This window comes from Agelaius tricolor, unplaced genomic scaffold (genome assembly GCF_023055355.1).
Source record: "Agelaius tricolor isolate 1412-34295 unplaced genomic scaffold, bAgeTri1.0.p SCAF_7, whole genome shotgun sequence".
In the NCBI taxonomy this organism is placed as follows: Eukaryota; Metazoa; Chordata; class Aves; order Passeriformes; family Icteridae; genus Agelaius; species Agelaius tricolor.
In genome coordinates this window covers 20,550,477-20,838,834 of record NW_027269267.1, presented here as the reverse complement: position 1 = coordinate 20,838,834, position 288,358 = coordinate 20,550,477, and the positions used below count along the sequence as shown (strand labels likewise).

The window sequence follows — 288,358 nt, the reverse complement described above, 5'->3', positions numbered from 1 at the left end:
CTATCTGAAAATGGGTAACAAAGATGGAGATGATGTCCAGGTGGCAGAAATTGATGTGTTAATCTTTCACAGAGATAATTTTAGTTTTGTTTTGTGGGGTTTTCTTTTTTTTTTTCCCTGTTTTTTTCTATCCAAGTGTTTTTATTCTTCAACTCTTAGTTGTAGTCAATCCATGTCCTTTCTACCCCAGCCCCCAACTCGACACTGAAACGGCTCAAGGTCAAGAATTTGGCTGTTAAAGGAAACTGTTTTGTTTTGCATTAAGATTAATGGAGCTTTAAACTAACTAGGAGAGAGGAATTGTTCTGCTGAAATTATTAAACACATCCACTCTTTTCAGCAGACAAGTTTTTGTCCTCAGCAGTGCTGGAAATAAGTTTTTAACAGATTGCACGAGCAGTAAGATACTCAGTGCAAGTGTGTAATTCCATTTTTAAATGAAAGCTGAGACTGGATATGTGTAAATGTGGCAATCACAATTAAAACTTAAGTAAACCCTTGTCCCTAGTAGTGCTCAGTAGGAGATCATTCAGTTAGAAAATAACCTAAAATTATAGTCCTATGCCTTTGTCCATGTCTATGCTTTGTCTGATTGCTCTAACAATGATATACTTGAAAAAGTGTACCACAGTCAGTATGATTTGATGGAAGCATGGAGAGAGAATGCAAGGAAGGGCCTCTGAACCTTCCTTGTCTATTAAAAAGACGTAATGGTTCCCACCTTTTGCTCTAAACATCTTCAGGAATCCTTTTGGGAGCAATATGGCAGCTGCTTAAGTAATTCTGGAACAGAAAAATCTCAAAGTAAAAATCAAGCAGAGGTGTTTTGTCAGCAGCATATTTTTCATTTATATTAACTTCTGATGCTTTTCATTCCCCATCATCTTGGAGACACACCTTGGTAGGCATTCTGACTGGCTTCTAGAAGCCTTGAGAGGCATGACCAGCAGCATTGCTCATGCCCTCTCTGTTAAATTCCATGTACAGTGTACAGTACTGGAAGTAAAATATGGTATTGCCAGTCTGTTCTGGCTCAACCCTGTAAAACTCTGGCTGACTACAGCAGGCAATAACTTGCTAGCCTTCCTGGTGAGTAGGAGTTCACTGCATGTGTGCTGACCACAGAAGCATCCACTGTCATTTTTCACTGAGAGATTATGCAGTCCAGAGATGAAATGTTAATGTTTCAGCCATATACTTCCAAATTCTTGAGGATTTCTGTAGCCAGCTCACTTTCATTTATTACTGGCTAAAGTGTTAACATCATCCTCTGCTGTGCAGTACTTTGGAACTATAGTTACCTATTTTCATTTTCTCCCTTTAAGACAGGTGATAACCCTGGTGAGTATAAGGCAAAGACCGACAATTGGGGTTTTTTCCTGCACTGAAGTTTCCTAAAGAAAATAAATCAAATCTGAATTTGTACAGGAATGTTTGCCTTGCATTCCACACACTGAGTCAATTTATCTCAGGGGCTCTCTTTTTCCTCCTTCCCACCCTCTTTAAAGGCTTGGTGACTGGAAAAAAAGGGAGGGGTGTATGGTAGATTGTAAAAAGAGATTTTTGTAGCCACTGGTGCCAGGAATCATCAAGGAATGTTTAAGTAGTGCCTCCTGTGACAGCATCCAGTCTATTGGAAAAGCATCATGTGCCATCTGGCTTCGATTTTGACTTAATTAAATGCATGCAGCCGTCTTTAAGAACTCGGCTAAGATTCAGCTGTCTTGACATTTTGTAAAGAGCTAAGATTTTGTTGGAGAAGCTGCAATAGTCACCTGATTTATATTGTTTAGTTCCCTTTCAGTGTGGTCCATGCAGTTTGCTGATATTTGAGTGACAATTCTGTTTAAATAAACTCTTAAGACTTGCTGACTCTTGGAAGCCTTATTCAGTAGGGGTTTTCCACTCTAGATTCTGGGATTTTTCTTAGAACTGCAGTTATTGTGGAATTTTTTAATAGCGAAAGGAGTTTCTTAAGTTCAGCCAAGTCATTTGTCTGGGAAAAAGTCAAGCTGCTTTGTAAAAGTTTGGTTACTCCACCCAAAAACTCTATTTCAATGGGATTTTACTTTTGTGTGGGGAAGGGGATAGGAGCAGAATGCATTCTTTGCTCTTAGCCAGTTATTCTTAATGCAGAGAATAGTGAGGAGCTACTTCTCACAGGCAGGCAAACCATCCTGCCTTCATGAGAACCTGTCATTTTAATTACCTGTTGTTTCATCTTGCATCTTCAACAGCAGCTTACCTATGTGGATGAAGAATGTGGAAAAAAAGTGATGTAAACTTCTACCCATTGCAGTTGTAAATAAAAAACACACTTTTGTTGTTCTGAGTGCTAGGTATCTTCATTTTTGAGGTTTTATCACTTTGATCTTTAAAATATAGGGGAAAAATCAAGGGAAAACAAATGCACATAAAGAGTATCTTTCTTTAGCATCTAGCTGATGTGGACAAAGACTCATTCAAATTGGCCTTTTCATTCTTACATTGAGTTTTATCAAGTTGACTAGTGATAATGGTCAAGTGTTAATTTAAAACAAGTCTTCCACCATACTCTTAATATTCCCAAATGGTCAAGTTTTATCTTTTTCATCCAGCTATGGAGGATTACCCCATTTTTCCCCCTTTTTTAATCACTGGAAATGTTATATTCTTGGAAGGCCCTTCAGGAAGTGGGAGTATTTTAATAGTTATATGTGTAGTATTATCTGGACTTTTTCTAGTTCTATATTGCAAGAAATGTTTTCACTTTTTTATCTTTCTAGGTCTCTTATTTTTAGCAAGTTATCCTTGGCCCACTGCCACCCATTGTATGACTGGAATTCTACAGTTCTCATTAGGAACATCAGTTTGCTCAGACCTCTTTAGCTGATTCACTAAGTACAATATCCAGATCCCTCCTGCTGTGTCTTAACAGCTGTGCTGCAGGCTTGAGTTGAACACACCCCCTGCCCCCCAGGCCTCCTAACCTGCAATAGGCACTCTGGCCTCCTTGTGGAAGAAAGAAGCTTTAGGAGCTGCTTAGCTTACCTTCACATCTCCATTTCCCTGTACTCATTCATCTTTGAAATCAGGATTAATGAAAAATTTGCTGTTTTGACATCTTTGCTGATCGGTTCACTATCTGTAGAATAAAAATACCATGATAAAATATCTGTCAAATTTCCTCATGCAATGCTGCTAAACATGTCTTAAACCTTCCCTTGGGAGCCCTGTTCCCAAGGGTGAGCAGCTGCTGGACTTCTGTTTCAGACATGTTGAGTTCTTGGCCTCTGTTTCCAGGTGCCTGAACGAGGTTGCAAAGAACATTTTTTGCAAAGGAAGCACTTACTAGTGATAAGGAAGAACTCTTCCTTCTAATGTTAATCTGATTACTGAGGACTAATTGACTCAAAGCAGTTGAGAACCAAGGAGCTTTAATTTCTTATTGTCCACCTGTACATGTAAGCATCAAGATAAGAAGAGACTATGCATTTTTAAAAGCTTGGATTGCTTGGATTTATTTCTTAAAAGCTAATATGCATTGCTTGTGCATTGTTATTTATATTTACTGCTAAGTACTTGACTTGAGAAGCCCTTCTGAACTTTCTTGTGGTTGGAATGAATTGATTATCAGAGCATGGGTCTTTCCCTGCTATTGGATTGTTTTGCTTGGGTTGTTTAGTGGGAATGGTGCAGCCTCTCTCTGGGCTTGAGGGTAGCACTATTTTAGTGGCAGACATGCTCTTTTATAAGTTTATGAAAGCTTTTGTTAACATTGCTCTAGTTTTGGAGACATTTTAGAGGTGATGTAATAAATGCAAACAATGTTGATAGATTTACTTCCCATGAAACAGGCAAGCAAGGCAGTGGAAGCTAGGGTGTTGGAAAAAAATCCCCTTCAGGAAAGCTGTCTGATTATTCTGCCTGTTTCCTATATGTCCACATTTGTTTGAGGGAGACTGTAAGATGGAAACTCAAGCCAGAATTAGGTTGGGATAAGACTACAGGAAATGATTCAGGCTAACAACTATTACTCAGTTGGCCACAAGTTCCTTGGGCACCTCCTGTGAAGTGGGATTGTGGGGCATCTCTTGAAGACCCCAAAAAACTACAGAGATGCCTCAAAATGTTGCCAGGTCGTGAGTCTCTGATCTGTATGTGCATCCATGCTTGGGAGTTCTTTTACAGCTGACAGGGGTAGCAGGGGAAGCTTTGCAGTTGACTGTACAGAAGATCTAAGCAGAGTTGAATCTCTTGATTGATTTGTGTCAAGTAAGTCAAGATGGGTGTAAAGCAACTGAAAGCACCATTACTGGGGCAAGAATCCCTCTCTACATTTCTATTTTTACATTGCTCTTGTATGAAAGGTAGGGAGCATGCCTTCTCTAACCTGCTACTGAGTTATTTGTACTTAACCTACAGTTTTAATTTCAGTTTCATGCTTATTCTAAGGTTTAGCAAAAATGTTTGCTTCTATTGTACTTAGCTTGTAGTATATGCTTCCTATAAAGGCCTGGTCCAGTGCTTAGAGTTTGGATGAATCAGTGCATTTTTTTGTGCCCTTCAATTCTAATTTCTCTGTGTGGAGAAAGTCAGATTCAGCTATGTTGTGCATAGCAGGTTTGGGTGTTTGAGTATCTGAAAGACCCTGGTGCAAGCTTTTCATTGTTTGTATAGTTGAGTGTCGGTCTGTGTTTCTTATCTTTGGTGGAGCTGCCTTTTGAACCTGAAGATATTTCTGCTGTTTCAGTTTGCTACACTTGAGGTCTCTACAAGCACATGCATGTAGTTTGAAATGGGGGAGAAGGGTCCCCCAGGTGAAGATATTCGCATAAAGGTGATCTCCATTACCCCTTTGCATTTCAAATTGTGAAACAATTACTCAGAGGAGCAAATTCTGGCCAAGTAAACAAAGAATAGAAAAACATGAGGTCTCAAAGTCCAGGAGCATGACTACTATGAAAACTATAGAAAAGAGCTATGTAGTCGACTTTTTTAGGACTGTTGATCTACTTTCATCCAATGTAGTTTGTCACATGAGAATTTGAAAGACTTTACATTGACTACAGTTTACATTTTATTTGGAGCATCAACACTGCATCTTGTATTACAACTGTACCTTGCACTAAGAAAAAATGTAATGTCTTCTGTGTGGCACATTTTAGTTGGGTGTGATTTTTAAAAATGCTGGTTGGAAGATACAAGATGCTGAAAACTGAAGGTTAAACTTAGGCAGAGATTGAGAACAGGAAAGAAAAAAACCTTTTCCTCTCTCTTCACTTTTTCATTTAACTGATGGAAAAGAAAGAGAGGGTCAATGCTTTAATGAACAGCAAGGAAAGGTTTTTGAATTAGTTCTCAAATACTTCTTATTTTCAAAGAATATTTGCTTTTTGGTATGTTTTTCTAGTAGACTATTTTGAACAGTTTCAGTTTTATGCTTTCACAGTTGCTGAGAATTTTAAGGATAGTAAAAACAGATTTCAAATCATTAGGGTTTTAATAAGCTTTTAATAAGGAGAATATCTCTGTGAGAAAACCGAGATTAAAGCAAGGAAGTCTTATTTCTTGTTAAAAGTATGGAGATTTACACTTAAGAGAAGAATGAAGCTTCTGTCCAGTGTGGCTCGGCCTTGAATTTTCTGGGTTTTGTGGTTGAAACCTGCCCTGTGACACAGAGGATGCTTGAAGATAGATTTTGGTCTATGGGCAAAACAGAAAGTGGAGTGAACCATGTAACCTGCAGGATGTAGGTGCATTTGTTCTGGGCAGACAAGTCCTGAGGGGTTTAAGGTGTTCTTTTCAGCACTGAGTACCTCTCCAGCCCTTGCATCTTTTCCAGGCTGTAATACAGGTAACTGCAGCATAGAAAATATTTTTGTATTTACGAGGCAGTGAGCACTGTGGAAAGTGCAATCTCCTCTGAAACCACACAGCCCACGTGTATGTTTTGTGGGTAGGAATCTGGGCTGCAATAAACTCCTTAAGTCATGTTGCTCAGATGAGAAAGCAAAATACAGTACAGTGACAATTGTTGAGTGTGCAAATAGTATATAGATCCCTTTTAAAATATGGGAGGGCTATGACCTCACATTCCAGAGGAGATTAAGTAGAAAGCATCAGTAAAAGCCATCTGTAATCAGATTCTCTGCACAGTTTTTCCTTTAGTGCTTTTGATCTGACATGAAGCCAGTGAGTGATGTGAAAGTTGCCTTAGCAGAGCATGAAACTTCTGAGCTTCATGCATTTGGCACATGTTCAAATGGCTCTGTGTGGGGTCAGTTGTACTTCATCCTTGAGCTTTAGGCATGCTGCTAGAGAGTTCAAGCTCTTTTATATGTCCTCTACTTTCCTCAGTTAATATATTCTGTCTTAAAAGTGAAAATATTTAGCAGAATGACTTTTTTCAGTTTTTACACAAGTCAGATGTTAAATGTCATGATCCAGATAGCTTTTCTTCTTTTTTTACCACTTCCAAATCCAATTCCAATATTTCAGTTTGGGAGCTGGCCAAAATTAGCTGAGGAGTTTCTTATCTAGCCTCGTCATTCTGCAGGCATTCCCTTAAAACTCTACTTGAGTCCAGAGAAATGAACTGGTAAAGTCTTGCTGTGTCTCAACTCTGCCTGCTCTGCATCTTGGCAAACGATGAATTTAATAGATATGTGCTTTAGCATTAAGTATTTTGGCAATGATCCTACTTTGGTGTTGCTCAATGCAACAAAGAAATAGTAAATATATCCCAATATTGCTTTCATGCCAATAGAAGCAATAACTATTTAATATTTGTGGTTTTATCATACTATGGGACATAGCTGGATATGATAATCTGCAGCAGCGTTGTTTGCTTATCCATACTTTACAATCTGAACAACTTCTAAAAATAATTTTAAAAAACACATTGATTTGTGTTGTGTAGCAGATGCCCTGAGTCTGAAAGAAAACCTGTTAAATGTCAGCATGTTTAGGCATTGCCCTAAAATAATTCCTTAGTGCTCTCAAATGTTGCCAGTGTGTTCATTTAACAGAGAAGTGTTTTGTCTCTTCAGCCACAGGACAGCTGCTGATGAGTGGTTACTCGCCTGACTTGGTTATTTTGCTTTCTTTCATTTCCCCCAGTTGATTCATCCATTTTTTTTTTTTTATTTTGCCACAGAAAACCTGGCTTTTTTTTCCTGCAAAGCCCTTTAAAATGCTCTTTTGCACTTTCCTGCTATTGACCAAGCAGACAGGCAGATTTTGAAGGCTGGATTCTGTATTTTGTCCCTTCCATCTATCAGTTTGTTTAGCCTCAGGGACGTGATTGTTGGCAAACAATGCACAGCCAGTACAAACTAAGATAAACTTGTCAACTGCAAACCAACAGAGAGATACCTAATTCCAATTTTATACACTGTAACTTCCCCCCCTTACCCCCAGACAAGCTACATGTTTGATAAGCTTAGGCAAAAAACCATTTCAACACTACTAGCATTGCAATGCTGTAAATATTTCAGTGCACTTTATACTTGAGATACTTTAGATAAAGGTAATATTCAGTACTGTGCAGAGTAACAGTCCAGTGTAAAAACTCTATGCTTGAAAGCAAAGGGAAGGGTCTTTATTTTAAGGTGAAAGAGAAAAACTGTGACCTTAAAGGTTCTTTAGTTTTTCTCCATTGTAATTTCCTGACATTGGAGCCGAGTGTTCCACCAGGGGATGGCTGGGGTGGGCTGGTTGTGAGAGCCAAGGCCAGGTTTGCCCCCTGCTCAGTGCCCAGCTGCCCAGGCAGGAGCACAGCTCAGGGAATGAACCCGTGTTCATTCCCCAGGGACCTCAGAGCAGCCTCCCACGGTGTGGACAGCAGCTCTGCCAGGGAGGGCACCATGGCCTCTCACTAGGGCCAGCTCAGCTCTGCCTTCTGGTCCAGTGCCTGGAGACTGCTTTGAGCTGTGCATTGACTGATGGAATTGTTTTTCTGCCTTTGGTAACAGGGCAACATAAAAGCAAAAGAAAACTGTCAGGTAAGGAAATATTTTTATTTAGCATTCTATTTCCCTTTATTTTGTTGTTGTTTTTTTTTTTCTTTATTATTAAATTGAAAAACTACCTGCTGTAACAGCTCATAGTGTTGTAGGTTATGGGTGATGCCACTATGTGAAAGGAAGTTGACTGTTAGGGTTTTGGAGTTAAAGTAACTTCTTCACTGTGTTCTTTAGAAAATTGACATGTTGCAAAATGATGTTGCCTTAAAGGTGCTTTTTAAATGTATCATTTACTGTATTGAAAATATCTGTAATGTTGAAATTAACTAAAAAGTGACTTTTCCTATTAGTTTCATTTTGCACAGAGTTTGTGCTGATAAATCTTAAGTATGATTTTTATATCAGCAAATGAGAAACCTTTTTTTACTTCTCTATTCTGGTAGAAGACTAATTTTCTAAGTGAATGGGGTTTTTTTCTGGCCCTATGCTGCTTACATCTTTAAATCCTCTTGACAAGCAGAGCAACTGTTGTGCTCCTTCTGCATATGTATAATTAAGAGGCTGATTATATTGCCTCCTAATCTAGATTGTCATCCTGAAGAAAAAAATGTGTTCCTTTTGCAAAAGGAATGGTGAAAGGCAGAGGTGCAACATAATACCAACATGGGGGAAAGCATTACCAATTAATAACTCCATCAGGAGAAGTAGTATTGTGTTCCTTATCACAAGTTGCACAATTTGTTAAAGTCAGCCAGTTTTTCTTTGCTTGCACTTGACAGACATTTTAAGATTCCTGAAAATGCACATTTCGTTTAGAGTGTAATAGGTAATGTTTTTATCCAGGTTTGAGTCTTCATTTCCTGTTTGTGGAAAACTTTTAAAATTACACTTTTACAGCTTTAAGCCATTTTAGTGAGTACCTTGTAGCATTATTAAGTACACTCACTTACTAATTTGTCCACTGTTTTGCTACCAAGCAAGCTGTAGCTGTGAGCCCAGATGATGCAGCTGGCTCTGTGTCAGCACACTGTCTGGTCCTGTGTCTTTAGAAGGTCACTGTAGAGATCATGTCCAATAGAGTTCATGCTCTGTGTATTCCTCTGGAGATTTGCTTACAGGAAGTAATGAATTGGGAAAATTAGTAGCATTTAATGCCACTCTGGTGGCTCTGCCAGGGAGCACTGAGAGGGTGAACTTCCAAAGCAGAGTGAATACTCTTTGTACAGAGTTCCTGTTTTAGTCCCACAAAGCTGCTAAACTACATAGCTGTGTATTGGACCCCAAAAGTGCTTCATTCACTTTTGTCAATAACAAAACTCTTCCATCTAAAAGATCTTTTATTACACTTTGGGGCTTGCTGATAAATTGGAAGTATCACAGTTCCAACATGAAATGCACTACAACAGTATTCTAGAATTAGTGTGTGGGTGTTTCTTTGTATCACAGCCTTTACACTTCATGGAAACATCACCATACCATACCAAAAAAGTTCTAAAATAGGAATGGTAAAACTGAAGGATTCAAAGATTATGTACTAAAAACATAGTATTTTCAGAAAATTAATTCAAATTTTGAAATAATCTTGAAATAAAAATAATTATAGTAGATAACAGATAAAGGAGGGAAGAGAAAGGGATTTGCATTTGAAATGAGAACTATGAATGCAAGACACAAAGTTGTGGTTTGGATAACCATATGGAAAATAAAGTGAAATTTTATCTGTACTTAAATTGGATTACACCCAAACAAGGAAAAAAACTATGACTGATAACAGTTATGGATGTGTTGTAGCTCTAAAATCCTGTATGTAGCCAACCTGTCTGTCCAAGTAACTTGCTAATATTTCAAAATAAGAAAATTCCTGCATATTCTGTACAGGAGCATAAACCAGTGGTTTAGAGAAGGAAGGAAGGAAGAGGTACTGTCTAGCAGCTACCCCCTGCTTGCTTTAACTGGTAGTGTCCATGTACTTGAGAGATCCTCATGAAATGTTTTTACTTGGAGTTACTTCACGCAGCTCAGAAAATATGTGAACGCAGCAGGAGTCTCCACAGCTTTCCTCAAATAATGAAATGGGAATTTTAGGTCTTTTACCTCAGAGTTATCTAACTTCCTGCACTTCAGTGTTACTCATGCTCCGGAAACTCCCTAATGTAAAAAGCTGCGGTTCTTCCCTCTCTTGAGTGGCTCAAGAGGTATCAGCCTCAGCCCACATCAGCACAATATCACAGCTGCTAATATCTTGCTGTGTGGAGTGGTCCCAGACCAAGTTAAATAGGCTATTGCTAGCCCATCTCTGCCTTCCTGTACCTTGGCATGAGCTAATGTGTTGTTCTCCACAGTTCACTAGAAATTAAGTGTTGTTCAGCTTAGAGGAAGGAAGCTGAGAGTTTTGGGATGGGCTTTTAAAAGGTACATCTGCACCTCTGCCAGACAAGAAAAATCCAAGAACACCAGTGCAATTTTCCTCCCAAGTCCTATCAGCTTCATGTCTTTCTGGTGTATCTGTGTAGTGCTTTTCAAATGCTTGTGAAGGTGCAGACCCTTGTTTCTGAAACACGAGATGAACATAAACAAGAGGAACTGAGACATGGGAATTCAGGCTTCTCATAGTGCTAACTGTTGTTGAGGTAAAGAAACAAACAGCAGCACAGGAAGTATAGGAGTAGCTGTCTAATAAAAACACTGTGGATTTGTACTGACTGACCTGCTTAGTAAAAGCCTTGCAATACTTTCATAATCTCAACAGTCCTTAATGATGATATTTAGTGATAATACACTCGTCTAATATTAAAAACAAGGAAATAAAAGCTCCAAATCTAATTTTAGGAATACCAATTTTTTATATCTTAAAAGGAGAGTTACAGTTATTGGTAAAGATAGCAAAGTTCATCTTCAGGAGCTGAGATTGGGTATGTACTTCAAAATAATTCCTTAACTGGTCTTCAGGTCCATAGCTAGTTAAACAAAAAACTCCAGAGGTTTACAGATTGGTCATTACAGTGTCTGATGTTTAGTTCCTAGAGTGGATATGCAGTTTTATAGTAATTAAGTGCTTGAAGTAGGTAATCCAGAAACCTCCCTGTTAAGCAAGGAGCTATTTAAAGAAGTATCCCAATATGAACAGCTGTACAGAGAAACAGTCCAAATTCTTCCAGGTTAATTCAGACAGGAGAGTCAGCAGAAGGCTCTCCAGTTGCTGCTTTAGTCAGACCTTCAACTTTCTTTTCCTATGATAAATAAAATTTTATTAAGGTTTTCCTATAATTTACAGTGTAAAAATTACTGAATTTAGAGATAATTTAAATGCAGTGCAAACAAAATTTTTCAGTATGCCACTGTTGTTGCATACTATGTAATATAGTATGTGATCTAAATTTTTATCATTCAGAAGAATAGATTGTTTCTCTGGTGCTTTTAGTGGCTTAAAGCCTGTCTTTAAGCCACTAAAAGCACAGTTATCAAGATGAGCAAGTACAAAAACTCCTGTGCAATGTGGTATTTGAACATTCAACCCCCTGCCAACACTGACATCCTAAACTGGTGTGCTCAGACATGAATTTTTCATGAGTGTGGTTGCATGCTGCTGGAATAGAGGCTCCCAAGAAGCGGTCACATTCGTGGCATGGGCAGCAGTGGGGGACAAGAAGCTCTGTGTGTAATGCTTGTGTGCACATACAGTGCTCCCACCACCAATCTCAGAAAATAAATTGTAATTATAAATTTTCTCCTGTGTCGCAAGAATTATCGTGCAGACGTTTTTCCCAAAATTCCACTCATACTTGAGTGAGTACTGCACACTGAAGTTGTGAATTGTGCTGCCTGAGCAGAATGTCTTTTAATAAGTGCATCTGCACAGATTACAGATACATTTGCCAAACAGAAATACAGATGTATGTCAAACTGAGTAGTTTTGTCATCATTAAATGCACATTTTTTAATTGGGAAAAGCAGCTAATTGTGTGAGTAATGTTTGGATATGTCTTCATTTTTTAAAATCTTTGAAGTAATGTGCCTGCTCCTAGAACTAAATTAGGCCAGTAACATGTGTAATACAATAAATCTTTTGAAAAAAGGCCTGCAAAGTAAAGCCAATTTGGAAAATGTCCATTTAGAGTAGTAAGCATCCTCTAACTTGTGAATATAAGAATTCCTGAGCATTATGTTATAATTTACTGTTAAATCCATGCAGCTTTTTGTAGCTTCTATTTGCATAAATTTACAATCCATGGTGATTTTAGTTCATTAATTGATAATTCACAGCACAATCCCATAATTTCTTAAGAAAAAATAACCTTTGTCATTGACCCAATATAATTATTTTAATTGGTTAATTCCTAATTCTAGGAAGAATTAAGTCTCTGACATAGAGAAAAGGTGGCAGGATTCTCACAGAGATGCCAAAAATGGTTGCATATCTAATTCCTATGGTAAATTTTTTATGAGGAAGGAATTTCTTCTAATGTTCTGTGATGATATAAAGTAATGAGGTTTTAAGGAATGGTCTATAGAATAAACTACACAAAATGAATGCTTTGAAATTATGAACATCGAGGCTTGTTTAGGAAAAAGGAAAATTTCTTTTAAAGAAAATTTTGGGATTGCTGGGGGAGGGGGTTTTGTTAGCCATTTTTTTATCGTTGTTGGCTTTGCTTGGTTGGTTTTGGTTTTGTGTTGGATCTCAGCTATATGGTAACAGAGTACTGATGGCTAGGGGAAAAAGGGCAGGGATGCCATAATGAGACTGATGCCTGGGGTGTAAATTGCTACGGATTAGTTCCTCTCCACAGAACTGAATTTTGCTTTTTTCAAGTTCCCAACTCAGAACAGACTTAAGATATTGGTGCTTAACTCTTAACTGCATGAATGTTTCACGCCCTACTCAGTCAAGTGTGTGCCTTAGGAAGGTAGATGAGTACTATTCCATCTTGTCAATAAACTGCATAAAACACTGGTGGTTTTTTATTGATGTGCTCTTTTTACTACTGGAGCATCATGAGAGATTTACGTTGATTGTATTAGCAGTCTGTCTCCAGAGAAGCAGCCCCTGTCTGACTGTACCAGGCAGCTCAGATACTGCAAGCTGGCAGAAGTGGACCTCAGCAAGTAGAAACTGCCATGCAGTCCTTTGCAACTTGTTTTGTGAACTGTGTTTGGTAATGTTAGGACGAATTGCACTGCAGTTCCTGCCCTAAAAAAGTATATTCAATGTTGTATTTAGTGTTTGTTTCTTCATATTTTCAAATTTGACTTCTGGGTCAAAGTGGAGTGAGAGAAGCTCTCTTCCTTTACTGAGACAGTAATAAACAAGAACAGAAGACAAAGGGCAAGATTACCCAGACCTTTTTTGTTTCTATAATAGGCCTTTTTTTTTTTTTTCTTAAGGGTCATCCCACTTGCTTCCGATTTTTTATTGCTCTAAGAATGGAGAATTGAAATGGTGTGCAGAGTGCACAGCAGAAGCATGGCTTTCATACAGTGGGAGCAGATATCTGCATCTATTCAGTTTGATGTACCACATACTTATAGTAAAAGGAGTTGTATAAATTATATAAAGGTGAATCAAGATAACTTTAGGTTTTGTTGACTATTTTAGCCCTGGGGTGGGAGAGGAATGGATAAATGTGTCATCTTCTTTGAACTTGACTTTAAATATTTGACTTGAGGAAGATGGTAGAAAAGGATGGCTTCAGGTTGTAATTTGGATACTCTGTGAATGTGCATATCAATTCTGAACAGAGATCAAAAGTTAACGTAAAGAACAAAATCTGTTGTTCAAGTTTAAAGCACTCAAATTTTAGGAGGAGCCTGACCCTTCTTTTGAAGTCTCTTGTTTGTTTTCTTTGCAGGGGAGTGGTTGAGGGAATCAACAAAGACGTGCTTCAAAATTCAGTGCCTTACTGAGCCTCTTTTTTCTTTAAAGTTGAATAATTTTGCAGAGCAGAGCAATCTTACTGAAGAAATTGTTATCAGTTATTATGAGAGCAGGTCATTCTCATTGTTTGCTAGATTTTTGTTTAGATGTGTAATGTTATGTTCTGTTCACTACATAATGGGTTCTTAAATACTTCTGCAGTAACTATTACAAATAACTTTTACTTTTGGGATAAAATCACATTTTCTGGAATGTTATTACAAGAATTATTGGGAAATGTTATACTTTCTGTCTCAGAAGTGAGCATTTGTGCTATGACAAGAATGGAGGATCCCAAACAGCAGCTGTGATTAAAACCAAATAATGCTATGAGTTAGTCAAGATAAGCATTCTGTTAAAAATGGGCTGTTCAAGAGAAAATATTTAAAATGGAAACCTAACGCTCTGTAAAATTCCTGTGGGTTTTGGCAGACCCATTATAGTGCTTTTTGAAACTAACACACAGTGAAGGTTTTTTTCTGTTGCTGGGCCTTAATCAGTGCTACCTGTGTCTAAAAGTGTAGCTTTTTTTTTTTTTTTTTAACCACAGCAATCTGTAGACATAGATGCAACTTAAATTTTTGTAAAAGGTCACATTTAGACTGGTAGACTGAATAAACTAATTTAAATTTATTTTTGGTGAGTACACTGTTGCCATCCACTAGGTCTTTCGATGTCTGTCTCTCAGACCTGTTGAAGTCCTTCACAAACCAACTGCAAGTTGATGAAACTGGTCTTTTCCTTTTTGAATTAATGCACAGTCCTATCTACATGATCATACAGACACATTCAGGGATTTTTAAAATTCGATTTGTCTGTAACTCCTACCCTTTCCCTAATCATGCAGTGGTTTTGTAGGCTCTTGGATTGCATTCAGTCTGTTTTTGTCAAGGGTGCATTGGCAAACCATGACATTATTTTCCTGGGATGAACAGGAAGGCAGAAAGATAAACCAGTGTTGTGTGATAGTTGCAAGGTAAAAAACTTTGAACCTTATGATCAGAAAGATTACTTTGTCAGGTCATATTTTTCCTCTTGGAAGTCTGTTCCTGTTATCAGTTTGGACAGATAAAATACAAGTTGTTTCTAGGCATAACCTCTTTATAAACCATTCTTATTGTGTTCATAATAGCTGAAAGTACAAAAATGCAGACCTATAAAAATGCTTAATGTTAACTGCACAGATTGCATACATAAACAGTCTATATATATATAGTCATCCATAAGTAAACTTGGGCAAATAAATATGGATAATCCAACCCTATCAAACTTCCCTGCTTGGAGGTTGTTAGAATAAATAAACTGCATATAAAGAAAGCAGTTCTCTCTAGGCCAGCTGGCTATTTCTTTTCATAGCAGAATTATTCACTCCATTCTTATAAAGATTATTTTGTCATTTGGAAGGGAAAAAATATAGCAAAATATGTTTAAAAACAGTATAAGGCATATGTGACTACAGATGGGTCCTTCTGGGCTGGATGTGCCATTAGTTTCTGTAAAATGCAAAACTAAACTCATGGCTGAAAGTAAATGGGAGTTATTTCTCAGTAATTTTTGAGTAAGCTTTGTACAGATTGTCTAAATGAATGCTGTATCAAACAGCAGTAGGAAGGTGTTTAGATGTTGTTGATGTGGTACAAAAACCCCCCAGAATTTAAGCTATGCTTTGTAACTGTTCCTTTGGTGTGAGGGAGGGACAGCCCTGGAGTTGTTTAGTTTCAGGATCAACACTACAAACAGGCTTCTGCCATCACCCCTGCTTCCAGAATCTTCACTCCAGTCTTTTCCACTCTTGTCTTGGCCTTATTCTTACTCCAGGTAAGCTGGGTCTGCTTTGGCTTTGCTCTGGCCTGGGTGCCAGTTTAGGGTTGTAGGGACTATGAGAGCTGGGAAGCTTCTCTGAGGGTCTTGCATAGAAAGATTTCCAAAGACTACAGTTTGTATTTAGATGCTTTGTAGATGTGGAATTTATGCAGGCATGCTGCTCTGGCATATGTGCAAATATTATTCAGAAGCTGTAAAATGTAACTAGTAAAGCTTAGGTACTAATGGCAAAAGACCAGCTATGTACTTGACACTAAGCAGCCCCTTTTTGTTTTCATACATCAGCTCTATGCTTTTCAAACATCAAGGGTTTCTGGGGATTTGTGGGTTCTGGGTTTTTGTTGGGTTTTTAAAAATTATTATTAATTTATTTCTAGTAGAATTATTCAGCAGTGATGAAAAGTTTCCAACTTCTGTTGCTGAAACAATGGAATCACTTTGAAAAAAAACCTTTAAAATAAACAGCTGTTGTTCAGTGTTTTAAAACCTATAAATCTATGTGAAGTTTCTCTTCCTGATACTTTTCATCTGGAAATTATCATTAGTTTCTTGGGGGAAAGTTTCATTAAATTCTTAACTTCAAGTACTTTAATTGGTCTTTAGTCCATAACAGCCCTGTGATTTAAAGAAACAGTAATAATAATAACAGTAATAATAATAACAGTAACCTCTTTAGAAATAGTAACTGACGATTTGCAATTGGAAATATTTTTTCACAGGCTTATGGTAGGTATTGTTTTGAATGTAGGTTGAACCAAAATGTTAATCAGTGTATGTATGAATTGTTAAAAAGGGAAGTGGTGGATGTATTACCATACTTCTTAAACATTTCTGGCATGAGGAACTCTGAAGTTATGTTTCAGCCTGGAGTCAGTTTTTACAGCTGTAATAAATCCCCCACAAAAATGGTCTGTTCTAGTGAAAGTGACAGCAGCCCTTTGTCAAAACAGTGGCATGGACACTGTTGTGAAAACTGAATAAATACTTAAAGAACTGTACCAACTTTCAGAATATGCGCTTTTTTCAAACAAAAAACAGAGGAAGGAAACGATTACTGGGTAAATATGCAAATATTTCAATACGCTAAATAACAAGCAATTAGAAAAGGCTGTGATAGACCGTGTCCTGTTACTCAACACTACCCTTTAAAAAAATGTTTCCATTTTGATTTTTAAGAATCACTTGTTGACAGAAGGGAGGGCTTCTGCCAGCTCAGGATCTGTGCAGCACAATGGGGGACACTTTGAAAGAGCAGCTGGGCCAGGGGGATTTCTCTGCCTGTTCAGTGGTTTTGTGACAGTGACCGTGAACCCTTTCCCTTGGGTCTAGGGAAGAAAGAAATTGTTGTTAGGGAAATACATTGCCCTGGACTAAGCATTCCTGAACTTTAATGTTGTTTGCTGTAATGTTTAAAGATAATCTCAGGAGGAGCACATATGGACAATGGCTGTGGGGTGTGAATTTATGATACCAGGCAAAGGGGAAGTTCTGGCTTCTGTGCTAAGTTAGAGTATCACCAAATGCAGCAGACACCCACCTCTCTGATTGAAGTGCAGCAATTGCCAAGTTAATAATATTGGATAGTATTGCATAGGCACAGAGTTTGCAAGTTGGTAGCTCATCACTAAGTTGGCTTTTTTTTTTTTACATGGTGGTGTTTAAAGTTCACATTGAGTAGTTAATGCTGATTATTTACCCTGCAGTCTGTGGGGAGAGGTGGTTCAGGGTTAGAGGGACCCTCCATTAATGTGAAGGTTTGCTTTGTTGCAGCCATGCTGCATTGTTTTGGGCCTTGTTTCCATATAAGCTTCTGAGCCCATCTGTAAAATGGGGCTGGAGTTTCTTCCCTTCCAGGTGTCCTTCCAGCAGTCTCTTTCAACATCCATATAGAGTGGGAAGGATGTACAGGAATGAAAAGTCAAATGCATTAGCCTTGCTCAGCTTCTAGTGTATGCATGCCTGTGTGTGATGCCTTACACACACACACACATTGTCTTTGGACCAGTTAGGTCCTGCTGGGGTTTGCACCCCTCTTTTATCCTGCCTCAGTCTGAGCCACCAGTGTTGCTGGTGAATGCAGCCTTTGGCACTCAAGAATGCTTTTGCAGAATGTATAGCTGGAGTTAGGTCAGATCTGTTATTTTTCTCTTCATTCCTTAAAGTTACACAAATGCCAGGCTTGAACTGTAGAGGTTTTTCTCCTTTGTTTAACTCTTTGCAAATCAAAATAGTTGACACTTTCCACATTTTATTTGTTCTGAAGATCTTCTACAAAGATGTTAGGTTTGTGGAAAATCTGTATTAGATACTCATAATACAAACAACCAGGGAAACATTTCTTGGCTGTACAAGAAATGAATTATGATAAAATAGTTTATCACAGTTGATAGCAGAATGCTGATAAGTGGTGCTGTTTTTTCCTGTGTTTGTCTGTGGGTTTGGGTTTCCATCCCGTCTCCCACCCTGTCCAAAGAGAGTGTGGACAAGAAACTGTTGGCTTTGTAAACAAAACTAGATCTCTCATATGACACAGCATTTCCTCAACCTGTCTCCTGCTTGTTTATACAGGTGCCTATAGAGGAATGTGGGTATTTTAAGGAAAGCATTGGACCTGATAAACACAGAAGTGAAGGGGTCACATGCTAGAATTCATGCTCCCCATCAACACTGCAGCAATTTAAAGCTAGAAAGATAAGCCATTATTTTTCCCTTTCTTTTTATTACCAACAGGGGGAATACAGACTTGAAAGTATCCTTTGAATATGTTTGTGCTTCTAGCTAGCTGTTAGATATTTTCTGCATGTTTCAAGGCTGTCTTCTTTTTACAAGAAGAATTTCACATACCAGATTTACATGTACATTGCTTTTTCAACAATTTTTTAAATCCTCATATATACATTTTGAATCAGTGTTTCTTCCTGTTTTGTGGATGTGATATAAGCAAAAATAAATTTGGGGAGATGTGACAATTAATACAGATACTGTTATGATGGCAAAGTCTGCACTCACAATCCTTCCTGGTGCACAGATCCCAAAGTTTGCTTTTGCTCTTGGCTGTAGGGAGGTCATCAGAGACCGTAGGGTGAGAGATGGAGATTGTCTAAGCAGATGCTTTTGGTCAACAAACATCCTTTTCATCTCCTTTTGGAAGCACTTTCTTTGGTAGCATACCAACATCACTGCTAAGGATAGGAAGTCAACATGTTTACACTTGTTAATTTAGCACAGTATGAGGGTATGACTTTTTAGTACATAACAAAAGCATGGTTTGAGGGCATTTCTGGAACCCTTGCTCATTCAAGATAAGCTGTGTAACTATATATGTTTGTTGAACACTTATGCTTGTTCTTTATAAGAAAATAAGGTGTTGATTGTTTTTCTTCTATGTCTTTTGTTTCCTGCTATTACTAGAAAAATGCAAAGATGTGTGTGCTTATGGGAGTTCAGTTCGTGTTAGGTTGCATCCAGTTGTATTTGCCAGCTGATAGTAACTGAGGCAGATCTCTTCTTCCTGGCTGTTCTTGAAAGACATCTTAAAACCTCCCTCTGCATTTTCAGGGCTTTATTTCCAGCTATTGACCTAGCTTTTCTGGATACCTGAAATCCTAAAAGAAATTGATGCTAGGTAGATAAGTAATACAGGCTTCAGTCTTAAAAGATGGGCTTAAATCCCAAACACAGCATAGCACAGCTGACTCTGAAGATGGTGAATGAAATACATTTGTGGTTGAGGTATGACAAGCAATGACATTTTTGAGTGAATTTGCTAGTTCTAAAATGTTTATGTAGTTTGGTTGGTATTTACGCTTCTAGTTAAGGCCTGATGAGATGAAAAGTTACTCAATGGGTGAATAAATAAAGACAATAAGTGGTTAAAACTAATAAAACAGAAGAAAACCTGGAGTAGAAACTGGAATGGTATTGTCCCGTTTTGCACAAAGAAGGCAGGTTAATAAAGCAGTGTATTTGAAGAGGCCTTTTCCTTGTGAATGTTTTTGGCTGTGTTTCTTTATATGTGTGCAAAGCCTAATGTTTTTAGTTGTTATGACTTAAAGGAAGGACTTCTAGTGTAACAGAAGAAACTGTATTTTTCCTGTCTAACTTTCCCATTTCCACTTTAAAGTGTATTGTCAAGTAGAATCATATCTGTACAGCCATTTATAGATCTGAGTATGAAAGGTTTATGTTCAAATTTATTCAGCTTGAAAAGACTTCTGCTGTGAATAGATGTGTAGTTTTTATTCCCACTACCTGTAGGTGATCTGAAGACAAGATCTTAAAGCCACTTGAAGTTTTCATGAGTATGGCTTCAGCTTTGTGTTTAGGTTTCGATTTTTTAAATACTTTTTGAGGTTTTTTTTTTAATTAATGCTGTTTTGGACAGCCAGAGTCTCTTTGGAAAGCTTGCTTTGTGTGGAATGTGTAGTTCCCCTGATGAAATTAAAACTCAGAGGGGGTAACTGAATACTCCCTGCTGTCAGTGCATTGCCAGCCTGAAGAAAAAACAAACATGCTTACTGAGAACAATGAACATTCCTTCAAATCCTAGGAGACTGATTTTTGCCCCCTCCCCCCCCTTTTTTTTTTTACAGACAGAAAGTGTTTTGGGGCCCAGGAGTGTCTCAGCCTTGTCGTTATGTTTGGGTGCCTTGCTTGGGGCGTAAGGTCTGAAATGGTTTCAATGGTTTGTCATCTACACTTGGAATTTAAAGTGCCCTCCAAGATACTTTCCCTCTCTGCCCCTGCCATGTGTGTCCCATCCCAACACCCACCCCCTGCCCTGACCTTCCTCCAGCAATTCTAGTGATTTAGCTCTGACTTTCCTTAATGTTTTTTGTTCCACTTTTCTAACCTACTTGGGCTTCAGATATGTGTCCCAGGCTGCCTGTTCTCTTGTTCTGCTCAGCCTGATTTCAGTGTCCCTTATATGGCAAATGCTCTACACTTGACATCTCTGAACTGAAATCTTTACTTACATCTAGGCAATTTCCACTGCTACTCCCTTGGTTCCAACCTAAATGAATATTTGCAGTGATAATTTGGTATTCTGGTAAGTTCTTGATGCTCAGAGGATATGTGAGCAGGACAGAGGACAGGTCATAACTTGAAAACTAGATGTATGGGGATGGGAAACTTGCTCTGTCTTTAATTATCTGGGGTTTTTTTAAGATAAGTTCTGTAAATAAAGTTTCTTGATTTAGAATGGGATGTAAGACTAAGCATTTTTCATAGTATTCTTTTTGGCTTAGGTTTACAGGCCTGAAGATTTTTAAGAACATCTATAATGAACTTACATGAAAAGAGCTTTTATGTGCCTGCAATGAGATTGAGCGCTCTATGAGATCATCCCAAAGTACTTTCATCAAGAGATATTGCTTTTTTTATTAGTTCATTTAATTTATATTTTTGTGGCTGGACTCTTTCTAAAACCTGTACTGTGAGCTTCAGAATTCATGAAGTTACTTTCCTCTGGATTTATCTCATTGCTGATTGACTTGGGTGCCTCAGAAGATGGCAGTTCTTTGTGAAGCTGTCTGCAGTTGGGGTGATTACATGAAGTTGCTCTTTGTAAATTTGTTGGCATTTAATAATGTGGGACTCAGAGATACTGTAGTCAATGTAAAATATAATGAAGACATAAATGAAAGTCTTTGAAGATCAAGTGTCAAATGTATAGGAAGATGTGGGATATGGATTATGAGCAAATGAGGGAGCAATAAAATTAAATACATAGATCATGAAGCCAAGCAACTCAGAAGCCAGAGGCTGTGTTGACAGCAAAGGAGATAGGAAGAAACTAGAAAGCCAAGGGATTGAATTGCAAAGTGTTCAATACCTACAGCTATACTTAGAATCATAGACCTGTTTTGTTTGGAAAATAGCTTTGGGATCATAGAATCCAGCTGTTAACCTAGTTCTGCCCAGTCCACCACTAAACCATGTACTGAAGTGCCCCCATCTTTTACAGGGATGGTCCCCACACATCCAGTGAAGGATAAAGATTTTCCTTAGCCCTCCATTGCTTTCTTATGTATTTATGAAAATATTTTATTGTCTTTTACAGCAGTATCCAGATTAAGTTCTAGCTGGATTTTGGGCCTTCTAATTTTCTCTCTGCATAACCTCATAACGTCCTTGTAATCATTGTTTGAAATCAGTTCAAACTCTTGGTACTTGTTAATCTGTCTGATTAAGCTTGTGAGATTTGTTTTAAATTTTGAAAATGGGTAACTTTTAATGTGGGATTTTTTAGCTTTGTAGGGGTGGGAATTACAAAAGCCTTTAATTTAGCTGTTCTTTTAAAGAACAGTTGTATAATAATTTAATGCATTCAAGAATTGCCTGTGGCAGCAAAATAATCTTTCAGTGAAATTCCCTTAGTATCACTGTGTGTTTAAGCCAGAGCTGTTAATTAGCTGTATGGATGGTAAATTTTCAGGTATTTTCCTAAATGTTATGTTCCTGATGAAAAAAACCTTCATTTTCTAGACCAGCCTGTTAAGCAATATTTTGGGATTTTATTGCATGCCAGATCTTTGGAGTTGGCTGTATGTTAATGCTATTGACAAAATGGTTTATATTATTGGCTGCCTTCTCTAGAGAAGCAGATTTTTAGATGCCTGCCCAAAGCTCTATTTGCAAGTATGATTACACATTCTGTATTGAACAGAGGTCAAGATGACAGATGCTTTTCACAGAATCATGGAATGGAACAAGTTGGAAGGGACCACAGAGGATCATCTGGTCCATCCTCCCTGCTCCAGCAGGGTCATCCCAGAGCACAGATTTGCATCCAGACAGTTCTTGACATCTCCAGTGAAGGGAGACTCCACAACCTCTCTGGGCAACCTGTTCCAGTGCATGCACAGCAAAGAAGTTCTTCCTCATATTCCCAAATTTCCCTCAAGCTTTCTAGCTTTCTCAGGAGATTTCCTCTCTTTTATTTATTTCATATTCTAATTGTCTCTGTATAATTACTCTGTATAATTTCTTTATAGTGATTTTTAATGTGCCTTCCTAATTATGTTAAGCACTTAATTATTGTATTAATTTTTGTTGAAGCCAGTATTGAAAGCTCATTAGTTTATTTTAAAGGTGGCATTATGCAACCTGTATAATTCTACTATTTCTTATGTACTTTTTTTCCCCCCCCTCAGATAGAAGATGGAAGCAAAGCTGCAGCTGTGGACAAGTTACTGGCTGGGGATGAAATTGTTGGCATCAATGATGTTGGCCTGTCTGGCTTCCGACAAGAAGCAATCTGTCTGGTGAAAGGCTCACATAAGACACTGAAGCTTGTAGTGAAAAGGTAAGCTTGTGTCCTTAGCTGGAACACCAAATGTCTTTCAACCTATAAGCTACTGAGCAACTAAATTTGCCAAGATTTGGCAAGTTAATGACTTTCATTCAGTGTTATTAATGTGTATATTATGTGGTGTTCCACTCATCCTTAAACACAGACTCTTTATGGATCCAGTGTGGAGAGAGGCAGCCTGTTGATCAGGGCAAAACCTGAGGCAGTATATTCTGTGAGTGCTGTGATGTAATGAGTCAGGACAGTGCCTCTGTCCTCCTGAGGTGCAGTGCCCAAAGCACAGCAGGGCTCTCAGCCCTGCTCCCCTGCCTTTGCTGTGCAAGTCACACCCTCATACTGTGCAATACTCCCTAGTGCATCTGCCATGCGGGCCAGTTGTGCTGTGAGGAGTGGGTTACATGGGAAACTTTTGGAAAAGCATTTACCTACTCTGAAAGTATTTGAGGTCTCAAACATTTCATAAGTGGTTTGCATAAAGAGTACTTTCAGTTGGTTATTAGTGAAGGGGAAAAGTGAAGTGGTTTATCAAAACAGAACACATTTTTGGTATGAAAACTTTTTGACATTTTGACTTGTGACTGTTAAGTTCACACAACTTTTAATAACTTGAATTAAAAATAATTTTCATAAACTATTTTTGACAGAAGTGATCCAATGTCAAAGTAGCTAAATCTTGTAATTGCTGAATAAAATTCCAACCAGGAAATCTGAACAACATGATATTTGTTAGTAATTTCCTACTCTGGTGTATCAGAACTTTCTAGTTAATTACTTTTATCAAATTATACCAGCCAGTCTTTCATGTGAGAATTTGTTGGAATCCAAAAGGAATTTTGATGCAACACAGAAAATGCCAAGACCTTGAACATGAGCTTGACAGGTATGATGGTCCAGTCCATAAATGACTGAGGCTGTCTCAAACAAGAACAGTCTTTTGTGAAATAGCACTGATAGGTAAGAGAGGTACAGAAGTGTGCTTTTCACTTTTGGTTTTAGAAGGTATTTTGATAGAATCAATTATGGGAACCAGGAGCTCTTTCACAGCTGATAGTTTATATCCTCAACAATAGCTACTTCCAGAAGCTCTCACCAATTTTTTGTAGCATTGAAGCTAATAAAAGCAAAACAAAATACATTCATAACTACCATAAGTCATGTTGATGTTCAGCAGTTCCAACTTGCGCTGGCTATTCCAGTAAAAGCACTTGTTGGCAGAGGTTACATCAGTTGTTCCTGTCAGAGAAAGGGAGAACTTCAGGGTTGAGAAGTTTTATAGACACTGAAGAATCTGCCAAGACAGCAAATCTTAATTACCAAGAAAAGCTTTAGACAGAGTAGAAAGATTCCCTCTCTTGGTGCTTTTCAATTTTATGACAGTAATTTGCTTAGCATCTGTGAATTCTGGTCTATCTTAGGAAATGGCAGCAGGTTTGGTGCAGAAATACCCTCATGAGAGGCACAGCTGTGTCATTCTTGTTATTCATACCACATGGCTCTCTACTACCATCAGAAAGGAGGTTGCAGTGACGTGGGGGCCATTTTCTTCTACTGTGACTGCAATAAGAGGACAAGAGGAAGTGGCCTTAAGATGGGAAAATCAGATTAGATAGTAAAAAAAAAAAATTTCGCCAATAGGGTGGTTAGGCATTGGAATAAGTTGCCCAGGGAGGTGGTGGAATCACTCCCTGGTGTTGGAGACACCTGGATCTGGTGCTGGGTGTTATGTTCTAGTGGTTTAGGGGTTACCATGGTAGTGCTGCGTGGACAGTTGGACTGGATCTTTTAAAGGTCTCTTTCAGCACTGATGATCTTATAATTCATTTCATGCATGTGATTTTGGAGAACTTTGCTACAGCTAATCAAGTGCTGATTTGCTGCTGGGGCTTATGGCCATTCTCTGCAGGCAGCAGAACCCATTGGTGCACATGCCCTTGAGCACTTCGGTGCAAAACTGATGGATCTTCATCAGTCCTTTATCATCTCTCCCCTTTTTCCTTCCTTAGCATGTGTGCAGTGGTCAAAAACAAGCTAGCTGGTCTAGCCAAGAGGCTGAAACAGTGGCTTTGTTAGAGAAAACATTATTGTCTGAAATTCATTAAGAACTTCCATAGCTTCCAAACGAGGCAATAGCCCTTTGGGTCATTGACAAGCCTGCACAATATTAGATAAAATTTCATAAAACTTACTGAATGAAACTAGCTGGGGCTTTTGTCTTGGTTTTTCAACTTTGCTCTTTCTCTTGGAAAGTTGCCCTAGGACATCAGTCCTTTTGATGGTCAGAAACCTTTCAACTTCCAGTCTCATTTTATTCTTGGCCAGCTTGTTCTCATGCACTACTGTCACTGCGCTGAAGTAACTTTTCCTGTTGGCAGTTGAAATGATGCAGGTTTTTGTAAAAGTCTTGTTGCATGCTTTCTTTCAGAAGTTATGGTTTGAGCAACAGTATTAGTTTGGTTTTGTTTGCCCTAAATCTTAGGCTGAATTTTTATGAGTACTTTAAACAGTCATGTGTTTAAGCAAACCAGTTGTTTAGTCTTTGTGTGAGCACTCCTGCAGGTCTGGATTGAATTGGATCAGGGAACTGATCTGACTACAAAATTACTTGAGTAAGTAGGTTTTCAGCTGGGTACCACTTTTCAGAGGTAGTCTGCATTTTAATCAATTGCAGCAATCTTCAAAAGGCTGTTGTAGCATTTTTAGATCACACTTACTGTTACATTTTTAGATCCACACTTACTGTTCCCTGGAGAGACTGGGAACAGTCCTACAATTTCCTTTCATTGTAGAAATAGAAGATGAGGTATTGATCTGCAAGTCATTTTAGCATCTTTTGTCTGCTTGCCCAGTGTCCTTTGTCTAGCACTGTGGTGGCTCTCTGTAGCATTGGTTTAACATTTTATTCTCTGTGGTGTCAGTGTGATAATCTGAAGCACAGAATAGACAGAAGGTTTGAAGTTCAACTCAATCCTGAAGCTTAAGAGAATCTTTGTTTTTATCATGTTGTTTTTGCTATCTCTGAGCATTAATGTGCATAACCAAGATCTAGATTTTATGTGGAAAACATTTTTCCTTGGGGTTGTTTGTCTTACCTATTGTATAATGATCTAGAAGTGAAGAGCAGACTTCTAAAAATCTATTATGTTATGAAAAAATTACTTAACAAAATTCTTCTGGAAAGTAGAGAACTTTCCTTGCTATAATGTCAGTATGATTATGATATATGTCAGTATAATCGATATATACTATAATTATACTGACATTATTTGCCACTGCTGGCAGTGTGTCCCTGGGAAATTTCTTCTCAAAGCAGTAGAGCCACAGCCTGATCCTATGTTGAGCTAACTGTATGTAGGAAACAGTAGGACATGCTATTGTCTGTTTAGAAGTCTAATGTACCTACAGCAAAGACCAAGGGAAAATGTTTTAGCGAGAGTAATGTGTTTCATTCACAACAATTACTTTGTGACAAGGATTTCTTAAGGGTCTTAGATCTTCTGCAGTGGTAGCTGGCTTCCAAAAAATTATATTTGCTTGCTCTTTTTAAAGAATATGATTATTGACTCACACAGGGAACATAACACTGGTTTCTAATAAAACTGTCTGCAGTGCCAAATACTCACCATAAATGTGTTGGCTATCAGCATATATGCTTTGCTGTATTTTCTGGAAGCATTGCATAGTTGTGGTCTAAACCAAATCAGGACTGTGCAACTGGCTCAACAACAAACATGACAATTATGTGGCTTACATATATTGATGGTAGAACAAGTGCAGTGTACTTTCAGTCCTGATTAAAATAGGACTCAGGAGGCTTCATGTTATTTTCTCAAGTGGATTTGTAGAAACAATACATCTTAATTGCGTGCTAGTTCTTCAACGTAGTACTGAGTAATTTCCTTTCCTAGGAAAATGGCAAGCAGACTGTTTAGGATATTTCTTACAGGAATTACATGAGAATTTTTGTCTGGATGTGGTGTGCATCTCTGCATACAAATGAAATAGCTCTGAGTGTCGATACTGACTGTTGATGTTGAGGTGATTGCCATATTCTGTGTACTTTAATTCTTTTGCATATATTTCTACCTTAAATTCCTTTTATTACGTACCATCTTCACTCTTTTGCACATGCTAGACATAAGCATAAATTACAAATCCGTAATAAGAGTGATTTTTCACTATGCATTCATGAGACACATTAAACTGTTAAAAATTGGCACATAGGTGAGGCTTTCATGTGTTTTTATTAAAGGCAGGGTGAGATTTCCACTTCTGGGTGTCACCCTAAGAAGTTACCTGGGTTGTCCTCTTGGCTGCTTGAGTCCTCTGTTAGCAGCAGTCAAAGTGGGTGAGCAAGAGCAGGAGCAGCCTCTTTTCCACAGGGTCTGCTAGTGATGAGAAGCTGGAATTCATTTAACTTGGCCAGCTCTGTAGTTCTAAAGTTCTGTACTTTGGCCATATCGTGTACATATGAGAACTCGTGGGGTTTTTTTCCTTTTCTGTAGCATTTTGGTGTTGTGACTTCATGTTGTTGAAGTGCAAGCTCTTTTTGCAATGCAGAGGAAGTCCCTTGTTAAAGGAGAGGGAGAGAGTGGGAGCAAACACACTTGTCATTGGAAGTGTAGCATGGATGCTGACATTACTGTGCAAGATCCTAACAAGGGAAGTGACTTTCAAGATGCTTGTGGTATCAACACCTAGACATGGAAAGTTAGAGTTGTCTGTGTTTGCATGGCACTTCATGAAGACAGTCAACTCTTAATTAAAGCACAGAAGAAGGAGTTTTTAATGAATGTCTTGAGGGCTCCAAGATTGTACAGTACTGTTTCAAACACCTGAGACCTGAGCAGAAATCTGTGAATAAAAATCTTGACAGTCATTTACAACATTCAGTTGGGAGATCACTGAAATTTGTCACAGTCTGAGCAGAAACCTGCTGAACACCACTAGTGACCTTTCTGTAATGGGTTTTGTGTAACTTAGCAAGGAGATCTAGTCTTACCTATTTATGACCTGTGGAGTAGCTAACTCTGTACTTCATGGCTCCTGGCCACAGAAGTACTCTGTGAAACTTGAGAATATCAACTTGTGAGATTACTTGGGAAATTGAGGGATTTTTTTTCTGTACAATCATGAGATAGAGATGGAGAACTGAATTCTGTCTCTTACCTGTGTTTGGCCTTGATACTTCTATTTTCATAGATACTAAAATGGTATAGAAAACAATCTGCAAAATTAGATGTATACTAAATTACTTTTAAACATTTAGTATACTGTTTTGTCTATGGTTATGGTTAAGCATTGCTCAATAAACCAAATGCACTTGTAGAGAGCCACTGTTGATTACAAGTGAAATCTAATTTGTCTTTCAATTAGATTTAATTTCTTCTGGAATTGGGTTTGTTATGGCAAAACAAATAGCAGTGGTTTCTCTCTTGCTGCCCAGTAGCCATAATTCCTCCTTTTTAAGATTGACCTTGGCCTTCACTGACCAAGAATGGTTTGGGGTTTTTTTTAATTTTTTTTTTTTTTTTAAATTCCTGTATTTTCAACCAAACTTTGGAAATGTAAAATTTGGGAACTGTAATAGGGATTTCCAGGGCTCTATCTGCATACATGTACCACTGCTGTAAGAAGTGGGCAGGTGTGATAGCCCCTTGCCACCCATGTTTATTGAACTGACAGCTGTGTAGCAGGATGTGCCACCGCAGATCTTTGGGAGTGGGTATTTGTAACAGACACACACAGCTTTCAAGTGCAAGGCATGAACATTTCTGTGGGACTACAGTTGGTAGAAGGGCTGGGCACTTTTTAACTCCCACTTTGCCAATTCACTTGAGAGGTGAGTTAGTACATTGCTGTGGGTCCCCTCTTTTGCTCTCAGCAGGATGGGCAGGTGTAAATGTGTGTCAGGTATGGACACTGCTCCCAGCCAGGCCTGGAGACGGAGAGGGGAGTAAGCCACGTGTTTCAGGAATTGTGACACGGCATGACCAGGCTAGGGCACCTCTTTGTCTCCTTTGCTGCTGCCAGTGAGGTACCATGGCTCACAGTGGGGTGGCAGGAACCAGACAGAGACAAACATGGGGCATCATGCAAACTGCACAGCACCTCCAGACCCAGCTGAGGAGGACCTTGGGGTGGATGTCCTGTGCTTTAAGGAGTGCCAGTAATCCCAGCAGGATCTTTCTATGAAGGAATGTTTAATGGAGCATCTGCCAAATAAACCACCCTGTACACACACTGTGCTCAGTTGAGGCACACAGAGTGGACCAGCCCATATGGAGGTCCCCTCCTGCTCAGATCTGCCTTCCAACTTCTCCATGGGCAAACACAAGGCTGACTGTGTGGAGCTCCACTGTGCTCCTCATCCTTCAACTGTGTGATCCTGCACTACTGATGGAAGGGGAATGGACATGACAAAAGGAGGAACACACACTTCCATCTTATATTTTCAGCAAATTATCTCTTAGAAACGCCCTGATGAGGACCTTTTTTCCTGGTTGCATCACAGTCACTTAACCCAACACATTAACAGTGTGAATCCACATTCCCTTTGCTGTAACCCTAGCAATACTACCCAGGATGTTTCCCATGCCACCTGCCTTTTTGGTGGGGTTGTACATCTAAAAAGCACTTTTATTTCCTAATTTTCTGCCCACCTCACTTGCTTCTTGGTTGCATTAACATGATTTGGTTCATGCTGTTAATGCCACACTGATGGATGCTTGAGATGATTGTAAGCTTTAATTCTCCAGTTGGTGGTGGTGTATTGTCCCTGGTTTCAAAGAGCAAGTTGTTGTCTTGTGATTTCAGATGTTTGTCTTATACAGCTGTCAGGCTTCTCTCAAATACTTATGTCATGACTGACATGTTTTTGTTTTGTGGCAACTTCCATAATTTATTTCTTGGCAAATCTAAAAAATCTGCCCTGTAAAGCTTAAATAACAGAAAGCCAAAATGACAACAGATGTGACAATATTTTACCAAGGCAACTCTGTTAGGACAATGTTTGGGCTAGTAGGAAGGGCACAGACATTTCCTTGTAGGTAAAAGGAATATTCTGTAATTTGAATATACTTATTCAAAAGGTTACTTGTGGCAGCACTATTCAGTTTTTAAGTAATTACCAAAATTGGGCAACATAGCTTTTTTGTGGAATGGGATATCCATCAAACAGTAACAACTGGTGAGTCATGACTGCATTTTAGTAGTGGGTTTTTTCCCTTCAATCATGCATGCACTTGTCAGAATGGTTAATTTTGAGCATGAGTAGTCTCATCCAACTTTGTAAGAGCACTCACATGACTGAAAATAAAAAAAGTAAAGAAGTGCTTACAGGATCTAACTATAGCTTTTTACAAGGTGGTACATTGGAGTTACTCTGAAAACTGCCTTCCACTTGTGAATTTCATTGTAGGTGCTGGAAACTCTAATATGTAGCCTCTTGGGTGAGAGAGAGGAGAACAAGTGAGCCTTCTAAACTTTAGGGATCTGAAGACTTACTCATTTCACATAATACTTTTGCATGCCCACACAGATAATTTTGTGTTCAATAATACTGTAGATATCTTCAGACTCCTGACTGAAACAGAATTATAAACCCATCTATTAAAGACCAAATGAATAATTTTTTATGTCAGAGATGATCTTTGCATGTTGAAGGCATGCTTCTGTGTATGTTCTATAGGTTTTGAAATAATTAATTGTTTGGGCCTGCTTTTAAGCACCTTAGAGTGTTGGGTTGTTTAACACTAGTTAAGGATGTGGAGATATACATGTCCAATTTCAAGAGAGAAGGAATAATACTCCTATTTCAGGGTGTTGCAGTTTTCTCCTTGTGGAAATTTTATTTTAGGTTACATATTTCCCATCCTGAGGATTAAATGATTGACAAGTTGGCACTTGGCACTTCTTATATTTCAGCATCAAGTATCTCCCATATTGAGTGTAGAGATTTTATGCTCTACTTGCTCAAGTAACTACATGTAACACCTTTCAATTTGAGAAGATTATAAAGAAGTTTTAAAATAATTTCTGAATCCAACCCTTAACTTCAGAAATGTGACCACTTCAAAGAAGGGCAGGAATGTAAGTGTGTTGCAGATTTAGTTACTGAATAACTGAAGAAATTTACATCTTATCTCTTGCACAAGAAACTCAGGATATTTTATGGTTGATTTTACTGAATCTGCATAATACTGGGTTGCCTGGCAAAACAAGGTCTGGCACAGAGTCACAGCTATCACACTGCTGAGTTATACAGCCCTTGTGCTTTTAGGCCAGCTTCATACCGAGTGCAGAGAAGAACAGAATGACAAAAGCTGAAGTTTGGGGAAATTTCTGATGAGTTGTAATCAAAACCAGAGTCAGTTCTTTGATCTGGCTCATGGAGCAGCCTTGGCAGCAGGTGGGCAGCTGAACGAGGGCTGGCATGTGACTGGGAGAAGAAAGCCCTCTGGGAGATGGTAACTGGTCTGGCATAGGTCATGTCAGAGCAAAATAGCTTTCTCAGGTAAAACCTGAACCCTGCCAGCTTGTGGCACAGTTCTTTGTGGAGGCTCTGTAATTTGCATCATGTGGCTATAGTGTTTGAACCAAGATGAAGATGAAGTAGGGCTGGGCTGTCTCCTGAAATGCCCTGGGAAGAGGAATTCCCTTTCCCCATTCCTGTTTTTGGGTCACCTTGGACGTGGTGAGGTAAATTACAGCTGAAATCGGTGTGGGAAAACACCACACCTGTGTAGAAAGCCCAGTATTTGGCATGTGGTTTCTGAGGAACCTCAAGTCATTTGGGATGGCTATTGAAGGGTAAGCTTATTGTGCTGAGTGGCTGGGAGGCAAAACACACCTGTTGTTTCTGGCCACAAGCAGCAGCAGGGTTTCTGTGGCTGTGTGCCCCAAGGATGTGGGAAGTTCCTTCTTGCTGAAGGCAGCGTTTCAGGCTGCTGCAGGCAGCCCTGTGCTGCTCTGGCATTCACTCTGCCCATCCTGGGCAAAGATGGCAGGAAGGAATGTGTCTGAAGGCTGCTCTGCTTCCTGCTCCTTCACCTCAGCCATGATAAGACAGCCCCAAACCCCTTGTTTGGACTCCTGCTGCTGCTGTTAGCATTGGCCCTGTCAGAGGCTGCGTTTTTCTTCAGTGTTACTGGTGAATAATGCTTCTTTTATATTTACCTTAAAGGTTAATTTCTTTAGCACTTTACATGGCATGATAATTTCTAAGATACTTGAAAATAAATCCTGCCAGAACCAATTTATTCAATGTGTGAAGCTCTTTAGATGTTTCCCAATGATAAATACTCATTAAAAATGTTCTATTATCCTTCTGAGGAATTCTGATAAATTATGGTAAAAACTGAGGTAAGAAGGTGACATCAGGAGTTTAATGCTGTCTAGCCATCAAAAGGTAGTAGAATGTGCAAAAAATAAGGATGAGGGAAACATATTTATGTAGCTTATATAATATACCATAAATCCCAAGAGCAATTCTTTTATCTCAGACATCCACATGTGTCTCTCTAGTTCCCCTAGGCAGAGCAAGGAAAAACAGTTCCAGAATATGAGAGCTTTATCATGGTAGTCTATTGTGAATTCAGAAGGCAGGAAGATTTATGATGTTATACCTCATACAAATTAATACCTCTTTGTTGACAGTGCATATCTTATTTATAAATGAAATTGTTGTTCCATCCTGCTCAAGCCTGTACAGTTGGGCTGAGGAACAAGGAAAACCTGAGCAAACTGTGATGATGAAATCCTGATTTCTTCAAGTTAATGACTGAAGTCTTTAAGGGCACTAGGGTTGATAATTTATTTGCATTTATTTATTTTCACATACAGAAGCAGAGCATTTTGCAGGTCTCTTTAGTTTCTTTGTATGTAAAATGCAATTAGAGCATGGGATAGGAAAGGAGCTGCTGTGCTGTGACTAAGTCATACTCCTTCCAGCATTAAAAGAGGCTCTGTTGGCTGTAGTGTGGTGTTGCTGTTTGCTCCATTTTTCAAGTGCAGGGAGGTCAGACCAACTGGTTACCTGATACATGGGAGGAGAAAACAAAGAGCAGTGCCACAGGCCCTATAGGTCACCATGGTTGACAGCAAGGCATAAGGTGATTGTGTAGATGTTTGTGTGAGTTTTGGCATGTGAGAATGGGCATTTAAGGTAGAATATGCTGCTTGGCTGAAATTATAGGGATTTCTACAGATACCCATACAATAGAATTCTGTCAATAACTTTTCTGTCAAAATACTGGTTCAATTTGCCATTGTAAGAATACCTGAATATTAATAGGTTGTTTTCATTACTGCTTTCTCTTTTAGAGCCTCTCCTTCCCCCTAGAAGTTAAGAAGTAAGGTTAGCATGTGTTTATATTTTTATTTTATTGTTTTTAAGTTCTAGGTCACTTCTTTTTTGGGGATACTTTTTTGAAGTCATTTCCTTTTATGATAAGATACTAGAAGCTGAAATTGCAAAAACAGGAACTCCTTCTGTTTTGCATGGACAAAAGTGCTGCAGTTCCATTTGCTTCTTCCAGGAAAATAGGTTGACTTTGTTGTTATAATTTGTTGGCACTTTTCTTGAAAAGATAAGTAAGAAGGGAGTACAGGGTATTCAGATACTCAGTACACAGAGATCATAAACAACATCAAGGCCTCAGTTTTGTTGTTTTAACTCATTGCATTGAGTTTTAGTCAGCTACAAACATTCAGGAAAAAAACTGGTAATACTAGAAAAGCTGTTTAATTTCAGGTGTTGGAGTGAATCATTTTAAAGGTGTGAAAAATCCAGAAACTGCTGACTAATCTCCCTTTGAAACAAAGAGAGTCAATGCTCTACCTCAAATTCCACCTTCAAAAATAGAGACATCCAGAATATTTTCTGACTTCTGAAGATCACAGCTATAGCAATTAAATGTCTGAGGTCACTTTTTAGATGTGCAAATAGGACTGCCTAACCACAATCTTTATTTTTTTATTACACTGAATAGCTTTAAGTCTATTTCTTCCTGTGACTGAATCCTTTGCTGGTAGCGCTCTCTTGTGGCTGTTACTTTCATTTAAACGACTTAAGGGATTTCAAAAATATGTATATTATTTAGAAATTTTTGCCTTAGGACACAACAGTCTGTGTTGGATAAGCATACTGTGGTGGTTTTGCAAGTTCCTAAATTAAATGTGGTAATATATATCTTATTAATACAGGAAGGTCAGTCTAGGCAAAAGTGTCCCAAGCGAGTTTCCCAGAAGATCTCAAAGGGACAGTCATATTGAGCATTCATGTTTTTAACCTCTTTTTTTGGTATATTTTTGGTGAAAAGCCATATGCCTTTGCATGGTGGACAAATGGGGGAGGCTTGGAGGGAAATGAAATCTGCCTTGGCAGCCAGTCAGGTGGAGGAGAGACAGGGATGGGCACCTTCATTAACTGGCTTGATCGCAGATGCTGCTCTTCCTGTGGTGCTGCTCTTGCTGATGAGCAAGTTAGTTCCTACAACTTTGGCTATTAAAAGGAATGAAAATTGATTTGGGAGACTTTTCAAGTGAAACTGATATGTGTGTTCGTGGTGAAAACTTAAAAACTTTTCACCCTGAATCTGTGCTTTCTCATTCTGGGGATGGGAAAGGAGAAGATGGGGGGTTAACCCTTGACCTATTCTGTTTTTTAATACAAATTTTTTAGCTGCTGTTTTAATTTTCAGCAAAGAGGCAAAGCCTAGGAGCTCAGATTGTGGTGGGCAGGGGTTTCCTTTGAACTAGGGACATACAGTTTGCTCTTTCAACAACAGTTACTAATGAGCAGTTGTTTGCTACTGCATAGACTTGATACTAATGACACTGGACGCACAATCCCAAAACTTTATAAGCATGTCTGTATTATTAATACCCAAGGTGTGATGTTGGGTGTAGGTTCCTTTTCCTTGTATGCTGTAACCCAACAGCAACTGGAGTAATGATTCTAGGTTGTTTACTTAGTTGTACTCTCTTAGAGAGGCAGGTTTACACTTGAGATAAGACTTTGAATGAGAGGGATCTTGGCCCCTGACTAAAAAGTTTCTCTTCTGTAGGCTGAACTCTTGTGTGTGGCATTTGTCTGATCACCCACCTTCACTCATCTTTGGATCCTGTATGTCACATAAGCACTGTGATAATCCTAGTTCTTTCAGGGATATTTTTAAAATTTTAACTCGTCTTCTGGGAAAGCTTTCATAGCAATTATGTGACTGTTTATAGCTGTTTTCCAGCAAATGTACTGCTGTGCCCAGCAGTTTTTCAAATGAAGGTAAGATGAGCTTGTTTGCTGTTTTGGCTGCAGTCTAGCAGGACAGCTCAGCAGTATCTGATTGCAGATTAAGACTGAAAAGAGGCTTTTTAAAGCAAATTAAAAATCCTATTAGTCAACTGTATTTTGAGGCTCAGGTTTTCTTTTTCTTTAAAATTAAGTAAATAATAGGTTTTCCTTGTCTCTTACCACTCAATGTAATTCTCATTGTTTTTTTAGACAGCAGATTCAATAGTATCTCCCCTATGCAATTTATTCTTCTGTTACGTAGAGAGAGGATGACTTCCTTCTGGAAATCCAGGAAGAAAAGTTCTTTTTTCCCCACTTGAATTTTACTTCTCTGTCTTTTCAAATAAGTCACCAAGAATAATATTTATCAGGTCTGCATCCTCATTAACACAGCAATAACTCCATGGTTGTTAGACTTTTTCTGAAACGTTGTTAGAAAAGCCAGCCATTAAGTCACAGTCTGCCTTTCTCTGGACTGAGTATGCACATGCACACACAGGCATGTGTGTTAATGTTAATAAACGAGGCATCGTGCTAGGTTTAGCTTACCTTTATTAAAGGCTATTTCAAAAAAAACCTCATTACCCTAGGTTTAACATCTGTGAGTAATCTATACTCTCACCTTTATATAAAGTACAGTTGTTTTTAGTAGAATATATCAATTTGGCTGAGAAAGTTTTAGCCAGATGCCATCTAACTTTCCAGCAGGTTCACACAGTTGAGCTGTTGGACTTCTTTGTAATTTGTAATTGTCATATGCTGTCTTAACTGTATTTCTTATTAAAATCCAAATATGTATGCTTGCATAACATGAGACCACTTTTTGCCCTTTAGCCAACCTCCTTCCTGAAGTTTGAGTATTTCTGTAAATCCCCAGAACTTCCAGCTTTTCATTTACAACTATAAATCCATCCTGCTTTGACCTGTGAGAAGCTGTTCATTTTACACATGCAGGATGGGGGTCAATCAGTTGGTAAGGATGCTGTGGTGCAATCAGTCCACTCTATTATAGAAAAGAACAAAAAAAAAGTATGGCTGGTGTTTAGTGTGATGGGTCAGTGAACCTAAGGAAAACATGATTGTGGCACATAGGCCAGTGTGTAAGAAGAAAGTTTATCTTTTTTTCTGCTGTGCCAATCCTTAATGGTACAGTATAATTAATCTTCTTCATTTTCCCCCAAAGAAACTCTGTGCAGCCTGTTACTGTATCCTTTATATCCTCAGGTATAATGATGGTCAACAACCATCAAGCAAGCTTACATGTGCAAATCTGGCTAGCAGAAGGGGATTGTGTGACTATGGGGTAAAGCTTATTTTTTCAGAAGACTTTTAAAATAAATTGCTCTTTGAAAGAAATCCCCAGGATTTGAAACATTATTCTCCCTGGGGGATGGATGTACCTCCACTTTTTTCTGTAGGTGATGATTTCCAGTGCCTGCATACTGAGGAGCAGTATTTCTAGGGATGTAACAGGATGCCTCTTTTAGGGAAAGTGCTGCTCCCTGAGAAGACTGTCTGGTTGTTTTCCATGCATAGGAAAAACATCTGTAACTCTCCACTACCACTGATGATCCATCAGCTCTTAAGAGATTTTCTTTTAGCTTTGTCGTCTCATAGATGACATTAACTTCTTTACAATGCAGTGCCCCAGACCCATCTATTTACCTGCCCATCTATTTGCTTAGAATATTGGAAAAGGATAGAACAGATCAAACGAACAGTCTCAGCAGCATAATGCCAGTGCATTTTACATGCGCCATGTCAAACGCCACTTGAAACGAAAACTAAAAATCCCCCTCCTTCCTCCTCCGTCAGGAACAGTCCACTGGTTTCAGTTTTTGGGCTTTGCTCAGCTTTTCCCCGCCGAGCTCCGCAGCAGCGTTCGGCGGCAGAGTCGGGGGTCTGGCTAATCTGAAGTGCTCCGGCCTCTTAGCGGGGAGCGCTAACAAGGCTCCTTTGTCAGTCTAATTATATCCCTAAGCTGGCGGCCGCAGATTAGCACAGGACAGCCGGTGGCAAGAGCTGAGGAGTCCCATGCTCTGCTCGGCCGGCATCGCCCCCGTCTGCCGGGCACAGAGCCCAGGAGGGTGCCAGGAACGGCCCCGGTGCCGGCTCGGGCCCGTGGCTCGGCTCTCGGGCCGGTCCCGCTCCGCCAGCCGGGAGCTGTGCCTGCAGCCGGAGGGAGGAGGCGCCGCCCAGCACGGAGCCCGGGTAGGTACCGGCGGCTCTGCCAGCCTGCACAGGACGAGGGACACTCCGGCAGCTCCTCACCCCTTCTTTCCGATGTTGGGATAAGCCAGTGCTCAGGGTGCCTTTCTCTTGGATTTTTTCTGTCTTTTGTAACTTGTTGGATGAGGGGGATAAAAAAAGCTATGCATTGTTGTCTTAAATGCATCCGATTAAATTTTCATTATAGGATTGTTGAAGTGGAGTCACAGGTGTGGAAGAAGGGAGGTGACTTTGAAAAGAGTATTTTGTTGTTGCTTTCAAATTTGCCTCCCATTTCTCAGGCAGACATGGCCTCAGTGTGCTTTGTCTTGCTGAGCAAAACCACTCCTCTCCCAGCTGAGCCAGGCACTGGCGTGGTTTGCATTGCTACTTTCTGAGAGGTCTGCAACCAGTTTCGTTGGGTGCTCTCTTCATCCCAGTATGGGATGGAGACAAATGGAGCAGCAGAGTCACTCTTAGTGGAACTCAAAGTGTCAAGGCCTGAGAGTTTTTAGGCCTCAAAGTTTTAGTGGTGTGGAAAGAAAATTTGGTGGAAAAAGTTTCCCAGTGAAACTGTGAGCTGTTTGCCAACATGTACAGAGCTTATGTGAGGGTGGAAGGGGATTTTTACGGAACAGTGCAAGAGGAAATGAGTATTTTGATAAATGTGAGACCCAAATGGTTTGTTCTTCCTAATAAATCTAAAGAAAGGGTTGTGGGATTTCTGCTTGTGAAGGAGAGGATTATGAAGTACTGAGCAAAAGTGGGGGGAAAACAGCCTAATCATTTAAATACACTTGTCTTACACAGTTTGGGGAAGGGGGAGGGAGTTAAATGATTAATTTAGGATTTTTTTTTTTGTCACTGCCAGGCAGTCACTGCTTCCAGCTTCTCAAGCACATATATACTGTGAAGGTGGGGTGCTGGAGCAGCGTGGGCTCAGGATGTGTTTCTGTCTCTATCTTCTTAGTGGGGACCAGACGGGCCAGTCATCTTCATTAGAGAAATCCTTAATCTGGTGAGGCTAATGGACCCTCTGACACAAGAGGGCTGCTCAGGTAGGACCTCCCCACTGTATTTGTGGGGAAGGATCCCAGAAGAGTCAGGATCAATGTCTGCAGGTTACTGTTGATTTATAATAACATAGTAATACATATTGCCAGCAGAGTACTGGCACATAAAACCCATCACACATTTCTGTGGCTTCACTGAACTTTGAGTAAAGCTGTAAAATATTAGACATGCATTAGTCACTTGGAGCTCATATGTGGTAGTCAGTATGTCCCAGTGATTTTTTTTCTGCATGAAGATACCTTTTCTATTCTTTGAGGTTGTTTAGACATCCTTGTGCACAGCTCTGCACCACCCTAGGAGTGTTAAAAGCCAGCTTTGTTTCCCATCTGAAGGTGACTAAATGCAGCACATATAATGCAAACAGCTGAGTACCCAGAGGTGTATTCACTGCTCCAAGTTTAGTAATAGTGATGTAGGTACAATTTGCATGAATGTAGTCATAGTATCTGTGTGGTCTGTTGTGAGATTGTCTATAGATACCTTGGTTTATGCAGGAAGAATGCATGGATGAGCTCAGTTATTAAACTACTTGATCATTTTGGAGGGATGCTGATAATTCCTGCAGTTTTTTAACAAACAAGCTTTGGCAGCAGAAGTAATTATTTTTGAATATTAACTAGAGAATTTTTTCCTGGTTTTTGTTATCAATTATAACTGATCTGGGCTTGGAAAATTAAGATCATTTCTGATTTGATTTCTGTGTATCAAAGCACGTTTCAACCTGTGGGCATTTATTATTCTACTTTTGCCAGATTTACTCTCTTGTAAAACTTACACTTGGTGATAATTAGGGGGCTAAAGATTGAGATCTGAAGGGGTGGTGTGAGCTGGGCTGGAAGAAAAATGATCTATTGAAGATTTGTGTTGTTATTGCTGTGAAGTGATTCTGTTTTCAATTTTGCTTGGAAAATAGCTTTTATTTTGCTGTGAAGTGACTGAACCCAGCGTTCAAGTCTAATGATGTTAAATTGGATGCATATCTTGGCATATTCAGTTTCTGTAAAATAAGCCTAAAAACCTAGTTCTCCAAGCAAAATCAGTACTGTTCCAAGAATCCCAGAAATGAGAGTTGTCTGGTCATTATTAATGTTCTAGCTCCAGGTGATTGCATTTTAGGGCTGCCATATATCTGCTCAAAATGAGGGTTTGTACTTTTTTCCAGTGTATCCAAATCAAGGGGAACACTGTGTTTCTCACAGAATGAAATGTAAGAAGATGAAGCAGGACATAGAACCAGCCTCAGCAGAGGATCCAGTTTTTTGTACTTGCCTTTACTGCAGTCCCCATCTCCCCCTAGGGATGGAGGGCATGGACTGCATTTGTTAGGGCCAGGCTCCTACCCACAGGGTGGTAGGAGCTCTCAGAGACAGCATTGTACCTGCCCATGCAGATTCCTTCTACTTCCATTAAGAGTCTACAGAAAATGTTGGAATTTTTTTGGCCTGAGTTAGTACAGGCATAGGAAGAGAGTAGCTCATGCTCCAAGAAGTTGCAGGAAAATATCTGCCCTTTGCCAGGGGAGAAATGGTAGATGGATGTGTAAGTGTTTCAAATTGTGCTGCTGTTTGTTATAATGCTGTTATGGCTGCAGTCATCAGTTGGAGATTAAGAACGGGATTTAATTTGGAACTAACAATTAATTCACCTGAAACTTGAGCTGCCCTGGGAGGTAAGGAGGGGGAGGTTACTTGGATGATTGTGCAACTGTAACCACCTTATGCCTTGGGCTTCCAACATGTTAAGGCAGCTGAGATTTCCTGCCCAGATTACAAGCTCTGTAATGTGCCAAAACTCTAATGTCTGTTTTAATCTGAAAATAGTTTTTTATGACAATAAAAAAATCCTTTTTATAAACCATGCTGTGTATCAAAGAGTGATTTACAGCTGCATAGCTACCTCAATTCGGTGGAAGAAGTAGAAATTTTTACGGGCACTTGTATATGTAATCCAGAAGGGGCTTCTCAGAAGAGAAGTTTTTGGGAGAGTTTGGATTTGGTTTGGTGGGATTTTTTTCATTTGTGTTTTTGTTGGTTGATTGGTTTGGTTTTGTTTTGTTTTGGGATTTTTGTTGGTTTGGTTTGGGATTTTTTTTTTTTTTTTTTTTTTTTGTTTTGTTTTGTTTTTTTGGTGAAGCAGATTTTTCTTTCAAATCTCTATTGTCCTTCTGAGACCAAGATGCCCCAAGGGAAAATTTCTACATGAAAAGCTTATTCAGTTCTTTAATAATGTGGAAAGTAATGTAATTTTTTACAGTATTACACTCATTTTTTGTCTTAGTTATGGCTAAGCCGGAGTAAATGGGTCCTGGATGCTGTGTGATGTGATCAGTATTTATTTGGAAGCTTACTTGAGAATTCCAAGCGCTGTGAGAATAGGCTAAGAAGCAGTATTAGAGTATTTAACAAGTGAAAGCTTGTAAAAAGATGAGCAATAAGACTTTATGTGGGCCTGTTGAGTTGGTTCTACTTCTTACTCCAATGGGGTTTTTTGGATGAAAATAACAATATTGTTTCTAATGGGGATCAGCACTATTGTTCTAAAGATTTACTTAATTAAATATTTCACTAAATGTTCCTGCAGTGCATCTGATTTAACCATTCTTTTGTGAACAAGCCAGATGGAAATCCAGACAGGTTTTGGCTTCATTTGAAACAGAGTTCCATTCAGGTGCTTTTTGTATTCAGGGAGTGACCCTGAAAGAAAGGAGGGGATGGTATGTGTTGTTTTTATAAAGCTCACTACAGATCTGCAGATGTAAAAGACATGACCCTAAAGTATTTGCCATGATGATACTTACTAAGAGTTTTTTGGGTTTTTTGCTCACCATGAAAAGACATTTTACACATCTTAAGTTTAATCTCTATAATATAAAGTAAGGGTGTGATACCTCTACAGTTAAAATTTCAAGTCCTGATGTTTTTGCCTCTCCTGGAAAAGCCAGAGGCTAATGTATCTTCTGTCCTTCCTTGAAAGGATGTTTTAGGCTCTCCTGGATGGGCAGTCTGTATGCTGGCAAAGAGTGTACTTTAGAAAAAGCATTTAAGTTGCTGCTGTCTAGCCCCAGGACAGTAGGAACTTGGGGCATCTAAGAATCAGAGGGAAAGGCAGTAGGACAGGCTTAAGAGAAAGGGAAGGAAGTGGCTGAGGCTGTGAGGCTCTAGAAAGCAGCATAGAGGTGAGTTCATAAGTGGGTAGTGGGACAGGTTTTAGCAGTGCTTCAGTATATTGGGAAGACCAAAAAAGCAGTGACTGGAGTACAAAACCATCAGCCTGGTCAGAGAAATTGTGAGTATTTTAGAACTAGAAAAGCCTAAAAAGTCACTTTGCATATATGTATAAATCTATGCATGAATCTATATAGAGAGATAGATATGTGTGTGTGTGTATATGTATATAATCACTATTGGATATGATTGACAGTGAAGGTTTACTTCAAAATATATTCTGGAAGGTTTTTTTTTATTTGGGAAATCCTGTAATACACAATTTCTGCATGGAAATTTTCAGGAGGACTCTCTGTATTTTTCTTCCTTCTCATATTCTTTGACATACATACCACCCTCCGTCCTTTATTTTTAAATAAATGAAGAAAAAATAAAGCAGGAAACTGTTCAGAAAAAAGTATTCCACCTCAAGTTTTGGATGCTCTGTCCTCACTTGGTTTGCTGTTACATCCAAAGATACATCTATATCTTTATGTCAGGAGACAGGACAACACTGAAAATGGCAAGGGGAATTGTACTGGACTTAATCAAGGGCTTTTTTATGGAATTGATAACAACTGGTTTAGCCTAAATTAGGATAACTCTTGCATGTATTTATTTACTGAGACTGGCACAAGAAACCATTCACATTCCTTACAGGGTTTTGCTGCTGGGTGATAGCTTTTTGCCAGATTTTAGGTACTTCATTTCCATATTTCCCTGGCAGATAGATCTGCCAGTGGTGACTACTGTAACATGAAGTAATTTGATTTCTATGAATATAGCTGTCTGAGATAGATAATACCAAATATCTTTGTATAGGATGATGACTCCTTTGGTATTCTATAGAAAGGAATGTTTGTCTGTTTTCAAGAGAGGGTAAGAAGAAAGATCAAATTAAGTGCTCATTTAAAAAAATATTTCTTCATTTTAGAAAAATCATCTAGCTCTAATCATGAGCTCCCATGTTAGGCAGTTGAATTAATTCTTCAAATCTGCAGTGACCAATACATATAACAGCTTCTGGAATGAAAAACAGTTATATTGTCAATTTCTTTTTATTTGAGGCCTCTGTGGGTAACTGCAGACTCATGGTAGTATTCAGCCTCCTGTTTTTTTTCCTGCCAAGGATTCAGAAGACTAAAAAAATCCAAACATGTTTTTAATACATTAAATAAATTATTTTGCAATTCCTTTGCAGTGGCTTTTTGCATACCCAGTTAATTACATTATGTGTTGGTCTTCTGGTTTGTTTTAATTTACTGAACAAAAGACTGGTGAACTGCAAAAAACCCTCATGGATTGGGAAGACTTTTGTTCCCCCAGCATATACAGATTTACTAAAAAACATTTGTTAATGAGGTATTGGTATGTCTAGCCTACTGTTATTGAAAGGGAGGGGAGGTGAGAAAACTGAGAACTTTGAAGCTGTTTGGGATTTATAAGTGGACAAACAAGAGCCCCTGTGCTGTCACTACAAATTCTTGACATGGAGTAAAAAAAAAAAAAAAAGAAAAAATAATGTGCGAGCAGCTTGCTGAGGACACTGCAAAACCTGAACCTTTCCTAGGTAATTTGTGTAGCTGGCATGGGGCAGCATGTTAGTAACTGGTTCTGTTTCTGCAGGACAAACAAGAGCAGTGTGGTTTGGTTTATTGCCTTTGACACAATCTAAGGGCACCTTGTGAGCTCTACCTCACAGTGCAGTGCTCGGTGTGCTGCTTGTTTGAGAGTGCCAGTGATTGCACTTGACCTTTAAGCCTGTGCGGGTTTCCATTTTATCTCAGGGCTGCAGCCTTTCTGCATTTCCTTAGCCTTGCATCTTTGGCATGTCTTGTAGCCAATTACACTGGGATTAGGCAACATTTCTGGTTCTAGACAAGGTTTGAAATGACTGCCAGTAGTTTGGACCTCCTGCTGCAACTTTGGAAAAGTGAACTTGGGCTATTTTAAAAGCAAAGTTCTTAACAACACAGGCTTTGCTGCACTGCTGAAAAGCTTTGAGTAGCACTGTGGTGAATGGAGGGAGAAGAGTTTTGTTTTGATAGCTGCTGTTCAGCATCACTACGCTGACTGGTTCCCAAATTCTTGTGTTTGTACCTTGAAACATGGTCTACAGCTTTCTGTAGAAACATAAGTGACTGAAAAGGGAATATATCTATTTTTAAAGAATCTTTAATATAAATGATTGCTACAACAGTTTTCACTCAAAGACTTAGGGCTGACAGTGTGTAACAGTAAGAGTTAAAAAGAACAGATGCTTCTGCTTTGGGATTTTTTTCCTGTCTTTGTAGATTCAGCTCAGTTCTGACTGAAGCCACTGACTTGTCCATCCTTTTACTTTTGAAAAATCGGGATTTCTTGTCTAAACCCAGGTTTTATTAGGGTGAAGACCCTACCTTGAGTACTGCATCCAGTTCTGGCATCTCCAGCACAGGAAGGACAATCAGCCTGTTGGAGTGAGTCCAAATGAAGCCATCAAGTTGATTAGAGGATTGGAGCACCTCTTCTATGGGAAAATGCTAAGAGAACTGGGGATGTTCAGCCTGGAGAAGAGAAAGCTTTGGGGTGACCTAATAGCAGTCTTCCAGAACCCAAAGGGAGCCTACAAGAAATTGGAGAGAGACTATTTTCAGGGGCATATAGTGACAAGACAAGGGGGAATGGCTTCAAATTGAAAGAGAGGAGGTCTAGATTAGATTCTTTGCTCTGAGGGTGGTGAGGCACTGGAATGGGTTGTCTGGAGAAGCTGTGGATGGCCCATACCTTTAAAACATTCAATCATGGTTGGAAGGGACTCTGGGCAAATGGTCTGCTCTAGTGGAAGGTGTCCCTGCCTTCATCAGAAGGGTTGGAATGAGATGATCTTTAAGGGTCTCTTCCAACCCAAACCATTCTTTGATCGATTCCATGATTAATTTATTGTCACAGCAGATACAGATGAACAGTGAGTGACACCACATTTGCAAGGACTGGCCTCTAATGCTCACTTGTGGTTAGATGTGCTGTGGGGAGCCCTGGCTGTCAGTGATGACTGCGGGTGTGGAGCGCAATTCTGCAGTCCTAGGGCTGCAGCCGCTAGGAGAAAAGCCACCACCGTGCGGTCACGGCAGCGTGTGCGGCTGTACCGGCCTGAGGAGGGCTCCGTAGGGATGAGCAACAATCCCGGCAGGAGGCGGAGGATCGCCAGTGACGGCGGCGCCGGAGCCGCGGCCTCCCGGGGCACGGCAGCCGGCAGGGGGCGCGCGGGGGCCGGGCGGGGCAGCGAGAGGAGGCCGAGAGGGAAGGGAGGGGATCTCGGGAAAGGGCAGGGATCCGGGAAAGGGAGACGCGGCCCGTGGGCTTCGGGGTAGCGGCACCGGCTGCCTCTGTCCCGTGCGGTGCCGCTGCTTGCGGGGAGAGCTGGGCTGCCTCAGGCCTGAGGTGTGTGCCAGCAGCTGGGCCTTGGCTCGTTCAGCAGGGGGCTGCAATGAAACATTACCAGACTAATCAGATATTAGGAAGAAATTCTTTAGGGTGAGGGTGGGGAGGCACTGGAACAGGTTGGCAGAGAAGTTGTGGATACCCCATCCTTGGGAGTGTTCAAAGCCAGCCTGCATGAGGCTGTGAGCAGCCAGCTCTAGTGGAAGGTGCCCCTGTCCATGGCAGGGGTGTTTTAAGTGAGTGATCTTAACTGACTTTAACTGATCTTCCAACCCAAACTATTTTATGGTTCTATGAAATAAATTCTAGCAATTGGTCTTCATTTGGATGCAGGCCCCTGGAACTGCCTGTCACATTTTTGCTTTGGTTACTCCAGATGCACAAGCCTGTATGGCAGGGTTACAACAGAGGTGCTATTCGGTAGATAAGAATGGTACAATTTCTGTTGGAGAAGGTGGTGCTGGGGAAATACACGCTTCTGTTTTGTATCTGCTGGCTTTCTTATCTTTTTTCCTTTGTAACCTATCTTCTGTGCCTATCAACATTTTCCTTCCAGTAGCTTCTGTAAAAGCACTGGTAGAAAGACACTTTCAGTGAAATGCTTTTAATAATGCTTCCATTAATGCTGGAGGTTTTCTGAGTTGTAGGTTCAGATGATCTCATTCTGTCACTCAGAAGTAACAGAGGGGTATTACATTAGAATGTAAATGCTCAGCTTCCAGCTTCTTCAGTTGTCTGCAAAATATTCCTGTTTTGAATCTCTGAATCTTTTCTTTCTAGTCCTTCTATCCATTTGCTGAATTTTGGAATCAATTTTTATGTTGCAGTCCACATTTTAGAAAAAAATCGTTCCTTGAAGTGCAGGATAGATTCTTACCATTTAATTAGAATTACTATCAGAAAGTACTGTTGACTGTGCACAGTGAATTAATTTTTAGTCATGTGTGTGAACTTCCCAACAAAAGCAGGTGTTTGTCTATGAGATTCCCCCTTCTGGGTATCCCACCAGTATTTTTAGGCTGTTCAGACCATTACGTCCAAAAAGAAAAAAAAAAGGACCCTCTCAAAAATCTGTGTGGCCACAAAAACAGAAAATTCAACAGAACTTGTAAATTCTTGTCCACTTGACTTGCCTTATGACACAACTCAGTCCAGTCTGTTCCTCCCCTTGCTTGGCTGCTCAGGAAGATGAAAGTGGTGGTGGATATTGTAGCACAGAAAATGCCTTCTGAAAATGACATTCATGTAGCGAGGAACTATCTTATCAAGATCTTGACAAGTTCCATGAGGTACAGTACTGACTTACATGTGCATCCCTTCTGTTTCTTCCCAGTGCTTGGATCCCTCCTGCCATTTGTCAAGCCCAAACTGTCACAGAAGCCCTCTTCCCAACCTTCCTTTCCTTATGCTCCAAATGCTGCTTGTATTGTGCTAGTTTCCTAGTCTTGTGTTTCCTTAGCAGTACATCATACAAAAGTAATTGTCTCATAAAAGATAAACCTTTTCAGCTGAATTGATGCCTAGGAGATCTGCTGAATTTGCCTTACCAGGTATTTGTGGTATGCTGAGTTGTTGTCAGTACTGTTAAAGATGAGCAGTGGGGGGAAAAGTTCATGTGATGTTCTGTGTAGCTGAACAGTGGAATCATAACTTTTTCCAAACCTGCACATAAGCTTGGAGCAAGCAAGGATTGTCTGGAGCCTGTCATCGTATGGCTGAGCAGAATCTTCTGCACTTGTTTGCACTGAGAGTACTGGGGCTCCTCCACTATCCCTACCAAGAAGGAGCAGCTAGAGATGCTCTGCTTAATCGTTTTCTCTTTTGTCACACCGAGAAGAGTAGGCTTTTGTTTATGGAAACAATTACTTCTTTTTTTAGTCACAATAATGATGCTACACTTTGTAGTGAAATTACAGTTTCCCTGTAGAATTGTTATTCTCCTTTTGTAATCCTGCATGCAGAGTTTGGAAAGGCAATTGATCACTGATTTCTCCAGACCTTGCTGAATGTACTGTGAAAAGCCATGTATTCAGAGCTGACCTGTTTTGAAGATATTTGCTTTAGTTTTGGTCTCTAAATGCAGTGGTGGTCTGATAACAGACAAATTCATAAAAAGGGGGAATGAGTAAAAAATGCAGAAGTGCCTTTTTACAGTTCAAATTGAAAATATGGAACACTTCTTCAGTGTAGCAAATACTTAACCTTGGAGTAATAGATTTCTTAAGTACAGAAGTACATTAAAATAAAGCCTTCTAGGACCCGTAGTTGTTAAGATTATTTCATACTCGGACTTCAAAAGATGGGATTTGTCAAACCTCATATTGCATCTAAATTTTAAATTACACTTTCTCCAGGATGAGCCAAGAAGAAGGGCAGGATGAATTACTTTTGAAGAAGGTCCTGCTTCATTCCCAAGTGAGAGGGTCTAGACAAATGGCCTGTAATTGGCATCTGCTCACTGAAACAGAAGTAGCTGGATTCCACCCAGAAGGCTTATTTAACCTTAGGGAAAAAAGAATGCACTTACTCCATGAGTGCTGAGAGCTGTAACAAAACAGCAAGTCCTTGGAAGGCAATGCAAGCTGTAGTTAGTAATTCCTGAGCAGAAGGAAGGAGGTAGAGGAGTATGAAGCAGTTTTTCAAAATAGTTTTTAAGGTGCATAACTCTAACAACAACCTATTGTTCGTACTTCTTAGAAGGGATCTCTTCTGTTAGGTGAGCAGGAACATTTGGAGGTGATATCCAAGTAGATATTTGGGGACTTACATGATTCACTGAACTGATACTGAGATGTATTCTTTAAAAAACAATCCCAGAAAACACCAAAACAAACAAAACCTCCCTGCATATCTGGGATGCCAAACATTTCAAGAGCTGAAGCAGAACTTGCCTGGAGTTAATATGATTGCTTGTATCACTAACTTGTATGAAACAATATATATGGCTTTAATCTTTCCTGTCATTAACTCATTTCTTCCCATAAGTTCCTCCTATATGCACGTACCTACAGTAAAATCTTACCAAAGCCTTACTGTTGGCAAGTTGTAAAAGAGTTCAAAGTCTAATATTAGCTTTAACTATTAAAGCTCTGGATACATGTCAGGCACTTTAAAATTTATCAATCTCTGTTCCTTGTAAAAAACACCCACCTCGCCACCCATTAAAAAAAATAAATTGGTATTTCACTGCATCTCAAGCAATTTAAAGAAATGGTGATGTCTTTTCAAAAGTGGCATGCATGCACATAGAAAGTTTTGCTGTCATTGAAAGTCATTATACCTCAGTCCTATCTGTGAAATGCTTTACTGCTGCCCTGGTAGTTTTTTTGCTGCATATCACCTTATTGAAGTGTTGCATTAAAGCAGCACCTGTGCCTCTGTTGTTTTCAGAAGGAATGACCTAGCCTGCAGGCCGCACTCCTGGCACGCAACCAAATTTACCGAAAGTCAGCCTGAGGCAGCCACGTCACACCTCGCCTCGTCTCATGCCTGCGCCTCCTGGCACTCCAGCTACCATGCAAGGTGAGTCTCTGCTTGGGTTACACACATCCAGCTCCTAGCAGTGAGCCTACAATAACTCAGCTCATGTTGCTGAGGGGTTTTTATAAAAAACAACCAACGCCGAATCGTGGTGTTGTACTTCTTTAGAGTTGCCTGTCCTTGCAGTGCATGAAGGGGGAGTTGGGGAAGTTTGACGTGTGGATGAGTGGATTTCTGAACTGGTTTGTGATATGTGCGTGTGATTGAAAGGTAAGAAACTGGCTTTAAAGGCAGTCACAAGGTTCTGCTTCTTGCTCTGCATTTCCTTTCAATGTCCACTGGGAAAATCCTAAGGCAAAGTAACCATCAAAATTAACATTCATAAAGAGAAATAGGAAAGGGAGAAGAAAATAAAAATGCTGTTTCGAACAATTAAAAGGGCTTTTTCTAAAGAGAGGGTGCAGAATGCTTTACTGTTGCCTTTTATGGTATTACTGGTTTAATTAGTTAAACTGTCTTTCTGTAATCCTTCCCTGCATCTGTGATCCTCCTTGTGTAGAGAGGTAATAAGACCAATGATTTTCAGTCCCTGTTTAAAGCACTTTAATATTTGTTAGGTCACATTCAACACTAATGGAGAAAGGCTGACACCCAGGCAGTTTTAGCTGTGAAACTCTAAAGTTAGTTAACGCCTCTTTGTGTCTGGTTGCAGGTTCTTGTTTGTTTCCTGCTCCTAGGTGACATTCTTTATCATTCTCATGAAAGATTTTCTTGTTTTTTGGGAGGGAGGGGGTGTTATTTTTTTTTTTTGTCTTTTGTTACTTTTTCCTTCTCAGTTCCCATTGGCCCATAGTTACACTGAGCATTATGGAAAATTAGTCTGGTTTGGGAAATAGACTTTGGTTTCTATACTTAGTGCCGTGCATTCTCTGCTGAATCGTTACTTCTTGAGGTTAATGTTTTGTGCCAGTCAAAACAAAAGAACATTAATACTTCAGTATTTTATTTTATTTTTTCATCTCATTTTTACATTTAGATGAACATTTATGATGTTTTTACATTGTTTTCTTAGGAAACTCCCTACTGTTTTCAAGCTAAGTTTTTAATCTGCCCTTGAATAAAGTCGACAGAAAGGGGTTTTTTAAAATGTTTTTTGTAATACTTTATTAGTAGAAATTTTAGAAACTTTGATTACAATTTCTGCTGGTTTACACTGATTTAAAGTTTGTGTTTAAATATCATATAATAGATTTAGATTTAGGTTTTTAGGTTGATTTAGATTTGTAGATTCATTGATTTAGATTTATAGATTTTAAGACAGTAAAAGTCCTTGTACATAGAAACAAAATGCAGAAATTTCTAAAATCTTCTATAGGTTTCCTCATTGCAATGCTATAGCTAAAGAGTATTTCTGTCATTAATGAGTCTTCTGTACTAAGCTGTAAATCATTATATGCTTCCTGCTCTTCCTGGTGGTTGTCCTTGTACCTTGTGAAAGTAAAATATCACAAGATGTGTCTCAAGGTGTGTTTGATAGGAGCTGGATGTGTCCCAATACGTAAAATAGAGAAAAAAATTGTTCCATGCCAGTTTGAAATGAGGTTTAGTCAGGAAATTGTGGGTGTAAAGAAAGAGGGGATGGGAATAGAGCAGTCCTCTCCCCTCACAAAGCAGAAAGAGCCACAACTGCTGGCAGACACTAATACTAATAAAAACAAGAGATTCTTTCTCACATGCTGCTGAAAGATTTAGTGGCCTTAGCAGAGTCTCATATCACAGTTCCCAGGTCACTGCCATCCTGAACCCCTTGGCTACCTGTGCTGCCCACTTAAAAGACAATATATTTGGGAGATTTGTTAGCCCTGGTGTCTCTTGTCCAAGACTGTTTCAGAGGCAGAGCTGCTTTTACCATGCTGCTGCTGGAGGATACCCAGCATTCCCATAGTGGCAGCCCAAGGATTTTGGTACTTTGGGGATCTCAGTTGCAGAGTGGGGTTCTTTGGGCTTGCTGATCTGCAAAAAGAAGTGAGCAGCCTAAACAGAGCTTTTGGGGCAGTTAGGGTCAGGTGCATCTGATTTGTAATCCCATGCAGTTGCTGAGAGGAGATAATTTCTGTAAGGGTCCAGGAGCAGAAGCTCATGCCCCAGGGTTGGGATGGGTGTTTACTGGCCAGTGTGGCCAAGGGATGGTGTTTGTAGATTATTCCTGGACTTCACCTGCCCAACTTTGACCAGCGGTGTACGTGCTTCTATGAATCTGCTCTAAAACAACCACTGAGAGATTATCCTGGGATGCCAGCCAGGCTCAGGCAGAACTGGCCTCTGTACTCTCTTCCATGTCAGGGTTCACAGGAGGATTGCCCTGCAGTTTAGGACCACAGGAGGCCATGCTTTGCAGTGACATGCCATTAGAAACCCTCCTGTCCTTTGAAGTGCTTGCTGCTTCTGCTGGGTTCCCATTAGGCATTCTCTAGCAGGGCTTTGACCTCCTGTGATGGTATCTCTGCTTCACAGTTGATACCCGCAGATTTACATGAGACCTGTAAACGGAGGCTTTCCTGCACAAGTGGCATCTTTCTTTTAATTGATGCCAGGGATCTGTTTGGATTTCATCAACTTAAAGGTCCTTTCCAGCCTTAATGGTTCTATGATCTCCTTAGTGCTCAAGGGAGTGGGAATATCAGCAATTCTTAGTAATAGCTGACTTACATTATTCTTTTACAAAAAATCCTAGTAATGACCACAATACTTTTTACATGCAACACAGTATCAGCTTAATATGACAATTAAGACCTTTTAAAGGATTCAGCAAGATGTTTTAAATGCTGAAAATAAACAAATGAAAGAACATAAAATCCCACAAGATGAGGCCATTGTTAGTGTATCTTGTTAATAAAATGCTTTTAGAAAATAAGCATAAAGCATATCTTCTCTTATTTCATATAAGTTGCTTTTGACCATGTTGTATAAGAAAAGAAGTTTAAAAGGCTATAGTAGTAGAGGGGAGAAAAACCAATTCTGTTAATAGTGAGTTCCAAAGAACTGTTGAGTTGACCTTTGCAATATTTTTTACAGAAGACCTGTATCACTCTTGGTATTTTTTATGTGGATTAATCTAATTTCGTTGCTAGCTTTCACAGGTCTTACACAAGATTTGATAGATGCTTCATATAATTATAGCTACAGGGAAGTAGAATAAGTCTGGGATTTCTACCAAGGGGCTTTGCATGCAAAGGCAAGAATTTGAATTTGGTATATAAAAGCAGGAGGAGCTGCCAGTGAAGTTCAAAGAGGGAGATGTGATGAGAATAATTGTCAAGACTGTCATCTCAGCATCAGTGTGTTGGATTGACAGGAGGTGGGTACTGTGAGAGAGAAAATAAATGAAACTAATTGAAACAAAACTTATGGGATAGGAAGGTAACAGAAGCAGCAGGATTTTGGAATAGTGTCCTTAGCAAAAGACCTGAAGAAAGTACAGTGTCAAAGATGTTGTTTTTATAGAGGAAAGAGTGGTAGGGAAAAACTGGTGGCAAGTAAGGATTCTTGAAGGTAAGTCAGAAGTTTGTTTGGCCATGCAGAGCTTTGGCATCTCCTCCTGAAGTTTTCCTGCCAGTGTTGTGGAACTGGGTGGAATAGAATGTTGTTTTAAGAGTGTCAGCTTGAGAGTGGTTTGAAACAACACTGCTAAGGTGCATGTGCAGGTGGTATTTGAGACAAATGCATTTTGTGTGTCTCTGCTAAAAACATCAAACCAATAGGCAGGTGTGGATGTATCTTTATTGGAGTAACTTATTGACAAGGGAATAACATCACGGGCTGAAGAAGTTTGGAGTCATATTTCAAAGATGAAGAGAGGAAGTACGTGAGTTTAACAGCTGGAAGAATTGGGGTGCCTGGAAAATAAGCTGAAAAATAAGTTGGTGTTTTTTCTGGGAAAGAGGGAGCTAATGGATCTCAAACTAAATTTTTCTAAAAGCAAAGTCAGCAAAATCAACAATTTGCACAGGAAAAGGGACCATTCAAGGAGATAAATGCATATTACTTACTAGCAAACTTACATAGGGAAGCTGAGGTAGTTACTAAGGTTTCAAGCTTTCAATCAGTGGTAAGAGTATCAAGTTGGAGCCCTGACTTAGTGTTCAAACTTTGTTTTGTTAGATTGTTTGTCTTTAACTGCTGTGCAGATGGATTTAACCAATGTTATTAAAATGGGTGGTTATAATTATGTTGTGGCATTTTTGGACATTTTTAAAATTTATTCTGACACTTCTTTTGTTTGTTTGTTTCCTTCAGTAGCTGTTCTTCTCATGACTTGTCAAACTCATGGGATCAGTCAAGTCTATACCGCACTTCTGACCAATTCAGCTCTTTGGGAAGTATGGACAGCTGGGACCACACTCCCCAAGTAGCCCAGTATGGAAGACTTTCTTCTGCAAGGTCTAATAGTAGCATTGATCATCTAGGGAGCCAAAGTAAGCGGGATTCAGCCTATGGATCTTTCTCCACAAGTTCTAGCACCCCTGACCACACTCTGTCCAATGCAGACACCTCTTCAACAGAGAACATGCTTTACAAAGTGGGGCCCTGGGAGACTGCTAAGCACGGAAGCAAGTCTGGACAGTTTTTGAATGACAGCAGTGGAACAGAGGACAAACCTGGATATTTGCCAGCTCCCATCCAATATGAGAACAACAGGAGTCCTAGAACAGAGGAACACCCAGATGGCAAGCTCACTAGCTCAGGAAGATCCAGTTTTGGACCTGTCTGGTACGTTCCTGATAAAAAGAGGTCTTCATCTCCTCCCCCGCCACCTCCACCTCTTCGTAGTGACAGCTTTGCTGCCACCAAGGGCCACGAGAAAGCCCAGGGCCCTGTGTACTCAGAGGGTGCCAGCACACAGCACTTTACAGCCCTGAACCGATCGCAGCCCAGGAGTGACTGGAGTTTGGAAACTGCAGAGCAGCAGCGACGGCCCTCCAGAGCATGTGACAAGAGGATCAGCAGCTCAAATTACAAATCCGATCTCAGTTCAGAACACACTTTTTCTTCAGCTGGTGACAAGTACAGCAGTAATGCAGGAACTGTGAACAAACTGCAGCCATCCTTGTCCAGCACCGACATAAGGTTTGCACAGTCGGCTTACTCGTACCACCACCAGCACCAGTACAGCGATGAAAGCACCTTTTATCACAGTGCAAGAACCTTAGCTGCACCTAAAGATCAGCAACATTACCTGTCCTACAGTGGCATTCAGGAGTTAACTACAGATCATTTTCATGGCTACAGTCCAAACCAAGCCAGTCTGCTCAACACTTCCTCTTTGAACAGTGCTGCTGAACAGAAGGTGGACAACACTGGACAAAGTCGATATTATTGTGTGACAGCAAAACAGCCTGCTCAGGGAAGCTCAAAGCCACTACAACTCAAGGATGACAGCTGGAAACCTGCAGTGGGAACTGATTTGCCACTTGGACCTCATGAAAATTCTGCAGTTATTACAATGGCCCCAAACCCAAAATACTATCTACCTCAACAGTCTATTGAACCTCCACTGACAAGGTGTGAGAACAGTAGTCATTACCCAGTGGACAGAGAGGGAGATGCTAGGTGTGCTGTAGTAGAAGAATCTAAAAAACCTAATCATACTGAAAAATCTGGACAAAAGAAAAGCTGTGAGAACAGCTCTGAGGAAAGTGAAACTAGGCATGGTCAGCAGGAGTATGTAAAGGGCTGTGTCCTTACCACTGAAAACAGATCTGCTCAGAAAGATTTTAGGTGGGGGAAAGATGAGAATAGCAAGATTTCTCCTCAGAGGACGCCAATGTTGCACTCTTTAGCTCAGGAAGGGAAAAAACAGTCTGACAACAACCCAGAAGTGGTATCAGAACGACAGACCTCATTTGACACTCACCTGTCTAAACAGGCACGAAGGAGTGATCGTTTTGCAACAACCCTCAGAAATGAGATCCAAATGAGAAGAGCAAAGCTGCAGAAAAGTAGAAGTACTGCTACACTAGTAGGGTCATCTGAAACAGAGGAGTGCAGTGAGACCTGGAAACCAGATTCAACAGGGAATGTCATCACATCCCCCGACACAAACTTTACCAGCACCTACAAAGATCACCTGAAGGAAGCCCAGGCCAGGGTTCTGAGCGCGACGTCCTTCAAACGCCGGGACTTGGAGCCCAGCCCCGCTGAGTATCTCCCCAGGTCACCTGAGCGGAAAACTGGTAGTTACAACTCTTCAGTATTGGCTTTGGTTTCTGAAGATACCTCTGGATTCCTTGAGGCTACACAAGCCAAACCAAATCCTACAGGGAGTGGCACTCATCACGTTTCTCGGATTGGAGCCAGGAAGAGGTTCACAACGGAGCAAAAACTGAAGTCATACTCAGAACCAGAGAAGATGAACGAGGTGGGCATGTCAGAGGATGAGCGCCGTGCTCATTGCCGTCCAAACGTATCAGAAGAAGCCCTGGGTTCATTTGCAGACAGGTGGAAATTTTTTGAAGAAACAAGTAAGCCTGCGTTTAGAAAATCATCACAGAAACCAGGTCCCCATGGTCTAGCAGAGGGACAGCCTGAGAGGCCAGATAGGAAAGCACAAGAGGGAGAGGAGCTCTGGTATGAAAGAAGAGATCAGGTGGCCTCTGTTGGACCTGAAACAGCTCATGCTTCAAAAGATAGTGTCCACCATAGCAGCAGCAATAGGGCTGCTGAGAGGATTGGGAAATCTGCACAGCCACGGCGCCTGGAAACCTTTGCAGAGTATGAGGCATCGTGGAAGGAGCAGTGGAAGCCAGTAGAGCCAAGGGGCTCAGGAAGGTACCACTCAGCTGATAATATCCTCGATACAGGCCATGAACAGCATGGGAAATCCCAATACTCCCATGAGAGGTCTAGATCATCCCCTTCCACTGATTTCTACAAACAGGTACACGTATCTTTTGCATTATCCTTTAAGTTGCCTAGTGTGGTAGAGGAAAGGAGGGGAAAAGAGAATTTTTATGTCAATTTCCAATTTAGGAACACTATGTAATAGTGGTATTTGACTTTTGTCAGTAAAGGAGTAAATGTTATAGGTAGCTATCTTAAGTAAAACAAGGAAGATCAAAGTTTGTGCTGCACAAGAGCAATTGGATAAAAATAATTTCTCGTGTGTTGTAGTTGGATAGAAAAAAAATATGATTCAATTGCTAATACCCTCTTTTTTGCAATACAGATTTTGAAGGTTCAAAGCAATTTTCACCCAGACTTATTTTTTCATTGGTGTGGCTGTATTCCCTGTTTGAATTCTCTGAAACTATGAAGAAAAGTGTTCCACATGTAAATAATACATACTTTGTCTAATTTTTGATGGTCTAATAATTTCCATGGATTTCCTCTTTTTCTAAACTTGCTTCATGCAAAATTACATAGGACTTCTGCCTGAAAAAGTTTAGAGATTACAAATATGCCTATTAATGCTAAAGCCACAGCAACAATGAAACTGCTTAATGTTTTATGTCAGTTTGCTTGATTTAAGATGTATACATTTATTCCTTAGAGAGATGCCAAAAGTCTGTTCAACTTGCAAGTAAATATTACGTTAATTTTTAACCAATAGGGCCAGGCAATGGTTGGCAGGTGACACTGGAAGTAAACAGAGAAACCAAGTCTCTTCAGTTCTCCGTTAAAAGATGTTGTTCAAGCTACTATGAGATTGCCTGATATGTATAAGGAATCATAGTGTGTTCAACCTGTGTTGAACTTTGCCTTCTGCAGGAATAGAATTGAAGCAAAGCAGTTGTATACTACTTCTTTTGTATTTTTCCCCTTTTAATAAAAACATTGTATACATACATACACAGTTCACCTCTGTGTGTGTGTGTGTAGACATGGAGTAGAATGAGAATAGCTCAAAGAGAAACAAAAATGTTGATCTCTGAAAGTTGTTGAGTGTCTTTCCATAAGTTTTTTGTGTCTTTAAGTTTGGCAAAAATTCTTTTTGAACTCTATGTGCAGACTTAACTATGTGGATAATTTACTAGGGTAGGGATTGGAAGCACTGACAACATTCACCTAGAAGTTACTTTGAAAATTAAATTCACTGAATTATTAAATAATTGCCTACCCAGGCAATAATCTATTCCCTGTATGCATTTCTGGTTTATTAGTCAGTGCTCTTAAGTTCAGTATAGACCTCCTGGGGCAAAAAGCAGACACCTGTTTAGGCACCTGGAAAATATGGTGATAAGTGCATTGAAGATGCCTACAAGAGACTGAAGTAAATAAAGACGTTGTGATTCAGATTATTCCAGTGCTAATGTGCAATTAAATTTCCTGTAGGTTCAGTGTTTGTAATGCAAAGCTATGCTTTGGGTGGGGTTGTTTGAAGATAGGGAGATAATAACGTTCTGGAACAGCACTGTTGGTGTTGTACTGAGAAACTGAAGTACTTGCATGGGGATTCACAATCTGGTGCATACTTGCATCTCCTAAAATGTGAGCAACTCTTCTGCAACTTCTGTGCCTCTTTTTTTTGTTTTGTTTTTGTTTTTGCCAAATGGAAGTTGCAAACGTTTATAAAAATGTTAAGCTCTTCTATAGATCAGCAAAGCAGAGCAGCAAGGCGAGCACAGCCAGGTCGGGAGTGCAGCGCAGGAGGTCACAGAGCACGCTGTACTGCTTAAAACCAAACAAGCTTAAAACATGCTATGCTGTTGACTTCATGTCTATTTGAACAGAGCAAACCCACAAATAAGAGGTTCCATAATCACAGATTTTTTGGGAGTCTGAAACACGATGACTTGGTTTCTTACTTGTACTACAAACCTCTTTTAGGAAGTATCAGTTGAAGTAAGAAGGCAAGCAGAGGATTTAAAGGAAGATGGGGAGTGTATTTTCTCTAACATTAACAAACTGGATGAGAGGAACTGCACTGTAAGGTAAGTACAGTGTTTCTTAATTTTTCTCTCTAAAAGATTTGGTTTTGACCAATCTTTTTGACAAATTTCTGTGATCTGATCTTTTCCTGACTCAAACTGCAAGTTCTGCTGTGATGATTTCAGAGTTTCTGCAGTGCCTTCTTCCCTTATTTCCCTTCTTCTGCCCAAATAGTTCAATGTGCATGATAGAATTAACGTTGGGACTGAAATTTTTGGGGACTCTAGTGTGAGCTTAAAGCAGTTGTTTAGTGTTGAGCATATTATAGTTTGTTCAAAGGCAGTTGATTCTTACTTGTGTGCATGAATTATTTGTGTGATAGTTATGGATGTTTGGGGGGTAGATGGGGGCCCTGGGGTTCCCCAAAAGAGATTTCCAGTATTATCCTTGGCAAAGACAGCATGCTGCTGAAACACAGCAGTACTGTAAATTGGTCTTTGCTTTCTTGTGGCTTTACAGAATACAGCACATGAATAGAAGACAGTAAAATTTGTTTCACTGTTTGAAGAGCTCAGATTTTCTCTGTTAATCCATGTATTAATATATATATACGATGTTGTCAAAGGTGTGACTGTATGCACAGTGTGGTTTAAATCCATTAAAGGTCTAGCATGCTGAGGGTTGTCCTCGTCCTGGCCCTGATGTGGTGTAAGCAGTGATTTCAGATGTGGTGTAAGCAGTGATTTCAGCAATCGCTGATTCTGCGGCTTCTGAAGCCCAGCTGAGGTTGTGCACATGCTGCTGCTGCCAGGTCTGACAGCTCTGGGTTTCATAACAGAGGGAACCCATGCATAGGACAAAAGAACCTCTGTAGGCTTTCCTCAGTTCTGTAAGTGGTATTAATCCCTCCAGGGAGAGGAAATTATGAACTATAGCGAACACACACTCTAGCTGTGACCCTAAAACCTTGTAAAAAGTTAGTATTTATTTGTGGGTTCATATGATTGTATTTTGCATTGCTTATGGCTTAGCTGAAGAGACCACCCCCTGTTTCTGTAGTGTTTGGTAGCCCTTTGTACTTAGGGCAGCGATTCCCAGATGAGCAGCCCCCGAGGGTGGAGTGTGCGCGCCCCGTGGGGAGGGCAGAGGGAGGTGGGAGGGCAGGAGGGGCGGGCACGATGCGGGAGCGGCCGCGCTGCTGTGGGCGGGCGGCAGCTCCGGACGAGAGAAATGCTTCCCATCTACCATTATTCACAAAAGCATGTGAATAATACTCCTACGCCAGCATTTTAGCAGTGTTTGTGCAGCACAATTCTTGCTTTATAATCATGGAATCCATAACAATCACATGACTGGGCACCAGCTGCAGTAACTTTTTTTTCAGCTGGAGCCCATTTTGACATACTATTTCAGATGTGGTATTTGGCTATTTTCGTGCATTACAGAAGGTTTTGTGAAATGGTCTCTTTGTCTCAACATTGATATGCAGAGGCTTGATATGCCTTCTGTATTCAAAAAACTGATTAAAATCCCTCATTTAGGCATTTAAATCCTGTGTTGTGAACTACCGCTGCATGATAATGAATAGCTGCCTTATGGGAAAGAATATATATTTCCGTGTGCTCCTGTTTTACAAGGCATTCTTGTGCTCAAAAGGAACTGGCCTCATGGCATGGATTTTATGATCATTTTATGATATGAGCTGCCCTAAAGGCATTTAGCTTTCTATTTTTAAAATCTAGCAATCTGCAAATGGCTAGCAAATCTACCTAATTCAGGGTATATTCTAGAACATGAATAGTAACCAAATCTGAGGTCTTCCTTATGGTCATATTTAATACTCTATTTTTAAATTTATGTTTGGATTAAATAGCTGGCAGCTGTTAATCTGTGCTACTGAGACCTGTGTGCTGTGGTGGCCTTTGTGCTACCAAAGTCAGTGTGATGGGGCTGAATACAGGAGTGGCCCTTCTGCACTTCTGGGCATGAGATTTGCGGGAACCCAAGCTGAGAGACACCTGTGGAGTCCATGGGTGCTTTCTCCAGGTTAGAGACTGTCCTACACTACAGGGTGCCTCTGTTCAGTTGTTTTGAGAAATGAAAACAATATTAACTTGAAATAAACTTTGAATAGCTACCATTTACCAATCAGCTTCCCTGATTATTTTCCTCAGAAATATGAAATATGAGTTTTTTAAAATGCACTGACTCTAGAATGAAAAAGGGTTAGAATACTGTAACAGCAAATGGCTTTTTAAAAACAAACAAACAAAAATAAAGATGTTTGATTTTTTTTTTCTCCTGAGCATTTTGCTACAGTATTTCCTTGGTTGTTCTTTTTTAGCACACAATTGTAAAATGTAAATTAACAGTACTATGAAAAATTGGGGGCAGGAGGGAGGGGGTGGTGTGTGAGTGTTGAGTTGATGAAGATAGTTTGTGAACCTCTTTCATCTTTGAGCTCTGTTTTTCCCCTCTGAGGTTACTGAGTGCTTCCAGTGAATTCAGGTTGTTTCATCTCCCTTTTTAGAACAGCTGCACCATGTTCTTCTGAACTGCAGTATTTAATAGTTTAGGGTATTACTTTTGTAGGAAGAGAAAATTGTTGGTCCATAGCAGCCATTGTCATCTCTTATGGAAGAACCAAACCACTCTTGTTAGGAACTTAAAGGGATGCAGTCATCTAACATGAGATGAGTGTTTTATACCGAGGGGTTGCTGTGATTCTATGGATGTTCTTAACTTTAGGACAGCTTAAAAGTATTATACAGTTTGGCTGATCTGTAAAACAAAAAAAATGCTGCTTTTTATTTTTGTTATGCCTCTTTCTATTTCAAATTAGTTACAAAAGCTTACCTTTTTACAGATGTGAAGTCTGTGTTTCTTTAAACATGTCTCTCTTTCTGCATTTGTAAAATTACTTAAACTGATTATATAATTACCTTCCTTATAGAAGTCTTCACAATTTCTAAGCTGAAATAGACTTTCAAAAAGTTAAAGGAGGAAATGAATGCTCTGACCAGTAGTCTCTGGCTTCCTGCAGTATGACATGCACACATAAGTCATTCTGCATCAGAAGACTCATGCTTTATGATCTAATACTTAAGATTGCCATCTACTAGAGATGTTTACAGCCATTGCCATTATTTACTTTCTAAGAACATTTGACTACTAGCTCTATTAATTTGTTCCTGTGATGTCTATTAAAGTTACATAACTTCAAAAAGTGAAAAAGGATATCTGAGATCACAGGCTGCAGAATATATTTCAACATTTAATAGATGTCAAGTCCAAGAGCATATGCATGTTAAGTGTAGGACCACAGTGTGACTCAACTCTAATTAAACACTGTAAAACATTTTCAGTGTTTTCATACCTTAGTAGTTACTCCTATTTGAGTTGAGCTCTTGAAGACAGAGGAACAACCTTTACAATACAAAACCAAAATAAAAATAATTTCTTAATGCTTAAGTTGTCCTAAATGCCCAAGTATAATGTTCTAGAAAAATCTTTGATAATCCAGAAACAGGAGCCTATAGACATGTTCCTAAGTTTTTTATTAGACTCTTTACAAAGAAGATTTTTCAACACCTGGTGAATATCTAGGCTCCATACTCACCAAGAGGAGCAGCAAATTATTGTGCAAGGAAGGAGGAGGACTTTCAGCAGCACAGGAATATGACTGATCTTATGTCTTCTGAACTGAGTGAGATGGAAAAGAATTTAAAAATTACCAGTCATCCATTTGTGTCTGTGTTTATCTGTATCATGCATATGTGGATATTTGTGTGTATATATATACAGACATATATAATATACATGTATATTGATAGTTATTTCTCTTAGCTTTTTCTGATTTGTGACAATTATAGGGGTTGGGGTTTACATATCTATGAGGACTGATTAACAGTGGGGAAAAAAACCCCAACAATCCACAATACACATTTGGACAAATTAGTTTCCTCATTTCCTTAGACAATGGTAGATGGTGTAAATTATTCATTGGAAAGATTCTTAGAAACTACAGTTTTTCCTAACTCCAGAAATTTTAAATTCTACATTTTATTTGGGTTTCTTTTACTGTGATGTCAAAGAAATTAACAAAGTACCAATATACAGTGTTAGGATCAGCTTAACTAGGAACTGAGCTACTGAAATACAATAGTTGAAGCATTGAAAGTGTTTTACAGTGTTTAATTAGAGTTGAGTCACACTGTGGTCCTACACTTGACATGCATATGCTCTTGGACTTGACATCTATTAAATGTTGAAATATTTTCTGCAGCCTGTGATCTCAGATATCCTTTTTCACTTTTCGTTTTTATATGTAGCAAAAGGGCCATTTCCTTAAATAGTTAACAAGAACTTTTGCCAGCATTATGTTGCATATCTATTTTAAACTTCTTTATTAAGAATCATAAAGCCCTAGAATAGTTCAGTTTGGAAGGGACCTTAAAAATCATCAGGTTCCAACCCTCCTGCCATGGCCAGGGAGCTTTCCACTAGACCAGGTTATTCAGAGCCTCATCCAGCCTGGTCATTGACACCTCCAGGGAGTCCACAGCTTCTCTGGATAACCTGTTCCAGTGCCTCACCACCCTCACAGTAAAGAGTTTCCTTCTAATACCTAATCTAAACCTGCCTCCCTCCATGTTAAGGCCATTCCCCCTTGTCCTATCATTCATGCCTTTGTGAAAAGTCTCTCTCCAGTTTTCTGGTAGCCCCCTTAAGGTACTGGAAGGTGCTGTAAGGTCTCCCTGGAGCCTTTTCTTCTCCAGCTGAATGGCCCCAACTCTCTCAGCTTGTCCTCAATGAGATGTTCCTGTCCTGTGGTCATAGTAGTGGCCCTCCTCTGGACACATTCCAGCAGGGCCACATTTTTCTTCTTTTGGGAGCCCTAGAGCTGAATACAGTAATCAAGGTGGGGTTTTGCAAAAGCAGAGGAGAGGGGGAGAATTCCCCTCCCTTGACCTGCTGGCCAGACTGCTTTTGATGTAGCCATCTGGCTTTCTGAGCTGGTAGTGCCCACTGCCAATTCATTATTGAGCTTTTTGTCCACAAACACCCCTAAGTCTTTCTTCCCAAGGCTGGTCTTGGTCCATTCTCAGCCTGAACTTCTGTTTGGGATTGCCCTGACCCATGGGCAGAACCTGGCACTTGGCCTTGTTGACCTTCATGAGGTCAACAATAAATTACTCATTTATTGTTGCAATTAACAGGCAATCTGTGAGTTGCTTTTCCTGATTGAACATTGCAGGACAAGTAAGTCTCAGGCATTGAAGGACTTACCAAGACATTACCAGAGCTATGTAAACAAAATGTTTTCTCCCTTTTCTGTGTGAGGAAGAAATAGTATGATCTTGTGCAACTGCTTCCTTAGAAATCAGTGGAAAAATTACTTTGGCAAACATTTCATGCATGTATTAACAAGGTCCACAGAGCTTTCTCTTCTCCAGGCTGAACAATTCCAACTCTCTCATCATGTCTTCACAGGAGAGGTGTTCCATCCCTCTGTCACCTCCCTGGCACTCCTCTGGACTTGCTCCAGCAGGTCCATGTCCTTAGCATTTCTTTATCATGAGATACAGATTATTAAGGCATTTCTCAGACCTTTTTTTTTGTTGTCATTGTGTGTGACATAGAGCAATGACACAGTACAGTCTGGGCTGCTAAAAGTTTGTTGGAGCGGTGGCCAGTGGAAAGTGAAACGCCCAGGCTAGATAAGTGTCCAGCCAACCTCCAGCCAGTCAGGCACTTCCCCAACCCGGAGTCAGGGGCTTGTGCCTAAGGCGATGTCAGGCCTTGCGGACGTGTGGCCGCAGTAGAGAGCTCCGAAGTCGCAGGATGAAATGAAGAGGCGACCCTCAGTTTCTTCGGGGGGGTGGTTTTATTGGTAGGGAAACGTGGAGTTTTTCGGTGGAAGAAGCTGAGAGCCCCAAGGCAGGGAAAGCCTCGGTTTTACAGAGGGTGGGAGGAGTGAAAGATAGCAAATCAGAGAGGGATACATTAAGGATTGGCATGATCGGAGAACCCATCAAACACAGTTGTGGGAGGGACCCTGGCCCCTAACCCAATCACTCGACACCCTGGCCCGAACTCTCTAGAAAAAGAGGCAGGGGTGTCGAGTGACAGGCAGGCTGCCAGGGGTGGGGAACAAGAAAGAGAACCAAGACAACTGGGGAGGGGTTTGGGGATTGACACAAACTGGTAACAGGGCAGGACCTTCTGAGAGAACAATGGGGGGAAAACTGAACAAGCATTAAACACACCACAACAGTTTGTATTTTGTTTGAAAATGGGAAAAACCTACTATAGCTCTTCCTGTGCATATAGAGGAGAGTGAGCATCTATTCATATATGAGAAACCCCTGTAACCTTTCATCTTCCTTAGGTTTCTGTGAATGCTTGTAATTAGTACAAGTTTCACTGCCATGAAGTTTCAGTGTACTGGTTTATGTGACTGACTAATAACAGATACGTAAATATCTCACTCTGAGACAGTGGAACCTTGAATCACTGGTGCACAATGGCAGCTGATGGGTGTCAATGCTTAAAGGCAGGCCAAAGGTCTACCTAGACAGGTTTTTTTTCTCCATGTGAGCCAGCAGCAGATGCTTGGAGGGGCAAACAGAAAACCAGGGCAAACCAGGAGCCATGCAGCTGGGTATCTTGTCAAGCCTCTGCTGGTTTGCCTATCTTTGAGCTTTGTTTTATTTTAGGGTTGGTTTAATTTTTTACTGCTGTGAAGTACAACGATTGTATGTTTCTAGAACAGTCTGTGAAATTCAGCTTTTCCTTCTTGTGTAGCAGTAATTTTTGTTGTACATCATTGTAAAGGTTGGTGAAGTACAGGGAAATCTCTCCTGTGGGTTACTTTGCATTTATTAAATCTGAATAATTTCCTCATAGCAGCAACTGCTGCCACCTAGTTTTTCACCCCTTTTGTGAATCATCTATATCTAATGAGTTCTGATGTGAATGATGTGATGAGACAAGTGAGGACTCTGTCTCATGGGAGTCAAATTTTTAAGAGCCTCAGGTGAGATTAAATTTAATTTTCTAACTCATCTGAAAATCCAGTCTCTGTTATCCAGATCACTCTTGTCCCTATGTGTAGTTACTCTAAGATTGGTAGTGCATCCAAGACATATCTTTTCTACACATGCCCAAATTATTCTTTGTCGATTTTACTCATTAGTGCAGCTGCTAAATCTCTTAATAAAATTTCTACTTTTTTGCTTATTTCAGATGTTAAGTTCATGATTCTGAAGTTCTCCAGATTCATAGTGAGATTTTTTTTATTCTTGCTCTCTTTCCCTCATTCTTTCTCTTCAGCACCCTCACACCTTCCCTCCCCCAACAGTGAGTGTGTCACTGTGCTCGAGCAGCTGTCCAAGTATTACAGGAGTGGGTGGCTGTGCATCACAGATCCCAGTTCAGCAATTTCCTGTGGAAGATTCAGGTGATTGTCATATGGCCCAGGTAGCTTATGACAACCCACTCCTAATGGTGTGCAGCATCTGAAAATAGTTCCTGCAAAGGCTCTTGCTTGTGGAGTTGTGAAGGGGAGACCGTGTCCATTTTTTGCTGCAGCCTTATTTTCTTTGTATTCTTACTCTTGTACTTTCATCCCTACAATCTGTTTGGCAGATATCTGTGTTTGAAGAAGTGCTTTTTTTCCCCTATTTTTTTTAAATCCTAACACTTTTAGGGATTTGTACCTCAGCTTTTGTTTTAAAATTTCTTTATTTACCATATTTTGCTTATGCATCTGCTTTGCTAGGTTAGTTCTGGATTTTCCTCATTTGAGTAGGACCTAAGTTCTCTGGGGGATGTTCCTTTTAATTCCTATTTAATCCAACCTTTGGAGGAGGGCAGAAGAGAGGGAAGGAAGAACGGTGGTTGGATGTTTCAGTAGGTGTTACACATTTCCTCTGAGTTTCATATATTGTATCTTCAGTTGCATGTTATCTCTTAGCATTATACCATCTGGCTTGTTCTCTTAAAAAATATTCATCTCATGCATGGAAATGTCCTTTTCAAAATTAAATACCACTGTGTGGATTCTTAATCTTTCAAAAAAGATTTCTCTAAATGCATATGGCCACTGGCACAAGGTAGCTCTTCAAATAGGAAAGTTTTGAACCAGATTCTTCCCATGCCTCAGGATCAAGGCAGAAGTTGCATGATAAATTGTCCCACTTGTAGTCTTTTTCTTCCTCTTGTTGTCCATTTTAAAACTTCCAGGCTAGATGAGCTGAGAGATGTGTGGGCATCTTCATAAGCATCACAAATGCATTATTTTGGGATTTGGAGGCTGGTTGTGGCTAAAAAATTTGTTGGAACTTGCAGGCTCCTGCCACTGCCTCCCCATTCCTCACTCTGCTGGCAGCCGGCGGCTGTCAGGTGTGCGTCCTGCAGATCACTGGGATGCTCCACTCGGGCTCACCAGCAGCTCAGTAAATGGGTGCTGGACTGCCTCCAAAACCTGGGCTTGGTTTACACTACTACAGTAATACAGCCCTGTTTCTCCCCCATCCAATTGGTGCATTCTCCACACCCTTGAAAATGTGGACTCTCCCTCTACCTTTATTAGGTGAACTTTGAATCCCTGTTTCTAAACTTGAGGGTGGCTACCCTTATCTCACATATCCCTTTTTTCTACTTGCAGCCTTTTGCTACCAAGTAAAGTTATTTTTGCTTTAATTGCTCCTGGCACATCTGTTCTCCCTGTGCATGCAGTGTCAGCCAGGGGTATGTGAGGCCATCATGGGCTGATAAAAGGAAGTGTTGGAGGGTGGTTTCTTCTTAAGGAAAGTTTCCTCCCCTGCCCCTAAAGGTGTTACCAAGCATGAGTAGCTGGAAGAAGTCCTAAACATTATTCTGAACTTCTTGAGTGTGAGTGAAAGAACACACAGAAGTGTTTGTGGAGAGAGAAGCAGATAAATTTGTACACATTAGTTCATTTTTGTATTCTGGTTTGATCTTACTGCTTTTCCTGGAAAAAGGATTAGAATGAAAACCATCTAAAGATATTTTTTGTTGCATTGCTTGAAATTCAGCTATCTTCATGTAACCCTGTTGAGTATGGAGATTTAGAGATAATGTAAGATATAGTCTCCAGTGGTTAAAGTCATAAAAGCATCATGTGCTGATTCATTGTAGATTTTATTTTCCCTCAAGTTACTTGATGAAAAGCATAATTGGAAATAGGTGATTGATTTGTCTCCTCAGTGTAGCAATTCATGCATTTCTGACATATGGAGTGGCTTTATGGTGTTCTGGTACTAAAAGCTAGCCTGTGAAATGTTCACTTTCTGCTATAAGCCCTTAGGCAACATGGTTATGGTTTGCTGTCACGCAGGAGACTGTTTATATCAGTAAATGTGAGTGAAGTTTTGTGCTAAAAAGTAATGTGGCAGCTATAGCTTCCATTTCTCTGCATGGACCAGCCAGACTTGCTGCAGTCTGTTAACCAGTTGTATTGTATTATGTAAACTGGAATTTTTTCTTGAAGTCATTTTCTCTCTCTGTTGAAATCAAATAGGCAGAAAAATTTTAGGGGAAGTTATTTACTGGATATCTAGCTGCTCTATGTGGTTTTGTGTACATTTTAAATAACATTTTCCTCTTAAAGTAGGTCATCTTTAAAATTATCTTTTCATACATATTAAAGCCTTATCCACAACTTTTCTATTAAGTCTTTAATGTAGATAAATTGAAAGGAGCTTGAGCTTTGCTCTGATGAAAGCCATGATGCCTTCTAAAGATGGAGCGTGGGGGTGGCAATGTGTTCATGCAGCATGAAAGCATTCAGTTCTTTCCCTGCAGAATCTCCTGCAAGAGAGGGCGCCTGTGCACACAACACATGCAAAAAAATTCAGGCTGGAGGGCTGTTGATGAACTCTCTCCTCTAGAATTAGACTTGGTTATTTGAGTGTTGTTCAGAAAGGAACCTAGTGACACACTGATCTTTTAAAATCATTGTAAATAGTTAAAACTTGCAGAGCTGTAGTTGTGGAAACACAGATCATGATTTTCACAAATGAAAACCCTTAAAAAATTAAAGGACTTTTAAGTTTTGGGGGGTTTTTTTTTGTTGTTTTTTTTTTTTTTTTTTTTTTTTAATAAGCAAATCCAGGAGGTGAGGGTGGGGGAAAGGAAAAGCTTTGAAGTCTCTGAGATCTTTTCCCTGAGGTCAGAAGTTTCTGGTGATGTAACATACAATACAGACTAAGCCTTCACTTATCAAGGTTAAAGTTGACAGAGCTTGTATGAACTTGTCAATCATAGGAAGCAGGCAAAAACAAGCCAGCTGTTGTAAGGCATGGCTTTGAAAATCCTCTGTGTTACAGTAAATGAGACACAGAGGTTGAGACAGATTCAGTTCTGCAAGGCTTTCAAACTGGCTGGCACATTTGCAGGGATGCAAAGCTCACATATCCAGTGAATATGGGTAAAAAGCTGTAAATTCTGGTAAGATTGTCTTGTCTTTAGTGTTAAAGCATGAAAGAAATGGCTAGAAGTGTGTGCCTTATTTACCATTTTTTGTCAGTTGTGAACAGAAATTTGCAGTGTTAATTCATACAGTATTTCTTTTGTTCTTCAGGTCTTTGAGAATAGGCTGCATCTTCTGCCTCTATCAGCAAAAGCTACAGTAGCAAATTAGCAATGCTGCAATGCTTGGTACAGAATTTTATGTTGCTTAGTGCAATCGACTGCTGTGTTTGCTGATGGGTTGGGAGAACAGGGGGAAAACGTGAGTTAATTCCAGCTAAGATGCTCTGTGTGCATATGCTCGCACACACGCGCTGTTTTTAGCAGCTTTTGTTTTCACAGTTGGCATCATGCACACTGGAATTAGAAGGCAGTGCCTTTGGAAAATACTTGTTTTCTGGACTGAGGGCTGCAGTGCCGTTGTTGTGGCTCAGGGTGCCAGGCTCAGGGTTCCTCTCGGCTAGGGGTGGTGCGAGAGCTTTTCATCTTGTTATTTGCCTGGCAAGCCTGTTACTGTGAGTACAGGCTTGCACAGAGACCTTTCCACAGCAGCAGGAGCTGTTAGCTGGGAGTCTAAGAGAATTGGATGTGACTATCAGAAGCAAGCGGGTGAGTGTGGCTCAGTGAAGAGATGGCTATTGAAATGTGTGCATGCTAATTAATTTAAATAACTGATTTAGGATTTTTTTTTTTCCTTTAGAGATGAGCTAGCTATGTGTTCTTTTTTGGTGAGAGAATGCCTGTGAATCCCAGGTGACCTAGTTGTTATTCATAAAGTGTTTCATTTTATAGCTTGTCTTCTGTTACCTAATTCTTGTTCAGCTGCAAGCAGCTGTTTTCAGTAGTAATAGCAACAAGAAAATAGCAACAGCATTATCAGGACAAAAAAGTCTAAATGAAAAAAAAAATCAAAGGAGTGGCAACTGGAATGTGGGGGGTTTTTTAGTAAATTGACAAAACAATTATTCTTCTTTGAGCTTTTTTTTAATGTGACTGTGATTTCCTTGTTAGCAGTGTTGGAAAATATTGTCTTTTGTCTCTGCAATGGTTGCCATTTGTGTAATATGATGGTTCTCGTTATACTGTTGGGATATTCTGATGATTGAATTCAATGTGTAAGTACTGAACACGTTAACTGGCTGACTTGAGTAGAGGTAATTTTAATTCCATGCAGGTAATCCCCTGCGTGCTAGGAGAGTCATGCAATAGATAATAAGAATGCAGCCATAAAAATTACCTTTTATTGTTTATTTTTGATGTGCAGCAGAATGGAGGAGGGGCTTTTGTTTTCTGAACTAAGGAAAGGAAAGCATCGCTCCCCCTGCCCTTTCCCACAAGATTCTTCCCCTGTGCTGCTGTAAGAAATATAATTTTAATCAGGTTTTATTTTTGTTATGGGCCTGTGTCTTTTGCTATTACTCATGACTGGCCTACATTCATCCATCAACATAACTTTGTCTATTTACTGCAGAATTTGAGTGGATATGTTCTTTGTTATTTATTTATTTATGATTTTCATGGGGAAAGAGGTAACATTTTTAGAGAGGCAGAATGAGATAGGAAAACTCATTGCAGTGTGTATGTTGCCATGCAGGCAGGACAGGAGAGAAATTCTGGTGGGATCGATGGACTGGCAAGCAGTGTCTGTTATTGTATTTCATTCTGTGATAAAGCCAGGTGATAATGCAAGGGTGGTTAAGGTAGAGTGACATTTTGCTTTATCACATTGGGTGCAACAACTAAGCTGTATTTAGTGTGACTGACTAAACAGATAGCTGCCACTGAGGCACAGATAATGTTAACAGGCTTTCAGAGACAGAATCGAAGAACCAACACTCGCACCATGATAAACAGGTTGTAGCGTACCAGTGATGTGCTGTGGGATATACTTTGTGAAATATCTTACTAGTTTTGTACCTTCAGTTGTGTTCTGACAGGCCATTTTTCTCCCTTGAGAGAGAGAAAGCATTCCCTCATCATTCAGTATTCATTATTCTTTTCATCTTAACACGTGCTTTGGTTTAGGACCGTTTGCTTCAGTAGTGTTTCTTGGATGCTGGTTGCCATCATCTGCCTCTTCAGACCAAGGCAGTGGACAGCTCTGCTTCTTTGTAGTGGCTTGTATGCTCTGCCTCTTCATGGCATGACTCTTAGGGTACAGCCATCATGGTTCTTTAGAGGGTTCTTTATTCTCTGCATTTATCTTTTAAGATTTCTAAGTACTTTCATAAAGCTCTCATATAACATCTTTGGAATACGTTACATTGTTGCTAGCTGATGGATAGATAGTGTGTGCTGTACTGACTCAGTAGTGAAAGCAGATAGAGAGTTCATCAGAAAATTAGCCAGGGGTGAAACAATTGCCCTGGTATTGCATGTCCAAACTGTGGTGCTGTGTTGTCAGTGTCTCCTGAGTATTCCAATAGTAAAACCATTTTAAGGGCTTAAGTTGTCCTGGACCCTCTGAAAAAAAAAGGATATAGGACTCTGATGAGGATTGAGATAAGTAACAGAAGGGAGACATCTCTGTGCAAATGAAGTCCTGAGTCAAGATGTAGTCCACAGAGAACTCAGGTTTCATTCTAAGTTGGCTAAACTTGGTTGGCTTAATGGTTGTCTAAACACAGGTATCTCGTGAGACCTGAGATAGCCTAGCATATCCCACTTGCCTTCCACCTGCCTTCTCTTAGGGGAACTGATGCTTTTGAACCTTTAAAGTTTCTGAAATAAAAGAAGACACCCATCATGCATTAGTTAGTGCTTATCAATATGGGTCAAAATGTGGCATTAGACGGCAATTTTTTTCCTGAATTTCCAACAGTCTTGGAAACCCCATTCTAACTTCATAGCATTGTGTTGTCTCAAGCAGAACTATACTGGATAGAAGAAACTACCCTTTATTTATGGATTATTGCAGAAGTGCTTTTGGATCCCAGTGTGCCACGTGCCAGAAAAATACACAATGAAAACATAGTTTCAGCGCATGAAGTTCATAGCTTAAAAAGTATTGGCAAGAGCTGTGCCTATAAACAGGATTTTGTCATATGCAAAGACAGTATTTCCTAATTGCTTTAAGCCACATAGTTATCTGTTTCAAGCCAGGTCAGGTCTTGATCCAGTTTTCTGTGGGGCTGTACAATTCCTACTGCTAGTATGCTGGAAAGAGCAGGAAGACTAAGCTCAAAGTGTCTAAGAAGGAGACTGCCTCTTCTGGCAGAGTATCTGCATATGGTCTCTTTGAAGGGACTGCAAAACTGTGGCCTTTATTTTGAGAGTGTTTGTTTTTGTAGGGGGAGGACTTTATGGTAGAGTCATACTCAGGTATGAAGGCCTTTTTCCAGTGTAGCTTGTATTTCTTGAGAAGGAATTTAAATTAAATCAGAAACAGCCACTCCATTTGCTCTCCTTTGCCAGTGAGTTAGTGCAGGACATATCATTGGTTACATAACGGTGCTTATGTTTTATGGTGAAACTTTTGCACAGAGGTCAGGTCTTTAACGAATGATACATTTTTCAAATGTTGGCTAATGCATTTTTGCAAAGCTTATCTAGTCTGGGATTTTGAAGTTGAAGCATCTCGTGGCACTGTTTGGGTTGGCCTGAAGTGTTCTCAAGAAACTGTAAATCAGACAGATAAAAATCAAACACACTGAGTTTATTGAAATCACTTTCATTTATTGAGATACAACATTGGCTATCTCTCTATCCAGATTTAGTCAAGTCTTGAGTATGGGGCAAATGAAGAAAATTATTTGGAGTTGTTTTTTATGGCAACCAAAAATGTTATTCTTCTGATAGGCATCTATGCATAATGATTCATTTTTGTAAATGCTCACTGACTCCACTGGCAGGCCCCAGGTTAATATGTGTGTATGTGTATATGGTTTAACCTTCATGCAAGAGCTCACATTACTGTTACCTCTCTCTGGTTTGTTGGAATAGCCTGTTGTAGTCTTGCTCGGGGGACTGGGGGTGTCCAGGCTGGGGATGAGACCTGGGAGGTTTTTGCCCAGCTTATTCTTTACATGGCCTTTAGTATTTCAGTCTTGAGTGTGTATGCCCCAAGCTAATGGGGCCAGAAGGAAATTGAGAGAGGTACTTGTCCATTTAGGTAGAAAGTACTTTGTGCCAGTATGGAGATCCACATTGCCACCCCCACTGCAGTAGGTGATGCTGGTGTGGCTGTGGCCACTGGGAAAGTGCAAGACACAGAGCAGAGCTCCTCCTGCATTCACTGATGAGTGCTCAGCCTCTTGTCTCTCTACACAGATCCCCTCTGGGAATGCTGAGCCCTCTGCTAAATGAGAGCTTCTCAAAAATGTGAAGGACTGGTTTGCGTAATGAAGCAATTCCTTCTTTTCAGTCAGAAGCCTGCATTGGTTTTCTGCCTCCTGCCATTTAGATATGAAAGCTCCTACAGCAAAATGCTAAAAACAAACGTGGTAGAAAAGAGTCATGTTAGACTCCTGAACTAGACTCACCCTTGCTGAATACTACTTTGTAGCAATAACATAAGACTCTTAATTACACTTCCTTTGCAGCTGGGGTTAAGTGACTGGTGTAAGTTGCCTGGCAGTGAAAGCTGTAATGTGCCGTGCTGGGGTGGGGAATGTGCTGTGAGCTTTCCCCGTTCTGTTGTCTCAGAAAGGCTCCTGCAACTGGGGTAATTGTGGCATTGTATTATGGGAGTGGGGGAGCTTTGGGTTTGAAGATAACTAAGAGTTTAATGTTTTTGATGTTGGCTGGTTTGTTATCTAGAATGAAAATAGTAATTAAGTCAATTGTCATGTTTTCAGATGATTTAAAACTGTTCTGTCTCTCACTTTGTGATGTTTGGTTATAAATGATGAGTTCCTTTCAGTGGTATGTTATCTTTGCATAATCCTATGGGCCTCATTTCCAAACCAGCTGTATTCTGGGCAGATTATACATAATGCACTGACAAATAACAAGCAGTTTAGTGGACTTCTCAGTATTGATATTAATGTAACACCTTTGCAGGTTCTTGCCACTGTGTTCTCCTGGGGCTTGAAGCTTGTTTTCTTTTCCTCCTTTCTGAACAGTAAGCTTACATCTCTCCAAGATAATGTGATGAGCATGTTTTGCATGAAGATGCACTCACACTGAATGCAGTTTAGCTTCAGTGTTGAATGTAGCCACCACCTCTCCTCAGACCCATTTTGTGTGGCGCTGCAAAATTTTTTATTAATTTTGTGGAAGCTGTATGAAGTCATGTGTGTAATCTCTGAATTTTATCTCCATGTTTGCAAATATGGCATCTCTAAATTTCTCTCTGCTGTAATTCTTTATGTCCTTTTGCTCAGTTTTGGAAAGTGACAGGACTGGTAGAGCATTCATTATTTTTGAGCCAGAGAAATATATATATATATATAGATATATATATATACATATATACATATATATATATACACACACCAATATATTGGTTACACGTTTTGTATATGCAGATGTGTCAGATTGGTGATGTTCTCTGTCCTGTTTGCTTCCACCAGCATTCCCAATCCCAATGTGCATGCCAAGTTCGTGGTATACTTTGCAAACTGGCTGAGGTAATGCATGTAATTGATGTCTTTGCAACATTTTGTGTCATACCCTTGATTCTTCTGTGCATCTGAGAGCATCTGTTGCACTGTTCTTTGTTGTGGCTTATGGAAGTGAAGATGAATTGGGAGGACTGAAGAGCTTTTGCACGGGTTAACAAGGAGAAAATTGTGCTGTTCATAGGTTATCTAGACAATGAAAAATGCTGGTTTAAGCACAGTATTTCATATGTAAGGCCTGCAGTCTTCATTTGGTAAATATTTCCATTAAAATTAGTGGATCTGTTTACAGGCCTGGTTCTGCTTACATTGAACTCACTAGGGAAAATGAGCTGACTCTTGAGATGCCAAGATGCCATGTAACCAAACCTGAATAGTATTGGTCTTTTGGGCCTTTTGTATAATTTTCTACTTCACAAGACTGTCCTTCATCTACTGTCAAAGGAGGAGTCAATAAATACTGTTCTGTAAATCAGAATTGACTCTGAATTTGTCAGGCAACCTGAAGTTGTCTTAACCAACTACTCTTAGGTGAGAGCAATATGAAGAGGCTTGAATGTCAACAACTAATCTCCTCATTCATGTTAAATTTACAATTTACCGGTTAAAGTCGAATTTAGGGTTTAACACTTCACATGAGAGAGAAAGAGAAAGAGAAAGATTGTGTATGTGACTTCTCAGGAATCCACATCTAATCAGTCATCTTTCTGTAATACTTCATTTTAAATATTTGTTTTAATTTAATTAAAATACAAATGCAGTGTGTAATTTTTTTTTTCTTCTAGAACTTACAACAGACTTTAATAGTTATTTCATGTATGTGCTTTTATCTCAAATTTTATTTTCCTACACACTGGTGTTAACTGCCTATAGACAATCTCAAAACTGGTACAGTGATGTTAATAACATGTTTACATTGAAAAATTCAACTAAACTTTATTTTACAAATAGGCTGGGAAAGATGCCTCTTTCAGAGTCACCTCAAAAGAAGGCTTGGGCAGTGCATCACTACAGGATTACTATTTAAAAATACAGAGACCAGCACTGTCAGTAGCATAATTTACATTAGTAACTCTCTGAAGCCTTTGACTTCTTTGTTGCAGCTTGTTTTCTAAGCTCATAATGTCTCTTCAGCCTCCTTTAAAGCAGAGGGCAAACCAGTCTCCTCTCGGGGCTCCAGAGGTACTTTCTCCTGCCTTCTGCTCCTTCCCCACTTTGTCTTTATCTGGTGAGCACAAATGTTCTACGTGTTGTGTGGCAAAGGACAAGCATGGAACTGCGAAAGGCTGTTTCCTGACTAGAGGGAGAGTGTGAAACTGGAATAAACCCAAAACCATTTAGGATAAGATAAGGCCTTTTTGGCCATTGTTTGTCATTTGTGCTGACAGGGCAAAAGAAGTTCAACCTTAAAATAAATCTGACCAGAAAATAAATTTCTAAATTTTCTTTTCTGCCTTAATTCAGGAGATAGTGACTTTCCCCAATTTTTTAGCTTCAGCAAACATTTTGTTTGCTCTCATTTAATTTTTCAGCAGACACACAAAAATTCAACCTCCAGATTGATAATTAAAGTTCCTGGTATTCAGTTCACATTTTAAAATGTTACTGAAGTATTACTGCACCTAGATAAGCAAGCGTGTTTCACATGCTTTGTTACTGACTTTGGAGCAAGAAGAGAATTAAATTGGATTTTTTTTTAGAATTAAATAAACTGGAGATGGTTTTGTTTTCTACCAACATTTGCTGTTTGGCTGTGCATTAACTAAGCTGTGCACAGTGCAGTGCCTCGGGTTACCCCGAGGTTGTGTCGCGTCCTGTGGCGCTCCATACCCTAATTTAGCCTGACATTATGTTTTGACTCATCACGTTAGATTAAGTACACCATGTGTGCCCATACATGAGAGGATGTTTTTGTGCTGTACGCTTACCAAAGATTGGAGGAGTTGGTGTTCAGTGTTGGATGTGTTCTCGGTGTTCAAGCTTCCTGGGTTGGTGCATTGGCCTTGCACCGAAGGAAATAAATCAGCAGCATACTAAAAGCATGTTCTTTTCTTTAGGCAAGCTGACACAGGGGCCCTGAGGGAAAGCCCACAAGAGAAGAGTGATCAACTGGACCAGAATTTAGGCCACAAGTGGAAGTCTTCTGTCAGACCTTTGCACGTGCAAGAACCTACAGTTCTGCCTCACGAGAGTCGGGGCAGGTCTGGGACATTGCCTAGTGACTACCGGTACTCTCAGGAAAATGTGAATGAGAAGAGCAAGGATTGTAGCCTGCCTCACCTGCCCTGCTCTGAGCCACAGACCTCTAAAGAGAACCACTCCTGTCAGTCCTGGGGCAAAGGAGAGGAAAACCATAGAACAGAGCCAGTGCCGCTGAACAAGAAGCGTGGACCTGCTCCTCAGAGGCCACCACCGCCTAAAAGAGACAAATACAGGCGACCAGATATTTCTGCACCGTCGCTCGGCACCTCTTCTGAATCCCTGCTGGTGGCACCTGGCCGGCCCTTCCTGTCCTCATCCCCCAGCTCCACCCAGGTCTTTGCCAGTCAATCCTCTCTCTGTCAGAGCCCTGCAGCTTTCAATGGAAAACTGAAGAGTGCTAATCCACAGCAGCTCCAGCAAGTGTCATCCACAGAGAATGTTTGTCAGCACTTAGAAGAAAAAACACACCTTAAGTCTGAGTCTTCCAAGTACCGGTATCTTCAAAAACCTGGCATGGAGTCATCAAGGTCCCCTTCTCCCCAGTTTGCACCACAGAAGCTCACTGATAAACCTCCTGTGTCCCTACAGGATGAGAACCCAGCCAGGTACTAGATGTAACTCCTTTACTATTTTATTAACACTTCTTGCCCACTTAGACCTTATTATTGATTGTCTTTTCATTTTCTTTACACATTCTTCAAGTTCATTAAGCATTGAGCCATTGCAGCATATTTTAGAGACCACAGACTTGTGTGAAATTCCTTTTGGTACCATTAATGTCCTTCAGCTGGTCTGTGGTTTCTTTTAGTTGACTTGTGCTGCCCAGGTGTTACACCTGGTAGTTAGTAGAAAATGAAAGGGGACGGTCTAAGGGATTTTCCTCTGAATGTACAGGCAAAGTCAGAAAAGTCCCTGTCATCATTTCCCCTACCTGAGTCTGTATATAAACATGAATCAGTGTAGGGAGGGACAAAGCAGATGTGGGAAGCTGGATCCTTTGTGAGAACATCTGTTTTAAAAACACACAGAGTAATATACACTTGCCAAATCATGACTGGTTTTATGTTGCTTTTACCGTGAAATGTGGCACTTCAGGTTGTCTGTGGAGGGGTCCTCAACACTTTATGTTGACAAGGACTGAACACTCAGTGGGAGATTGTCAGTCGTTTCCCAGGGTAGATAAACTCAGAATTAGACAACTGACTGGAATTAATGGATTTGCTGCATCTGTCATATGCTGCTAACATCATAAAAGGTTATTCTCCCACAAGATAACAAACTCTTCCAGGAAGCTCAGGAATCTTGGTTTTCATAAATCCTTCAGCACTATAATTCATGGTTAAAGAATGAAAACAAAACCTCTAAATTCTTGCAGAGGTTGCTTCTCTGAGCAAAAGCAGTTGGCATGGCTTTTCTCTACTCTAATGTAAATGGTTGAACAAACTCAGGCTGTTTTCCATTTTGCCTCATGACATGAAAACATGAATCACTTTCTTTCCTAAATAAGCCTTAATGTTTTTCCCCTTACAACTGGAGGAAAAAATGAGGTTTCATTCTGCTGTGTTTGTAACATGAAGTAATTAATATAATTTACAATGAGAAGTGCAATATGTCATATGAACCCTAGAATCCATGTGCTAAGGTAGATGGCAATAATGACTTCCTTAATATTTTGCTTTGACTTCCTTAATGTATTACTTTATGAACAGATACGAAGGATGTGTAGAAAGGCAATTGTATTTGTCCTTCCTTTTTGCTAAGCTTTAATATTGAAATGAGCACTGAGGTGTGCCTAATTATATGCCCATAGCTGAAAGATTAAATACTTACCCTGAGAATCTTTTGCTAACATTTAAAATTCTTAGGCCCAGACAGCTCTTGTTTGCACACAATGTATTGTCCCCAGTTAATAATTAAATTACTCACTAAAACAGGTTTGGCCAAAAAGGACAAGTGTGGCGACCATACCTCAGAACTTTTGATATGGTGTTTATTTCATATGAATAAAATATGTTAAGTAGGTTTATCTTAATATGTAGTTAATCAGGTTTGGCTTATTATTTCTGTTGGCTCCTTGTGTAGGAGTGTTTGGACATGCCTCTTTGCATGCTGGGGCAGCTAATGTTCGATGGTGTTAGCTTATAGCTTTTGTACTCTCTTAAGAGAAGTGTCTTGTTCATCAGCAGGCCAGAGTGAGTGTGTGTGCAGGGTTTCCCACAGTGATAGAACAATGTGTGTGGGGCAAGCACACACACATTACTGTGTGCTGTACTGATGGTGTACTGTCCACCTATGGTGTACACTACTCAGCTATTGCCAAAAACAGCTGTTTAGCAGCAGCAAAGCTGAAAAGAGTGCATCAATAGATTTCCACTAAACCTAAACTAACATCGAGGAGGGACTGTGGTTGGGTTAAGCTTTGGAATGTCCACAAGCAGAGTTGCTGCAAGTCAAAATTTCATGCTGCTTTTCCACAAATGGCAAAGCTTCAGAAATCAGCAGGGTAGTGATTGCAGAAACAGAATTTTTGAAGCACCTGGTGTTGAACTGTCTTTGCTTTTACTGACAGTGATCGATTTAATGATGCCTTAAGTTTTTGGAAAGTTATTGACTAGGCTGAGAGGAATGTACTCAAAGTCTCAAAACAGATGCTGTGCATTTTAGATGAAGAATTGCACTCAGCTCACTTCTTTCCCATACATGCATTCATCTTCTATTTCCCCCAAATTCCAAAATTACATTCCTCTTCACATTCTAATGGAGCTTCAAATGTGTGGGCTTTAATTAAAATAAGCAAAAGAAAGGATTGGGGGTGGTGGCTGGGCACTGCCCAGCTCTGCTGCAGTCAGGAGGAGAGTCCCAGTCTGCAGCTGGGGAGCTGGGTCGAAGCAGTGGGCACAGAAGTGAGCTCTTCAAAGTGACAGTCCCCTTGAATGAAAACAGCCTGATGAAATGGAGTGGGGAGGTTCAGCCTGGGCTGGAAACCTGCCCCAGGAGTTGGATCAGTATGTCACAGCATATCCACAAAGCACTTGTGGAAAGTAAATACCTACTGGGGGGGGCTGCACGTTCATTCCGAGGCAAATGTACCTTTAAAGTACAAGATACAAAATTGTCAAGTCAAACAGATTCTGCTGTTACCAACAGTGGAAAAGGGACACACCCACACTTAGAGGAAAAGAGCTGTAGTATGTCTTGGTCACTTATCTGAAAGGCAGCAAGCTACCCAGCCAGATGAAACCAGATATTTTAGCTAGTAGGCAATGTTCCTTTCCTTGCTGTAGAGGTTCCAAACCCACATTATGACAATAATTTTAAACTTTCTGCAAACTCAGAACCACTAAACTAGACTTTAGTTTCTTATATGGTTTACATATGCTACAGATGTTTCTGTAATGTTATTTAACATGTTATTGTCCAGTTTAAAAATCTAAGTTAGCATCTGCTTTAAATACCTTTCCTTACTGAATGGCTAAGGTGGCCCTTTGTGCTGTGCAGTACAGAACTTCTGCTACAGGCTTCTCTTAAAAAGAATATCCAGAGTTGTGTGTTATCCTCTTCAATGACTGGTTTCTCCTCTTTAAGTGGAAATCTAGAACATTATGGTAGGATCTATTTATTAAACTTCTATGTCATATGTGAAATTTTATAAGTGAAGATTTTTTTAAACCATGTAATTAAGTTTTGAATGATTTCCAGATTTCCCATGTGCGATTCTTTTTATTCTTGTAGCTCAGCAAAAACCTAGCCTGTGGGATGCTCCCATCTGGTCTGTTGTCTCTTGCCTTGGAAGAGCTGAGAATTGATGTGAGGGCATCAGAGACTCCCCAGGCAGCTCAGCTGCCTGTCAGGCCAAGGGGGGAGGCCACTGTTGGATCTGTGTGAGGCAGTGAGGGTGGGCTGAGGGCGTGTGTTCCGCTGTGCCTGTGGCAGCAAAGGGGTAAAGGGTGATTCAGTAGTGCTGCCTGAAATCTGGGGCCTGGCTGCTGAGATTGGACCCTCGTGTTCATGGAAACAAACAGAAGTTCTGTGTCATGCATATTGTACAAGGCTGATGTTGGGATCCCTTACAGATGAACTAATAATACCATTTAAAATTTGTGGGCAGAAAAGAACGTGTAGATTTAGGGTTTGAGATACAGTGCTAGGAGTAGTCCATTTTCTCACTGTCTTACCTGTCTTTTTGGGTTTCCCCTCGGATTTGCAGATAGGAATTGAGATTTATGGTTCTTCCATTTCTAAGGATGAATTTTATTTATTTTCCAGAATTGAAAGGGTTATAGACAACAATACTACAGTGAAAATGGTTCCCATCAAGATAGTTCATTCTGAGAGCAGTGCAGAGAAGGAGAGTCGGCAGAGCCTTGTCAGTACCATGGAGCCTCCTGCTTTACCCAGTGGTTTGGAAAAGGACCAAATTAAAACACTCAGCACTTCTGAGCAATCCTATTCACGATTCTGTGCTTACACCAGGCAAGGTGTAGAGCCAGAGCCAGAAGCCAGAACCAAACCAGTTGACCCTCAACCAGCTGAAGAACCTGGGAGCAACTTGAAGGACAGCAGTGCTGCCACACAAGCATCCAGCTATGTAAAGGCCAAAGAAAAGACCTTAGAAGACTGGAAATCAGAGGAACTCGCCAGAGAAATTGTGGGAAGAGATAAATCTCTAGCAGACATACTAGATCCTAATGTGAAAATAAAAACAACAATGGATCTGATGGTTGGAATATTCCCTAAAGATGAACATCTCCTAGAAGAAGCTCAGCAGCGCAGGAAGCTTCTGCCAAAAGTTCCCTCTCCAAAACTTTCAGAAGAGAAGTGAGTATTACCTTCTGTAAGCTGGTATGTCTTTGTAAGCTGCTATCCAGAGTGTGTCAGTATTCCATGGGGGCTGGAGGTGAGTCTTCCTTCTGTGGAGGTCTTTTCTGAGACTTTTATGATAAAATAGTAGTAAAGCATATACTACTAATGATGCTAATGACAGAAATAACCGTGTTGTACAATATGAAAGATTTCCAAGACATGGTCATAAGCCAGTTTTTGACAACTTAAGAATTAATTAACTTTTGCCATTTCATTGTGATTACATATTTTACCAAGATCATCCAGTCTAGTAACTGGATAGAAAAGGAACAATATTCTTGCCCTTTTTATGTGATGAAAATTCGTGATGACACCTTGAAGTGGGCATGAGGCATTTCCTAGAAGTGAATGAGATCAAAGAAAGAAAATAATTGAATTCCATCCACATTGATGTTTTATTTTTTTTGTTTTCTCAATCCAAATTATTGGATAAGTTGTATCCTTCTCAAGATGTTTATGATTCCCTAATCGAAAATTGTACTGTCCCAATCCAAAAGGATACTGTCTATGACACTGAGATTTTTTTGCACTACTTTGTAAAATGTAACTTACCATTTTGTTTCCAGCTGCAGTATCTTTGATGCATTTCAGTTTTTGTAATGATGTATGGTCTTCTGCATGGTTTCAGTTGTAACTTTTGCTGAGCATGTACTGAATTCATACAGATTTTATTCTCAGACTGTTTATTTATCTTATTTATATAGGTAATGGTTTTCTCTTGAACCCCCTGCTTGCGTGGGGAAATGATGGCTCTAAAACATTCTCCTTTTTTTTCATTGATGAGGGTGTCAAGGCAGTTAATGAAAGTTTTGACTTTTTCCCAGGAAAGAGGAGCAGAGTGCACCATCTGCCATCTCCCTGACAACCAATTCTACCTACTACAGCACATCTGCACCAAAGGCAGAGCTGCTGATTAAAATGAAGGACATGCAGGAGCAGCAGCAACAGCAGCAGAGTGAGGAGGATTCTGAAGATGAGCTGGATCATGACTTGTCAGAGAAAAAGGTAAAAGACATTTCTAAAAGTGTAATGGGAGTCTCTGAGTTCTGTTCATTACATTAACTGTGAATTTGTTTGACTAAACAGCCTCCAATAAAAGGCCTTCTAGATGTGCAGGATCACTTGGGAAAAATCAGCCTCTTTTGGTTCTGGGGGGTTTTTGCTTGTTTGTGGGGATGAGTTAAGTGCACACCTGTGAATTTAGGTACTTCATATTAGGTGCTTCTTGCAACTTGTTGTGTGTTTTGGAAAGTCTCAAAGGGAGAAGTTTTGAGGAGGTTTTTCAAAATACCATTTTCCATTTGAGGTCCTTCTCTATTTCTCACTATGTAAAAAGAAACAGGAGTGCTTGTGTATCCCGCTGAAGCTGGTGGTGGTTTTAGTTGTTCCAAATTTTTGAAATTTAGGTCCAGAATTTGGGTTTGTCTTGAGAGAGAAGGAACATACACACACCTTCTTTTTTCTTTTTTCTTTTCCTCCCCCTTTGTTTTCATTAACAGCAAAATATTCTTCCTGCCTCCCAAATTAATAATGATTCTGGGAGATAATTAATTAGGCTGGTGGATTCACTGGAAGTTGCTTGTCACAAGGGAGGGAGGCAGCCTTCTTATTCATCCCCATCCTTTGGTGTTTTATTTCTGAACAAAGGTTGCCATAATTCCCTAGATACTACAGTGATGATCTGACATTTGTGTGGTAGGATGTGTGGTAGGATGAAGTGTTGTCCTGCAGTAATATCATTGCATTCATCTCATTAGTAACTTGGCACAAAATATTTTAATAATTGTTCCCAGTATGGATAAGCTGGAGGAAATGTTCTGTTTGATCAAGTAAAGTGATGTAGTTTAACTCTGTTTACCTAAGCCAGTAATGCAGTGGTGTGCAAACCTTTCCTGTCCAAGTCAGCTCTCTGCTTAAAAATCAGCTCCCAGGGTGAACTTGATAATCCAGTCCCAAAGAAATTATTTGTAATTATTAGGACTGTATTTAGTTGCTAAGAATGAGAGATTTCCACCTGTGGTTCAGAGCAGGCATGGCTGGCACTGCTTTTGAGGGGGCTGTTGTGTTTCCTGTTACCTCTGTGTTGTTTCAGCCTCCCTCTGCACCATTCAATGTGCTGTGCACTGCCAGGGGCTTGGTGTGCCTGCAGAGAGCCCTTCCTCACCCTCTAGACAGCTGCTGAATCCAGCAGCTGTGCTACTTAGACAAATTAGAGATTTCATTTCATTTTAAATAATTTGGTTTTATCTGGTGCCACATGTGATTGTCACATTCATGATTTTGCTAGAATTAGTTTCATTCTCATTAATTACAGAATAGGAGGGAGGTAAAATTAAGCCTTTCTTGTTTGCTCAACAAACTAAATACTAAAACTTTTATAAGCAAGAGTGCCATTTACTTTTGTTGGTTTCTTAACAGGAGAATCATGTTTATCCCTTCCATACTTTCCATCCATCCCCCAGCTTCAGTGTATGCCACTAATCACATGACACAGGAAGGTTTTCATGAAGGGCTTTTAGCAGAGCCCCCCATGTTCTCCTCCATGTGTACATGTTGTAGCACACATGCCTTGCTGGCTGCTTCTCTTCCCTGCTCTTCCACATGGAGATGGAGCACTCAGTTCAGTGGGCTTTCATCATGGATCTTGTCAGAAAACATATAAAACTCTTTGTAAGTGGGTCAAAGCATCCTTATTAAATGGACAGAAGATGCAGCTTGGTCCAGCTTCTCATATTTGTCAGCAGTTTAACAAGGGATTGTTAGGGACCTGAATATTTCAGTGGCACACTTTGACTTCACTAGTTTTACATGGGCCATATGCCCAGAACCTATTTCTTGATTCCTGGAAAATGGTAATTCTGTTATGAGATATCTTAATTGCAGTCCAGTGTGAAATTATTCCTGTATTTGTCATTCTCTGCTCTGCAAACCAGAAATGTGTGGTGATATTTTTTACTTTTGAAATAAGTATTGGATTTTCATATAGGGTTGTTAATTTTTTTATTTTGATTTTTTTGAGCCAATCCCTGTATTCCCAGCTAGCAGGAGTGGAATGTATGTGTCTTGTGTACTGAGTTTATTGTAGGTTTACCACAATTATAAAATATTATTCAGATTTTGAAGATGCTATAAGAGTGTTTTTTGTAGTAAGGAAAATCCATGTATAGCTGTGTAGAAGTTTCCCCTTTGCCCTTAGGAAAATTTCAGCAACTGCTGAAGAGTGTAAAAATAATTAATGGATACCAATTTTTATCTGGTTTGAGGCTTGAATTCCTTAGGAATGGGGTGGTGGTTGAAAGCAGAGTGTAATTTACATAAAAGCATGCCAAGCAGTGAGCCACCTGAGCAGTGCTGTGCTGAGCCACCTTCTGTGTTACTAGTCAGATCAGCAAGAATGACTTTATTGTTTTCTTGTGTACTGGTACAGAATTCACAGCTATAAATTATTCATCTGCCAGCCTGAAGATGTAGACTGCAGCTCTTCTGGCTCAGTAGATATTGAACATAATACAGGTTTTCTGCTGTTCAGCAAAAGGATGTAGTGAGTTCACAGTTGCTGCATGCAGAGGCTGCTGCATCTGGGTATGAAGCAATCAGTAATCATAATCCAATTCTTAATAGACATGACAGTCTTAGTATTTATGGCCTTCTCACCTGAAAAATTGTTGCTTTAGAGGTTAGCTTTAGCTGCTTGGGATGTTACTAAACAGGATGTCGCTGGGAAAATGGCTTCTTTCTTCTTTAAAGAAAGAAACTGAGAGAGCTGATCTAGACTGGCAGACCAGATCATTAAATGCTGAGCAGCCATGGTTTTGTTGTTTTGGTTTTTGTTGTTTTTTTTTTTAATTAAAGAAAGTTGCAGCATAGCTGTAGAAGTGAAAAATAAAACAACTTGAGATAATACCATAGAGCACCACAGTATCTTGCTGTGTTTAAATGGTGAAACAGCAACATAGTGCATGTCATCTGAGGGAAGTGAGAGTGTAGCACTGTGACCTACATAATCCAAATCAAACTGCATTTGCATTGAGAGAAAAGGGGAAAAAAATAAAATCCTGCAGATTAATCAGTCAGTAAAGCAGGCATCTGTAGAACTGCTTACTACCTTAATCTTTTGGGCACCAAGGCTAACAGATAACCCAGATCCAGATTAACCTGGACTGAGTACATTAAATCAAAAAGGAAAAAGCCAGTATGGATAATCCATGGGTTGAATTTCTACTTTCAGAAAGGCTGCTGCTTTTTCACGGTGTAGTTGCTTTCTGTTAAGATGACAGACTTTGTTTTGTGCTGGTTTTTGTTCCCAAAATAAATTGGCAATGACTGTTCAGTGGCCTCTGTGAGCAGCAGCTGCTATCAGTATGTTTCTCAGTAATCATGAAGGCTTGTAATCAGATTTGCATTTAGAAAGCAGAGTTCCTAAAGAATGTCATGAGCAATTTAAAAAAAAGAGCTAGGGGTACTGTGAAATAATGACTATTTTAAAGGATGTAATTTTCATTCAGAATTTGCACTGAGGTGTATGTTTAGAGAATGCTTTGGAAATTTTTCTTACCTGAAATTAGCTGAATACCAAATAGGCACCTACATTTAAATAACAAGGCATTTTTTAGGGTGTGAATTATCTCAGGGTCGACAGCTGGCTGAGCTAACTCACACCACTTGTGCACCAAAAGCTAATGGGCATGTGAGAAACAAGAACTCTTGCCCAAATGCAGGGAGGTAGCACAGAGGGACCACAGGTGATCAAAGGAGATCTGGATTCTTGGTCTGGTTTCTACTGGTTCTGCACCTGATGTGCTTTTCTAAGGCAGTGCAAGTGTACCTCAGGCAGTGGGGACTATAGTACAGAACCCCCCCAAAGTTCAGGTGAGGCTGTGTATTCGTCTGGGCCAGGACAGTGACGCTTCTCTGGTCCTTTGGCAGAGCCACTTTGCACAGCTTTGTGCAGAGCTGCTTTGTACACTACAGCAGATTTTACTCCCTGTGCCCTAGGGATTATGACTACCCTGCAGAAATGTTGTAAGGCACTGTTAATGCTAAGATTTTCTGAGAGTGGAAGGACTGCTATTGGAGGAATGCTAATGTTATGCAGAAAGGAAAAGAAAGCTTGACAGTGCCCTAGTTTTAACTGCATCATGTGGAAAATGCAGGATTGTTTTTCTAGTGCTGTGTATCTTCCTAAATGTAGCTCTTCAGCAAGGCGTTATGGACCTGACCTGGTATTTAGAGACACAGACATGTGCTGTACTTTCTGCTGTTCACAGCAGCTTTAAAGCTGCTCAAAGAAAAAGCAGGAAGGCTTCTTGGTAGGGTGAAAAGCCTTCATCTTTTTCCACAAAGGTAATTTGCTTTAGCACAGGTCTTAAGCTGAGCATTGTGCAGCTATGTCCTGAACCTTTGAACGCAGAGATACAGACCTTTGACACAGGCAGGTATTTATTTGTAATGCACTCATTGTCAAAGCTTCATGGAAGTCTGAAATGTATTAAAGTGCAGCTGACATGACTTTCAGAAGTAGGGAAAAAGGCAGAAGTGCTAATAAATTCTTATCTCCTTTATTTTCCACAGCAAGAACTTATTGACAGCATTAGTAGGAAGCTGCAGGTGCTGAGAGAGGCACGGGAGACACTTCTGGAAGACATCCAAGCAAACAATATCCTGGGAGAGGAGGTAGAGGCCATTGTGAAAGAAGTCTGCAAACCAAATGAGTTTGACAAATTCAAGATGTTTATTGGTGACCTTGACAAAGTGGTCAACCTCCTGCTGTCCCTGTCTGGTCGTCTGGCCCGGGTGGAAAACGCCCTCAATAACCTGGATGACAACACCTCTCCAGAAGAACGGGTGAGAAGGGCCAACAATAATATTCCTACATTTAGGGAAGCTCATGGGACAGGGGAGTTTGCCTGGTTTTGTTTATCTAAGTTGCACACTCAGCATGAGGGATAATGTGTAGATAAATCTTATAAGACTTTTTTTTTTTTTTAATTTCTTAAAACTTTCCTCTTTGCCTTCTTTTCTTGGAATACTGAAACTATGAGTGGCTTGCTGAGAAAAAGTGGGTTTGGGGTGCAACATACTAGAAAACAGACTTCTTGGCAGAAGTTTAAAGAAAATGAGAATCTACTGATAAGAGCATAAAAAGGAGGCGAACAAAAATATGGTAACAATTCAAGATTTGAAAAGGAGTGTTTGTGCTGTAATGCAGAAAGCTTGCAGACTTCTTTATACTCAGTGAGGATCTTGATACAAATCTGTAGGCTTGTTAAAAAGAAAATGCTTCTCATCTACTAAAAGCTTCCTTCCATAATGCCTAGTGAAGAGCAAGAAACAACAGAAGGACAAGCCTTTAAAAAAAAGTAGGGGAGAGGGGGGGAACAGGGAGAGGAATGGCTTGCAGCAATTTTTTAAACTTCAAATCCCATCAGAACTTACCTAGGAAGGAGAGAGATAGCAACACAGATATGCACCAAAGGAGAGATGTAGATCGTGTGAAACTTGGGCTAAAATAAATAGAGAGTGTGGAGGGGGTGTGTGTTTTGAGTGAGTTTAGCTTCTACAGTTAAGTGAATGTGAAGCAGGATTTTTGGCTTGTAGCTGTGGACTGAAATGCCAACAGTCCACGTAAATATTGTAACAGAATATTTTCCACAGGCTGTGGCTTCATGTTGCTTCTTCAGCCTGTTGCATTATTTCACACATAAGAACCAATAAGTGCTGGGACTGATCTGAAGCTGTGCTTTTGCTGTTTGGCCCCAACATACTTGATTAATGGCTCTTCAGACTTCTCTCTGAATGAGGTGGAAAGGAAAGTACTTGACAGCTTATTAAAGGGCAGATCAAAGCTTCTGACACTTGGAGAAATTTAATCCCTCATTAGACTATTTTCTAAGTGTTGCAGTTTTGTGACGGGGAAGGAGCTACCACGATTTGGGTACATAGGAAACAGTCTGAGTTTACTGGCTGGATGTGGAAAAGGAAGATGGTGAGGAGGTGGTGTAGTAAGGACAGTCAGAAATTATCTGTGTGTTCTGATGTGAAATTTATACTGACAGAACTCCAAATCCCTAACATATTTCAATCCCCATTCATCTTCACGTGCGTGACACCAATCTTGCCATAGTAACATCAGGAGAGATCCATCAGGACTGAGATGAGCCCTGGGGAGGAAGACTTGGGGGTATTGGTGGATGAAAAGCTCAACAAGACCCAGCAATGTGCACTTGCAGCCCAGAGAGCCAAACGTGTCCTGGGCTCTATCAAAAGCAGCATGGCCAGCAGGTCAGGGGAGGGGATTCTGCTCCTGTGAGACCCCAGCTGCAGTGCTGCATCCAGCTCTAGGGCACAAAACACAACAAGGATATGGACCTGTTGGAACACGTCCACATTGATCACAGGCCTGAGCACTGCACAAGCAGAGAGTTGGGGCTGCTCAGCCTGGAGATGAGAATACCAAAGAGCTCTTAGAGCAGCCTGCCAGTACCTAAAGGGGGCTTACAAGAGGGAGTTTTTACAAGGGCATGTAGTGATAGGACAAGAGAGAATGGCCTTCAGGTGAAGGAGGACAGGTTTAGCTAAGATGTTAGAAAGAAGTTCTTTCCTGAGGGTGGTGAGGCACTGATACAGGCTGCCAGAGAGGTACCCACCCTCCTACCTGGAAATATTCAAGACCAGGTTGGATGGGGCTTTGAGCAACCTGGTCTGGTGAGAGCAGGGATTGGAACTGTATGATCTTTAAGGTGCCTTGCAACCCAAACCATTCCATGATTCTATCTTCTATCTTGAAGTCTTGAATTTAGACTGGTGCTTGTGGCTTTTTTGGTTGTCCTTTAGTATTTTAGTAGGTCAAATGATAATATGTGGTGAACCACTAATGTACCATACAAACAAAATAGAGGATTTTGCTTTCATTGTTGGGGAGCATGTTCCCAGTGACCATGGATTTTTCTTTCCAAGATGATGATGTCTAATAAACATTGGTCTGATAGCTTTCCACTTTCTAGGGGCCAGCAACAGCTTACCAGACTTTCTCAATAAAAGCAGTCAAATAATAACTGCTGAGTTAATGCTTTGACTGTCAGATGCTTTGCCAGAGGTCTTGTTTTTGCCACAGGGAACAGTATCAGGTATTTCAAGTTCAGCTTCTAAAAGGGGCTTCATCTGAAGAGCTACCAGCCCCCTTCCTCTTACAAACAAGGCCAGTGTCTTCTCATTGTCCACATCCTCTTGCATTCATCAGATTCTGGCTAGTTACTGCTGCTCAGTGTGCACACACCTGCAAGGCTGCCCTGGGAGCAGTTTAGCCACACTTCTGGGTTTGAGGCTGTCTGCTACTTGCCCCTAGTGAGTTCAGGAGAACTTTTAGTTCCATCTCTTTGCAGCAGATAATTCTGCTTGCAACTTTCTGTGGGATTTTTTCCCCTGGCATAAGCTCAAGGGAAGATTAAACTGTTTTTTCTAATAGTGTGGGATTTTTCTGACTTGTCTTCCATAGCTGTCTTGAATCCTGAGTTAATCTAAGCTGTGTATTTTAAGTACATTGAGAGCACAAATCTGAAAACATTTCACTCTTGAGCTTTGGTCTGTCTGTAGAAAGAGCACAGGATGCATGTGCAACTCTGACAGGTAGGTTTATTTAAGCTCACTAGTCTGTAGCCCCTTTGTCTCATACTTCCACATTGAAAAGATAGTTTTATATTCTACAAAAACACTTCTCTATAAATCCTTCAGGCTTATTAAACAGCATGTGTGATTTAACAGTAGGTGCAAATTAAAAAGAAGGACACGTTTATTAGAACAGACTGAGATTTATTTGAAGAAAGCTTCTCAAAGAAAATTCATCTCTGAAGCAAAGCTAGAAGTTATGGATGGTACCTCTCAGGGACACTTTTTAATTAAGTTCAGACACCTGTACAGAATTCTTGATGTCAGAGTAAGCCATCCATACTCTGTCACTGGAAAAAAGCAATCACTTGTAGGCAGACATGTGAAATAGGTTGGATTGATGGTGCTCCTGTGTCTGTCCATGTGCTGCCAAAGGAGGGTAGCCAGGTGATTCAGGTGGGACTGCTGGCTGTGCAGACATGTGATGCTGGGGGAGAGAGAGGCTGCTGTCTTCTGCTGTCCTCTTTCTTTTGCTTCCCTTTTGTCCTTCTGTGGTCTTGCCTCAGCTTTCACTCTTGCTCGTGTCTGAAGACCACAGGACTTCACATGTCATTGGGAAGGCTTGTGGATGCAGCAGAATTGCTAAATACACAGTGTCAGGTGCTGTATAAGGACACATGGCTCCATTAGCTGGTCTGTTTCTGGGCTCTGTAACCACAGCTGTGCTAGTGCTGTATGAAAGATGTAAGACAGCTGAGTCTTAATTTGAATAACTATTCTACAAAGACAACTATATTGTATACAGTATTATATATATATAGTATATATATATTTATAACTATTAAATAGTAAAGGAGTCTTTGAAGTAATGCTTTTGAGGCCAACAGAAAGTAATGGTGTGTTTTTCATTGTTTTACTAAGTTTTTTATCAGTTTGTTAATGCATTTTATTAGTCTCAATTTTAAGGCGTGTTCTTTTTCCACCTTTCTAAATATTCAGGAAGGTCTCTGTAGCTAAAACAAACTTGAGAGAGAATTGAACAGTGAAGCTGTTGGCCCAGCCTAGTGAACCCAGTGAATTTTTGACTGTTTTTCTTTTCTCCTAAGCGGACACTGGTAGATAAGCAAAAGCTGCTGACCCAGCAACACGAGGATGCCAAGGAGCTGAAGGAAAACCTGGATCGTCGGGAGCGCATTGTCTTCGACATCTTGGCGAACTACTTGAGCGAGGAGAACTTAGCAGACTATGAGCACTTTGTGAAAATGAAGTCAGCCCTCATCATCGAGCAGCGAGAGCTTGAGGACAAGATCAAGCTGGGGGAGGAGCAGCTGAAGTGTCTGACTGACAGCCTGCAACCCGAGCGGCTCAAATAAGGGCAGAGTCCAACCAGCAATGGGAAAATGGGAAAGAAGGAAGGGATAGGGCAGTTTCCAAGTGTACAAATGAGTCTCTTGGCTTGCTTGAGTGTCTGGTAGAGAAACAAGTGCACAAGAGAAAACTAGCTCTCACAACAGCAATAATGCTCTCTTTCATTTTTTTTTAATGATGTATTTAATTTTTTTAGAACACATTTTTATTGCTGGACTCTACAGCTGTTCCTCATTGCTTAACTTCCAGAAAGCTCCACAAAAGGGGAGAGACTCTTAACCTTTCTGCTCAGTATGTTCAAAGTCTGTGGCAGTTGTGCATGCAAACAATGGTTTTTAGAATAGGTTGTATAGTTCCTTTATGTTCAGATGCTGCACAGTCTGCTGGAAAACTCTACAGCAATTCAAAAATGCACACACATTTAGAAGCTCTAAATTTAGTGGGTTTTTATGTTTTTTAAAGACACATTAAATAGGGAAAGCATGCATCTTATAGCTAATATATTCAGATTGCTGAAATACAGTGTCACTCTGATCCTGTGGCATCAGACACTTTTTTGTAATATTGTATATAGGATGGCACTTTCCCCATGCAGAAAACAACTTCAAAATCAGTCTAGTTAAATGCTTCTTAAGCAGCTTGCAAATCACCTAATGCCTATCTTGATGAAGATTTTTTTAAATTATTTTGCAAGACATATTTGTACACTCTTAATGCAATGCAAGTGATTTTCTTTACCAAGTTGTACTTGATTTAAGAAACAGGCTGGAAGTACTGTGCTGATTTTATTCAAAACATTTTTCATCTAAATTATTTACAAGGCTCATTTGCTTTTTTGTGCTTTTTTATGCATGTTTTTATTCTTTTTGTCCCAAACCCACTACACTTCATGGAAATAAATGTAGGTTAAGGACACTGCTTGTATTTTTCTTCTGGTTGCTCAACATTGTGATGGTTTTATATAGACAATTAAGTTATACTGAAGTTGACCTACATAATGTTGTTTGTTCCTCTTTCTCAGACTACCAAATGCAATAGAAATAATTCTGCTGTGTAAATACTGTGCATTACTTGGAGCAACTCTGTGTTGTAACTGTGAACATAAGTGGGGCTGTTTGCTTGTTTTCTCCATTGAGCAGTGATAAAGGAGAGGATGTTAGTTCACAGTATCAGATCACTAATCTGATCTCATCATACTGCCATTGACTTAGATAATTTCCAGTAGCTCTAAAAAGAGGTGCTAACTCATGTTTGCAGCACAGTAATGGGTTATGCTGACTTGCATAGATACCTGCAGTAAAATTCCATAGTGTCTTAAGTGTCAAGTTCTATGTTAAGATAAAGTTTTGCAGGCAAAGAAAGTCTGGGAAGACTTTGTGCATATGCCATTTCCATTGTCCTAAGGGAAAGATTTATCTCTCCTCAGACAAATAGGTTTCCCAACCAAAAGCCATTTTCAAGGCTGATGTGAATGCCAGTCTGTAGCTAAGCAGGTTGAAAATACAGTCAGTTGTTGAAAAGAGAGCAAAGAATTCTTCCCACTACTCCTGCAGTATGGCATCATTCCTAAGAGTTTTTCTGTCCTTCTTACCTGAATCCTTTCTTTTGTGGGGAGAGAACTGGAAAGGCACTGATCAGTGAATTCCTTGTGAGTTGGGGACCTGGGAAACAAAACTCCTCTGGAACCAGTTCCTTTACAGACAGGTGCAAACATTAAAAGGACTCTTGCCCCCACACACACCCTTATCGTGCACTATTTTGTATACCTGGACCAAATTTTAATAGAAATGATGTTGATGTGCATCAGTTGAGGTCAAATGGAGGTACCATTTTACAAGACCTACAGCTGACCTTAGTTTCTCCCTCCTAGTTCAGAAATGTAGTCTTCTGGCATCTCACAGTTATTTGCTGCTATGTTCCCAGGACAACTGGTCCCTTTGTCCTTAAACCTATCCCTTAACCATAACAAACACAAAACTAAACATAAATTATGCTTGTCTTAGCTTGGAGAAAAGTGTGCATTGTTTTATCTGTGGCATTTTAAAAATTTTACATATTGTGGTTACTCTGAAATGTGTATGTGAAATGTGAAGAATAATATAATTACAATGTGTTTGTATACAGTACTTTGATTTAGATCTCTGATAAAAGGTAGCAATATTGTGAAAGCTGTATCTATTATCCTTTTCACAGAACAGTTGCGTAGACACTAATATCTCCTTTCCTTTTTCAAAACTTTTGAAAATCACTCACCCTGGAAACATGAAGATGGTGGCCTCCCAATGTTATATGTAAATCTGTAAATAGCTGTACTGTTGCTTTTTGAAAAAAATCTGGTGCTAATGTTTTGCCTTTGGCGTCCTGGGGATGGCTGTTTCTTCATCCTTTGTTGTTCTCAATTCTAGATCTCTTTGTATAGTGAAAGATTTCCACAGTGCTTCTCCAACTGTTTGGATCCTGCAGCCCTGAGTGAAAATGTACAGTTTTCCTGCCTGACACTTAACATGTACCTACTGACAAATGGTATTGCTTGACTTCGAGAAAATAAACTGTATATTTCAATGTAGACTTAGTTTTTGTGTGCAGTGTTAATGTCAAAAGCTTCTGCTTTGCTTTGCAGTGTTGGCCATCTCATGGTGCCCATCAATAATGCTTTTCAAGGCCAGGCCAGTTATCTTGTGGTCTGAAGTAGTTTGTTGTCTTTGTATAGCTTATATAATATGTTCAGTAATTAGTCATTCTCAATTTCCCAGTGTAAGTACCAGAAATGTGTTTGTGTCTATTTAATATTTTAAGAGTGTGAATATGAGATGGCAGACAGATAAAATGTGTTATGGGGTCAATAAAACAAATGGGTCTCTCACCACTTAGAGAGCACATCCTAGGGGAGCAGTTTAGATTTTCCTGCTTGGGCTATTCCACTGTTTCAGCTTCATCCATGTTTAGAATGGATACTTCATACAGAAATATCCAAAGTCAGTGGTGTGTGAGATTTTCTGCAAGAACAGATCACTTGTGAACTCTCCAACTCTAACAGACTTTCACAGAAATTTCAGTTTAATGGGAGTTCTCAGATGAACTGCAGAATCTTCTGCCTTACTGGGAAACACTGGCAAGTATGCACAAATTTATAGTAGAGGTGACCACAGATCACAGAACCATAGCTTGGTCCTGGAAATCATCTGTGATTGTCTGTGAAGGTCTTTATAAAATCTGGGAAAAGGAAGTTAGGGAAAGAAAAATACCTGGGTATTTGTAGGATTTTTCTAAACTTCTTTTCACCCTTCTTCTCCCTCCTCTCTTTGTACATGGACCCACCTGTTTGTGCCTGTTTTTGTGAGCATTAGGTATAATCCAGGATGGCAGCTCCAGAGGAGTAACAGTCCAGTTTTTGTGCACTATTTGCATTTTTTTTTAATTGCCTTCCTTTAAACTGAAATTCAGCTCTATTTTTTCTCATGGGGTACCTGAGACCTTCAGATTTCAAAGGAGTCACCATTTCACAATGTTCTTTCCTAATCAAGTTCTAGTGACTAATTTTAGTGTTCTTAATTGTCACGGTTTTTACAGCTGAAGTAACCTCTTGGCAACCCAGTAGCTCTAGCAAGCCCTTATGATATGCAGTAGAAAGCAGCTCCTGCTTTAATGGTGTCTGCTCATTCACTGCTGAAGTTTAAAGGCCTGTTCTAATTAAGGGCTTTTCAGTTGTGCAAGTTTTTAAGAAGATAAATTGGTTTTTATCTATATAGTTGAGCAGATCATGCCCACAGAATGTTATGAAAATTAACAATTACATCTTTAAACTGGATTATATGTTGTCACTTGTCAGCAGTGGTAAATCAGTCATAACATGTACTTACCACAGTTCCAGTCTGCAACTGGACTAATTATAATGATCCATGATACTAATTATAATGGCCCATAAACTGTAAGATGGGTAACCCATGTGAACTAGCAACTCACCTGTGAAATCTTGGGTTTCATTCTTTCTACCTGCTGTTTTTATAATGTTTTTAAGGATAAAGTTGTTCCATTTGAAGTAGGTTAACTACATTCCAGAGGAAAATTTGAATTGAAATAAATTGGGTGCAGTTCAGTAACAGGAGGTAATTTTCACTCAGGCTACAGTAGCACACCTACAAGCAGAGCAAGTATCCCTTTAGTTCAGGCTACAATAAACACCTTTTTCTTGGTTGCAACCACGTGGGCCAGTATCTTAAACTGAGTTTTATTTTAGTCACAGCAGTTGAGCCTTTCCTGAGCACAAGGCTAGTGGAAATGCAGGTTTTTTTCTCATATGTTAAAAATCCTCACAATGGCTTCATTTTTAGATGCTTTGATACCTGTCTTGGAGGCAGTCTGGGTTCTGCAGGAAGAGATGGCCCTGTGGCTTTGGAAGTGCCTTCCACCACTGCCAAACACATCAGTATTAGTGAGCCTGTGACATCCCTTCCTCTCAAGTCCCCTCCATGCAACAAACTGGTAAAGTTAACAAGAAATGTATCCTCTAGCTGCCATGACCTGTTGCCTGCTGCTGCTGACTGATTTGTGCTGGCTGCTGCCAGGGCTGGGATACCAAGAATATCTGTGGTGATTTCTGGCATCCCTTCTGGGGTGAAGCACAGGGAGGAATTCTGTAACTCCTCCTCTCCAGGGTTCATTTGTTAACCTGCAACAGTTCCACTAGAGAACAACCAGATTCCCAATCCATCTCATCTTTTATTGGAATACTTACATTTGCTGCTCGTGATTGTCTTAGATTTTAATTAAAGCAAATGAATTTGTGACTGTGAAGCTGAAGATGTAGTGGAAGATACAGAAATATAAACAAATTTACTTTGAGTAACATAAAATCTCCAGCAAAATGGCATCTAAAAAAGCATACATGCTACGTGTCCCAGGTGAGAACTGTCAAGAATTTTAGGTTCCTATATTTTAATGGAATTAGTGAAAGAAAGCCTTTTCTTAAGTGCATACCAAGCTGCAACTGTGTTAACTAGACTGTTCATTCCCAGCAACTCTGTGAGAGGAGGCAGTACTGGCTATGAGGAAGCTGTGGTCAAACCTTACCAAGAGTTGTTGATTTGCTCCTGGTCCTTGTGACAGCAGCATCTGCTGTGCTCCTCATGGAGAACATGTTCTGGAAATGGGGTAATGGATGTCTGCTTGTTAGTGTTGTACCAAAACATTGTTTTGGTGGAGCTGTGAAGTCCAAAAGCCTGAGAGGAATTAACAAAATCTTCATGATGAGAATCATTTCATTTCAACATCTGTTTCACTTCCCAGCTGTCTGCTCTTCATAGTGTTTGTTACTGATAAATTACACTTGTGTCTTTGCTAAATGCCTCAGGGAAATATAAATACAATGAGCAGTCGCAGGCTAAATAATAAGCAATAGAAGGAAGATAAGATTGTTTATCTCAGTATCTAGATATGAAAGGCATGAGTCCTGTGAATACTATTGATTGCCACTCCCAGGAGTTGCAGCTTCAGCAGATTTCTCACACAGGTATGGTTCCTCCAGAGATAAAATGGGAAAACAAGCTGTGATGATTGATTGAAAGTGGCCAACACTGACTAGAAAGGGGTGGAACAGTCATTCTCTTATTAATGGGGTGATAGAGATCACAAGGAAGTGAAAACCATGAAAGCCTGGAAGGATCAGTGCCCTGAAGGAACTAAAACTAAACCAGTGGTAGAGTGCTTTGGGACTCTGAATTTCCTGGTTTTCTTTCTCTGTACATGACATGGCAGAAGTGTTCTGTCTCCATGTGCTAGGGCAGGCCTTTTAGTCACTATAATGTAAAAATACCTTAAAGCATTTTTGAAAATTAAAGTTACAGGGAATAACTCGGAGTTTCAAAATCTCAGATCTCGCTGTGTAAGACCATGGTGTTCTGCGCATTCAGTAACAACCCTTTATAGGCTCAGGAGACACTGGAACAGCTCTCTGGCACTAAGGAGCCTCCAAGAACTTACCCTTTGAGGAGGAAGTCATCCTTTCTCTGAGGTCATCCTAATTCACTAACAGCCCAGCTCGCTGGACATGCTGAGCTGCTGAAGTCACACAAGCTGGGAGATGAGGGTGTTTACAGCACAACACACATTTGCAGGATGAGTGCCCTGGCTTGTTCTCTGGGGTTTTGCTGACCTAATTGCCACCTCTTTGGAGCTCAGTTTAATACCAGGCTTCTGGTTGAGGGCAGAATACCAATTCTATACCCAATTGAATATTATGTACCAATTACCAATACCCAGTTCCTGTTGAAGTTGGATCATTGTTTTCTGCCAGGAAAGCATAATTTAGAGAGCAAGAAGCTGAAGATCTAAATATTCAGCCTTTCTGTCAATAGGGAGTAGAGGATCTTGGGTTTCTGTTCCCAGGATGTTCTTACATAGTTCATGGGAGGCCATCAGTGAATTTGAAAGCAGAAATACTCCATGGAGAAGTATGACCAGAATGTGCCCCATTAAAGAATTCTTTAAAACCCACCACTTCCTATTTTTACACAACAGGGAAGAAAAAAATCTAGGTGAGTAAACTTCATTGTCACACTGGTTTTGCAAAGGCAGAGTTACTTAGACCAGCATTTTTTGCAATGGGCAGTTCCACAAAACCAATAAGTGATAATTACAACAGAAGCCCAGTGATAATGGTCACTGCTTGCAACATGTATGGCAAACAGAGAAGAGGAAAGTTGCACAGAGAAAAATTGGTACTCTGGGTGTGTTCAAACAAATTATTATTTCATATGGTGACATGCAAAGCAATTAATCAAGGAGAAAATTATGGCAATCACATGGACAGGGCAATGACATAGACCACACTCTAAATGTGTGTGGGATCACAGTGAATGATCAGTTCACATGAGCTCTATGCTCTAGGAAAAAGACTGAAACACAGGAAAACCAGTAACTTGTGATGCAATATTGCTGAAAACTTCATAAACTTTCTAAAATATTGTGTCTAATCCCACAGTCTGTATCCAATGCAAAGGACAGGAATAAGAGAGAAGAGATTCATGTAAATTATTAGAGAGTAGAAAGTATGTCATGACAACAAAGAGCACTCACTGGTCAAAAGTGGGATTTACAAGTTGTGTGTGTGTGCTATTGAGCATCACATACAGCATGAGACTTGTTTGAGCAGAGAAAGCCCTGTCAGGACCCAGCAAGTACCAGACAGATTCATGAAAATAAAAATGAGTTGCAAATGTTCAAGGGTGTCAGGAGTGCAGTACTGCTGTCATAAATGACAGGGAAGTGCAATGTGAAGGCTGGCCATAAAGTCTCTGTAAGTCAGGAAGCTGGGAATGAAAATTTTATGGTCACTATAGATCCACCTTTTGTGTTTGCTGTTCTTACAGTACACAATCACGTACCGAGGTGTGACTACTCTGGTAAATATTTAGATTGCCTACAGATTTATGGCAGGGGTCTCTGAAGGGCAGCAGTCATTATAACATGGCTTTTGGAGCTGACAGGCCAGGAAAGCAGGTAGGAGTTTGCAAGCCCTGGCTTGAACACTCCAGGCAGCATGGCTCAGACAATTTTATTTCTTCCATTACAGACCCCCTCCACACACGCACCTATAGGAACTGCCACAAACCCTTCTCCTTTTCCTGGCTCCATGAGTTACTAAGTTTGCTTTTGTTTTCTCTCCTGCTTTTGGGGCTCCCTACGGTGCTCCTGTGCTGACCAATTTAGCTATCCATAAAAGCATTACCCTCCTATCAGAGCCTTCCAGGTGGTTGTCCCCACATTTGAACCTGTCCCAAGCTCCAGTGCTGGAGCATTGATGACCTTTCATCTCTGCCTTGTGACTTGTGATCTGCTGAGGGAGGGCTTTGAGGGAAAGCAGGGGCAGTGTGACACTTCTTCCCCCCACTGCTCAAGTAAATGACAGACCAGCAAAAGGATAAATAGTAGAGCTGTCCTGCCTCTGCACTGGAGATGCTGGAATAAAATGCTTTTGAAAAGCAGCTTCTCTTTACATATTTAAGGAATTTGTCCTGTCTGGAGCTCTTTGCAGAGCTGCATCCTGCTCTCCACTGGCATCCAGGTTGTGGCTGTTCAGGTTTTCCTAAGAAATCTGTTTTTCTTTCTGCAGTATCCCATCTTACTTATGTTCTGGGTCACCAGAATATTTCTATCTACTTCCTACTGCATTAATCTAAATAGGGTACTGGTCAGATAAAAGATCACAGTCATTGTTTAGCTATTACAGTAGCCAGGAATTGGGGCAAAGGTACACCTTTTAGGGGGTCAGTAAAGAACCTAAAGATCTCCTACCTCACATCATGGCCATGATCAGCTAATGAGCAACCAGTTATTCATATGGTTCTCCTAAACTACTGCTTTAATACTTCCCCATCATTTATGCAGGGAGTTGCTTTGTAAAGCTGTTAAACCCCCATGCTCTGTTAGCAGCTAAAGGTTTCTATTGATCTCTTGCTTTCATTCCCTTTAATGAAAATTCATTGGTGTTTGATTTCCTTGTCACTTCTAACAGCTGATAAGAGCAAGCTGCTAAAGCAGCTGCAGTGAAGTGCCAAAAGCCTGGGGGTGCAGCACTGCAGCTCTCTCAGAACGCTGCCAAGGCAGAGTGAAACCCCAGTGTGACGTGTTGATAACATTCTCCCGTCAGGTGGTCCTTTCAACTGGCTCTAAAATGTCAAGTCTGAGGGAAATGTCTTTGTTAAGCTTTGAATGACCTACTTTTGGGTATCTGGGAATAACCAGGAGCCTACCCAAACCACAAGAGTGCATCTAATTTTAGCAGCCCATCATTTCATGCATGCCAGCTTTTGTGTTCTGCATCTCTGTGAAAAAACTTCAATTTCTTGCTGAGCCAAAGACAAATTTTATTGGTTTTAAATCAGCCCCTTGTGAGACACAATCACAGTGAAATGATTCCTCTTAAACTTTTTGAGCCTGTAATAGTAATCTCAATTTTGCTTCAAAAACTGATAGTGAGCCCATTCCTGTGGATCTACAGTTGCTGGTCTCTGAAGAAAAGGTCTGAACAACCCATGCTGGAGGTAGCCTGGGCAGCTGGGTTTGGTGTGTTCCCACTTCCCCCTGGGTTTTAATGGACCAATAGTAACAGAGTTAGATTCTTTGTAGGAAGTTTCTGTGAGTCTTCTAGCTCAGTTATGGAATCTAGGGAAAGTTAAGGACAAAAATAAAGGGATGTTAGTGTGTCAGCAGGGGCTCTGAGGACACTACCAGTGCTGTAGATGCTGGACAAAAGGTCTCTGACATATTCTGGATAGAAGAAGCACTAAAAAGTATGTGACCATTGTTAGGGATATTAGTGCTGTGCAAGATTGAAAGGAAGCAAGTTCAGACATGAGTGAGGTACAGTCTCCCTAGCTTGTAACACCTAAATTGGATATTGAACAGTGTTTCTCTTGCTGGGAGGGATAACATATAATCCCTTGCATACAGTGTCAGAGTGCACTGTAATTTTAGACTGAAACGTGTTTAAATCCCATCCTCAATGGACAAGTGGAACTAACACAGTGGATGGTAGGGACTGAGCATAGTGGATGTTTATTTGGAACTTCACAAAAGAGAAGAGAAATCAAGGCCACACAAAATATAATGTCATAATCACAACAAACCTATTAGCAAGTTCTCTGGAGCCAGAAAACTTCCCAGCCAATGGGATTAACTATAAAAACAAACAGCACCTGCTGGGAGCTATAAACAGGGTGGGTGTCATTTGGGATTGAGCTGAGTGTCTGATAATGTGTAGTGCTTCCCTGTGGAGTCCCTTGAGGCTGGCAGTGGGTTGCCTCTTCAGGGGCAGCTGTTGACAAGGTATTTGTGATCTGTGTCTGAAGAGGCCTGGGCAGAACAGGCAGAAGGTCAGCTGCTGCTGGGCTGGGAAGCACTCAGTGATGAGAGATGTGTTGAGTATGGTAGAGGTGTTTGTGTCATCTCTGAATTTCCCAGGTTTTAAAGGACAACTTGGTTTGGCCATAAAGGTAAACAGTTAGGAAAGGTGTTTATGAAATACTTAGACTCAAACAGTGGTTTTAGAGGCACACGTTTAGATTTGGATTTGATGATCTGTTGAGGACAGGCAGGGAGCAACCAAGAGTGAGGATGCAGCAACTCTAATGCCCAGTTCACTGATCACAGAGTGGCAAGCTGCTGCAGGGGGCTGCTGTGCTTCCTGGAAGAAGCAGCTTTCGTCACAGAAACAAAAAATGAGAAAGTACTTGTCCCTGAGCCTCTGAGCTGTGCAGGGGCTCTCTCAGCTGTCTATGAGGTACCACTCGCTGGGCAGTGGACCTTGCATGGCATCTTGCTTTCAGGCTGCTTTGAAAATGTGTAGCAAATCAAAGGAAAAATAACTTGAAACAAATATTTCCTGTTCTGTGGTATTTAACAATGAAATTGTAAACCACAGAAGGGACCGGGCTTGATCTAAAGGTCTTTGAAGTCAGCAGAACTATTTCCACTGATTTCAGTGTGCTTTGGGTGGAGGCCATGGAGGAAGAAAGCAAATGTTTTCTGCCTCCAAAGTATTAACCATTGCATTCAAGGAACAATAAAGTCTTAGGTTTAAAATGTGTTCCTTTGAATAAGGTAGTTAGAAACTTAGTTAATTTCTATCTGCCTCCTAATAATTTGTCACTCTTACACTAAGAAGGAATATGTTTATAGAACTCATAATCATACACTGAGAAGAAAAAACACTTAATACTGCAATTTCCTTCCTATCTTCTCTCATTCCATTTTGTGTGTATTGTATTTCTCACCAATGTAATGATCCTTATGCTGCTGGTTGTTATCACAGATTGAGAACTGTAGATTTCCAGTTGAATTAAACTTCACTGTGATGATGGTGGCTGACAAATACATTGACCTCATTATTTTTCAGTACAAAATTTGATCTCTTAAGCATCACAGTGGGTTTGGCTTTGTTGTCGTGTTGGTTTTTGTTTGCCTTGTTTTTTGGGGACAGAAAAAATAGGTCAGATACAGAATTTGGTGAGAATTGTTCTTCTAGGAATAGTGTAGGGGATGCCCCTCCCATTGCAGGGTGAGACAAACAGGGGTGTGCAGAGCTTCATGTGTAAAATCAGCAATGGTTTTGCCTGCAAATTTTCTCCCACACAGTTATTAAATGCAAAAACAAGGAATCTATCTGCCAGCTGCCTGCTGCCCAAGGATGCTGTCCTTGTGAATCAGCAGCCCTGTCAGGATGTCAGAAGGCCATCCTGGAGTCTGGCAGATGACAGCAGCCCATCGGGGGGTATGTGTGTGAGTGGATGTGTGTGTGTCTGTCTGTCTGTGTGTGTGTCTGTGTGTCTGTCTGTGTCTGTGTGTGTGTGTGTGTTGGGTTTCTTGTCACACAGCAGCAGAGCCTGAGCAGCTGAGTTTGCCTGAGCACCAAACCAACCCCATCCAGCTGTGAGCAGCCAGAGAGGAGATCCCAGGCTGGTGAGCTGTAGGAGAGGACAAGACTCTGTTGTCATGGCCAGGCTGCATTACCTGCACAAAGAACCAGTGAACTGGCATCAGCTGGAAAATACAGCAGGAGAGGATTAAAGGGGATGCAGAAAACAGGAGGATATGAATTAAGGACATTTTCCAGCCTTCTTCAGTGAGGGCAATGACCAGCATTTGTGCATGTTACAATGAGAAGAACTTTTCAATGAGAAGAATTTTTCAATGAGGCCTCCCCATTTCAGGGCATTTCTATGAAATAAACTTACTTGTCTTTTGAGACCAAGCTTTGAAATGTCACAGAATCACAGAATATTGTGAGTTAGAAGGGACCCACAGGGATCATTGAGTCCAGCTCTTATGGGAATGGCCCAGACAGAGGTTGAACACACAGTGTTGGTGTTGTTAGCACTGCTCTGTAACCAGCTGAGCCAGTGCCTCGTTTGGAATTTATCAGGGTTTAGAATAGGGTTCAAAGAGAAGAAACCAGAACAGAGTAAAGAACATTCTTCCAATTTGCAAGAGCCATTGTTTACATTCATGGGAAAACCATGAAACAAGGCAAACATAACATAATTTTTAAAAATGTGTGTGGTTTTTAAAGCATCTGGGATAGCAAGCATAGTACTATTTGTATTAAAGTGTGGGTGCTGCCAACCAGAGTCCATCAAGAGAGCAGTTCAGCTTGAATTTGCTCCTTAGAAAAACTCCTCTTTCTCTCCTATATTTCTTCCCACTGCAGAGGTGCACTAATTTAAATTAGTGCATAAATACAGGAAGAAAAATCTAAAAAAATAAGGATTATGAAATCACTTTGTTCTCTTTCAGATGAGAATTCTGTGTCTTTTGGGCTGTCAGACTGGAGCATCATGGTGGTCTCAAGCTGAAAAATCATGTAATCAAAAAGGTAGATTTTCTGAAAGGGTATCTTACAGAAAACTGTCATTTCCATGGGAGTTATCTATATACTTTGGTAAGTGTTTTAAAGGAATTAGAATAAATGGCTTATGGCAAAGCTTTCATATTTTATATGTTAATGATTAACTGACTTCCTACATCTTTCTTTGTTGACTTAGTGGGAGAGTGACAAGGAACTGTGAGGTACCTATTTGGTAGCATAACAAGTTGAACAATTCGCATGGGCATTTTTTTCCACCTCCCTTTTGGAACTTGCTTCATCCAGCTGACACTGCTTCAAAGCCTTAGGCAACTCTCAGACTCAGAGAAGTAAGTCCCCCCCTTTTTTTTAATATTACTTGTTTTATGAAGTGCTGATAGAGAACAGATGGGGAGAGATGTATTTATTTGTTTTCTATAACAAATGCTTTCCCAACTGGGAATTGAAGAATTAAGTTTTCAAGTATTAAATCATAGAGAAATTGATAAGAAGAGACCTTTGTAATTACTATACTGTTGGTTTTCTTTAAATTCCCTTTCTGCTGCAAAACTTACATTAAACAAAAGATTTAGTCAGTAAACCATGTTCAGTATAGCCCAATAAAGCTGCATCTAGGCTATAATACTTTTCAAAAGCAGGATTTGAATGTTAATTTAGAAATGCATGTGATGCCTGGCATCAGCTAAAGCAAAGATATTTGCTTAAAGCATGAAATAAGTGGAAATAAGTGAATTTCTGCTTACGTGGGCTGCAAAAAAGAATTATATGCTTATTTTATATAAGAAGAGTTTGCCATGAACTTTCTCTTTAAGCTGGTTACAAGCTGCAGTAGAATTCCCAGTTTTTTGGCAGGCAAGTGGGTTCAGACAGGGAGACTCAGACATCGCTCTTCTGTCGGAACATTTTTTAGCGCATTTTATTTTAGCTGTGCTATCATTTACTAGGGAGCAAGTACAGTCTCCTATCCTTTTGGAAGGCTCCCCTTGCACCCACTTCCCCATCTAGGAAGGAAGCCTGGCCAGCAGGTTGCTGTGTGCAGGTTGCTGTGTGCAGGTTGCTGTGTGCAGGTTGCTGTGTGCAGCCTTTGTGGTCTCCCACTGCCCCTTTACGTGCCCTTGGCTCAGGGAATGCTCCTGCCTCCCAACCAGGTGCCTGTGCAGCACTTCCAGGCTGACATTCAAGTTGCTTCAGGAGATCTCAATTTCCCCTGCAGCTCCAGGAAGCATTTGTTCCTGTTCTTTTGGCTGGGAGGTGTCTGCTCTTGGGTGACATCTTCCCATGGCCCAAGTATGTGCTCAGTGCCTCATCTTCCCAGTGCTGTGGGAGTTCTCTGGGACCTAGATGTGCTTGCCTTATTTACACCACTGAACCCTTAGTGCTCTTTTCTCTGTGCCAGATACCCAGAGTAGACAAGCTTTTGTGCTCCCTCTGCTTTCTGAAGCTTCCTGAAAGGATCCCATCTCAACACAGCCAGGTTATCTGCCTTAGTTTTTCAGGGGCTGTCCTTCCTTGAATGTCTCTAAACTGTTCCACTTTGGCTCTAAATGGAGCTCCCTTCAGGACAGAGGCAAAGCAATCTGTAGCAACTCTGATAATATTGGGTCATCTGGGTCCTGGGTCAATCCCACTGCCTACCAGCCTGCAATGTTTCCTTATGTAACAAGAGCGTAAGATGGGCTCAGACAGAGAAAAGTAAATTAGGGGGTGAGAAAACAGTGAGAATTTATAGAATTGGTTTCATTTCATCTTATTATCAAAGCAAATCAAAACATTTTCCTGAAATAAGCAAAGACTTTTACACAGCTAAGTTTCAATGTATTCTTACTTGACGGAAGAGAAATGAAGATCACTTTGGTTTGCTTCTTTTGAAACAGTGAATAAATGGAAGCAGCAGAGTTTATAACATTGGACATTGACATTTGGAGGGACAGGGTACATAAGGCATGTTAAATCTGAACATACCCTACAAATCTGGACATACCCTACAATGACTTCTAAGACTTTAGGCCCCACTTTCTTTTTTATCTGAAAATAAGTATGTTAGCTAAAATCTAAATATGAGACATCATGTTCACTCCCTTCATGAGTGTCAGGGAGATGTATTCAAGGAATGGGTTATAAATGCAGGTACTTTTATTTCTAGGAAAATAGGAACAAAAGAGCTGCCACACTGACTGTTTGGAATGTCTATTGAAGAAGGTAGGAATGGACTGATTTATCAGCCAGTGGTGGCAACTCTTGTGGACTGGACCACAGCAAGTAGATGGCCTTAGACAAAGCTGTCCTTCAGCCAGAGCTGTGCTGAAACAGTGATGGCAGAAAGATAAAAAACATTCCTGAAGCTCTCTTCTTGACACATCCAAACTCAAGGATCCTAAGGCATTAATCAGTCTTTGAATATCATGTCAAGGATCATGCAATTTGTGTAAGACTTGCACAGATTTCCATGACAAGACCCAGCTCCATCTCATATTTCCCTGCAGTTTCAGTGTTTGAGACCTTATGTGCCAGGTGTTGATGACTGGCCTGTCCAGCTCTGCCTGGAGCCTCAGGTCCCAGAGGGGTAAGAGATACTGCAGAGGGGGTGCTGCTGCTGGGGAATTATTACCCAGCACACACCAACCAAAGAACCTCTCCTAAAGAGCAAACTCCCTTCAGTGCCTCTGAAAGCTGCAGCCCTCTTGCTCTCAACACATCATATGAAATGATGAATTTAAAGACAAGTCTCGCAGGTGATTGTGTGGTTGGGGACACTTCCTTATGCCACCCCTACAATCTGGACATCTGTCCCTGGCACAGGCCTTCATCCCCCTAGGAGGGAGCCTGAGACCCAGTAACCTCAAAGGTCCAATTAATATTTAAATGCATGAATTAAGAAAGTTGGATAGAGTTTTCTCTCTTGCATTTACCTGCAGGGCTTTTTAAGTCTCTGTTTCAGGAACTTAAGGCAGGGTGAGTTTTAGAAAGCAGGTCTGAAACCCAGTCAATGCATATAGACTACTGAATGTAATTAAAACAGCTTGGAAGACACAGTAGAAGTGAAATGTATTTGGTGTAAATGAGGTTTCTCCACCCTCAGAATCAATATCATAGCCCCAGCCTTTTGTTACTAACAATTACTGGAAGAAAAAGAAGTGTTGACAAAATTACAAGATAGCTCAATTTCTGTTTTTTCCTGCTGCTAAGAATATCAGGAGGTGGGGCTGTGGCCACAAAGAACTGAGTTATTCAACTGCACCATTTCATTTTAGTAATTTTAAAGGTAAGCCTGATGCACCAAACCCCCCTCTATGAAACCACTTGGCAGAGAGCAGCTTGCTTTCATTTTTTTCTCCTAGAAGCAAGCTTGCAGCTGCAGGAAAGTCAACATGGCTCCCAGGCATCCTCTCTGTTTCTTGAAGTTAAGAGTGGGAAACTCATGCCTCATTCTGTCCCTCAAGTCCATGTGCAATGGCTCAACATACTTTTCATAAAGAAAAAGAGCTACTCACTGTGCAATGCTTAATTTAAGTAAAATCAGCAATAAATACAAAAGGATCCATCAAGTTTCTATTTTTGGATGAATACACTGACAAGTATCATCTTTTACTAGTACCTTCTGTCTTCTCCAGCATTGAATGCTAGCAAATTTACATTTAAATGAATCCCCCTATGAAGACAGGCTGAGAAAGTTGGGGCTGTTCAGCATGGAGAAGAGAAAGTTGTGTGAGGACCTCATAGCAGCCTCCCAGAATCTGAAGGGGACCCCACAGGAAAGCTGGAGAGGACTCTTCATCAGGAGCTGTAATAGGAGTAGGAGGAATGTCTGCCACTGAAAGACAGTAGGCTTATATCAGATATTGGGAATAAATTCTTTACTGTGAGGGGGGTGGGCGCTGGAACAGGTTGCCCAGAGAAGCTGCAGACTCCCCAGACCTTGAAGCATTCAGGGCCAGGTTGGATGGAGCTCTGAGCAACCTGGTCTGGTGAGAGGTGCCACTGCCCATGGCCAGGGGATTGGAACAAGATATCTTTAAGATTCCTTCCAGCCCAAACCATCGTGTGATTCTATGAGTCTTGCTTTTACTTCATTAGGGTATTTAATTAAAAACATATCTGTGAAGGAAAGCCCTTCCAAGTGAAGGAAATGAAAGATATATTTAGAGAGAAAATGGCTGCCAGGTGAGAAGCCTATAGAAGCAGGTCTCTGTTTTTTAGCTACTGTTTCTAGACTTTCCAAAGACTATCCCCAAAAGCTGCTGGGGTGCTTGTTGGATTGAACTGAGTATACTTTAAATGAAAAGGTGGATGAAATAATGGGATACTGAAAGATGGTACTGTGGCCACCTCTCAAAACCACTTCTCACTTCTTTCAGTGAAAAGGGTTTTCAGTCATGCTTTTCATCCACAGACACCACACAGACCCAGCTTGTTCCTGCTGGCCAGATTGCCTTTGTAGGCTGACCCCATCCCATGAAGTAGCTGGTCTGCAAAGCTGGAATGCTGAAATCTGCAGCTCTGAGTGAGCTCCTGAATCAAGAACCACATGGCAGTGACACCACCTAATTACTCAGAAGATCTCCTGTAGCTGACTGAATATGAGTTCATTAGCCTTAGGACATTTCATCTAGTGACTGTGTTACATCATGGTATTATTCAGACCATATAAGTAACCTTACTACACTAATTAAATTAATTCAAAACATTTATGTAATTACTAAAGCATGAAACTGGCCAGTGCTGTCTGTGTTAGCACAGCCTGCTATATGATCTGAGCTTTGAACTGTATTTTATCCAATACAGCTCAAACACGCACAGGACTGAGCTTTCCCATTTTTCTCCCAGAAGGCTGAAAAGGGCATTTGCACAGGGACCAGAAGTTTTAATTTAATTTTAAAAATAAAAATTTGCTGGTTTTTTTTTTTTTTTTTTTTTTTTTGGTTGTTGTTGTTGGTTTGGGGATTTTTTTGTTTGTTTGTTTGGGGTTTTGTTGTTGTTTTGGGGGCGTTGTTGTTTTTTTGTTTGGGTTTGCTGGGGTTTTTATCTGTGGATGACAAGTTGGTGACGGATCAAATTCTTCCTTTCCAAAAGGGATGCCTCTGTTCTTGAAATCCACAGGAATGGCACTGCTGGTGTTTGAGCCAAGTTCAGCACCTGCATCACCCACCTCCTGTGGATAGAGACTTGTGCAGGGTAAGCCCCAAGGTCCAGCAGAGGGAAAAGCTGACAAAGCCCTGACCCAAGCGCTGCTGTAAACCTCAGCCTGATATGACCTTCCTCCCTTCCTTTCCTCCCTCCCTTCTTCCCTCTTCAGGCCTCACAGCAAGGGAGTCGCTGGAATGGCTGAAATCCTGGAGGACGACGCCCTCTGCAGCTCGCTCCCTGTTTTATTTGGCATCTGCAAGAGAAATGTCTTATTTGGTTTTGGTTTTTTTTTTAAATACTTGCCACTGTAGTTCTGAAAAATCAATGTATCTTTCTACACTTGGGAGAAAAGGAGTTTCCCTGATCCTCTTTGCCCAAAGGCTTCCTTTAAAATCAATGCTTCTGGCAAGTGATACATAAGTGATACATACCTGTTGCTTTTCATTATATCAGCAAAACCTGTAGTGTGTTTATTAATATTCATAGTGATAGAGATTGGAATCGGGAACTAGAACTTTTTTTAAAATTTTACATGGTTTCTTATGTCAAGAAAAATCCTGTAACTATTTTATCTTGATATTTTGTTCCTTATTTTTATGCTGAATCTCAGTACCAGGAGGTCATTAAGTATAGGCTTCTGTTTGATTTTCCAAAATAGAAAAGTATGAGAACTGTAATTTCATCATCGATTTCAAAAGTACTTCTTTTGAACCTTGTTTTTTCTCTAAGCCAGTCATACCAGGCTAGATCAAATATGCTCCAGTGGGCAGGGTGTGGAGAAATGAGCCAAAATGAATCATTTCCTACATAAGCAATTTTTTGTGTGTCTAGACACCTGATAACTCATCCAAAGCCCATCTTTGTTAGCTGGTTATTCTCCAGTGTTCTCAGAACTTTTGTATAAGCCTTTAAATATTTCACCCTGTGTGTTTTCTTGTTCCATGTTTTTTTTGAGAATCTTAAAGGGAAAAAGATCTTTCCCTAATTTTTAATTTTGTAATTAAAATGGGCACGATTCTAACTATCTCAGCACATGCAGGTTTGATAGTGGGCTCAGAATCACATTTATTGTCATTTAATTCTGCGAGCAGACAGTTGGGTACATTCAGGCAATGAAGTATATGTTTATAATATACTGATATGCTGATAATATACTCTGAAAAGCTGTTGATGATAAGGATTCACCTGCTGACATATCTTTTATGACCTTGATAGCAGCAAGTTGTTTAAATGAATGTTTATGATGTACACAAGAAGTGTTACAGACATATGGGCTCGATACAAAACGTGGTTCTTCACGTGGTTCAGGCTTGGCTTCTCTGTGCTCCCCTGATTCCAAGAGAAACCGAATGGAGTCAGCATGGGACTCCTCTGCTCACCCTCTTTCCTGTCCAGCACCTTCTCACCACTGGGCAGGAACAGAAATGATGCTGTTTTGAGGAGCTGGGACAGAAAGAGGGGCTACTGTGCTCCATGCCTGATAAAATAGTTAGAAAGGGGGATTTATAATCACTTTGTAAATTAATTGCATTATTTGTAAATAATGCAGCAAACTGAAAAAGTGTTTATAAATTGGAATTTATTTATATTAATTTACTCATATATATATATATATATATATATATATATATATATATTTATATATAAAGTAGATAAACATACAAGAGACTCTTCTGGAGCAATTTTCTCCATGCTGGTGAGGATTAAATGTACACTTGCAATAATGGAGATTATTATATCCCACAGGAAATCTATTGGAGACACATAGATGAACCGGGAGGCCAAAATGATAAAATTGGAGATCTTGCTGTGTTTGTCTGGCATCAAAAATCATTCTGTCCCATCCTCTCATGGCTTGCATCACCTTCAGGACTGAAGTAAGTATGTAGGGGGCACTGGTATGAGAAGAGGGACACTGTCTGCTTAATGACATATTGTTATGAAGATATTTCTTTTTTAAAATTTCCATAGGTGGATTTTTCAACTAGATTGTATTGCCAACTGAATCTGGTTACCTTAAGATCAGTAAATAGAAAAATTGTTGCTTTAGTTTTTATGTTCATTGTTTAGTACCCAAAATATGGTGGCAGATATATTTTATTAGAGTCAACTTGGTACTGTATTTCTCCAGTGTTGAATGAAATAGGAGCAGTAGAAAAAGTATTTTAGGAAACTTATGAAATAAACAGATTCCTAGAATCCTATAGACTTCTGTAAATTTGAAGCCACATCTTCACCAATCACAGATCATTCCTATAAGTATTCAAAAGATGGTACAAAAGACATGGGAAATTAAGTGTTGATTTGTTTATATTTTTTTCTTTTATTTCCTAATACAATAAAACCCTAATTTGCACTCAGAATGTACAGTTGGCAAACAAATCTTAAATCTAAATGACTAAAATATTTTCCAGCATGGTTTTAGGATTATTCCAACTGGGGAAATTGGGCAATTTATAAACAAGTGGGATTTGCAAAGGTAAAGCAGCAAAAAAACCTTGGGTAAAGTTTGAAGGTGGGAAAGCAATGACAGCATATCCAGGTTCCAGCCTCTGCACAGTGTTACATTTCTGATTAATGCAAATGTTTCTGCTAATGCATTCATGGCTAATTAATCTGAAAATGGTCAAAGTTCAGTGGTTGTTGTTAGACTTTGTGGTGTGGATTTGCTCATGCCTCTGAACTGTGGTGCTTTCTGTCTGACACTGGTCCCAGCAGCTCTCAGTAAACACAGCACAAAAGCTGAAGTCTGTACAGATTGGGCTCCAGCATCAAAGCCACAGCTGCTGGGAGAAAGGAGCACAGAATCTGCTCTGTAGGATCTCTTGCAACAGTCAGGAACCTGAGGATTTTCTCAGATTTTGTTCCTGCTAACCAGTAACTCTAGGGCTCCTGATTTTATGTAATGTGTTAAAGGATCTTTGAACATAATGGTTAATTAACAAAGAAGACAATAACTTGGAAAAAACCCATCAATTTTCCTTTTGTGAATGTAAAAAGGAGATCTTTAGGGGAGCTAATCAGAGACTCTTTCTCCTCTGTGTGATACCATGGCATATACAGAATTAAAACCTCAATATTACTTGTTCATGGTTATTAAATTTCAACAGTTCACTAAAGCTGGGGAAAGATGACTGCTGTCTTCCCTCTACACACACATTCTCTTTTTCACTGGCAGGTTCATCTATTCACCCAAATAATAATTGTCTTTTTATTTTTTGTTTCTTTATAGTGGCTCTCTCTCTTTGCATGGCAACTGTGTCTGTGACAGAGCAGGAGAGCTCCAAAGGATGAATTCCCTGGTCAGCACCTCACACCTCCAGCTTGCTGCCTTTGCTCTGGGCACCATAGGCTGGATCCTGTGCACAGTTTCAATGGGAATTGTGGAATGGAGAGTGTGGCATGTGGACAACACCACTGTCATTTCCTCTGGCATTGCCTGGGTGGGGATTTGGAAAGTCTGCTTCATCAGTTACCTTTACGTCTCACCTGGCTACAGAGAACAGTTTTGCCATAAATTCAGTGGCTATGACTCCTTCATCCCCCATGAAATCTACGCTGCTCAGGGTCTCCTGTTGACTGCCATGTTCATGGGCTTGCTGGGACTGGCTGCTACAATATTTGCTCTGAGAAATGTCTATATGGGAGTCACTCACAAAACTCTCATTGCCCCGTTCTTCCTCGTGGGTGGCTTCTTCTACATATTTGCTGGTCTGTGTGTCCTGATTCCTGTGAGCTGGAATTTCTATTCTGTAACTCACAACCAGAGCATAGCTTTTCCTCCTTCTTACTACATGCCCTCCAGTCCAGTGGCACAGGAAGCTGGTGCTGCCATTCCTGTTGGGATTGTGGCTGTCATCCTCCTGCTGCTAAGTGGGACATTTTCTCTCTCATACAGATTTCCTATGACTGCAAACACTATCACAAAATCCTGACAGCACAAATCCCCCCATGCTATTTCAGAACAAGAGCATAGTTAAGAGATAAGGACAGCAGCATGAGTGGTTGTAAAGTTAAGGAACTGCAGAATTTAATTTTATTTTATAGTAGCCACGCTATTTTCTTATGTGAACCAGTTGAGTCACCATCTTAGCACTCACCTATTAACAGAGGTTTGTCTTTGGAATAACTGCTGTTGAGCAGCAAATGTGATTAAATTTTGCCAGTTGTCCTCTTTTGTATATACAAACATTATTGATTAATTTTTTTTTTTGGTGTAAAACGTTTACCATGCTCAAAGAGCTGACTTTGAATGTCCTGTAAGAAAAATGTGAAGTAACATGTATTAAATGTGAATTTCTTTCCTTGTCAGTACTAAGCTCTTTTGTTGTTTATTTAGTTACATCTGTAGCAAAGTATGTTTCGTGACAAGTCAAGACTTTTAAAACCAATAATATGATTGTCATCATGGTTGTGTCAAATAACTCTTCCCTGAATTGTCTTATAAATGTCTTGCCAGTTTCTCCTCTTCCTCTAGGGCACATAAAAAGCCCTAAAATCTTTATTGCTTCTGTTTTTCTTTCAAGCTATTTGCATTTTATGTTGCAACATGTTTGCCTGTGGGGAAGGTGAGCTCTTTAGTTCTTAATGGAGGCAGAGCCAAAAAGTCTGCAAGTGTTTGCTTCTTCATCTGACACGTCACTGAATCCAAATGTATTGCATAAGACGGAAATAACTTATACAAGTTATTACAAAATTAATGTCAAAATCAGTGCTCTCAGTAACCAGGAGTACTCAGGGCAACTTTCAGGGTATGATTCATCTGATGTAGAAATCTATATCCAAACCAGCCACTTCAGGTTCTGTTTATAATCAATGTAGAGACAAAGGCTGCCTTTTTCCAAGATGCCTAGAATGGCTGGGAGATTACATGCTCCCTAAAAACCTTTTTCTCTTAACCCAGCTCCTAACTGTGGCACATATAATCAAACTTCACCTAAGAAAAAAAGAAAATGTCTCAAATACTACAATAAGAACAATTAAAAAAAAAAAAAGTTTAGAGATTGGCAGGAATGGACCAACAATGTTGACAAATGATATCTTAAAAGAGGTCCTCAAAATCTTACATTGTTAAGGAAATGCTACAGAAATCTAAGTCATTTAGTTTTACTCTTTTAATTGTCCTCCATTTTTTAAAATACTCATGGATTCATAGAAAGAGCAAAACAATTTTTTTTTTAAATCTAATAGTTTTTGGACATTGCAAGACAAGGCAAAATCCCAGGACATCCTGCTGGTGGCTGTTACTTGTTCTAGCAGTCCAATTTTTCCTATGTATCTTCCCCTGGGCTTGACTTTGCTATACTGTCTGACAAGATAGAAACTCCACAGCACCTTCATTTCCTCTCCAGTCACTTTTGAAACAGCAGTTTATCTCATCATTGGTAATTTTTTCATTGATGCAAGAATCTTAACTTTTGACTGTTGATGATGCTTTAAAGCACTTTCAAGTGGTGTTTCAATGAAGGCAGTTTAATAGCTTGTTTCTTATACTTGTTTCCAGTTTGGTTTCTGAAGTACATTCTTTACAATACTGGTAGGTTTTGGTTTTAAAGGTACAAATCGATAGTACTGGCAGTAGTACTGTCATCTCTTCCCTCACGGCCTACAATAATATTAGATTATATCATATTATAGTTGTAAGTGAAAAAAAAAGAGATTTATCCATGTGTTTATGCTACTAGTAAACTTATTACAGTAGTCAACTATCAATATTCCCCTAGCAGGAAATGACAACTTTAGGGAAAAAATACTGATTCTTCAATTCTTTTTGAGTTAATGTATGCACAGAAATGTCAGCAACCCCAACTGTATTTGTTAACTATATTCACTAAATCATTGGGTCCATTTGGCTAAAGAAAAAGGAACAAACATCATCAGGAACATGCCAAGTTTCTGTGTTGCTGCCACTGCTGTTTCCACTGGGAATTACCTTCATGTGTACTGATGTGTGGCTACGAAACATTGGTTGTGTGTCAAACATGACTAGATGGTGAGGAAATTCCTCAGCTAAACACTGGAATAGATTACCTGAGGAGATGGATGGATTCTAAAATAAAGTTTTGTCAAAAAAATTTTAGGCAAATAGTGCCAGGAAGGCTGTAGGCATGAGTGAGCCCACCTCAGGACAGAGGGCTTATCTAGATGGAACTCTTGGCATCCTTTCCCAGGATGGAACTTTCCCCATCCTTTCCTATCTCTCAATAGTCACATGATCCAGATGCTATGTGGATATATGGCAAAATATAATCTATGTTCAAATACTAGTCTATATTAACATTCCAAGTCCTTCTCTGAAGAAAAGATAGGAAAAAAATCTTACAGGATTATGGAATAATTTAGGTTGGAAAAGGCCTCTGAGATAATCAAGTCCAACCTTTGGTCATCACTTTGTCAGCCAGACCATGGCACTGAGTGCTATGTGCAGCTGTTCCCTGAACACCTCCAAGGATGGTGACTGCACCATCTCCCTGAGCAGCCCATTCCACTGCCTGACAAACCTTTCAGTGAAGAATTTCCTCCTGATGACCAGCCTGAACCTCCCCTGGCACTGCTGGAGGCTGTTTCCTCTCGCCCTGTCACTGGTTGCCTGTGAGAAGAGACTGACCCATCTGGCTACACTGTGTTTTAAGGGAGTCACAGAGGGTGATCAGGTCACCCATGAGCCTCATTTCTCTAGGCTACTCTTAGCTCACAACAAAGGAGAGGCAAAACTTCTGTTGATTTCAATGCATTGAGCCTGTCTCACCTTGATCCACCAGGGCAGTGTGATTCATTAAAATTTAATGAATGTTTTTGTTCAACACAATTTTGATACTGGAGGAAAGCAGAGGCCCCGTGCTTTTCCTTCACCAGCAAGGTGGCATAGTTTCTTTGTGTATATTTACATGACACATTTGTTTTAAATTTGAGAAGCTAAGTTACCTTTCAGTAGGTCTGTTTGTTACCATGCCAATTGTGCTTATATAGGTACTTTTAGAGGTTGTCTTTAAAATCAGGCAACTGAAATGGTTTTGGTTTAAAACTTAAAAATACAAAATTATTTTGGAAGACTATTTTTAACCTAGACTGCTTTAGAGACCTACTCAATAGCCTGGCCCCACACTCATTTGTAGCAGCACAATTGAGGACAGGCAGGAAGCTGTAATGCAGGCAAGAGTGAGAGGCCAGGGCTGTGAGGTAGGGAGATAAGGGGCAAAAACCTCCTAAGCAAATTTCACCACAGAATAGATCATATCATGAAGCTCTGTCTCCAGCTTCAGTGCAAACTGGGACCTGCTCCCTCCCCAGTGACAGCACTGCTCGCCTTGTGGGCTCCACCCTGTCTAGGAATGTCTCCACACTGGCCTCAGTCTACACATAAACCAGTCTCGCTTTATTTTTTCTGAGTTTACAATAAACAAGTACCTTGTGATTCACTCACATGTCTGAATTCACTGCTGGGGGAATAATCTGAATACCAAGATCCCCTTTGAGTTCTGCTGGGGGATAATGATGATGAGGCCCCCATCTTTGACCTCCATAACATACTCCTTGGCATTAATCCACCACAGGATGCATTTTCTTCATCTTACATGTAACATCTACCTCACTTGTCCATTCATGGCCACAGACCAAAAAATATATGAATATACTTTCAATATTCCTCTAGGATGGATGATCAAATAGAGAATGGAGCTGAACAGAGCCTGACAGAAACAGCCCCACAGCACAAAGCCTGCTGAGTTTTCCCCCCCAGATGAATACACAATTCAGGACAACTGTCATTTGTGCTCAGGCAAAGGAAGCAGGATGAACTGGAGACATTGTAGTGCAGAGTAGGTCATCAAATTAGTCAGGTAAACAAAATTTTTATTTGAGTCAGCAGTTCTACATGAAGACAGTCTCAGCTGCAGATTTAGCTGATTAAAAACAATGTTAAGCTCAGAAAGAAATGTCTCTGTTGTCACATGGCTTATGGTATATTACAATGATGAGAAAGGAGGTTGTTTTCATGGATATTTTTAGATCTGCAACCATTTTCCCCTTAGAATGGAAAAACTGAAATGTCACAGCCAATTTCCTCCTCTTTGGGCCATGAAATACTTTAGGACAAAGAGGTTTTGCTTAAAAATGTAAATCTGGCTGGCATAGTGTTAATGGCAAATTGTTTTCTTAAAATAGGAAACCAATGTACATTAAATTAAGGGTTCCCAGAAGAGACATGTTCTTGTGAAAAATATACCTTTTTCAAAACTGAATTGGAATTCCTTTCATTTTTGCCAGCATCTGTATTGTCAAATCCAGGATCAGCTCATAAAAACATATTTTTCAACTGACCTATTTCCCTTTCCACTGCTCAGATAATGTACTGTTTCCCTTGCTTGAGAGGGTTCAATAATTAGCTGGGTGCTATGGAGTGTGCTGACTCTTAATTACTGTGTCAAAACCAACTGCATGCCAAACAAGAAAATATAAGTGAATCTCATCTCAGAATTATAAACCAAATAAATACTGGCTTAAAACTGGGAATGGAGTACAGCATGCAGTGTTAATATCCAGTTCACAGAATGTCACATCACTGCCTTCCTCTTGGGTTATAGGTGGGAAAAACCAAGTATGAAGTTAATTCCCAGGATGCTATTTGAAGAAGTGCATACATTCTGACTGTCCAAGGTTACTTCATGTGCAGGCTGATTTTCAGCAGCTGAATACGTGGCCCCATTATAATATAAATAGGGAAAGGTGAAAAATTAGAGTGGGTGAGATAGCATGTGAGAAACAGAACAGGAGGCATTCATGGTATCCACAACTATGCAGGTGCATTGCAGCTGCCAGCTGACTGGAATTGAGGGGGAGGGGGGGAATCCCTTGAACACCAGAAGTGCTTAAAAAACCCTGAAGAATACAGAACTGGAAATGAAGCATTCACTGTTTGGGAACAGATTTCAAATATTGGTGTTATTGCTGAACCTGGAGATGTTTCATCCATCTCTGTAAGAACTACATAATACCCATAAAAAAAAAGATCTTGGGGGAATTTGAAACCACTTCATTTGAATCGCTTCAAGTGATCATTTCATCATTTGAATCACTTCAAGTCAGATCCCCAGTGATTTATCCATATAATGCTGTGGCCATCCATTTACTTGACTTTCAAAAGTCCGACTGAAAAGCTTTATTGGTCTGCATGCAACTTTCAGAATAATTGATTTCAGTGGACCTCACATCTGAGTTTTAGTATTCCAAATATGTGTAAGATCTGACACACAAGTTTCCCTTACAACAGTTATCCTTTTGTAAAATAAAGACAGTAGCAACTCACAGAAAGGTATGATAATATATTTAAGTATAATGATTGGTATAATGGAAGCCACAGAAAGTACTACAAGAGATCTGCTGAACCACTGGTTTGTGTTCATACTCTGAAGCCAGACTGAGGGATGCAGGGGTCCCCTGGGTTTGTGATGCTGCCTTGCTGTTACCAGCTGAGCAGAGACAGAAGAGGAATGGTGTCATGCAAGGCAAAGGGGGACAGCAAGAGAAAAGGAAGAAGAAAGAGAGGGAATGAAAGGGAAAAAGAGGCAGATTGTAGGATGCTATAAAAATAAACAAAATTAGTGCTGATTGACATAATGATAATAAATATTTGACTAACAAGTGATTTTGTCAAATCTGGAAAAGAAGGATAAACAAAAAAGAAGGAATCATGTTTCAAAGAGAAGCCAAAATGAACAACAAAAATGTCACATGAAAAGGGAGGTAGATGATACAGAAGGCAACACTGCAAAACAGCAGAGAGGGGCCCACATTTAACCAGAGCAACTTTGGCAGAGTCCTCCTTGAGGGCAATGACTTAGATGGGAAGTACATCCTGTGCAGCACTGTGGACATCAGGGACTCCACTGACAGAGTGCCAGCAGCAACCATGTGTGCTGAGCCCCACTCTGCCCAGGCCAGGAAATAAAATAATTCGCTATACTTCCCTCTGCCCCCCCATGTATCCATCCTGGATGTGCTTGCCTACGGCACGGCTGTGGCAGTTGTCAGAGGTGTCTGCACCATGCCCTGTTTGGTGCCACCCCCAGCTGGTCTGCATGAGCTAAGCTGGGCTGGATGCTGGGTGTCACCTCCCGTGCAGCCCTGAGCACGGCTTACCAGGGACACCTCTGTCATCTCCTCCAGCACTGCTTAGGTGGGAACTGGGAAACTTGAATGCCCACTGCAGAGTCTCCAGGGACTTTTCAACAAAGGTCTATCACAGAGTTAAGATCAGTGAAGACTTTACCCCTGGAAACCCTGGATGTTCAGAAGCTTTCGCTGGCTGCTACAATTCCGGGAGCACTAGGAATGACCTACATGCTTTCTTCTAAGAAATAGTTATAAGAGATGTGCTCAAAATCCATATATCAGCTTTTTCCTAGCTGGGGGGATGTGGGAAATTATCACTGGCCTATGTGTGTTAATCCCTGAGAACTGCAGTTTCTGGTGTGCAGCATAAGCCGTGGTGTCTCATTTCCCCCTCTGCCCACGCCAGCCTGGGGCACAGGAAGCCGCTCCTGCCGGCATCCCTTGTCCTGCCGCTCGCAGTGGGACCTTTCCTTTTAACATAAACATGCCATTGTGCTGGATGCCAAGGCTCCTTCTGATAAAACAGGCCTCAGATGCCTGCGAGAAATGTGAGGCAGGGCCACAGCATAAGCATAGCAAAGCAGTGACTTCATCTGCACAAGGAGCTCTCTGGGTTCAGCTGTGGCTCTTCAGTGACATTCATCCATTGCTGTCGGTTCATTCAAGGGAATGGAAATATACTCTGTGACTAATTATTTTCAGATGAAGAATTATTTTTTTAAGCTAACTTTGAAACACTGCTGTGTTTCACACAGGTACCTGACTTCACTTCAGTGTTGCTGATGAGTGTTATTTCTAAAGTGACCTTCTACATAGGTTGGACTTTTGTTTTTCAAAGATATCTAAATTCAGTGTTCATTTAATTGAATTTTGCCTGCTGCAATACAATGCTGCATCAACAATTCCTTTACCAAAACAGCAAAAATTATTCTTTTTTAATAACATTGTTTTAGAACTAAACTGCACTATTTAGCACAGAGATCATGGCTTAGATTACACACAATATTTGCCTTGGTTAAATATAGATTTAAATATTTTAACCTAGGAATAAAATGGGATTGTGGAAGTCACTATACTTTTTAATGTAAGGGTTTCAAGCTAACTGGTATGATATCCCTCTGGCAGGAATGCACTGAGCACATTCCAGTTTATCCTATCTTTCTGTGAGTCCACACCATGAAAACATACCCCAAGAGCCTATCAATGGGATTAGTCACAAGAGCCTTAATAATTTATCTTCTTTCTACTATTTCTCCGAATTGTTTGTATCCACCAGAACATCTCTCTATAAATAGCTTCATTTCCAGTGATAACCCACAAATTCTCAGACTTACATTTTGCAGCTGTAAATAGTAAACATTGCTTGCTGTGCTAATACTTCAGAATTCCCAAATGATCCTGGTGATGTTCAAAACCAATACTGACATTCCCCAAAACTGGTGGCATCTTCAGTGCTTCCAGGGCCCTTCTGGCTGCCATGCTCAGCCCAGGCCTCAGAACCTGCTGTCATGTGCAGTTCTTCCTTTTGAAATGCTGGCTGTCAGTCCACCTGAAGAATGAATTAACACTACCCATACACTATGTCAGGAGGAGTTTGGTCCACAATTTCACAAGCTCTGATGTGAACATTCAAGCAGCAGTCTCATAAAGATCATTACTTTAAAAGTTGCTCCTAGTTGCTTCTGAAAAAAAAAGCATTTCTTGCTTTTCAGAGGCCCAGAAGTGCTTCAGAAAATCTGTTCTGTAGCTGAAACTTCGTATTTGTGGTAGCAAATACAAAGTACTCTGGAATAGACATAAGCAAAACTAACCTGAGTTTGAAAAGACAAATCAGGCTTTTAGCCTGAAAAGTGAATCTTACAGGAATCTGATTATGGAAGTCAGAGGGAATTTACAAAAGCACTCAGCATCTTGCAGGATTGCTTTTTAATTTTAGTCTAAAAAGGCTGAGCTCTGATGTGCAAAACTGCCTAAGGATATACTGTGAAAACTTCTTGGTTTAAACTAAACAAAAAAGTAGGTACTTTGAAGAAAACTATCAGAAGTCCATACCACCTAAATTCTCCATTATTTTATTTGCAAATCATGTTTCCAGAAAATCTGACAAGGAACTCCAATTCTTTTACAATTATCCTTATTTTAATGTCCAGTATGATACCTTAAGAGATCTAAGACTTGTCTAAATAACCAGTGCCATCTGGAGATCACACAAGCATATCAGCAGTGAAGGACAAGCCACTGGAGGCATAGTAGAAGAGCAACACTGGACAGAGGAATAATAAAAAAAATGTCATGAGGTGTAAAGAAGAAGAAACTTGAGTAAGTGACTGAGGACAAAACAGTGAGAGAGGAATTCAGAAGGAAGAAAAAAGAATAAGTTACACAGAGAGAGAAAAGGTGGCTGCCCTGTAATTTCATGGCTGGCAGAGTGCTCCAACCCAGAGAGTATAGGGCAGGTACATGTGACAGTGAAGAATACAAGCAACTGCAGATTTATATAACATGTACAAAATATATTTTTTAGTACACAGGAGCCTTGGCAGTTCCTGTCCTCATATTAATGTTCATCTGCCTAAGCCTTTCTCAGGAGTTAACTTTTGGAATTAAAGGGATTTGTAAACTGATGGCAAACATCTTATTTTAGATGACCAGCACCATCATCCTGAGAAAGTATATCCATGTACTCCCACCTAATAGCTTTCTCTGGCCATTCACTGCTGATGAATTATGCTGCAATAGGAAGGTTTAACCCCAAATCCAGTTTAATCCTTTGTTTACATAAAGTCTTAGAAATCATGCTCAGTTACTGGAAAGCTAGCAGAGGAAGTCCACATTAACATAGCCTTTTTCAAATGCTTTCTCTGATTATTTCAGTGCTAAAACATAAGCAAAAAGTCCCAATGAAAAAGAGCTCTTTGTCTTTTAAAGCAAGAACAGTTTACAGTAGAGTAGATAGACCAGATAGGAGGAGCTTCTGCTTTCAAGCTTTTACTGTTCACAAACTCTTTTGTATCAGTCCACTTTGGCAGATTGGTATTGGTGACAAAAGTCTGGTTTAGGAACTGCAAAAATGCTCTTACCCAGCTCCTGTGGTGATTTTATCTCTGAGCAATGCCAGACACACAACTGTTGGGAGATGCATTCATGTCTGTAGCACTCAGAAAATTGTTTGCATTGCTCAGACAACACCTGGAAGGCTGAACCAAGGATCAGTGATTTAATTACCATTAAAAGTAAGCAAGTAGCTACAGATACCAGCTTGGTTTTAGGACAGGCTGCCTTTTTGCCAAATCATCACTGGGAAAAAAAAATTATCAACTGACATCATAAAATGAAACCAATTAACATTAGTTGGGAAACTCATTAATGAGTCTTGTCCTGTAAGAGATAAACACAAAAATTAAATATTCCTGACAACTCTACTAAACTTGGTTCAGCCTTCTTGGAGTAACCACTTGGCCATGGGATTATTGAAAAAACCCCAGCACATTGTTTGTGATTTCTGTGCTAGTCATTTGAATCATAAAAGGAAATTATCTTAACTGAGAAAATTTCTACTCACATAAAAGGCATGAAAGAAAATATTTTTCTTACAGCTTAAGCAAAATTGTTTACAAAGAAAGATGCCTCTTAAAATAATTTGGTCAAGTGTTTTAGACGACAGATGCAATTGTAGGACTGAACACTTGCAACAACCATCCATGACACATTTCCTTAAGGGAAATCATCATAAAATAGTTTGGCTTGGAAGGGATCTTTAAAGCATGTCCAGTCCAACTCCCCTGCAAGGAGCAGGGACACCTTCAATGAGATCAGGTTGCTCACAGAACCATGCAATCTGCTCTTGAATGTTTCCAAGGATGGGCATCCACCACCTCTCTAGGCAACCAATTACTGTGTTTCACCATCCTCAATGTAAAAACTTCTTCCTTATCTCTAATCTAAATTGATCATCCTTTGGTTTAAAACCATTATCCCTTCTCCTATCACAACAGGCCCTGTTAAATCTACCTCCTAAATTCTCCATGTTGATGAAGTTAAAGTTTTCCAGTTAAACATCTCAATTGAAACCTTAGGATAGTAATTGGAGGATGTTTTTAGAGATGCAGCTGACTAAAGTAAAACAAGCAATATTATGCCACTGCTACATGGTTCTGAAATGATTCCTTTGGCTTTTCTGCTAGAGGCATGGGCTGGGCTGAGAAATGAGATGGTGTCAATCTCAGACAAAGGTCTGGATGCTCACACGTTGGACTCAAAGATCTTGGAGGTCTTTTCAACATTAGTAATTGAATGATTCTGTGTTAACATCCTCTGCTATGTGAATTTTAGAAGCTCAGAAACACAGAAACATTTTATAGCTTTTTCCCCCAGAACAGTGAATGAGAATTAAATTCAGTATTTTTCTTCAGTCAGATATTAAAAGAAAACTTACCTGCAGACCCCATGGAAAGAGCAAAATACCACATAGGGTTGAATGTCTGGAAACTCTGTGGACGCCCTGTTCCTCTGATCCTTGTGCTTTTAAAAAAATGTGCTCTTTGTGAAAGAAAATGGTGATTAACATCCTCACAGGCATTTTTTAAAGACTGTCACTGCATGTTGTGAGGAGCTGAATCCATTAAAGCTCTGCAGGATACAACGTAGACTTCAGGTCACCCCAGAACTCAGGCCTTCCTTTCTGTAAATTCATACTGATGCCAAGCACCTGGTTTTCAGTGAATGTTTAGTTTTCTTCATGGCCAGCATTGCACCCAACAAAGATGTGACAACAGCTGATCACCTCCAGTTAGCAATTTCCTGTCCATCATTTTTATCTTGCCTAATTAGAACTGCTTTCCAGGTATGAGGGTGGGGTTTGTATATAGTATTAATGTTTCCTATAGAATGGAGACTGTAGTATACTGAGGTCACTACTTTCAGCTTGTTTGTGGATGTTTCATGGTTCAGACTCTGGAAAGCCCCACATTATTTCAAATACATTTTCTAAAAGCTTTTGTCATTTGTTATATAATCCTCCTGTCTCTACAGGAGTTATTGCCCACCAAGACTGCTCTATAATAGCTGCTGCCATGGAGATAGCAAGGATACAGTTGGACCACTTTGCCCTGTGGGATATCTCTAGCTAAGAGTTTAAGAAATATCTCATTTTACCTAGTGGGAGGAATCCTAATCACCTTTCCTATCAACTGTTTCAATGCCAGTAATGTTGAGTTCCATAAGTATTTTAAAAATCAAGGCATTTCTTTTTCTCCTGAATTCAAATACTCCTCCAGCCCAGGGTGAAGTTCCTTTTCAGGCAGCTGGGGATGCTGTTTCCACCTCCTAATGTCCCACAGTTTGGAAAGCAAAGCTTGGTGCATAGATTTTGTTGTGACCATGTCAAATATTTGAAGGTTTTTAGGTTAGCCATGTTTCCATAGCTTAACTCATGTATACATCCACTGTATATGCAGCAACGTTGTTTATATTCACCTTTCAGAATGTATGAGGATAAGAAAAAAATTAACAAAAATAAGCTTTGTCTGTCTGGGATGTCTCGAGTGTCTTTGTGCATTGCTACTCAGATTCTGCAGTTTTTTGGGGCTGCCCCAATGGCATGGGGAAGGGGGCTGCAGAAGGGCGTACAAGGAGCCTGACGATACATGGGCTCACGGGGCATCCATGGGGCCTGCAGTGAGAAACAAAGCTTTCCTGCAAATAGCTTCAAACCCTGTGTAAGGCTAGTCACCGGGATGTTCAGTCCAGGAAAAAAAGCAGATATTTCTGGGAGAAAGGCCTGTGGAAAGGGAGCAGTGTGAAAGCCGGGCGCTCCGGTGGTCCGCAGCACCCTCAGCGTCACCGGCGACTCTCTCGGGCCGGGCGCCGTCATTCGCTTGGCGGCGGTGGCGCTGCAACGCCGCCACAGGGCCTCTTTCCCCCCTTCCTCCCCACAGAGAGGCACCGGGAGCCGCGGGGTTACGGCCCCGCGGGAGCCGATCCCGGCGCGGCCCTGGGAGAGACGATCCCGGCACAGCCGGTCCCGGCACGGCCCCGGCACAGCCGGTCCCGGCGCGGCCCTGGGAGAGCCAATCCCGGCACAGCCGATCGCGGCACAGCCGGTCCCGGCACAGCCCGGCGGGCGCGGGGACGGCGCTGCTGCCGGCGGCCGGCAGAGGGCGCGCGGGGGCAGCACCGCCCCCGCCCCGCCCCTCCCTGCCCGCCTCAAGGCGCGTGCCGGCGGAGCCCGCGTGCGTGCGCGCCGCGCTCTGAGGGAGCTGCGGGCAGGGCGAAGCAGCGCCCCCGCCGCGGGCAGAGGAACGCCTGTCTCCGCAGCTGGGTTTGCCCTCCTCAGGCCCCACAGAGCAGTACGGCCCCTATGGGATGGAAGAAACTCTTTCCTCGGGCCAGTGCCGGAGGGAGGCTGGCCAGGCAGGCGCGCTGCCCTCGGGCACCGGGAGGCAGAGCTGCCTCCTGCAGAGGGTCCGAGCTCCAGCCGCTCCGCTCGGGGGCTGCTGCTCGCCGCTGCCCACAAACACACGGGGAGACCAGAGACTGTCCGGACACATGTTTTAAGGTGATTGGTTATCACCACACTCCCACAAACCCATCAGGAGACGAGGCTGAGCAGCATGTGAGGGTGCATCACTTGAGGTGTCCAAGAAGAGGCTTTCAGAAATCACAGAATGGGTTTGTGTTGGAAGGGACCTTGAAGATCCTCTAGTTCAGACCCTACTGCAGACAGAAACACCTTTCACTAGACAAGGTTCCTTGGAGCACCATCCAACCTGGCCCTGAACACTGACAGGAACAGGGATTCCTCAGCTCTTCTGGGCAACCTCTTCCAGTGCCTCACCACCCCACAGTAAAGCATTTCTTCCTAATACCTAACCTAAACCTGCTCTCAGTTTGAAGCCATTGCCCCTTGTTCTGTCACTACATGATCTTGTAAATTGACTCACCATCTTTCTTGTGGGCTCCCTTCAGAAGAGGCTGCTGGAAGATCCCTTTTCTTCTACAGAGTGAGCAACCCCAGTTCCTTCAGGCTTTCCTTGTAGGAGGAAAATCCCTGTAATCAGCTCAGTGGCCCTTCTCTGGACTTGCCCTAACAGGTCAATCTCCTTCTTGTGCGTGGGACCCCAGACCTGGATTCATTTCTCATAATATGTATGACCAAGGTGCTGGAAAACTGACTTTACTGCTTACATCCCTTCAGCCACTTTTCTCAAAGTTCCAATAATTAAATAATACCCTATTTGATGGGGGGTTTTTTCTGCCATATTTTGTCCTATTCCGCTCACTTTGAAGTTCTAGCACTTCTAGAAAGTCAATTCTGGAAATTCATCTGACACCATCTATGCTGGGCTGAGACTATGCAAGATTTGAACCACGCAGTACTGGCATGCTGTATGAGCTGGAGGCTTCTTAGGGTGCTTGCTCAGTTCCCACACTGCTATTCAAAAGGATGTTAGTGTCATTTGAAAGACCAATGTTCCTGTGGGGTATTGCTATGTGTGCATGCATTACAGGACAGAATTACATATCACACTCCCCAGCTTCTACTCTGTTACTAAGAATGAAGCATAGAGGCCTGGGTCTAACACAGGAACAGCTCTGTACCCTAATGCTGGTTTAGTTCTTGTGAAAACTGCATTTGAGTCTGGCAACATGATAGACCACTGTCTGCTGCAGCCTGAGCTGGGGCAGCGACTGGCATGATAATTTATTGATGTAGCTATGAAGGATATGCTTATTTTACTTATTTTACTCTTTTGAAATGACTAAATTACACTACTGTGGCAAAATAATTATGATTATTGTGAAAGACTTCTTTTTTTTCAGTTTTTATGGCAGACACTCTTTGTCTTCTGAATACCTCATTTCCCTAATGGCAGAGAAATTTTTCTCTTTTCTTTCTTTAATTTTCCTGGTGCTTGACATTGTTTGGTAATTTCCCTTCAACAGCACTTTCACATCTCCAACAGTTCAGGAGATCAGATATTACAAAAACCACATCCTGAGAAACACAGTGTGTATCACATGCCAAACTCTTGAAAATGTTTCAGGTTGTTCACATTTTAATCTGTTTGATGAAGTTAATCTGGAGGAGGGCCTGGACAGGCAGTGATGAGATGTTTGGATTCAGTTTCATCACAAACCATCAAATGACATCTCTTATGCCAGTAAAAGGAAACCAACCTTAGGAGCCTTCTGGTAAAGACTTCCTTCCTTTGGAGAATTTATAGAAAGGAAACAAAATAAACCTAGCCTTTTATTTAAAAATAACTTGTGGTTCTCTCACAGACAAAACTAAAAACAGCCTCGACCAGGTAGGAAACACCTGATTTTAAATTTTCTCTCTAATTTTAAATCTATCATTAAGGTATGTGGCTAGCAGAGTACAAAATCCACTTGAAGTTCTACAATAAACATTCAGAAGGATTTATATAATTAGATATTACAGAACTGAGATAACATGATGGTGCAAAAATCTTACAGCTATCAAAGACAGCTAATAAGTTGCCCTGTGCTCTGCCATTTAAGCACATACTGTTAGAGCTGGTGTCACACTGATCTAAGGAAGCTGGGAGAGGGGGCTAGCTGCACACTATATTGTACCCAGACAGTTTGGGATGGGATTTTGCAAAACATTAATGGATAATTGATCCTCAATTGCTTTTGACCAGAAGCTCTCCTTTTTCTTGGACTGCAAAGCAGTATTGGGCACCTAAATATGTAAGTTGCCTTCCACTCCAGCTTTCAGGATTTTATCTAAGTTAAAACATCAAAATTCAATTGAGGTGGAAAAGAAAAACTCCTTAGCAGGTAACATTAATAGGTAATCCTTAAGACAGAAGGCAAAAACTAGATATGCAAAACTTATTCTGCCCTCAAAATGAATGGTGCTACATCTACTTTAAATGCCATGACAGCTCTCATTTGGATCAGCACTACCCATAAATCAACTTTCTCATAAATAACTACAAAGCTGGAAAAAAAATGCAATCCTGTGCAGCAAGAGGGAGTGTTTGCATTGACACAGATATGTGTTGTGCCCTGACTAGTAGCATAAACATTTTTTCTGGCTGAAAACTTTCATGCTTGGTTTGGGTTCCAAAAAAAGAGATGGAGATGGAAAGAAGAAACTTAAAGTAACGTGAATTCTGGGAAAAGATTTTAGATCTATACATAGGCAGATATCAGTAAATATAACTATATGAAAGATGACAAAACACATAATATGAAAAACAGAATTAAAACAAGAAACAGAACCATGAAAGAGGTAAAATTTATATTCTTTGCTTATAATTTTCAAAGATGAGTTGGTTACCAAAATGCATATGCCCTGTGAGTGGGCAAGTAAAGTTTCTATTGAACAACTTTTAGGACTGTGAGTGATACTGCAAACACATTAAAAAAAAATTATTGTAACCAAGAAATAAATGTCAATAATCAGTATTAGTATTTAAACTGGTTTATTTTTAAGTGGCATGTGTATGCCAATTAATGATAATAATTATTGTGCTGGTTTTTCCTTCACCCTGCCATCAGTGTCCCTTTGGCTGTTTAGCTTTCATAAAGACTTCTGAATGTTTCCTTGCAATGCAGGCTATTTCCTTTGGACAGATAGCTACTTGCTGTGCTGGCTCTGAACCTGCAGTACCAGGAGCAGCCAAACTGCAGGCTGTGGTTTGTGAATCATACCTCTATCTTTGCCTCCAGCATCGCTTGAATAAGAATATGGAAAATCTGTTTCCCTAAGAACTAGAGGTGCCTGTGGATTCTAATGTAGTGTGTTGCCTTGATTTTCATGTCAATGAAATATTCTTCCCTCTAGAAATGCATTCATGTTCTGTGCATGTTTTGTGGGAAGATTAGGAATACTTTTCAGCTTCTCCTCCTGGAAGGTATTTCTGAAGGTGCTTCTCAAAGCCAGTCGGATTTGAACATGTGAGGAAGGAGGAATGTCATTATGTCTTCTCGGGCCTCTGCTTCTGGTCTCTTCGAGCTGGAATTTCTATTCAGTTGTAAACAATGCAAGTATCTCCTTTCCTCCTCCTTTCCGCCTGCCCTCCATCCCAGCCCGGCAGGAAATGGGGTTTGCTCCTCCTCTAGGGACGCTGTATGGCTTTGTGTGCCTTACACAGGGGATCTTGCGTCCATAACCAGCCAAGTCTTCTGTGGAGACAAATCCTGTGCTCGCATCACCTTCGTTACTGATCAGTGGGGCACGCTCGGTGCCAGCAGCTGGTTGCAGGAAGTACATTGGCCTATGATCCTCTGTGGATACTAATATTTGAGTTAGCTGAGAACAAATAAAGCTGATGGTTGGAAGTCACAAAAACAAAACTTGTTTTTGCTAACCAGCTAGCATGTGCAGGGATTTGGCAGTGTGATTGCCAGCTGCTACAGCTCGCGACTGAGGTCACCTTCTCTTTGTATATAAACATTAGTCATTTACTAAAGAATGCAAAAAGCAGGTGTTAGTGTTCATTGGTAATCTGTTCTTTCAAAGGGATGCTGTAAGATAGCACCTGACATAGAACAATTCTTTCTATGCCTTTTGTTATTAACATAAACACACTTGTACTGTTACTTAGGCAGTGCCATTGGTATGCATAGTACAAAAAAGATAAACAAAATGCAGATGCTTAAGCCAGATGAAATTACAATTAAACTAATGACAGACAAAAATAAAGGAAGTGTGGCAGGAAAATGTGAAAGAACATAGAAATCATTGCAGCCTATGGTATTTTTTTTTTTTTAATGCTGTTGTTTTTAAAGATGCAGTTCAGCATTTTATGGCCAGTATGGGAATTGAAGATTGAAGCTGAAAACTATTATCTGTATGGATTTTGAAATGCAGGAGTGCTTTTCCCACATGATGAGAGAAGATATTGAAGACTAAGAAATTTGCATTAGAAAAACACAGTGATTTGTGGAAAATGAGAATTAAGCTGTCATCTGAAGTTATGCCCTCTGGAAGAATTTTAAATTTAACCTTCCTATCAGCTTTTAAACTTAACCTTCTTATAAGCTGTAAAATGTAGCAGGGCTTCTGTCTAAGGCCCTGTCTACATGCAAATCTACACATTGAGGTCGACCTGACAGCAACAGATTTCATAAGATCACTTCAAACTTGGGGGTAGAAAAGTCCAAAATGAAATTAAGAAAGCATTTAAATAAAATACATCTAAATATGAATGTATTAATAAAAGGTATCCATTCTTCTATAGCAGACTTTACATTTCTCTAAAATCACAGTGACTTTTACGTTTTGCTGCTTTGGCAGGTCAAAGGCTTACTAGAGAAAAGTCAGGCCTCCCTGCTTTCAAGTCACAGACCCACTGAGAATGAGATGCACCATCCAGTGCTGACCCACATCCTGCAGCTCTCACACCCCCAACGGCGCTGCCCAGCTTCTGGTTCCCCACCTCAGCAGTGGGACAGGAGGTAAATGGAAGGGGGAGGGAATGTGCCAGCAGGGAGTGTTGCCTTTCTGCACGGTGTGGGTAAGAGGCTCTAGCCAGAGGGCGCTTTATTCAGTATGGCATCACTGCAGCTGGAGCTGATCGTGTTCCCTTTGGTTAGGATTTAACAACCGTGACAAGGAGTGGTTGGTTCAAGTCACATCGTCACATTATGTGAGACATGGGTGTTCCACGTATGTTGACTATACCCTAAAAAAGGACTGTCCTGTCTCATATTAATTTCAGTGGGATTATGTGATGTATGGCACCATTGAAACATACAGTATAGCTCTAACCTGAAGACACTGGACTTTTATTCTCCCATGTAAAAAGGGGAGGATAAAAATGAGAATGAAGAAACTGTGACTGCTAATTATTCCAGTTATGTTCTCGTATTTAACAATGGTAGGAGCCCATTCTGCTGAAGAAGGAACTTGAAAAGCCAATGTATAAAGTGTGATACAGTATTAGCCAGTATTACACACAGTCAGCACACTGTCAGTCTAACTGCAGTCTGACTTTGTACAGGTATTATCAAATTGTGTCTCAAAGATTAGTGGTGCAGCTTTGAAGATGTTACTGAAGCACTCCTCCACTTCAAGACAAGTTACACTGGGATGATACACATTCAGAAAAAACAATGCCAATGCAAAGTAATCTCAATTTTCCTTCAGGTGTGATGTTCACAACTACATTTTTTAAATGTAGGAGACAGACAACTACCAAAGAATTGCAAAGTTTTAAAAAGTTAAGTTCCAAATGAGTGTGAAACAGTGGGGGTGAGCAGAGAAGCAGCACCCTAGTAGAGCAAAAGCATTTTTCTGCACTTTTCTGCACCATTTTCTTTTTGTCTCGAATTGTCGTAGACTTCCAGCCAAAATTATTGGGATTTTTTCCATTGTACATGAAGCATTTTTACACAATAATTCCATCTATTCTTAGCAAGATGCTCTTTAGTGTGAATTCTGTCTGTTGTTAGAAAGTGTTGTTGAGAAAATATGATTCTAATCTTGTGACTTTTTGCCTTGATATCAAGAGAGTCACTGCCAAGTATGCACTCATATCTTTTGTTAATAAAAACAAGTTACAGAATCTATTAATAGAGTGGTAATAAAGAATGATGTTGCTAGGGGGGAGGATTATATTTCATTTTCCTTCTAGTAAAATGGTACTCCCAAAGGGTCATGATATTAGGAAAATTAGCTGCTGTTAACCTAGTTGATCTACAGACTGTCTCATAGGAAAAAAAAATTAGAATAACCACTGTGGAAAGGAAAATGCCATTTATAAGTTTTTCCAGCTAAAAGAAAAACATTATTTTATTTCAGTCCCAAAGCATACCACTGACCTCTGCTTCAATGGACATCTTGGGACATCTTTTGTAGAGTGCAGTCCTGTGTCTTTGTGATAATGTTGACAACCACAGCGAAGAAAGAAACAGAAACTCACAACAGAAAAGAGAACAACACCTGAAGTAGTCATTGCTCATTTTTTAGATTTTCCTTTAATAGGACATCCTAAACATGCTGACCAAAACTTCTGCAGAAGTTAGTGGTTATAGAAAAGTGCATACTAATCATGTGTGTCAGGTGGATGGCAAAAGGGAGATCCAATGGACTACCAAAGTTTTCATGGACACAATTATAATGTTCTGAATAGCATTGTCAGTTAATGCTTGCATTTTTGTTTTATTTTTCCTTTTTTTTCCCCCCCTCTGTGTGACCTCTCTAGTGTCTTATCAGGTCTTATGATGAAATTAAAACAGAATAATTTACAATCTTCAATTCAGGCATAGATTAAAATTATGTCTCATCAGACTTAAAGCACATCATACATACTATTCCATTTTGAGCTTTTTATGATTTAGTTTGGTTTGGTTTATGTGTTGATTTAATTCTGGGAAACATTTAATGGCATACAGATTTGTTTTCTCCCAGTTGTGTCAGTTATTGGCAGAAGTGGTTTCTGAGCCCTACAAGCCAAGGAAACATTTAGTAGGCATCTTTAGGACAGCCAGGCCTGGAAGCTGGGCATGGCAGCCTCCCTTCCATCATTCCATTGGATGTTTGCAGGATGCTGGCAACTGTTAAAAGGAAAAAGAAGCAGTTGCTCAACTTTACCCCGGGGAAATTTCCCTCTGGCAATCTCAGTGTCAGTATTTGTGAAGGAAACACATGCAACCCTTAGACCTGCAGTCTGTTGTCAGTGGCATTGCTCAGTGCTGCTCATACAGGAAGGTCTCTTCACCTGCATATTTTGTGTCATTTTAAACCTTTCAACTTTGATTTTCATAGGACTTTGCATTTTTCCCTTCTCTGTCCCAAAACCTGGAAGTGTTTAGTGCATGAGGCAAGACACTGTGCTAAGAGAAACTCTGGTGATTAAATTGCAGCCCTTTCTTTGCCACAGAATTCTTCATTCTTTGTGATGATGGACACATTTATAACAGATATATGACAACAGTTATTTATAACAGAGAATACCAAAGGGTAGTGTCTTCATTATCTGCTTAGGCCATTCATGGTGTGTAACTCATAAAAATCCAGAGCATCCAAAGCAAGAGTAGAGTCAATAGAGAGGAAAATACTTGACTTTGCTACAGGAGCATAGAAAATAATTTCTTTCTATTTGGAGTCTGCAGACCAAATCTGCAGAGTAATATTTGCATGACACAAGGAGTACCTGCACAGATCTCTCCAGCATCAAACTGTTTGGAGGGTGCTGACCTTGACATAAGGATTTTTCTGTGCTAATGAGGCATTGAATAAAATAATAGATTTTTAACCTTGTGCCAGATTGCTGTGTTTAGTGACAAAAGCCCATTGCTGGACATTGGTCTTAATTCAATATTGTGAGCTCAGCAGATGCTTTTCTTAGGCTGTATTATTGCTATATCAAGTAGAGCAATATGGTTTCTACAATACTAGGCATTACAGAAGCTTGCTGCTTTTCCTATAATAAAGGTAAAACAAAGAAAAAGAGCCTTTGTTTTGCAAGGTTTTCAAAGGGCTGAGAAATCTTAGATTTTGGAAAATAATTATAGGTTTTTAAATACTGGGAAAAAAACATCTAAGCAGCCTATATCATAATTTAAACTTTGCTTAATATTATTTGTGATCCAGTGAAAATAATAATGCACCTATATTTAAAATGTAATCTTTGCGGATCAGTTTAAATTTAAATATTAATGTAAATTTGATAAGAACTTGTGGATATGTGAACTTTAAGGGCTCTCAGACCACACTGAAGTCTGCCTAGGTAATTTGTCTAAGAAATTTATCTTTCTCCTCAATTTGGTGAGGAGAAACTCACTAGGAGATGATGTAGGACAAAAATTTCAAAGAACAATCATCCAACTAATTTTGTTTATTTTTATTTTGCTGGTTTTAACCTTTGGTCTAAGATTGGGCTTGATGATCTTGGAGGTCTTTTCCAACATTAATGATTCCATGAAATTAAAAGAATTAGAAATTCTTTGCATGTATATCCTACATCTAGCAATGATCTGTTACATAATTATAAAATATCACCTTGATTTTTGCAAAGGCTGATGGCTTAAAAGAAAAATATGCATACAGATGGGTTGGCAATGCTGCCTAGCTGCCTAGAAAAAAAATTAAATGAAAACAACAAAAAAACTAAGCTAAAAAAAATCCCTGATAAATTATTGATGACTGTCATATAAGAGGAGGAGCTTTCTAGTTACGAATGCAATACTCCTATAGTATTAATATAATAGTATGATGGTTGTATTTTTCTGATCTGGGTGTACTGGGGAATTCTGTAAGGAATTTTGCTTTTCTGAACTTACATAGCCTTTGGAGGTTCTGATAGTCAGCACTTCTGTGCATATCCACAGCACATGAAAAATGGACTGAAGGCCAAAATAAACCATTACATTGCATTTTTTGCTCCTATTTCAGATAGGACAGACTAGTGGGGACTATTATCCAACCCTGTTTTCTAATTTGTTGGTCAGCCATCATGGTGAATGATGGGCAGTGATCACTTCAGTCCAATTTGCAAGAAATAAAGATGAGATTTCTTCCTCCATAAGGCTGGGAATATCACAAAATACATCACAATGAGGATGGATGGGAGATATGGTGCATCTCCATGAAGAAGACAGAAAATCATCACTGTTTCCTTTAGTGCAACAGATAGGAGGCATCAAACTGGTAACAGCACAAAGGTTCAAAAGATAATACTTCTCCAAGGGTATAGATAAAGATATCTGCCATAGATATTGTGGATGCTAAAATAATTTGATTATTTAATAAAGAGAGTCCCTTGGAAACTGTTCAATACAGGGGTACTGGCTCTGGGCAAGAATATCCTGAGCTGGAATTCGCTGAAGATTGGAAGACAGTTCTTGAAAAAAGTCACTGTGTGTCTGATTTGTCCCTAAACTCCTTTGGGCAGCTGGGAGTGGCCACTGTTGGAAACACCGTGCTGGGCTGATGGCCTTTGATTTGACTTGCTAAAATCATCCTCATGTTTCAGAGGTATTACATACGTGTGTATATATATTTATGTTTCCAGTATCCAAATCACAACAAGCATTGCCAATGATACTCGTCTTGCTGAACTGGAATGTGTACTTACTGAAACACATGGGAGCTGGCATGTTTCTTTTAGATGGGAGGAAAAAAAAAGGGTGTTGCTGGGAGGTTGTTTTGTGTTGTTTTTTGCTCCTAAGAGTAGGATACGCCACAGACATCTTTCGATGAAAATGAAAAATGAACTGTAATAATCTGCTTATGTAAAACAAAATTGGACATATTCTGCACAGCAAACATCTTGTGTTGGAATAAATGTCTCTCTGGTGATGTCAATGTGAGAACAAGCACTCCAGTGTTGTTGAAGTAATTGGGAGTCGCTGAGCGAATGTGCTGGGGAGTCCTGCATAAAGCCTATATATGGTACTTTATCTAGAATGTTCTCTATTTCTGTTTTGTAAAAGCTTTATGCAGGACAGTGACTACATTTACTGTCTTTCAAACTGACACAAGACACACACCAATCTTCAGGCCTTCCCTTGAGCACCCTGCCCAAGGGGTGGGCAGCACAGCAGCAGGGAAGGGGCCTCCTTGCCGTGGGGTGGCCCAGCACCACGCTGGCTCCAAGGTCAGGAGGCAAAAAACCATCTCCTGTTAGAGCTAGAACACAGTGGGCTGTGGCCACCCAGTGTATGAAGTGCTGGCATGAGAGGTTTCTTTGTTAAATCTAACAGGACAAATAACTCTCCCTTACTTTAAGTATAAAGGGAAATGAAATTCTGTAAAATTAGTTTTTTTCCTCCAAGTTTAATCTATCATTTAAAAAAAAAATCAAGCTAATTTCAACACATTTTTGTAGACAAGCTGCTTCTAGCAACTTATGATTATACAATTAACTCAAAATTGTCATTGCAGTCACTGAAGTTAGTATACACTACAATAAGCCTTAAACTGTAATCTCAGTTGAAATATATTTTTCTATGCTGGAGTTGTCTCTGCTAACATCTCCACAGGTCCTCCCTAGCACCCACCATCTTGTCCTCCAGCCTTTTGGATCCTCTAGGGTAGCTCCACTCTCTCTTCCACCATCCCATTTTATTTTGGGCACATGACAAGTCTGAGCTCAGACTTAATCGGTTTCTTCACATTATTTTTTAAATAATAATTAATAGCAGCATGAATAATGAAGCAAAACAAATAATAATGTGCCAGTATGCAATCATATTGCAAATGGTTTGAACCATTAAAACATTCCAGGTCCCCTGTGGCCAATTGCAAAGACCTGGATGGAGGAGGAAAAAACAATTGCATTCTGCCAGGAGAAGCTGTTAAATTCCTGTGAGTGAATGTGGTCCTGACTTAATTACCACTTCCAAGAGACTATTTATAGTTGTCTGGGAAAGCACTTAAGTGAAATAGGCTTAAGTTTGCAAATAGAATAAGTGTGTGAGTATTCAGGGTTAAGACAGAGTTGAGAGAGAGGCACTGTGGGGTAACTGCTCCCTACCCCCTACTACCTACCCCTACCCTCTCACTCTGTGGTGGCATGCTGGAGCAGGAATTTTATATTGTCTAAACTAGCTTGACAACTCAACAGATTTCTACAGATAATTTTAAAAATCTGAAATTTAAAATATTGTGCAATTTATACACAGCACTTCATGATGAACTTCAGACTTGAACATTGGCTGGGACAGATTGTACCACAGGAAGGAACATGAAAAACTTCTGAGAAAATAAAACAACAATTTTCTCAGTCTCTGAGAAAAAAATAACAATTTTTTAATAGCTATAATAATCTGAAATGTTTTAATAGATAAAATGCCGAATCTAGGAATTTAAATAGTTGGCAAGAAGAGGTGTGGTGTAAAGAATGGGATTTGTGGTGGGGCAGTGAGATATCCTGTTGAGAGCATTTATGCTGTTTGAAGAAAATACTCACAGCTGATAAATAAATCAAGTGAAATGTTATATTAGGAATGATAAAGAGAAATTCACATTGTCTTTATCCCAGGCCTTTCAGAGACAAATAAGTAGGTGACAAAGAAGATTAGAAAGGGATATGCAAGCTGAATGTTAGCAGGCCTGCTCACTTAGGGAATTGGTCTATATTTAAATCTATTGCTATAGTGGTTTAATATCTAACTTCTGAACATTTCATAAATTTTCTGTTTGTAGCTAATACAGTCTTATTAAGCTGTGAAGCCTAGAGGAGTATCATATCTTATTATTTCTACATAATTTGGTTTGTTTAAAATTCGCTGTTCAATAATTTGTCCTGTATCTGGTGTATTAAATCAATGTCATAAAATAAGAATTTTGGCATGCCACAGAATTTTGAATGTGCATTATAATGGCATATTATATACATATTTCAGTGGTTCATAGGCATAATGATAGGAGGAAAAAATAGTAGTACATGCATTTCATTGCAGTGAGTATGTAAGCATTTGAATTGCATTTATTTAAAGGCAAACCACAGCCTCAATGCTTGAAGTAAAAATACTGTAAGAGAGTATTTTCTTGACATGCCCAGGTGCACTGTCCTCTTTGTCATCTACTTCACATGTCATCTACGCACACTATGCACTATGGCAATGCAACTCTGTTATTTCCCTACCAGGAAGTGAAGCACCAAACAATAACTTTTTATTATTTATTTCTTCAGTTGGATGTGGACTACTGACCCAAAGACTCCAACTACAGAGCTTCCATACTCCAGTTAAATAGAATTATTATGGAGAAAAGAAGCAGGGCAAAAATATTAATGATTACAAAAGGCTTATAGAAATATTTGTCCTTCTCTCAGATGACTTGACGGTGCAGAATAAATGCCTCCTTCTAACACAGTTTTGTTTGTGAAATCTTTCATTAATACTTCATGTTAGATTCAGATTTATCCTCTGTGGTTCCCCCCGCCCCCCCCCCCCCCCCCCCCGCCCCCACACTGATTTGGAATTTTCAGTCTACTTTTCACATGGAAGTACCCTTCCTCATGAAAAGTGTCAGATTTGCTTGATGTATAGAGGGAAAAACTTGCTTCCTTCACATGTACACAGACACAGCTCCTTTCTTGTAACCCATCCTGAAAGCCCTCAGAGATTTACATTCCTGTGTTGCTTCCTGGCACCCTTCACACCTACAGCTGAGCCAGAGAATGATCATCAACAGGCCCTCTATTCCTGGAGCCCTGCTCTTGGCTGCTGACAGCAAGTGAGAGTTGAGGGTTTGCTACTTTTTGGTTCCTCTGAAATGGATGACTGCTGATCACCCTTCCAACTACACACCGTATCTGTCGTCTATTACACCATCCCTGAACCCTGTGGAATCCCTGGGGAATGGTTCTTGTCCAGTTCCCCTACCATCTCAATCAGTACTCCTCAAGTATCAAAACTCTGCTTTGCCCAGCAACCTTCTGAAAGAACTCCAGGCACCACACCATCTGGAGACTGCAAAAGCAGGGCAGCCACTATGGTTTCCACCATGCTGGAGGATGCTTAAATGTCTGTAAGGCAGCCCAAGGAAAGCCTCCAACTGAGATAGATTTCTCAGCAGTGAAGCCATTCAACCAGCTAACAGATTCTCATAGACAGAGTGCAGATTTGTTTGCTTTGGGGAGATGGGCCTTACAACAAATCTTTCTGTGTATATGTGTGTACATATTTCTATGTCCTCTCTATCTCTAATTTATCTTTGCATTTATATTTTTATTTTTGCATACACGTGTATGTGTGGGAAACCTAAATGACCCAAAGGGACAGAGTAATGAGAAATTATGTCCCTGTCTCTTATGATTTTAATCTGTTGGATATGGGAAGAGCAGCAAGCCCCAGCTTGCAGGATGAGTGTGATAGATGGCCATGAGGATGATGATGAGGAAGACTTGCTCTGCTCTTCCAGATGACATCTATGATCCCAGAGAAGTGACAATTTTTAATTAGGTGTCAAGATAGTACAAGGGTCCTACAGAGGTTGGAATATCTGGGAAATGGGAAATAAATTGCAAATAAGTATTCATAATTAGAAGATGGGGATGGAGTTGTTATACACAATGAGATATCAGTTCTGACTGGCTGCCATTTTCCAGCAACTGTGAAAAAGAAGTGGAGAGCCAAAGTGAGGTTGGGATTTTTATGCAGAGTTAATGGCTTTTGCTGTGGATATAAATGAAATTAGAATTTACTATCTACAACCTACAGTGGGAAATATTTACATTTTCTGGGGAAAATGTTGTGATATCATTCAAAACCTGGGTATAAAAGCATGTTTAACAGAGATGTGTAGGTATAACCTGTGATTATAAACACTGAAGATGGCAAGGGAGGACACATGAACAAAAGCTGCTTATGTAATTTTGAGTTAATGGGTATAGGTGTGCCTAAGGAATGAGTGAATGTGTGAGCAATGTTTGTGGGTGGAAAAAGTGGAAGGAAGGGAAAACAGGTGTGGAATGAAGGTGTGTGAAATACATGAGAACTGAGATGTGTATTATGTTTATTTGGAGAAGATGTGAGACAAGGAACTGTGTAAACTTATGTAGTTATTACTTTATATGAAATATGATTTATTGCCATTTGTTCAGATTGATCAAAATATGCACTGCAAACATTTAATTTCTTGTGGTGGATGTTTATCTATTTTAAGTCAAAATCTTCTGTGTTATTATATGTTCCATACTACGCAGATTCTCTTTCTGTTTTAGAGTGTTTCCTTCTGCAACCCAAACCAGAGATAAGCTGGGTTGCACCAGGTTCTCTGTCCCTCTTTTTCCTATTACCCTCTGGATGTAGGACAGACATTAAAGACGAAGGAAAATAAAAGGGAGGGAGCAGCCATGCAGGCCTGGGAGGGGCTCATTGGACAGCACAAAATGCATTGCAAATTAGTACTTTGGCAGGAAAACTACAGTGACCTTTTCAGGTTCTTCTCTTCTTGACTTGTAATGTTACTCAAAAATAATCCTTGGCTCCTGAATATTTTGTTCATTTCCTCACAAGGAACGGGCAGAAGGATGAGGTAACATCCGAGGAAGGGTACTGTTCTGGCCTGGAAAATAATTGAGAGTTCCTGCCTAGCACCTTGGCATGGATGTGCAGCAGACAGAAGGAGTTTCAATTTTGGTGAGGTGAGTGCTAGCCCTATCATATCCTACTAGTTCCCATAGGCAGCTCTGTGCACTCTTGGCTGGACTCTTGAAATCAGATTTTTCAATACTTTTATTCATGAGTCTTTAAGAAGCTTCAGGTCCTAATTAAAGCTAATGATATTTCTAGATACAGACAACCTAGAAGTTAGACCTGAAGTCTTGGATCACTTTAAATCTAAGGGTTTTTTTAGGACATGTTCTCATATTTAACCTGAAAACTTCGCCAAGGCAGAATCTTGTTAAAGATTTAGGAAGATGCAATGTGTTGCAGAAGCAGCTACAATGCACGTGAAAATCTTGGACGTGTGCTTTACATAGTAGCATATGAATCTTCACCAGCTTTTATAATGAATCCATGAGATCCAGGACACACTGGATATACAGATCATGTTTTACATGGAACATGTGCATGTTAATTCTGCCTGAGAAACCACAGCCCAGCCAAGTCCTTTTCTGGCTCTAACCTGGAGCAATTTGCCAAAGTTAAGACAAGAATTTAGTTGAAGGGCTATGACCTGAAGGAAATGTTCCACGCTTAATCCTGCCAGTTTCCCTCTTGTTCACTGCTGTGTTGAGCTCCCTGCCTCCTTTTTTGCTGCCTCCATGGTCAGTCCCACACTGTTTCTGCAACTTCCATCTACAGGTTTTTCACTGAAGCTTGATCCTCTTTTGGGACTCTGGGGAGTGATGAGGAAGAACCAGCCCATGTTGGAGGGCAGTGCTGCATGTATTCTCAGCAGGGCTCATTAGTCTTGGTGGATTATTATAGCAACCTGGCTGTACTGCTTCCAGGTATTATGAACTAGTCCAATGTCTCAGAATGGTGCTGTGCAGCTACTGTGCTAAGGTAATTGCTGCAAAGGCATTCAAAGCAGTGAAAGCTGTGGTGCACAGTGGACAGCTGTTTGAGGTTTTTCTGAAACAAAAAAAATCCATTGTCCCAAAAGATTAATACAGACATGGGCCATTTAGAATGCCTACCTCTGCTAAACAAAACTTCTGAAAATCTGGGAGACATACTTAAAATAATAGAACCTGCAACCACTAAAAAATAGTTTGTACTGTGCCTTAACCCTGCCCACTTTGAAATACTCTTCAGAAACATCTGTAGCACAGAAACAGCACCTCGGTCCTGGAGATACTGCTGAACTCTCGGGACCACATGGGATGGCCTGACCAGTGTTTGCTGAAGTAAACTCTGTTGAGATGAGCTGATGCAAACATAAGCTGTTATGCTTATAAAGATCAGATCTACAGCCTTGCATTTGCTAAATGTCACACCTTTACTACATTTTAATCTACTTCACCTTTGCTCTCAGAGCTTTCTACACTGCTTTGCATCCATCATTAAACCCCCCTATTACTCTATTGCACTTCATGGCTGACAGTAACCAGGGTAAGAAAACTACAGTCTACTGCTACTGAAATTACCTACAAGACATAAGTAGAAAGTCAGATCTATTCTATTATCCATGCTGCCTCTCTCATGCACTGCTTTTGGATAACCACTGGTTTTTTGGGGGTGGGGGTGGAAGAGAAAGTTCTAAGAAGTCAGGAGCAAAAGTCCTCTAATTTCCTGCACTTATAACCATACTGCAGCAATTAATGTTCATAGAAATGTAATTTAAAACGGTGAATGCAAGTGAAACATAATTGGAATTGCAATATAATCCCTGGCAGGGTATTGCCAATTTCAAGGGGCTGAGTTAAGACTGTTTGAGAATATATTGTTAACCCCCTAGTTTTCAGAAGCTTAGCCTCCATTACTTTAACTCTTTATTTCCAGATTTTTAAAGGTTTAGCTAAAGGCAGCATCCTGCCAAGGCAGAGAGTCCCATATGCCAATTTTTAACTCTGTTTTAACAAAGTTTCATGGAATTTACTTCTAGATGATAGCCGGAATGCATTGTGGTCTCCAGCAGGCTCAGGTCAAATCAGATACAGCTGGTTTCTGCTCTACAGAATGGGGTTAAGGGACCAAGTTGAGATGTCAAGCAAACCAGATGTATAATTTTCCATCCTCCATTATCCAACCATGGATACAGCACGATCTCCGTGAGTCGTGTGGTCTCCAGTACCTCTCCACCAACATCTTTTGAGCCTCTGCAGTGGACTCTCATGCCTTTCCCATGTCCCTGTGCACATCGTGATTGCTCAGCACCTCCGAGGCATTTCTGGTGGGCGCCGGAAAAAAGATAACCCAGCGAGGGCCGAGCATGGCTCGCCTTTTCCTTCGCTCCCCCGGCCGCCCACGGGCCGTGGCAGAGCACAGGCCCCGAGGCAGGACAGGACGGGCCCCGGCAGGGCCTCAGCCTCCTTTCTCCCGGCCCGGGGCGGAAGGCAGCCGCCCTCTCCCAGAGCCGACGTGTCTGGGTCTGGGCCCGGCTTCCGCGGCGCGGGGTGCGGCCGGGCCGGGCCCCGCTGCTTCCCCCGTGCCCCACAGAGCGGGCCGGGCCGGGAGGGCTCCGCGGCGTGGGAACAGCCGGGCGGGGCGGAGGGAGGGAAGATGGCCGGGGCAGGCGCCGGGCGGCAGGCGGCGGCGGGGCGCTGCTGACCGGCGGGCGGGGGCGCTCGGGCCGGGATCGGGGGCTGGGAGCCGGGGCGGCGCGGGGCAGGTCCCGGGCGGGGTTAGGAAGCGCGGCGGGGCTGGTCCCGGCTTGGAGCGGGGCTGGCGCGGGGGAGGATGAGCTCGGCGCGGCGCGGCCGGAGCCGCCCGAGTCCCGCTCCCTGCGGGGCCGCCTGTTAGTGCTGGAGGAGGAAGAGGAGGAGGAGGCGGCGGGCGGCCGCGGCCCGGGCGGGACTGGAGCTGCCCCGGCGGCGGGCGGGGAGCGGCTTTCGGCCGGAGCAGGGCGGCGGCGGCCCGGCGGCGGAGCGGCCATGCCGTGGTTGAGCGGCGGGCGGCGGCGGCGGCAGCAGCAAGCGGCGGCGGGACAGGGCGGCGGGCCGGCGGCGGGCGGACAGCGGGGCCGGGAGAGCTCGGAGCTGCCGCTGCCCGCCGGCTGGGAGGAAGCGAGGGACTTCGACGGGCGAGTCTTTTACATCGACCACAACACCCGGCAGACCTCGTGGATCGACCCCCGGGACAGGTACGAGTGAGACTGGGGGGGAAAGAGGGCCTGAGTCCCGTTCACCCGGGGCCGGGCCCATCGGCGACATTTTCCTTCCCCCGTCCGCGGACGCCGGCAGGGTGTGGGCGGTGGGGCCGCTGCCGGCGGGGCAGTCGGAGGCTCCGGGTCGGCGGCCCGGGGTGGGGGCTCTGTCACACCGGCCCTCCGCTGCCCATCGTGGGGGCAGAGCCTCTACCCTTGCTGCTGATGGGTTTGTCGGGAGTGTTAAATGTTAAATCTGATCTAGAAAAAAAGAATTGAGGCTTTCGGCCCCCCACCTCCCCGTAGTGGGTGCTCGGACTAAGCGTTGTTTCAGTGCGGGGGGAGATGGGGAGGCAGGAGTGCTGCCACCGCCTGTGTTTATACTCCCCGCGTACCGGACCAGCCCCGCTGTAACCGAGCGGCTTGGCCATCCTGATTTATTAGCCGGGCTGAACTAATTGGCAGCAGCAGGCTGGAGGCATGCTGGAGTAATTTGGTAGATTACCTCCTCATAAAAGATAACGCTGCGTGGAGGTAAGCAAACCGGGAAATTCCTGCACTTAATTTGACAAATACGCGGTCTGCTGCAAATTAGCAGCAAAAATCTGTAGCTGCGTGGTGTCCGGGGCAGCGTCTGCACGGCCCGGCGGTGCATGCGGAGACCGAGTTAGGCCTTTTCTTCTCACTTAGGGTGAATAAATGCGGGCAGGTCTTGCTGCTTTAGCAGAAACGCGTTATAAGCAGTGTTTAAGCGTCGTAGCTGAAGTCTGGTGGAAGCGTGGGCTCTGCTGCGGGTGCTGCCCAGTAAAGGACAGCCTCGCTTCAAAGCGGTCGCCTAAAAATTTCCACGCGGAGTTAGTGAACACAAGTGTCAGTATTTTAGGTGTCTGCGAAATAAGAAACATATGTCTCTGTGTATGCTTTTCTATATTAAACAATGTTTTTATAGTAAGTGAAAGTTGGACAAGGACAGTTTGAACCTCAGCCAGAGAGAGCTACCTTGCCAGAAGTATGCCTGGAATGTTAAGCAGGCCACAGAAACATTAAGCACAGTCTGGGTTAAAGACTGTAGTAATTTGAGAGATTCCTGTCGTTTTGCACGACAATGCATAATTGTTTAAATGGCCTAAATATTTACCTACTGGATAGTGTTTTATCTCATTATGTGAATGTACTTATGCATGCACGTATATTTTTGCTGAGATGTGAAGTATTTGTTAATATTCTTTAGATAGCACACTTTTTCTATGTCAGAATGCACGTACACATCGTTAGGTTACTTTTAATACCGTGTTGCAAAGGTAATCGATGTTTGTTGCTTCTCTGCATTTCATCCTTTCCATTAAATTTCAGAGTATGCGGTTTTGTCTTCTGCAGTATCTTCTATACAGACAATACAGAAATGATTTAGCTATTTACTACAGTGTTAAAATTGAACTTCTGTTTAGCTTATGTAGTATTGCTAAAATTATGGCTCCATGTTTGGAAGAAATAATTGAAATGCCACACGTTGCTTGAAATTTTGTCTAAATACTTCACTCCAAGCTTTAAACTTAGATCTATTTTTCACATTGGTTGAGAACAGGCGGCAGAGATTGAGACATTTGCATTGGGGCAGATAGAAAAGAGATGGTGTTTTCATGAGCATGTTATCAGTAGTTTGTAGAGAATTCAAGTAGCAGGAGCTGGTTCTATGACTGCAGTGTTAATCTCTGAGTTGAGAATAGACTACTGTTGTTATTTTAGTGAGAGTCTGGGTTTTGCATGGCAGAAAGTGACCAATCTTTTTGGGTTTCATTGCAGTTATTCAGATTCCCAGGGGCAGCAGAAAAGTAGGAAAGGATCAAGGTAGTTGTTTTCTGAGGAAGTTTGGAAAGGAAAGGTAAGAGCAGCAATGAAGTGGTATTGAAGCTGTATTTTTGCACAAAGTGGTTAAATGGAGGGTAGAATAACCTACTTGTGTTATATGCACCTCAGTATTATGAGTTAGGCATAGAGTGACAGAGTTCAGCCCCCCATTTCTGTGTTTGGGTGGTTTTATTTCTACCCAGGAGGAATTGGACAAAGCTGTGAGACCTCAGGCCATGCTGCACTTGATCAAGGGCTCTGAGAATCAGCACCTCCAAGCTTTCCTATGGCTACTAGTCTCTAAGCACCCCCACAGGCTCCTCTTTCCATTTAGCTGGCACTCAGTAGTTTGTTTTTTGTTTTTCTTTTCAGGACTCCCCCTGAGATTTCTGAGCCTTTTGTATAGTTTGGTTAGTGAATTTGATTTGAAATAATTATTCAATTAAAAATCCTACCACAAAACAAAACAAATTTCCCACCCCTCCCCCAATGTATTTCCCCATTGAAGCCAAAAAGACAAAGAAATGCTGATTGGAGAAGTGCTCTGTAAAGGATTTTGGAGTTTGGGAAAGAGAAGATGATGAGGGTAAGGGAGGCAAGTCAGAATAATAAAGACTGAGAAGGGAAAAAGGACTCACAAGTGGATACCTTATGATTTTCTGTGGTAAGAAAAACGAGGTGAAAGAGTGATAAAATGAGCAGATTTGAGAATGATGTTATCTTCAGTGGTTATCAAATCAGTGGTTAGGTTCTGGAGGATACTGTGTTGCTCTGCATGTGTTGTGTGTAATGAATGGATTGTGGATGGTTGTTTAGCAGATCCTGTCCATCTCAGAAGGCCATTCAGTGCATGTTTTCATCTCGTGGTAGTAGTCGTCTTTTATCTTAATAGGTTGTAAATTCTTCAAGGCAGGGAACTGCCTTTTTATCTTGTGTTTGCACAGTTCTTGCTACATTGAGATTCTGTTCAATAACGGGATTGTAAATGAATTTATAAAAGACTGACTGTGTTTGTGGTTGATATTGATGATCCTTGTGGCACCAGAGATCTTATTACTGTTGCTGTTTGTTACATGACTGTTTTCAAGTGATTAGAGCTTAGAAAAAAATCTTGGAATTTGGCAAAAGCTTTTGAGCTCGTGAATCTTGCTAGATTTGCTGTATGTGGAAACTTCACCTAAAATACAGTGTTGGGTTTTTTTTAATAATTAGGGAAGAGGGAGTCTTTCAGCTTCTTAATGTGACTTGTCCTGGCGGTTTAAAGATTTGAATCATATTCTTTTGGAGTGAGGATTTTAGACTTAAGAGGTGTAGGAGTGTTTTTGCATGGAGAAATCACCCATTTGGACCAGTTGGTGAAGAATTATAAAATCTGTATGGGCTTGGTGAAGACCTAGGTTTTAGCAGCTTCATGTAACTTCCTGCAACATGGATTGCTGGTACTGGGGAGTTTTTCTGTCCTATGAACTCATTAGCATCCTAGTTCTGAGGCCTGATAGCTGAATGATGTGAGCACAGGGGGAAAATCCTGGCTTTGCAGAAGAGGTGGGTTGGATCCCACACAAGGAGTGTGGGATCAAATGGGGTTGGCCCTGGAATTTGACAGAGAAGGGGGGAAATTTGGTAGGTTTTGAAAGCAAAGCAGTCAGGAGCTAGGGATAGAGAGAAGGTGGATGGCACCTGAAGTCTGGGAAGACAAAAGTAGGGGAACTGGACTGAAAACCAGTAGAGCAGGGAGCAACAGGTAAGGAGAAACTGGTCTGGTGAAGGTTCAGGGTGTGAGGCTGTCAGCTCTTTTCTGTACAGGGAACCCTGAGGGAAAAGAAGAAACACTGGGTTTGGATGAGGAATCTTCAGGGTGAGCAAATACCACGAGGGGCAGTATGCAAAGTCTAGGTGAAGAAGGGAGGATGACTTGAAGGTGAAATATAAGAACTATGTCTGAGATGTGAGTATGGGGGTCAAGAAATGTAAGATGTGCTGGACAAGGAGATTATTGAAAAGCCAGAATTGTAGAGACTGGAAATGAGCAGGAAAGGCTAATGGGTTTAAAACAAGGAGTCAGCTTGGCAAAGTCACTAGTGGCAGGTATCTGTTGTTAGGAGTGCAGAGTAGAAATGTTTAAGTGAGTACTGGGCAGGAAAGTCCAGAAGTGCTGACTGCTTCTTGCTGAACTATTTCAGGACTCCTTATTCTCATCATTTGTTTGATTTTAGCAAGTGTCTGTATTACCCAGTTAGTTGACTTCTCCTGTTGGGTGAGACAAGTCTGCTACTACTGTTGTGGTCTCAGTTATGGCAAGTGGCACAACAAGGTGTTCAAACGTGTGCTGGTGTGATGCTGCATATTGTGATTTTTCTTTCCCCAGACTGGCTTTATAAAGGAATAAGAAATTGTAAGTAAGAAGCCTGAATAAAAAGCATATTCATGTCAGATATTCAAATCTAGAGATTTCCAGACTTTGGTTCCCTTAGCTACTGCTCGTTTCATATTAAAAGAGCGTTTTTAGTGACAAATTATTTTCTCATAAATTTTCTTGCCTTATTTGATACATGTAAAGGAGCAACTCTGAGGGCAGATGGGAGAGCTGTGAAGTGATGAGAATTGCTTCTGAAGTTTTTTGCCCAAATTGGAAGATGGGCCTTTAGGGAGGCAAGGGATCTTTTGACATGCCACCGTGTGATAAGGTTTTAAAGTCAGTGGCCTCTTTGTCAAAGCAAGGGAATATTTCCTAGTGTATTGGAATTTATCTGTACAGTTGGCAGTATTCAACAATCCAAAGACAATCATACAAAGCATTACATTTTTTTCAAAAATAAGATTTTTCTGGGTATGCCTTAAACCCCTGTACTGAGAGTTGCAATTAGTGACATTCATTATTAGAATTTAAGTACTTATATTCCAAAACATCAGACAAATGAAGGTACAGTTAGTACCACTGCCATTTTGAATGTTGCCTTCAGGTTTGTATGTTTTCAGACTTGTCTACTTCCTGTTTGTTGTGTTTTGATGTTCAACTCTGTCAACTCATAGTTTTGTTCTGAGCTAATACCATTTGTGGAATGGGAAGAAAACAAAGTGATTGTTGATCATTACTTTAGTCTTCTCTCAGAAAATATTTCAATGACTGGACAAATGTAAATCATATGCTGTATTTGACTATGATGTAGGTTGTTAATATAAAACGTAAAATGAAACCTGTAAGGTACAGAAATGCATTTCTGGAAGTGATTCTTTGAAAATGTTTAAAGTGGAGCAGAACTGTTAAATGCTAATTTGGTTGTGATTTTATAAATTTGCTTTTGTGATTTTATAAATTTGATTTGTGATTTTATAAATTTGCTTTTTTCTTTTGCAAGATTTTAGGCTGTTGTTACCAGGCTCGCAAGAGATGAAGAAGCTTGGAAAGGGAAAAAAGAGTTGTTGAATGAGTATAGATCTGGAAAATATGGTTTCCCATGAGAGGAAAAGAGTTGAATTTATTCAGTTGAAGAGGTGTTTAAGAAGTGATTTGAGTACTGTTCATAAAAAGAGATGATACCAGAGACTTCTTTTCTTTGGTAGATTTGTAATAGCATCTGATAGTCAGAAGTTAAAACCAGAAATATGCTATGATTTTAATCGTAGTAGATATTAGATGTCAGAGTAATTTTTCCACTCCTTTACTCTATAGCTGAAATTGCCTATTTTTTTTCCCAATTTAAGTCACTTGTCATTTTAAGTCTCATTTTTTATGACCATCAGTTTTTACTGCCTCTATTGCATGATATATCATTTGAACCTGTATTTAAAATATATATAGCCAAGTGTATCTCATAAGGATTGGCAGAGCAGCCGTCCTTTCATTAGAAAGTGGAGAGCTGCTCTATTTGGCTGTTTCTCTTTATGCACCCGGGACGAAATCCTATTTATTGTCATTACTTCAGGCATCTAGGTCTCTGCAGTTGCACCATTTGATTACCTCAAGTTGGCAATACAGTGGACTTGATAGAATTTATATAAAAAGCATTGCATATAAAACAGTATTTGAGATCCAGATGTTTTGAATTTTCTTTGTAAATGTCAGGCCTGGATGCAGCCACAGTGTGGATGGGAAAGTTGTGCAGCTGTGTAGACTGCTCTCCTGGCATGAGACTGGGAATACATGCTGCAGCAAATGGTGTTGAGAAAGGGCTGCAGAACCCTGAGCCTCTCTGGGCAATCTGCACATATTTGTACTTTAGCTCTTCCTCAGATGAATTCAGTAATATTTTTAAGGACATGCTATAGCTGACACTTGTTTTGAAAGCTTCACATATATATATATATATATATATATATATATATATATATATATATGCCATGATAGATCTACTTCTCTGCCTTTCATGAGGGAGATACATTCATATTTTTTTTTCATCTTACCTGGTAGGTCCTCAGACTGATATTTAACTTCATATTGTGTGTGAATCCCATGAAAATGTTTCTGATTAAGAATGAATGAAGACGCAGGCATCCTAGAATTAATGTTACTTGGTATTACCTGTGCTCTTTGAGTGGAGTCTTTTGTTTGGTAAATTCGGATGAGGTGTTAACATGTTACAATGTTAATCAGCTGATAGTTAGTAAATACTTCTAAATTACTGCTTTTCCCCCTCTCCTCCCTTAATCTCATCTCTGATTTAAATGTTTTAAAAAAGTAACTTGATTTCAGATTTATATTGCTGCTAGAAGAGCAGTGCCTGTATAAAGTGAGCATTCATGTTTTCTTGCGATTTAGCATTGTTATAAATAAGTGCTACATCTCCAATCACTGAGTATTATAAATGTTTTTAGTAGTTTTTCATTGTATTGAAAAGTAGAGGTAGAAGACATCCACTTATTCTTCCTAAGATGAAAGGTTTTCCTTATAGTACAATAATAGTGATTTATGGTTTATTTAATTGGCTTTTGCTAGTTAAAATACCCTATCCTTTGAAAATCTGGCTTAGGCAGCATAAAATATCAAGACCTAATGCATGTGTACTAAAGCATCAAAACATCTATTGAGCCACAGAAATCTCATTAACAAAAACAGCCACCGCTGTTAAGCTTCTTGACATTTTGTTAAAGATGAAGGGTTTTTTTGTGTGTGGAGTTTTTACCACTTAATGGAAGTATTTTCAGCAATTAGATATGTAATGTAGACACCTGCCTTATTGTATTTGTGTGCATGCTAGAAAGGACTAAATTAGCAGTTGTGCTCTGAGTGTGGTGCAGCAATGTGATGGCACATGTTATGAGGGCTGTTTCTTGAATGAAGGGTTCTGTGACATGATATTGACTCACATCTGTGTTGGTTCTTGCAAACTGAGAAACCCTGTTCTGTTGGAACTTGTCCATGCTTGAAACTGTTAGAGAAGGTACTTTGCTATTTTTATATATATAAATTAGTGTGTATCTAAGTTGGTAAAGACATAGTTGTTGTATTTATTGTAATTAAACTGCACCACGCATTGTAAAAAGAAAATTGGGTGTTTGCATTAGCATATATTCTAAAGAGTATGGGGAGGGAAGTCTCTGCTTTTCAGGATCTGCACACGTGAGAATGAAAGATGTGAAATGTCAGAAGGCTAAGGTTGGGGTTTAAGTTCTATTATGTGGAGAAAAAACTCCTTTTTAGGCTTGGATGCTAGTGATTAGTTTGAGAGATAACAACTTCATTTTTTTTAGCAAATATAAATATAGTGACAATGCTGTGTAAACATAAGAACAAGTGACTTGTAGGCAGTAAAATAACTTAGAAACTTATCTATAGTAGAGCCCTGTTAACAAGCTTCACAGAGGTGCCTGTTAAATATAATGTTGGTTTATAATTTTGTGTTGTTTGTTGGAAGATAGCGCTTTGTAAAGCTGTAGGTGAGGCCAAACAGGAGCATTTCATTGATACATTGTTGAAAAAAGTAAAACTAATACTTTTCTGCCTACAGTTAAAAATAGAACTTCCTGAATATCTTATCTGCTGCAGATGTGACAGTTCACATGCACCAGCAAAGTCAGCCAGTATTGCAGCTTTTAAGTAATCTTCAGCTTGTTTCTGGTTGAAAGAAGCACGCTAGAGAAAACACGCTCTAGGTATTTTTCCTACCTCATTGCCTGCTGTGGCAGGGCAGGGAGCACGCTCAGCAAGGTTTGGCAATACAGTGTTCTTGAGCTAATAATTCACTGCTGCCAAAACCAGTCATGTCCTCTCTGCCAAACCACATGGTCTCACCCCTCTCTTGCACTGGTACTCTTGCTTATCTGACCTTGCAGTAAGAAAAATGAGAAAAACCCCCAACCCTAAGCAGTATTCCATGTCTCTTTTTTGGGGAAGGGTAGTGTTCAGCTGGTTTAGTTCCCTAAGCTGACTTAACCTTTGGGGCAGATGGGTATTTAAGTGGTTTATGTCTATTAAGTTGGATTCAATAAGGAATTGGATTAGGCAAAAGTGATGAGTCAGTTTAAAACCTTTGAGTAAATCCTCTTTGTAAATGGCAGCCTTGACTACTGACTTTTAAAATATTCCCATAGTAAAACAACACGGCTTCAAAGTTACGTTTTAAAAGGAGGGAATCAGTTCTCAGACATAAGGTGGCTGTTTAAAGGCCAACAGAAGGAAAATAGGTGTCAGAGTCAGGTTTTTGGAGTAGCAGCACTGAGGTGGCTATTTGGAGGTGATAGAGGTGCAAGTAGCAGAACTGATTTGGGGACTGAGCTTGTGGTATCATCGGCAGCTTGGAAACACTAAGGACTTGGTGAATCAGTGGTGAGACTGCCCTTGCTGACAGGGAGCAAAGTTGATGTGTGAGGGAATTGGACCAGATGTGTGTTTGGGAGGTGTGTTAGAGAAGTGAGTATAAGTTCAGATAGATGTGGGAAGGATCTTGACAGTGGAGCACCTCCACGGAAGATCTCAGTCGGGTGTAGAAGTGCAGGGTGTGCCTGAGGAAAGGATGGAGCATGAAAAGGCATGTCAAGGTAACAGCAAAAACCACAGAGCAGCTATTTGGGTGACTTAAAAGGTGGTTTTGTCATCAGTGTTTGGAGTGAGAACTCGTCAAAAGATCATTACAGTGCATCTGGGGAATTTTTTAAGGGAGGTGAGTGTGTACAGGTGGAAATTGCCAGGTCATAGAGGAGGAGGTTGTAAATATTAGGATTAGATGAACAAGATTTTTATCTTTGCTTGTGGAGAGAAGCAGGGACTCTGATGATGTGTTTTTCCTTGATACCAATCTAGCCTATTTTGTGAGAATAAATCCTTCAGTTCTTAGCTAGTCATTAGTAGCAAGGAATGGAGGTGTAGGCTTTGTTCTGCCATGGCACCAGGTCTTGATAATTTCTTATTCTGTCCCAAATAGAGAAATTAATTTGGATTTAATACAGTGAGAGTGTGCTAAAAGGTTGGCAAGGCACGATCTGTGACTTTTAATAGCTGATTGAATTCTTCGAGTCAGCCATGTAATACTGTTACCCACCTGGTGAGGCTTGCTCTAGGTACACGTTGCATGATCAAATCAGCTGTAATGTTTCTCAGCTTGTTTCTCTACTTTTCTGTGGGTGTTGGCTGGAGTAGGGAAAGGCTTTTGCATCCAGTGATGAGCTTGGTGGTCTCCCCGTGGTTTGCAGGATGAAGGCAGTTCTGTGCTGTACTGTTCACTCTTTGGCTGAAGGAGCTGGTTGCCATCAAGGGCTGAGTTAGTAAATATCAAAACCTAAAGCAGCTACATTTTTTAATTTTTATTTTCAAAGACTTTTCTATTTCAGTATATTTAATTGGCAGTGGGACAAAAATAAAGTTCAGTGATATCAACACCCTTGAACCAGCAACAGAGAATCAAAGGCTATCTTTCATAGTGCTCTGAAAGAGTTATTTTCAAGATGAAATATCTATGGAGAATCTTGTTGAAACTGTTTTGACTTATATTGTACTTAGGCTGAAACTCTTTTGCACAAGGAGTGATTAGCATTCTTTATGGCAAAATGCAAAGTTTAGTATTGAAGCTGAAAATGTATAATATTTCAAAATTGATTTATTTAATGTTGGATTGCAGTTTAAACAGCTAAAAATAATACTTAAAAAGCAGTAGTGCACAGCATTTTCTTAGAAAGCGGGACCTACCCATGTTTGGGAAAGCAGCTGAAGTACTGCATAATTATCTAATTCTATAGCATAAACAAATTGTGACCCACTTCTCAAAGGTGGAGACAGTCCAAATTTACTTGACTTGAGCAGCAATTCTATGAGTGCTTAAAAGAGAATTGCATAGTAAAAAGTGTACTATCTTTTTTTTATTTTGGGCAGTGTAGGGACAGTTAGGAGATGGAGAAGGAAGTACGCGTTTGGAAATAACTGTTTGAACACTTGTGTGTCTTTTGCTTGCCACATATTACATCTTTTGCATAAGATTAAGGATCACATTATTAAAAATATGATAAGGAACATAGATAAAAATTCAGAATAAGTTAACCACAAAACCCAAGAAATAATTGATTTAATGACCATCATGGCTTTTGGATCAAAGGTTAGTTTTAGTAGACTCTAAATAGCCTTTAAAACTATAATTGATGATTAACACAAATTAACCTGATGATCATCTGTTAGAGATAGCATAACTGACCTCTACTTCATATTGGTAAAAAATAAATTGGAGGAAATGGTTGGAGATGAAACTGCAATAGGTAATTTGTCAAAATTTGGTTAAAAACATGTACATTTGTATTGTATATTTGTATATGCTTGTTTTCAACTGTATACAGTGTACTGATTGGCAACATTTGGAAAAAAGTGTATGCTACTTTGTGTTGGTTTGACTTGTCTTATTTTTGCTTTTCTGCCAGCTCATAGTTTATTCAAGGGAAAGCCTAGTGGTGCTCTTGTGGTTATGGGTGTACTGAGATTTGTGATAAACAAGCACCATGTGCTCAAGACTCTGCACGGGCGTTTGAATACTACTTCTGTGCTTAATGTAGCTGCTCAGTTGGGACAAATTATAGAATTATTTTTTTAGAAAAATGTTCACTAGTACCAGCTTGCAGAAAGATGGTTAAAAATGCTGTACTTTGAAATGATGGGCTTGTTTCTTGCTTTTCTTTGTAATGATGGGCTTGTTTCTTGCTTTTCATTGAGATTCCTCTCAAGTAATCAAATCTGATCCATGCCTCAATAGACGTACACCTGTGAGCTTCTACTTTCTTAATTTGATAATGCTTTGGAGGCTGAATTTTTCTCTTAAAAGTACTTTGAAAATCCATTGTAGCCTGTTTCTTAATTGCAGTTTGATTTTGATGCTTATGTCTCATCTGTATGGCAAAAGACATAGTTTTAACTAAATCTCCATATTTCAGAAAGGTTTTAAAAATAATTTTCCCCAGAAGGAAAGCAAAAGCATTTTAATTAAAAATGATAAAGTATTTTTTATCAGCTGTATTTTGTATTTGGACTGGCTACCATAATTTTGTGTTGATTGGCAGGGGACTTTGGGAGTAAATGTCATATCATAAAGAGGAATATCTGTTGTGAAAAGTTCTTTTTGATTTCACACAGTTCTCAGCCCTTGGAAATGCAGCTTAATGCATGCATGGTCCAGTACTTTAATGTCCTTGTTTATAGCCAGGACTGAAGAAAGAAGTGACTCTCTAATTACCTGCATTACTGCAGGCCACAGTACGTAGTGGAGTTCAAGAAATGAGATTTCTTAAGCCTTTTGCCTTAGTCAAGGGAATGTAGAGCATGTAGAGAGGTGGAAGGAGAGGTCCTAGAACTTGCCTTCATCCTTTCTTTTGTGTTCCTTGTATTTAATAATCTTTGTATATTGAGTCTTGTGTACTGATGGGCCTAAACAGGCTATTCATTTCTCATAACACTGTGTAATGCACTGAATTTAAGAAGTGTTTTCTTTGATCTTAGTGAATGGCTATTTTCAGCTAAGTACCTTGGAACTGATCTGCAGTGTAAGTATGATTACTGTTCTTGAAGTGTGTTACTTAATGTCTTCTGTTCAAGAACATGATGATGTTGTTGAGGGAAAAATTAAGTGCTGAGCCCTGCATACTTGTCTTAAGCAGAGTGAAAGTGGTAGGTTGGTATATTTTGGTGTGTCCTCTATGGCTTGGTTGGGTTGTTGTGTTTTGTTTTTTTAATAGAGTACAGCTACAATTTTTTTCCCCAAGAAATTGTGGAATAAATCCTTTAATATTTGCTAAGTAAAATCTTTCCCTTTAGCCTTTTTTTGGACAAAACTGTCAAGAGGTTTATGATCAGGCTGACTCTTGGATTCTGATAGGTTGATGGTGCAATGAAGATACTGTATTTCTAGTCCCAGGAATTATTTTCTTACTGTAAAATAAGCTACTTTGTAAGTTCCTTGTTGTCATCTTTAGTAGTTTTCTATATGCACTTACATGAAGTTTTGGTAAAGCGTTACAAACTTCTTCAGTTGGACATGATAGAAGGCTTTTGGAGCAAAGAGCATTTTTAATCCATGAGCAAGTATCCAAACACAATTGTGTAGGAAGGAGTATGTGAGTGGTCTGTACCATGTCATTCAATCATCTGAAATTTCAGGCAACTTACCATGTACAATATTTGTTTATGGGTATAATCTCAGTGCTTCTCTTAGTAAACATAATTCTGATTTTACATCTGGAAGGTTGGAGTTGAGAAATGTTTGTGGGGAGTGATCCATGGAAGGTGTGCTGAGCCATGATTAGTTTTGTGATGGTTTTTTTGTTGGTTTCAGTTTTTAAAGAAAAATCATAGTAGTGTTTCCCGTAATTGGCTGTAAATGTCACTCAGAACATCCTTACTCTTTGTACTGAATCTGTTCTTAGGGATTGAAGGCCTTTTAGGAAATTACCAGCTACCTTAATTTTTAATACATTTCCAGAAATGGCTTCTGGAAGATTTGGCATAGATTTTGATATCCCAACTTTTTGTCTTCTTGGAGTGCGTTATGTGCTTAGAAAAAAGACTTAAGTTTTCTCAGAAGAAAATCTAAAAAAACTTAAACATTTCATAGAATTTAGCATTAAAACAAGTTTACATCTAAGCTGGATTATAGGGTGCTTTCTTATTACTTAATAAAAGACAAAACAGCAGGTGATTCATATGAATTGAGATATATGTATTTTTTTTAAAACTAATGTTCATAAAATTTGTCACAATGTTTGGGAAATGGGCTAAATAAAGCTTCAGTGATTGTGGGAAGTAGTTCATTTGTGCAAACTTCTCCCCTTGAAATGCCAATACTTGTATGTAGAGTGAGCTCTCTTGTAATACTGTGTTAGAGAAGTTATTTCTGGGGGTAATCTTGTATTTCTGTCTCTGCCTGTTGAGGGCTTCTGTTGGTTGCAGCGATGATGTAGCTGATCTTGTTCTCTTGCCATCTGCCTGCTAGGAGTGAGACGTGTCCTCTGCTCTGTCTCATCATCTGCCAAACAGCCCATAGGCAACACTGCACTTTCATTACTATTGATGGGACTCCGTTTGAATTCTTGAGTTAAAGGCTTTCTTTTTCTGTTTTCTGACTTGTACAAAAATTTTTGGCCCTTACCTGTGTCTTTTGGAAAAAGTATCTGAAAGGGAATATTGGTAATTTATTTTCTTCTAATGTGGACTGGGTTCAGATTTTTTAAAAAGTTTTGTTGTTTTAAAATACAGCTGCCTCATTTTATCATTAAAACATACTGTAATAAATTTCTGGAATATCTCCTTTGGGGTAATTATGTTTGGTATGTGAACATCTGGAGTTTTTGAAGTTTTGCACATGTGACTGTTTGCCCACATGGTCCTTAAGATATTTGTTTTATTCTTTCTGAAGTGACTTGATAAAGAAAAACATGTTCATTTTTTACTTGAATCACAACTGTAAGTTTATTTTCTTTACATTTGGAATCTATGGAGTACTTATAAAAGGCTTTTCTGTTCTCTTTAAAATACAAATTACGCTGTGTCCAAAACTCTGGTTCCATTTGGAACACCCTGAAAATACGGGTAGTGTCCTAACTGTGGAAATTTTCTCCCTACCCTCCAGTCCTTGAATATGGTTCTTTAAAATGCAAGTCCTTTGAGATCCTGTGTTCATTTTTTTTTCTGTCTTTTGTCTTTTTATGTATGTGCTCAGAAGCTTATTTTTCAAAGTGGATGAAGATTTAAATACTAATATCCATATCTAGAAATTTCTAGGTTTTCTGTAAAGAAAAAAACCTAGATGTTATACAGACTAATAGGCTCTTAATCTTAGTATGTGATGTTAGAAGTGAATTAGTTCCCCTTTATTGTGATTTCTTTTTTAAATTAGGAATACATTTTTTTCCCATTAGCAAAGATAGTCAGTTGTCCAGATTTTTACAAGAATAATTTCAAAATAGTTGTGCGAGCACTTCAGTTAAAGAATTTTTGACTGTTTTAAGGTACTACACTTGGTGGAATTTAAAATACATGAGCTTTGTAGTGCTTTTGGGGGTTTAAGTATTTGGGGTTTTGTTTCTTTTAGAAGGTGGAAATCTGTGCTATGAGTAGAGTGCTAATACAGGAGATTTTCCTTGAGTCCACGTTATACTCATTTTATATACTTTGTGTATGCTAGGCAGGCACACTTTTAAAATGTTGGGTTTTTTTTTTTTTCATGGCAAAAATAGCTTGCAGCTTATTGAAAAACAAGGCAGACCTGTGCCTCAAAATCCAAATGAAACTGCTGCCTGGATGAGGCTCTAAAGAGGGCATTTATATGTTGTGGAATGAATGGCATGCCTGCGCTAACTCCCGCAGGCCGGATATTTCCAAGGTATGCACTTTTTCCCCTTTGGATCCGAAGGTTTCTCCCTTGGCAAGGTCTGAAGGACCCCTGGCCTTTGTGGGGAGGATGAGGGGCTGGCAGGGGAAAAGTAAAATGAGCAAGGTGACTGGATGTGTGTGATGCTTTTTTTTTTAATTTTCCACCCAGACTGCCCTTCTTGTGCTTTGTGAGCTTGTGTTGTTTTTCTAATCATTGTTCTTTGAACAGTGTAGTTAGGAATTTCCTGTTCACGTTTTACTACAATGGTTTGTTTAAAATGATAGACCGCAGTCTTTCCTGACCTAAAACTAGATTAGCCTTGAATGTCGAAAAGAAGTTGGACAAATAAAGAGGATAGGCTGTATTTGCTTATGTCATGGAGAGAGGCCTTTTAACCATGGTCTCAGTTGTATCAAATACCACAAGTCATGTTTCTTAAATATTTATTAAAACAAATAAACATAGTTATTGTATGAACTGGCGTGTCTCCAAATTTCTGTCTCTTTGATTCTCATGGGTGGGTTGCTTTTAATCAGGAGAAGTATTATTTAGTCAAGACTGATATCTACTGGATTACTGAATCAAGCCATAGCTCAGTTTTCTCCTCTCCTTTGGTTTGTTACATTTTTAAAGTGCAAGAAAATAAGCGTCAGGGAAGTTGATGTTTTAAAATACTAAGCAGCAAATTTTGGGAAATACATTGGGCGCCTGTAATAAGGAAAGCTTAGTATAGTCTTTGTATGTGCTGCCATATGTTTGCTGTCAGATAATGGAGGAAAAAAATCTCCCAAGCTCAGCAGTGTTAGATGTACAATGAATTGCAATATCCTTATTATACAATTTATGTTTATTTAGAGCAGCTTCCTTGTATAACACTGCTAATCTGTGTCAATAGTGCACACCTATAATGATGGAAGGGTACAGGTGATAAGGCTATTGATTTTTATCTGGAAAGAGATAAAACTTCAGTGTTAAAAGCAATATATGACCTTGACTTTGGGCTTCTGTTTTACAGAAAAATACTGTATCATAAATGACATTATGATGTGGCACAAAAATTTTATTCTATTTTGGAGGAATGGCATATTGAGCTGCCTGAGTTGGGTGCTGAAGTCATCAGTGACAAGTGTCAAGCTCATGAATATACACTTTGTACATTGCTGTTGGGTATTTTTAATGCAAGATTGGCTGTGACCATGTGCATGTGAAATTCTGGTAAACCTGCTAAATCACTTTTTTAAGATGAGAGATGTCAGATTTGTAAGGTTGTGGAGTCTCTAGCTGATATGACACACAGACAAGTCATTACAAGGGTGTTGCCAGTTAAAATACTCAGCTGTTATGGTATTTCCAGCTTAGCATCTAACTTTGTTCCACCCAGCAAATAGTCACATAAATAGGACTAGCTGTGGATTTTTAAAGGAAATATTTAATGTATTTTTAAAGAAAATAACATTTGGAAGGAAAAATATTTGGGTAGCTTGTCTAGGGTAGGGCAGGGAGATGCCTTGCAGGGTACAGAGTTTGATGTGCTGAAGAAGCTCTCAGTAGATGTTATATGGAAAATGTTACTGTTTATAGAAATCAGGTATTTCCATGAGTACCGGAACTGGTGAAGCTTGGTTTCCTGTGGGTTTGAATCTTACGACCGATTGACTTTGGAGTCTGGGAAGGTGAAAGTTTTGTTGGATGCTTTTTTGCCTTTTGTTTGGGCTATTTGCATTCACTTGCTCCTGAGCAGATTTTCTGATACCTGGTTAGGTGTGAACATGTGTTTCTCACTTTCCATTAGACTTCCTACTTCCATAAACTTTTATAGGTATTTGTTTGAAAACTCATCAATGGAAAAAAACCCAAATAGACTTAAGTCTATTAATTGTGTTATTAATAAAAATCACATATCCATATTTTTATAGGAGATGGGACTATGAGTCCTTGATTTCTTTTTTTTTTTAATGACCCTATTGTCGGCTAAGTTTTAGTAGCTAGTTTTGTTTGAAAACTGAGCCAATTCTTAAAAACCAAGTGATGCTTTTACCTATTAAATGGTCAGAAATACATTTTGAGATTAGTGTGCCAGATTTTGTGGTACAGACTTAGACTTTAATAATTCTGTGTGTATGTGCAGTGGATGCACTATTCATGCACAAATGAAACAAAGCATTAGATTTAATTTTCTAGTGTAGCTGTTAGGCTGAGTTGTGTGTGCTTTTAGGTTTGTTTTCCTATATGCATGAGCAAAAAATGTTATCTTGAGTAGAGAACCAGAGTTCTGCTGAAGGCTTATCATTGAGATTCCTGCTGTTAATGTACCTCCTGGAGCTGTTAGCAGTCGTTTTTTTGTTCATAAGTATCAGAGATGTATTGTGTGAAATACTGTCAAGGGCAGCGGGTGCCTTTGGTTTCACTGTCTGCAAAAATGGTTCACCTTAGTTTTGACCTTCACGAAGCACAGGTTTTCTACCTGGAAAAGCTCAGTTAAGTTAAGGTGTGAGTAAACAGGGCCCTCAATCTTCTGTATGAATGCTTTTTGTGTAGCAATACAGGTGAGTAGTTTATTCCACTAGATGAAGTAAGTGAGGTGAATAAGGTGAGTAAGCAATTTCATTATGAGACGCTGTCAGTTGTGTCTAAATGCTGTGTTGCAGATTTGGCTCATGCTTTGAGCTGGTTGGGAGCCAGTGGCTGCGGTTAATTCATCACCAGACCTGAGCTAACAAGCCCTGTGTAGGCTAGGTTATATTAGATGGAGCTCTGTGCCACACTGAAGTAGCTGGAAGCTGTACTCATGGGAGCCACTGCAAAGCTGCTTTGAGTCTGCTGGAAACATCCTGTGTAGACAAATGTAGAAGTGTTTGTGTGAGGTAAATAATTTATAATATGAATTTACAGTACCTTTACTGTAATGTTACTTTCTTTACAGAAGTCAGTTAATATTATTTTGTGTAAGCTGTAGGCTCTAGTTATTTCTTCTGGGGTTGTATTTATAAATAATGCATAAAATCTGTATTATCATAGTCTGTATCACCAGTGTTAAATGAATTGATAATGTTCTTGCCTCTTGATTTGCAGTAGTACAGCATCTTATATATAATAAAGTTGTCTTAAGCAAAGATCTTTGAAATAAAGCCATGACTTCATGAATATTTCTAATATGATCCAATCACTTGGAAGACTAAGTTGAATCTTCCCACTCGTGTGCCCTGAAAGGAGCTGGAGGAGCACGTGCCGTGATGCAGCACGGCAATGCTACCATGGTGCTCACAGAGATGCTGCTGGAGCTCACCATCCTGGTGTGGAACAGGCTGGCTGTGCCTCTGGAGGGCTTAGACTGCTCCCAGTACTGTGAGAAGGCATTCATGTGCTTACAGGAAAGAAAAATGGCATAGAAGAAAAGGGAGACAGTACTAAGAAAGTGTTTGTGTCATTGTTTGGATAGTTGTGTATTGTGTACAGTCAAAATTGACACTTGGAAAAGCTTGCAGTTGGCAGCAATGTAAAGGGAACAGTGCACTCTGTGCCATTAATATGTGTGCATGGGAGAGCACATGCCTGATCTAAAAGGTGTGTTTGAGAATGCTTTTGTAGTTCTCTTGTTTTGGAAATTGAAGATCAAAGCAATGTAGGTTCAAAACAACAGAACAATGTGCTGGGCTTAATTGTACAAAATACATGAGGATGAACTGCTACTGAGGGCAAGGCAAGTTCATTTTCATGGTTACTTTTGAGAGAAGCAAGAAATTAATTTTATTTTTATGGTGGATCTTTGAAGACAATGATTTCTTTTTTTCTTCTCAACCTTGATTTTGATGGATGCTAAAAATTGCCAGAAGAACTTGTCCATTCTTACAATACATTTAATACCTATTAAATTAAACCATGTGTTAGAACAAGCTACTATTTAAAATGGCATTTTTGTAATTAGTTTTCCTTTTTAATACCAATTAGAGTCCATAAACTTTTTTTTGTTTACTTTTATGCTGTTCTTGGATTGCATAAGTTGTTACATTATGAAATTGTTTTGGCTCAGTTGTCAATAAATTGTATGTTATCCTGAATTTGTATTATGGCAACAATAATGTTATCCTGTCCTCTGCTTCTGTCAGCACTCATTTTCTACTAAGAAGAAAAGCGTCCCTTTTACGTGTTTGCTGGAATTTTGAGAAATGCAGAGTACTCAATCAGTGGAAATGTGTGTTTGTGAGTGGGTGTCTGCCCTCAGCATCACTTTAGTGCCACCTCTGAAAGCAGTGTGGTCCAGGGATGTCTTAGGTAGTTGATATGCTGCCTTGCATGGTGCTCTCTTTAGAGGGTTTGGGCTTTGGTTTGTGGGAGTGGGTGGGATTGGTATTCTTGCCCAAATCAGCATTCCACTTGAGACTTGACGGGTGTCTTAAATTGGTGTACTTGTTTATGCTTCTTTGTTGAAAGGAGTTAGGGAAAATTGTCTCCATAAAACTAATTTTTGAAGAAATTAGAAGCATTAAGTCATTGTGAGTAAGATGCATTGCTCAATATATGGCCAGAGGGTAGGAGGGGGCCTAGATCAGTCACTTCTGTAAAATTCAGGCTTTCACTAACATGCAGCACAGCAACAGGGTTTAACTTTAAGACTGTGCAGTGATGTTCCTTGCCTCAGAAGGCTGTTGTGAAAACTAAATAAAGATGACTGGATAGGCTGAGAAGACTTGCTGCAGAATGGTTGTTAGAAACACCTTGTCAGTTGCATGGGGAAGGAATAGATTTAATGCAATATGATAATAGTTTATTTAACTGGCCATATTTTCATTATATTCTAACTTCCTTGTCAGAGAAGTTAACTTGAGGACATTAAGAATTTAGGTCTTTCAGCTATGATGAAGAGTAGGGAAGGGATGGATGTTTGCTCATCTTACAGCTTCTGTTGTTAGTACTTCCTTGTTGTGCTGTGGCAGTATGAATTCAGAAAACCAAATCCTGTGAATAAGAAATCCTGTGTATTTCATGCTCTGGGAAGAGCAGAGAGTGGCTATGTATGTAAGCATCTGAGTTTGCTCTTGGGGAAGTAAGGCCTGCAGAGGGAAGCTAGATGAAGGGTGATGGCAGAAGAGAGGCTTTCCTGGCAGCAGCAGTCTGGGAAATGGTGAGAAAATCTCTTCAAATTATTTGTTCAGTAGTGGCATAAGCTACAGGATGGGGGAGGAAAGAGGGACTGCTCCTGTTTCTTTTTCCACAGCTGTCTTGGAGAGGCTTTCTTCTTGCTTAATAGATAATGGTGAAAGGTTTTTAGAAAATGACAGAACATGAAATTGTGTGGAGAGGGGAATGTAGGAGTCATTTCCATGTTTTTCTGGGATTTCCCTGTCAGGCTTGTGCGCTGCCTTCCCATGCGCCATAGTTTCCCTTTCAGTTCACTCAGGTTTCCTAATAGCATTTGGGAAGCTGGGGTAAGTTTTGAAGTCCTGCACTGTTAAACACTTGAGTAACAAAATTTTCAGCACACATCTGGAATACCAGTTGTGGTTCAGTTTGCCTCATGCTCTCCTTTTACTGGATCTCCTGAAGCATTGCTCATCAGCCCAGCTAAGCAAGCAGGCTTAGAACACTTCTGAAAACTGTGGAATTTTTTTCTCTTTCAGGCTACTCAGAGATTGAGTCAGTAGATCTTTTAGTGACTGGAAATAGCTAGCATTGTCAGGAAAAGGTTGTTACCTATCTAAAATTTTGCTGATGAGCTCCTAAGTCTAGGAGACAGTCCTGCCTACCATCCTCACTTCAGAGACTGGGGGGCCCTCATTGATGGTTAACTCTTGCATATGAATAGATTTGAAGAAAATAAGTGCATTGGAGTTAAAGAAACTGAAACTTTATATGCTTCCTCTGCTAGTAACACAGAAGGCTTGAAATGCAGGGAGCAGTTACTCTGACAAGATTTTGCATAATTTCTGTGAGAAAATAATTTTCTGTATTTTAAGTAAAGGAAACATATGTCCCTTCTGGTAGAACTTAGAATTCTAATATGTCAGACATAAACCTCATTTCTCTTCTGAATGCATCTGTCCAACCTGCTTGTTACTTAGTACCAGACAAACCTCATGGAAATGCAGATGCTTTTCTTTACAATTCAGTTTTTCCTGCTGCTCATTTAATCTGCATTTTTGATGTCTTTGTGGCTTTTCTGTGGTTGCATGTGAGCAAGTGTTTTCTGTATTAAAGATAGACTTGATCTTATATGAGTAAAAGAAGAGAAGCTGGGAAGAGATTTAAATTGCAGTTACTATGGAAAAATAGTGTTTAGTGAATATATAGTTGAGGATATGACTCAAAACACAGTAGCTTGTTTCACTTGCACACTTTTTTTTAATGATTGCTTGGTCAGTCAATCATTTAATGTATTTTAGTAGTTAATTTCCTTCATGAATATCTAGTTATTTCCTGCGCAGCTCTTGTGTTTTGGTTTATTTGGTATTTTTTAACAATGTTAACGGGTAGATGGATTAATTAGTTGATTCCCAAACATGTTATCTGTATCATTATCTTATGTTGTTAGGTCTTAACCTTTCATGAGCACTGAAGGAAGTATTCATATTGGGGATTACTCTTCCAGGGAGCTACAGTACCACTATCTAGCAGTGCATATTCAGAGGTGCTTTTGGGGTTTTAGTTTTTCATTTGCTGTATACTTGAGCTTCTCAGAAACTATTAAAATAGACTGTGTTTTTCTTCCAAACTTTAGAAGGCTCTTTAACATATGGATCCTGGTGCCTCAGTGTTTTCTTCCTGAGAAGTTTTTGTGATGCATCTGTGTGTTTTTTCATATTTGTTAAAATTGCATAGCCAAGCATAGACCAAGCATTGTAAAATGCCAGAATTCATGTCTGCACAGTCATTGTTGTGAAACTGTCTTTATGTGGCTGTTCTGATTTTTATCTGGGTGAGCTTTTTGGTTCTTCTTTCTTCCCCCGCCCCTCAACCTGACTGATGCTTAGTGCAAGTTAGGCTAGTAGTTTGTTATGAATAGTAGATCTTGCTCACCTCATGCATTTTTTACATTGCCTCTCTGCCCCCCCCCCCCCCCCCCCCCAACAAACTGCTACTTTCCCCTTTCTCCATTAGTTTTTTTGAAGTTCTGGTGAGGTGAAGCATACCTACTCTTAGTTTACTGTCTGGTTAGATGAGTGTTAGAAATAGCTGTGCTATGGGATTGTGCAGGTTAGGGCAGCAGAGGGGAACACACTGGAAGGCAGCAGGGATCTTTCCAGTTCAGTGGTACCAAGCTGTTAACTGAGCTTTCATACAAAACTGCAGGTGGGATTTATGGTATATAACTGGAGAGCACAGAAGAGAACAGAGCCATGAGCAGTCTCAGAGCTGCTCAGAGGGATGTAGAGGGATGTAGATGTTTGTTTCCCCATCCAGCCAGATAGGCTGTGGCCTGTTCACGCTGCTGCTGGTCAGTCCCTTCTGTGAGCTCTGCTGTTAATCTTTCTCCTTGCATATCCTGCTTCTCCCTCTGTGCCTCCTTGGAGCATTCATTGCTTTCTGATTGGCTCTGCCTCTTCTTCCAGCACCTGGTTCCCATGTTCCTCATTCTTTTGTGTCCCTTTGTGTCTGTTTCCTTTTTTTGCTCCGTGATATTCAGGTGCTAACAGTTTGTATTGAGACTGGAAGGAGAAACTGACTTCCTAGTCTCTCCCTGGAAGGAGCAGGGTTGTAGTGGAATTGTTTTTCTGGAGCTGCTCCTTGCAAAAAAAGAGGAGCAATCCTCTTGGATGTCCTGAAACATCCAAGTTAAATGGCTGTGTGGCCAAGAGAGATCCTGAGAAGCTGGAATGTGTTCAGTGGAGATTAAATCTGCAAAGACCTGAGCTTCCATGCTTCAGAGTTATGATGAACATGTGCAACAATATTCCCCTCTTCAACTCCCTTGTACCTTCACCAGACTTGAATGTTTTTTCCTTGGGAATAGAAGGATACCTACAGAATTCAGGTCCCAGGGTTAGCAGTGCTGAGATTATCTGGGAGATTGATATAAGAATAGAAGCAGGGGGGTGGGGAGGGACGGGACAGCATTTTTCCTGTGCTTCATTGTTTCAACTGGCAGAGCTGTTTTAATTGACTCTTACAAGAGATGAGAAGGAGGCACACCCTCAGAAGGGAGAACTTCAGCCAAGGCAACTCTACTCTAGCAGAATAAAAAGCAATTAAAAAATTGCCTAATGAGGGAATGCCTAATGAAGCATACCAGACTTCCTAATGAATGGGTGGCACTGCTTTATAGTAATGTGCAGATGATACGACATCATATTGCAGCAGAATTTAGATTCCTGCTACTTTTTGGCTGTTGATACTCAGTGCTTCCAGATAAAGAATTCAGATGTTTATTCTGCAATGTAAATTTTTTCAATATTTACAAACAGTTCTCTTGTCACTATGGAAGGTATGTTCTAGGTCACCCATGAAGTTGGGCTAGGTGCAAGGATTACCAGCTGAAGTTTTGTGGCTTGTAGGATGCAGGAGTTGAATTGGGTGATGACAGTGACTTTCTGACCTTGAAATAATGACCTGGACAGCTGGGGCCACTCTGTACTGCCGTGGTGGAAGTTGGGGGCTTCCTGTGGCTGAGTTCCTCAAAGGCTCGGGGCAGGGAGGGAGGGAGCTGAAGCTGTCTTTCTACTGCTCTTAAGCTTTGCTTCCTAGTAGTGGAGCTGCTTTTGGATATGGGGAACTGAGCACTGTGCACTGAAAATATCTGCATTTACTAACTGCAAAGGAATGCATAAATATAGAAAAATATGCCAGTACAGCTTATTCCAAAAATATGTTACTATGTGGTGCAAGGGACCTTTGGGTGAGCAACATCCAAAAGGAGACTTTGGAAGAGATACCTCCCACTTCTAGAGAGGCTTGTCATTTACAAATGATAATAATAATGCAAGCCACAGAAGCCAGTTTCCTGAGTTGCTGTAAATGTGTGTTTTTAACACTGCTTTTCTAACACAAATGTAGGAAGCTGGCAAAGTAGCTATTTCAGTGCTCTAGAAAAGTTTAAAGTGAAATAATCTAAGGAAACGGAAGCCTCTATTTTTAACCTTCTCCGTCATGGGAGATGGGGCGGAAGAAGAGGAGGCCATCTACTGTTGAAGTCTCTTCAATATCTTACTGTAAATTTAATCAGATTTCCACTGCTGTTTTAATGAAGAGGTATTTGTTGATGTTCACTTATGTTCAAATTAGAATCACTGTAGGTTTGATGGCATGGCCAGTGTTCTATAATTGTGCTTTTTCTCCAGTTTACTGGTTTTTACTTTCCCATTTTCTGGTATATGTGAAATTTTATACTGTAAAATAACTCTCAGTACTGCTTGTGCTGTTTTATGGTTTGATTTATTTTTATATATTAAAAAAAAATTCTGAGAGTTCAAAGTGTTTTTTTACATTGGGTTTGAGCAGATTCTTCTAAGTTTTTTTTTCATGCTGCATTATTATAATTCATTAGAAGTATATTATTTCACTGGATTTCTCTGGATTTTTTCACAAAGTATTTTTTATTCTTGTATATATGTAAAAGCATGAAGTTATGAGTAATTCCTTGTATTACTTATTGGGAGCTACTCTATTAGTTTAACTGGAAGCTCAGGTATAATACATTGTACAACTGCTGGCAACCATAGAAGTAATAGCATCAAAATTTGTAAATTCAACCTCTTAAAAATGTTCAGAACCTTATGTTCAGATGAACATAAATATGTAAAACTGACTTTGGGATATATTACTAAATCACTAATTTTGATTGGGGAATATACTGCATAAATTTGCAAGGTCAGCATCAAGGAACACTGTAGAAAGAAGGTGTATTTGGGGAATGATAATAATAGTAGGATAATTGCTTATTGGGAGAACAGGTGCTGGGCTAAGTTTTCCTAAAAGCTTGAAAATTACTGTCTGACAAGGGTGCTGACTTGGAGTGTAGAAGCACTTCTAAGAATTTAAATGCATGTCTTAGAGAATCTTCTCCACAACATCTATGTTAACATTATATATATGTAGATAACATGAATCTCTGTTTGTGGCTGGTAGATTTGGACTGTTGAGAATCAAAAGTTTAGGAATTATATAAAGTAACGTGTTACAAAGTGTAAATAACTTGACAGCTGTATCTGTAATTTTAAAGGCAAAGAGTGAGCTGTGGAGGAGGAAATGTAGCAAGGCTGCAAATTGTTGGAGAACCATTGCTTTTTACCCTAGGCACTTACTTGGCTTAAAGAAATTATTTTACTTTGCAGGGGGGTTGTTGCTCCATTGGTATAAAAGCAGCAAAGGTTTTATACCAAAATATAAAACCTTTATATTTTCTTCTGTTAGGTCTCCTGATTATGTTTGGAAAATAAAACACATTTTAAGCACAGTTCTCTTTAATGGGTTTATTTTTAGACCGCTTCTAATATCTTATAGATAATCATTAACTGTTTTTGTAATTCCACCAAAAATATGGAGTTTTGAAATAAATGGGTAGATTGAGGATGCTAACATATACAATAGTCACTAATCACCGCTTCTAGGCAGCTGAAACCTTCATCCATTCATGCTTGACTAAGGGTCTGTTCCTCCTGGAAGAGTGGAAAAACCTTAAATAATGAGGTGACTGCTGTAGATCAGTGCTTGCAAGAAATGGACTCTGAAACCCAAAAGCATCAAAGATCCTGTCAACATATTTCCACTTCAGTTGCTTGGTGCTACATCAGGCTTAGTAACTGTTCAGGCAAGGGATTGAAACAGTGCCCATGGATGCAGTGTGCATGTCACAGTAATTGCACTCTTTCACCCTCACATAAAGTATTGCTTTATTAATGTAGTTCAGAACTTAAGAAGAGGAGCAGTCTGAAAAGCCTTCCTTGCAGATCTGCACTGCTTGGGCAGGGGGCTGCTGCAGTGCAGTGTAATGTCCTCTCTGGTTGCAGGGTTCCCTCCATGCCCATGGGCACAGACTCCACTGAGAGGGGCTTGGAGCCACAGCTGTAGCTTTTACAAGGCAAAATTTCTCTGCTTTACAGGCGAAGTCAGTGCGTGACAGCTCAGTAGCATGTTAGAAGACATAACATAGAAATGGTACAAAAGAGTCCATAAAATTTCCAGGAATGTGATAATTGAACATGTTTGAGAAATGCCATATGTGGTACTTTTAGGAAAAATATAGGATGAGTATAACACATTTTCAAGTGTGTTGGAAGATAAGGAGGAGAAAAACTGGTTTGAAAGATTAAATGAGAAACTCTTGTGTTGAATTTCTAATATTAGCTGGCATTGTAGACTTTTCTGGGTGTGAGGCCTTTGTTTACTGTTTTACCTCACAATTTGTTTTGAATAGGATGTATGTGAAGTCATGGTATGCATATTCTTTTGGCACTTATCTACACATCACTTTGTTCCAAGACTTGAAAAGAACAGTCTCTTGAATATGTATTTTTCCAACTGTTCTTTTTTTTTTTTTTTTTTTTTTACTCTGGCCAGTTGCTTTTACTTTTTCCTCCCATTGTTTGTCAATTTCTGTAGAAAAGGTTTCTGCTAACTTTCAACGTACGTTTTCTTTTTTATTAATATAATTGAATAATACTTGTTGGTGCAAATAGTTTCATGAAAATAATTTCAGAAAAACTTAATTGAATATACTCCAAGTATAGTAAGTTTTTTGAGGGTTGGGGCTTAAAATATTTTAAAGCATCAAATTAACTAAATTTTCACTGAGAGTAGTGCTAGGCTTGTTTGTGCATATAGGCACATGGATGTGTGTTTCTATTGTCATTAAACTTCAGTTTACCTGTAGGGGAACATTAGCTATAGCCTTTTCTAAAACATTGTTTCTTTCAGACTACAGAAATAAAAAATCCCTTTAGCTGATGTTTGTTGGCATGTTTTCAGAATGTTGGACCTTAGTGTATGAGAGAGATTTTCACAGAGTCATGGAATATGCTGAGTTTATGGAGGATTACAAGGATTATAGAGCCCAGCTCTCAGCCTTGCACAGAACTATCTCCCAGAGTCACACCATGTGCCCAAGAGCATTGTCCAAATGCTTCTTGAACTGTGTCAGGCTTCAGGCTGTGACCACTTCCCCGGGGAGCCTGTTACAGTGCCCAGCCATCCTCTGAGGAAAGAACCTTTTCCTAATATCCAACCTAAACCTCCCCTGGCAAAACTTCAGGCCATTCCCTTGGGTTCTGTCACTGGTTACCACAAGGGAGAGATCAGTGCCTGCCTATCCTCTTCCCCTTATGATGAAGCTGTAGACTGCAGTGAGGCCTCCCCTCAGTCTCTTCTTCTCCAGACTGAACAGATCAAGTGCCCTCAGCTGCTTCTCATACAGCTTCTCCTCAAGGCCCTTCACCATCTTTGTTGCCCTCTTTTAGATGCTTGCTAGTATCTTTCTTACATTGCAGCACCCAAAACTGCCCCAGCACTTGAGGTGAGGTTGCCCCAGTGCAGAGCAGAGCAGGACAATCCCCTCCCTTGCCCAGCTGGCCATGCTGTGCCTGATGCCCCCAGGACAGGGTTGGCTCTCCTGGCTGCCAGGGCACTGCTGTCTTATATTCAAGTTGCCACTGAGCAGGAGCCCCAGGTCCCTTTCTGCAGTGCTGCTCTCCAGCCCCTCCTTCCCCAGCCTGTCCATACATCCAGGGTTGCCCCGTCCCAGGTGCAGAATCTGGCACTTTCCTTTGTTGAACTTCATACAATTGGTGATTGCTCATCTCTCCTAATTTGTCAAGGTCTCTGCAGGGCCTCCCTGTCTTTGAGGGAGTCAGCAGCTCCTCCTGGTTTTGTATTGTCTATGAGCTTGATTGTATCCCTTCCAGTCCTGCATCCATTGGGTTCTAATTGCATATGTACTTCAAGATTCTAAAGTTAACCTTTATGCATCTTCAACTACTTACCTTCTAGTCAACCCAAAGGCTACCAGTTAATGTAAGATTTTCTGTGTTGCTAAGACTTGTCTAAAGTGGTTTAAAGAGTTCACAAAAATGTATCACAGTGCTTTCTTTATTGAAGAATATCTAAGTTAATAAGTTAAGCTTCAGTCATTTAACACTTGAATGGTGTTTAGAACATTAAATCAATACATTATGTGGACACATCACTTGTATGTGTGTGTATGTGTGCACATATACATATATGCACACACAGATATATTTAGTTATTTCCAGTCCAGATAATTGGTAAAGAAGAATAATAAATTTAAGGGAGGGGAGCACCTTCAGCAGTGAAGACATAGCCATTATAAATGTACAGAAACTTGAGTTACCATTGGCTGTTAGAAAGTTGTGGAAAAATCTTTGCTATAATGTTTGGGAGAATCACATAGACTTCAAAATTTTGAAGAAAAGTTTAGTCTAGCAAGTCAGCCTTAAAGGTAACAAGATAGTTAATGCTGGTGTAATCTTTCTGGATATAGGACACCTGAGGTTAGCAAGAGAATGTGATAGATGGGCAGACAGTTTTGAAGAACTTTACACTTCTCTACTGCACTACTAGTGAGTAGTAAGCAGTACTAGTGATAGCCAAAACATTTTAATAAACTGGTAGTGAAGGAGCCAATGTAGTAGTGAGGATGTTCTAATCTGTTTTGATGTAAACTTCGAGTGATCATGCAAGAGTCCTCAGGAAGTATTCGACTGCATGATAGTGTCTTGCAGCATGTAAGACCATTTTACTTTTTACTGAGATGTAAAGCTTTGTTTTGCTGCCTCTTTTTGTTCTAACACATGGAGCTTCATGGACTTGAATTTGGAGTTTTATGTCCCATTTTTCTGCTGGGGACCATTTTCCTGTCTGCTACATTTTCTTCCGGCTTTGAACTCCTCCCATGATTCTTGTTTATGTGCAAAATGCTTATTACTAAGAACTTGCTGGTAAGATCTTGCCAGATGTACTTTTTCACCTTTGCTCGGGTGACTTCCATTAGGAAAGTGCAGGTGTTTCCTCCTCATCTGATGGTTGCATGCAGAAGTTGTGACTGGCAGTTGGAATTGAATATTTTCTGTGTATAGGCATTACACACAAGCACATGTACGTATACATACATACATACATACATATATACATAGATAGACTCCTCTGTGTGAGGGTGAAGCACTTATTGCCTCTCCCCCTGCCTCTCCACAATGGTTTAGTTAACTGATGGGCCGGATCGTGGTCAATAAGCTAGCTAGAAATTTATATTCTCAAACCAGAGGAGTCTTTGCAAAACTAAGGTTACCAACAAACTGTCAAGCAGTTTGTTAGCCAGAACTGAACATAGAAATGGGTTTTAGTATATTCTGAGGACATAGAAATCTGACAGCTGGATGACTTGCTTGTCTCCAAGAGAAGGTTGCAGAGTTGTGATTTGCAGGATGGAAGAAATAAATGGATAACTACATGCCTGGCCTTTACTAACTGGGACCTTGATTATCAATCAGATGTAGTTGGAAAATGCTACTATGCACAGATTTTGGAGAAAAGTTATAAATGTTGGTTCAGAATCAGTGAAACTAGAGCACTGCATACTTGCTTGCTCCAAAGCTGTGCTGTGTCTGGACACATGTAATGTCATGTTAGGCTTCTTACACAAGTGGAAGAATTCAGATTGCTTCTCGAATTTTGAAATTCTCTGTTAAATTTTCTTTATTGTTTAGTTAAGGCTTTTGATTCTTATTCATTTGGTTTTAGGGGTTTTTTTTGGAGTCTTACACGGAAGTCCTTGAGAAGATCTTGTAAATATTTAGAGATTTTTGAGTAGCACTGGCAAAAGAAAAGTTTTAAATATTTTGCATGTTACTCTTTCTAGCAAAGAGCAGATTCAGTATGAAGGTGGGATTTGAATTTAGAAACTGCAGTTTCCTAATTTCCCCTCCTTAGCTGTCCTATCTGCCACACATTCCTACTGTTTTCCTCTTACAGTTTATACCCAGCTGCCATGTATACTTTTGTCTATTTTCTGATCTAGATATCAAGTTATCTGCTGTCCAGTCTGCTTTCCTTCATCCAGACCCTCCAGCAATTGTCTTTGCCCCACTGCTAATCTTAGGATTTGGCTGGTGGTTTTGTACAGCTGCTGGTCACTTCAGGCTATCCATGTGTACATAGACTAAATAAGTTTTAAAGCATTCATAGATAGACCTACTTAACCCTTCTGCCCATTTTTTACTGTTTATTCTCTGTAAAAAAACCACAATAAATTGCAGATACAAAAATAGTTTTCTTAAAAGCATTGACTTTTAACCTGGCTATGATTTTTGAGCAAGGCATTTTCATTGTGTACATGAAATATTTTCAGCAAGTATTTCCCATAATATTTGTGTTCTGATTTTGGATATGGATCATAGCTGCTGTTAAGAAATGGATAGCTGCTGGAAGACTTGGCTGCTTGTGTGGAACTGTTTCAGCAGTTCCTGAGCAGCCAGACAAGTTATGCGAGAGCTGCAGTTGGACATAGCATTTTATGTTTCAACATACTAAGCCAGTGGTTTTCAGCTGTTTTGGTTTTGGGGATTATGAGAAAGGGTAAAAACAAAAGTGTGTTATTTGACTATTGTTGCTTGCTAGTAAATATTTATTTTTTCTAGAATAGTGAAAGGTAAGAGGGTGTCCTTGGGTACATTTCTTAGAGGTCCTTATAGACAATGTAAGCTGATATTACTTCTTGTAAGTCAATAAATCGTATAGGTTCTCTCTCAGCTGTGTAACTTTACATACATTTTGTATCACAAAATATCATTGTTCAGATTTTAAATTTAAAAAATGGTCTGATAGTGATCACACATTTTCCTCGCACTTCAAAATGTTGATTTATTCCTGTACAAATGGCTAGCTAGTGCCATCCTGTGCCTTGTGTTTTGCACATTGATTTGTGCTGTGTTGGCTTGTAAATTGAAGCAAATACAGTAATTGGACAGTATTAACACCATTGTCAGTTTATTTGCTGTAGAGAAAAAAAAGAAAATAATGAAATAATAATAACAACATAAACAGATGCAAAATACAGTGTGGTCTTAAAAAGACTGAATTTCAAGTGACCTTTAGAAGAGTTGGTGCTGTGATTTCCTTGCTGCAGGGTACCTTTTTTTTGTTCCAAGAGTAATGTATCCCAGCAATGACTCTGAACACGTTACCTTCTTTAACTCTTTGTCCTGAGCACAGAATTTCATTTATGTAAGTTTCAGTCTGGCCATCTGTATTGTGGATCTATTTTCAGGAAGATTTGAATAGATGTTAAGGACGAATTGAATAGCTGTTTAGTGAGGTATTTTATTCAGAGTCTGATGTTAAATCACGTAGTAAAATGAAGATACATAAATTGGATTAAGAAAAAGGTTAAAAGAAACTTGTATCTTGAAAAGATGCTTACAGTTGGGTGAACTTTGTTGTACTTTTGACTAAGCAGTTGGTATGTAATTTGCCAAACTTTATTTCAAAATCCAGTTCATTTTTATGACTTGGCTGCTTGCAGAGAGCTGAGTGGATGGAGGACAGACGAGGAGGAAAAACACGGTGTACTCCAGAGCGGTGTAACAGTGGATCTGGAGCTCATGGTGGCACTTGCTGCGAGCAGCCCGTGCCCGCCTGGGGTGTGCGGCCCGGCTGAGGCTGCGTGGCTCTGACCGGCGCCTGGTCCGGCCCGCCGGGGGAAGCTCCTTCCCTCCGCAGCTGGCCAGTGTGTCCCTGCCGTGTGCCTGCCCTGCTTTGGCCAGTGTGTCCCTGCCGTGTGCCTGCCCTGCTCAGGCAGTGTGTCCCTGCCGTGTGCCTGCCCTGCTTTGGCCAGTGTGTCCCTGCCGTGTGCCTGCCGTGTGCCTGCCCTACTCAGGCAGTGTGTCCCTGCCGTGTGCCTGCCCTGCTTTGGCCAGTGTGTCCCTGCCGTGTGCCTGCCCTGCTTTGGGCAGTGTGTCCCTGCCGTGTGCCTGCCCTGCTTTGGGCAGTGTGTCCCTGCCGTGTGCCTGCCCTGCTTTGGCCAGTGTGTCCCTGCCGTGTGCCTGCCGTGTGCCTGCCCTACTCAGGCAGTGTGTCCCTGCCGTGTGCCTGCCCTGCTTTGGGCAGTGTGTCCCTGCCGTGTGCCTGCCCTGCTCAGGCAGTGTGTCCCTGCCGTGTGCCTGCCCTGCTTTGGCCAGTGTGTCCCTGCCGTGTGCCTGCCCTGCTTTGGCCAGTGTGTCCCTGCCGTGTGCCTGCCCTGCTTTGGGCAGTGTGTCCCTGCCGTGTGCCTGCCCTGCTTTGGCCAGTGTGTCCCTGCCGTGTCCCTGCCCTACTCAGGCAGTGTGTCCCTGCCGTGTCCCTGCCCTGCTCCGGGCACTGTGTCCCTGCCGTGTCCCTGCCCTGCTCCGGGCACTGTGTCCCTGCCGTGTCCCTGCCCTGCTCAGGCAGTGTGTCCCTGCCGTGTCCCTGCCCTGCTCAGGCAGTGTGTCCCTGCCGTGTCCCTGCCGTGTGCCTGCCCTGCTCCGGGCAGTGTGTCCCTGCCGTGTCCCTGCCCTACTCAGGCAGTGTGTCCCTGCCGTGTCCCTGCCCTGCTCAGGCAGTGTGTGCCTGTTGTGTCCCTGCCGTGTGCCTGCCCTACTTTGGGCACTGTGTGCCTGCCGTGTGCCTGCCCTGCTCAGGCAGTGTCTGCTGGGGAGGGCAGCCTGCTCGGAGTCACGGCACAGCTGTGTCCCTCTCTGTCACAGAGATGCTCTTGCTGCCCAGGCCAGAGCTATGGTGGTGGAAGATGTTGAAGAAGTGCCTCCAGGACTGCAGTGTAACTTTTAAAAACAACATAATAGCAATCCTCCCATTCTCCCCCTCAGTGTAAGCAGCTCTTGCCAGCGTCTGTGAAACAGCATTGCTTCTCAATTTCTTGGTTTGGTTTGTTTGGGATTTTTATTTTTTTTTCTCTCTGTGCAGTTGGAGGGAATAAGAGCCATGGTACAAGACAAGAGGGTTAGTTGAACTTTATAGCAATATCTGTAACTTAAATTCACATTTGAAAGGAGGAAAGAAAAAGCCATTGACTGAAAGCTTTGAAGTGTGTGCATGATTTCTCATTTTGCCTTTTCTCTTTCTTACCTTGTGACACTTCAGTAATATACTTGGCATAATACTTTCTTTGGAGAAACTATTGCTAGATTTATCAGATTGCTAATTCTTTTCTAGTTATTTTATTACTAATTTTTAAATTGCATGGTGTTCTTCAGATCTCTAATGTGAATTAATGCAGTTTCCTACTAAATTAGTAATACAGTTTCTGTATCTGCATTTGTCAAGCAGAAACATCTATCCCATTAGATGACAATTCAGACTGAGATCAGGTTTAAGGAAATTTTTTCTCCTAGTTGTTTGCGGAGGTGTATCAGATTTTGTTATTTTGTTATATTTTTTGCTGCCGTTGGACCTGACCAAAATCAGAAACAAAATTAAAAACACTGTTTTTAATTTAGCACTGATAGCTGCTATTCTTGCATCCTTCTCTCTGTCTCCTACAGACTTTTGTTCAGAACTCGGTGGTTCTTTTTCATAATTAGCTCTCATGGTTAGTGCTTTCCTCTTAATCAAGGCTCACTTTGAAAGGTGAGGTGACCTTGTATGTAATTGAGGTGTTTAGGCATTGTTTAAAGGAGGGCAGCTAGTTTACAACAGTTTCTACTTTGGAACACCTTTTCGATTTCCTGTTCAAGATCTTGGAAAAACAGACTGTGTTTGTCTTTATTTAGTTCCTCCCAGGGGAAGTTTTACTCAATTAGACCTAGGGATTTCAAGCAGCCAGGGTCCTCTAATGTGGCATCAGGGCCATGGGAAGACTGAGGATCTTACCTAAAATTTTCCAAAGCCTTGTGCTTTTAGTGATCTGGTTCTGGTTTTGAAGGTCTGTGACAATGAAGTTGCCCTACTCTATCTGTGAAACTGTGCTTTTGAGATGTGATGTATGTCTTTCCTTTGGACTGAGAAGCTTTTCTTTATTATTTAAAGTTTGAGGTTTTCTGTGAGGTTTTTTTTTGGGAGGGGGGGAGGGGAAGAGGGGGTCGAAATTAGATGCTGTTAACAATGTATCTGAAGCTGAAAGCACTTTTGAAGTAAATTATCTAAAATGGTATTTAGCCATTATCTTTTAATGCCTTTTCTTCTCCCCATCCAATCCCATGAACTGATGCATTCAAGAAATACTTGCTTTGCTGCCACATATTCAGAAAGCTGTAATAATGTGTTGTACAATCCTTCTTTGTGTTGTAGTGGATAAAGATTCAAAATAAGTATGCAAGGAGGAGAAAAAACTTATTTTGGTCACTTGTTTGGTTTTATTTTACAGTTTAATTTCTGTATTCTAACTGTTAAGCTTGGTAATTGAAGCAGAGAAAATGTGAATAAAACTTGTCTTTTCAGATGTGTCTGTTGGATTGAGTGCAAATACCTGGCTTTTATTTCTTGATGAAAACATATAATTTGGGCAGAGTCAGAAGTGACAGATCTGAGGTGCATGACATTGCTCAAAGATTTTTCTCTAGGCTTGATTTGATACTGGATTTGGATTATGAAAGCTTTCTTATGTGACTCTGTATTTGCTTCTGAAGGGTTTCAGAGTCACAAAAGAATTGGGTGCCTAAGGACTGAAGAGCATCATCATTTTTGGAAAGGATAAAGTCAGTTAATCTGACATTAAGGTTGGTTTTTTTGATCTGTGCAGAATTTGTCCCCATGGAGAATTGTTACTTGTACCTTGCCTGTAGGTCCGGTGGCTGCAAAAACTTAATGCTGTAAAGTGGTCCCAGAGGATTTTCATCTTCAGCTGAAAGTTCAGAACCTTCTTGTTAGTGTCTGCCAGTTGTTTTGGGGGAAACAGGTGATCATGGGTGAGTGTGTTATTGTTTGCTACCTCAATCAGATAAATGCCTTAGTTTTTCTTTACTGTGAATAGCACAGTTTGGGACAGCCCTGGTTTTTGTTTCATCAAAGATGGCAGCATTTTTGTTGTGTCTTTGTCTTCATAACGCTTGGAAAAGTTTTTTGTCTTTATTTCAATACTTTGAAATGTTTTAACAGATGTACCTTGTACAATTCTTTATAAAAAAGTAGAAAAGATCTCTTCTATTTCATGGAACTTAAGCTAATTAAAAACAAACCCGGAGGATAAAGCAGTATTTCCAGAAGATACTTAATTTCAGCAGTCAACTGCTGTACTTTGTGGCTGACCTCCAATGTAGATATCTGCATCTCTTCCATTTTGTCTTTATTATTCTGAAAAACCCTAGTTTCCTTAACTGGCAAGAAATTAATCTTGTCCTCAGTGTTGTGCTGGCTAAACCTGGAAGGTATTTTTTCAGTTCACTTTGTCAAAGCAGTGCAAAACAAGGCAGAAACTTCCAATTCTTAGTTTTGTGTCTTTGCCTGAAGGTCCAGCTACATAGGTATAAATGTGACTGCATTCAGTCAATATGACATTGTGCTTTGTCTGAAGGGAAGCCAATTTGGAGCAACTTTGATTATAGTTTAAAATGAGCAACATCAACTTAATAATGGTCTGAATATCGGTAAGACAGCTTTTTATGTGTTGGGGTTTTTTTCCCTACAAGTTTTCCTTCAAAACTATTAATTAAACTGTTCACACATGCTTTTATAACTCTGTAATGAAAACTGGTTAAACCAGATGCATTGGTTTTCTTCAGTCTCCCTTTTCCAAAAAGTGAACATTGTCCTTGTCCTGCAAGTCTGAGTCCTGGCAGGATCACAGAGAGCATTGAATTAAAGTTTTTGTAGTGTGAAAGGTTAGAGTATAATGTGCAGGTTTTATTTATGAATAAAGGGTGAGGGTATGTTTGTGTAACAGGCAAGCAAGTCTCATAACTCATTCCAAAGAAAATCTTGTCTATAGTGCAGTAATTTAGGAGCTGATGTCTAGACTACTTTGAGAAATTGTAAACATTATGTCTTCAGAACAAGACCATGGGAGTTTAAGAAAAAATGCTGCACTTTGTGTGTTTAATATTTGACTGAATTCCAGGGAGATCAGGAGTATTTTGGCAATATCTGGTCTGCCTGACTGTTAGATGAATTAATGAGAGTGCTTATGTCAGTTCCTAGTAACATTTTCTTTCTTGAATAGAGCATCTCTGGATTTACATAATTACATGATGTAAACTACATATTTGTCAGTAATGGAAAATTTTTACTTTAAATAGTGGTGCACAAGTTTATGTACATCTTCTTGCTAAACTGTTTATACATGTTGGAGAATCAACCAAGTAGTATCAAGCTATTATTTGACCTGAGTAGCTTGGTCTTCCTACTGTTGTGCAGAGCTGTTGAAACACAACATTGAAATGAGTAAGGGTATTTTTTAAATTATTCTGCTACAGTTAATTTTGAATACTGTAACCTCAATCACTATAAAATAGTTTCAGGAGGTGGGTAAATGCAGTTTTTCTGTTTGCTGTGTGTGAAGTTTTGTGTTGTTTGTGGTGGTTGAATGATGTGCTTACTGCACCATTGGGCTAGCTAGAATGTAGCTGTAGTAGTATTTCCATCATTTTAAGTCTTTACCACTGGATTGTTCTGGTTTGTTTTATTTTGGGGTGGGCAAGCACTTCCAAGTTCAAAGACAGATGTACTTTAGTTCAGACAAGTTACTGTGTTATACAGGTTATCTGATGAAGGGCAATTATGAGTCCTAATGGTCTCTCCATTCAGCAGTGTATTTGTAAGCATAGTCCAAATCTGGTGTCGGAAAACCTCAATTGGATATTGCAATATAAAAGTGGAAGTACAACAGAGAGTATAATGCTACAGATTCTGTTGAGCTTAAGTCAGTCCCTAAATTAATGCATGTATTTAATGTATGCAAAGTTGTCATGGTCGTAGGTATTAAAAGTGCCTCAACAGATATATGAGGAAGGTGTTGTGTCTATATCCCATGTATAATTGAAATGACTTTATTAGTAGCTTTTCAGTAAATGAATTTTTTGACAGTTTTTAGAGGAAAACATTACCCTAGGGGTTAAGTAAAGATTAAAATGAATATTTGGATAATAAATATGATTAGCATCAAGGATTTATATTTATATAAAGGATTTTTTATTTATATCATTTATTCTTCGTATTTTTTTATATACCTTGCTGTTCTAGAGCAGTGTTGGTTTAGAGTCTTTCTGTATAATATCGAACTGAGAACTTTCAATGTCCCTGTCAACACTGACCTGGCTGTGCCAGTTTTCTATTGCCCACTGATCTATTAAGACTTTGTCTAGCAAGGGCTGTGATATTTTAAGCTTCTAGTTAGTAATGCAGTTACTTATTAATTACTATTTCTTGTCTGATTGCTTCAGAATTTTTCGGAGACATTTGTTCGTCTTTTCTTTTTTGAGGGGGAGGAAGTAATTTGGATATGTCTGGACCAAGAGAATATCATTAATAGTTGAAAATGTATAGTTGAAAAGAGGAAGTCTGTTCTAAAGCGCTGTCTTGAATTTTGTGTTATTTTTTTAAAGACAAACAATTTTGCAACATTGTCACCTGAAAGAAGTTAAAAGTTATAAAGCTTCTAGTAGTTTCAGCAATGGTGAACTCCAGCTTCACATTTGTGTTCTTTGCAGTATGGGAGAAAAACTGGCAGGACTGCATGCCATTATAATTAAATTGTTATACATAGAAACTAGAGGGGAGAAGCTTGTCTTACCTGTTTGGGGAGTATCTGTCAGCATATTTAAATGAAAATTTATTTTGAAACTGTATGTTTGTAATTATCAGCACATTCCTAAGTCGCATAACTAGTTTCTGATCAACTGGCGAAGGTATCTTCAAAACATGCAATAACATTCATTACATGTTTTGAAGATGTACAATTCATTGCATTGTAAACTCTGCACCTTTTTGTATTTATTTGTGTTATTTTTATATTTACAGGATTACAAAGCCCCTGACGTTTGCTGACTGTGTTGGTGATGAGCTTCCTTTAGGATGGGAAACTGTTTACGATCAACAGATTGGAGTTTATTATATGGACCACATAAATCGTGAGTAGATATGTGATTGTTTTGAGGAATGCTAGCAAGCTGGTGTTTACTCTTGCCACTAACTTTGCTTCCTATACCATTTATACACCTCGTGCTACAGTGAGAAAACGTATGCAAATAATTTCTTGCTGAACCTGTTTCCTTATCTTTCATATGGGGACATAATTGTAAAGAATTCCATTTGTAAAAATTTTACAACCTATGATTGAACTGTATTGTATCAAAATATTTTGGTTTGCTTGGTCATACTGTGAAGTATTAGTAATTTTGTTGTTGCTTTTTGTCATATGTCAGAAAGATTTTTGTGTTATATTCTTACATTTCCTATTTTTCCTGTCATCCATAGTTCACTCTTATAGATTGAAAACCAAAATACATTCTGAGAGAAGTGTGCCGATTTTTAATCAGAAGCACTGTGAAATACAGTAATCTCATTCTTGCTTAAGCAATATATATTTTATGTTTTAATACAGTACAAAATGCTATCAAAAAGACAACAGATGTGCCTTTTGGAAACTAATTTTGAACACTTTCCCTTTTGGACTGTCACTGAGCTTTGTATCATCACTGTGGCACATTTGCCAGTTCTACTTTTAAAAAAATGTCTTATCTTTATAGCTTTGTACTGCTGCTGCTGTTACTGTTGTGCTATCATTAAGCTTCTTATCGCCATTGAGTGAATGCTTTCAGTATTGTGGGAGTTGGCAGTTGGTGGGGACTAAGAAAAGAAGAAAGTAGTTACATGGGCTATCACAGCAATGGTAAATAGTATAATCTGAAAAACCAACCTCAATACTATCTACTTGAAATCTAGTCAATTAAAAAATGAAAGTGTAATAATTATTTTGGGCTTCCAGCCATCATTGGAATTACTTGTGTATTGTGGTTTCACAATTACTTGCCTTAAAAAACCTAAACAACAGAATAATAAATATTCCCATGGTATCGTTTGACCTATACATGTACTTATTTGTTGTGAAATTTAGAAAGATCATTAACTAAATGATAAACTCTAAACAGCTGTTAATACATTAATCACGAGGATAGATAGACAAGAAAATTCAAAGGCCATAAATACAGACTGTTAGGTAATTCTTAAAATAACTCTGTGCTTAAAAAAAGTATTAGTTTAAGGAGTACTGTCATGCTAACTTTACTAATGCTGAAATTTAATGAGAAGTGAGGATTACATTGGAGTGCAGTAATGGAGCGCACTTACACCAAAGTATGTGCATGAATGCATATATTTTAAAAAACAAAAATAAGGTACTGCCAGCTCTTTAAATTTTTTTTTTTAATTTGCAGGTAGGTTTAGAGTCCCTGCAAAAAATGAGTCGAACATGAATTCTTATTGCAATGCCTTAAAAAAGCTACTAATAGGCCTCTGTGATAGGAATAACAATCACCATCACATGCAAAAACAGAGCTTCCTTTTGCTTTTTGAATTTTGTTATTAGCGGCTTTACCACAGACTTCAAGTTTGAACTTACAGAAGGGATATTAATCATTGTAGGCATGTCAGGTCTGGCTTGCATTTTTTTCTGTGCAATTGTGAGCAAAAATTGTAGAAGAGAATCTTTGCAAAGAGCAGCTGAGTTCCCAAATGATCAGTGAGTAGACAGAAAGAAAAGATGAATATTAATGGGTCTGGAAAAGTAAAGCTAATTATATTAGGTATGAAATAAAGTTAATGTACGAACAGAGGGGTAGAAGCTTCATGCAGACAGTGCTGAACCGAGTAAAAGGAATCATTCAACAATTAACAAGGTTGCAAAATTTGTCTCATTCATGATAGCTAATTACTTGCAGCCCACAGATATTATCCTTAATGGTAATTCAACCGTCACAGTGAAATGGGTTTGTCACCCTTAGGCTAATACAGTGCTTTCATATACCAGCAAGATTTATAATAAGAGGAAAGACAGAGTTGATAGTATAGCTGGATAATTATTATTCAGAAATTAGTTGGACACTTGATCCAATTTTTAAACTGTGGACAACAAAGGTGTCAATCAAGACTGCATAAATTTCCTTTGTAGAATTAAGAACTAATGAGTAGACAATCATGTGCATCATGAGGTGGTGTCAGACAAGTGGAGGAGATGGTCTTGGAGCTGAAGAAATGTTTTTTTCTGAAATGAGTATGTCTAAACCACTTGGAATGGCAGCTTCAGGAAAAAACATTTGGATTGTCTTTTGTGGCTGACTGGGTTAAATGCTTTATGCAGCATTCAAGTTCTGCGTTAATTGACAAAACAGTTAGCAGTGCCTCAGTGTCAAGAAATACTGTGAGAAAATGCAAGGGATAATTCAAAGAGAGTCTTTCTACACTTACACTTACCAGGGACCTCTCATGTTTTGTGCACTCTCTCAAGCTTTTTGCCCTTGCACCTTTCAAAAGAAAACAGCAATACTTCTGATTTTTTTCTAAGTCTTTTGCTATGTTTGTTTACCCGGGAAGCAAGAAAAAGATTTCTAGGCAATAGTTTTCCATTTAAACTGGAAAAAAAACAAGGAACAGAAGAATCTTCTATAAATCTCAATGATGCTTCCAACCCTGATCTCCATCTTGTTCTGTAAATTCAGTACTTTGTTGACACCCTTACTAAGCTGCTCTTGGCTGTTATCCAACCATTGCTTAAAAACCTTGGCGGTTGCCAGCCACAGAATTCCTTTCCCTCCTCCTCAGAGTCTTGGGAGCCTTTGAAGTCTCCTCTAAGCAGTTGGGCATTCCCCAGTGAGGGAATAATATATTCTCTGCATTTGTCTGGGACTGTTCCTGAGTTACTATAGTGGGGTTTTTTAAATTGGTTGTAAAGAAACGAAGGAAGTTAATTTTATCATACAATGTAGCTTTAGTCTTGTTATGTGGCAAACTTGTTTAGAAATCCAGGGCAAAGTTTCATAAACCAGAAAAAAACAGAGCTTCCCATGCACTAAAGAAGTTTTCTACCTCTGATGAATGCTGCTAGCTTTTCAGAAGGCTTCTGAAATAATTCTGTGAGAGATGCAGTGCCCTGAAGTATAGGATCTCAGAAGTTTAATGTGTGATAGAATGTAACACTTTAGTCTGGGTTGTTGTTTGAGATTAGGACTAATAATTTGCCATTCAAAGACAAAAAGTGCATCCTAGTAAGCCTGTCTGTTTTATAAATATTTACTGATTTCTCATTGTTTCCATGGGGGTTTAGCAATCTTAGGAATATTAGAATTTGCACAAATTTCAGAGGTACTTACGGACAAATGAAGTAGCAGCGGAAATTGAAATGCCCTCAGTGAAGGGTGGGCAGCAGTCAGAACTCTGTTTTCTTCTGCTTGCCCTCCATGTAGAGAAGGATTTATGGCAGCTCAACAAGCCAAAGCACATCCTGTCCTTGCCAGAGGAGATATTTTCAGGACACTGGAGCTAGGAGGGAATCAAAGGGGTCCCTGGGAAGTGGGGAGAAATTGCAGAACTGTAGGCACTATCTTTATACTGTTTAAATGTTAGGAGTTGCAGGGAGAGAAAGGTCCAACTGTTAAGAGAAAAGGTTATTTAGGAACCTAATCTGCAAATCTGTTGGAAGCACTGCTCTTTGATGAGCCTTCTGTTTTTGTTTATATGCTTTTCAGATGGCTCTCAAATGGTAGAGCTGCTAGCATGACCTTGACACCATTAGAGCTCTTAATCTGTTGTGCTTAATACAGTTTTGTATTTCATCACTGGCACCAATATACTGAATTATGTACTCAGGATTAATGCAAAACATAACTGGCATTCATCTCTTGTAAGAAACTAACTTTGGAAAAAATTGCTAGGTGCTTAGCTCCTGACTCTGCTGCAGGTTTTGCCACTACTTTGACATTGTGTCTGCAGCAGCTTCTTCCTGGTAGAGCTTCAATCATCAGAAATTAACATTCCATTTAAACACAAGGCTTTACATCAAGGTCGTTATGTAAAACATATTATTTGACTCACAACCCCCTGCCAAAATGAACCAATTTTTTTTAGGATTTTAATGTGCATCATCCTCAAATGGCTTTGCAACTGCAAAGAGATCGTTTTGCAGTAATAACCTTGAAAATCAATAGATATGGGAAAGACTTTTTTTTGTGGAAACTTGTTTTTGGTTTGTGTTTAAATAAAATCTGGTCTAAACCCTGGCAAGGAAAAACATCAGACTGCTGTTTCTTAAGAAAAAAAAAAAAGGAGTAGTGATTTAAAAGCTTTATGGATTTGAGACTAAGATGCTGACTTCTCTGTTGAATTACCTCATTCTTCTTAACTATGCAGGGGTAGCCTCTGTCCTTTTAAGATGTTATGCTTGTGAAGTTGTATGCAGTATCATAAGTTAGTTCCAGCTATTTATAGACTTATGGGTTAAGCTATGAGATAACTTTAATTTTTCCTTGTGGTTCTGGGTTTTTAGGTAATTCTTGGAATTTTCAAGTTGGCTGTGAGGGAAGGTTAGAGCCAAATTGCTGTTTTCTTTGGGTTTGCACTGGTTTGTAAAGAAAAGAATAACATTTAAATGCCTTTTATATTTGAAAAGCCTTTCCTGTTCTTTCACTCTGCATCCTTCCTTCTTCTTTACTGGCTGGAGTGACTTTGGGCACTGTAGTGTCAGGTGTGCTGGTTGAGAATGGACATTAATAAAAGTGACTTGGACTTGGTGGCACAAAGTGTCATATTATTATTCTTTTCTCTCCTTAGAACTCACACAAATTGAGGATCCAAGGGAACAATGGAGAAGGGAGCAAGAACGCATGCTGAAGGAATATTTAGTAGTTGCCCAGGAGGCACTCAATGCCAAGAAAGAGATTTACCAAATAAAGCAGCAGCGTTTTGAGCTAGCCCAAGAAGAATATCAACAATTGCACAAAATGTGTGAGGATGACAGCCGTTCCTATGCCAGCTGTGAGTTTACTACCTTTTCTTGATATTACCCACCTGCCCTCACAAGATGTGGTGTAAGAAATAGTGTGAAGTATTTCCACCACCTGATTCTTCTCTGAATGAAGGTCCTGACTACAGCAGTGAGGTGCTGTCCTTTGACTCTGCAATTCAACAATTCAATGTCTTCCAATTCCTGTTACGTCTATTACAACAGAGATTTAATAGGGATAAATGTTAGCATTAAAAAGAGATGTAACTTTAAGCAGGTGTATATCCCAGCTGGTATTTCTGCCCATCTTGGAGCCAGGTGTAGTGAGGCTTCCTGCAAGGCAACAAGGGCTGAATGTTGCTGGATCAGCTGCCTACCTGCACTCCTAAACTCAAAGATTATTTTCCACTCAACATAGGAGGGAGCCATCAGCTTAGGGGGAGCCTCCTGTGGATCCGTAGTCTGCTTAGCAAATTTACAAAGAGTTAGGGACAAGCTGTTTTGTTTGAGAGTACCTCTGACCATGAAGCGGGAGACAATATTGCATTAGCTCACCTCATTCTTGAGTGCCAGCCTGTCATACTGATGTTGGTGATAGAGAGCTTTAATTTCCTGCCCTTTTAATTCTTCAGATGTCTCTGGTAGCTTGGAGTAGATAATACACTTTTTCTGAATTCTGAAGATGTTGCCCCATTGTCATGGCTGTTGGTTGGTGCAGGTGTCTTTGTCAAAGAGTCAACCAGACTAGTTCTAAGAAGTGGATATACCCAACAGCCACATGGAAATTAGTGGAGTTTTACTGGTTTTTTTTTTACTTGGAGTTTTTCAGTGTCTGTACAGTCATTGTTTTAACTGCAGGTTTGCTGTTAAATGCCAAGGATTTAATAAGAATGGGAAGCTCTGCTTTAGCCTTTTCTGAAAATGTTCAAGAAATTTGACTGTGGAAGGGGGTTTACAGCAGGTATCTGGATAGATGTGTTTAGTACTGATTCAGTTGTATTTATTCATCCAGGGGAATTCATACATGTGCCAAAATCCCGAATAAAAGATGTTTTCTAGAGCTGAGGTGTCCCAGATGGTTTGTACCAAGTACTCTGTTACTGTTGAATTTGGATTAATTTTCTTATTTAGTTTATATATATGTATTCTGTCATTCAGTTTGTAACATAACTGAACAGTTGTGACTAGTCTTATTTCCCCCTCTCATGTTCAAGTTTCTGAAGAAGTAGCAAGATATTTTCCTATTAAGGAAGAATTTTTTTAAAAGAAACTACTGTGTAAAGTGTGTTTAAAAAGTATTTAAAGACTTGGAATAAAGTAAAAGGTAGTGTCATCAGTATTTTTTGAGATTATAAAATCTAAATTGATATTTATTACAAAACCTTACTAGGACCTTGGGCTTTTTTTTTTTTTTTATTTGCAATAGTTCTGTGGGATATTTTATTGAATTACTTCAGGTGAATATACAGAAAGTTAGTTCTGTTGAAGATGAAAATATACTAGAAAAAGATAACCTTTTTCATTTTTTTGAAGCTCTTAGATAAACAAGTTATTTGAAACAGCAACAAAATATGACTGAAAATTCCAAAATTTGGGGTTATCTGTAATGAAAGCAAATGCTATGCCAATTTACTTATGTTTCTCAATCTTCTGATAGTTCAGGGTTTTGTAGGTGTATCTGGAGTTGAAAATGAGAATCTGTAAGAGAAATTACATAAAACTATTTGCTTGTTTTGAGGTGAAAAAATATTTTAATTTTCTACAGATGTGTTAATATATTTTATATTGGCTTAAGGTCATATGCATCAGTTTTAAGAAAATGGGATGGGCTGATTACTCAGATTATTTAATTTTTTTTTTTTCCTTTTTGGGATTAATCATGCTGTCAATTAGAGATTCCCAAAAACTCCTTCTCCACTTGTTTTTCTTAATTTGACTCCTCCACTCCACTGTGGGATGCTTGTCTCTCTTTTTATTTTACAGAAATATTAGACTTCTAATGTGAGTGCAATTACATTACCAAAGTTGGATGCTTATATAGCCAATATCTTTTCCTCCACTACCACTTGTTTCAAGTTGTTGAATTTAAAGAACTAGAACTTCACAAATTATTTTTCTCCACTTTGCTTGTGGGTGCTGCCATTGACTCAGTGTCGTGTGCTCATGAGTGGGAGGTGAGCTCAGCGGTTGTGGGTTGGCAAGGAGGTGCCCATGCAGCAGTTTTGTGACTCAGTTGTGATCAGCACAGTTAAAAAAAAAATCCATAGAAAATCCTGGATTTAGAGAATTAGTCCAGGCATGACTACTCATTTTGGCAAGTTCCTGCACACTCAACATGACCTTGGCATTGCAGTATTCTTTAAACAGTCAAAAGGCCCCGTGCAGCCCCAGACATGGATTTGGGTTTCAGTGCAGCAGCCTTCAGCTCTGCAAAAGGATGGAAGGTCTGACAGCACAACCCCATCCATTCACATACCAGGCACTTTTCAGTGGGCCAGTGCTGCCTTGAATGGTTTGCTCCAGAAATCATGGTTGCTCTTTCCCCATCTATCCTCTAGGACCTTTACTTCATCTGTGCAGGCTTTAGCTTGTAATGCCACAGCTTGAAATCATTACCTGACTGTAGACACCTTAAGACCTTACTTGCCAGGATTGGTTTGTATTTCAGTTCCCTACATTGTTGCTTTAGAAGGCAGCTTCTCTCCCTAGCTGGTCTAATTTTGTTCTGACAATAATTTTTTTTAACTTTAGTCCCTATCATAGTGTAAATTCAGTGTACCTAGGAAGTAACTAGTAATTATTAATATTACACAAATTGCTTGCTTCAGTAGATGCCATCTCCTATCACAGGAGCTAATTGCTTTTAGGAAATGTGCAGTGCTGCTATATGCAATTTTTGGTGGTGTTCAGGATGAAAAGAAAGTTTCAGGTGGGCCAAATGGAAATCTTCAGTTGTACTTCAGCACAGAGGATGATTTTAGAACCTAGTGACTTGTAAGTAAAAGAATTAATGAAATGGTTTATCAAATAGTGCCACATCTTAGCAATTGTATTAAAGAAGGGAGAAAAAAAGTAAAATACTGTTTTCCATCTGTTTAGCATTCTCTGGATTTTCAGCTAATACCAAGTATGACCCATATCAGATTAAAGCAGAAATAGCCAGCCGTCGTGACAGAGTGAGTAATCTTTTTTCATTTTGTAAAAATATGAATTAGGCATGGGGAAGGGAGGGAGGGAAGGGTCTGTTTTACTTTAGCATTTACACTGAACATTGCATGCATTTCTAGAAATACAGTATTGAAAAGTGCTTTTTTGTTCTTATCCATCGCTCTGTTAAAACAGCTCTATATTAACTGCATTTTGGTGACTTGAGAAGTAATGCTTTTTCCATGGTAAAAATGCAGACATTTTTGTCACAAATGTCAGAGGCAAGCTCAGCCAGGCTTTCAGAAATTGTTTTCTCTCTACAAACTGCCACAAGTAGTAAATTCTCTGCAGCCAGATTCTTTCAGTTCAAACTCATTTACCCATTTTCAGTGAGGTTCTGCTGGACTGCAGGTTTAGCCACTTATTTGGAAATCTCTTCACAATTCAGTAGACCAATGGCCAGATAGAATTTTTCAGCTGGTTGGCCAGAGCTCTTTTATGAGGAGAGGGAAATTCAAGTATTTGGACAATAATAGGCAGTTCTGTAACAAAAATGTTCCTTATTTATGTATTTTTAAAAAAACCTAAAGTCATGGTTTTGATAAATAAGTATTTTAAAAAACACTTATCCTTGCAGGATAGTGTTCCATTTTTGTTGTAGTAACCACTTTTCACATGAGTGCCTCTGAAAATAAATCGTGTTCACCACCCTTCAAAGGCATTTATTCTATCTGTATATATTTATTACATGCTGACTAGTGTTTGCTTGTTTTACATACTCTAAATGTCAGTGTATTCTAAACAAGAAAACAAGCCTTATTTATTTAAGTAATATATGAGGAAAATAAACAAGTTTTTCACTTATGACTATCTTCCTCTCTTTCTCCTTAAACAAAACAACCTAGGATACATAGGATATCATGTTCAAGTGACTGTGTGCATAGTCATTGAGTTGTTTCAGGAAATAGAATGAAATAGGCACTATAAACTTTTTGTGTACAGGTTGCATTTTCTCATTTTACTTCTGGTGAGCGTTAAAGGAGCTGCTGAGCGTATAGAGCTTAGGGGCTCGTGCTATAAATTTTGATGAAAGGGAGAGAGCTGTGCAGGATGGTGGGACTCTGACAGTCCTGGTTTGCATCCTGGTACTGATGCAAAGCCCTATGCTCTTGGAATAGAGTGGAAGAAAAAATTAATTTTTTATTCTCTTTTTTAAAAAATCTGTTTTGTAATGATTTTGTCATTTACTGATGTACACGTGAAAATCAAGAGTGCTCTGGGTAAATTATAGCAAATATCCTGAGTTTGGTAGCTTCAGAAGAGAGAGCTTTTTTCCTTCTATCCCTGCCCCTCTTTGGGCTCACAGTTCAGTCTTAGCCTCACAGAAACACCCCTATTCCCCTCATTTGTCTGCTGTCCCTTGCATTCTCCTCTCCCTGTTGCCTTCAGTTATCTGTCAGCTTTGGAGGGCAAGAAGCTCTTTCTCTGCAGATCATGCTTGGCTCTTCCATGGTCTGCACAACCTACTCAGGTAACTGTTTCCATAAAACCACAAGAACAGGTTTTTGGAGACGTCTTTGCTATGTCACTTTCAATTTATGCTCATTAGTTGGATCAAGATAATTGACCAGAGGGTTGAGAGGGCAGGATAATATGAAAATAACTGTGGCAAGCCAGGCTGCCATTTCTGGGAGAGAGACCAGTTCTGCTGGCAGTAATTTTGTTTTCCTGGATTGAAAAATTAATAGCATTGAATGTTTTGTCTTTTTTAAAGTTGACTAAAGAATTTAAGACAGTTGAGAGGTGTCTTTGCTACAAAGGGAGAAGAAAATTTATATGGGTTGAAATTTGCTAGCTGTTAGCATAAACTATTGGAAAAAGAAACCTTATAGAATAGGTGAGGAAATTGATACTTTGAAAGCTGAATGTTTTGACTGCTTTTTGATTGGGCCTTATGATATTTAAGAAAGTCTTCTGTTATTTTAATGCACAATTTTAAAGCAAAAAAAGAAAAGAGAAATTATCACTTCCAGTTCTTTAAAGTAGCTTAAGATTTTGTATTTAAAAACCAATTATTTTTATTGTGGAAATTACTGTTACTTATTTTTAATTATTTTGTATTATTCAGCTTTCTAGGCTGAAACGAGAATTGGCACAGATGAAGCAGGAATTGCAATATAAAGAAAAAGGAGTGGAAACTCTGCAAGAGTAAGTTAAGAGTTCATGGGAGGATCTTTTTTTGGGGGTTGGGTTTATTTTTTAATTGCCTTTGAATGAATTTCATAGAAAAGTGTTGTCAAAAATAAAACTTTAAAGGCTTTGCTTCAGACTTTCAGCTGTGATAGTGATGCAGGGTGAGAACAATGTGAAAGGACAGAAGAAGAGTTAAACAGAATTGGTTGGAGTTGTGATTTTGTAGGTTCATATGCAAGAATAGCTTTATAGGCCATGTTCTTTAACTTTTACTCAAGATATTGCCAAACTGGAATTAGATTTTAAAAAATATTTCCCAAAATATCTTTCTGGAGATACCTACTGCCTGGAGCACAGCCCAAAGCACCATGCTGTTGAGTAGTTTCCCCATGGCAGTACCAAGGCTTTCTGGCTGCGCACAGATCTTTTGTTTGAGGGATTTCTGTACACCACAACGCTGCTTCTCCCTGTTACCTGATGGTCAGGCCATCTCACTCTGCACTGTATGGCTGATTTGTGCTTGTACTGTAAATCTAGTGGTCTGTGGGACCTTGGGTTGTGTTGCATGTGTGCAGAATGTCTGCATGTAAATGTGACTCCTTGTCTCCTCCCAGTAAGGAAAGGAAGCTCAGGGCAATTTGCCACTGCTCCCAGGGCAATTGGGCAGCCCTGCTGTTTGCTGTGTGCACAGTGGTGTCAGAGGTTGTGAAATGTTGTGGTGACCCTCTCCCTGCCACTCTTCCTGCAGGCCATCTGATGGGAAGGGAACTGCGTGGCTGCCCTCTGTGTGTGCTCAGTCACCTGCACACGTAGCTCATACACGGGATGCCCAGTGGGATAGGGACAGAGGTTGCCAGGCCATGAAAAAGATGGCAGGTAAACACAGGTTGTTGTGGCTTCCAGATTCCTTCAGCAAGGCCAGTGGCTAGACCAAGAGCTTGAACAGCACTTGGATCTGCCTTGGATATGTGGCTGTGCATTTAGAAACCTTGGCCTTTTTCCAGCATGCATGTGAGCAAAGTGCCTAATGCAGGAGCTTCCTGAAAATGTTGTAACTGTTGCATGTCTAATGGATTTTGCAACATAAGTGCAGCAGCTGCAGAAATATTTTGAAGCTTTGGACTTACTGTGTTGGTGCTACAAAGCATGGGCTTTCACTTCAGGAATTCTGATGAAATTCCAGGGATCTTGGAGCAGTTAGGGTACTTACTTTCCAATTTTGATTGATACTACGATAACAAAGCAAATTAAAGAAAGATTCTCAGATTTAACTTCTAAAAAAGAAGGAGTAACCCATACACTTAATATTTTTGGTGTGTCTGATTTGGTTTTTTAATAACAAAATTTTCTGGTTTTTTTAAAACAAGGCTCTTTGGTTTATAGTGCATTTAGAAAGTTTCATAGGAGAAAACTTGTTCAACCAAAATACCAAAAATCTTAATTGGCAGATACAAGGTAATCATTTATTAATAAATGTATTTTTATTGAAGTATTTAGAGGTAGTTGAGGGAATAGATAATGTATGATATTAACTGAAAATTAGTAAAATAAAGCATTCAAAGTATTTGCAGTTTCAATACACTAAGTAATACTTTAAAGATAGCCAACATATTGGTATGGTGGTGTAGATATGTAAACAGTAACAGAACAAAACCAATTTTGTCTTATGATTCTTAATCATATTTTCTTAGAGTAAGAATTGCTATTCCATTTCTGCTTTTTAAATTTGTTTTCCTTTTCTGGGTTATTGGGTTATTTTAAGGATATAGGTTCAATTATTTTATAAAAGGACTAACCACTTGACTAGGATCATGAAAGCATTTGAAGACCATTTGAAACTCAAGATTGTTTTAATTAGTGTAATTCATTTAAGATAGTCCAGTAAAGTAGTGCAACTTCTTGAAAAATAAAGTCTGTGAATGATTAAGAATACAAATGTTAGTCTTGGATTATAGCCCAAGTCAAGTTGCCCATGTTCCAGGATGGGGTTATAGGAGAGACATTCAAGAGAGGAATTATTTTAAAGCATATGTGATTATCAGTGGTCACTCTGGGCGTGTAGTTTAGAAGTTCAGGCGTGACAACTCAGGGCTTCAGTGCTGCTCATTGCTGCTGTTGCTGTGGTCGCTCTCTGTCCCGTTGATGCACTGGTGGCACTTGTTATGTTTGCTGGAGCTGGGGAGAACCTTTTGCCTGTGAGTTACCTGGAGCTGTGCTCTGCTCTCTGCAGTGACTTCTTCACTTGTGAAAGAAGACTTGTGGTTTTGTTTTTGTTTCGTGCTTTTAAGTGGTTTTTTTATTTCCTCTTCTGGTGAGATACATGTGGTTTTTTTGGGAGTATTTTGCTTCTAGGAGGAAGTGAGCCAATTTGGAGCGTACTTAAACTAACAGCTGAAGAGAGGAGCTTCTCTCACCTCCTTGTGTAGTCAGTAGACAAATTAGCCTGAAAGCCTAACTGTGCTCTAGCCTGTCCCTGTGCAATCTCTCCCCTACCTCCTGTATTTGTTGGGAGAGAAGGGTCACTCAAGTCAAGTACCAAGGCTGAAGTAGTTTAGTTTTTCCATATCCTCAAAGTAAGTATATTGTCTGAAAAGAATTTCATTGCTCCTTCTTTAAAACAAAAATGCTGAGGTTTTTTTTACTCTGTTTCTCCACTACCTTGCTTCCCTTTCCCCTTTAAAGTTTATTCATTTCAGACATTTCCCACTTCTGTTACATTTTCTGAAGTTTTGGTCTGCGTCGTTCTTCTTCCTTCTTGTGCTAAGTAAAATCTTCAACTGCTAAACTGCAAATGGCATGCATCCTGTTCAGGTTTTTTAAAGGCATGTACATCACTTTTTTTCAAGTATAAGCCAAGAACAACATTAGGAGCCATCAAACTTGGGGCTTTACATCTGGCTGAATGTTTGCTTTGAAACTGTTACCAAAATGGCATCATGTGCAGATATTGGAACTTGCTGCCAGGCGGCTCTCTGTGCAGCCTTGCTTGGTGTAGCTCTCAGAGAAGAGACAGCTTTTATGGAGAAGGTGGTTGGGTTGCTCAGTATTTCCATCACTTTATGTTGCTGTGTGATTCAAATGCCTTTGTTAAATGCAAATCTCTTACATTGACGTTTTCCATATACAGTGTCTGCCTTGGACTGTGTTTTGTTTTCTGTTCTTTTTAATTTTAGTAAAATGGCTTAACCATCTTTGAGGAGAATGAAAAGAAAACAAAATCACAAAATGACTACAGAAGTGGGGTTTTATGAGTGGAGACATGATTGAGGGGGATTTTGATACCTCTACAACTTCAATACTGTCAGAATTCCAGTATTCATAGAGCTGCAGCTTTATATCAGGACTGTACTTTCTACAGTTTCATCTAAATTTGGTAATGTTGTGTGTGATAAACCTTTGGACATGGGTTTGTGTTTGCCCAGTGGAGACTTTGTAGAGCTTATTGTTCAAAGCCTGCAAAGATCCCCACCCTGCAGGATGGTGCACCTTGGCCTCCACCACCTTTGCCCCAAGGTACGTCTGATCCTGTCACAGTCCAAACTTACAGGGTTAAATATGAGCCTTTTCTGGAGCAAATTCCTTCCTCTGGCCTGGCAGCAGGGACTGAGAAGGAGGAGCAGTTCCTTCTCCCCTGTGTTTTCAGTGACCCTACTGCTCCCTGGCAGGAATTTTGGAGGAAGAAGGCGTTTAGCAACAAAGGAAATGAAAACTTGGCCAGTTGGCCAGGAGAGCAGAGTGAATGCTGTGAGAAGTCGGGAGTGACAAGCAGTTAGGACTGGCTAAACAATTTGTAGCTACAGACTAATTTAGAGGTTAGGGGATCTGACAAAAACTTTAAAATTAGATTTTCGCTGGAGTACAGGCCTGTGCTTTGGTGGAGGAAAATGGAGGAATATGGAATCTGCCCCATAGGACTGAAACAATGACCAAACATTAATAGTCTCTGTATCCTAGAAACATCTTCATATCTTTATAGTCTTGCATGGTAGTTGAATATTCTTGCTAGGCATACAAAGGTCTGATCTGTATTTTTAGCATGCTATTTTCCATTAATAAAATGGAAGACTCCTGTTAACTCTAGGCTTTCAGATATAGATCTTTATGAAAAAAAGGAAAAGAATTATTAGACAATAAATAACAGGTAATTTTGTAAGCTACTTTAGTCAGTTTGGGTTGCCAGCAATACTGATTTAAGCCTAAATATTTTTGGCAGGAGGAACTTCTCCAATTCTTTCCTTAAACAAATACCAATTCATAAGCTGGGCTCCAAAGTGGCGTCCAGGAACATGAATATGTGGATAACTGGACAGAAATCTGGTTGAAATTAAATAATTTCCTTTTCCTGAAATGCCACCTTAGTCCTGGCAAACAGTATAATGAGCAGTTGTGTAGAAGGCAGTTTCATGTCTAATATTTGAATATAGTTCTTAACATTACAGTTACCTTCATATAAAAATGTGTTATCTTTTTAACGTGACTTTTAGTGAATTGGATTAGTTGTTTTATCTGCTCAGGATTTCAACTAAAACTTAGTGAAGACTCAACATTTTGAAAACAAAAACAAACAAACCCCCAACTTTAATATGCATGACATTTAAGTCCTTTCTTGTTCTTGAACCACTATTCATAAAAGATTGTATGTTTTCTTATGTAACTTGGGGAAATTTGTGTTCAAAGAAAAATCTTGAGATGCAGACTTATTTTGTGTTGTCTCCAAAAAGAAAAGCTGTCAGAAAAAAACATAACAAATTAAAACCGTAGAAATCAACCTGTTTTTTTCCTAAATATTGTGAGCTATGCAATAAAACCACAGGATTTTCATATACTCCTTTTGATTTTTCATTTTAAAGTTTTAATTTTAAAACAAGTAATCAGGTGTAAGGGGAATTGCACTGCTTGTGTTTTAACTGGCAGAACATGCTGAGAGACTCTTGTTGACACTCTTAGTTTAATGTAATAGCTATCTTGAAACTTGTTAGTTAGTCTCAATATTTTAAATAGAGTTTGGATATTCTTCTGTGTGTATAGCATACCTTCTCCTACTGCATCTTTTTGTGGATTGATGTCCTTTGTCATGAACAATGTGTGTTTTTATCTTTAATTCTGTTAACCTGGCATACCTTTTCCTGAAGCTATTTGTTCTTAGCATTGGCCTAAAGACTTATACACTTTACCACATTTTCTCTATATACATTCTTTTCATGATAGATTACAGGAAAATTTAGTTTTCCATATTTTAACAGGAACTTCACATGATTTTCAATAGTTGGTGTAAATAACCTGTTAAAACTCCATAGCCATTTGTTGTAAATCCAAGACCAAATAGTTCTTCTGATAAGTTCACTATAGTCTCTTGTCTTATTCTTTATCTATAAATCAAAGCAAATTATCAAGATTATACACTGGACTAGTCTTCTGCATCCTGATATGTTGTCTTTTAGTATTGTGAAATGTTGGAAAATAGGTTGAAAACTCAGCCAGTGGATGTTTCACTTGAGTGATTTTAATATGTCAAGATGGAAACATTAGTATTATTTCAGTCTTATGTCATAGCTTGTGCTCTTGCTTCTTGCTTAAAGGTGTAAAATCTTCTGGGATGTTCCCATATCATGTTTTTCAGTGCAGAATGATAATGTCTTATAGATATCTTATGGAAAAGATAGTCAAAGAGGCCTATAATGGCAGGATAGCATTTGCAATAAAATTTTAGGCATTAAAAATTTCTTCCTGAGAAAATTTAAATGCCTTTGTTAGAAACTTCTAAAGCAGGATCAAGTAGAAGCCTTGGAAGAGATACTGAAATATGTGATGCTGCATGAAAAACATGACGGCCAGACTGCTCAACCTTTTGAGTTATAACCATCTAGGTTAGTTTTAGGTTAATTTTGCTTTTGGTGCATGAAATCACCCACAGACATTACTCATAAGTAAGCTCTGCATTAGGATATTAAACCCAGGAAATTTGTTGCTTCTGCAGAACCTGGGTAGATAATTGCTTTGCTTTGTCTTTAGAGTGGTCTTGGCACTGAGTGCAGTGTTAATTCCAAGTAGACTATAATTTTATTCCTGGAAATGAAGTGGTACATGAATAAACAAGGTCTTAAAAAGTCCATGTGCTTTCTAATTATGTGCAAATTCCTAAATTTTTCTTAATATTTTCAACAGGATTGATCGTAAGATGTCAAATGCTCACACAAATTACAGACTGGACGAAGCACAAGCTATAATGAGTGAACTTCGAACCATAAAGAAAGCTATATGCACAGGTGAAAAAGAAAGGCAGGACCTTATGCAGGTAAAAAATATGCTGCTAAATAGTGGTAACCTATCTCTGTTTTCTTGCTTGGGATTGCATTGGGTTTACCAAGTTTAAATAAGAAAGTAGGATGGCCTAAACTGATTTTTCTGTTTGATAATTACCAATAGCAAGCAGTTCAAAAATGGTAAGTGGTCATTGTCTGTACTGTGAGCTCAGGACTTCATATGCATTTCATATTTTTGTCTTAAGTTTCATTTAGCTCAGTGTTTCATTGAATATAGCTTTTTATTGTTGCTATGTTGATAGTTGCTATGTAGTAATTACATGGTATTAAAAAAAAGCCTTTGTGATTTGTGGTAGTTGTTTTAAATTTTATTTTATGTCTCTCTGTATTACCTATAATGAAGTAGGATTGAGAGTTCATGTGCTAAAATGATTTATCCTTGTGTCAACCATGTTTTTCCCTTTGTATGTATTTCCCCACACTGGATCTCTGTCACTGTCACACTTTTTGCCCCAAGCTCTCAAGTTTACGAGGATATCAAGGCTCTTGTTAGTTTCAAAATGGTCTCACAAAACCTTCAAATAGTATGAATAAATACAATGTGTATGCAAGCATGAAATTCATGAATTAGAGCATGAGGATTGAGGGGAGATACAAACCTAAGTAGTGGAACTTCTGAATGGATTCTGTGCTCTGCCTCGAACTCCCAGTTGTGTGTTTGTTATTAATGTGATAAGAGCTTGATCAAAGAACAATGACCCTCTGCCACCAAGGGATTTCACTACAGACCTGCCTAAATATGCTGCACATACAGAGAGGTGATAAGGACAGTTCTCTTCATCCAATATTGAAGCATTTGTTTGGAAGAAGGCATCTTTGTTACCTAAAGTTATGGAACCATACAAATTACCATTGCCATGCAAATGTTTTCTTTCAGTTTTCTCTGCAGTAGTGTTTTTCTTTTTTTTTTCTTTTCAGTTGTAAAATGATATAGGAAATTTATAATCTACATATAATGAATTTCCATAGTTATGTAATTATTAAGTTTCCAGTGCATTACACAAAGATCATCTGATGGACCACAGATCCTTGTTCAAGTAGACAGAACACTGAAGTCACTATGAAAAGTTTCTGCCTTGGCAACTTTTAGCATACTTGTTATTTTGGGCTGGCCAAGTTTTAAAGTGATTCTCAGTGTTCCATGTGCCTAGCTAGCAAGAAGTGATTAGAAAGACAGTTCTTCATGGATGCAATAACACACATTTTAGGAAAATAACTGGTAATATAAGGACTTATGTGTGAGCTCTTGGAGCAGTTTAACTACTCACCTTGTTTTTACTTCCCCAGTAGATTTTTTTGCCTCTTTTCCTTACATTTTCAGCCCTCAGTGGCAGTAAATCCAGCTGTAAACATTCAGATGCTTTGAAAATCATATTTGGTAAACCAACTTTAAATGTGCTTGCAGTTTCTTTAAATAGTGTTGTGGGAGTTAGAACTCTAGGATCAAGGATTTGGCAGTGCTGGCAGGACCAGAATGTAGAGGTTGCACAAAACAAAAGCAAAAATGAAAGTGTTTCATCCTTCTTCATGGCTTTGTGTGATGTACAGGAAATATGAGTCTAGGAATTATCTTTTTTAAATTAATTACAATCTTTTCTGATGGAATCCAATATTACAGCATTAGAGTATATGCAGTCCAGGAGAATGTAGAAAACAGTTGTTCCACACAAGTGTAGCATGCAAAACATTTCTTCATGTTTTGTTATAATGGCTATACAGAATTAAATGTCATCATTTACAAGGTCTGTAGTTGTAAAAAAATAGTGTATTTTTGCCAGCTTACTGTGCTCTGCAAAAATACCCACCTCTCTTTTTAAATTTTGGCCAAAAAAATTACTTTTGGTGTCACCAAAGTAATCTGTGCTATGCCTTATAATAACTATTGAATATTATTGTCATAAATGTAGTTAGCTATGTCAAATAAGTACAAGTCTGTTTGAAATGTCTTCCTAATAAGTTCAGAATTCAATTTTTATTTTCCTATTAATATTTGAGTTGTACTGACCTTGAAAACAATACATCTTAAAGCTATTGCTGTTCAGAAAAACTTCCTTAGGAAATCTTTTTTATTTTGAAATTTGTTAATAGATGATTTAGAAGCATAGTGTAAAAAATATGGGGTTTTATTTCAGAGAAGGGAAACAGACCGTTTCTTACTACTTTTTAATTTAATCTGGCCAGTGTAAGCAACAGAACTAAACATAGTAGAAGTGACTCAGTCTTGTGTAGGTGCTTGGAAAATTGTAGCTGTTGTAGAAGTATGATAATTGGTTTAGTTGTGTGGGTGAGGGTGGTCAGATTTAAATTGGATGCTGTGATTACAAATAAAGCAAAATATGCAGTGCTACTGCTCAAAAAAAGTGGGCAGACTTCTTATATAAGGTTGAATAATACAGGTATATGGTTAGATTCCTGAAAGCAGCATGTTTACTTCTTCTCCCCCATCTCTTTCTTAATTTTGTTTCTGTTCAGTATGTGTATTGTTTTAAAATGTCGTCCTTGGAGAGCGATGGACTTTGGTTTTTGTGGGGTTTTTATTTCTTCTTTTTTCTTTTCGCTTTGTTGGCTAAATAGGCTAAATAGGTTAGATAGGAAGCGCACTGAAATTGTGCAGAGTGCTTCCAAATCAACAGATAATGGTGAAATGACAGTGCTCATTTCTCTGTTTTTGGGTAAGTCTGGGCTGGTGTGCCTAGAACTTCCCATTAGCAGGAGGCTTATTGGACAGTTTCTGTGGGATTGCCATAAACAATCCTTAAACTCCAGATGAAGGATGGATTCCTCTGTGTAGCTGGGGAGGAAATTACTCCTACTGTTTATAATAACAATTATAAATTGTTTCTATCTAAAAATGTGCTAACTCTGGTTGTAATTTTCCATGGTAGGGTTGCTGGTGCCTGTTTTCACTCATCCAACTAGGACTTAAAGCATTTATGCTTGCCCTAGGGTATTGTCATCTGTGCATGTAGATGTAATTTAAGGTGATGCTGCTTGGTGATTGCCACCTGTCAAATGCTTCCTCATTTTTAAGTAGGGGCCAGGATTCAGCAGCTGTGCCTGGATAGGAAGCCTGGCCAGCAGCCAAGTGGCCCTTCGTTACCTGCCAGGGAGAATGCTTGAGGGCATCAGGAGCATACCAGGAGTTCATAAAGTAGCTGAAATACAGGCAAAAATTTAGACTTAAGTTCTAGCATCAGATCTGTGGTATTGCACATACCTGTAACATAATATGTGTTAGCCAAAGGTGGCAGATGGAACATAACTTATTAGGAGAAACTTCAGGCATTCTGAATCCTGAGTTTTTGTTGATGCAACTGGCCATGCTTTACTGGGAAGAGGCCGTGATCTGAATTTATTATTTCCATGTTACAAACCCATTAGAGATCCCTCTTGATCCTCCATACAGCTGGAGTCTTGACAGGACTGGATGATTTCCAGTGAGTTTTGAAGAAGAGAGTTAGACAGGAGTCTACAGTTTTTATAAAGTAAAAGTTGTGGGGTTTTTCCCACATTGTGGAGCAGTTCTTTTCTTAAGGATAAAGGGACACTAGCTAGGGATCTCTTGGCAATGTAACTTGAAAGTGAATTTGCAGTTTCAGGCTGAGAAGAAAATATGTTTTTATCCTTCATTCTAAAATGGCTTATTTCAGTTGGGAGGTGGCAGAAGAATTGGCTTTTTTGGTGGACCCAAGACAAGTTAAGCTTCTGGAGGCAAGTGATGGTAGCCTTGTCCTACTGCCAGCACGTCTGGCATTGCTCTGTGCTGTCCTCTCTCCTTGCCAATGCTGCTTGTGAAATCCCAGCCCCTCTGAGACTTGTAGAGAGCAGGCAGAGACTGAAGAGGGAGCAGCACAAGCTGTCCCATACGTGGCATGAACCACGTGCCATTCCCTAATAGGAGGGAAACAGTGTGCTTTAAAGGGCTGTCAGGGAGGAGCACAGGGCCCCACTCTTGTGGCTGGGTAGCCCACTTGCTCACTCATCCTGTACCAGGCTGGATGTTCTCCCTCTTTTTCATTTCTGGTGGAGGCTGGCCTGAGAGAGGGTATATGAGAGCAAAGTGAATGGGCCATGCATGATGGAAATGGAGGCCATCAGCAAAAGCTGCTTTGCTGGCTAGTTTCAGGCCTGCTACAGTTCCATGATCCTGGATGCTTCCTAGGCTCTGAAACCAGATGCCTTCAGCATGGCCTTGCTCTTCTTGTCAGTAGCAAACAGTTGCTATTACACAGGTTCATTTCTAGACTCTACTAATTGAATTTGATGTAAGGAAAAAGCAGCATTGCTGTGTTACTCTTTTTAAACTACATTTCGAAGACTGAGAAATTTTCTGATAATTGGTTATGGACAGTAACCTCGGTTTGTTGCAAATCACTGGTAGTCAGAGCCACTGAAATTCCTGAGGACCAGCCTTTTCCCAATGCAATGCCCCTGACTCTGTAATTCAGACACTAGAGTAAGCAGTTTTAGTAAGTTTTTTATGTCAATTTTTTGAACTAAATTTTTTGATTGTGTTATGATTTATAAATTATTACAGATTTTCAAATTTCTGATAGTTTTTTTTACCCCACATTTTTAGATTGTCCTTTTTCCTGTGAAGGATGGGTGAGAGGACAGAATGTTTCTTCATTTTTGTGTGATGTGTAATGCTTAGGATGTCTGTCATAAATGACAGCTGGTGATTTTGTTACTAATACTACATTATCTTTAATTTTTGAACAAGAGAGAATGCACAATGAGAAAGTAAAAGTGATACTAATAATTTTGTTCTTTTATTTGTAAGAGCCTGTCAACCAAGCTTATATTGTCAAAAAAGTTTTTTTTTGTTATTTTTTGAGATTCTGTCATATTCCCCTTTCCCCTCAAAGACTGATGTTTCTGCTTTACTCTGACAGTTTGTGTCATTGTCTAGACATTTCAGCCATGTCCCTTGCTTAACCCAAAGTGTAAAATATCTCTTAACTATGTGAACCCTGGCTAAGAGAGCACAGGGATGATACCAGCTGTCATAAGAGTGCAAGCAATACAAGGTATTCATCAAGTTGGATGAGATAACAGTAGTGACTAAGGAATGTAACCTGTGCAGAAGATGGCAAAAGGGCAGGTGAATCACATTTGTCTTCCCTATCAGCTAATGTGAAGTTGACAGCTGCTAGATTTAAAGAGCTGCAAGCCATACAGAAGATAAAACATTCACAGATCCAAAACAAATAATGTTAAGTCTGCTTACTGTTACATGCATCTTTAAAAGGAGAGGTTTATTTCAAAGTAAACCTTTTGCATGCTGGTAACACAACAATGAATTTTACTTTCTGTAAATAGCTCTGTATAGGCAGGCTACCAGTCTTTTTAAGAAATTTAAATTTTTTTTCTGTAATTAAGAAGTATTATAAGAACAAATTTTTCTAATATTTTTAAATATGTCTTTTCCTTTAGAGCCTGGCCAAATTAACAGATGGATTCAGGAATAGCTGTTGTATTACAGATTCCCTGCAGGATCTCCAGCACAATTCTAGTTCACTCAGTGACTCCTGTTTACCTCAACAACACTGTGATGCTTGTTCTCAGACTGACATCACTGGAGAGGTATGTGAGTGTTCCTATGTGAAACAGTTGCTGTACAACACTGCTTTTGAACTACAGTGATACAGTGTTACTTACACTTTTAATTGAAGAGGTGTTGGCTGGAGCAGAAGGAACAATCCAAAGCATTACTGCTGCTGAGGGAGTTGCATTTGCTTGTTGTTTCCACTGTGTGCAAGCTATGGGCTTGGGGGTTCTGCTGCTGGAGCGTGGCAGAAGGATGCAGGGGCATGCTGGTGGGCAGTGACAGGTAAAGTCAGCTCCTGGACTCAGCCAGCCCAGCAGAACCCTTACTGCATTACCACTTTGGTGACTGCAGGTTCATCTTGGAGTAACCGCTCTGGCTTAGTTGTCCATTCCATGGACCTCTTCCCTTCATATTCCCAGCTCTGAATTACTGATACTTGTAATAAGGCAGGAAGGAAGAAAATCCTTTAGCCAGCTTGAAGTTGCAGTAGGGACATGATTTTGCATGAGATGTATACATTGGGGTAGTAGTAATAGCTGTGTATTTTTTTTTAATTTTATTTTTTATATCTTGTTTTTATCATGCTCATATTCATTGTTGATATGTATTGAAGATGTGTAGTAGATGTCTGCTCCTTTCCTCTGTCTAAGGCAAGGAAAGTATTTTTTATTCTCAAAGTATTTTTCTTAATCAGCAAAACTTACGATGTAGTCTATTTATACCTTTGTGCTCAAATGTGCCTTTAAATATGATATTTAAGGAGAACATACTGGCATTCCTTGGAAAGCATTCTATCTGAATGAAATTGTGTACTCCAAATAATAGTAAGAAAAAAATCAGCTGGCACTAGTACTATGGCAACCTAGTTGTTAGTGAGTAATAAAATTTATGCCTCTGTGGATGACTGACACCAAAGCAAGAAGGCAACTTGTTTGTAGTTTGTTTGTATGGTAGTTTAGATGGTACTTTACATTTAGTTAGAAATCATCTCATTGTTGGCTTTACCCCATCCCATTTCTCACCTATTATAATTCTCCTTCACTGCTGGCTAGTTGTTAGATTGGATTTCTCCAGAAGGTCCCTACAGAAGAGGAAAGCCTGTTTTTGAGAAAACTGAGCTAATGCTAGGCTGTCTTTCAGGGTGTTAGGCAGATGGTGCCTTCAGGGTGTAATTTTTCAGTTGGGCCATGGATGGGGTTATTGAATTCTGAAACAAATTACCAAAAGGAACACAGGAGCATTTTCTCATTTGCAGTACACAATCCAAGACAAGTACACTGTGGAAATCATGTTTATCAGGTGTAGGCTTTTTGTAAGGGAAACAAAAATACATAATTACCTGAATCTTTTCACAGAACTATTGTTATTGCCATGTGAGTAGAAAAAAGGTGGAGTTTTTACCCATGGGTTGATGGAGACAGAAAAAGCAGCTGCTAGAGGAGAACTCTGGAGGTGCACTTGTGTAGGAGCTTAGGTTTTAACTATTAGACCATACACAAACTTCTGAGGAGGGAAGTGCCAAATGCCCTAAAATAGAAATGGCTGTACAAACACTATGCAGTAGTAGTTGCAACATAAATACACATTCTACAACTGCTTCAAGGATCAGGTGGGTTTTTTTTGTACTAATGTTTAAAATGCACTAATGTTGTAGGTGCTGGGTAACACATCACAGTACAGGGAGTGTAATCTGAATTGCTTCTAATAAAAGTATTCATAAAATAGCCATATAAAATAGCAGAATATTTCAATTAAAACACTCTTTGTCTTGTAGACTTGGATGAAGTTGAAATGCTTTGACCATTTATCAATGATTCAATTTTCTAACCCTTGATTTCCAGGTTAATAATTTATTGAAAGGGCTTATTTTTCTTCTCTGCTTTTAGCAAGAAATTAGTTTTGCATTTCTAAGGCATAAAATTGATTTTTTATTATGTTACTGCTTAAAGCATAGAGGTTTCTTTAGTGAATCCAGTAAGGAAGACTAATATATCCGTTTCATTATTGTGATGAGAGTGTTTTTAACTCGTTTCTTTCTTTCTTTCTTTTTCCTCCTCTCTGTGCTATTCAACACTGCAAGTTTGGATTTGATGACAAAACAAGACTTGTAGACAAAGTAAGGCTGAACTGGCAATATGAAGAGGCCAAGAAAAGGTAATTAAAGATAAATCTATTGGGTTTTATATTTACTTTTGTGATTAAAGTTTTCAAAGTAGAACTGGACCCAGCCTCCTAGCTGAAATGTCTTTGAGAACACTAATTTGCTCTCTATTGAGTAGTTCACAGATAATGAAAGTTTAGGTAAATATAAGACTTTATCATCAGATTATTATATTTGTTTGCAGAGATAAAGCTAAATGTCAGCCCTGTTCTATACTTGTATAAACACAAAATTGTAGTGGTTTAATTAAACTGTTTTACATTTTTTCACCCTCTTTCTCAAACCTAGATATAAACAGTCTTTAAATTTACACTTATCAGTCTGGTCTGTCAGGATACCCAAAGCCTTGCATACCTGTGTCTTTAAGTTCAGGGTAGTGAAGCCATGAAGAAGAAAGAATGTTGAACTTCCTGTGAGATAAATGAAGATGTCCAGAACTGAACAAAAGGGTACATAAAAATAAATGTTGAAATTGGAAAAAAATTCTGATAAAGATGATAAAAAGTATTACTTTAAATAGATTGATTCTTCAATAAGTCCTTCAGTCTAAATGCTTATTGTAAGTATTTCTCTTGTAGAGTCCAGTCTTGCAGTATTTCTTCATTTAGCTTACTGAAATTTTAAAAGTACAATCTGCTTAAATATTTTAGCAGGTCCTCATTGAACCTCATTGTTTTCAACTATTTGCCACATATTCAGGACAATAGTGTGGGTACATGTGATTTACTTAAAGTCAGTAAATTAATGCACTTATAATTATTTTGATTTGTGCTGGTAGAATATTCTGTTACTTAATTTGACTGACACTTAAAAGATTCAATATAGTTAACTTCAAAAACCATAGTTTTAAAATTTGTATTAATTAGGATTTCTTTTTCTTTTCATTGTGTTCTATTCTACCAGTTTTTTACATCTCTCAGAACAAGAATTAGATAAAGAAGTTAAATTCTTTTACCTCTTTTTTTCATATCTTGGTGACTTTTTCTTTGGGGACATCTGTAATGCTGTCACATATCTTGGCAAGAATTGGAAGTTTATAGGCAGTACACCATTTTGTTGTTCTTGGAAAATTTACCCACATTTGGACACAATACAGGCTTCAAAAAACTAAGTTGGTACAAGCAAGTTAGATAAACATGGCTAAATCTTCAGGATTTATAACTTGAATGGAAGTCTGTGTTGTACATACTGTGTGTAAATACCAGTGACTATTACCTAATAAAGTTAAATAATTGGGTGAAAAAAGAACAAAACAAAAATGTTTCTGTGTCCTGTGTTTGCTCACAGGCTAATTTAGCACTTAATAGTCCAGTGATAATTTAGCAACTTAGAGTTGCTAAAAGAAGAATGATGGAATTTAGTTTTGTACTGTTCAGTTTAACAGAGCCGCTGGATGCTGTGAAGATTGTATTAAAATGTTTTTAGTTCAGCTTTCTGACATAGCTTTTCTGTGTTTTTTCAAAGCAATTATCTTCTTGTTTGTTTGTGACAGGGAAAAGATGGTGTTTTTTCAGAGGGGGTAAAGAGGTGTTGGGTTTTTATGGGTTAATTTTTTTTTAGTAGCAAAGCATTTCTCAGCTGGAAATGCCGAACATTTGTTTCTGCATGGAATGCAGTATTTCTGAACATCAGAAGTGAGCTGGTGTTTGATCTTAATTAAGTGTAGAAAATCTGGGTAGCTAACCTTCCAACTAGAGAATGGTGATTGCAGTAAGAGTAGTTTTGCTTTCCCAGGATAGCAGCTCTGACAATGGTCTGTTATTTAGCAAAAGCATGTTAGTTGCTTTAAAAGAGTAGCCTTATTCTGCCCAGTGTGTTGTACGGAAGTAATCAGCTTTCAGCTTTTGAGTGGAACTGCACAAAGCTCATTGCCCCTACCAGTTATCTCTGTGGTTGCATTCTTCATTTATCATGCATTCCTTCCCCTTAGCTTGCTGGCATTTCTGTAGGGCTTTTGTCTCTACTAAATATCTTTGTGTTCATTCTCCCTTGGCTGGTGAAATATCTACTGTTACTGCACAGTGTGGGTGATGGAATGTGCTGCCATGGATTAAATCTACAAAGTAGAAAATTAAAATGCTACAGTATGTCACATCTGTAAGGCAGTATATTGTCACTGCTTGCTTGTCAAGTGGGTGTTGAAACATACAGCAAATAGTACAACTGACAAACTTTTAATGAGAGACTTAAAATGCACTGTAGTAGAAAAGTACGTCCTTTCCTTGAAAGGAAAGCAGGAAAAAAGCTCTACAAACTGAAGGGACAGAGTGCTGCATTTTAGTTGCTCTTGTGAATCTGGCCATATATAAGCAGAATATTTGCCTGATGTAAAGTCTTTAAAATTAAAATATTCTCTGTATATGGAATTTAAGCAAGGAAATGCAGGGATTTTTGAATGAACTATCTTGAGAAATTCAGGAGATGAGACCCAGTGATTGCAGAAGAGTTGGCTTGCACTCCCAAAATATCCTTCCTCCCTTATAAAGGATAGTTTTATTTTAATTCCTCCTTCAAAAATCTCACTGACTGCTGCATGGTTTGGCCTTCGCATAAATTAAGACATTCGCATAGCTTATTTTCCCCTCCATCACTTTCCCACTGGAAGGAAGTTGGATGATTTGCAATTTAATTTTTCCCATGGGCATTTCAGATGTTGTACACTGTGGGTTCTGACATTTCCAGCACGCTGGGGAAGAGATCCTCTCCCCTGTTTCTGATCCAGGCTCTTGGAGGAGTTTTGTAAATTCTGTTTTTTAACTCACCAATCATTGATTGAGCTGAAAGGAGGCTCAATCACTTTTCTTCCGCTCTGTACTCTTCCCCCTCTGCCATTATTTCTAAATAAACTGTACCTTATTTCCATGAAATTTCTCCTCTCAGATCTGCCAGTGTGGCCCTCCAGAGAAGCAGGAGGGGGAGGGAGGACGGTCTTTTTGAACAGACAGCCCCAAGCTGCCTGGATAAATACTGTTTTTAGTTTCAGTTGCTATTTCAGTGAGACCACCTCTCATGAAAGCATTTGCACACTGGAAAATGTACCCCTCAAGCACTTTTCTGAATATACTGCTTCATAGCACGAGAAATCAAAAGCAAATTGTTTTTCTTTGATAACTCTTAAGTTGTGCTGTTCAGTAGAATGACTACATGAAGTATATTAACAAATGTTCATGAAATGTCATAGCTGCAGTGCCTCATGTCCTGTGAAGTGTGTTAATCAGTACGTGAAAAATAATCCCTCCAATAAGAAGCAACAAAAATTTTAATTTTAGCTGTGGAGTTTTTTTTGTTTGTGTGGTTTTTTTTTTTTTTTTTTTTAAGTCCAGTCTGATGGTAGCTAACTTTAATGAACTAAAAGTACATTGAAACAACTTCAGCCAGCCTACCTAGTTTGGGTAGTACTTATTTGTATCTTCTGTGAGCTTGAATTCAATGTTATTTTTCCATTCATTTCATGGAGGCATGCAGTGGATGTCAAGAGATTTATATTAGCCTTGAAAAAAAACCTCTTCCTCAGAGATGCATAATATTTCTACAGTTGTCTTTAAGGATGTTACTTCTTTCTGTTCAGTATAGTTTGTTGCAAACTAGTCTCATTTTGAAAATTAAATTTCAGTTCGACCTTTAAAATCATTAGTATAAGCAGAAGTGTGTCAGTGCCATTTGTGCTTATAGTGATAAAGTACCTCTTGTTTGGATATTGACAGCAACATTCCAGTACTAATACAATAACACAGTCAAGTAGTTTCCTTTTAAAATTTATCTTGTATAGGCAGGTTTCAAGGTTTAATTACTGAATCTCTAGTGAAATTCAGTGGATTTGTATGCTTTATTTTGCTGAACAAATCTGAAAATCTGATTTAAGGATGAAGTAATTCTTTTGATAGCACATAAGTACCTGGCTCAGCCAAACCTAAATCTCCCAGTGTTGGTTTTTAAACATAAAACATTTCCTTTGGGTTATAATGGGAGCTTAGACATGCTTTTGAGTTTCTTTAAAGTTTTGTACTATTTCACCTGTGCATTTGGGACAACTTGCTTTTAGCAGATTTTTTGCAGTTTTCCTAAAATCTGTAAAATGCCAGTGGATTCTAATGGTTTCATGAGTTTCTTAAGCTAATTTAAGACCTTGTTGTTATTGAATGAATTGGGTTGTCAGGCAGGCTGGGTATTGTACAGAGCCATACTCTTGTTGTCTGCCAAAGCTACAGTGGCACATACTTGCAGGAACAGCCAAAATAGACACAGTGGAGAAATTTTGTGAGCATTTGGCTGAGTTCCCCAGCTTCTTGTTTTTTCCATTTCTTTCTTTGTCTTTCTCTAGCGTTCCCCTCTTTGGATATAAATCATAATCCACACTCAAGAGGGTCAGTAAATACCAGAAATTACCAAGTTCTTACACCTTTCATTATGTGTCTTCAGTCCCACAGCCACCTCCTTTGGGTATTGCATGTGGGAGATACTCCCTGTTTCCTGAAGCATCAGAGAACTGGGTCCAATTATAAGCCTAGGGAAAAGAGTAAGCAGGGCTGATTTTTGTGATCTTAGCCACTGTTTTCTTTCAAATAGGAACTAGAATATTTTCTTTATTTTGTCTCCACTGGTCTTCCCATACCACACGTAACAAAGACCTCAGTTCTAGAGTGGTATGGTATGTCAGCCAAAAGCCTAGGCCTTTAAATGTAAAGGAGTGTTGTTGGGTTTCCTTTCTTCTCCTTGTAAAATTCAAACCATGGTAAGTTTGAAGAACAAGTGCCAGCTGCAGGATACCCATAATTTGTCCATTTTATGAGCATGAGTTAGTACCTTTGAATTGGTTTGGAGTATTTCCCTCCCCAAGACACCTGTCTTGTTTATAGTCTGAGTAAGAATCTAACATGGGGTAAATTGTGAGATGAGTGATTTACAATTACAATGACTGATTTTTACTCACTTCTTATGCTCTATTTAATAAATATCATCTTGAGCTCAGCAATATAAGTTCATTAGTGCTGGGTTCAGATACCACCCTTGAATGTGATTTTCTGGACATTAATAAAATCTTTAATGTTCCCCAGGTATTTTCAGTGACAGAAAGGTTGCCCCATTTTGTCAGGGGGAGAGGAGCTGTGTAGAGCTATAATGACTCAGACATTCTACTAAATTTAATTAAATTATGTCTAATTCTAATTAAATTTTGGAAATACATGCCTTTTCCCCCTGATGTAGTTTGCATAGTAAACTAGTATCTACTGATCTTCATCCTCATGCTGCGTCTGCATTTTTTTGAGTGAGACATCATTCTAGATCCCTAGGTATGGCCATTTCAGGACAGGTGTGCCATTTCAAGTCAGTGTTTGCTTAAGGTCATCACCAGGTTAAACCTTTGTCATCCCATCTGTGCCCCTCCCTTAACAGGAGCTGTTATGTTCATCTCCATTAGAATTTTTTAAATACTGAATTAAACACCAAGTTGGCCTGCCTACCTAGGGAACCAGTCATTTGATACCACCTACTCCAGTGAGGAATGCAAGCTCCCCAGCACTTGTTATGCAAGGATGGGAATGGGCAAAATGCCTGGAATGTTGATGGCTCAAAATTAACAGTTTTTTCCACAGGAATATGTTAAATGGCTGGATCAGTAGGGACCTCAGTGTCTGGCATTGGGCCAAATAAAAACACTCTTTTGCAGTTACTACAGTTAAAAAATAGTATCTTTAAAATACTCGTTAGGAAGGAAAAATGTGTTTGAAAAACAGAGGCTTCATAAAGGATCCTAAATATTTTTTTTCCACTTTAGGTTGCAATCTATGTCAAGTCATTGATTTAAGTGGATATTTTAAGGCAGGTTAATATATGCACTGAGTTTGACAACAGCCATTTTCTTCTAACACAGCAGCAGTGAGAATGGTTAGTGTAGTACAGGCATAAAAATCTGGCATAGGCAAGCATAGTGAAATGGCTTATTCATGTATTTATTGTGATTGGAAGAAAAGTTTGTGTTTGAGGAGACAGACTGCAGTTATGGAACATACTTAAGAGGACTTTTTTATTAAGTTCTGAGCTTAACTAAACATGACTACTCCAATTTTCTTTTTGTAATTTTGGGTGAATGAGACCATAAAAGCCTTAGAGGTGTCTTCTGTCCAAAGAGATAAATATTCGAGTTTGTCACTGGTAACTTCTTGGAACAACTTACCATACAGAGGTATTCCCCAGTGGAAAGCAAGCAACAAAATTGCCCCAAAACTTCAGTTCATGTGCAGGAAATAGAGGTTGCAGAAAACTGGCTTCTAGGTGCTTCAACAGATTCCTGCATTATATAGTGTTTTGTGCCTGCTTTTTCTTTGTGTAAAGGGAAGACTGTAGAAACAAGAAGAGCTAGCCGAAAGAGCTAGTGAAGAGTGTCAAGGGAATCAAAGTAAATACCTAATCAGATTTTGGAACTCTTCAGTGATACAAACCTTGTCCACAGCAGTACTTTCCCTTCTTTAATAACAGTATAATTAAGTTATTGTATGAGAACTTCCTACTTTCAAAGCATCACCATAACAGAAATTGAAGGGAAAAAACAAACTTTAAGCTGGAATGTCATACACAAAGGGAGTTATGTGCTCTCAGCAAGCTCAGGAGTCAAAATTAAAACCTCTTGTATTTAGTGAAGGTGGTGTTTTACTTCACAGACAAGTGGAATCACTGATTCACTAGCACTGAAAGAGGGGAATCTCTTCTCTGATCATACCTCTCTGTTCCTTGTTGCTTTCATTAGTGTTCATTTGTACCTGTGGTCTGCTTCTTATGCAGCTCCCCCTGCAATGTCAAAAAACTAGCAAAGCAATTGAGAGTGCTAAAATGAAGGAAAGGGTCAGCCCTTCAGCTGTCTTATGAAGAAACACAGAGACTTCAGATGAATCTCATCTTCTTTTGTCCACATGCTGTGTAAAAGCTTATGAACACAATCAAATAGTCCAGGCTCATATGATTCACGCTCGCTTGCCAAGCTGTGATAACTCAATTGTACCAGAATTCTGTGGTTCTGTTGAAAGGATCTTGAGTCTTTATTTGTTTCATTTGGCACTGAACACCTGAAAATCAAGTTCTATGTGCTTCAGGAGTGTTTACTGAATATTTAACAGCAGAGCAGCCTGGGTAGGAGAGAGAAGAGATCCTGACCTTGCTTGCTCTTCCTGGCCCTGACATTTGGTCAATGGGGCGAGGTGCTCTTCAGGAAGCTGCATCTGGAATTCATGCACAATAGCTGAAGCATGAAATATATAGACTGTGTGTATTGATCCACAGTGGTGCCTTCAGTAGCTATTGGCAGGAAGTTTGTTATTAATTCAAGGAGGAGGAAATGGTATTGAAGGGCTTGATAAAGAATTCTGCTTTAGACAGAAATGTGACATAATACCCAATTTCTTTACTTGCTGAAATGAAATCTAAGGGGTGTGGGGAAATTGCAGTGAAATTCTTATTCATATATGGATGTAGTCACTGCAAAATTACTTTTATTGATAGTTTATTCTCTTCCCCCGATAATAAGATGGCCAAATGCTTCCCAGATGTTAGTAGGAAATAAATCTTATTGCATGAGCTTTTGTTTTCAGATGGGGGAAATGTCTTCGTCATGTTGATACCTTTTCTTTTGTTCATAATCATCACACTGTGAATCTTCTGTTTGTGTGTTATGTGCCTTTACCTTGCTTCTTTTGTTATTAATTTTCTTTCTTACCAGATATTTTTGAAAAAGATTATTTTAATCAAAACCAATGAGCTATATCCCACTTTTATGGCTGGCTTGAAAGTGCCTTAATTAATTAATAAATTAATTATGTGCCCTATTTATTTAAAGGGTAGTAATCTTTTAGAGGTACTGATCTTTGTTTGAATGCTGCCATTTCAAAGTGAAGATGAAACTGAGGTGTAAACTGCATAAATGTTGTACAGTTCTTGAGTTTCAAATGTTCAAAAATCAGAGAGCTAGGTTTTCTCTTACTTACCTCTAATTTTAGCTGTTAAATTCTGAAGTGTGTAAATTGTCATTGCAAGACAAACATAAATACCTAACAGTAAGTGTTCTCCCTCTAATGCCAAAAGAAACATTCATGAAATGTCTAGCTTTAGTGTTCTTGGTAATACTGATAAGAGTTCAAAATTTGTTTTTAAAAGGACATTTTCTTAAAATGTCAGCTGTGGAATTATTCTTAAAGCTGTTGTTTCATGTAATGGTACATCATGTTAAGATACAAGAAACCACTTCTAACTATAAAGCATACTAGAGAAAAAATCCCAAGTTAGCTTATTTAATTGCATATTTTATGATAGATTCATCTAAAGCCACTTGTATTTTGTAACTAGTAAGTCTTTTTTCCAGACTGATTTTCTGTTTTAATGGCAGCTTTAAAATGTTAAAATTTTTAAAATTTGTCATTTAGGGTAGCCTAATATTTTTGGCCCCTTGAACCATTTCTCTGCGAGGTGGGACATGATTGTATGGACCTGTTGTCACTAGTTAAGCATCTCACCTTCAGCTTCTTCAAATTCTTACTGCACTTTTGAAATCCTAATTTAAGATCTGATTGTAGAAGAAGGATGAATAAGAAAATGTTCAGCTTCATCAGCTGTACAGGCAGTAAACTTGAGTTCTAAAATATTAATTTATTACAAAATGAGAAAGGTATGAAGACAGATATTGTCTATACAGTAGATAAAAACACTGTAGTTCTCACACATCTGCACATGTAGGAACACTTGCAGTTGTTTGCTGTTTTAAAAATACACAGAAAACCAATTTAAAAACTCCTAAAACCAATCAACCAAATAAAACACTCCAAAAACAAGCCCACCTCAAAACCCAGAAACAATCCTTCCAAACCCCTCTAAATTTTCTTGGTTTGATATTTAGAAGAAAAAAGGCACAGGCATTAAAAGGCTTCACATTCTGATATATGTCCTCTTGTCTTTCTCTTCTGAAATTTGAAATACATTTATTCTCTTTTAAAGAGTTTCAAATATACAACAACAGCTGGCCTTGCTGGATAATGAATCCTGGCCAGGAATGGCTGAAGCAGACAGGGACCGTCTCCAGCTCATCAAGGAGAAGGAGGCTCTTCTTCAGGAGCTGCAGCTCATCAGTCAGCAGAGACGATCCCCAGAAGACATTGCACGTCTGGAGGAAGAAAAAAGACGCTTGGAGGATGAAATTCAGCGAGCTCGAGCAACGTCTGCTCATGGGGCCACTGAAAGGTTTGGGAACTTGGATTGTTTTCTCCTCTATTGTGAGATCCACGTAGGTAGCTTCAAAAGGAAGAGTAGGGAATTTCATTGTGTTTAAGAAAAAAAGTAAATTGCTAGAGAAAAAATTAGTTTCAAAAAAGTTGAAGACCGCTCCTGTCACTATTTAATTCTATCTGTCTTGAACTTTTCTAAGGCAGAGTCACAGGGATGTTGACTAGTTAATTTTCCTTTCATTCATCTAAAAATTCTGAATAGGAAGAAGAAATCTGAATAGAATCTTGAAAGATGCTTGGAATAGGTCTGAGTGATACTGTCTGATAATAGAGACCTGAATGACAGTACCTGGATAGTGAAAGATTTTTCTGTTCTTTGCAGTAGAGTAGTAGTCATCTCCAAAAGCATCAGAACAAAGATCCTTTGCTATATTTAGTTTCTGACCTATAACAGGAAAGTTAAATGATTATGGTTTTGCTGCCTTTTATATACAATATTTCCTTTTCATTTGCAATCTCAGCAGTGGGAACACATCCCAGTTCTGACATTCAGTGAACATAGGAAGCAAAGTCATTCTTGAAAACTTAAAAATCAAGTTATATATAAAATAAACAACCCAGAAACATATTAGTGGAAACTCAGTGTTTATTTCAAAGTTGCTTAGCTTTTCCTGTAGCCAGAGAAAAGGACAAAACCTCTTAATCTCTTTTTACCATAGACTACTTCCAGTGAAAGCAAGAAAATACTTGTTCTTACTTCTCATAAATAGTGGTAAAACCTCAGCTTTGACACTTAAGGAAAACTACAAGAACCGGCTTTAATGTGATCTGTGTAAAGGTTAATATTTACACAATTAAGACACTTCAAAATATTTGAAAGTGCTTTCCAGGTACAGATTTTGACAACTTCAGTTTCCTTGAAAATTCTTACTTCAGACAGCAAATTCAGGCAATAGATAGAAAATTCACAGCCAGCCTGCAGGTCAGTGTAATATATTTTGCAATTTTTGCCATATCGTTACATTGGTTTTCCAGCTTAAACTGACAGAAAAGGGAGTTCACTTTACTCTGTCGTGTAGTAAGTTTTATTTGTTGTTTTTGGGCTCTCATGTTAGGTAGTTCATACTGTGTTGGCAAGAAGGCTAAGCTATTTTTCCATGGAGTTCATGCTGTGGAAACCAGCGTTCTACTGTGGTACTTGATATTTCAAATACTAGCAGAAAGTTGAGCAGAAGTTAGAATAATAGTGATGGGCACTCTGTTTTTTATGACAAATTGGGAGGAAAGCTTAACTATAAGTAACCCTGATTTTTTGTTTGTTTTAGGCTCAGAAATAACAAAAAATATTTCCAATTCTGCTTTTGTATTTCTACTTTATTCTAATTGTGAAATATGGTGTTTCTTAAATAATTAACACTTCTGTTACTGAGTTTTAAAGGCACTGAGTTATGCACAGATCAGAATGAACTTATAATCTGTATGACTGAGGGTTTTGTTCTTTGTTTTTGTTATAGTGTTGTTTTTGTTAGTATTGGCTGACAGCCTTAGTTGGTGGCATTTTTTACCTTTTAGCACGGATACCTACCCTTCAGCATCTCTTGCTGTGGAGTGTAGGTTCCTAAGTTTGTTTCTTACAGTAGATGGTCTGAATATCTCTGCTTTCACCTGAAAGCTTTTGAATCAGTTTAGTTTCCTGTGTCCATTTGTCCTTTTCTCTTGGTTCCTGCATGCAGTGCCTGTGTGGTGTAAGTTTGCATAGCTGAGCTGCAGCCTTCCTTGTGCCACTAGTTAACCTGGCCTGGGGTGCACAAAGGGAGGAGGAAAGCTTGAGAGGTGCTGTTTTATCCAGTAGAACTGGATAAAACAGTTTTCTGTTGATTTTAAAATCCTCTTCATTAACATGTTGAATTCTAACAGCTGTCTTTGCAGCTGAGGAAGGTCTGAGGCAGCCCAATAACTTTGATCTGCTTTCTCCAAACCATTTGTCAGAATCTCCATTTCCAGCCACCTTGTGATATAGGGCTGGAGCTGTAACTTTTCTGGATGTACAGAATGTACAACACAAACCAGAATACTACCCTGATATTATCTTGAAGTTCAGTGGTTGGGCTTGGAAAAACAAAACATCAGGAATATAAATCTGGATCCAGAAAAAGAGTAGATGGTAGATAAAATCTATTATTTGAAATTCTAATAATGTCAGAATACTGAATTTAAGATATCTTATAGGTGTGTGAGATTGATGGCATTAAAGTTACATTCTATTTGTGTTGTGGTAGTGGTACTGACTATTTCAGCTGCTTGTTATTACAACGGGCAAAAAATAAATTGCAGCATGAAATTTTTCCCGTAATGTAGTGGTCAAGATGCTGTATTACCTACTTAAATATAATGATAAATGAATGCACATAAAACACATGGAATAAAAGCTTAAATTTGACATTGGTGGTTATACTCAACAGAAGTCCTTCAAAAATTTTCTTTTTATCTTTGAATTTTTACACTAATTTTCTTGGAATATTTTTTTTTTGAGACAAGGTGGAAGGGCATAGTATTTTAATAGCAGAATCAGGTTGGTTGATGCAAGAGAAGAAAAATAATCTTGTAGAGTCTGATATTTTTACCTAGGACTTCTTATGATTGCTAATTGCTTTAATGTATTTTCAGCATCATGACTCTTACATTATGGTTCAGTTACTTCTCTTGTCTGGGAACTCTCCTGGAGTCCTGGTTCTTGTGTTCTTGCTGGAATTACCATTGCTGCATATGAGCAGCATAAATTAAAACTTTTCATTAAGCAGTGCAACTTTTTTCAGTATTCCAAACTTCAATGCATTGATGTTTTTCCACACTTGGGAAGTGCCTAGCACTTTTTGAACACTATTGTGATGAAGAAAATAGTAATATGTATGTGTTTAATTATAGGATACTGTTACAGGAGAAGAGAAATTGTTTGCTTATGCAACTAGAAGAAGCTACACGTTTAACCTCATATTTACACTCCCAGTTAAAAAGGTAAGTTATGTAAAAGCAGCAGATTTGGAAGTAACTGCAGCAGATTTGGAAGTAACTACAGCAGAGAAGAATATTAATAATGTATGAAGTTTATCTTTTATACTTCTGTGTACGTATGCCAAGTAAATTAATTTTTCACTACATTTATACACTTTGCTCTGTAGAATGTGATGATTTGGATGGAGTTTTATAAATAGTATTAGTGATGGCTGCTTGGGGTACGTTATTAAGTGTAGCTGGGAATTTTATATTGCCTTACTTTCTGAAAAGGAGATAAGTTATTAAAATCTGTTGTAATATTGTTACAGTTTCACTACGGGCAAATAGCATTCTTTTAAATTCTCTGGTTTCTTAATATTCTGATACCTTCAAAGGTAGGGGGCTTTGATGTCTGGTAAGATGACAAAATTTTGCTATTTAAATACGAGAATGTGTTAAGACTCACACCTGAAGTTCAGAATGTTTGCATATTCACACTCACAGCTGCCTTTTGAGATGCAGCTCTTGGGGATTCTTCAGTTTAACACCATAGCAGCATCAAAAGCTCAGTTCCTGCTGAGTTCCTGTCTCACTTCATCTCTCTCTGGCATTAATATTCTTGCCCCCCTTAACTGAGAATGGTAAGAGGAAGTGGAATAGGATTCATCCTAAACTCTTCTTATTTTACATTGGAAAAACCTGTGAGAGTGAGGCTTATGCAGCAGTTTGTTAGGACTTTGCAAATCCCTTTGCACTTCTTCTCCCTGGATTGTTTATTACCAATCATTAATGTAAATTTGAACTGGATCCTGGTAATCTATCCTTCCTGGCTTTACATTGAGTTTGCTGAGCTAGAGCCTACTCTGGCCTCTTTTCTGCCAAATTATAGCTGTTTACGTGTTGGACAAAAGAGCAGGCTCATCCTGCTCTTGGATGTTGTTGGACTGTTGTCTTCAGGCACTTAGCCCTGATCTGCTTGTCACGTGTACTGCTCCAGTCATGGCTGTGCTTGAGGCTAGGGCAAGAAACATGAGCTAGTCTTTAAAATGCCAAGTCATCTTTCCATGTCGCCATACTGAATAAATTTAAAATTGCTTGTGTAATCTGGATTAGTGTTTTAATGTCTGCATTGGTAGTTGTGATTATATTTGAAAGGGCATTTTTGTGTTTTCTCTTTCTTTGCATGCCATAGTCTGTCAGCTAGCACCCTCACCATGTCCTCTGGCAGCAGCAGGGGATCCCTGGCCTCCAGTCGAGGATCCTTGGCCTCCAGCAGAGGCTCCCTCAGCTCAGTCAGCTTCACGGACATCTATGGCCTTCCCCAGTACGACAAGGCAGACAGCGTTACAGACTACGGGCAGCACTTGCGCTTTGACATCATTCCCTTCGAGGCGCTCACCAAGGACGTGCCCTATGCTGATCCCATGGCACACTCCAGTTTCAATAAGCAGCGCAGGTCCCTGGATACGCCGCAGTCCCTGGCGTCGCTGTCGTCGCGGTCCTCCTTGTCATCGTTGTCTCCTCCGAGCTCGCCTCTGGACACCCCGTTTCTCTCTGCGTCACGGGATTCTCCGTTGGCTCAGATGTCAGAGGGGTTTGAGGAGATTGCAGGCATGGGAGCCCTGGAAATGCTCAGGGCTCAGACCACAGCCTTGGGTGACGATGATGCACAAGGCACGAGCTCATCTCAGACGTCTGCTTACCCTCTGGACAGTGAGGGGCTGCGAGAAATGGGACCACACCTGACTGCTGTCCAAACTGGTGGAGGTGAGTTTGTGGATATTATTATTTTGCCACATTGTCTTAGAAAATGTCACACAGACCTAAGCATGCCAGCACAGTAGAGATTGTTCCTGAGTCCCTGAGTATTTTACTACCGTCGGGTAAAAATTGCATGGTAGGTGTTACCTGTTAAAAGCCCGACCAAAACACAGGAAAATCCCCCAAACCCAAACTCTAGTTTTAGGGCAAGGAGGTGCAAGAATAGAGAAACCTTGTCAATAGATCTTAAAACAGTGGTGAATTGACTGGAAGAAAGGGAATGGAATATAGACTTTCATTGGAGTGTAGCTTTTCAAGGACCTAGCAAGAATAAGTAAAGTATTAGTAAGAGAAAGTATGGATTAGTTACTTCTGAGGCCCCCAGTTGTGCTGATGTTGCCTTTATTCTGATAATGGAAAGCAAAGCAAACTCAGGAGAGATAGGAAATAACAAACAACTATTCCCTACAATAAAAAACCCGAACACAAAATATGAGGTGATGCTTTTGACTGCGCTTGAAGGCTGGCTGACTACAATGCTGAATTTTGAATTTGTACATACTCCAGCCCAGGTTCCCTTGTCCAAGTTCTGTGAGGAGCAGAAGCCACAGTGGCATGGGTATTACAGTGCACTCATGAGTAGGTGCTTCATCAGCAAAGGAACATCTTTGTAGGGGATGTGTGAGATGTTGTCATCTTGGCTGGTGTGCTCTGATTGCAGAGGGGGTGATGGGTGCAGCTAGCACAGCACATGCACTGTTGACTTTTCCTTTCCTGCTGGACTGTCAAATTGAGGGACTTGCTTTAGCTTGCCTTGGCAGAAGCTTCTGAAAGCACTGCAGTTGAGAAACATAAATTAGAGAAATCAAAAAAGGAAACAGAAAACTTTTGAAAAAATGAAACAAAATTAAAAGCCTGAGCATACAGGCACATGACAAATTTATTTTCCTGTTTTGACCAACCAAGTGAAGAACTGCTCTTAATGTGAAAAAGACAATCATGATAACATTTTTGTGTGTTAACTTGCTTGCTTTTTTAATAATACCATACCAGTGGAAAAAGGCTTTTAGAGTTTAGCTTAATATTAAATGTTGTGAATCCCATCTCATTTCTATATCCAGAATTCTGTGTTAGCATTGTGTAGAATGTTGCATTCAGGAGGACTCATGATGTCAGGAATAATATGAACTATAGCCAGAGAATGGATCATATTATCCTACCAAAATCTTACTTGGCAAGTGATAATACAAAGGAACATTGATGGTATTTACAGAAAACCTTTCTGGTTTTCATTTTAAAAGAAATCATTGCCACAGGGCTAAAAAGCCTGTATTGTTCAACAGCATTTGAGTCTAGACTTACCTAATTTCCTTAATGCAGCTAGTACTCCCAGAAGATACTGCAGCAGAATTTACTTTTACTAGCTGTAAACATTTCTAGTGCCCATACTGTAACTTTCAGACCAAAATAAACAGAATTCCAGAGACCAGCCTGAAAACTTGTGCTTAAATTAGTGCTGTGAACAGGCTTCCTGAGGCTTTCTTTAAACCTCAAATCAGACCACAGCATGTCTTCACCCATTGTGGTAAGTGAAAGTATCTAAGTAGTTCATTTATAGCTTGTATGTGTTTCCTAGAAGTGAAGGCCTAGTGTGAGGGCCTAGGCAGCAAGGCAGGATGGAGCTTCATGCTTTGATTTTCCTTTTCTCAGTTCTCTGCTGTGTTTCTACACATCTCACATTTGTCTGAAAACCTCTGTGCTTAACCTGCTGTCAGTGCTGGGGTGTCCAGCTCCCAGCCCAGAGGTTACAGCTTTACTCTATGTACAATGGAGTATTTTGTGTTGCTTTTTGAGGAAGAATGTGTGGTTAAAAGGTAGCTAGGCTGCCTTCTTTTGAGACTTTTTTATTTTTGATATTTGCATTTGGAAACAATTACTTAAAAAAATTTACCCTTGCTGATTTTTGCCTGCTTTGAGTTCCACACTCACTAGCTGGTGGTTTGGAATTGTAATGCAGTTGTTTGCAAGTAGCAGTTGGAAGTTTTGAAAGTATTTTGGTTTTGTACTCTTTTCCTGGAAGAATTGGATGGAGCATCCAGCTTGTATGCCAGAGAGCTGGGAGCTGGCAGATGCTGGGGTTTAGCTTTCTGCGAGGTACCATGCAGTGTACCCTGCTGCTGCCACCCGATGGCCTGGCAGCAGAATGCTGTGCTGCAAAAACAGGAGGTCTTGGTTCCCACAAACCTTTGCCTGCTCCTTCACTAGGCAAAGCATGAGGTAATTTTGGTAATTTGCAAATAATGGGGACTGGGAGGGTTAGCGCTGAATAAACTGCATGAACTTTGCACTGATGCAGCACTTGAGAAAGTTCAAGGGGTACTTCAGGAACTGCAATTTTGATGTTCAGTTGCTGATTTGCTGTTTTATTGTTCTGCATCTGTCACAGGGTCACATTGTGAAATAAGTTTTCATGTGTGAATGGCGAGAATATGCTTGAAAAGTTAAACCCATCATATTTCTAAAGCTAGGAGTGGGAGGAAACATGTTAATAAAATATTGGGCTTGAATAGCTTCACGATCTCTCCTATATACCAAATCTTTCAAATGCTAAATTTTTTTTAATGCCTAAATAGTCTCTTGTTTATAAAATATTGTCAGAGATCTAAAGGGTGATTTGTCACTGTATGCTTTTTGTCTTGTTTCTCATGCGGCGCAACAGAAAAATTCACTGTAAGTGAACCTGAAATTTCTTATTGTGTGTTTTTCTGTGTGATGTGTTGGTTGTTTTCTTTTGGGGTGGGTTGTTTTGTTTTGATTTTTTGTTTTTGGAGTTGCATGAGAAGAAACAGGAGATTCTGCTACATTTGGTTTTGTTTGATATTTTGCTGTATCTGTTTAATCATTATGGCATACTTAATTCTCTTGCTATGTCAACTAAACAACATATTCACAGCTGTAGTTAAATTCCTGGAGAAGGTGTTCTTTGACCTTCAGCTTTGTTATATAATAGTAATGTCTGACAGCCTTATGGTAGGTAAGGTCTGTTTTTGTCTCAGATTAGTTTTTATGAGAGTGTTCTACTCTTTTATTAGTGCATTTTGAGCTGACATGCAGTATTTCCAGTCACCTAAGCTTGTGAAACATGCTTTAGATTTGTTTATGTGATTTCTTAGCAAATGAAAGTTTGGACAGCAAAATTTGCTTTGAAGTTCACTTTTTCAACTAATGATAACGAGAATGTTCTTTCATTCAGGGCTGTCTTACATTTATCAAGCTTTGGCACCCAGTAGTTCTGGAAATCATATCCATTGTTTACTGATTTTGTTATTTAAATAAGAAAATGTAAGGTAATGGTCTGTCTTAGAAACCTATTTTTTAAACAATTCCTTAGCTTCCAGCATTGCAAAGTCTGTGGTAAACTTTTTTCTTAAACCAAAATTTGGTGTGTCTTTGGTCTTGACTAATTTTTCCTGCTGATTTTTTATGCCCCCCCCCCCTCCCCCCCATGTCAAGGGGATATTCTGGTGTTTGCATCTCTCTCAAGTTTGCTGCCATTGTCCAGAGGTTATTGAATGCTTCCATGGCCTGCAGACAGTGAGCAAATCGCTGTCAAATTACAACATTGTTGTAATGCATCAGCTTTTCATTGTATTATATTGGTGCTTGATGTCAGCTTTTCCTTCCAGCCAAACTGGAAACATGACAAGGACAGAGTCCACAGGAACTTTCCTCTGCTACGTTTATACAAAGTGTTCATGTAGGGGGTGAGCCAAGGGCTCATTTCCAAAAAGAAGTTAAGTTGTTGTAGTATAACTTATTGAAATTAGTACAGAAATTACAGAAGCACTTAAAAAAAACCAGCCAAACAAACATTTGTGAATTTCAACCTCTTTCCAGTGATGTAAAATTTTGGAGAAACTTTAATATGTAGATGTCTCTACAGATTGCTAGTGCTTCATGATTCTTATGATTCTTCATAAATACCAGTGACAGAATAAACTTCATAAATACCAGACAGTGAGGTAGGCTTACCAAATCAAAAGTCCTTGAGGGGAAAAAAAGAAAAAGAAGGAAAAAAACAAACCAACCAAGCAAACAAAAAACCCCAGTCAAAACAACCCACAAAACCACCACTTTTGTACAAATGATAAAGATGTGGTTCAAATACAGTTTTTGCTTTCTGTGTGCTCACTTGAACTTGGCTCTCATTTGTGGTGAGGATGTCATGAGTAGCACTGCACAATGTGTACAAGATGTACAAGAAGGGTGGGATGGGGAGGAGTGGTGGTCCTTTCCCTGGGTGCAGAGACAAGTACAAGTTGGGCTGTTCCTAGCCAGCAAATAAATTTCCTGGATACCTAAAGGTGACTAAATCCTTCATTGAATTTGGAGGAGAGGTCCATAAGGGCTACTTATTAATCCAAACGACAGAGAACTGGCTCTGCTGATACATAGGAGGTTTTGCTCCAAACAGGACTGGGTGATTTTTGTAAGACCTTTGGTAATATGGTGCCGTTAGTGGCCTGGTAACAGGAATGTGTCTTGGGCTGGCACACAACCTGCTGGGCTTGGTGCACCTTCTGTGCCAGTTCCACAGGGGGTTAAAGCTGACCTTAGCCACAGCCTTCTGTTGATAGCAGCAGCGTGGTTGTGTTGATCTGGAAGGGTTTTATCCAGTTCTCCTGTCCTGATGTCCTGTCCTGGTGGTGCTTGGGTGGGAGGTGAGGTGGGTACCATGCAGGGGGGTGGCTCATGATAATGTGCAACAGAGGCACTTAACAAGTTGTTACTTTGAGTAAGACATGCTTCATCCCTTGTTGGGGCTGTAAGCTGTAAATGTCAGCTGGTGCTTGTCCCCCATGCATTGTGCTACTCTCACTCTGCTGGAACTGTCAATGCTTCCATGCTGTCTTAAGTTTGTAAGCGTGAGCAGAAGCAAATGAAATGCTTTCCCTGCTTTTGAAGTGCCATCTCTTTACCACTGCTTTCCTGCTTTGAGGACACTCATTGAACTTTGAGCAAAAGAGGGTAAAAGTTCTTCTCTGCACAGTGAAGAAACTGCACTTCACAAGTCTGTTTAGTGGTTTTCTCTAGGACTCAAAGGAAAACAACCTCAAGTTAGGAGATATTGTTAAAAGTGTTTAAGCCTTTTCTATGCAGTTCTTGAACGTCACTGCTTGTGCATGTACTTTAAAGGATCAGTAGCTGCTATGCCTACTTGCCTGTGCAAAATCCAGTGTATAACATAATTTTGTTGGTACACTTAAAACATGAAAGTGATTGCTGAATTGCTGTTTATTGTGTGGCTGGTGATTCAGGGAAGAGTGGCAAAGAAGGTTGAACATTACTTCCTCCTTCCCCCAGTCAGTTTTCAAAGTAGTTCACCAAGAATTTTAAAAACAACAGTGGTCTGAGTGAGCTGGAAAACACTGGTTCTTTTTGATAATGCCTCTCAGACTGTAAATAAAAGCTGCTATTATGTGATGGTATAAACAGTATGCTTTGAGACTTTGTATTAGGAAACAAATGAGAACAAAACCTTGCATTGTATTATCAGATAACTTTAAAAAAGAATTAGTCTCTGTGTTTGTTTTCAACCTATTGTATATTCAGTAGGTAAATCTGAAAAGCTTAGGCTATCATGTGTACATATGTGAATTAATGTAAGTCTTCCTCTAGGAAGGAATTACTCTACCAGAAAAACATTTGGTAACAATACAATTGGTTTATACTTAGTCTTGTCACAGAGCAATTAGCCACAAACTTCCTTCCTTAATTCTCCCACAGAAAATCTCCGGTCTATCCTATTCTAGGCTTTTAACTTTAAGTTAGAAGAAAAATCAGTGAACTGCATATGTGCTGTTTTGCTGCTAGCTTTGATACAATAAATGTTTCTTGTTTAATTTTGAAGAAGTTGCCTTGAGCTGATGTTGTTGTCCCTTTTTTCTCCATGGCAGCTGTAACTCTGCGCGGAGACAGCGGCAGAAGATCGGAGAGGAGAGCCAGGCGAGTTTCAGCATGTCTCTCAGATCATTCACTGGCTAGTGACAGTGGCGTGTTTGAAGCTTTAAGCAAAAGGTCAGGTGTATAAATGCATAGTAAGCTGGAAATATTCCTGTTCTGCCACATGGCCCGAAAGAATTAGTTGTGAATTTATGTGTAGGCTTTCAAAATTGCTACTTAATAGTAACATAAAGCAACTAGATGGCATGTTTTAAAGGAAAGAAGCTTTTTACATGCAGTCCACTGTCATCTTCAAGTGCCAAGTCACTTTTGCTTTTTTCTCTCTGACATTTTAACATCGTATCTCCCTTGAAAGATAGTTTTCTCATCCTGTTAGTCATAAATCAGTAATTTTATTTCAACCATCTGTAACAAAATAAAGTTATACAGAGTGTGACTTACAATTCTGAGTATCATGTGATAAAAGTATAACTTTAAGGAAGAAATATATGAACTGTCAAAAGCCAAAAAATACGTAGGTTGACCAATTGATTGAAGGCTGTAGAAAGACATGTTGCTTAATACAACTATTTTAACACAGGAAGCAGTAACTGGGAAGAAGATAAGGTTTGGAGGATGCTAAAGAGAACTGGAAGACAAAATAAATGCTAAAATAACCTAAATATCTTGAAAGACTAATTCTAAAACTTCAATTTTGACACTTGTGAATTACTACTACTGTATATTTTAATATAAAACATACAGTAGTATGTCTCAATTCCCTCTACATTACCAGTCCCTCCTGTATTGCTAAATAATTGCTTATATCCACAAATCACAGAATAAATGCTAGTTCATCATTTAGCAGCTTAGGTCACTGTGTAGTTTACAGTACTTTCTGTTCCTGCAGGAATGAAGATCTGGAAGAGCCTGTTTATGGTGATGCTGCCAGTAATGAAGAACCACAAATACATGTTGGATTTCTGTGAGTAATTACTCCTCTTTCTCCTTGTCAACTCTACAGGAAGTGCTCACTACTTTTCTTGCTTAAGATTTTTAGCTTTTTAATAAACTAAATCATGGTGGGAGATTTTAACAAGTTTCTGAACTGGCAGCCAAAGTTCAGTGGATGTACAGATCAGTCAGTCACGTGCCACTTTGTGCTGGGGATATGGTTTAATCAAATTTCATTAAGTGCCCTTTCAATGCTGACTGATAAAAGGGCCTTCATTACTTCTTTCAGTAGCATTTATTTTCATTGTCTTGGCTATTAATGTGGGTATGGGTATAGGGGTATGTCTCTGTAAGCGAGACCTTTTTATGCCAGATAAAGCAGTATTACCTTAGGAAAATCACAGGTGAGGAGACACAAATACTGTACAGTCCCATCTGTACAATACATCTTTGAAATCCTGTGCCTATGGCATGCTCTTGTTGGTAGTGGGAGTAGCCTGGGGAAGGGCAGACTATTATCATACAAGACAGGGTATCATATCTTAGCCCTCCAAAATCCTTTCTGCCCCTTCGAAACGAATTCCTAAGATTGGAAGTTTTTAAAATATCAACCAGGTTTGTTAGTGGCATTTCAAAATTTGTGCTGATGTGAAAGAGTAGAATTTTAAAATTTGTTTTCAATAGCCCATGAAAATAGTGCAGATGGATTTGTCTAATGTAACTGATATGTTGTTACACATGCACACACACAAATGTAATTAGTGTAACTGTTTAAAGTAAAGAAAGACTTTGTTTTGTTAAAGCCTGTTTGCTGTCAAGAGGCATATGAAGGCAACTTAATTTCAAGCTGAACAATATTAAGTTCACTTAGTTCTATTAACTTTGTTACTGTAGTTAATGCTCTTGATTGAACTGATTTGTGCAAGAAATTTGTTTAACAAAATGTGCTTTTACATTCTTTAAATCTGTTTAGTCTTCATCTTTATTTCTTAAGCAAATTATCAATGATTGGTGACTAACACAGAAAATTTATTTTCCAGGCATGACAGTGGAAGCGAATGTCTGCTAGTCCATGTATTACAGCTGAAGAATTTTACTAGTCTAGTTGTTAAAGAAAACTGCAAAATGTAAGCTTAAATTTCACCCAGAGTCATCATTGTTTGTTTTATGCTGCAGTTATAAATACCATAGATTTATTTGGCTTCATTCAAAATTAAGCCATTTCTGGAGAAGATGGTATGTCTTTAATTTCCATGAAGAAAGGGTTAATGTTCTGGTCACAAAATATCCCTTTTATACAACTTATGTCACAATATTCAGGTAACAAGTGTAGTCTCTGTGTTCTTTCATGTTTATTATGCAAAGGAAAGTTTGTTCAAAAATATCTGATATTCCAGAATATGCTTAGTGTATTTTTCTCAGTACCTGTGGCAACATCTATATTAATCAGTAAGAGGTCTGCCTTGCCTTTTATCTTTAAGAAAGAAAACCACACCAGAAAACATGCTAAAAACAACAAAGGATCTGCAGCTCTCCTTGAGTATCCATTAAAGACATTCTGATAACACAAGTACTAGCTGAAAATCAGTACAAAAGATTGAATTTTTTAACCTCTGACAGTTTGTGCTACTTTTTCAAATTTTGTATCACATATAGAACATAGATTAGTTTATTCTCATAAATGTTTCTTAAATAATGTTGTCATGAAACACTGTTTTATCTAGAGATATGCATCTTAGCATATTTTAAAGAAATTCAACATGTAAAAATTGTTGATCTTTATCTCTGGGAGAGGTTGATTGAAAGCAGGAAAATGGAGGTATGATAACATTATTTTATTGTAAAATAAATCATTTGCTGGGAGGTGTTAAATTGAAATACATCTCCCTGAATGAATTGTTGTTTGTTGAGAACTTCACCATGCTAACTCTGTAAAACTGCAGTGGAAATTTTTCATTTCAGTTAGTACATTAGTGTTGGATTTCTGCTCTGTTTCGGTGTGAGTTCAAGGGCACATGATAGGGAAAAATATGAATATTGTGTATTACTCAGCCATGATGCCTTGTCATCAGAAGAAGTAAGCATCATCTGAAGAAGGTAGTAGAGTCACCAAAGAAAAAAGTTAGTCCAGAGGGTTTGTTGGACATTATCATCAAGGCAACCAGGCATTTAAAGGACTCAAAATACAGTTCTGTTCTTCATCCTTCTCAACCCTACCTTTGGTGGAATGAAGAAGTTGCATTGCTGCAGGGTGAATTGATTAGTCTAGTCAAAAAGTAAGTTTCTATTACCAAAAAGCAGAAGAAGCTTTTATTGAGTTTAATAAACTCCTCTGTGCAACTGTACATTGATTGAATCAGGTGCTGTGGCAGCTGCAGGGAAGTTTACTACAGCAGCCAGGGAGCAGAGGAGCTGGGTCTCTGCCTTTTTACAGGACAAGAATTTGTTTAACTGATGCTCCACGGTCCAGTGTGCTGCAGTTACACCATAAGGAGCTCTTATAATTGTCTTCTAACCATTTATTTGCCTGCCAGTGTCAGCCCCTCTTTGGTGGTGGCACAGGAGTTCCTGCAGCCATGTAGTCAACTTGAGTGAACCTGAGCTAGAGTGGGTTTTTTTAATCCTGAAGGCTTTGTGGGTTTTTAGTTAGGTTAGTTTTTTTAACCCAGATAAATTTTGTAATCTGGGTCACAATACAGTTGCTTGAAACTGTTTGCTGGCATGAGGAAAGGAATAGGATATTGCAGGGGCTTGGAAAGCAGTCAGGAGAGGGAAACAATCCTCTAAGTAGCTCTGCTGCTTATGCTGCCAGATGAAAATGGTTGTTGATTTTGTTTTTGGCTTGGAGTCTTAAATGATATGGTACCACATATTTGAATTTGTCTTTTGAGACTGTAGATAAATGCAGTGACTGCAGATTTCTTTTGCCTGAATCTGAATTTCTTTTGCCTGAATCTGAATTTCTTAATTTCTTAAGAAGGGGAATAGGTTGCTTAGGGGGTGGAAAAAAGTAATGGATTGGTGACACTGACAGGACAATTCAATTGCCTAAACATAGGCATGTGTTTCCATTTGAAATAGCATGGCACAGCACCTGGCCTCCAGCTGCTGCTGCTCAGAGGGAGCTTCTGCGTAGCTCTCCTATAGATCCTCTTAAAATTGCTAGCTCCTTTTGGATGCCTTGGATACCTCAGGGCAGCTCAAGTGCCACTTGGTGCCTCTGCTTAAGCACCAAGTTAAAAAAAAGTTTTTGTTAAAAAATACAGCATTTTGAGATCAGCTTTGCAGATCTTCTGTGTTAGAATGCAAAAATAGTTCTGGTGATGAGGAGATCTCAAGGCAGATTCTTAATGCAGAAGTTCCACTGATGTTTTTGCTTAGCTTGATTTTGAGAAATGCAAAATGGCTTTCTTTGTCTGAATTGTGCTATTTGTCTCTTTTGCTGTTCCCAGTCATGTGAGAGTTTATTTGCCACCGCTTGAGTCGGGCACACCAACCACTTACTGCTCGAGAGCTTTGGAATTCCAAACTCCGTTAATATTTAATGAAGTGTTCCAAATCCCCATGCACTCAAGTGCTTTGAAATTAAAATCACTGCAGCTGTATATCTGTTCAGTTGATCATCAGCAACAAGAAGAGCTATTGGTAAGTAGTTCTGTTTCTTAAAAGCCATGTGATATGAGAAACTAAAGTTACCTGAGCAATTATTTTTTTAAGATTAAAAAGAGAACCTAATTTTTCCATAAGAAGTTCTGATAGAGTTACATGTTAATGTGTCCATGTGTTCACAGCTATAAGTATAGTTCTGTAAATAAAGAGGTGGAATTTTAAAAAAGACTTCATCTAACAGCTTTTAGACTGCAGTTTCCTCAAGATTTAGGTTTCTGCATGGTACTATAATGCTTGTGTGGAGAATCTGTACTGTTCAGACAGGTTCCTTCTAAGAAAAATAACAAATACAGACACCTTGTTATTATATAACATTGAGTGAAGAGGACTACAATTACATCAATCTTAACTTTGTTGCAGGATAATAGTGGCCCTGGAACAGTTCTGTTACTTCAGCCTATTACTTTAAACTGATAGAGGTATCATGTGCTAACTTCTGGTGTGTTAAACGTTAGCTTCATTTAGCTATTGTCAAATACAAATATGCATAACTAAATCTGCCTTGGGGCTGATGTTCTGGCTATTTTGAAGTGAGTGGGCTGTCTTTGCAGTGGGGGGTTTGAATGAGTTAGTGAAAAAATCTTTTAAGCCTATCAAAGAAGTTAAGAGGTATAGGCATCTCACTGTCACGCTGGGCTGTGGATAAGAGGTGTTTATTTGAGCAAATCTGGTCAAGAATGTGTGTTTGTTAATCCACCTTTAAATCTAAGTAGCATCTCATATAAACAGGGGTCTTAATGTTGATAGAAATGGACCCAAGATCTTGGCTGAAGTAGGAAGTTTTGTCTACAATGTTATTAAAGAGAAAGCATCTCAGGAACAGGCTGGAAATGTTGGTGTAAAATGCTTTATATGCACAGGTGTATCCTGTTCCTCTGAGAAGCTACATAGCTATTGAAGTATAAGATATCTTTCTATTGAAACAAATGCATCTAAGTTTAGGGTGCTTTTATTCTAACTGCTGTTATTGAGTTGCCCAAAAAATAGGTCTTCAGGTTATCTTCGTAGGGATTTTTTCTCTTTCAGTGGTCTTCAATTGGTTATGTCAGAACTATCTTTGTCAACAGTAATTGGTAATATAGTTTAAGGTAATTTAACAATACTACTCAAAAATAGAGAAACAATGCCAGTTTCTTCAGATATGTGCACTGAATTATTTAAACATTATGATCATTGTTTTCTTCAGCTGTAATTTGAGAATGAGCATTTTCTTACATTGAGACATCATTTGCTACCTCTCTTTGGAATTGCTGTGGTGGTGCCTGTCAGCAAGGCCTCTGTCTTTCAAGATGCCTTCCAATGAGTTTATGGTTTTTCCCATCTATTTAATAATGCATATATTTCTCAAATTCTTAATGACTGTTTTCTTTTCAATTAGGTTATGCCAGTGTAATATTTTCCTAAGTGCAAAAGCCAGAGTGGAGTTTATCCTATTTATATAAATACTTGTACCTTAACAAGGTACAAGTACCTTACTTGTACCTTAACAAAAAAAAAAAAAAAATCCTGGGAAATATTTCCATTATAAAGAAATAAATATACTACACTTTTGGGGATGGTCTTTCCATTTCCTCAACGTTTTACTCTTATGCCTTTCATGGCTGAAAGATCTTTTTCTGTCTTAAGTTGGCTTATTTCTTCTCTGGTGCCCTTGTCAATGTTGAGGTAAGGGAATTGTTATTCTCCACGATTAGCATATACAGTTCATGTTCAAAGATAAAAGAAGTATGAATGTCTTTCTTGCAATCACACAGCATTGCTGCTTCACTCCCAGTGAGTCATCATTTACAGCCCTGATCAATTATTCCCTCTGTCTTAATTTATTTGATTTCTTCTTGAGTGTAACTTTTTTTTTGCATTTTTTGTTTTCATTTTGGTACATCTGTCGCATTTTATAGCATGATTTTAAAATCCTGATTGTTTTCTCATAAAGAGACATGTCTGTCAGACATCACAGAGATATTCATAAATACTTTTACTGTTCTGCCATCCAAGTCATTAACAAATTCATCAGAACAGGCATGTGATACACCTCTAGCAGACCCACCTTGGTTTCTTCATCCTTTTGAGTAGGCTCCAAATCTTGAGATGGACATGAAATATTAATTAGTCCTTTCAGTACTGATCATTCTTAATTGAGTTTGATGGTGATTTTCTACTCCCCAGCATTCAGTCAGTCAGGAATTACTGACTCCCTTTGTAGAGGCAGCTTCTTTGGCAGACTTGCTTAGCTGCCTAATAAATGCAGTGTATACTCAGTGACAGGTGTCTTCAGAGTTAGTCTGTGCTTCTTCCAGTATTGCTGGCAGGAAAACAGTTTTACTCTCTACCTCCTAAACTAAACTCAATGTGTCTTAAACATTTTCCAAGTCTGATGCAAAAGTGTGAGTATTTGATGCACATTTATATCTTCCACTGCATCAGAGTGAGTAGATAATTAGAAGAAATCTATGTTATACAGAAAAAAGAAAAGGTATCTCTGTAGCCTGTGATATATTGACATTAAATGACTTTCTCAATAACATGCTGTATCCCCATGTCACATTATTTTGTTAGGCTGTTGTCCTTTATGCACCTGTTTAAACAGAGCCCCAGGGAACATTTGTCTTGGAAAAACAATACAATGATTTTTTATTATTATTATTATTGTTTTCTATGTAACTGTTTCTTTACCTGCTTCAAGTTGAATGCACATTCTGTCTACATTTCCTTCTGCCTTTGTTGTTAGAATCATTGTATACAATTACTTGATTTGTGAGAGATGAAAGCCATTTTTAGAGGACTTTTCCAGTGATACAAAAGAAGACATTTTTAGCATGTGGCTCATAAGCATGGAAACAGCTTATGCTATTGCTGAAGAGATAGCCAGGGAAACAAAAAACAGTACTTAAAGGCTGACTAATATAATTGGTAGGTCCAGCTAGTGAACAGATTGAAAAAAACAAATAAATAAAATAGGCAGCATGGATTTGTTCACAGTTGTTTTTCAATTAGGTGAACACCACTGAGAAATTTCTTACATGAGCTCTCTCTGATGGAGTAGGGCTACTTCAAAGTTTAAAATACTTTTAGTGAGAAGTCTCCATTAAAACTGTTTTTACCTGAATCTGGGAGATGCAAGGATGGTTATATCTACATCAGTCATACAAATTTTATTTTTCAACTTCAAAAAAAATTACTATCTACTCCCATTCTTCCTGGTAGTAAAGAGGCAAGAAATTCAGAATCTTAAACATCATAACACAACAGAATAGAACTGTCTCTTTTTAAGAGACAGTAGTATTTGGTGAAGTGGGAGTTGTACACTGTAAGTAAGATACTCTTTAAGTGAGAAGGTGTCTGTCCTGCAGAGTATATGTATCTTATTGTGGTCAATGCTTTTTGATTTTTTACAGGGCATTGCTCAGATAAACCTGACTGATGAAGAGAGTTCTGGTGAGATGCAGCTTCACTGGTACCCTGTTCAGATCTTCACTGGTTCAGAGCCCCAGAGAGCAAAGACCAAAAACCAATGTGAAGACAGTATTCCTCAGTCTTCTGGAAATGTAACTACAGTTAAAACAGTATGGCTCTAAAAAAATGATTTGTTTACTTTGTTTGAACAGCAGGGTGATTGTGATCTTACCTTGGGTGCAGGTTTTTGAGTTATCATGGGAAGTAATAACTTAATTTAACTCTTGGGGCAAGATCTAGATTTTAGAAGACTAATTGAAAACTAGATCATGTCTGGGCAGATGCTTGAAATAGTACCCTGTATGCATGTTTCCAGTTTAAGTAAAACACATTAAAAATTTCTGCCATTGCACTGGAAGAGATTGTCAAGAAAGGTTGTGTAATTTTCATTCTTGAAGATGTTTTCAGCCCTTGACTGGGCTCTGGACAGCCTGACTATGATGCCTTGCTAGCTTTGGGCAGCACATCAGACTAGGTGACCTGCAGGGGTCTCTTTTGACTTAACTTGTGGGTGATGCTCCACAGTCAAGTAAAGTCTGCCCAGTTTCTGTGACAAGTTGAACACCACATACTTTTGATCGTTAAGATTCAAGACAGATTTTTTTGGTGGTGGTTTGGTTTTTTGTTTTGTTTTTTTAAGGAACATATGATGGCTTTGTTTTTATTTTTTCTTTGAATAATACACATTAAATACATTGGTTTGTCCAAACAGATTTAATTAAAGTCTATTTTTCCTTTCAGGATGCAGTGACAGCCCTGTTAGCTAGGACCACTGCCCAGCTGGAAGCAGTTGAGAGAGAGCTGGCAGAAGAGAGAGTGAAATTGGAGTATACAGAGGAGGAAATCTTGGAGATGGAAAGAAAAGAAGATCAGGCAGAAGCCATATCAGAAAGGTAAAAATGGTTTAAATACCTCATCAAACAGATAATAACGAATATTTCCTCAAAGATATTTTCACTATGGGTATAATCTGAAATAAAACAGGAAAAACAGTAGGTTTTTATTCTGAGATTTGCTTCCTGTTAGTGCTACAAGTATAACATTCTATTATGTCATGATCTGCAAACAGGAGGAAACCTTATTTGAATAGCTTGAATAGGTTGAATTAAGGGAATTTGGGGAGTGGGGAAACTTTATATCAAACATAAACTTTGCTAGGGAGGCAACTGTAATGAGTTTATAACAGCCTTGTATTAAGAAAAAGTAAATAAAATTTAGTGGTGACACGAGACATTCCTAGTGATAGTCCTGGTTTGTTACATGACTTTTCTTGTTCTTTTTGTTATTGCTTTCTTAGTACTGTTACAAAGACCAGAACACATGCCTTAAGAAAATTAGGGAAGGTGAATTTTTTTCTGTGAAATGTATTTGCTTATTTGCATTTGCAGAAATGCAAGTGTGCTCTGTTCTCCTGTTGAAAATACTGTATTTTTATTGGAGAAATAATACTCTAAAATTATAAACGGGCTTAGATAATGTAATACATAAATGTAACGCATAATTGCATGATATTTTTTAACACCTGCAAAATTATTGTGATGTTCTGACTTTAGGAGCTGGCAAGCAGAGTCTGTTGACAGTGGATGCAGTAATTGTACCCAGACTAGTCCTCCCTATCCAGAGCCATTCTGTGGGGATCCGTTAGCTGGGCACATGTTTGCAGCTCCAGCAGGCCAGTACGGTTCTGGAAAAATGCAGCCTCCACCACTGAAGGTAAGGAGAGAAGACCCTGCAGCATGAAAACTGCCACCCTGCCTGGCACAGTGAGCTACTGCTGTGCCTGGAGTTGGATTCTGAGTTGGGCAGGAGAGGAAAGAGTCAGCAATGTCATTGGCAACTCCATATGAGTGCTGACTTCGTGACAGCTGTATGGCTGTTGAGTTGGTGGAAGTTCACTCTTTAGGGCTGGGAATTTTTTATTTTCTTACTACTTACTTCTCAACAGAATTTGGTTTTTATATCAAAAGGAAAACTTTTTACTGTGGCCTTTATCTAATCTATAAATAGGCACTTGTATCAATTTCTGCATTTACCTGAAATTTTAACAGAAAAGATCATGATCCAATTCCAGTGCTCTTATTTCTATAAGAATTTCTAAAGGAATTGTAAAGAAAGAAGTTTTAGGACTTGCATTACTATTTCAGTTTTACAATAACATGGAATAATTGTGCTGAAACTGATGTACTTAAAATATTTTGAAAATAATCCTTCAGAAGTTGAAATCAGCAGACTTCCATTGAAGTGGAGGAACATAAGCTGTTTGTGTTGCCTTTAGCAAGGATCACACCTCTTAGGGAGGAGTGAGTTTTCTGAAACTTTGAAAGATTTGCTAGAGTAGCCTGTGTTTTCTGTCTTTCTGAATATTTTAGTCTTCTTGTATAATTGTGTGAACAGTCTTTCAGTTCTTTTTTTCTTCCTTGTCTTCATTTAAGCTCCTGTAGTTTTGAAGTGGTTGCTTCAGAGTCACTGTGCTTACTGAAAGGTGACTCAGTTTATTTCTGTTGAGGCTGGAGATCAGGTGGTAGTTTGGGTAATGCCCAATTGCCAATCCTGAATACAGTCCTTGTGCTCTGTAGCTGTGATATAACTGCATCTCTTAATTGTGACTGCTCCAGCAAAGGCTTCTGGAAAGGTAATCTCACAATTTTGAATGACCCAGTTTTAAAACTTCTACATTCTCTCAATGCTCATTAAAATTTGAATCTAGCTAGCAGGGCAAATTGTTTGCTTTTGATATTGTTGAAATGTCTGATTGTCTTTGCTAGGAGAAAGAAAATAAGAAAGAAACAAAAAAATGTCCTTTGTTGAAATTTTAGGTGGATAAGGAAACAAACACTGAGGATCTGTTTCCTGAAGAAGTTGCTATTCTTCCAAAAGAGAGAACCAGCCGCAGGCCACGGGGTTCTGCTTTTGTTCGCAGTAGCACAATTGTTCGCTCCCAGACCTTTTCGCCTGGAGCACGGAGTCAATATGTTTGCAGAGTGAGTAAAGCTTGAGGAGGAGGAGGGGGAAGGGGTCTCCACACACAAGCATATTGTACATTTTTGGATAATTTCACTATAAGATTTCATTGCATTTATAAGAGACATATATTACTTTTTAATACTAATGAATAATCTTTAATTGAACTTAAACAATGCAGTGGGGAAGAGCTTCCCTGACTCTTTTTTAAGTGCTTTTACCTGGATGGATTTAATTTGAAATTTAAGAATGTATGATAAATTAGGTGTTAAGCTCTTTTCCCTGGCAACTGTAGATGTTAGGTGTGGGTGGTTGATTTTACAATGCTATCTAATGAGGTGTATAAGCAGTTAGCTTAGAAGCTGTGTTTAATTTTCACATACATAAAAGTTTGAAAAAGGGCACTGAATGCTTAATCTTAGGGCCATTGCATAAATATTCATATGACTCTGATTGCTGTCATGAATATCAGTCATAAGGTGCCTGTTACTGTGGGACATAGGATTCCTGGGTGCACTGGTGCAAATAATTGAGGACCAGCACAACAGTTTTCAAGGTCACATTTATTGTTTGCAGTGTTCAGTGGCAGAAGACTTATAAGCAGTTTCATGGTATTGCAGATCAATACATGGGTATTGGCTTGGCAATATTACCATAGCTTTGATTGTACTCTTTCATAAGCTTCTGAGAGCTTGAGTTTGAAAATTCAGGAATGATTTTTAAATTCTGTGCTCACTTAACCTGCACTTACTTAAAATCAGATGCAGGGAGAAAGCGGGAGACTGTATTGTTTGTACCCGTGACAGTACATGTTTTAGGATGAAATATTGCTTTTGAGTCCTCCCTCACTCTTTTTTTTTTAGGTTAGATTGTCTTGGATATTTAGTAGAATAGAAACTTACCTGTAAAACATTGATAGTTTGTAAGTTTTCTTGAATTATTGTAACTACCATATGAGCATTGTTATATATAAATGTTTATAAATAACTTAAAAAAACCTGGTTGCTTAAAACAAGATAGTTTCAGTGTATTTTAAAAAAGAAATCTCAAAGGCAAAAAAAAAATTAACAACCCAAATTTTATAATAAAGATGATCTTGCAAGCAACCTTTATTTTCAATGTCTTTTCTAATCAGCTGTATCGCAGTGACAGTGACAGTTCAACCCTGCCAAGGAAGTCCCCCTTTGTCCGGAACACCTTGGAGAGGCGGACTCTGCGGTACAAGCAGGTATGCCCAGGAAAATCACCTTCAGCTTTCATGAAGTTGCTACAACAATGGTACTTCTATACTTGAGAGCTTTAGATGTCTGCAGGTACATTCTGATCCTTGTAGGAAATGTACAAAACTTCTGCAATGTAATTGGGGCAGGGTGCATGTTTTGGGTTTGTTTTGGACTTTCTAAGCTAAAAGGTGGACATAAAAAAGTAAAATAAAGTTGTGACCAATTTTAAAGAAGGGCAAAAAGAATGGCAGATGAAAATTAGTTTAATGGGGACTGAATTCATATTGATTTAGATGTAAAGTTTCTTTCAAAATCTTTCAAATCTAGTTCATGGTGCAGGGTGCAGATTCAAAGATGTGTGTGAATGTGACATTAAGACATGCAACTCCCCTCCCATACAGCCTAACAAATAACAGTGTTTGAGACCCAAGTATTCAGGAATGAATAGGTTAAGCTCTCCTTTTGCCCCCATGCCACTCCTCCTGCTGTCAAACAAGTGGGCAGAGAAGGGGAGATGAGGCATTAATGTTGTGTATATAAATGACATAAAATAGTCTGGTTAGCAGAAGGTAGTGCCTTGCTGGTGTAGGCAGGTAGACAGCCATGCCTCCCATTTTGATTCAGAATGTATCTTAAAACCAATATTGAATGAAGCTCTTTAAGAGGAGTCTTGCTCAGAACAGTATTTTTCTGATGTCATTGAGTTTTTCCTATTGCATCTCTTTTATTATCATCATAACATGGAATTTTAGTCCATAAACTTCATTAAGTAAATATTTGTAAGTTGAAAGAAAACTCTAAAAGGAAGTAATAGAAGGTATTAATTGAAAAATTTTGCTATAGGGTTTTCTGTACTACATTATCTAGCCTTCTCTGGGGGATGTAAATAATTTCCAAAACTTCCTTTGGGACAGACTTTGTGTGTGAAGTAAGTACAGCATATGTATGGTTATAGAGCTAAAGACAGACCAGTAAACTATGTTGGGAGTAATTTTGTGCATTTTGTTTGAATCCTAATAACTCAACAGTCCTGCAGATCATCTTTGGCTGAACTCATGGCAAGGACATCCTTAGACCTGGAGCTGGATCTCCAGGCATCCAGAACTCGACAGAGACAGCTGAACGAGGAGATCTGTGTTCTAAGGGAGTTGAGACAGCGCCTGGAAGACGCCCAGCTCCGAGGGCAGACGGATTTACCCCACTGGGTCCTTCGGGATGAGAGATTCCGAAACTTGCTGAAGGAAGCAGAAAGGCAGGTATGGTAATATGACACAAACACTCAGTTTGCTCAGAAACTTCTTGTTTCAAAGTGTCTTCATTTTGATAAAGATGTCTAAAGAGCTGTTTGTGCAGAATCTCAAACAGTGAATGTTTCTTTTATATTCTTGAAGTTAGCACAATAAAAATTATTACATTGATTATTACCAAACTGTGTATTTATTTGAGGACAATTTTTGGAGAATGGCACTGTTTGCCAGTGGCATGTTTTGTTTTGGATTTTTGTTTATTTGTTGTTAATTTGTTTTTGTTTAGGTATTTGTTATTAGAACTTCAATAATTTTATTTCTTGTGGTATTTAAAAGAAATTTTGCTGATTTGATACTTATTCTTTTACAACTATTTGGAATGTTCCCTATGTAATTTTTTTTTTCCTGTTCTTGGAGAAAGAAGTTGTAGAAAAAGGTAGCAAAACTGCTCAACAGACAAAATTGACATTGGATTATCAGAGACAAAAACTGGTTCCAAATTTATAGTAAGGTCTTGTTTGACAGATCTGTGTGCAGTAAATTTTGTTAATTTATTACATGTCTTTCTGAAGAGCATTAATAAATGAAACAACTCAGTCTTTTGTATTTATAGTTCTTAGATGATCAGCTATTTCAGTGTACTAGTGTGGTTTCAGTGTGGTGGGTGGGGAAAAAATCCATTCTTTTAACTGTGAATATTCTTGTGTTTTATTCATTCACATGGCCTTCTTAAGCATTATGTTCTTGTTTTCAGACCAGACAGACCAAATTTGAACATCATCAAGAGCAAGTAGCTGAAAAGATGCTGAAGAAAGCATCAAAAGAAATATACCAGTTGCGTGGGCAAAATCAGAAAGAACCTATTCAGGTGCAGACTTTTAGGTAAGTGGTAATGCATATTGAAATGGCATAACAACAGTTCATTAATCTGGTTAAAGCCTTCTGAAACTTTTAGCTTAAATTTTGTGTCTCTTTTGATTTTAATCACAAGTAATTAACCAGTGATTTTAAACTGTATCTGGATTTGGACATGAGTTCTTTCTGAATGCTTTGTTCTGCAAAAGAGCCAAAGCTAAGGTAAAATTGCAGTGTTACAATTCTAGTATACATGACAAAAAAAAAAGCTTCAAATATAAGCATAGCTTAGGTGATTCTTCCAACTTAGCCTAGTTGCTGTGAAGTCCAGTTCTTCAATACAAGCCTGTGGACATAAATAATCTGTTTAATGTAATACAGATAAATTGTTAGTAACACACTCCCTAAGAATTACTCAGTAATACTGGAATTTTCTTTCAATAAGCCTTTTCTTTGGATTCTGTTTCCAGAGTTGCCATCTTTTTTTCCCCTTCTTTTTTGTAGATGTTATTTGCAAAACATAGAAGGGTGAACTTTGCATTGCAGAACTTGTCCCGTGAAACCTTTCTACATTAACTATGACTGAAGTTCAGTGAGTTATATAAAGCTTCCACCCAGGTTTTTAAAAATAGTAATTGTCTTCAATGGAATGTTGCCAGAAGTATCTAGTGAGGTTTAGTAGCTTTTGGAAGTTTGTTGTACTCAAATAAAAGGACAGTTCAGTACATAAATAACAAATACTAACCATTAACCAGAGTAAAGAAACCATGTTCTTGTGGGGAGAAGGGGGAACATAGGCATAATTTTATTTACTTCTTTTTTCTCTTGCTTTGGTCACAGAGAGAAGATAGCTTTTTTTACAAGACCAAGGATTAACATACCTCCTCTGCCAGCTGATGATGTATGACATGTTGCATTGTAAACATGAAGTATTTATCGCTTTTATTTTAATGAAGTTCTTAGATTAGACAAGTTTCTTTAAAAAAAATGTGCAAAAGCTAATATACACGTTTTGTAAAAAATAAAAAAAGTTAAAAAAATTAAACATAAACAAAAACATATATATAAATATATATACATATATATTTTATAATAGCGACTGCAACAAGGCTTGGTTTTTCCTTGTTGTGAAACTGACATCTCTGAAAACAACTTATTTTATAAAAGATCGACTATCCTGTTAAGAGCGTGTACAGTTTTTATGCTGTTTTATTTGACTTAAAGGCTGGAAGACAGAAACAAAGTGAGTTCAGGCAAATTCACTGTAGTGTAATTTATTTATAGTGCCTTTTTTCCTTGAAGGAAAATACCTACTTTAAGATGTATTTTAAGACTGAAATTTTGTTCCTCAGTATTTGTCATACAGTAGAATGGAACCATTGAGCTGGTTTTGTTTCTGATACCTGAAATGAAAATACTATGTTCTAAAATTGTCACTTTTTCAGCTTTATTATCTGTAGCTTATTATGTACATTGTATTCTTTAGCACTGTCTGTGTTATAGCAAAATATTATCACCTGCAATGTGTTTAACACTAATTAGAAGTGATGCTAAACGTTGCAGAATTCATTTGCATGTTCTTACTGTGCACTAATAGATTGTTTTCATTTCTGTTGTGTCTAAAGTATCTTTATATTCTTAACTAGATCCTCAGTTTAAACGGGGGAAGGAAAAGGGTGACAGGTCTTTGTTTTACTGTTTAATGAAAAGGGAATTTAAGGAGCAGTTTGAGCTAGCTGTGTGGATAGCCTGCTAATGGACTATTACAGTAATTTCTACAGTTCTACAGATTCTCATCTGATTCAGGAAAGCACATATGTTCTGATTTCAGAAAGCAGCTGCTTTAAGTAAGGGTGTTTAAACACATGTTCATCCTAAAGGATGTGCTTTGTGGTTACTGCAAATAAGTTCTGTTGAACAGTGACACTTTCCAGGAGGAAGGTGTATAATTCTGGAAGGTACAGCTCACTTGATTGCTAGTTGGACCAGCTAAAATCTGGTAAGAAATAATTTTATTTGTAACCATCCATTTTAATGAAAGACTGTCACCCCAAATTCCCGAGAATGCCAGTTTTGTGTCCTTGCATCCTGCAAGTATGTAAAAATACTTCTTTACTAAGCTACTATAATAGAGTTTCTCATATTTTCCTAATTATACATTACCTGCAAAGAGAGGTGCCCAACACAAGACTGATTTTGCAAATTACTGGAATATCCCCAAAGGAAGATCATGTTGTCTCTTAATTAAAGTTCAAATTGGTTCCAGAGTTTTCTATGTCAGGAAATCAGAACAAGGGCCAAAAAAAAACCAAACCGATCAGAATATTTTCAAATATTCTGTAAGTAAGTTTTCTTTGTAAGTTTCAAGAACTTAGACTCTGCTACCTTGTCAAAGGTCAGGAAAACCTGGAAGAGAAATTGAATTATTTCTAGTTATCCACACTGAGGCAAAAAGTAACGGGGAAAAAAGATTGTAAGCATAAATGTTAATAAACACAAACATTTAAGGTAGTATTTCCTGTTTCCTGATATGGCCTATAGTCATTACAGGCATCAAGTGTTACAATCATATAGCAATTTATATGGAATTGAAGTATATTTAGCATTTCTTGTGCTATTCATCCTGAAGCCTGTTTTGCCTGTAAGTTTTGGTGGATGATATTGGGTTCCTTGGGCACAACTAGACTTATTCAGAAACTATGCAGATAAAAACCAAATCATGTGAGAAATTTGTAATGTTTGGGTAAAAGTCTAGGGCCAGCAAGCTTTTCAGTGCTCATTACTTTAAAAGACCAGTTAGTCAGAATTTTGTTTCTCATTTCCAGGGGAGGCTGTCACACAGTAGTGTTTATCCAAAGTTACCATGCAGTGACACCAGAAGTGCTTGCTGTGTATTAAGAACAGACAACACCATGTTCCTGTGAGGCTGGTCAGGTACTGGAAGAGGTTGTGCAGAGAGGTGGAGCACTCTGTCCATAGGGTGGATGAGGACTTAACTGGATATAGCCCAGAGCATCCTTGTCACATTAGGCCTGCTTTGAGCAGGGAGTGGGGTAGGGACCTTGTTTCCACCCTGAATTGTTCTGTGACTATAACCAAGGGGCAGTGTCCAGTGGTCTCTCTGTCAGGGGGTTTTTAAATTGTGACTGCTGTGAGATGTTGTCAGTGTATCTTGTGGGTCTGTGATTCTGACTGCTATAATGAGTTCTGTCTTGATGTGGTAATGAGTTATCATATTCAGTATTCATCTCTCTTGTTTTGTCACAGTTCTGTATGATTGTGTCATTTTTGTATTATTTGAAAGTATTTCTTCTATAAAATAAAATAATTTGCCATAAACAGAAAAAGGGTTTTCTTTTATATCAAAGATATTTCTTGAATCTTTTATATTTGCCACATACCTGATGATTTAATGAAAAAAAAATGGTATTTTGAATAACACTGTAATTTAGGTTAATGTAATGAGTTTTCAAATAAAGGTAAGAGAGAAAATCTGGGATACTGAAGATCTAAAGGAGTTATACTTAAGACCTGAAAGAGATACAGAGTGTAAGGAAGGGCAGATATATTCTTCCATGTGCTTATCACTCACGATAAGTTGACAGCTGTATCAGAAGTTCATAGTTGAATATTCCCAGAATTCTTGGGTAGCTCCACTTAAAACACATTGAACTGCCTTTTTTCATAACAAACATTTGCACTTACTAAATTAGTATGGAAAGCAAGTTGACATTATTAGTTCTTAATTAATATCTTGCTTATGACTAATTCCAAGGTGGAGACCATTCAGAAGAATACTGGTTGACTTTTCTTTTTAGGCTGGTGCTTACTGCTGCTTTCACAAAGGAAACATTAAATCTGCATAATTACAGGACGGCCATTTCTCAGTTTCCCTCTGCAACCTTAAGCTGCAGGAGCACAGGCAAAATCATAGCAAGGACATGTGACTCCTGTCTCTGCAGTATTTGCAAGGCACCAGGGGTATGACAGAGTTTAGGTTATTTTTAAACAGTGTGCTCGGAATAGGCGTTTGGAACGGCAACTGTCCCTGCCTCGCTGTAATGGGTATGTCGGGTTGGGCTCTCTCTTGTCAGCAGGAAGTCTTGTTTGTATTTCTTGCTGCAGTTCTTTTAAGCACTTTGCAGGACTTAAAGGTAAGTGCAGTATAAAAAGAATAATTTTTTAATGAGTTAGATGAACTCAGTCTTTTGGTTTTTGGAGAAGAGGGCCCATCACAGCTTGTTTTGACCCTTTGTGGCTATAGTGTTGTACATCTTTGAGAGGAAAAAGCATTTGCAGAGAGACTGAAGAAACTGCAGGCTAACAAAAGCAAGAATAGCCTTGTCTAAAACATCATGTGAAGAATGTATTTTTTTCTCTGAGATCACTCGATTGAGTAGCATTGGAAGAAAATACCAAGGAGTAAAGTTTATTTGGTTTTGGAATCTGTAAATGTCAGTTAAATCATTTGCTTGCCCTTGGAAAATCTCCATATTCTTGGATTTTGGAGCTTCTTAGGAGCTGATTCTGGTTCCATATAATTTCTGAAAATCTCTAATATTTGAGCATAGATATCTATTGTATTTTCAATAGAGAATCAGGTATTCTGTCCCTTTAGTTTGTCTGCAGTTTGACCATCCAACTAAAAATGTACTTGCAGTAGGATATTTAATGAGGTCAGCTGGTAATAGACAAGATAAAACCAGGAAATTAATTTAGGAAAGTCTGTCCAGGAAAAAAATGTAGGATTGAGACCCTAACACTCTCACTTTTTAAGCGCACAAAATTACTATTCTTTGTCTAGGGCAAAGTGTTTGTGTTCAAGTGTGTGTCTTTGGCATGGAAGTTCCCAGGTGTAGATATTTGACCAAGAAAATGCTACTTCCTGCTTCCTGTTTTCCATATTTTCCTCTCATAAACTGATTGAAGGAAATTACAGTTGTATTATCAAGCAAATAAATCAAGTGCTCAGTGTTTAGCTTCCTTCACAAATTCAATTGACCTATTAATACTAATTTTAATGGACACAAAGAATAGATGCTGGCAGGAAGCTGGCACTTGTATAACTTTTCCACATTGCACTGACATGGTTATGAAGGCCTGAGGCTGTTACTGATCTATGAGTGCTAGAGGATTATGATCTGCAGTGCTGTGTGTGAAGGGCAGAATCAAACCTCTTCTCTAAAGGCATGATTCTTGCTCCAGAAAAGGTGTGGGAACTTCAGGTGAAACAAGCTAAGTGTTCATATTTCTCAGTAAAATCCAGTGTGTGGCTTTGCATGGGGAGTTCCTCTCAGAAATATCTGCCACATCCTTAAATTACTGCTCAAGCACACTGGGACAAAAAGGTCTTCCAGAACTGAATTCCTTGGACTTTGAAGTGAGTGGAAGTCACTTATGTGCCTTCAGTCACCTGTGGGTATTTTCATGGGTGCTTGTGCAAGACCTCCTTCTACTCAGCTGTTGCATCTGCTTGGAAACACAAAGCCCCTGCCTGGTTACCTGTAGGGGTAAAACCAGTCTGCACAATATCCAAATACAGAAAGGTAAGCAGTAAGGGGCATGTCCTGAAATAGAACACGCTGCACGTGTACAAACATGTACAGGGTCTTCAGAAAGAACAGTTACAACCTCTGCCTTGCAGAATACAGCCCTAGTGGCTTGTACAAAATCTGTGCAGTTAGAACTTTGGCAATTCTTACCTTCTTGTAGAAATCAAATAAATTGCTGAGTATGATAAAATTCTTAAACACTTCCCTTGCCCCTCAAAAACCACAAAACACCGCAAAACCAACCACAACAACAACCAAAAAACCCCAACAACAACAACAACAAAAAAAAAACCAACAAAAAAACCCCCAAGATTACAGTTGAGATGCTAGACACAGTTAACCAAAATGTGAAAGGCTAATTACCTTTTCAAAAAAGTATTTTAGGAAGTTCTGGGTTTTCAATATTTGGGGAAGCTTAAGCAGATGTTTTGGAAAGGAAAAGTAGCCTGGCATATAGGAGAGGATCTTTCAAGCCGTGACAGTTGCACTGAAGAAAAGGCAGAAGTGGATGGATGGATGGATGGATGGATGGATGGATGGATGGATGATGGGAAGAATTAAGAAGTGAAGGTAACAAGGATGAAACCTTTGAGGGAGGCTTGCAAAGCATGAATTTGACACAGAAGATGGAGGGAAGTCAGTTTGGATAAACTTGAAATAAACACAGTGCCAGAAAAATGCAAGGGATGTTGAAATTGCAGTTTGCCTCATTTCCAAGCTGCTGTGTTACATATTTCACAGAGCAGCAACCTGGCCTGCCGAGTCACCAGGAATACTTGCTGGCATGCACACAGCATACTTCCTATGCTCTTACCTCGTGAAAAACCTGAATGTCGTGCTGTTGCATAAAAAATGCACAGAAGGCCTGATTAGCTGAGGTTAGGGAGTGTTCCAGTGGTGAGGAGCAGGCGGGGCAGGGTAAAGAGGCTTGCGGTCTAATCCCGCAGGATTGCAGCTGGTGCGTGTGCCTGAGCCCATATCCTATAGACGGAGGATGCAGTCACATGATTGTTACTGCTTCCTCCCCATGACATCACTGCTGCTGCAGCCATACCACCCGAGGAAGGATGCTATTAAAATCACTGGGATTGGCCTAAATGATGTTGCATTGCAGGTAAGCAACATAATTCTTCGAAAAAAAAAAAAAAATAATTTGCCAGTTGCTCTTGTGCTGCAGTCGTAGAGCCCCGGCTCCGTCGGGCAGACTTTCTGCTGGAAAATGAAGCAGCACATTTCCTCTGCAAGCAGAGGGTTCGCAGGTGCAGAGGCTGCCTGCTGGCTCTGTGCTGATCTCCCGGCTGGCACCTTCTGTAAAAATGCTGCCAGATGGAGCTTTATAGCTAAAGGAGGCCCTTTGTTCCCTGTACTTTCCGATGGCTCCTTCGGGTGTCTGCGGAATTCTGTATTTACGTGAGCAGCCATCATCATTCAGTCGTGCAAAGAGAGCAGCAATAGTGTTCTGCTTGCATCCCCTGCCTTTTTTTTTTCCCCCTGGATGCTTAAAGGAAGTTGCTGTTGTGTCTAAGCTTATAAAGGAATGAGGATTAACTTGCTTGAGGGGTTAAGAGGTGTATGTGGGAAAAGAGGCTTTTCCTTTATTGTTAATTTTTGCTGATGTGGTTTCAAAGCACCTAGTCCGACAGGTTTCCTGCATAATTTGCTGTAGTAAAAGGTCAGTTTTTCCTTGCCCTATATAAATGTGAAAAATCCTTTTCCAAAAAGAATGTAGTAGACGACAAGCAGATTTTTTGCTCCTTTGCAAAATGCTGATCACCAAAAGGCTGAAAAATCCCAGGCAAATTGTGCTTTCGGAAATATTTGTGGAAGCAAAGTCCAGAGTCTGTTTTCCTGGTGTGGATATTTAATTATGTGCTCTGTACAAATACATGAATATATATCTCTAAAGGAAAAAAATGGTGACTCTCCTGTGGGGCTTTTTTCTGTATAGCTTTTAAAGTATATTTTAGTGTTTTAAAATTTTTAATTGTTTAAAAGCTTTATTCTAATACAAATGTTAGGGTGTGAGAAACTAATTTTGAGCTAATACTAGTCAGAAAATAAAATTATATATTTTTTAAAGAATTGTGATAAATAATTCTGTGCCTTTGCCAGAGAACCAAGGATGACTAAGCTGCAGCTTCATCAGGCAGAGAGTCAGGTGACTTTTTACTCCTGGTCTACAGGAAGTTTTTTTTTTATTCTTCTAAATCCTGTTCTTTGTTCAAATAATTTGTTCCCACTATTGAAAAAATGTGAAAATTTGGCACACCTAGAATCTCTGTGTGCTCACCCATACATTAAGGGGGGATATTTTGGATCGCCTGTGCTGAAGCAGATTGTACATCCTAGGGAGGGGTGAATTCTGGGTTCCAGGGATCAGGTATGCAGTTGTGTCAGGATCAGAAAATAAGGTGTGGTGGGAGTGAAAAGTAGATAATGAATTATTGAAGTACAAAATTACAATGTTTTTTCCAAACTAAAAAGAAAAATAAATTCCAATTTTATTTTTCTCCAACAGAACCTCTCCTGTCTTTTCAAGGCTGAGCCTCTAAAGCAATAGAAATACAAACCTGTTGCTGCATGAGGTGATGGGGGCGGGGGGGAAATTGCATCCTGTCAGTGCCAATGCTGGGTTTCTTCTCCTTGGATCCCTCTGGAGTCCAGGCTGGCTCAGTTCTCTCCAGCCCTGGCTGTGAGCCAGGCTGTGCCCTTGCCCACCAGGATCACTGGCACTTGGCTCTTTGCCTGTGCAAGGAGCACAGCGGGGCTGCCACGCTCGGGTTCTACAGGTGTGAGGGGTTCCCCCCTGCTCTGGATCCTGTGGAAATGTGTGCCAGGCAGGGGATCTCCTGCTCCCCCAGTTTGAGTCAGACATCTTCTGTGCAGGAAGAAGGGCACCAGCCTGGTATGTGTGCTGCAGGCCTTCGGAAATCAAGGATTTAAGTGCTCTAAGAGTTGCTTAGCATAAAAGGGGGATCCAGGGGTCATCCCCAGCTGGCAGGGGCTCTCCCTGGCAGCACTGGGGTGTCATGCCAGGGCTCCAGCACATGGCTGCAAGAGTGCTCAGCCCCTGTGCCCATAGGGGCCTCTCTTACACACCTTGTACCTTTTTAAAGGTAGTGGCTGGAAGCTTTTAAACAGGGACCAGAGGAGGAGGAGGTGGAGAGTGTTGACCCTGGGTTAGAGAACTTCCTATCTGCCTGAACAGAACAGGCTCCTCTGGAGCACTGTAACCTCTGGGGCTGGGAACTGCTTCATCATGAAACTGTGGTTTGCTGACCTGGGGAGCAAAGTGAGCAGGATTGTGACTGTAGCCAGGTGCTATAGCAGGGAAAAGGGGATGCTCCCAGCCCCAGGCTCCTCCACAGCCCAGAGGCACCTTGCTTGTGTTGAAGTTTGGTGTTGTGTCATGTTCAGCCTCTCTCAGGCCTGAACAGCTCCTAGCTCAGCATGGTGCTCTCAAAAGGGTTGTGGTGCCCAGAGGTCCCAGTCCTTTTCCTGGTTGCTTTTGCCACCACTCTGCAGCTTTCAGGGTACCCAACAGGGGTGTGGGGTGTTTGTTAATTTTTCCTCTTTGTGAGAAGTTGTAGAGAAAGTGTCTTAATTCATTTTTTGTGTGTGCATACATACACACCAGGTGTTGTTTTTTTTTCAGCTTTCTTCATCTCTAGCCTGGCAAAACTAAAAAATTCACACATGATTATTAATGTCAAAGAAGAGACTATTCTGGCAGGGTTACATGAGGGTGCTGATCCTAAAACACTTTGAACATTTTGCTCTTAAGCATCACCCCAAGGAAAGGGTCTCCCCATCTTGCAGAAGCTTGCTCTTAGGGAATGAAATCATTTGTCTGTAGCTGTGCAGCCCATAGGCATCAAGGGCAGCAGTGAAAGCCAGTGCTCTGTGAGCAGGAAAACATCACCCACCCTCCTGTGTAAAAATGATCACAGCCTCTGCCCAAATCACAACAAGTGACATGCTAGAACAGATGAATGGCTTTCCCAGTGTGGGTTTATCAGTTTTATTTCAAGCTGAAGGCTCAAAAAGGTTTTCAGTGAGAGATGCCTTGAATGCCATTGAACATCCCATTTCAGGAAAGAGAGGTTAGGAGTAACTGTGTACCAGGGCACCTCCCTCCTGACAGTGCAACTCTGCTCTCTCTGAACACATTCAATTTTTCTTTTTGCAGTTCCAAACCTGGTTTTCCCCCTTAATCTTAAAATTTTCTGAACGAAGAGGCAAAGAGCAGCACTGGAAATCTGGTGCTGCAAAGCTCAGCTGTGTCTGACATGAAGAGGAAAACCCTGTAGCACCCCTGACTCTTCAGAGGTGGATTAGAGCTCTGTGGCAGTAAAAACCATGGGTTCAGAAGGGAAATTCTCCCTCTTTTTTGTGAAGGGGACTTGAGGGAAACCAAGAATAGAAACCATACATGCTCCTATACTGTTAGGGCTGGTTTCCAGGGTGTCCTCTCTCCTGAAATGTAGTTTCTTACCCAGAAGTTGAAGGCTTCCAGTGTTTTACCTAATCATATCTTGTTTTCTTCAAGAAGTAAGGGGGTGTGGGGTTGATACAGTTAATGAGGCTCATCTGCCCAAACTTCTGGGCTGTTAGCATCAGAGCATCCTTTAATAGAGATGTTTCAGCTCAGTTTCAAAACTGCAGATGAGTATTCCAGAGGCAGTGATGCTTCCCTCCTGCTTTTTCCACAGCCTCAACATCTGCACTAACAAGTAAATTTATTGGAGGAGGGACCTTTAAGATTCACTGGAAACAGAGATGTGAGTTTAACATTTTTTTATATAGAGCCAGTTTTGGCAAAAATTCCATTTGGACCTTGCAGGGAAAGAGCTGGGATTTTTTCCCCCTTTTCTGACATAACTGAGCAGCTGAACTAATTTTGCTCAGACTTTCCAAGAAAACTTAAAGGGGGAGCAGGCACATGGTATTTCATACCAAAAGAAATTGTTTTCTAGAGGGATAGTCATCGTGGGAAGGAGCAGGGGGTGGGATGTTGGGGTGTGGTTTACCCCTGAGGAAGAGAATGGAGGAGAAAAGGAGAAGAGGGAGTTTGGCTGTGAGGGAAGGCTGGGAAGCCCTGGTGGCTGGATATCAGCTCCCACCCATGTCACCCTGAGCCTCCCTTTGCCTGTGCTCTGTTCTCTGCTGGTGGCTGAGGGGGGCAGCTGAAGGCTGTGCTTTGGTCAGAGGAGTGCTCAGTTTTCTGCCCTTTATCCCAAACGTTCCCTCCTGCCTTTCTCTTCTCTCCAAGGCCCTCTCCCCTGTGATCTGGTGCCCTGTGTTTTCTGAGCTCTGCTGTGGCTTCGTAATTTTTTCCATGGAGGTTATTCAGGGTAAAGCTGCACATCAAAGATGTGACTGTATTTAACTTGACCACACTATCATAGCTGGAAACTCCACAATATGTGGTGGTGGGGCCATACAATAAAACACTGCAATATTTGACTGTACTGTTTCTGATACTGCAGCCTGCCTGTGCTAGTGTGGTGAGAAACTGAGGGTTTGCAGAGCTATTTACTTGTGTTTGGAGGCTGTGCAATTAGTCCCTGAATTGTAGGAAAGGCATTTGCCAATTTAAAAATCTTGTCTTTCCTCTATATTTTCTCAATTTATAGGGAATTTTTTCCCATATTATGTTCCAAAAAAGAGGCTGTAAATGGATTCAGCATTTTCTGCTTTTTCCAGGAGTCTGAACTTGATTACTCTGGTTCAAGGCCATTTTAACACCTTTTTATATACTTCATCATTAAGACAGAAGGTCAATAACTTGTTTGGCTTGTTCAGTCTGAAGCTTCTAAATTGAATAATCTTAAATTGCCTGTAAATATTTTTCAACCTATAGAAAATGACCCATTTAACTTGCTGGGGATTCAGCCTGCTTGCTTTAGCTGAAAACTTCTTCTTTGTAAAATCACCACCTCACAGCATCTTCTTGTTGAGAAGAATGTTTGATAACTGTTTCCCTGTCTCCTATATCACACATTGCCATTTCTAAATCATCTTCTACCTGGCAGGTGGTGGAAGGGGAATAACATCCACACCACCTTGGCCTTCCTTGGTCTCTTCTCGACTAAGCAGAGCTCAGTCTCTGACCCCTCCACAAAAGACATAATCATGTACTTTTCATGTATGCCTTTCATGGTGACCCTGTTAATAATCTTGCTCACTGCCTCCTCAGCTGTCAGGCCCATTTTCTCTGGCCAGGTGGTGCTGGAGACCTGTGGTGTAACTGTGCTCAGCTCTAGGAACTTTCTCCCTCAGCCTTACCCTCTTAGGGCTCCTTCTGAGCCCTTGCAACCTGAGCATTCCCTGGTTCTGTGATTCAGCTCACTCTGCTGGCAGCACTGGCCTGTTTGCCTGGACTCAGGCCCTGTGAGGAGAGTGCTCTGTGTCCACCTCTGTGATGGGTCTGAATTCCTTGGGAGTGGGGATGGATGGATGCTGGCAGAGCACCCAGCTCTCAGGAGGAGATGCCTTTGCCTGACAGATCCCTTTGAGCAGATAAGGCCATGAGGCTGGGCCACCACTCCTGGTCCTTGCAGCAGTCAACACAAATATTAGGGACACAGAGTGACAAACCACCTGCATGTGCAAAGGGACTGCCAATGTGAGGATTGCCAATAAAATTGCATTGTTCATTACTGACTACTACAGAAAATGAATCCCAGGGACTTTCACAGCCCCCACAACCCTTCAGTATTGCAGTAACTGCTGCCATGTCATGCACATGAACACATCTCATCTCACCAGCAATTCAGGTGAGTGGTGGGCTCAGCTCTGGTGGAGTCAGGATTGGAAATCTTTGTGTCTGGAGTGGGATCTCCTCTGTTTTGTCACAGTGGATGTGTTGGTACTAGAGCATAGAGAAGCCCTGAGGCACATTGTGATCTCCTTTGGTGTGTTGGCTAACACATGAGACATTTGTTAGAGATGGAACAGGTGATGCTTTGAACACCCTTAAAAAGACACTCCAAATGTGAATTGAGAAACTTGCAATTGGCATTTAGGCTTTTGCTTTCTTTTCCCAGCCCCTTGCAAGGCTCACTTATTCCTTATGCCACAGCAGAAGAGAGGTATCCTTTGCTGCCTGCATCCTGTCTGTGTCACATAGCATCCCCCCACTTCAAGGAAAACAGCAAAGCATGTAGGTGAACGTTTGTCTGCTAGAAACATTTGAAGTGTTGAAGTAATTCAGTAACTGTGATCTGTTGAAAGTAACTTGAAACTTGTTGGAATTGCATTAAAAATCATACTGCCTGCCTCAGTGCAATGTATCCAATTAAAACAGAAAACAGGATGAGGAGAACTTAGCATGGAACTAGCATGTCTAGGAGCAATAGGCCAGGGCCAAGAGTTTTCCTTTGATGAGTGTTCAGCTCGTTGTTTTCCATCAGGATACTTTTCAGCCTCTTTGAACCATGGGATGTTTTGGTCTGTGCTTGCCATGTCAGATACATTTCATGTCTGATCAGTCAGTCAGCATACTACCTAGAATGTCAATTCACGGATAGAGCTCTTCTAGCTGTGCCTTTACGTTTGCACGTGCTGTAACAGTGCTCTAAAGTTGAGTTTGTCAGCATTTTCACTGTAAATGTGATTTATTGCTCTTCTCTAAAACTTAGCAACAAACTGATCAAAGTCAAGTGAAGAGTTTACTCACTGTGAGACTTGCAGAGAAAAAAGTGATCCTAAATATGATAATACTACTACCTTTTGCTTCTTTAGAAAATAACAAAAAGGGAGTAAATGTAACGAGATCTTGTGTCTATGTAGTACCAGCTGTGCTTGTTGGTGTGTTCTGGTCCATCAGCAGCTCCCTGTGTTTGCACCCTGGCTTTTCTAGTTTGTTTGCATGAATCTTTGCTTTCCTTAAGTGTTCAAAAATGATCTGGTTTCCCACAGTCATAAAGCTTAACAGGCTGATATTTGGACCCTTACTTCCAGCTTGCTCTCATACAGCTCCTCTGATATTTGTAGGGTAACTAACTCATTCTGGCTTCAGAGTACTGTGCACCAAGCACAGCTGGCTGGGAGGTCAGGGACTGACCATCAGGTTGATCTGGCCCAAGATTTCTGGAAGATGTCTAAGGTTATGTGGCAGCCAGGAAAATCTCTATCAGGAGGCACAATTGTCAGTCCAGCTCTGTGGCCTTTTTTGATTTGTGACTCAGTCCCTGCCAGGACTGCTGCATCTACAGGATCACAGTAGTCTGGCATGGGTCTAAATCCAGGGAAGTCTGCTAATCAGAACCCTGTGAGTTCCAGAGACTGTGGTTCAGTCAGGTTTCTTTTCTAGTTCAGTTTCTAGAAAGAACTTGTTTGCAATTATTAAAGCAGACTGTTGACACACAGTGTTCAGTTGTAGATACTGTAAGCTAGTTATTAAAAATGAGTGCTCACTGCTAAGGCTCTCCACTGTATTGTAGGGAATAAAATGGCTGATGGAATTCAAAGTGGATAAAGGGGAAAATGTCCCTAAGAGATTACAGAATGATGGGCTCCAAACTGGCCACTGTCTCTCAAGGAGTCACAGCAGATTGCTTAGTGTTGGATGTCTGCCTAGGAAAAGCTGGTGAAATGCCAGAAATTATTAGGAAAAGACTAGGCAGGAAGCAGCCCTTGCACAAATTATGTTGCATCAGCATCTGCAAATGTAGTGGAAAGGACAGCAAAGTTGTCTAACTCATGGAACAGTGAAAGGACAAAATACAAATGTTAGACAATTCCTCAGAAAGACTGAACACCTTTCATTGTGTACAATAAGCTCTGTCAGAGCATCCAAATCTCTCAGATGCTCAGGTCTGAGGAGCTGCATTTGTAACTAATTCTGCATGTCATGGTATTGCAATGCTTTCTTTTGAACTGGTAGTGTTGCACTCATTAGACCAGATTAGAAGATGTCTACCTTTGACATCTCTTTCTGATCAATAAACAGGAATTATCCCTTCTGGGAAGTCACCTCTTTCATTCTAATGTAAATAGTTCATTTCCTGTCATCAGCTGTGAAAGGAGTCTAGGTTTTAGTGTCCTGGCTATAGTGCAGATTTCTCATGCCAGATGAGACAACCAGCACCATGGCTGTTCATGCTTTTGCCATCATTGGGGTGTATTGCTGCAGTACTCCTGGCTATAATTCATGTTTGGATGAGGTTAATTTGCCCTTAATTTATGTGTATTAAAATATCTCTAACTGATTGATTGCTGTAAGGCTCCAGTTCTGCTGACAGAACTGAGATCATCTCTGCAAGCTTCACTCAGAGGGCAAGTTAGCTCATCCTGAAATAAACCTTGTAAATTATTACAGATGCCAAGGTAAAATGAGAGAGAAAGAAAGGGATACTTATAGTGCTTGGTGATAGGATATAAGATGGAAACTCTGTAGTACTCAGTTCAAAAGTGCTGTAGCTAGGTTTTATTTACTAAAATTTGTTTTGCATAATCTGATATCACATCTCTGCTTTCAAAAGCCTAGTACCTGAAGTGAACTTTAGGCTGGCAATCATCCAGTTCACTGCAATTCCCAGGTACTGGTGTGGTACCTTGAGTTCAAAGTTTGTTTGTTTTCTTAGTCTTCCATGGCCCTGTGGTTTCTAGCACATTTTTCCTCTCCTTGGACATGTTGTGTAGCACGTATTTTTGGGATAGATTCAGACTGAGATTGTAATTATCCTACATACTTGTGGCCTGGCCTGGTATTATCCATCACAATACTGTCATGTGCTGGGCATTGACAATATACTTAAAAAGCTATTTTTTACATGATATAACTAGCATGATGGGTAATTTTCTTGTGGTATGAAGGAAAACTTGCCAATGCTTTCAGTTTCCAGAAGTTTGTTTATTTAGCAGAGGGTGCTGCCTTGTGCAGGCAGACAGTCTGAGCTGCACGTTCTTTACAGGTCCTTCTTTGCTGTATGGAAATGTGAGAAACAACTGCTCACTTGGAAAATCTAAAAAGCTTTATTAAACCTTAACAAAAATACCACAAAGGACTACATAAGGAAAAAGCTGCAGTGCTGGGAACTCCCCCTTGTGCACACCACGCATCTGGTTCATGTTCAAGATGGATGCCCAGTCCTTTATACCCCTGGGGTTGCACCAGCCAGCCCTGGCCCCTCCCAAAGTCTGTCACTCAGCTCTTCTTTGCCATTTATCAGTGCAGACTGCTTTCTTGTGACCTGATTGGAGGTCAGGTGTTGCCATGCTGCACCCCCTGAGCACCCCCAAGCTTTTCCATTCCCAGCTGCCCCATGCAGGGGACACATGTGCAGCTCCTTTGTACCTGTGCTGGACAGCCCCGGCTGTCTGATGGCAGCAATACAGCAGGGAAAGGGAACCATGGGGAGAACAGAGGACATCTAAACTACAATAACATAACTATGCAGCACTAAAGCTTTTCTTAATATTCACACAATAGCTATCTTTTAACTGCGAGAGCCAATCATCTCATCCATCTATAACAGGAAGAACTGGGTGAAGCAAATGATCTGCAAAGTATCACAATGCTACAAAGTAATAGCATGGTCTAATCCTTTCACCTCATTTCAGCTTCCCTTTCCAGTCCTCGTGGGAGACGCTGGGCTCAGCATCCCCCTGCAGCTTCAGCTCCTGTAGGCAGGCACTCATCCCCCTTCAGATTCCCGTTTCACTCAGCCACCGTGGGATCGTGCTCTCACCTGCTTGGCGAAGGATTCCTGCTCTCCATTGCTGCTCTTCTTAACTTCTGCTTTTTAAATCACCCAAACTTTGTGGCAGCTCATTTGTGCTCTGCAGCGCTGCATGGGACACCTGCTCTGCATTGAGTTTCCTTCCCCAGGCTGTGATTCACTAAGATTCTCTTTCAGACAAACACATCTCCAAGCCGTGGTGCTTGGAGATTACTTGATTTCTGCATTTGAAAGGGCTTCTCTTAATGGTATAATGGTGACCTGCTGGTTGCCTGTAAGATAATGCTTTTCTCAGCTGCTTGTGCTCAGCACATTGTCTGTGTCACCCAAAAACCCTACACAGTGGAGAGCAGAGACTGACAAAGCTGAGTATTCATACTTATTACATTGCTGAAGTCCCCACTAAGGCAAAAAAATTACCCAGTGGGATTTCAAGTAAGACAGATGAAAATGAGGAGAGGGGAAGAAAAAAGACACCAAGTAAAGACAGCTGAACAGAGTATCAGGACAGTCCACTAAAAGCTTATCTGCTACATTTTTGCCTGTTCCAATTACAGAGTTAGGAAATTTCCTCACAGTTTCAAAGATTCAAATTCTTGTGAAATTCCCATTTCTATACCTGGTGAAACAAAGTGGGCAGCAGTCATTGGTGCTGTGCTGGCCTGGCCTCATCAGTGACCAGCAAAAGTTACCTTGTGTCAATCAAGGAGCTACAGGCTCTGCAGGATCTGTTCTATACAACCCCTAAAGTCTGTGTATATCCCCATTCTTATGGGTGTTTTCCTGTTTTTCCCTTGTAACTCCATGATAATAGATTTTTTTTAGACATACCATTTCAAATTACAAACCCTAGGTATTCCCTGGAAAACACTATTTCCCAGGCATCTCTTTTAGGATGTGTGGGACTAATGCTCTTTAGAACAACACTTTGTTAAGTGATGTAGAAGTGCACAGCTGCCTCCTCCAGTCCCAGCCCAGGACCCCTGCCCAGCTGCTGGAGCCCTCCTGGACCTGGCTGCCACTTTCTTATGTGCAGATTGAGCCAGCAGCTGAGCCTGTATCCCAGAGGCACACACACAGTAGCTCTCCAATTAGTGTGAGTGGTGAGGTCTGTTTCTGCTCATGTTCTTCATGTTTGCTCTGTCAGGTTTGTGTCTCTTGTATATCTTGATTCTGGTTTCTCCTCCTTTGCCCATCTTATTCCAATGTCCCTGAACAGACCACCTTGCTGGAACAGACATTCTTATACTCCAACGTGCTCTCATCCAAGTTCCCATCAAATGCCTCTTCTAACTGTTTGTTTTAGTTTGGGGACAGGTATCTTTTATTTCCTCTTGTGCTTTAGTAGGATATGTGGCGGATATTTCTCCCTCTGCTTTCTTAAAAGCAAATATGAAGAGTTTGTGTGTGCTGCCCAGGACTACTGCTCATGCTGTCTTGACTTCCTGGCTTGTGGAGGTATTTAGAAAACTTGGTTCTGAAATGCCTGACAAAGCTGCTTGAATTTATTGACAAACTTGCTTTTCCTCTACACACAGATCCTAATATGGTCAATGCAGGAGACATGAATGGTTCAGGCAACCTGATGGATTTTCTGGATGAGCCTTTTCCTGATGTTGGGACTTACGAGGATTTCCATACCATCGACTGGCTGCGGGAGAAATCGCGTGACACGGACCGCCACCGCAAGGTACCGGTGTCACAGCCTGGGCCACAGCCATCCTGGCACTGACAAAAGCAGTGGTTTTCCAAAGTTACTGCTTCCTACCTTCTTGCATGACTTGAGGAGAACTTCTAAACATGTAGATGTGGGATGGGTTGAGGAGAACTTTTAAATATATGGACATGGGATGTCCTGAGTTTGTAAGTATGAAAGGGCTGCTGCAACTTAATGAGCTGAGCATCTCTGAATAAATTATTAGGACTGAAGGAAGTAGGGAGTAGAGAAATGTTATGTGCCATTTAGGAGTTTAATTATTTTAAACTTTGTACTCTAACACTGTCAACCTGAATCAACAGCACATCTACATGTGTGTTTAATTTCAGATTACAAGCAAAAGTAAAGAATCCATATGGGAGTTCATCAAGAGTTTGCTGGATGCCTGGTCAGGATGGGTTGTGATGCTTCTCATAGGACTACTGGCAGGTATGTATGTGTTAGTGCTGCAGCTGTGCCTGAAGCATCTCACTCCAGCTGCTGCACCACCATCTGCTTCTCTTTGTACTTCATTGTCTCTCTTCATTGATGTTTTTTGTTTTTAAGCTAGAAAGACAACTTTGCATTCATGCAGTTATGATTCTAAATAAAAATACCCCCTTGCAAAGTCTTCTTTTGAGTGCTGACCTGGAAAAAATGTTTTCACCATCAGAGGGATTTTTCTATTGCTTTGGGAAATCTGCATTTGAGTGCTTCATAACTCAATGGGCTGCTTTGACTTTCTGAATCTTCGCTTTGCAGAAGTCAATTTTATTTTTAGGATTTTTTTTCTTGTCATCACTTTAATTCTGCAAGTCAAAAATATGATGTGGGGAAAATATTGGTTGTGGACACTCAAAGGGGGGCTTTATAAACTGCTATTTCCTCTGGGTTATCTTCTTTATGTATGCATGAAGGCAAAATACAGATTCAGACTTGGGTTCAGATCTGCTTCCAGGCCAGACAGACATTACATATTCAGCAGCCTGCTCAAACTCACATGGCAAATTCATTAATTTCCTCAATTGTTCCTGTCTTCTCCTCAGTTTAGCACATCTTCCTGCTTGGAAAGCTCCACTTCTCTGACCCAGCTCAGACAGCTGCCATTTTTTATGCTTTTTCAGTGATGTCAGGGTGCTCCTATGTCATGCTGCTTGGTGAAAGCACCATGTGAAGTTTCCCAGTTTCCAGGGGGTGATGGGAATTTCCTGCTCAGCATCTGTCAAGTTAATATGTCCATTACAGTTGTTAGGAGCTTCAGAAGCACTGGTAAAGTTCTTGAGAAAACATTTCTGAAGTGACGTGTTTGGCAAATTATGTGATTTCATAGACATGTAATTGTTTCCATATAAAGTTGGTTGGGAGAGTGAGATGGGAAGAGTCAGATAGATTGTGTACTACAGGGCTGCTGAGTCCTGCCTGAAGGCCAGGGTTGGTCTCATCTGGGATGAAGAATTCTGCCTGCAAATGAAGTTAGAGCAAGCCCTTGAGGGCTCTAGTGACCTCAGTAATCCTCCCCTCATACAAAGAATGTGGTAAACATGCACACATTCCCATTTTAGTATAAACTTCCCAGAAGGTTTTATTCAGTTCTAATTTGCAATGAAACCTCTTGCTGAAATCCTCAAGGCTGTTAAAAGCCAGAGTCACTGTCCTCTGATAAGCCCTAACACTGATATGCCCAGCCTGGGAATGGGGGTTGAGGGTCAGCTACAGCTGAGATCTGGCAGCTTTTGCAACCTTTCCAACAACAAGGGTGCAGACCAACATGTTTTACCTCAGAGAATCAAATCAGATTAGTCAGGTATCTTAACCAGATTTGGGGAGGGAGGAGATGGTGGTGCAGTCAAGAGGCACTTTGTGTTGTTTTCCTCTCTTTGTAAAATATTGCTTGTTCAGAGAAGAAAGTGGCATCTGTATGATCAGATGGGCTTGCATGGACCAGCCTGGCTCCCCCATGACCCCTGCTCTGCTGAACAGGCAGAAGCTACTCCTGCTCCAAGGGGAGCGGCCTGGCTCTGTGGATGGACCCTGGGTGAACCCTTGAGCAGCTGGGTCCAGGCATTACCAGAAGCAAGCAGAAAGCATGGCAAGGAGTGGGAGAGAAAGGGAGAAGTGGCAGCAGCAGTGCTCAGGACATCAGGGTCCCAGGGAGCATTGTGCCCCTGCTGTCCCTGTGCTGGCCATGGAGGACAGCAAGATGGGACTCTTGGGAAGAGGCTGCCAGGGGCTTCCACAAGTTTCCAAAAGCACTTGGGTCATTTACCCAGGCCCAGGAGTTTAAATGGAGTTAACTGATCTAGAAGCCTAAATCCCATCAATTTGGTAAACTTTATCTTTCAGATTTTAGAACTCCTAAAAGGCTGCACCACTACTGCCAACACGATCCAACAAGGCCAAAAGGAGCAATCCTTGTTCTCCAGTGCATCTGTCCCTGGGCCCTGTTGCTCTGTGCATGTGTAGCTGCTTTGGACGAGTGAATATTGGTTCTGACTTGCTAGAAAAAATGGATTTTAGCCAGATTAGTTTTCAGTTGATTTGTGGGCTCAGCAGTGCTAGTCACCACAGAGCCATAAGCAAACAAAATATTGCTGATGGAGGCAGGAAGGAGAGGATCATCCTATTTGGCAGTATGATACCTGTATCATATCATACATCTATCTGTCTATCTATCTATCTATCTATCTATCTATCTATCTATCTATGTATTTTGTTGGTTTTGGACTGTCATCAAACCTGCCTCCTTTGTTAGTCCCAGAAAAGAGTAGGTGGGAAAGGGATGTCTGGAGGGGGTTCTGCTCTGGCTTCCTGCTCACAGCAGTGCCAGCTTCAGGGTTACAGATAACACCAATGTATATTGAGAATGTAACAGCAGCCACTGGGATCATATCATAGTTTTCTGTGTGAGGGTGGACACATAAATTAGCCTGAGCAGAGCCACTCACTGCCTCCAATCTGTGGCAAGTACCCACAGGACCTTGAACATCAGGCTGGAGGGAGATGATGGTAAAGGACACAGTCAAATGGCAGGAAGGGCACTGAGGAGCTCCTGGAAATGAGGCTTTGATAGCCAAAGCCTGCTAATTGCAGAGAAAAGGGAAGGGACAGTAAAACCCACAAATGTTTGGTGAAGACTGTTCAGGTGAAGACTGTTCACACAATGGTCTAGAAAAGATATTGAACACTGCCTGGGCCTGTCTCAGTCAGAGTTTCCATGCTTTCCTCATATAGAGCAGTGCATGGAGAGTGAGCCTAAAAATTTACATATGGATGCCAAAATTTTAGGCATTTGTTTTTAAGGAACTCTTAATTTTTGCTGGGCCCGTCCTGCCTGCAGACCAGTGGCTGTTCCTAAGCCTAACCCTTACTACTGGCCAACTGAAAACATATGCTCTTGATAGATCATCAGGTGTCTGTGTTTTCTAAAGCTATGTTACAAAAAGTGCCATTATAGTAGTGCTGAAATGCTCTGAGGCTGAGGCTGGATGTGCAAGAATTCCCTTTGTAATTCTGTGCTGCACCACTTGGGTGATGCTGTTTTCTGACACAGGTGCATGAGGAAAACTATCTTTTCAAAGCAAGTCTTCAACATTCTCATTAGGGCACTGTAAAGGGAGAATTTGCCATCATCAACAGAAGGAAAAGGAGAGAGGTAAAAGGCTAATATCTAAAATGAAGTTCAGCATTGTCTGGCTTTGGAGTACTTCGTTATTTTCCATCCAGGCAGGAGGTTACATGGAAGGGGAAACAAAATCAGCTCCTTTGATGGGAGAAGCAGGGAGATAAATTTATGCTCTGTTACAGTCTTGGCAGCCAAAATAAGCACAAGAAATTAAAAGCTTGAACTTGAGATGCTGAACTGTCTAGCACTTGCATTAATTTCACTTAAAGTTGCAAAAATTCAGAACTTGAAAAACTTCTAACTCTGGTCACATAGGTGATGAAGCATTCACTATTGTATTATTATCCTGGGTCTCCTTATGAATTTCTTCTCTTGAAGGCCAGTGCAGTAAATTGCATGTAGTAAAAAGCATTTTCCTCCTCATGTAGATCCCTAAGAATTTGGAAAAAGGGATTAGATCAGCTGCATAATTAAGCACATTGTCTTAGGTGCTGAGGTGCCTGTGAGCTTTTTATATTAGAAAACTGAATGTTTGTTCTCCAGTATGGTTATTAACTTTATTGGGGAAACATATTCCAAAGTCTGTCTTCCTTTGCACCTTTTGTGAGGTAGCATTAATATGCAGCTTAATATGGTTAAGTGTAAACTTTGAAGGTTACAGAGAATGTTAAAGATCCATCAAGAGGTGCAAGAGGCACAGCATTTGGTGCTCATGTCCAAGAGATGAAAATTCCTTGTTTCTGAAACTTTCAGAAAGTTGGAGGAGAATTTAGAGCTCACTGAAAAGCAGGAAGCTTTGCCTGCTGCTGTTGCCAGCAATGCAATGATTCATCATCATCTAGCAGGATGGTTCATTGTTTCCATAGAAACTTGGGAAAAATGGAAAAGAATAACCAAATTAAGGCAAGATCTTAATGAAGGAAAAGAATTGTTAAAGACATCATCACTCCCTTCAGCAGCCTTTATTTTTGTGTGTGTCATCCTGTCTAGTATATCTGTATAGTGCTTCAGATTATTTTTATACAACAGAAATTCTTCCTTGCTACCCTGAGCACCACTGCTTGCCAGTGTGGGGGCAAGGATCCTTCTTAAAGGTGGGAGAAGAACCCGTGGGTTTTTATGGTCTTTGTAGGGAAAAAAGGGGTTCTTGAATTATTTGAAATGTGTTTTCCCCACTGTCTCTTTTACAGAAATGAACATCAGAAAACTTTATTTCCAGATGAAATAAACCAGCTCTTGGACCCACTTGAGTGCCCCAGCTCCTGGGGGAAAGGGAATAGCCCCCACCCTTGCTTCATATAATTGCATTCTTAGCAGGAGACACAAATCTATAAGTTTTGGAAACATAAAACCAAACCAGTTTGCATTTTACAAAGTATTTTTTCCCCAGTACATTGATACGCATTGATAAATTCTGTTCCAAATAATTAGCAGTCTCCTGGAATTTTATTAATGAGTATTTGTAAAAGTAATGATGACTTTTGCTTTCCATTGCATATGAGAGGGATCTGGAAAATGCTAAATGACTCTTCTGTCAGCTGGTGGTTGAATTCTTTCCAGAAAGTATGGATATAGGGACAGAACATAGGTCTGCCTCTCTGTGTTCTGGCTGCTCCCAGCCTCCCATTCCTGCTGCTCTTGCATTCCTGGGGACCCACCTGCTCTGAGGGTGCTGCTGCTGGGGCAGGTTGTTACTGCTGATGAGCGAATGACCTAGAGAAGCAGAAATTTTCTTTCTTTGCGTCTGTGTAGACACAAAGTTCACCTGTGTCTGTGCCTGGTGGCCAGCGGGTGTCACTGTAGCTCTGTGTAATTACCGGGGAGCAGCTGAAACAAGCGCTGTGGTAGACGGAGGACTTGAAGGATCATTTTATTCTGCATATCCAGATTGCTGATCACTGTACACACTTATCAAAAACCCCATTCTGTTAAGTTCATAAGTCAGAATTTGGCATTATGTTGTATGTATAACGAAATCATCCTTCTAAAAGGTTGCTGAGCTGGGACCAGTAAAGCTGTGCACAAACATGGGTATCCTTCTCCTCCCTTACCCCTGAAATACACAGTGAGGTTGAGACCCGCGGCCAGGTGTGTGTATAGAGACCCTGCACGGTGTCCTCCCTCCCCATCTCAACCTTGGTTATAGTTCCCCTCTTTGGCCATCAGTCAGTATGAAAATGATAATGTTTGAAATAAAAGCTTAGGAGAGAGCATTGAAGGTCAGAAAAACTTGCTATTGCCCCCAGTTCTTTGGCATGTTTGTATTTATTGATGCAGAGAATGGTTTGGGTTGGAAGGGGCTGTTAAAGGCTGTCCTGTCCAACCTGACCTTGAATGCTTCCAGGGATGGGGCATCCACCTCCCTGTTCCAGTGTTTCACCACCCTCGTTGTAAAAATATTTTTCCTTATACTTAGTCTAAATCACCCTCTCTTAGTTTAAAATTGTTAGCCCTGCCCTACTGCAAGAGGTCCTGATAGAAAATCTGTCCCCATCTTTCTGATAAGCCCCCTTCAGGTTCTGGGAGGCTGCTGGGAGGCTGCTTCTCCTCTGCAGAGTGAGAACACAGCCTTACATTGTGCCTGCTTACCCAAATCATGGCTTTTATTGTGTTATTAAAATTAGATATAGTGTCCTTGCAACTTGATTGTTTTTAATGCCAGCATTTCTTTTCCCACATTTCTTTTCCCAGGTACATTGGCTGGAGTGATAGATTTAGCTGTGGATTGGATGACAGACCTGAAGGAGGGTGTCTGCCTGTCTGCCTTCTGGTACAGCCATGAGCAGTGCTGCTGGACCTCCAATGAAACCACGTTCGATGACAGGGACAAGTGCCCCCAGTGGCAGAAATGGTCGGAGCTGCTCGTAAGCCAGTCCGAGGTATGGGATGAGCTTGGGGGTCACAGCAGGCCGGGCACTGCCCTTCTTCATACTGGCTGATGGTCCCTCCAGAGAGCTGCTCTGAGAGGGAAAGTAATGAACTGAGCATACTGCAAAAAAAGACATTTCCACAAGCAATATCTGCTTGACCTGAAGGAGGTCCTGTGATTTCAGTGCAATGGAAACTGGAAAACTGAGATTGCACTCTCTTTTTATCAGTATTAAACTAAAAGTGTTTCATAACATGCATAGTATAATCACCAGGGGACCTGAGCTGCATTTTCTTTTTTTCCTTTTAAACATAATTTTATGAGACAAAAAAAAAAAAAAGATGAGCACTGACAAATACATTTGTGAGGATATTTTTGGGATTGCAGATGGGGTTTTATGTATTCTGATACAGGGAGCTGCATGAGAACTGCTTGTTTATCCCTTGCAATCAGTCTCTCTATGACACATCAAGAGACTTAGCTAGCACCAAATCTGGGGAAAGAGTGGGCTCCCTGGGGGTCACCAGAGTGAAGGATTTGCAGGGCTGTTGGATAAAACTTATATTTTCAGATTTTTTCCCTTACACTTTTTTTTTTAATCATTGTAGTAATTTTAAATACAAAGAACGCTGTTTCAAAGCAACACAGGTGAAAGTTTCATTTTGAAAACAATAAAAAGAAGCCTTTCTGTACTCCATTTGGCAGATAATAGCTGTAAAAAAACCCCAAAAACCACATTTCATTTTCAACCTAAGTTATTTAATGTATTGAATAATATTGATCCCTTCACAACTCAAATATTTGGCAGAATTATTGTCCCCCTTCTTCCTTATTTCTGACTTGAATTTGATGAAAACTGAATATGATGAGTGGGTGGGTGATCTGGAATGGTTGTCTCAGATCTTCCCCCCAGTGTGGAGGTTGTCTGGTCCTGCAGACAGTGTTTAAGGACACCTTCATTGCCAGGCAAGTGTGTCATTCATGCTCCCTTCAGTGCTGCTTTAGCTTTACAGGACAAGAAGTACAAGGTGGGAGTGCCTGTGCGTATGTATAGCTCAATTTTCTCTAGTTCTAATTAACCCCAGGGGAAGCAGTGGGGTGCTCACTGTCCCTGCATATTCTCACCACATGATCAGAGACAAAAATCTCTCAGCCAGGTTGCCAGTCACAGTGCTGAGCTTCCCTTTGCCAGAGGTTTGCTAGGTTCACCCTGGTCTTCATTAACAGATGTTTGGGGTGGCTGGGTCTTTGTGAAAGTGAAGAAATATTACTCTGATATAAAGCTACAGCATGGGGCTGATGTAATGTAAGAGAACAAAAAAAAAAAAAACCAAAACCAAACCCAAAACAAAAGAAAAAACCCCAAACAAACAAACAATATAAAAATACCCCAAACCAAACAAAAAAACCAAAGACCAAAACAAAACGTGGGAAGGGAAAAAAGAGGATACTGTTAAAATTATTAGGGGATTTGGAAATCCTGTCCATGTGTTTGTCATTCTGTTACTTTGGCTGGAATATAGGAAAGATGCATGTCCTTGAGAAAATGTATTGCTTTCTTCTGCTTCTCAAAACCAGCAGTCATGACTGTTGTGTGCTGTGGCCTTTAGAAAAGTCATCAGCCAGGTGAGCACTGTGAAACTTCACTCATTTTGTGTTCAAATTGAGCTCCTCACCTCCTGCTGTACTGTCACAGTAGGACAAAGAAGAAAAGGTTCATCTTGGCTTAGTTTTAGTTACTTTCCTAAAACAAATGTGCCTCTAAGATCTGTGGGTTCCTGAGGGTCTGCTGGAGGCTGTAAATATTATTAATATATCTGTCTGTTACTGTTACACTGAAATCGCAGGGAAAGCCCAATAAAAATGTGAATTTGGAAAGGAAAAATTCAGTTTTGTTCAAAAGCCCTCTGTTCAAAAGGCTTATGATATGGGCAAGTTTTGTGCTGTATGGTTCCTGTAGACGTAGAGGATTTTAGGAGGTATCAAAATACACTGAATTTGACTGAGTTTCAGAATAATTTTGCTGGGTTTTTTCCCCATGTTTCACTTTGTGCCTGACATTTACAGAAGAGCCCTATAAAACAACACTGCTCATTGGAGCACAATTTAGGGAAAAAGTATTTGGAGCAGTTTCCCTAAAGGTACTCTGGTCTGACATGCCTTCTTTTTTTATGTATAACTGTGATTCTTTCCTGTCATAGCCAACTAACTTTGACATTTTGAGGACTGAGATTTAGATCAGTTCTTCCTTGTGGTTTTGCCAATTTATGGCTGTGATAAACCCTGTACATACATTTTCATGGAGAATTGTGACTTTTCCTATGGCATCCCTTGAAAAATGTTTCCATTCTAGTGCTCCCATAAAATGAGCCCAAAGCAGAAGCTTGCTATCAATTATTATGGAAAACATAATAGCCCATTAGACACCTACCAAGCTATGTTTTCTTCCCTAATCAGTGTTTTGTCGGCCAATTATCCTTCACCCTTCTGCTCTTGAGCTACTTTGGAAGAGGAGGTGTGAGGGTTTTTTGGTGTGAGGAAGTTTCAAAAGCTCAAATTCACTGGCAGATCAAAAGGTCATCAGATGTCACTGGTGACCTGGACTTTCCCTGTTCTGCAGATTGAGTTTGGTCCCAGTCCAGCTTCACTGGAGCTGAGGACCCCATTTTTGATGGCTTCCACATGTCCAGTGTAAGGACGGAGGTTTTGATGGCTGGACACATGTCCAGGGTAGAGGAAAGGACCCCATGTCTTCCATGGATTGTGACATTGGATCCAGCAATGGACTGAATTCCTATCCCAAGGCTTCTGGATTTTCTGTCATGAAGCTGAGGGCTGCAGGACAAGGAAGCCTCTCCAAACCTGGAACCCACTTCTCAGTTTTGCAGCCTTGAACCTGCCAATCCTGAGGACACACCCTGGTGTAACATCCATAGGAGAGAGTCTGCAAACTGTGAGATCCCCATGGAGTCAGAGCAGGGCTCTGGGCCTCTGCAGTAACCACACATTGGAGAGCATCCTGAGGGATGAGGTTTATTTCAGTGGTCTGAGTTTGTGAGGGTTGTTTTCAATTGTGTTCCATTTGTATCTAAACTGGACTGACACCAGATCTGAAATATTGCTTGGTCTTGCAAACTAAAATACAAAATTTTGCTCAGTTTTCCTTCTTGCTCCATTACTATTGCTTCCAGGGTGAGTCTTTTGAGCTGCCATGGGAAAGGTCATAGCAGGATCAGCTCTGCTGGTGATCTGCTTCAGCCTCTGACTCCAGTGTACATGCTCAAGACTTTCACTGATTCAGAGCCTTAGTAATGGCATGTAATGGATGAGAAATGAACCATTTGCTATAGTGAGTTACTGCTACTTCACTTCCCAAAGGTTTTCATATTATTAATCATAGACACTGTTGCAGTTGAACCTGCAGAATGCCAGATATCTGGCAAATGTAACAATGAAAGTTGTCCCAAGGGATAAGATTGAACTGGCCATACAGACTCTTGTGGGGTCCTGCCACAGCACTGTAGGTGTATGTGTGACTGCAGTAACGAGCTGACAGAGTTTTCTTATGACTTCTGAGATGCAAAAGAAGAAGAAGAAGTAAAAGGAAACAAAGTTAATTTTTCTCCAGTGAATTTAAAAGCAAAACTACAGCTTCTACTCAACCTTAGAAGGGCCAAATTTTTGTAATGGTGTTGGCCTTCTTTGGAGGTATTCCAGGTTCACACTGACAGGAGGATTTTGCCCTGAGGCAAGATATCCAGAGTTTTCTCTGGAGGAAGAGTAAATATTGTCATAGCTGTTTGTAATTGAAAGCACTAGGAGAAGACATTCACGAGACTGTCTTCAGCTGTAGCAACAAAGGCCCTTGGTTACCACAGCCAGATGTCAATCACTGCCAGTGTGGGATCCATGACTGCTCAGTCTCAGGGCACTGGGGGATAGCACTGTATTGCTTCAGCATCCTGCTGTCATCAGCAAAGCCAGCTGCTCACTTCAGCAAGCACCAGCTTAACAAACTGCCCTTCTTCCAGATACATCCATTAGGATAAGGGTTAGTGGTGTCCTTACTGAATTTTCATTTGGACACACCTGGAAAATGAAGCTAGCAAACATCCATGCTGTTAAAAGTTGATTCCTTGCAGATTTGAAAACAGGGAGACTTCTCATCTCTTAAGTTTTTTGTGACTGGGAACAAGGTTTGGCCAGCTCTGTTAACTGATACAATTGATTAATGCCTGTTTTCCTACTTGATTTATCATAATGTTGATATCCAGGCTGCCGTCCTGCAGAGCAGAGGCAGGGGCCCTGATGCTCCTGAGCAGCTGGGATTGCATCCGGTAGGAAGAGTTCACTTGGAGGTGAAGGATTCATACCAATTCATGCACTGAGCTCCATCTCAGTTTTTTATTCTCTAGTGTCATGTTGCTACAGGATATTGTTTGAAGGCTTAAGCTCCTTGTATTGATTTGATGCTGCTGAGTAGATTCTCTTTTGTCCATGTAGGTGGGTTTTTGAAATTTATCTAAAAAAAATATGCATGTGAAAAGGCAGAGGTATTCCAAGGCAGATTTTAACAAAGGTTTTGACTTGAGCATTGAAAAATGGTAGAAACTTGAAGGTTACTATTGACTATGCTTTCACCAGGGCACTACACAGTCAACCATTGTTAATGATCATTAGCATTCCCATTCTGTTAGAAAAATAAAGCTATTCAGTCTGAAGATAGTAATTTTTGCCCTGATATTTTAAAATCATTCCAGTCAGTAATAAGCCTGAGGTGTGTGAGTGGGTTCTGCCAAGCTATGCTGTTTCCAAATTATTTTCAACCTTATCGTGGACAGCACTATATAGAAATAAATTATTTTTTTATGGTTTTACCCTTCCTGTTTGTGAACTGGACTTGCTACTGATGTACACAGGGATGTTGTCTGAAAAATCAGCATCTGCATGGAGAACTGGCCTTTGAATACCAGCCCTCAGAAAAATTCCTAGCAGGGTCTCATTCCTTGTCCCCCACCATGGGATGAACACAGCAGATTCCTTCATTAGGTGCCTTTTCATTGCCTCTTGCTTTTGTCCTTATGATGCATTTGTTTGATGTTTTGGAACTTTATGTGGGTTAGTTGGATTTTTTAGTGCTTGAAAGATGCTCAGTTTAAGGTATTTGGATACCTTGCAAACAGGCTGTGTGGACTGGGTTAGTTATTTATTAGTATGCTGCTTCTTTCCATGAGTAATAAAATTGTTGGAGTATATAAAACTACTTGTCCTTCCTGAGGAAAAGCAGCACTTACCATGTAAATGAAAAATTAGGCTCCATGCCATCATGATCACTAGTAGAAGTGTGAGATTTGCCAATCTGCGTTTGTCTAACAATGTTTGTTACTGTTATTTTTCTAGGGTGCAAGTGCTTACATTCTAAACTATTTTCTGTACATTATGTGGGCTCTATGTTTTGCTTTCCTGGCAGTCTCCCTGGTCAGAGTGTTTGCTCCTTATGCCTGTGGCTCTGGAATCCCAGAGGTGAGTTTCCCTTTGTGCATGAATATCCAAAAAAACCCAAACCACAACAACAAAAAAATTACTGCATTTTCCCATACCAGAACTGTACTATGAGATAGCATAGCAACAAAGAAAATTGTCTTTCCATCTCATCTGCCTTCATTCCTTTTTTTTATGCTTTTATGGTGATCATCTAAGTTTTTCATAGTAAAAAGTGTTCATATGTCACTGTGACAGGTTAATGCATGTAGTTGTTCTTTGCCAGAGCATGAATGAAAAATCAACATCTCCAAGAGACATACTCACTAGAAGATTATAGAGAATTTTCCTAGGATGAAATTACTTGGGCCAGTTACAAAACCAGTTATTTTCTAGGCTAGACTCTAAATAAAAGTGAAATAAAAAGAAGAGGGTGGGCTACAAAGCTAAGGTTTCCTAAACTGCTGAAGATGCCCATCATTTGGGATGCCTAAAAAGTGTCTGGTGCACGTCTTTTGCAAATTGTTTTACTAAAGACAGAGTAATGTGCATTGTGCCAGCATAACAACATTATAGCAGCCAAAATATCTACTTGGTTTTCAATATTTTACATATTGAGCCTCAGTCCATATTTAAGCTGTAAAATGAAGAACCTTGTAATTCAACCAGCAGAGTTATTAAAACTCTTTGAAATCAGGGCAGTCTCTTGTTAAAAGTGCTATGGAACTACTGGAATTATTGTTTAGGAATGTGGCAGACAGAATTAACAGCCCAAAGCTTAGAAATCTTGGCATACTTTTGTTCTTGATCTGTAAGAAAAGCATCCAAATGTTTCAAAAAAACTCACCACAAATAATTTAAAATATTTGAATAATTTACATGTTTGAAAGTAGTTATGTGTGTCTTTGTTATGTGTTTGATATATTTGTGGTTTTAAAAAGTTCTCATAGTTAACTACAATGCCAGTTTCCAAGTGGTAAATCCCTCGTGTGAGGTGAGGCTCAGCTCCAGCCCATTTGCATGCCTAGAGTCCAAACCCAAATCCCACCCTGCAGCTTTTGTGTCATGCACATGCATTGTGCTCTCTGAGCCACTCACTAGCAAAATTAAGACAAAATGTGTAGAAATATGATCTTTTGGACTTTCTCATTTCATAATATGTGCATGTTTTTATGGCACAGTGATTCCAAGTATCTAGAACATTTTTTGTGCATTTTATCTGGAAAAAGTCTGTTGTTGTTTATTTGCTTTTTTTCTGCTTTGTTAAACTCAAATCCAGCTTAACTCTGATCTTGTAAGCCAAGGAGATATGTAAGAGTTTCATATTTCTATTGATCTCTGTGAGAGTCCTTACTGCCTGTTATGGGGACCACCCGTAACAGCAGTAAAAGTGTGGTCTGCTTAACCCCTGCTCAGATATTGCTGTGGGAAAGCTGCCCTACCTACAGTTGCTTTCTCTCCATCACTGTCTCTTTTCAAGCAGTCTGCAACTTTTTAAACTCTGCTGGAGTTTTAACTCCATTTGAAAGTTCAGAGTAGAAAAGGATTCTTCATCTTTTCAACATGTTCTTCCTGCTTTCCAGATAAAAACCATCTTGAGTGGGTTCATTATTAGGGGCTACCTGGGAAAATGGACACTTTTAATCAAAACCGTCACCTTGGTTCTGGTGGTGTCTTCAGGCCTCAGCCTTGGGAAAGAGGGCCCATTAGTCCATGTGGCCTGTTGCTGTGGAAACTTCTTCAGCAGCCTTTTCTCTAAGTACAGCAAGAATGAAGGAAAGAGAAGAGAGGTGAGTTTGGCTCATAAATTTTTAATTTCCCTGTCTGGATACTCAGGGTTTCAAACAACTCATGCCTTCCATGTAAACATTTGCTTTGTAGGTACTTTCAGCTGCAGCCGCTGCAGGAGTTTCAGTTGCCTTTGGGGCTCCAATTGGAGGTGTGCTTTTTAGTCTGGAAGAGGTGAGACCTGGCAGTTCACTTGCTTCAGTAAATATATTTCAATTTGATACCTTTCTCCAAGACTACTCATTATTTTTCAAATATTTATGTGCTTATTTTTTACCCGATAACAAAAATAATCTATGATTTCCAGTAATAAGAAATAACCAGGTATTTTAGCATAATCTGAGTAGCAGAAGGGTACTGGCTTTCTGAAAACAAATTAGATGACTCAGTATGGAAATATATCCCTCTGCTGAGGTTTCTCCAGCCTCTAGCTAGCTAATGCATGGACCAAGCTGTCAGGCATTTCTTATACTCTCTAGGCAGCAACTCTGGATTTAAATTTATCAATTTTAAACTAGTTCCTACCTCTTTTATGAAATCTGAAAGTGCCTTTTCTGATATCTTTGTGAACGTGTTCTGGCTGTGGTAAGGTCTAGTGCTCACAGTAAGATCAAATGAAACAGATGGTGGTGGTAGTTAAAGGAAGCACCCTCTGTGACACTTAGTGAAATGTTTATGGTCTTTGCTTGGTTTTAGGTGAGCTACTACTTTCCCCTGAAGACCCTCTGGAGGTCATTTTTTGCTGCTCTGGTGGCTGCCTTCACGCTGAGGTCCATCAATCCTTTTGGAAACAGCCGGCTGGTGCTGTTCTACGTGGAGTACCACACCCCCTGGTACATGGCCGAGCTCTTCCCCTTCATCCTGCTCGGCGTCTTCGGCGGCCTCTGGGGGACCCTCTTCATCCGGTGCAACATCGCCTGGTGCAGGAGGAGGAAAACCACCAGGCTTGGGAAATACCCAGTGCTGGAGGTGATTGTGATAACAGCCATCACTGCCATCATCGCCTACCCCAACCCCTACACGCGCAGGAGCACCAGCGAGCTCATCTCCGAGCTCTTCAACGACTGCGGGGCCCTGGAGTCCTCGCAGCTCTGCGACTACATCAACGACCCCAACATGACCCGGCCCGTGGATGACATTCCCGACAGACCTGCTGGCCCTGGGGTCTACTCTGCCATGTGGCAGCTGGCCTTGGCTTTGGTGTTCAAAATTGTCATCACCATATTCACTTTCGGCATGAAGGTAAATCGGAGCACGGGCGCAGATGGGTTGCCGTGGGCTCTCAGTGGCTCTGACCTGCCCCAGCCACGGGGCTGTCCCTGAGGTGGAGGTGGTGCTGGCTCCTCTCCCTGCCAGCACCGTCCCTGTGGCAGCACAGGACTGAGCCATGCTTTTCCACCTTCCAGTCTTCTGTGGTTTTGTTAAGTGAAAATGAAATCGGTGTGGAAATTTAAACCCGCTGTTGCCAATAAGCAATTTCAAGATGATTCCCACTGCAGCTGTTTTTTGGCTCTCATGGATATGGGCTATTTACATTGTTGTTTGTCTTGTTGGATTAATGTCTTAATGTGCCTCAAGGTAGCTATACTCAAGGAAGTAATAATTTTAAATTTACTATTTTACACATTTAGAGCATCACAGAAATATAAAAGTGCCTGAAAAGGTCTATTTTTGAATATTTTTAAGCACTGTAGCTCGAAAAAAAATGGAGAATGAACGAGAAGACTAACTGATGTGTCATTTGAATATTCTGGATTTGCAGCTTTTTCCTTCAGCAACTCCTTCTCCCCATAAATGAGTGATGAAAAGTCCAAGAACAATTTATCCAAGCTTTCCATATATACCAAGCTGTTTGTGGTGAACTCTATATATCTGATTAATAGAGCACATAAAAAACAGGTTCTGTCTGTCTACAGCTCCCATTATCTGAGCATTTATTTGTGGATCTGGTGACTGCAGACAATGAGAAGCTTTTCTTAGTTATACACTATATTTTATACCATGCTCAAAACTACAGTATCTCATCTTTCTCTTAAACACTACACTTGAACTGAGTGTAGCCTTTCACTCTAGAAACCGATTTATGGCTGACAGCCCTTTGTTATGCTTGTTCATGAAAAGCTTTGGTTCTTTATTCAGAATGTGATTCTTTATTTATCCTATATATTTAAAAATTGTTAGAAGCAATTGACAGTTTCAACCTGTCTGTAAAAGAACAGACCAAATAGCTTTACCTACTAAATCTAGAAGACTCAACTGAGCTGCATCAGCAAAGTTAGCACAGTGTGGTGGGGGCTGTAGCACCCACTGTTATCAGCCCTAGATGCCTCTGGGCTGTGCTGATGAGGTGATTAGTTAAGTTCTCTAGGAGGCTCAAGGTATATTTTCAGACTTGAAAAGATATAATAGTCTTTCCTTTCTGAAAACAGCAAAAGCTGCATACAAGCCCTTGTCACAGATCTGAGTTGTCTTCTCCAGCAGGAAATATATCTCTAACTTGCTGGTGCACTTGACATCTAAGTGGAAATTTCCTAAGAGGAAATGCACTTATCCAAGGCAAAGTACATTTTCATTCTCTTTTTTTTCCCCCTCCATTCTCATTTAAGTACTGTTTTTGATGATTTGTGACTTTTCTGAATAGCAAACAAAGTTATGATTCACAGAGCTTCCTGGAAAATATATTGTAGACTGAGATGGATAATTAGTTGCCCCTGAGCAGTCAGCCTCCTTTCTCTGAATTTTTATTCTTCATTTGACATTTAATTTAAAATCTAGTCTGATTTAGCCTGAAAAAGTAGTAATAAAACCATAAAGTGCTCCATCTGATAGAGGGTGAAATCATGATGTTGTTTTCAGTTAAGCTTATTCTCAAGCCTATGACAGAACCATCAGCAGCTCCTGACCTCCTGCTGAGAAAGCAATAAAGGCAAAGCCAGGAACGTCTTGACTTCAAAAGCAAACTATTATTCAGAAACAACATTTATCTCCCTAATTCAGTGGGATGCAGCAGATAGGATTCAAAATTTCTTTAAAAAATGCACTAACATTTTATAAAGCTATTAATACACGCGCAGCTACATAAACTCAGTCACTGCAGAAAACTGTGTCAGACCATGGGGATCAACCCTGTAGGCTGCCATGAGGCTATGGAAACTTGGTTCTCTTGCTGTTAATTAAAATTGTTTGATACTTGCCATTTTTGTCAAGGTGCTCATATGTCTGTATTTCATTCCAGATCCCTTCAGGCCTTTTTATTCCTAGCATGGCTGTTGGAGCCATAGCTGGCAGGATGGTTGGGATTGGAGTGGAGCAGCTGGCATACCACCACCATGACTGGATCATCTTCAGGAACTGGTGCAGACCTGGGGCAGACTGTGTCACCCCAGGCCTTTATGCCATGGTGGGAGCAGCAGCTTGCTTGGGTAGGGTCTCTGCTGGTCATTGGTTTGTGTGTGACCCACACTGGTGTTTGGGGACATGCTCTGGAGGGCCCTGGGTTGGTGTTAGCTGCTTGTGTTGGCATTTCTGGGTGCAACAGAAGTTGAAATCAAGACATGATGGGCTAAAGAATGGGCAGCTTCCTCTACTGGTTGCTCCAGTGATCTGCCAGATAGTCAGCAACAGGAAGGCTTGCAGTCATCGATGTCTACTCCTTGTAGTCTGCCAAAAGCAGAGAAAAGGAAAGAACAAATTGAAGTTAGGCTGCAGGTTTCCAAGCAGGAGTACTTTTGCTTGCATTTTTTCCATTTGATGTAATGAAATTCACTGTAACTGGACTAAAGCTACTTGCTTGTTTAGACTGTGCTCTCTCTCTCAGTGCAGGAAGAAAACATCCCAGTTTTTGCTAAATTTTAAGCTACACAGAGGCAAAAATTCTGGGTCTTATTGGCTGCGTGTCGTGCTATGGTCAACTGAGCTGTGTTTTGGTTTACATTTTGATCATAAGCCAATGCTGGATTACACTCAATCAATAGGATTTATTGGATATAACAGCAGTGATCTGTTAACTATTAAAGCAAGAACATTAAAAAATACCTCACATATAAAATTTCAAGCCATAGATACAAGAAGAATGTTACAAGCATACCATCCGAGCATGTTTTTCCCTGATCATATCTTTCCCCTTGTGTACTTGCATATTCTATCTCCTTTTGTTGCTGTTATTGATATCATCATCAGTGTATGAAAAAATAGTGGAGAGGCATAAAACACCAGTAAAGTGAGTGGGTAGGTTTGAAATTAAGATGTACTCAAGGAAGAGCTGGAAAAATTTCAGATTTGGATGCTCATATTGGAAAAGCAGGATCGTTTGTGTGATCAATGAAGGGTGGGATTTTCTTGAAAATGTAATTTCTGTAATGTAGATATCAACACCTGAGCTTAACTGTCTTAATATCCCTCACAGTCAAAACAGAAAAATGAGATATGGGAAAGATCAGTCTCATCTGCCAATACACGTCCAAAACCAGGCAAATGAACAGATGAATTTGGCCTCAAAAGGGCCTGGTTTTATCTAGAGGTTATAAAGGCAATCTGGGTCATCCCTTTGGATGTGAACACCCACTGCAGTGAAGACAGTTTAAAAAAAGTTGGGATGAATTTTACTGTCCAAACAAGTAAAGCACTTCCTCTTTACAGTAAATTATCTTAATATTCATTAAATAAATAATGCACAAAATTTGGCTATGATGTTGCAGATGATGTGCTAGTCAGCATAGAATTATAGAAGCATAGAATATTCTGAGTTGGAAGGGACCAATCAGGATCATCAAGTCCAAATCCTGCCCATGCACGGACCACCCCAAAAATCACACCATGGGCCCAAGAGAATTGTCCAAATACCTCTTGACCTCTGTCAGGCTTGGTGCTTTTCCACTTCCCTGGGGAGCCTGTTCCAATACCCAACACCCTCTGGGTGAAAAACCTTTTCCTGATATCCAACCTAAACCTCCCCAGTACAACTTCTGGCCATTCCCTTGGGTCAGCTGTCACTGGTCACAAGAGTGAAGAGATCAGTGTCTGCCCCTCTGCTTCCCCTTGTGAGAATGCTGTAGACCAGAATGAGGTCTCCCCTTAGTCCTCTCCAGGTTTAACAGACTAAGTGACCTCAGCCACTCCACAAAAGGCTTCCCCCTCAGGCACTTCATCATCCTAGTGGCCCTCCTTTGGATGGTTTCTAATAGCTTAATGCCTTTTTAAAAATATTGTAATGCCCCAAACTGCACACACAAGGTGAGGCTGCAATTTCTTCCTCTTTTAAAAGGTCCAAATTAAGGTGCAGTAGTTTTTAATAGTGTGGTGAGAAATACAGTAGAAGGGTCACAGCTTGTACTTAAGCTGTTCTGTACCAAAGACTGTCTTGCCTGAAGTAAGAGAAATGGAGTATTAAATGATCCTTACTCTGGTATTTGCTCTCAGCTTTTCACAGTCAGAAGTTTAAGGCATTCCTCAGATGAAATTCATATCTGGATCATAGTGTTAAGTAATCAACAATCAAATATTTCTGTATGCTGCTAGATAAAAAGATCTTTTAATGACCTGTTTCTGATTTTTCTCATCTAAAATGGGGCTGTATTTTGAGCCCTAAAAATAGCAGATTTATTTTACATTTACCTTTTGAACAGAGGCAAAGAAATGTTACCTAATAATTCAGAGATACATACACACTTGTCCTCAGTTATGTGATCATTTTTATCCTTTAATGTAAACTGAAGGAGTGAGGAACTTGCTTATGAAATTAATATGGAAAGACTACACTGAAAAATACAGCTACAGCCCTGCCTGTGGCTGCATGCCTGGATGGCCTCAAACCAAGTTGTACTCAGTTCAAACTGAATTACTATAGGGATATCCAAGCTGTAACATGCTCTTGCAGTGGCCCTAAGCTGTTCCAAGGTAGGATTTTGTAACCATGTTGTGCCCAAAGATAATGCTCAGTTTTCTCCTCAATATGACTGCAATAGACAGGCTGGTGTGAAGGCCACCTCTCCACGTTCCTACCTGCCTCAGCCATGGCACTTAACTGATTCTAGGAGTCATTTAGAGGGCTAACAGCAGGATTCAGTTTTACTTTCTCAAGTATCCATTAAAGCTGATTTTTTTTGGCATCCTTTCTGGTTTTAAAGCTCTGTCTTTTAGCATTCACTGTTTGCTTTTCAATGCTAGCAATTTTGGCATGAGCAAGTTCCCTCAACCTTTGTGATGAAAATTGCAGTAGATGAAAAATACCTTTCTGCAGAGAAACAAGCCTAAGAGTATAAGGGCAAAGTACTCAGCATAAATAATTACATGCATTTTTGAGTGTAAGGCTCAAAGCTATAAGTGAGTTGCTTAGTATGTATACCAGCACTGAGAGAAACTTGAGTCTTCTCCTTGTTGGCAGGTGGCGTTACTCGAATGACAGTCTCCCTGGTGGTCATTATGTTTGAGCTAACGGGAGGCCTGGAGTACATTGTACCTCTTATGGCTGCAGCTGTCACAAGCAAGTGGGTGGCAGATGCCTTTGGGAAAGAAGGGATCTATGAAGCTCACATTCACCTGAATGGCTACCCCTTCCTGGACGTGAAGGACGAGTTCACCCACCGCACGCTGGCCACGGACGTGATGCGGCCGAGGCGGGGCGAGGCGCCTCTCTCCGTGCTGACCCAGGACAGCATGACCGTGGAGGACGTGGAGACCCTGATCAAAGAGACTGATTACAATGGCTTCCCAGTGGTGGTTTCCAAAGACTCAGAGAGACTTATTGGATTTGCACAGAGACGAGAGCTGATCCTTGCAATAAGTGAGTAGAGTGTCAATGTCCAAAAGATTGGTTTTGAAAGGAGTTTGGACAAGATAGGAGGTTAACAGTGTTATTCACCTTGAAGAATGGATAAACAAGCACCAAATCTAACTTTCTCTTCAAATCTTTTGCTAGTTACTAGGACATGGAAGCTTTTCTATTGCATCACACCACCTGATAGAATTTTGTGGGCTTGACCTTTGTGAGCTTAATTGTGCTGTCACTCAAAAGAGTAAAATGAAATTCTTCTAGAGACAACAGAGAGAAACTCAACTCATATGCCAGAATTTTTGTCAGAACCAGACCAAAAGTCAGTGTAGTGGTCAGTTTCTTTCCCTCTCCATGGGCTTCCAGAATGGGCTGGGGCAGTCATGAACTTTGGTCCCCCAGTGATGAAATAGCCTGTGCTCCTTTCTGTTGTTCTGTCTCAGTTTTTCCTTACATGCAGGCCTCTAGTGCTACAGGTGGAAAGTTTTCAGTGCACAATATTTTTTTAGTAAAGATGGGTGAATTTTGTCTGGAATCCAGTGGATAGCTGGCTGGTTGCCTGAGAGTCCAAGTCCAGGTCACTAAAGATTTTGACTGTCAGGTTCTTTCCTGGTTGATCTGATGACAGTGGGGGTTGAAGAAGAAGTGTATTGGATAAAAGCAAGTTTTTTCACCTTTTCTGGACCCAGGGCATCCAGAACTGCAGAGCTCTGCAAGGCTGACCCACTGTCTGCTCCCATTTCTGGCAGTCCTGTGGTGTTGAGGGCCAGCTGGGCAGGCAGGCAAGATGCCATCTTGCCTTGTACTTTGCAGGGGAGTGGAATGTCTGGTATATCCAAATATCCTTGACTTGGAATTATTCTTCTCTGCATGGTTTTGTTTCATCCCTGTTGTTCAGGCACCTTAAAAAAGCTGTTGTCTCTGATGGAAATTCACATATTTTTCAAACAAGAAAATTAATAAATGGAAAATTTGGGTTATTTTTGAAGGTCACTTTCCAGCTCAGTTCCCACAAATCTAAAACAAATATTGAAGTCTTTAAAGCACATGTTTTAGATGTATTTAGCCTACCCTGGTTCTGTCTTTCATACTGCTCATGCCATGTTATGGCTTTAACACTTGGTGCCTTCCTAAGTTAATAGTCTTTTGCACCTCCTTTTCAGGAAGGTATTTCTTTGGGAAAATGGCATGGACTGAAGATGAAGAGCCCTCACTTTAAAATCAGAAAGATCAGAGGCTGCTTGAAGTCAGTCAAAGAACTTTGAGGAACTGAGTAATTTGTTTCAGGTCATAAATGGCAGTGTGGCTGAATGGGCTTGCCAGAAGATGTGAGAAAATGTCAGGCTATGAACTGACAACAAAGAAATCAGTTAAAATTAAACTCAGTAAACATTTAGATCAAAATGCTTTCCTGTTCAAAAATTGTTTGACATCTGCATTTTTCAGTGGAAAAGGTACTGTCTCCTGATCAGTTCTAATTAAGAGCATCTTTTATAGATAATGAGACAGAACTTAGATTTAAAATTTAATTTTTACACGCATTGATAAGTTCTTCTAAAATCCTCAGCCACCAGTGGTAACTCTTTTCACCTTGGGCTGAGTGTGAGTGCTATCATTCTGTGCTGACACTATGATAAATGGTTAATCTTTCCAGTATGGTTTGTGTCCTTGTGACTTAAAATCTGGTTTTGGTTTCGAAAGACACAGTATATGATTCCAGTACAGAGCAGGGCAAACCATGCTAGCAACTTTTGATTGCTAATCCTCTTTCTCTGAAGTTGCTTTGCCTGAATTTCAGAGTTGGCATTGTTGATCACTACCACAAGGATAGCTAATGTGTTCTGAACCTCCACCTCAGCTTGCTTCATGGTGGTGAGCATGGAGCCATTGCACCGATTCTCCTTAAGCCATAAACTTGCTTACCAAGACAGAAATATCACACAAGGTGAAGCATCTCTGATTCACCTGTTCAGATTCACCTGCTCAGCCTGACAGAGATACTGGAGCTACATCTCAGAACAGCATAAGCCCCATCCATGCAGCACTTCAGCCAGGGAGTGAGGTCTTACCAAAAGCAGAGTCAGGCCCACTCCAGTATCTCTTCTTTCACCAGTATCTCTTTTCTCATTGCATTGTGCCCTGCAGAATGCCTCCTCACTTTGAGCTAACTCTGGTACCTCTACATAAGAACAATTTGCACTTCATAGAGACATGGTTTCAATCAAGAATTTCAGCTTCTTTCGCAGGCCCAATTAATTGTGCATCAGTAGTATCGTGGTCCAGGGCATACTCTGGAGAAATACTCCAAGTCCCTCACACACCTGCCTTCTAGGATGAAGGCAATAGCTGCTGAGTCTTCCATCAAATACCCATTCCCACAAAGGTATCTGCCTCATTATTTACCCCTACATAATTTCTTTCCTACTGAGTGGACCATGCTCTATAAGTGCATCAAATACCTGTAAAGTGAATGGCAATACCATTTCCAATTGCTCAGCAGCATCCTCAGGAGGATTGTGTCCTTCCATTGATCCTCGTTGGATAGGTAGGCAGCTGGGGTGGCAGAGTCACCCTCTGGGAAGAGGTGTCTACATTTTAGATGACATCTACTTTACAGTCTTACAGAGAGAGGGTTTTGACACTGTAAAGCTTTTCTTAAATTTGGCCAGCTCCAGAGGCACCATGCAAAAGGCAGAGGCTTGGACAATAGCCAGGTGGCCTGTATAATATGCTTTTTCCAGTATGGAGTTGAGAGATCAACATAGTTGATAGAGGCTGTGAAATGTGAACCCCTGAATATGAGAGGCTGTTTCACATTTGGGAGAATTAATTCACTCTCTAGCTATGACAAGAGCCTGCATAGATTGCTCTGTAAAACCAGACATTGTCATCCATTTGCTTTGCTCTTTCTGTTAATCTGTATCTGTTTTTCTTACCCACTGACTGCAAAAATTATCTGCTCTTCTATTTTACCTTTACTCCCACTCCCCCATCCAGTGAGACTACATACAAAATCCACCATTTTTCTGATGCCGCTGAATTGACTCCATAGTACTACATCATTCAAATTTCTCTAGAGAGGTGTTTGACATGGAAGAGTGAAATCATGGTTTTGGCTAATCACTGCTGTTCAGGGTCACTGCTGCCTTGGGAACAGCAATGTGGTAACCAAAATGCTTGGCCCTATTTCTTAGGGTGCAGCTTTGGGAAGGAAATACCTAGCTGTCAAAGGTTTTTATCAAAGGGTGGGAGTTACCTTCAGTTTGATTAATGTTACCTCTTAGCACAGATCATGTATCAAAGAACTATGCAGACATATTCACACTTGAAATTGGATGTATGAATTGAAACAAGCTGAGACAAAACTAACATCATTCCTCTAAATTGCAATAGGGCTTGTAATATGTGGGGTGAGAAGGTTGAGAATCACGTACTGTACTGATGTTAGGGTTGAGCCAGCACTGCTCCAGTTCCAGAAATATTACAAGACACTGATCGTTAAATGTAAAAAAAATTGCAGCTGAAACATGTTGGAAACCATCACTGTCTACATTACAAGTCACAGGAGCAGGTTTCTCACTCTGATTGATGGCAGAGAGTTCCAAGAATATTTACATATGCTTGGAGTATGAGTTCAAGAGCAGAAGCAGCCTATGTTAATTGAAAGTAATAATTTAACTATTTCCAAGGATTTATTAAAAAAACAAAAAGTTAAACCCTCAGAGCCAAACACATGATATGCTTATTCTGGGGAGTGAAAAGTCTGTCATTTGGAAATCTGTCTCATATAATGTTTATACCCTGTAATGTTGAGTAGAGATGAGGTAAATATTACAAAGAAAATAAAGTACTCCAGTGGTAAGTCTTGGGGCATGCTTTAAGTAGAAGGCTTATACTGATCATGCAAACTCCAGATGTAATAATGTTCAGTTTGTAGTTTGATCCAAGTATTAATGATAGCTTTTGAACTTCTGAAAATGGTCACATATGGGCTGTTTACTGCTATATTTTTCGTCCCTTTACTATTTTCCTTTAAGTAGGAATCTAATTTATTTTTCCTTTTTAAAATCTAGATATGCAAGCTAAATAAGGCATTAAGTGTAAACCCACAAAGTTTACCCTGCATGCCAGCGAGGTGTGCTGATCTAGAAAAACACCCACACCACCCCTGGATCCCTGGAATGTGAATTTGTCTTTCCCCAGCTTTGTGTTCATAAATCCATTCACCATGTCCACATTTTCCCAAATCCACTGCAAAGTTTTGCTCCAAGCCAGCTGGGATCTTACACAGCTGTTGACTCCACTCCTTCAGACATGTAATAAAGTTTCTGTTGTGATTCTCACAATAGAGGAAATTACATACAGTGATTTGAATTTGACAGAAATTGGATTAGTGAAGTTTGTGAATGCAATGAGCTGCATATCTATTCAGAAAAGCATTATCCCAACCAAGGAAAAATATGTGCTCATAAAAATACCACATTTGCTTTGAGGGAGTGATGGCTCAAAGAAATTCAAGATTACTCAGAGACCCACATTTCTGGGACTTCAGTACATTAAAGACAAAATCAAACCTTGCTTTCCTAAGGAGTGATTCTTTTTAATTACCAAACTTAATTCACTATCTGCCCCAATTTTTGTGCTGTACAGAGAACGCGCGACAGCGTCAGGATGGGGTGGTGAGCAACTCCATCGTGTACTTCACCGAGGACCCCCCAGAAGTGCCACCCAACAGTCCCCACCCACTGAAACTGCGGAGAATTCTCAACCTGAGCCCTTTCACCGTCACCGACCACACGCCCATGGAAACTGTGGTGGATATCTTCAGAAAGCTTGGGCTCCGGCAGTGTCTGGTGACCCGCAGTGGGTGAGTAGCTGACAGTCAAGTGAACATTTTTATTTTGTCTTATTTTGTGAATGGATGAATAAGGGAACCTCACCCATGTGTCTCCAGAAGTCAGACTCGGAACCAAAATGGTGCTTGCAGGGTGTTATATTTCATTCTGCTCCCCCAAATCCTTAGTGTATTCTCATTTAGATAAGGTAGAAATAAATACAAAATAAACTGTTCTGACTTCCACTATCATTCAGTTTTCAGCAGAGGCAGATCTGCCAAGCAGTATTGTTTGCAAAGAATATACTATTTTGAGACATCCAGTTAGATTAGATGTTTGTGAAAATTGTGATAAAGATGGCACTGGAGGAAAATTACTCTGTTCAACTTTCTTTATTGGATAATGGAAAGGTGTATAAACTAAAGGCCCTGAAATAACAGCCAAAGGAGGTGGGCAAACATGAAATTAGGGGAATAAAAAGCTGCACCAAGTGGACTAGACATAACATTCCATAGTTCCAATGGAATTTCAGATATTTGGGCATCATGGCTCATCCCAGGATCTAGTGATAGCAGGATAGCCAAACCACAGCCATCACTTCCAAATGTGGAAGACTAAAATTTATTCTTCTGTTAGAGAGTCTTTTTGTTATTCAAAAATATTGCATGTCAGTTGTTACTGTCAATGCAGTATCCTCAGCATTAAGAAAATAAGAACCATTATTGGGACACAGATAAAGGTTCTGATTTTAGGTGCCTGGATTCAGAAATTTATACCTGGAGTTTTAGAAGTTATGTGAAATGAAAGGTGGAAAAACTATTAACAATGACACAGTTTCAATATTCAGTGCCTAATGGTCTTCAAGGACTGGAAGTAAAAAGCCCTTGAATACTGAAGGTTATGAATTTTTTGACTCTTGGGGCCAGACATCCCATAGGCCTCATCTTTCTTGACAGATATAATTCATTTAGGTTCACATAAATGAGAAATTATCATTTAAATTTGAAGGAATTATGCTGTCAGTGAGAGTTTCAGAAACCCTGTGCTTTAGCTTACTCTGTGTACTACCAAGCACTGATACATTGGATTTGACTGCTGGTCCTCACAGCCTGAACCTAAAGATACTTATTATTTTGTGGTACCAGTTATTAATTCTTGTAGCTCCACATTCAGTCATGTTCCCAATAATGAGAGGTAATAAGCCAAAGTATTTCACTTAATTATCGTGGCTGGGGTAGTAGAAATACATGAGGTGAGAATACTTTTATGCAAAGGTAATAATTGGGGAATACATGAGATGGGAGATGGACAGTACTGTATGGAAGCACTCACAAAATGTCTCTGCAGCTGAACAGGGAACAAACCTGGCTGATATATGAGATTGTTGACCTTTTGCTTCCTTTTCTCCTATAGGAGGCTGCTGGGTATCATAACTAAAAAGGATGTATTAAGACATATGGCTCAAATGGCAAACCAGGACCCTGAATCTATCATGTTTAACTAGACTGGTAAAGAAGAAGAAAGTAACCCCGCAGGAATCCCTTCTAGATTAACACGAAGGCTGTGTTTGCTGTTTCATCTTGCTTAAAGAGAAAAAGGTAACGTATATGAGGAATGGCCTGATATGCCTCTGACAGAGGGAGTGGATGCAGGACAGCACTTATTTAATGAGGGAGGCAGTTTAGAAGCTGTGAGCAAGCTGTGTTTCCTTAATGAGGTTCCCCAGAGCTCAGTTGGAGCGCTGGTGGGGGTAAGTGATGCGGGGCTTAGAGAGAAAGAGCCACGGGCACCCCTGGGAGGCATCAAGGTCACAGTAACTCCTGAGGCAGGTGTGAAGAGTAGCAGACACTGTTCATGTACAAGCAGCTAAGAGATAGAAAGGTTTGTGTTCCAAGCCATTGAGTGTAGATGAGTAATGTCAGTTGCTTTTGTTACTGGAATCATGGCTATTTGTTTGCTACTGAGTTATACCATTTTCATGACGAAAAAAATTTGTCATATTTTTAAATGAAAGACTTTGTCATCTTCATTTATTTTGTAAATGTTTAATGAATCAAGACTGGAGTTAAGTCTTAAGAAAAGAGTAAGATTATGCCTCAAATCACTTTAAAATATAGTGTCCCTTGCTCCCTGCTTTAGTCTTTTGAATTTTATACTGCTTAGCATTTCTGTCAACCAGCTTTCCCTTATAAATGTTGAAATGGGATTTATTTGTAAGAATTTATTATCTCTCTATGCAATTTTGCATACAAGTACTGTAAAACTTAGTATTTTGTGGTTTGCTGTGGTAACTGGAAAAAACATAGAAGCCCATAAAATAGTTTTCAAAAGCACTAAAAGAAAAGGACAGTGGTATCTGTCTCTCATCAGTGTTAGTGACAAGAGATTGAATCCCTCACTGTCTTCCCTTATGTACATCACAATTTTTCACAAATGAATGACATTCTGCATTGATTCTTGGTTGTCCACTTAGGTCCTTTTTGTCATTGCTCTTTCTTGGCATTTGTCTGTATCTGCCAAGAGATGGCTGAAATTAATTTAACAGTCATAGACACTTATTCTGTAAGAGATTGACTTTTTATGCACTTGTCAGTCATAGGACTGTGGAATTCCTCTCCACAGAACTGTGACTGGATAAGATCAGAGGGACTGAGAATGCAAATGATCATAGGAAAGCTTTAAGTATTTATCTGTTTGCACCAAGAACACAAGATTTACCAGACCCTGGTAGAGACCTCTAAGTCACTCAGGTAAAAATGTTAAATTTTCCTAAACCCTTGTTCTGGTCCTCTGTGAGATAAAGAGGGTCAACCCTTTAGTCAGTACTGCTATCAGTAACAGAATACCAAATTGTACTCTCTGTAACACATAATTCACACTGCCCTTGCTTTATAGATGCAAACTTAAAGACTGGAGAAAGGTTGTGCTCTGAATCCCCTTCAGACCTCCTGGTCCCTTCATTTAGGCATCTAAGATCTCTGGTATTTTTGTTCAAATTCACCCAGATAACTGGTGGTGTTTGGATGCTTCTCATGGGCAGAGATGACCTTCCATGCCAGAACAGCCTGTTGCTCACCCCAGCCCAAACCCAGACTGTTGATTTAACATGTGGGCAATGTGCACGATTGTTGTGTCCCTGAACTGCTCAGGTGCACCCTGAGTTGGATGCTGAAGTTCTATGTCACAAAATCCTCCCCTTATCTCTGGTGACCCTGCTTCCTTCTGGCCTGTGTCCCACTGCATTCACACAGAGTATGGCCTGAATTGCTGAAGTTAAAGAAACGGAAGTAGAGGGAATTTTAATCTGTTAAGTACTCCACCTAACAATGGTGTTTGCAACAGACTGACATAAAGATGTGTAGCTCTGGCCAAAGCCCATAAATATTTCAATGTATACTTTTTGTTAACTGCACAGCTGCAGTACAATGTATTATTTAAAAGGTAACACCATGTAAACTATAGGACTGAGCACCTCTTTCCTCTGAAAATAGGAAATAGTACATAATGTGATTATTTCTTACATTTTTCTGTGAAGCTGTCAGCAGCTGAACTCATAAAAAGCCAACCAAGTCAATAACAATGCTCATAAACACTAGATTCCCTCATTTGAACAGAGAAGCCATCATAAAATCAGTTCATTCCCACAACTGAATCCAAATGGGGCTTTATACAATTGTCAGTCTCTACCCATAACTTCTAGAATCTAAGGGATGTAGACTAAGCTAAAAAGGCTGATTTTTGAGAGCAATCTCATTCTTGGATTAAAACTGTAGGACCATATTCTACTTTCCATGTTTGCTAACAGCAACCAATACAGTGTATCAACACTGAAAAACATTATAATTTTATGAGAAAAAGACATGGACTTGCTTAACTGAGGTTAATCTGGCTGTGAATACAAATTCACATATGTATTAACTTGTCTTATCAGGTTAAACTCAATCTGTGGTTATGCATTGGCATGGACTTGTGTGGTTAATTCCCATTAATACCCAGAGGCCTGATTTACTGAAACCAAGTCACCCCTGTGATAGCTTGTTGCCTTGCCTTATTAGACTACTTAGGAGGAGCCCTCAGGACTTAAAAACAAGATCCAAAAAACCAACATGGTGATTTGTAGCAAGCAGAAGGAATTGAGATTTATGTAGTTGTTGTGAATGCAGTTTGACCCTGGACTACCACCCAAGTAAAAGGCAGGTGAATGGGTGTGCAGCTCTCTTCTGTCAAACACATTCCTCTCTAGATGGAAAGCTTTAAATGTAACCATGTAGTGCTGCTCCTTGTTCCAGTGTCTGTTCAAAAGATGTTAAACCAGAGCAGGGGCTGCTATCTGGCTGTCCAGGAATGGCACACTCATGGCTAACTTCAGCTGCTTGGTGTTATCATCAAGGCTGAGGCTGATGCTAGAATGACATGGAGGGCTTTGAGACAGGACAGACTTTGCTAAATAGAAAACTTCCTCCATGCTACAGCCTTTATTGCTCTCCACACTGGTGTCTGAAAGGGAACACTCTTAATATAAATTAATAACATGCTTATCTCAAAAAATGCAGTTATGATGTAATGATTTATTTCCCCTTAATAAGCCCATTATCAGGCACTGTTTTCCATCTGTATTCCAAAATTTGTTTCAGAAGGTACTGAATAGACTCCAAGAGGCCCAGATCTCAGCCCTATTTGTTTGAGTTTGTAGAGCTCAAGGTAGTCACGTAGCATTATCAATCTGAGTTAGGTGAGTATTTTAGTATATACTGCTGAATTATGCAACCTCAGTTCAGTCCTTCAAGCAGTTGGCCTTCAAAAATGCCCAACTAAAATAAACAGGGGAATAAAAATCTTTGAATGATGGAGGTTCAGTATTGTACCTTTGTTTTGCATGAACTGTGTTAAGTTACATTCAGCTTCTGATGTGTACTTGAAGCAATCTGTACCGGAAAGTTTAATAATAAAGTACAGAAATGGATGACATTAGAAAGACCCTTTGGCTGTCCCAGTGACACTAATTATTAATTCTTATGCTTTGAAGAAGCAGAAAAAGAATGTTTAAGGATTACAGAAGACTCATTGATTCCATGTTTGAATGACACTGTATTTATGACTGTAGTTTTGCTTTGGCTCTGTTTGTTGTTTTGAGTTTTTTTTTAATTGTAGAAAACAGTGTATCTGTTGCACCTTATGAAAACAATGTTTGGACTCTATTTTTTAAATAAAACTGACTTACAGTACTGGAAATATTTCTTGGCTATCTTATTAATTAGAAAATAATTTAACTTAAAGTCTCTATGATTTTTATCTTTCGTTTTCTCACTCACAGGGATAATTCAAGCCTGAGTTCTAGGGATCTAGGATATCCAATTAAATTATAGGTTAGGTAATATTAAGAAGGGAGTTAGTAAAGTTCATGCAGTGGACTTCAGAGAATCAGTCTTGATAGCTGGCTATTTTATTTTCAGAGAAAAATGTTTTTTCTTCAGCATCAGAAATACCTTGGAAGAGGTATTTTATCTAAAAAGAGAAGAAAAACGATTTATCTAACCAGGTTGTTTGTTGCAGACATCTTTTCATGCAAATCCTTTCTTAGGATTTTTTCTTCCTGAGAAGCTGAGAGGATTCAGGAACAAAATGTAAACAATGATTATCTGCTGCTGTGGAATGCAACTGGTGCATCTGTGATTGGCCCATCTTGGATATTTACAATTAATGGCCAATCACAGACCAGTTAGCTTGGACTCTCTGTCCGAGACACAAACCTTTATTATTCATTCCTTTCTACTCTTAGCTGAGCTAGCCTTCTGAGATGAAACTTTTCCTTCTATTCCTTTTAGTATAGTTATAATGTAATATAAATATCATAAAATAATAAATCAAGCCTTCTGAACATGGAGTCAGCATTTTCTCTTCCCTCACCTGAAAACCCCTGTGAACACCGTCACAGTTGTTCTGTCTAAGAGATCATGAAACTTTAAAACTAGATGTTGCAAAGCTCCTATGTTAGATTTTTTGTATACATTTTTCAATTGCACTTTAATTGAGAGCTAAGATCAAAGACTGAAAATGACAAGTTAAATCATCCCCATTTAATTGGATGAAACATAAATCTCTGTCAGAGACTAAATTCTAGGTAGTAGCAAAGAATATGGGCTCGATCCTGATCAACACTAACTAAGGTGAACATGCCAGCAATATCCTAGCTCAAATTAAATTACTCATTTCAGAAGCTGGTTTTGGCAGTCCCATGGCCTTCAACTCATTCCATGGATTGCTGTGCCCTTAACACAACCCAAAACACACACCATAACCCAGGAGTCATCAGGCATGCAGCAACTTCAATAAATTGTAATAATTCCTGTAGTTTGTATTTGGTCTTGGGGTTCTGAACTTTAGACCTACCTGTCATCACTTGTGGTGGAGCAGCTGGGAAATGGAATAGAAAATGTTCAGAGCATTCAGCACTGCTGTGGTGCAGCTGTGCTCCACACACCCTGGCCTGCCCTCCAAATCCAAACCAAGCAGCCTGTTATCATCCATGTG

At 39.8% G+C, this 288,358-nt stretch overlaps 4 protein-coding genes across 11 annotated transcripts in view; all 4 read left to right on the top strand.

Annotated features, from left to right (window-relative positions):
- SHROOM2 (shroom family member 2) overlaps positions 1-93,205 on the top strand; it is a 117,012-nt gene extending 23,807 nt beyond the window's left edge. Inside the window, exons 2-11 of one of the 6 annotated variants that reach the window (XM_071430561.1) lie at positions 22,842-22,993; positions 46,381-46,485; positions 48,587-48,718; positions 52,976-55,613; positions 57,503-57,606; positions 75,660-76,409; positions 80,071-80,622; positions 81,492-81,672; positions 86,239-86,511; positions 90,378-93,205. In XM_071430561.1, coding sequence (XP_071286662.1) covers positions 22,842-22,993; positions 46,381-46,485; positions 48,587-48,718; positions 52,976-55,613; positions 57,503-57,606; positions 75,660-76,409; positions 80,071-80,622; positions 81,492-81,672; positions 86,239-86,511; positions 90,378-90,644 — 5,154 coding nt within the window. In that variant the 3' untranslated portion in view covers positions 90,645-93,205. Of the gene's footprint in view, positions 1-22,841; positions 22,994-37,327; positions 37,500-46,380; positions 46,486-48,586; positions 48,719-52,972; positions 55,614-57,502; positions 57,607-75,659; positions 76,410-80,070; positions 80,623-81,491; positions 81,673-86,238; positions 86,512-90,377 lie in introns of those variants that run through there. The other 5 variants (XM_071430560.1, XM_071430564.1, XM_071430565.1 and 2 more) reach the window with 5 other exon arrangements.
- A 16,688-nt stretch (positions 93,206-109,893) lies between these two features.
- On the top strand, positions 109,894-112,435 carry CLDN34 (claudin 34). Its single transcript, XM_071431152.1, has 2 exons — positions 109,894-110,001; positions 111,357-112,435. Exon 2 carries the CDS (start codon positions 111,415-111,417, stop codon positions 112,057-112,059), a length of 645 nt encoding a protein of 214 aa, XP_071287253.1. The 5' UTR covers positions 109,894-110,001; positions 111,357-111,414; the 3' UTR covers positions 112,060-112,435.
- Positions 112,436-141,969: 29,534 nt separating this feature from the next.
- On the top strand, positions 141,970-241,874 carry WWC3 (WWC family member 3). Of its 3 annotated transcripts, none has more exons than XM_071430557.1 (23): positions 141,970-142,415; positions 179,912-180,021; positions 184,715-184,918; positions 187,986-188,062; positions 190,162-190,241; positions 196,392-196,521; positions 201,986-202,135; positions 204,181-204,254; positions 213,241-213,483; positions 216,393-216,482; positions 217,654-218,228; positions 224,180-224,300; positions 225,076-225,150; positions 226,160-226,246; positions 228,572-228,764; positions 232,184-232,351; positions 232,983-233,134; positions 233,795-233,954; positions 235,058-235,222; positions 236,338-236,430; positions 237,454-237,681; positions 238,427-238,554; positions 239,368-241,874. In XM_071430557.1, exons 1-23 carry the CDS (start codon positions 142,207-142,209, stop codon positions 239,432-239,434), a joined length of 3,579 nt encoding a protein of 1,192 aa, XP_071286658.1. In that variant the 5' UTR covers positions 141,970-142,206; the 3' UTR covers positions 239,435-241,874. The 3 variants fall into 3 exon arrangements, with proteins under 3 accessions (XP_071286658.1, XP_071286660.1, XP_071286659.1); XM_071430559.1 differs by having other exon boundaries at positions 142,072-142,415; positions 224,180-224,228; XM_071430558.1 differs by having other exon boundaries at positions 142,072-142,415; positions 232,184-232,333.
- Positions 241,875-245,057: 3,183 nt separating this feature from the next.
- CLCN4 (chloride voltage-gated channel 4) lies at positions 245,058-287,059 on the top strand. Its single transcript, XM_071430556.1, has 12 exons — positions 245,058-245,193; positions 256,306-256,457; positions 256,814-256,913; positions 262,777-262,964; positions 268,355-268,477; positions 270,019-270,225; positions 270,317-270,397; positions 270,920-271,465; positions 273,459-273,645; positions 276,606-277,004; positions 281,643-281,859; positions 283,241-287,059. The coding sequence occupies exons 2-12, from the start codon at positions 256,314-256,316 to the stop codon at positions 283,329-283,331; spliced, it is 2,283 nt and encodes a 760-aa protein (XP_071286657.1). The 5' UTR covers positions 245,058-245,193; positions 256,306-256,313; the 3' UTR covers positions 283,332-287,059.
- The last annotated feature ends 1,299 nt before the right edge of the window (positions 287,060-288,358 follow it).

Coding starts and splice junctions, on each gene's coding strand:
- CLDN34 (XM_071431152.1), top strand. CDS start 111,415: ATGAATTCCCTGGTCAGCACCTCACACCTCCAGCTTGCTGCCTTTGCT.
- WWC3 (XM_071430557.1), top strand. CDS start 142,207: ATGCCGTGGTTGAGCGGCGGGCGGCGGCGGCGGCAGCAGCAAGCGGCG. Junction 225,151..226,159: donor CAAATACATGTTGGATTTCT/GTGAGTAATTAC, acceptor TTTATTTTCCAG/GCATGACAGTGGAAGCGAAT. Junction 232,352..232,982: donor ATGTAACTACAGTTAAAACA/GTATGGCTCTAA, acceptor TTTTCCTTTCAG/GATGCAGTGACAGCCCTGTT.
- CLCN4 (XM_071430556.1), top strand. CDS start 256,314: ATGGTCAATGCAGGAGACATGAATGGTTCAGGCAACCTGATGGATTTT. Junction 256,458..256,813: donor ACACGGACCGCCACCGCAAG/GTACCGGTGTCA, acceptor GTTTAATTTCAG/ATTACAAGCAAAAGTAAAGA. Junction 268,478..270,018: donor GTGGCTCTGGAATCCCAGAG/GTGAGTTTCCCT, acceptor CCTGCTTTCCAG/ATAAAAACCATCTTGAGTGG.